The sequence below is a fragment of the Haliotis rufescens genome, unplaced genomic scaffold, assembly GCF_023055435.1.
Source record: "Haliotis rufescens isolate VD_foot unplaced genomic scaffold, xgHalRufe1.0.p SCAF_18, whole genome shotgun sequence".
Lineage (NCBI taxonomy): Eukaryota > Metazoa > Mollusca > Gastropoda > Lepetellida > Haliotidae > Haliotis > Haliotis rufescens.
This window is the reverse complement of record NW_025963868.1, coordinates 30344498-30632855: the sequence shown is the minus strand read 5'-3', so window position 1 is coordinate 30632855 and position 288358 is coordinate 30344498. Positions and strand designations below refer to the sequence as shown.

Sequence of the window (288358 nt, the reverse complement as noted above, 5' to 3'; positions counted from 1 at the left end):
AAGGTATTTCCGACGTCATTCTTAAACGTGAGCATGACTTCATATTTGCTTTATGTGGTTTCAAGTCAGGAATTCGTGTGAGAAGCTTCTCCTTCAGATAAGTTGAGTTTGTGCGCCCTGACATGTCGCTGCCAAGTTGTTCAAGTTGTGATCTGTAGAGTCGTATGAGGCTTGACAGCTTAAATATGTGTTCTGTATGCTCATCCACCTGACGAGTCTCTTCAATGTAGGACACCATATCTGCTATAGCTTCAGTGGCTAGATCTGAATTTTCCTTTGATTCCACTTTCCTGATGTGTGCGCGATGTCTATTGCTGTAGTCAGTCAAACACTGTTTGTGGTATATGGAAAAATAAATGAAATGAGATTTATAAATGTTTGGATGGAGCATATTTGTCGTTTACACAAGTTGTTACACGGATGGCGGCCATCTTGGATCTTGTTCTGGATGCGCTTTACAGAATTTTAAACTATTTCATTACATTCCATGGCTCCGAAAAGCTTCAATTTGCCACCAAGATCATGTTTCTATGTCAAATAGATCCAAAGTTATGGCCATAAATCAAGATTTGTAATACCGATAGTGGCCATTTTGAATTTCTCAATTTTTATTTGGAACCTATTGTTTGCCAGCGTGGATCCCATTAAAATCGGATTCTGCATACTCTAAAACCCCTTTTTTCAAATGTTCACGCTTTCTTCCGGAAGTGAACATCTTGGCCTTATAGTGTTACATATCTGCCGAGCTAGGGGAAGTATACGGGATCCGTTACTTTTGTAGCATGTATGTCGACATGTTGGTTTATTTGAAATTTTAAGCCACACATTTATCGAAACGAAACATACAAATCATGTGCGTGGATTGTTGATGCTATTCTTTTGCAGCAATAAGAGATACTTCAAAATCCTCTTGCTATTCTGAGACTTAGTCACGTTTCATAATGCAGATAACCCATGACATTTGTTCATTTTGTTTTTAAAAGAGCTAAAAATGTTTAGGGGAAATATAAATCTCATTTTGCTAAAGTTAACCAGTCTATATTTTGTAGAAATAAACTACTGCGCATTGAGTGATTATCTCCTTTAGCTATAGGTGCAGTAAAGAGCTTTACCACGGGTTGACCTTGCAATGCTGTACATCTTATCTTATTCAAGCTGTATCACTGAGCGTGAGTGATTATCTCCCTTACCCAAACAGCTCTGTTGAGCACTACCTTTGCAATGTATCGTTTGTTATTCAGGCAGCCACCGAGAGAGGTTACAGGGAGGAATTTAGGTCAAGCCTGTCACGCACACTGAATCTTTCAACTTGCTGTTGCAACACATTGTACAACACGATTAAATGCCAGGCTTCTATAAACTATGACTTTGTTCAATAAACAAAACATGTAAAACAACGGGTTTGATATGAGAAATTTGTAATTAGTTGTCTTCATTATCACATGTATGACCCTTGCTAGGCATAGTTGAGCACAGTATTGTTTCAAATAGTTCACTGTATGTAAGGTACAAAATTAACAGTTTCCGTATACTTCCCCGCTCCGTCGTGAGTGACGTCAAGACGCCAAATCAACTTCAACATTTCAACAAGAGGACATTGTGGCAGTGCATGAAAGTTACTCCACCAATGTTTGCATATAGGCAATTGGCGTGGGTAAAATTGACCAAGCAACCAATCAAGTAATGCCTATTTTAATATCAACTGGCGCGATTTTTTCATGTAGTTTTTGTCGTTTGTGAGAAATTTGTTTTGACATTAATATTGTTTCTTGATTAATATCATATTTATCATTTCTTTTCAATTAACACTTGCATCAAACTAACTATACATCAGAAACTGTAATAGACAATTTATATCCCCAAAGCCATATTTCTTTCTTTGAATAGGATAAAAAGGCACTTAATTATTGCCAGGTGTGTCTAAAATTAAACATCCCTTACTCCCTTTATTTGGCTCAGACTAATGCATTTCCTTTTATTATATTTGGAAAAACCAAACGAAACAATGACAATAGTATAACTAAGAATGTGAGATCACTTTCAAAAAGTTTCTTCCACAACATGCTTTTGTGAATACGTGGAGGTTATCCCGACAGTCTTTTCGAATGGTGAACGTCTTGTTTTCGGGCGTAAACTTTGAATTAACTCTTTCAACACCAGTCAACCAGAAGTGTTTACTGCTGAGACACCGAGTTCCCAGAGACTCTTGTGTGATAGATGAAGCCAACATTTATCAAAGAAAATACCTGCTTGTAAAATATATTTGCTACTACATGTTATACACCATTTGAAAGGTCTGATCCTATGGTTTATAAATATGAAAGTTATGTTTTTCACATTATTTAAAATTATGCATTTACAACTTAATTAAATTCGTTGTAAATAAAAAATGTACGTTAACACGTTGTTAACATCCAGATTAAGGACCAAGGAAGCGAAAACTTGATGATTTTCGGCAAATATATGATTTCATATTATCCACGTACCTATTTGTTTTATTTTCATTGTTTACGTAATTGGAAAATCATTTTAAAAAGAATTATAAATAGTTTCTGTCATCACTTATTTCCCGATAACAGCGACTGTCCGCTCAGTAAAATTAATAACACGTTCGTCAAAGAATGGCAAAAGACACATCGCTGGAAAGCTTATTCCTTCATCTACACGCTCGTAACATCGCCTGATTTTTTTTCGTAGTTATAACAAGCGATTTCATTGGATTAAAATTGGTTTCTAACGACGCTTTCTTGCCGAATTCTGCTACAAGTTTCGTGATTGGTCAATTTTGAGCACGTGACCTAAGGCAGCCAATCAAATTACAACTGTGATACCAAGCTCGTGTTCAAGAAATTACAGAAGTTGGCGAAAGATTTTTGTTAATTCGTGTTATTCTGAACGTTTTGAGCAGGAAATCACGATATATATTAAAAATATGGAACTTCGTGAATGTGTTGTGCTAGGTTACGAGCTGTGACAAAGATTTTTCATGCATATATTTTTGCATTAAACATCGTGTCCATGCCGAGAATTCAAGGCGACGAAAGCCGAGTTGTCATTTGACTTACATTACACGCGATCGCACGAAAAGATGGAAATAAAAACTTAGATATAAGTTTGATTACTTTTAGATATATATTTGTTGATTTTATTTATTACTTGGTATAATATATTTAAAGATTTGTTTAAAACGTCTTTATTTTCCTCATTGACATGTTCGATATGGACCCGTTGTCGAAATGTGTGTCCGAGAATGTTATTTTCAGTAACATCGCGGGAAATAGTGAATCATTTTTTAATTTATCGATAAAAAATGATAAATAAAAATGGAATATGTATTTCAGACATTGTGAAATGTGATAGATTTAATAAAGGAATAATATTACACGTAGGTCCATAAAAATATATACTATTTTGACGTGACTACGGCTTGGCCGGATAACTGGCCTACAGTGTCTGGGGACTCGATGGTTCCTGGCTGGATAACCGGCCTACGGTGTTGAAAGAGTTAAGCCAAACATGGATATTTATAGCTACTTTATTATTATTTATTAAAACTGTGATGACATTTGGTTCTTTTGCCATGGGGCCAATCTTCTGGTTTGTTTTGGCGATATAGAGACTATTCATCCTTTTCGATGTACTCATCGAGTGAAGTCAAAGCGTATCTTCCGGTTTGTTTTGGCGATATAGAGATTCATAGAGTAAAGTTTGAAAACCATATAAAAACGATTTTTGTTGAGCACGAGTGGGAAAGCACACAGATTCATGTATACAACAGAGTGACAATCATGGCAAACATCACTGACCCGCTTTGTCACAAGTTTGTGGTACGATAGTCAAACAAAACCATTACAGACAGCATGGTGGTATTTTTTTGTGATATAAAAGTTGTATAACATCAAGTAGTCAGTATCCCAAGTTGAAAGGTTGTTTCCTCATTTTGTTTAGTTTTGGTTTCACACAGGCTTGATGAACCAAGGGAGACAACTTTCAAGGGCAGTAACTTTGGACGAAACTCGTGCTGTCATCCCAGGGCCATGAAAATACTGGTTTTTGTCTTCATGACAGTGGAATATGACTTTTGAAGAAAAAAACCAAACCGTTATAACTGTATATGTGTAATTTTTGCAGTGCTGTTATACTGAGAGCTGACACCGATTTGACAAACTATACAGGTGAGCTACAGTGCTGTGGCAGAGAATTCTCATACTTGATACACTGATACCAAATGTATAGTAAGGCTGTCCTTCAGGCAGACACTGTACACGTTAGGACTTTTGTCTTGTAGGTTGATGATGATTAGTTAGATGCCGACTTAGATTGGAGACACTGATGAAAAACAAGAAACAGTGAAGTATGTTCAAAGCCTGAATCAGAACGATCAAGGCCAGATGGATGCTAGTGACACAGAGTGTGGAGGATGTACACAAGCAAAGTGCAGGAGGAAGCACAACTATGGGGACACGTCATCAGACGGGGAAAACATGGAGCTTGCAGATATTCCCACGGACAACCCTCAAGGAACAACTGAAGGAGCAGGCTGTACTACGGAGGATGCAGATGTTGATGATAGTCACACAGAGTGTGGAGGATGTACACAAGCAAAGTGCAGGAGGAAGCACAACTATGGGGACACGTCATCAGACGGGGAAAACATGGAGCTTGCAGATATTCCCACGGACAACCCTCAAGGAACAACTGAAGGAGCACACTGTACTGCAGAGGGTGCAGACAAAAAAGATGTTGATGAAGAGAGTGCTGACGAATGCTTGTTTGATGACATCACAGATGAGGAAGATGGGGAAGGAATAGAAGACTTGTCACAGCTTGGAGCAGGTAGTGTAGCGGTCAAACTCCAGACTGTTCAACAAGAGTCATACCAACTTGCAGAGAAAGGTTTGTATGAAGCAATTTCACTTTGCTTGTTGAGGATGCTGTTTTAAAATCCCACTATGTCAGTGGCTGTTAAAGACAGTAAGTTGCTAGCTGAGGAATTGAAGCATATGGGCAGGAAAATATTTTTCAATTAATAAGATAGATACTTGTATTTTGAAATCCTACTCAATTACTGAAATTAACATGTGTTTTCCAAAGAGAAACACATCACCAATCGCACCTGAAGAACAACCATAGTAAGGTGTATCTGCCAGATAAGTCCCGTTACTACACTTTGTATCACAACGATGGGCGGTCGGGAAGCCTAGTGGTTAAAGCGTTTGCTCGTCATGCCGGAGACCCAGGTTCGATTCCCGACATGGGTGCAGTGTGTGAAGCCCATTTCCGGTGTCCCCCGCCTTGATATTGCTGGAATATTGCTAAAAGTGATGTAAAACCATACTCCACCACTCACTGTATCACAACCTGTTCACTGTATTTACTACTGCATTAACATTTTCAAGTACTTACAATAGTGTGCATATTAGTTTCGACCAAATCGTGTGGATCCTTGCACAATCCTTTATTCAAATGTTTAACTCGCTATAACTGTTTGTCACCACGGTTACGGTGGTGATAATAAACCTATTGGGGGTTTGGTATTGAGCTACAGCTGCAAAACCAGATTTTGTTAAATGAGTCTAAATATGTTTTACTATTTTTCAAATAGCTTGAGATCCAACTGTGACATGCTTGTTCCTTCGTAGATACCACGACACTAGCACAACACATTGTGGGATGTTGTCAACAACCACAGGGAAAAATAGCGTCAACACCACAGCAGGGGACACAACTCCAACCAACTTCAGTTGGTGATGTTGATCAGAAAACAAGCCAGGCACAACTGTCCTCAACTACATCTTGTGTAGTTCCTAACACAACCAGTCTACAGGACCCGACAACAGCAGCCCTGACACCAGCGTCCGCATCATCTCTTCTACCCAGAATACCAGGATCTGTTTTATCAGAGATACAGTCGTCCGGGCTACCTGTGGTACCAGTGACTGGTGATTCTCCTGTAGGTGAGTGCAGATAAACATGGACATGACTAATTGTTCAAATATCTAATACCTTCAACATGGTGTTTTCAAATGACTTTGCTTTTTTAAGCCAATAGGCTATGACAGTATTTCCTTAATTATTTTACAGGGATGGCATTAACCCTTTACAACCACTATACAAGGTCTAGCTCTGCTCAATTGCAGGTTTGCTACTTTTGAGAACAACCGAAAGAAGGAAAGTCACCATTTACGAAAATATATAGAGATGTGTTTGAGGATGGTAAATATTCTGTATTAGGAATAAACATTGTATTTAGCGAGCCAAGAAGTACACTCAGATGTACACACAGCGACAAAACGAAACAAGGTAACAATCCAAACATAGTTCGGCCAAATCCAACTATTTTAGTTTATGGAAAAGGTTTCAAGCCGCAGAGGTCTACAAGCACAGATTTGGCTACTGATCCTGCTTGGCTAGGGCTAGTGCCCTCGCAAAGTTGTTTGGAAATTTATATCTCGAAAGTTGCCAAAAGATGCCTTAGCTACGTTACAGTTAGACACTGATTTTCAGTATATTAGACTGATCTTTTGATAATGATAGCAATTATCCCTGTAGTTTATCCTGATTCCCGATGGTAAATTCTGACTCGATTGCCGAATGACAAGGGCGACGCCATGTTTGTTTATAAACACTGAAAATAGTCCCTACCTGACCTTTGATATTTGCATCTCTATCTGCATATGACCCCAACGGATATCGTTTTTATCCGTTTGCTTTATCCTGCAGTGAAACCTACCCATTATATGATAAAGCAACTTATATGCCGTAGCAGTTCGATGTCTGTCCATGACAGTTGTCAGTTTTCAGTATCACGAGAGACATCTAAGTTCAAATATGGAAAACAACCCTGAAAGCTTAAGTTATATGGTTTCTGTTACAGTCGCCCAGTACAACCTTATCCAAGTGCGGCAGCAGTTTGGAGATGTGACAGTCCAGGGCGCCAGGAATCTGAACATTGGCGGAACGCAGAACGTTGGTACACCTCAGACCAACCCAGAGGAAGAGGAGAAGCCACTGACTGCTGCACGGAAGATCAGGAGTAAGTTATGTGTTGTACTTGTTCTCACAAGGACCGCTCAGCTGGAGGCGGTTTGTAGTAAGTGCTGACTATAATAATCTTCATATTCGTTCGAACTGTCACCTCGAGCGCAGAGTTTACGTGTTCATGACTATAATTTACATCGAGTTTTGTAATGAAAGCCACTGAAGTATTATTTCTTGCTCTCTGTTACATTTCACATTATGTTACATCCCTTCAGGACCACATACAAATTGCAGTGTGTCCATATGATTTTGTCCTCTAAATCACTCAGATCAAACGTAAGTTGGTAAGTTGTTAGGGCGTATTTGTGTCTAGAGATTCAGCATACCCAGTAGAAATTGATACAAAATCTATGGCAATCAACAAATTCAACAAATAAAAAAATCAACAAAAATAAGTGAATCAGAATTTCTGCTCGAATTGGCAAAGTGAAAACTAGGTTATGTGGCCAAGACGTTTACCTCAGGTATATTGGTATATTGGTGATGGGATATCAGACAATGACCCTTTCACTGATTTAGCCACCTGAACTATAAAGAAAGACCACCTGGACTGTTTTTCGCATTCAGATCTATGAGTGAAGATTTGGAGTGACACAAAACTGTCAACAAAACTGTATGGGGGATGACTTCAACTTTCGATGGTTAAAAATTCCCTCTAATGTCGAGTAGGATATATACCCTCACCTACTTGCAAGCACCTGATATCATCACTATTTTATAGTGATTCATAAACAGGTGATTGTGATATACAGACATAATCACACAGTAGACTGTTTCTTATCATTATCGAAATGGTTTTGTCACTTTAATTCTATACTTTGGTATTCTGGCTGCTTCGTTCATATGAAACTGTGTTATGATCCACAAGCAGAGCGAGCACTATTCAAACGTAACTTAAACTGTCTGCCCACTGGTTCAGAACCATAATTTGCAGAGGTATATTGAAAAATCGAGAAATGCTGTAAAAAAGCAGTGTTTCAATTTTAAAAAATTGAAGGTGGCACATTCGATTTAAGAGGTTTCGTGCAAATTATTGTTTGTATATCGATAATATTCAACATTCACAGGATTTATTTAGTATTGTGATATGATTTTTTTACAGTCCTTGTTGACAGGATTTTATTTCATATAATGTTTGTAAACATTGTAGTCACAATATGGATGAAATATTGTTGAAATGTTAACTCACTCACTCACTGTCACATTTCAACATCAGGGATCTCAGAGTCAAACTGCATGTGATTGAAAATGGCCACACTTTATTCCTTTAATTGAGGTCAAATTAAAATATGGCAGACTGTATACTTTTACAGATATTATTATATAGTTTATAGATACATCAAATGTGCCTTGCTTTCACAGAAAGAACGGAATCTAGGATTCAGTCAATGACTAAAGACATGGTGGAGACAGAAGCCCTCCAGAAAGTGACGGAGAAGCTGGACAGAGGAGCAACATGGGTGACAATTAAAGGAAGGCCAGGAGAGGGGAAGTCTACAATAGCCTACATGGCCCTCAACGATCAGCACATTCAGGGGAGACAAGTATATCAGGTGGTGTCACCAGAAGAGTTCAATGAGGTCATAACGGCCAGCACAAACCCTGTCATTATGTTAGATGACATATTCGGTGATTTAGAATTTGATGTAGCAGAATGGGCTAAGTGGAGACCAAGTCTACGACCTTTTGTGGATATGAAGGATACAGACAAGACCACTGAAAAGGACTCTATGGATAAGTCCACTAAAAGTAAAAAAGAGAGAACAAAGGATGAGCAAACAATTCTGAAGAGAACAGCACCAAACAAAGGCAAAACGATCATTATCCTCGTAGGCCGTGACTATGTGCTGAAATCCTCACTGGCAGACTTGGGAAGGGTGGCAGATTACATATCTAGTCCCCAGTATGTGGTGGAAGTTTCCTCACAGAGAGACTCTAATGAACGAAAGGAGATATGGCATGTTCATGCCAAAACAAAAAACATAGACTTTGATCAGTCAACCGTGTCTCGGATATGTCAATCTGACTGTCCACACGGCTTTCCCCACGTGTGTAAAATGTTTGTCACAACATATGAAAAGGATCTGACTCAGCTTCTAGCAGATGACTTTTTTCAAGCGCCTCTAGCATTCCTCAAACAGACCCTGAATAAATTTCTTAAAGATGAGGTAAAGGTTTCCCTGTTCAAGGCTATGATTAAAAGGGATGGAAAGATTATTGGACAAGAGTTGGAGGAGGAGGATGCCCATGGATACAAATACATAACAGCTGCTGATGATTTGGCTGGATCTTACCTCAAGAAGGAAGATGACACATACATGTTTGACCATCCCTCTGTGTATGACAGTGTCGCTTTAATTCTCAGTACAAAGCAATCAAAGTTTGTCATCGATTTTTGTAGTTTGTCATTCATCCATCAGCGACTTCGTCTTAAAGCCTCCACAGGACCTGGGGAAAACGTGCCTGGTGAGACAGGTCTTGTTGCAAACATCTCATGGAACTATGCTAAACATCTAGCAAGAAGATTTGCGACTGAAATTTCAAGGAGCAATTTGTTGCATGTCTTATCGCACCAGGCATGTTGTAATCCAGAGTTTATAGACTTGCTAATGGACTGCCTGAAGACACAGTGTCACATGTCTGTTTCTGATATTCTCAAACTAGCTGATAACTCTTCAAAACAGTCATTTTTTGAATTAATTTCTAGCAGCAAGTCACATCATCTCATCAAATTTATTATGAAGAACGAAAACAGAACATTCAGCCAGAGTGAACTGAGAGACATTTTACTTGGGGTGTGCATGAATGCTGCTTGTAGTGTACTGACCTATATTAGTGAACACCATCAGCTTGAGATAGATGCTAGATATGGTTGGGAGGAGAAAACACCACTTATGTTGGCAGCAGAAACCAAAGACAGTGTGTTTGTTTATCAGATTCTGGCCCTTCACCCTGACCTGAATGCAAGAGACTGTCTGGATAAAACAGTCTTTCAATACCTTTGCGCAAATGGTCTTGTATTAGCTGTGGAACATGCAATCAACATGGGCGTGGATGTTAATGGGCATCATTCACCAGTTTACCGACGACGACATCACCAACCCCCTCTATACCTTGCCATAGAAAATGGTCATGTTGGGGTGGTGGAATTGATGCTGCAAAAAGGATGTGATATAGATAAACAGAGAGGTCTTGGTTGTGCATTGAAGAGCCAGAACACGCATAAGACGCGGTTTTTTTTAGACAGAGGAGCACAGGTTGACGATGATGCTGTGTGCATTGCTTGTGGGTTGACAAACTTGCGTATCATCAAGATGTTGTTTGAGGAGGGTGCAACAGTTGACATGATTTCATCTGATGGCGATACTCCTCTTCACAGTGCATGTGGAAGAAACCCTAATGTTGTCTTGTTTTTGTTGGAGAAAGGAGCAAATGTGAATGTACAGAACGATACAGGTGACACATCACTTCATACAGCAGCATGGGATGGATATACAGAGTGTGTGGAAGTGTTACTGAAGGCTGGAGCTAAAGTCAATGCACAGAATAATACAGGTGACACACCACTTCATAAAGCAGCAGCATCCGCCGTAACAGCAGCATCTCGGGGTGGATCTACAGAGTGTATTGACGTGTTACTGAAGGCTGGAGCTAAAGTCAATGCACAGAATAATACAGGTGACACACCACTTCATAAAGCAGCAGCATCCGCCGTAACAGCAGCATCTCGGGGTGGATCTACAGAGTGTATTGACGTGTTACTGAAGGCTGGAGCTAAAGTCAATGCACAGAATAATGCAGGTAACACACCACTTCATGAAGTAGCATGGAATGGATATACAAATTGTATTGATGTGTTACTGAAGGCTGGAGCTAAAGTGAATGTACAGAACAATAAAGGGGACACACCACTTCAAGCAGCAGCAAGGTATGGACTGCAGAGAGTGTTGATGTGTTACTGAAGGCTGGAGCTCATGTGAATGTACAGAACAATAAAGGTGACACACCACTTCTTAAAGCAGCAGGACGGGGATATACAGAGTGTGTGGATACGTTACTGAAGGCTGGAGCTAATGTCAATGTACAGAACAATACAGGTGACACGCCACTTCATACAGCAACAGCAGTAGCTCGGGGTGGATCTACAGAGTGTATTGACGTGTTATTGAAGGCTGGAGCTCAAGTGAATGTACAGAACAATAGAGGTAACACACCACTTCATACAGCATCTAGAGCAGCTCGGGGTGGATCTACAGGTTGTATTGATGTGTTACTGAAGGCTGGAGCTAAAGTTAATGTACATAATAATACAGGTGACACACCACTGCATGAAGCAGCAGCAGCAGCAGCTGTATCAGCAATGTTTGATAAATCTATAGAGTATGTTGACGTGTTACTGAAGGCTGGAGCTCACGTGAACGTACAGAATAATATAGGTGACACACCACTTCATAAAGCAGTAGCAGAATGGGATGGATCTGCAGAGTGTGTTGATGTATTACTGAAGCATGGAGCTAAAGTGAATTTACAGAATAATACAGGTGACACGCCACTTCATACAGCAGCAGCATCCGCCGTAAAAGCAGCATCATGGGGTGGATCTCCAGAGTGTGTTGATGTGTTACTGAAGGCTGGAGCTAAAGTGAATGCACAGAATAATAAAGGGGACACACCACTCCATAAAGTAGCAGCACTATGGAATGGATCTAGAAGGTGTCTTAAATTGTTACTGAAGGCTGGAGCTGATTTAAATGTACAGAATAATACAGGGGACACACCCTTTTTATTTGAGCAGCCGCTGCAGCAGCAGCATGGGGTGGAACTACAAAGTGTGTTGATATGATACTGAAGCATGGAGCGAAAGTGAATGTACAGAATAATACAAGTGACACACTACTTCATACAACAGCCGCAGCAGTAGCAACAGCATCGGGTGGATCTACAGGTTGTATTGATGTGTTACTGAAGGCTGGAGCTGAAGTGAATGTACAGAATAATACAGGTGACACACCACTTCATGAAGCAGCAGCATTATGGAATGGATCTACAAAGTGTCTTAAATTGTTACTGAAGGCTGGAGCTGATTTAAATGTACAGAATTATACAGGGGACACACCCTGTTTTTATTGAGCAGCAGCTGAAGCAGTAGCATGGGGTGGAACTACAAAATGTGTTGATATACTACTGAAGCATGGAGCTAAAGTGAATGTACAGAATAATACAAGTGACAAACCACTTCATACAACAGCCGCAGCAGAAGCAACAACATCGGGTTGATCTACAAAGTGTATTAATGTGTTACTGAAGGCTCGAGCTAATGTGAATATACAGAATAATACAGGTGACACACCATTTCATAAAGCAGCAGTGTGTGGATCTACAAAGATTGTCATATTATATTATATATTCTATTTCTATACTTCAAGTAGAAAAGAACGAGTAGGACAGAAGCTGAGAGAGAAAATGAGAGACTTTAAGAATGTGACGATGAATTTTTCACATTTGACCTCATACTACTGTTTCTGCATCAAGAGACATCATTCTGATTAGCGCATGAGGAAGGGACAAAACTCTGATTGCTTTAATCCTCTTGGAGAAGACAGTGATGTCGCACTAAAATAAACCCATTTTTCTTTATCAACTATTGTAATCCAATACACAAGTGTCACTAATATTTATAGTTCAAATTCTCATGGTAATAATCCAAGAAATTGATTCATGATATAATTATAAAATAAACTCTATTTGTATTTTCATGCGTGTATGTCTTTTCCTTTGTTGATGTTATCATGAAAGAAGAAAAACAGAATGTTTATATATTCATCATGAGATAGTTTGGACAGAATGTAACCAATAGATCAAATTACACTTACACACATACACTTAGTATCAACCAATAAGATACTTTGAATTCAAATATTTACATACCCACATCCAATCATCATAGGTGGGTTGTTATTTTTTTAACACGTGATAAACTCCTATCAACTAATGAATTTCAAATACTAAAATAGTGACATGCACAAAATCACTCATTTCATCGACTACCCTCAGAGACAGAAGTTGTGTTAGTCAAAAAACGGGGTACCATGTCGGCAAGGTTTGTGCATATTTTTCTTGGTTCACTCAATTATTTTTTATTTAGAAATCACTACAATAGGTAAAGCTTTATGATAAGTACTATTGAGAAATTGATGCTTGCAAGATAATCAGCGAACCAAGAATATCTTAATGGAATGCTGCTGCTCTCGTGCTACTGAGCTATAACATAATATTGTCAATTTCTTAACCTCTTCATACTATCTCTTTAACAGAGTGGTGAGAAAAGACAAATCTACTCTTTACTCCTGGAAGCGGTTGTGAAAATGCCACACCCTAAATCAGGCAGTCATTCACCAATCTTACGAATGGTTTCAAAATCGTGACGAATGCGTGAAAAATGCAAGGCGCAAGTTTCAAGACGATTTCAACGTCATTAAGCGAGTGATTATTTAAAAATCTCGCTGGGCACTCTCTGCGGACGACGTCGCCATGGTGGAGAAGATGAAACTTGTTGACTTTATGCTACTGTCTTCAACTCACCAAGATGATTAAACGACTGTCTCGTGAACTATGTTTCGGGTGCATGTTCGATGCGGAAGGTGAACGGGGCCACACCTGCGACATGTCTGAACAATGACTCGTGGAGAAATACTTTAACATGGTATTATCCGACGTAGACGATGGAGAGGTGCACGAACATTGGATAAAACTATTGTTAGAAGACCCGAGTTTTCAAGATGTGAGTAACTGTAACTTGCTCCTGTATCCTTGCAAGGACTATCTTGACTCTCAATTTAAAACGTCTCAATGGAAGGAGGGATTGAAAGAACGCGTTGAGGAAATGTTAAAGTTAGACAAAAGAATGTGAATGTAAATTTTAAATAAACAACAACAAAAACTATTGACAGCTGAATGTTTGAGATGTTTTCTTGGGACTAATTGAATGAGTGGTTTTTTTTTGGTTTTTTTGTTTTATTTATTTAATTATGATTGAAAAAAAAAATCAATGTTGAAAATTTGTTTTTTGTTTTGTATTTCATCTTCAGACACACATAGTGAGTGAATGAGTTAGGGTTTAATGCTGTTTTCAACAATTTTGTCAGTTATATTATTGTGCCAGGGTTTACTGCAGGAGGAAAGTCTGCATCACCATGTGATTATGTGATGCAGTGAAACCTGCGAACTTTGGCTGGTACCTGCGAACAGACACACATAGACAATGATATAAAACGAAACACCATCCATTATAGTTCTATGATTACACGATGAGCTCTCGAGAGATAACTTCTGACAAAGTACTGGAAGATTATTATTTCACCCCCAGAAATCCAGACGCATTTTGGCGTCCGAGTAAACTCAAAAAGGTGTTAAAAGGTCAATTGAAAGTTCCTGCGAGCAGTGTCAAACGGTTTGTCAATAATCAAGATGCTTACAGTTTACGCAAACCTGTCAGATACCGTTTCAAACGAATGAAAGTCAGAGTGAATTCAATCAACGAAATGTTTTACGTGGATTTGGCTGATCTGTCTAGGTTTACGAAGTGGAACGATGGTGTGAGATACTTGCTGGTAGCCATCGACATATTGAGTCGCTTTGCATTCGCCCTTCCGTTAGACAATAAGAAACCAGAAACTGTCTTAAAAGCTTTCAAACAAATCCTTGAGCAGCGACGTCACAAGAAAGTGAGAGTAGATAGTGGAAGCAAATTAAAGGGTGCATTCAAGACGTTTTTACAAAAACAAAAGAAAAAACTCTCCATAGCTCGCAAACGAAAACATCAAAAGTAATTACGTGGAACGTTTTAACAGAACACTCAAATCACTGATCACCAGATATATGACACACAATAACACCAAACGTTATCTGGACATTCTGGCGGATTTAGTATTCAATTATAATCACACCCTTCATTCGTCTCTGCCTCGTCTCTCTCTGGCACACGTCGATAAAACCAATGAAGTGAAAGTAAGGAATAACCTCTATCTGGAACCTCTGAGAAAAGTCAAAACCAACATCAAGAAATACTTATTTAAAGTGGACGACCTGGTTCACATCTCATACCTCAGGAAACCTTTCAGCAAGGAACTCGATCTCAAGTGGACGGAAGAGCTGTTTAAAGTGGCCCGACGTTACAAGAAGCAAACGTTTGCTCAGTACTAGTTGACAGATTTCCACGATGAACCCGTGATAGGTAGCTTTTACACGAAGCAACTACAGAAGGTCGAGAAAGAGGGTAATATGCTGTGGCAAGTCTGGAAAATTCTGAAAAGAAAAAAGGTGAAAGGCAAGACCTATGCTCTAGTGCGCTGGCTAGGGTGGCCCAGTTCCTTTGATTCCTACGTAGAAGAGAGTGAACTGAACGCCCTCTGATGGAAAAGTACATTTTTCTCAAAAGTACAGACTCCAAAACAACCTCCTTTCCTGAGAATTCACCCTATCATTTTCGAGTCAAATTAAATCAAAGGTTGTTCTTTGATGGATTCTGGGTGGTGTCTTTACTCGAGCTAAATTTTGGAAAGCTGGATCCGAAAAAATCACCAGTGGTGACTCCTATGTGGATGTGTTATGTAACTTATGTGACAGCTCGTTGGTAGGGGAAACTCAACTGACCTTATTGAGACGCATCGATCTGAGACAGGGGCCTACCTATACGTTTGGTAGTGAATTTACTATTCGTGTCAAATTGAACCTGACAATATTGAGCTGTATTTAAAGTCGGGGTGTACATCCACACCGTCATTCTTGACGGAAGAGACCTACGCCACATTTCACTTAAGACGTTATCCTTTTGTGGAGTAAACATGGATTCCTCGCGCCCACTGTATTTCCCTGACTACACTAAGTTTAAACATTACTTTGACAAACACACGACAAGATCATCCTCCAGACTGGTAAATAGGAAGGTACAAAGGACGGTGATCCCAGTTCATCGATCAGCAACACAACAACAACAAGAAAAGCCAGATCCCCAAACTGAGGTCACTCTGCAAATGACATCTGAATCCAAAAGTGAAATAGAGATAGCAGAAGCACAAGGTAAAAGAGAAAAGGCTTTAAAACGTAAGGCAGGGGCTAGGTGCGTCACAACCAAGAAGATACGTCGGACTGACAACATCCACGCGCCTTCGAAGACGTCTAAAGTGCTCGAGTGTACCCCAGTGAAAGAAAACGACATCTTTATTAAGTCATGTTTTTTTTTAACGACAAAGAATTGAGAACTGGTTCTAAAGAAGAATATGGACGTTTGCGTATGGGGATATATCCTGGTGACATGTGCATAGTGTACTTACCACAGTGAAAAAGTGTGTGTGTGTGTGTGTGTGTGTGTGTGTGTGTGTGTGTGTGTGTGTTTGTGTGTGTGTTTGTGTGTGTGTTTGTGTGTGTGTGTGAACTAAGAAAAAACGGAAGGTCTTTGCGTTTTCGTCATTTCACTTTTAACTCTCTAACCGAACAGAACAAAGGCTCGAACACCATGGATGAATGTGGGAGGTTTGATGGTTATACAGTTTTAAACTGTGTATAAAAAGAACGCAGTACTGATGTGTACGGAGAAAGGTTTAGCGACAGACTGAAATCCTTCGCTAAAAGGCCACTTCAGATGAAGCAGTCTCCAAAATCAATGGCCCAGGCTGGATTTAGATACACAGAACAAGCCGAGTCTACTGTTTCAAATGCAAGCTTTGTGTACATCGATGGATACCCGGAGATGATCCGATGACGGAACATTTCAGACTGTCCCCTCACTGTAGCTATATCCACATGGTGTGCGAACCCAAGGTCAACAAGGAAGGGTAGAAAGCATCTCTTTGTTTTGGATGCAATAAAACACCATTGCCAAACATGCACCTGTTCATTTGAGGACGAGAGAACCAACATAAAACAACATTATGAACGAACTACTAGAAAAACATTTGACTTTTCTACTGATGCTGGAACAAGCTAATAGCAAGCTAAGAAAAGCTTTGCTGACGCACTTATCACGTGAACAGTTTATGGGTGTTATTACTCTGATATTCAACATTCTGAGAGGGAATAAACACTTATCAGATGAGGATAAAATTCGACTGTCACGTCACAAGAAGTGCATTCGATTCTTTGCGTGCTCGACAGTAAGTCGACGTGACAAACGTGAGTTGATACTCGCACATCATTCTGTTCTTCCGGTTTGCATAAGAGCCTATCAAGCATACCTTTCGCCATTACAGTCAGACATCATTCATCATGACGAAACCTTTGATTCTTCTGTCAAGGGAGACATATCAGAGGTTGATGACCAACCAAGAAGAACAGCAGAGTCCTCAGACAGTGAATCAGACAGTGGAGGATCCTCAGACAATGAAACCTCATAGACTTGACGATGACACACGTGTTACAGAGGGACAAAGTAAAAGCGAGCTCATGCTTCAAGTTCCTGATCAGTTAATCAGAGACATCTCCTCTACGAAGACAATAGGGAGGTTAATGGCTTTGTGGTTATTCGTTAAAGAAAACATTCTGAGTGGACATTTGAGTTTGGATAAACATTTACAAGTTGTGATGAACAACGGTGATGTATTGCATAATTCAAACATTGTGGATTTGATTCGTTATATCGTCACGCCCCACCGTGTTCAAAGCAGACAACAAACGGAGTGTTGCCAGGAATTTCGTAAACTTTTAAGACATTTAAATGTTCCAAAGCATTTCATGAAAAGCAGACAAAAAGAAGACAAAAGAAAGCATGTAAAAACTTTAGTTATCAAACGAAAAGCAGTTGACGGTGTGCCCGGCAACGTTGCAAAATAAAGAAAGTTAGAACCTTTATAAAATGTACATTAATATGTATATCCGTAAAGATTATGAACAATTTGTCAATACAAATTATGCATAAGATGAAATCAAATGTTTGTGACAATTTATGACAAACTAATGTTTACTTTTACCAACATTGTTATCCTCTTAAAAGGTTGGAATCTTTGTTCTCAATGTATAATTTCATTGTGATAAATAAAAAAAATAAATCATTTTATCGTGTTGTTTTAAAAAAAAAACAAATTCCTAGAGAACACTCGTTACACTATGGCTGCAGCTATTGTCCAAGGATGAGGAGTGGAACAAGGAGAAGAAGATTAAGTCTACATTGTTTATTCACATATGATGTCACAAGATCAACTTTTCATATTAGAACATCATTCATCAAATGAACAAAGCTATCACGCACCATTTGCTTAACACGTCTAACTACTTCATAGTTACAGTTGCAAACTATAATATTCAAATTCCAAGGTACTTTGGTGTTGCATTAAAACTTGAATCTGAAGGTACTTTGGTGTTGTATTAAAACTCGAATCCGAAAAGTTCAAATCTCCGAGCTATTTTGGAGTCTGCAGTAAAACATCAGAACCAAGGGTACAATTAAAAGATTGTATGTGCAACGCAAACCACGGCTTGGTGTACTACCCGGTCAACGATGCATAACTTTAGTTTGTTTTGAAAACACAATACGTAGATCAATCTGCAGTTGACAAGGTGAAGTAAACATCACACCACTTTGAATCAATGACAAGTCTTTGAAGTGGGGGGTGCGGTGCTTTACCACCATACTTCTTGTCTTTCAACTAAGGTTGATGGAGTTGCTTCCTTTTGATAAAGTTGACGATATATCGCTGGTTGATATCACATCATTCTTCATTGTCTTTTCCACTAAGGTTGATGGAGTTGTTTCCCTTTGATTCAGTTAGACCATCAGCACATCGCTGGTTGATATCAGAAGAAGGGGTGCAGATTATCAAAAGCACTTAGTTGTTTATCTGGAAGCAAAAATACAATGTTTTAATTTTCACTAAATATAACTTCATAGTGTTTACACAGCAAACATTCGTTCCATCTTGTCACAATATGTTTGACACGCACGCACACACACACACAGTTGTTGATATAAGGCGGGGAATTTCAACTCGGTGGGAGGTGGAACCATCGTAACAATAGTCTAATTGGATAATTCAACACGATTCATTCAAAATATGTTGAATACACATTACGAATACACATCAGTATAAAATTCCACACAACTCATAACCATACTTTTATTTACCATTATTATCTTGATAAACATGTTACCACCCCATTTGCACTTAATCTCGTGAGAATAGCAAATATTAATTTTACACTCTCATTCACCCATTGAATTTATCTTCAAAAATTATCTTACATAGTTGCCAACAGGGTACAGATATCTATTCAACTCGGTCTTAATACATTATAGCATCCATTTCCAATATTCACATTGTAACTTTCAGTGACCTAGTTGAGCTGGTCTTGGGCAACCAAATATGTGCTGACAATACACATCACTTAACCCATCTCATTATATCGCGTCTGTCCTTTTCAACACAGCAAGAGGCTGAATATCTCGCCTGTATTTCTTATATCGACGGTGTCAGGATACATGTGTTATTGGAATAAGGAGGCTTGGACGTATATTAAATGAGAAATTTTGAAAGAGTGGTTTCAAAACTACATTTGAGATGGATTGATTGAACATTGAATTTACGTTAATATTTGACGAAACCGATCGAGGTTTCGTTTTCGATGTGGGGACAACTTACAAACAGATCAAACCTTAGATTTTGACGTTTCAAATAAGTTAAAAGACATACTTATATACTTTTTGACAGAACTGGACTTTTCCATTTTGCGCACAATTATCGTTAACAACTAATGGAACACTTTTCATATGTGACAGAGTATTGAACACATTAACGATCCAAAAAAGAAACTGTACAAATAACCATTTGGATATCAGTGATGTGTGGGGGTTAAAAATGCTTATTGTTTTGTTGTTTTGGGCGGAATTTTGATTCCCTTGGGTGTCGGGGTAGAGTTTACCCTGATATCATATCAGTATGGATGTACATGGGATTCACGAACATTAACCTGTTCCTCGGGTGGGGGAAGAACATGAATGAATATCTGACCATGAACTTTTATCCCCTGCATGCTTGGTAAAACATGTCATAATTTAACAGATTAATGCAAAATATCGGTTACACATCGCGAGGTTATCCATGTTATTCAGCATTTACCAAGTCAGCCCCCGTTTTTTTCTATTCAAGGGAGGGTAGTCACGTAGGGCTAGAGTTATTGAGACGTTTAACATTCTCGAGAAATTCAATAGTGAAAGGTGGTTGGTATTGATATTGTTCACGGCACAGTTGTTTGAACAAAATCTCTTCGCTAACGTCGAATACGTTATTGGGGAAAAGCTCACCTATTTTTTTTTTTTTAATAAAGAATAGAACACACACACATGCACGCACATACGCACACACGCACGCAAAGAATTCAATTTATTTTGCATTTTCAATCTTTCAGGCAATTATGGGAAACGGTGTACAGTGCCAAGAAAACTTTGCCGGATTAAAAATTAATGAAATCATATGTGAACGTGAGTACATTGTTTCATATGTATGTGTGTGTGTGTGTGTGTGTGTGTGTGTGTGCGTGCGTGCGTGCGTGCGTGCGTGCGTGCGTGTGTTTTCGCGCGCACACCTATTTAGAAATATAAATAAAATAAATAAATAAAATACAAATGATTGCTAAAAGACTTGTAGGTCGTTTGTAAATTGATGAAAGTTTTTTGGGTGAAAATTTCAGATACAACAAAAACAACTTCTTGCACTAGTTTGACTACTTCTACTTTTGATACTATTACTACTACTACTGTTGCTGCTACTAGTGCTACTACTGCTACTTCTACTCCTGCTGCTACTAGTGCTACTACTTTTGCTACAACTGCTGCTGCTACTGCTACTAGTGGTACTACTACTAGTGCTACTACTATTGCTGCTACTTCTACTGCTGCTGCTACTGCTACTAGTGCTACTACTATATCTACTAGTGCTACTACTATATCTTCTAGTGCAACAACTACTACACCTGCTGCTACTACTCTACTACTACTGCTGCTGCTTCTAGTGCTACTACTATATCTACTAGTGCTGCTGCTACTACTACTACTACTACTACTACTACTACTACTAGTTATCCCTCTGCAAATGCTACACATTATATTACAGCTCCCGCTGCTTCTAGAACTAGTATCCATCCTGATGCTGCTGACGAGGGTGATGACAACGATCTCGGGGTAGTTGTGGGAAGCATAACAGGTATAAAAATAATAATAATAATTGTTATCGTCTCATTCTTTAGCTATAGAAAGTGTCAAAAATATAGACGTAATATTAACTGTCATCAAGAAAACTATAACATAGAAAACTCGATATATAAACATACCACAGAAAGCATAGTTTAATTATATAGTTCTCTAGCTTCTTCTCCTGTTCTTAACCATAGTATTCCTAAACTCTTTTTTCCCTTTTATTTCAGTACATCTAGAACGTCTGATGGAGACCATTCTTTCACTGTTTATGATAACGTTGTTCGCCATAGCGTTGGGTATTGTTTACTGTTTTCGGAAAACAATACGCCAACGGTGACGTCGCGTACAACGTCAACACAGTCACGAGTACAACATGCCTTACCACCCTGCTCTCCCCCACCGATTCATTCACGTCAACGTCCTTCTATTTCCCGCCCGATGTTATCAGTTTCGAACCCACATGCTTTGACTTTCTCCTCTGCATCACCCTCACTCTCGTCTTCAACACCCTCTGCTCACGTCTCCGCCACCCCTGGACCCTCTGCTCCCGTCTCCACCACCCCTGCTCTCTTCTCCACCACCCCTGCTCTCAAATCCCCTCCACTTTAGACTCCACACCAACCACACTGGCTTCAACACCCTCTGCTCACGTCTCCGCCACCCCTGGTCCCTCTGCTCACGTCTCCACCACCCCTGCTCTCGTCTCCAGCACTCTGCTGTCTCCAATCCCCTCCACTTTAGACTCCACACCAACCACACTGGCTTCAACACCCTCTGCTCACCTCTCCACCACCACCCCTGGTCTCGGCTTCAGTCACCAGTCCAACCACAGGAGCTCTCAGCCTACAAACCACGGGAGCTCACGTCCTACCTCTTCCAACCATGGGAGGTCTTGACCTACCTCTGACTTCAACCACTAAAGCTCTTGTTCTACCTCTGACTCCAACCACGAGAGCTCTCGACCTCGCCCTACCTCTGACTCCACCCTATGATGAAAGTCTCGTGCTTGTGAAACGGTGTCCCTACCAGATGAAACGTTTGGTTGGTAGAAGACGAGACAATGTGTGAGATGAACACCAAAGGCGGAGTTTCAAAGCAGAGGACTGATTTTAGTTTGTTGTTTTTTTTACAGCAAAGACAATGCTTGAAGATAAATGATCTGTGTTTCTTGATCATCAACTTTTCTTTTTCTTGAGATGGGCAGCAAATACAGTGTTCTTGTAATGAACAACAGAGTCTCAAGAAAAGGATTGTAATGTAAACTGTTTCTGTGTTTCTTTGTATATAAAAAGTGATCTTCAACTTTTTGTTTCATGTCTCTCTCTCTCTCTCTCTCTCTCTCTCTCTCTCTCTCTCTCTCTCTCTCTCTCTCTCTCTCTCTCTCGGATTCATTCAGGAGATCCTGTTACACAGCTTTTCCCTCTCCCGCCGCTGCTTGTAGTACTAGTACCCATGATCCTGATAGAACCAGTGAACCTGCTAACGTTAGCGATTTTCACAAGATACATTTTTTCCGCGTGAGTCACACAACCCCTAGTAAACATTTGGTTGACTCATGCGTTTCCATCATCGGGTTGAAAGAAGATCATACGGTATTAATATTAATATTTCTCTTAAGTTTGATTTTCAATTCTTACCTTATTCGTCGAAAATCCACAATCCTTCCATAAAGAATATTAATTCCAGGCCACCAGGATCTATAACCCAGATGCCCGGGTATTATTCTTTATAAATTTCTCGAGGTTCGAAGGTTGTATGAATCTTCTGAAGAAATGATTTTCTTTGCTAATTTTCATTGTAATAGCATTGAGAAATATTAAATTTCCTAATGCTATTTTGTTCAATGAATTCATATTTTACTAAAAAAACTTGTAGAATTTCTGAATCACTAAAGAATATCTCTTCAAAAAGTTTCAAACACCAAGGGAAGTATGGAGAAATGCCGAATGGCATTGCTATATATATATGTCACGTGTGTGTGGTTAATAAAGCATAACATTTGTAGGGGTCTTGCGACAAATCGCAGTGTTTTTTTTCAGGTTATCTCGAGTTGGAATCTCTCTTCGAAATTATGATATAGTCTGTATTAGAAAACGGTTTCAGAAAAACACTTAGATGTTGTGTTACGATAAGAGGGTTTAAATCTATAAGTTAGTTATTGAATTTGTTTCAAGTAATTAAAGAAATGTAGAATACACGAAAAAAACACTCTAAAGTCTTGAAATCTGAAAAGTGTTAAACATTTCTCAACTATTCCGTTCCAAGCGAGTCGAGATCTAACACAGACCCTTTCATTACTACATTGTTAAATTTTGTTGTTGACAAGGTTAATGTTTGAAATATCAGTCCTCGTGTTCCATGATTCGTGTGTGACCTCAGTAACCTCAAATTAACCTGTGTTGGTATATTGCCTTCTGTTGGGTGAGCCAAAGGTTGAGTGAGCCAGACAGTGTTTAAAATAATGATATGCAAACAATTACAAGTGTTGGCTTGCAACAGTTACAAGATCATTCATTCTTGTCTAGAAACTTCCATTTGGTATAACGAAGGAGGTTGGGATACATGTGCTCTGCTGGCTAGATGAATGTTACAAGCTACATTGTGCATTACTCCAGTCAGTGTTTCAGACAACATGCGTTACGACTGGCCGCGGGTTTCACTGCATTAACCACATCTGATGAATATACTATCACTCGATGAAACAGTTGATGCTGCAAATGTTAGACTATTACTCACACCATGGTAAACTATTACTAATAGGTTTCATTGCATCACTCATAACTAGTAGTGGTAGACTATGACCAACTGGTTTAACTGTATCACTCCGAACTACAAGCATGTTTCAACACATCGCAGGACTACAATTGAGGTAGTATCTAATGTTTAATATTTTTCATTTATAGACCACGTGATTCACAACTCATGTGACTCTTTAGTGATAGTATGATTTTCCTTATATGGAAAATGGCACTTCATTCATAAGTCACGTGATCCACAACTCGTGTCTATAACACACACAACACAAAAAAGAATCAACTTCATTGTTTTATTTAAGATGAAACGGAGAACTACAGCTTTTTTCTTGGCCTTTTCCCTTCCTCCATGTCATCGTCACGGCTCGTAGCAGCACCTCCCTGGAAATACATGGCATACATAAATACAACATGTATGTAGACATTGATGTTGTGAAATAGATTATAGCTAATCCGGCCAGGGGCTTTGCCTGTTAAAGTGTGCAGTCACGCGTCAAACCTCTCCCGCGAAATCCACTATAGTTTGGATCATAAATTTAAACACGTTAGCTGTGACTTAAACAGCTAACACGATGCTTCCCAGAGGAGAAAATACACCTTCTGTTCATATTTATTACATTTTCTCTTGTCTGTATGTTTTAAATGGTCAAGCCTTTTTTTTTCAAATTACAAAACTTTTAACCGTTCAATCTACATCTAGCATAGAACGTAGCAGAAAAAGCAAACACTGGAAATGGTGTAGTGTTCCTACCCTCGATCCAAACTCAAACACTTTTCAGTAGAACATTTCCCTTGATCGACATACTATATACTTATCAGAAGAAGTAAGGGAACATCTACCGATATGTTTGCACAAATAAACCAATAAGGAACAGCAGATACATGATTTTTTACAACCTGCATTTCTAATTTTTTTTATGAAGTCAAACCTGACACACAAAGTCCACTTTATGACTTCTGCTACTCGAAGGTTGCAGATTAGTTTCTATGATAAAATGACAATATTCAAGGGTTAAAAAAAATACTTACCTACACCTATTCAGAGACTATTCCGGCAAGCTCTGTGTCAGCGGTTCATCCTCATCCTCCTCAGAAACCCCATCCTCGATACAGTTAAAAAACTGAATTTAAGTGAAAGTCCTGTTGTTGGAACTCTTGGCTTGACCTCTAAAGATGAGGTAGGTGGGTTGTTCAAGGGCCTCCGTGTATTTTGAGTTCAGAAGTTCGTCGTAGTATTGTTCAGGTTGTCTCTTCGCCATCGGGGTTGGAACCACTTTCCAAAGAGAGTCGTCTGGGATATTGACTTGGGCGTGAGATTCAATCACTATCAACATATTCCGGGGCAGGTCGCTCACTTTGCATCTTGTCGTATCTTCATGGAGAATTCCATCATCATCAAGTTTTGCCATAAGCGCTTTTTTTGTCTCCTTGGTCTTGTCACCAACTTCCGAGGCTGAACGTTTGACCTCACAAATATCAAATGAGGTCAGAGGTCAAGGTGAGAGGTCAAGGCCGGGTCATATAGGTTAGAGGTCATATGAGGTCTGTGGTTGTGGTTATCTACCTATCACTTTCTATCTACTAATACAGGTGACGCACCAGTATTTCATTGACAAGGACATACAAAACCTTATCAGAGATATGCCTCTGTGATTAGAAAATTGGTAATAATATATTATCCCAGTGTCATTGCTGAGCGAAGGTTATGGATGTCGGACAGTTTGTGATAATAGCAAGCTCTTCTCCCTTAATCCTTTGTCTCACTTCGTTACTGTTGGTGTGAGGGGTTTATGTCGTTGATGGATGTTATTTTGGTTTAACACCGCACTCAGCAAGCTGTTTGATGGGGGTCTGTAAATAATCGAGACTGGATCAGACATTATAGTGATTGACATCATGAGCATCGATCTTCGAAATAGGCGATCTTGTTCAATTCATCTTCCCTTATTCACCCGGCTGGTGCACTGACTCGGCCGGTCCAACCTTAAACTGACGGCGCATGTGGTAGAAGCGGTACATGTTCATATGACACCTCTAGACTGTTGACCAGTTCATCTCAATGGTCACGCTGGTGTATAGACAGTATTTCTTTTCGCCTAAACAAAGATCTATCTATAGTCATGATTGCCTTTGATGTTTGAATATCACACTTTTAAAAATGAAGTAGATTGTCGTTGTATACATATCCATATCTATGTTGTTGTATCGCCAATCCCGCTACATCATATGCATGCATTTCTGTACAGCGGTAAGGTGATGGGGTACGACAAATGTGAAGGTCTTATGCAATGTAAAGTTGATAGTTGCCTTAATGTTGTGAATTTCGACAGCAGTGCATGTAAGTATTTGTCAGGTATATAACTGAGAGAAGTGTGACATGTTTGAAAGAAAATGCAAAATAAAACAGGCACTGACGAATAATGTCATCAGCTAGATAGCACAATACAATGTTCACTTTAAAAGAAATGAAAATCGCTGAAATCGCATGTTGCATAAACATTTTTTTATGGATGAATGGTGGCTGTATTGGATTGCCAAATACTACCGTGATTATATTTCTATATGATAAATAAAAGAGGGTCTGAGGGGCAGGGCCAAAGAGAGTTTATAACTTGGACAGTTAAGATCCCCACGGTATAACCATGTGTACAATTGCTGAGTAGAATGAGAGGAATGCAGGTTCTTGGCTTCCATGATATGGACATTCTCCATCAGTAAATAGATTGTTGCATGCATATGTAGCAACAATTTGATTTTTTCAATCATTCCTTTTACATAATGTTTCAACTTCAATAAACTTGATTTGTATATAAAAACTGTGTCTTTGTTTTCATTTATGTTCCACTCCTAATAGCCATGTGAAATTATGACAATTTCCCGTTGGATGTTAATTCACTTTTCTAAAATTAATTTGCTTGACTAGTCCAGAATTGCTAATTAGATTTGTACTAATTTAGTACATAAATGTGGGCAAGCAAACATTTTTAAAAGCAAAGGTGTGACCCCTTGCCTCATTTCGCCGAGACAACTCAGTGTTGGTGGGGCTTAATAGCTGATTTACAGGTAAATTTTAGAAGTTGTCTTCCCATACAGGTGGAGGTAAAATGGGGTTTAACGTCGCGTCCAAGATTATTGCACTTATATAGCGACGTGCATGCACGTGTGTGTGTGTGTTTGTATGGATGTTTGTACTAGTCTAGTACATGTTTGAACAACTTATACGGTTCAGGTAACATATCGGGAAAGATACTTGCCATCACTTCCTACAACGTTTAAAGACAGCTTTCAGCTGCTCTGTCCGTTTGTGCTGAAATAGTTCTGGAAGTAGTGACGAATCATGCTCACTCCCTCGTTCTATGCCGGACACGGTCAATATCTCACTTCTTATGTTGAATCTGTCCAGTAGGACATATTGTTTGGTGCTTGATTTATTTGGTCATTGTAACAATATTCTTTCAGTCACTAGTTTACGGTGGTAACTGTTAACGGGAGTGACGCTAATTGACCTCCCCTCTCACTGTCTGGTACTCACTCCATGTATTCGACCAATATATTTAGTGTAATCGGACAGGCACATGTATCCCTGCAAGCCAGTATTTGTTTCGCACATGCAAACCACTATTTGATAGTCTGTTATTGTATCCCGACGGCGTCAATCGCTGTTTATAAAATCAACCATCGGATTTTCTGGTCCAGACTCGATTATGTACAAACCGCCGTCATATAGCTGGACTATTGTTGCATGTGGCGTTAAACAAAACACAACAGAAATCGGTGTTCGAGTCTCCCGTTTGCCATGATCATGTTTCTAGGTTTGTCAGTACCAAGGCTATATGTTCGTAGTTCACCAAAGTGGTATACCCCTAATGTTTCCATCATTTATATCACAATCTTAAGCTGACACGCCGTGATACAACTGAAAGACGTGAAAAGCAACGTTAAACCTGGAGAAACTGCTGTAGAAAAGTTACCCCCATTCTCTAACAGGCATAGTCAAGTCGTCGCTCTATAAGCACATGGTCCACTTACTGACGTTTGTTAATAATTTTTACATGAAACTCTAGCTCCTTAAAATAGTTATTAAATGTGCAGATTCAATGAATTATTTTACATTTATACACATCATATTATGCCGTAAGTAGAAGCTAATTGAGAACCTTCAGTGGACACACTCCTTTACACTCCAAACTTTCAGATACCATATCAGAAACATTCATCTTCATCCATTAAAAAAGTGACCCAAAACGGAAGGACAGTTGGACAACAAATAATGTTGTCTTGTTTCCGGCACTCCAAATCTCTATTATTTATTACAAGTCCTGATTCTATTTTTATGTTCAATGTAAATATACAATGGCATGCCGTTGCTCTGGGTAATGAAGCCAAATATACAGTAAGAACAACATGGTACAAGGAAATAAAGCCAGATATACAATAAGAACAATGTGGTGCTAGGAAATAAAGCCAGATATACAGTAAGAACAACATGGTACAAGGAAATAAAGCCAGATATACAATAAGAACAACATGGTGCTAGGAAATAAAGCCAGATATACAGTAAGAACAACATGGTGCTAGGAAATAAAGCCAGACATACAGTAAGAACAACATGGTGCTAGGAAATAAAGTCAGATATACAGAAAGAACAACATGGTGCTAGGAAATAAAGCCATATATACAGTAAGAACAACATGGTGCTAGGAAATAAAGCCAGATATACAGAAAGGAATAACATCCTGAACAGGCTGATTGGATAACAATTACCTGGTTAAACAAACTGATTGGATATTAATTGAGTAATAATTGAAAAGTCTATTGCTTGATTAGATCTTCCCTAACCACTGCAATGAGTGGTATCTGGACCAGAGATTGCACGAGCAATTAAAGAGCCTGAGGACTGCCTCGATCTGCTACCAGGAGAAAGTGCTGAAAGTGCAAACAGAGGAAACAGTACCATCTTTTTAATAATGTTGGTATAACGCGGGCGTATGTCGAACCTGAGGGGTGAAGGTTTGAAGCTGAGGGGTCTGGGGTTGAAGCTAAAGCTGAGCTGTGTGTGTTTGAAACTGAGGTGTGTGTGTTTGAAGCTTAGGGTGTGTGTTTCAAGCTGTGGGTGTGTGTTTCAAACTGAGGGGTGCGGGGTTGAAGCTGCGATGTGTGTATTTGAAGCTCAGATGTTTGAAGCTGAGTTGTGCGTGTTTGAAGCTGAGGGGTGCGGGGTTGAAGCTGAGGCGGGTGTGTTTGAAGCTGAGGGGTGCGGGGTTAAAGCTGAGGGGTGACGGTTTGAAGCTGAGCTGTGTGTGTTTGAAGCTGAGGGGTGCAGGGTTGAAACTGAGGTGTGCAGTGTTGAAGCTGAGGCGTGTATTTGAAGCTGAGGTGCTTGTGTTTGAAGCTGAGGTGTGTGTGTTTGAAGCTGAGGTGTGTGTGTTTGAAGCTGAAGTGTGCAGTGTTGAAGCTGAGGCGTGTGTGTTTGAAGCTGAGGCGTGCGTGTTTGAAGCTGAGGCGCTTGTGTGTATTTGAAGATGAGGGGTGTGTGTTTGAAGCTGAGGGGTGTGTGTATGAAGCTGAGGTGTGTGTGTGTGGAGCTGAGGCGTGTGTGTTTCAAGCTGAGGCGTGTGTGTTTGAAGCTGAGGGGTGTGGGGTTGAAGCTTAGGCGTGTGTGTTTGAAGCCGAGGTGTGTGTTTGAAGCTGAGGTTTGCGGTGTTAAAGCTGATGTGTGTGTGTGTTTGAAGCTGAGGTGTGTGTGTTTGAAGCTGAGGCGTGTGTGTTTGAACCTGAGGCGTGTGTGTTTGAAGCTGAGGGGTGCGGGGTTGAAGCTGAGGCGTGTGTGTTTGAAGCTTAGGGTGTGTGTTTCAAGCTGTGGGTGTGTGTTTCAAACTGAGGGGTGCGGGGTTGAAGCTGCGATGTGTGTATTTGAAGCTCAGATGTTTGAAGCTGAGTTGTGCGTGTTTGAAGCTGAGGGGTGCGGGGTTGAAGCTGAGGCGGGTGTGTTTGAAGCTGAGGGGTGCGGGGTTAAAGCTGAGGGGTGACGGTTTGAAGCTGAGCTGTGTGTGTTTGAAGCTGAGGGGTGCAGGGTTGAAACTGAGGTGTGCAGTGTTGAAGCTGAGGCGTGTATTTGAAGCTGAGGTGCTTGTGTTTGAAGCTGAGGTGTGTGTGTTTGAAGCTGAGGTGTGTGTGTTTGAAGCTGAAGTGTGCAGTGTTGAAGCTGAGGCGTGTGTGTTTGAAGCTGAGGCGTGCGTGTTTGAAGCTGAGGCGCTTGTGTGTATTTGAAGATGAGGGGTGTGTGTTTGAAGCTGAGGGGTGTGTGTATGAAGCTGAGGTGTGTGTGTGTGGAGCTGAGGCGTGTGTGTTTCAAGCTGAGGCGTGTGTGTTTGAAGCTGAGGGGTGTGGGGTTGAAGCTTAGGCGTGTGTGTTTGAAGCCGAGGTGTGTGTTTGAAGCTGAGGTTTGCGGTGTTAAAGCTGATGTGTGTGTGTGTTTGAAGCTGAGGTGTGTGTGTTTGAAGCTGAGGCGTGTGTGTTTGAACCTGAGGCGTGTGTGTTTGAAGCTGAGGGGTGCGGGGTTGAAGCTGAGGCGTGTGTGTTTGAAGCTGAGGTGTGTGTGTTTGAAGCTGAGGCGTGTGTGTTTGAACCTGAGGCGTGTGTGTTTGAAGCTGAGGGGTGCGGGGTTGAAGCTGAGGCGTGTGTGTTTGAAGCTGAGGTGTGTGTGTTTGAAGCTGAGGTGTGTGTTTTTGAAGCTGAGGGGTGCGGGGTTGAAGCTGAGGCGTGTGTATTTGAAGCTGAGGGGTGCGGGGTTAAAGCTGAGGGGTGACGGATTGAAGCTGAGTTGTGCGTGTTTGAAGCTGAGCTGTGTGTGTTTGAAGCTGGGGTGTGGAGGGTTGAAACTGAGGTTTGCGGTGTTAAAGCTGAGGTGTGTGTGTTTGAAGCTGAGGTGTGTGTGTGTTTGAAGCTGAGGCGTGTGTGTTTGAAGCTGAGGCGTGTGTGTTTGAAGGTGAGGGGTGCAGGGTTGAAGGTGAGGGTGCGGGGTTGAAGCTGAGGTGTGTGTGTTTGAAGCTGAGGTGTGTGTGTTTGAAACTGAGGGGTGCGGATTTGAAGATGAGGCGTGTGTCTTTGAAGCTGTGGTGTGTGAGTTTGATGCGTAGCTATGTGTGTTTGATGCTGGGCTGTGTCTGTTTGAAGCTGGACTGTGTGTGTTTGAACCTGAGGTGTGTCTGTTTGAAGCTGGACTGTGTGTGCTTGAAGGTGAGGGGTGCGGGATGCAGCTGTGGAGGGCGAAGTAAGGTATAAAGCTGAGGTGTGTGTGTTTGCCGTTAGTCAAAGTCACAATCTCGCTATAGGCCTCGGTGATTGTCATGAGTCACAGTCACATGACGACTATATTGTAAATGTAGTTCATGCTGTGTACAAATTATTAATATGGTTAATATGGTGTACAAGTTATAAATAAATGTGATTCATGTGGTGTACAAGTTTTTAATGTGGTTTAGGTGATGTACAAGTTATAAATGTGGTTCACGTGGTGTACAAGTCATAAATGTGGTTCACGTGGTGTACAAGTTATACATGTGGTTCACGTGGTGTACAAGTCATAAATGTGGTTCACGTGGTGTACAAGTTATACATGTGGTTCACGTGGTGTACAAGTCATAAATGTGGTTCACGTGGTGTACAAGTTATACATGTGGTTCACGTGGTGTACAAGTCATAAATGTGGTTCATGTGGAGTACAAGATATAAATGTGGTCCACGTGGTGTACAAGTTATAAATGTGGTTCATGTGGTGTAAAAGTTATAAATGTGGTTCCAGGCGGCGGCAGTGGTACAGCCCTGCACTATGGCATCCAGGCAATGAAGGACTTCGGCTTCGGTGAATGTGTGTGTGAGAGAGGGAGAGAGAGAGTTGTGTGCTGTATCTTGGTTGTATCAGATGGATGTGGGAGGGACGGGAGGTAACGCAGGTGAATGCCATGAACTCGGGTCTGGAACCATACTCATTGTCAAACTAAGATTCTAACCCCAAGAGATTCTAGAGAGCCGTCTTACGTTATCTGGACCGCCTCCGTGGTCCATTGGTAGAAAAGACAAAGAACCGTTTTGGGGGAAAAGGTCAATATTTAATTGAAAATAAATTCTTTATGTATTATTACCTATTTATTAATGTAAAAATACCTCAAAATCCCCCAAACGGCTTTTTCCTTCTTTTTTAACTTTAAGATAGCTGCTACAACTAAAGGTCGTGCGAATTTACAGTGCAAGTCCTTTTCAATTGTGATATAACGCTCAAACTCGTTTGACTTCCAGTCACCGTGTAAATACAGCCTCCCCTCAGAAGGAATGTCCACTGTAATCTTGAGGTGAACCCACATGCCGCTAGCACACGGCGCAACGCCTTGACAAACATATCGTGTGTCACACAGTTAACCTGAGCTGTGTGCAAGAATGAGAACACATGGCATGTCACCGGTATCATGTTCTGGACCTGGCAAAGAGATTGCACCAGAGTGAGCCGGCCATGTTACACAAGGGAACTTGCAGAATCCTTTGACCAAACTGAATAGTTTTGCTATGTCTAACTGTTAAGAGCACATTGTCACTATACCATGTGACGTCACGAGTACACAACTGCTTGTCGGGGCTTTGATGTTCAACATTGCAGGGTAACAGAGTCGATTTTCTTAAAAATGTGAAAAATCCCACCACACAGGCTGACCAGAATGCTACGTTGAACGGTGAAGTCAGGTCTAATTTTTGACGTATCTTCAGAAGAATAGCAGGCATGATCGGTAACTTCTGTGCTGGTGGTTTCCCTTCTAATCTCATTACTTACCACAATATAAGATTGGTGCAAGTTGACGAAGCGCATAGTGAGACAATAACCAGTATATATATATCCTTCTCTTGGCATTCGTGACTAACTTCTGTTATTCCGGGACAAGCCGAATATTGCAGGTTACGGAAAGGGGCGAGTGGTGAGCAGCGACACCAAACGAAGGATGAGGGAAACAGTCTACCCAAGTGCTGTTGAGGAGCTTCCTTCCGCTATTTTAGTACAAGGTAGCACTGGGAACGAGGCATCGATGTGAGGAGCTAGGACTAGCTGCATCGAGACTTGTCTTGACGTGTTGACAGGGGCCAGAGCTCGTTCACGCATTTCCCAATGATACAACACGGTAAGTGTCGGCGGATTTTTGCTTGTCTGTAATCATCACTGTGTGACTATTAATTGTCGGGATGAATTTGAGAACGAATAGTTCAGTGTGTATACTAATATAGACGCGATGTTGGTAACTGAGATAACGAAACTAGCCCAGTGGCGTCAGGAAGAACAACGTACTAGGTTTTTTGGTCCCGTTGTCACAGAATCGCGAAATCCAACAGATAAAGAAACAAAGGATAGATTACTTTTTACTCACAAAGATCACTGCATGTAGACTTATTTTTACAAAGTTTTACATGCATTTGTCATGGTTCTCCCACTTTACTAAAAACATACTGATATTTGGTGCTTTTGGAGGTGGCAGAGGGGCTCAAAATGTATTTATAAATATCTGTCATGCATACATTGTTCAAATTGAAACCCAATAACGTTGTTAGTGCGTAGCTTAGGTACAATCATGAATCATCTTTCTCTATGAGAGTTACCTCCCTTATGCTAAGCGTACTGTATGTTTACTCCTCTGCCCTGACACGTCAATTATTCATGCTGTACAAGGTCCTCACATTTCGCTACATGAAAACAGTGACAACGTGTTAAGGATAATATTTTATAGTTAAGTTTTATAGTTTTAGAAAATATTTTCATTATGATTCATGCATTTCATATGTACACATGTCATTATACGTGTGAGACAAACATATGGCTTCTTTAAAAACAATGTTTACGTCTAACTCATTACTCGTATCATAGAGTTTGTCCCCCTTTTATCCTAATGCCTGACTAACAAGGACATATTTAGTGTACTGATGTACAGTTAGGAATGGTTTAACCTTTAGCCTGCTGATCTTTTTAGCATGAGGCCCTGTAAAAAGGGTGATAAGGTATCTTTTAAAACTGATATCAAACAAGAACAACACCAAATAAAGCATGGTAGGCACGGCGTGCAATAATGGTACCAATACTCACCACTATTACTGCAAATATTCTACCTTTGGAAAGTTGCCATGACTCGTCGAACAGGGAGCTGAGAGCAGCGAGCCCAAACTCACATAGAGGGTGACCGTAGTCCTTCTCTTTGACTTGTTTGCCCTAGAGAAATTACTTGTGCCGCCGCTGAGCTCCGTCTGTCATATCACACTTTACCTTTGGCGCAAGTTGACGATGCGCATAAGGAGCCTGTAACCAGGTTAGGTAACAGTCTATCCTGGATGGGGGAACCATTTATACTAAGCGGAGGATGCAGGATATATTCTAGTCTAGTACTGTGGAGGAAACTCGTCTTGCTATTCTGAGACTTAGTCACGTTTCGTAATGCAGATAACCCATGACATTTATTCATTTTGTTCTTAAAAGAGCTAAAAATGTTTAGGGGAAATATATATCTCATTTTGCTAAAGTTAACCGGCCTATATTTTGTAGGAATAAACTATTGCGCATTGAGCGATTATATCCTTTAGTTATACACACGTAGGCGTAGTATAGAGCTTTATCACGCACTGACCTTGCAATGCTGTACATTATGTTATTTAAGCTGTATCACTGAGCTTGAGTGATTATCTCCCTTACCCGAACAGCTCTGTTGTGCACTACCTCTGCAATGTATCATATGTTATTCAGGCAGCCACCGAGAGAGGTTACAGGGAGATATTTAGGTCAAGCCTGTCACGCTCACTCAATCTTTCAACTTCACATTGCTGTTGCAACACATTGTACAACAAGATTAAATACCAGGCTTCTATAAACTATGACTTTGTTCAATAAACAAAATATGTAAAACAACGGGTCTAATAGGAGAAATTTGTAATTAGTTGTCTTCATTATCACTTGTATGACCCTTGCTGGGCATAGTTGAGCACAGTAGTGTTTCAAATAGTTCACTGTATGTAAGGTACAAAATTAACGGTTTCCGTATACTTTCCGACAATAAAATCGGGGCGAATCGGGATTCAAACACACTGTCGTAGGTTTCTGGCGTGGCCAAGGTACACAACTCTGTATAGCAAATTACAGCACCTTAGGCGACCTTTCCCCCATACACAACTTTAAGAAACAATCACACTGCAAACACGAAAACGTAGTTTTTGTCCGTATATGGTCATTGGACGGAAAAACGACTAAAAATTCATTAAAATTGATTAACTGGTGGGCGTCTAGAAAGTGTCCAGAAAAGGGTCGAGTTTTTCAAGCGTAAAATGAACGGAAAAACGATGCTTTTTGCTCCGCCTTGTACAACTGTTATCGGCCAATCAGATGGCGCTGGTCCCCCGACACACGTGATTCCTAAGGCTTCCTTTCGGAAGCTTTAGGTTTCGTATTTCTGGCATGCCTTGCTCTAGTATCTGCCGCGCGCAATGTAGCGAGATTTGCTGATAAGCCAGTTTTAGGATATGTAACATGTTAATGGAATTCAGACACGCGCCAAGAAGTCAAACCAAACAATGTTACCAAGTTTATTGTGGTAACATATCCCTCGGCTATGAACAGTTACCCCTATCGGATAATGGGTTGTTTTTCATTTGGTTATAACAATAACTAATTTTTTAATGTGAAGTTTACAAGATATACGGCTTGGACGAGAGGTCGGTCACATGACGTTCTTCACGTGACTGTATCCTTGAAATGGCGTAAACACTGACTACTTCCACATTCCTGGGGAAAACCCTTGGAATCCCCTGGTACGAATTCATACAGAAGCGTGGTTGCATGCCCGTTTAAGGATACCCTCGCTACAACCCATCCCAGAGAATAAAAACAACGAAAAAAGCAATCTATTAATTTACCTTTAGTATCTATTTGACACATTTTTACAATCACCTTTCAACGATCGGCAAAATGATCAGTGATGACAAAGGCTTGACATAGCCACAGGTTAATTAACAGTTTCGGAAATATCTCCCCTCACGTTTATCGTATCGGCCATTTTGACGTATTGTACTTGATGTAAATGTATTACGACGCTCTGTCATTGTAATTGACTTACTGAGGTAATTGTGTAAAAGATCTTCTCATCTAATGAGGATAGTGTTTGGAATATATTTCTTGTAACTATTTTATTCCGGAATGGCCTATTAAAGCTAGTAGTAAGTCAAGGCACCATGCGTATATATGATCTGTTATTATATATGTTTAAATTACGGTTTGGGGCGTTTTAAAAATACACTGACGCAAGAATATTCTATTCCAATCAATTGGATAATTGAATATGCTTTCTTTTACATATTACATAACATCACTGCACAAAATTTGAACGGTTGCAGTAACACTACGGTTATCACATTAAACACCACTTTGAACAGTATTTCAGTTATATCACGGTGTATCAGACTGATGTGGGATTAAAATCCGAACTGGTTCGGGCCATCCAACGGGTGTTTGGGAAAAGGTGAGCGTATCCTGCCGCACCCGTCACAAACACATGCAAAGACAAGTCAATTGTTCACCTGAACAAAGCATGGAAACACACAATGATGCCAGTCCTCACTTTTACCGAGCATGTAAATTAAATTGTCCGTCAAAATCATGGTGAGTGAGTGAGTTGGGTTTAACGCCGCTTTTAACAGTATTTCAGTTATATCGCGGCGTGTCAGCTTAATGTGGGAGGAAAGCCCGAAGTGATGCAGGTCTCAGACTTTTACCTCTTTTACCCATGAACACAGGTATGGTGCTGACTAACCTAGGAACATAATCGGGGCGAACCGGGATTCGAACCCACAATCTGGCGTGCCCAAGGGACGCAACTCTGCACAACGAATCGCGGCGCTTTAGACGACTGGGCCACTCGTGCCCCCTCAAAAACATGGACGAGTATAAACAATATGTTCATTCACGTAATACATGTCATACATTTTGACAAAATGTATTAACTCGGAGCATTATTGTTAATCACAGCGTATAGACTCGGCATGCAGATGAACTCATCACCCATCCCATTACTGATAATCCTTCTTGAAGATCTATGAAATCAGAATCTTTTAATTGGCATGTCAGTTTTATTTGCATGGATCACTATTGAAGGGACATTGTCGCGTTGTCGCATTGTCGCACTGACGCCCTTACAAAAACAAGCAAAACGTGTCAAAATTTACAAAAGCGCAACAATTGGCCATTTATCGCTTTGTCGCGTGTTCGCATTGTCGCTCTTTGAATAATCCTTTTCTATATTTTACAAAAGGTCGACGATGCCGTATCGCGACATTTTGAAGGTAAAAAAAATGTCTAGTTGTCGCATTGTCGCCCCATACCAAATGTGTATAAAAGGCGTAAAGTTCAGTTAATGTTACAGCTAGGAAGCGGTAACCAAGTTACATCTCCAGTAGAAATTCAACCTGATACATGTACGTCTTAAAAATGAAAACACAAGTCCGTCCGCGAGTCCATAGCGTTTTATTGTGAGCTCTTCTCTGAAAGTGTCAAGTGTTCGACTCCCAGTTCCAAACACGTGGTACCTCATCAACAATCCACATACCTCTAGTGCAGTGGTCTTCCGGAAGATCTTACTCTTGACCGTATTAGACAACTGACGACATTCGTGACCAACTCGTGTTATTCCGGGACAAGCCGAATAGCGACTCGTGCCCCTATCGTGGACATTTTTGCGACCGGGTTCCGTCTTTGCGCAAACGGGCATACCTAAAACAATTGTCAACTCGTTGCGTAATGGTTCACATGTATTTCCCCATATATTATATATATTTCAGATGCAATTTAAAGCACATCGGGACATGCGGATATACGCAGTATGATTAAACACATTTAACTGTGTCTTGGATATATTTTTACATGCAAGACATAATTTATGTAATATCAAAAATTATTTCTTAGGGATTCTTTGACGAAGAACTTGAAATCATACGCGCATTCTGATTGGTTTGTCGTATTTTCGCACATAGCTTTCATCGATAGGGAGACGAGTCCTCTTGCAGGTTACGGAAAGGGGCGAGTGGTGACGAATGAACTGACGAGTGCTTGCCTGACCTGTGACCTCGTTGCAACCCTCGTGAGGTGTTTGCCGAAAGGAGAGGGGTAGGAAATGTATGCTTCAGCCCAGCGCAGAGCTCGCGACACACTGTATACTGAATGTTGTATACAGTATATTGCAGTTAATATACTGTATACTGCATGTGATACTTATTTGCGGAAATGTTACAACTTTCAAGATTCAAGATTCAATTTGCATTTATTTCATATACAACAGACCGCCGTCATATATCACTGGAATACTGCTGAGAGCAGCGTTAAAACAGTTTGTTTTCATAATGGACCACTGCAGTCATTTAAAATAGAACCGTATACATATGTAGTACCAACTCACACACTCTGTTTCGAATATTCAGCAGAAAATATATTATTAACCAGGTCTTTGGAAGAGATATCCGATTTTTATAAGCAGCCACATAGGGATGATTAAGGACCCCTCGCTGATAAGGATCTTGTTTACTTAAGAGCAGAGTTGGCCATGTTAAATGATAAAACCAAAATCCAGGAGCTCCGGCGGGGGGCAAACTGGTGTTGTGAGTGTATGGTATGAGCTGTGACGTTGACCCAAGAGAATAATGTAAAAAAGGAGACCAACTCAAGTCTATAATGATTGGGAAAGTCTAGTTTTTCCACACCTCTATCCTGAAATTAAGAATTGTTCTATGCTCCATTTTATTTGTATTATTTTCATTTTGTAGACATGGATGGACCAACCAGGAAAGAAATTGATGGAATATTAATATCACATGTTACCACTGATCCAGTTAAATTCATCACACTATAATATTTTAGTATTTGACATTACGGCATTTGATTATTAGGGCATGATCATGTACATGTTCACTGTAGTAATGTACACACCAGTCAACTTGATTATAATTTTTATTTTTGTGTAGCGCGGCATCAACGATTACTTTATGATATCCTCACTTGTCATCGTTGTATTGACATCAAACAATGGACGACAATTCGAAATTCTTATAAATAGCTTTAATAGGGACAGCGCCGGTGTCAGTGCAATTTTCCTAGTTAAAAATATGGCGATATACAATAATACTACTGAAGGGCATATCTGAAAAATGGGACTTTTCGACAAATATTTCTTTCTTAAATACTACCCATTACAGGCATTCTGATCATTATATTATCCTTTCTACAGTTTAAAAGTCAAGTAATGGCAAATTGTGTATCTTTTTACATTTTGAATTTATTATAATTTCTGTAATAAAATCTTAGCGTCAGATAGAGATATAAACGAATATGATCTATACTGTGATAAATGAATGATCAATTTCGTATTATGAATTAGATAAACAGAAATATGGTAGTAAAACAAATTATTATAATCTGTTCGTGTGAGTAGGTAACGAGAGATCTATGCAACTCACTAACGTAGCCATTTGTGAAATATCAAATATTCGATGTTCAGGGGTTTGAACATGGGCATTGAATGACAGGGAGAAAACGCCGCACTCAGGAATATACCAGCTAAATGACGGTGATTCGTAAATAATCCAGTCTGATCCAGTTATTATTATTAGTACTTATCTCCGCAGTTTGGATACGATGAAATGCATCAACCAAGTCAGCGCGCCTAACCACCCGATCATGTAAGGCGCCTTCGTACAAGCATGGGTTGTTGAAGGCCTATTCTAACCCGGATCTTCACGGGTATTTCTTTTTAATAATAAGGTACAATGAAATTCTGTATATGTCCATAATAAGAGTGTATAAGCAGATGGATAATATTTCAAGACATGGATTTGATATCAGGTGTTTCCTTCCGCCCAGGCCTTACTGCAATGCTATAGCCCCAAATGAAACAAGCCTAGATGTTCAACAGGTTCCGGCTGAAATTTCAATCCCACTTGGGTTCCTTTTAAAGCTAGATATAGTTTCTCGTGTCGATATGTGTGAAAAGAAGTGAATTAAATTTTACAGCACTGGTGAATAGGTTATGTGCGCATGTCTGCGTCGATCCTACAATATCCTTTTATGCAAAATACATATATACTGATTAATTAACGTAATGCCTATAAAACAAGTTAATACTACGCAAATATATGTCCAGATGTATACATCAGTATCATCGCGTGATCTTTATTCGTGCTTTAAGCTCTTTTTCTACCGAAGATTCTGGGGTGTTACATCACACCAGAAAGCCAGGTCCAAATTCAAGTCATAATTTCATGGTCCGTCTTGTACGTTGGAAACCAATATCGCAATATGGCTTAACATTGCTAAACGTGGTGTTAACCCGATTACTCACTTAATTATTCCATTTTCTACAGTCATCTACGAACACTATCTTTAAGGAGGTATATCTCAATGTCCATACATATATGTCCACATATATATGTATAAAGCAAGAAGTCCTGCACTCTTCCATAAAAGATAAATGCTAAGCATTTCCTCTGTATCTATTTATATATGTAAATATCGTTTTAATGTCATGCTGATGCAGTTAACGTATCACAGACCTGATGCTAGAATAACATATTTTACAAAAAAGAAAACAGTTGTTAAACAATAGTTATAAAATATAATAACAAGGAGCCAAGAGACTTTCTTCATTTTGCCAAATATTGGGCTGTGTTGGACATATTTGTTTCGGGGTCTGTATGACAGACAAACCTGATGCCTTTAAGTATAAAGATAAGTAAGTATACATGTAGCTGTTGGATATTTTCAAATATATGTGATTTTTGTGATTAACCCAAACTTGAAAAATATTGGAAGATGAGTGGTAACTATTTAGGTCATTATTTCAAACTAGAATGATGGCACAGCAGGAAAACATGGCACTTTAATATACATATCTTGTTAACCAAATAGTCTTTTTTTAAGTAAGAGCAACATGTATATCGAGAGTATATGTTTGGTGCGTGACTTATAACACAGTACCTTCAGAAAGTGTGCATATTCTGTTTATCGGCTATAAATAACATAAGACGATTCATACGGGTAAATACGATTTACTTCAGAACTGGTATAGATTACTTACGGTTAGGGGGAAATGTATGTAATTAACAGAACTTTGGCCGTGTTTAAAGGATTTGGGTCCTGGCTTGGGCTTTGTGTTGGACGTGCAGACGGCATTTCCAGGTTTGACGTATCAATGATCAAAGTAATGTCTGATGCAATTCTCTGCCTTTTCGGGTGAACAATTGGCTTGCCTTTGCATGTGTTTGTGGCGGGTGCCACTAGTGGATCGGAATTAGCTCGCGTTTTTGCGACACCCAGTGTCATCATTTATTATGATGAATCATGAAACATTTGTTGTAATCGTGCAGTTGGCACTACTTTTGGCAAGGGTTTCTCATGATAATGGAAATGCATATGTGGCTTCTGTTGACTGATAAATGAAAAGATATAATGTTAGTGTATATGGTCATGCAATTAAGAAACAAACGACGAGTGGGAGTTGATTATTGTACGATAGACAACGACCACGACTCGTTTATTTCTTTATGAGATATCAACATTACGTACAGCCTCTTTGAGGGTGTTAAATTAGGAAAAGAAACATGCTATAAAATATTTAACCATACTTAAATAATGATGACTCCTTGAATAGAATCCGACAGTCGCTATGCCAGATAAATCCATGTTAGGATTTTAGTTTGGTCTTTCCCGCATATTCTCACAATTTTCTCGTCGATTATCTGTACCTTTTCTCCCAAAATCGATTGTCATATCACTCCCACTTTTGGATTCGATTGTTCGGGCACTGCCTTTATCTACCTTCTCCAGCAACATTTATTGGGAACAACTCACTAGACACATACCTCTCAAAAATAATGTCAAATTTACGACGTTTTCAAGTTGCGAGTGCATGTTCGAATCTCAATAAATGACGTCATGATAGAACAATGTTTTATTGTGAAATGAATATCGCTTCCTTCTTTGTTCTTTTCGATTTATCGCGTAGCTATCTTATATCATTAAATGTCAAGTTCTCATTGCTTTATCATGACGTATCCGTGTCACAACCAATCACGTAGCAATAACATGCACAGATATCGTTGACTTCGAGGGCAGAATAGTGTCATGAAATATGATTATTCTTTGGTGTGCAATATTTCTGGTTGATAAATCTAACAAATTCTTATTTTCAAGAATAACGACTTTACATTATTATATCCCTTATCAGGTCTCTGTAACATTTGCAAAATGATACAAATTTAAAAATACAAGTGAACCTAAATGTAATGTTTTAATATCCTTACGTTGCTGAGTGCGGTATTAAACAACAAACAAACAAAACATAATATGTTTAAGAATTATGTATGTTAACAATTCCGATGCTAAAAATAGTCTCACAAATATGAAAACATAATAACTGTTTTTAATAATCTGAAGGAATATTAATGGCAATACTATCATTATTATCATCATTATTTATGTTACTTATCCTCAAGTGTAGTAGTCCTGCACACAAGACATTCAGTGAAGAAGCCCATTAACATATTAACTGTGCAGCATACATTAATGGAAATTAGATGAACAGTTGAAGTTAGCAAATGATACTATTCGGTCGAACGTCTATCAGCCATCTATTCTATTCATGAAGAACAACATAGAAAATTATGACTATCCACTTGCTAATTATTTATTTATATTGGTTTGATTTATTGTTATGGTATCCACAAGATAAGTAGGATCCGATTTTTTCCGTTTTTACTGAAATAAAACTTAATTGTATTTGCTGTTTACATACAAAGTTTGCCAAATTGTTACAAAATGTTTGCCCACAGCAAGGCCACGTATTCCCAACATATTGTGCTAGGCACAGTATGACTGGACTGAGGGAGGGCGGTATTCCTCCTTGTGGGTCACCTGCTTGGCAATATGGGACGGGAAAACTGCAGGGGGCGAGGGCAATAAGGTTGATGGTACAGACAGATAAGAGAGATCGTTTTACAAATATGAAACCTCATTCCACAAAGGAAGAGGCGAAAGCTGAAACTTGGTGAGGTTTACAGAACAAAGGCAGTTCTTTCTATAGTTTATTACTGACTCTCGAGGATACATTTATGAAAACAATTAATGTGTGTGTGTGTGTGTGTGTGTGTGTGTGTGTGTGTGTGTGTGTGTGTGTGTGTGTGTGTGTGTGTGTGTGTGAAGGGGTGAGTGAAAGATTACACTATAAGTGAATGAAACAAAAGACCTCAGTACAGGCACACCCAGTCCCCCAACCCTAAGTCTGCATGTATCAATACTCATACCTGCCACATCCTCAACCACTTAACTTACTCACACAATCATCTCACAACATTTTCGCCAACCCTCGTATCAAAATGCATGCACGCACGCACACACACACATCACGTTCTTCTTTCCCCACCATTATGTCTACGTCAGCCAGCATGGATCCATGCGCATGCTTTCATACATAACCCATCCTCCAACCATTCCCCAACATCTATCGAACTATAACTATATCCGCCCTCATGTATCGGTATTCGTGCTTTCATACATACATATATACACCCCCCTACCATTCCCTCACATCCATCGCAGTATAACTATGACTTTAACCGCCTTCGTGCATCCGCACTTATGTTCACATTGCATTGCATATGCATCGAATTACACGTTTAAAATATCGTAAATATTTTACAACATGTACATATTAAATATCAGCAAACATAGATTATTATAACGCAATAGAGTTCAACCGTCAAAACATCACAGAAAGAGGGGCAGCCTGGAATTTTACAATAGCATCTGAATGCACTAAGAAGTTCAACTGGTCAGGAGGTGAGAGTTGCGGAAGATAACGATAAACTTCAGTTCTCAATTACGAATATCTAAAGTATGAATAAAGATCACATCTTGCTATGGCGTGTACTGCATTCCTGTAGAACTAGCAATGTCCTTTGCTCAAAATGCTCATGTAGACAAAAACCCAAATGTATATAGGCATGACCATATTATATTCTACGCAAATATCACCACATTCAAAAACAAAGCTAGATTGAGGTTTTGAAGGGCATTAAGAACTTATACACATAAGGAAAAATATTAATGGATGTCAATGGAGGAACACAGCGTTTCGGAGTATGTACTTACTCCTACATCAGGTGAATATCATTAAATGCTATGAGGCAGAGAACATATAAATGTACCTGTAAGAACAATAAAAGTAAAAAGATAGCAAAGAAGGAAACGCAACAAGGGAAGCCAACAGATAACTGGCGCTGATTACCCCGCCTCCCGTTTGCCCATTGTCCATTTCCCATTACCAATTATTCATAAGTTAAGTTTGGCTTTAATTCTTCCATCGATAATCAACCATCAACGTCTATTATCTCAACCCTTAAAGGTACGATAATATGTAGTTTACTGAGGAAGTGTTATCCAAATATAATATGTGTTACTGTTGACCACTTTCTTAATGGCATTGTGGCATTCAAAGCTTTCGGCCATAGAAGCCGTGCCATTTTTCACTTGTCAGAGGAATTCACAAAGTACGTCATCAGAACTAACATTTTTGGTTCGGTGGCTGGGTTCGATCGCTGACTTTGTGTGCTGGCGATTGGGTGCCTCACTCACAGTGTGGCTTCAAATCCCGGACGGTACTTAACCCCCAAAAGTACGTGAATCTGTACTTTACTCAGAGAGTGTTATCACAATTATAACATTTGTTGTCAAGAAAGCACAATAAATGTATATTCGGCTTTGGATGGGTAATAATATCACAGACATTCGCGTTCGTGCATGCGTGTGTAAATGTGGGCCTGTTTGATTTTACATAAAACATTCATCTTGCGGGATGGTAGTTCGAGTTGGATTAGCATGTTAACTATATGATCTTCTTGAGGTAGAGAATGCCGCGCATGAATGTATTAATGAGATTCCCAGGTACATGGGGCCTTTTCGTCACCAGGAACACCCACAGTGGAGATTTCAAGGGGGTTAGGGTGTACACAATGTGCTACCTGGTAGATTGTGTGTCATCAGACGGGACAACGTCGGTTTTTGACTGATTCCGGCGTAAAACCGACTTATTCATATACTTGTATCGGAAATTGAATGTTCATCTTAATTGTTATTGATGAACACGTTAAATATATTTTTAACTATGTAAAACAGTGACATAATAACTACAACTTTATGTGAGCACGAGTAGCTCTATAGGAATGAGAGGAATAAGTGTTATAAAGTTGTAAGTTTCTTTACAACCGTGTTACTATGAATTGACTTTATTGGGTAATAAAAAAAGAGAAAGCGACCTAAAATAGCCAAATTTCATACGATTTCACTTGTCCAGCATCTTGGATGCAAGGCGAAAACATTTCAGCGCGTTTGAAGCCATTGAGAATGCCCCCTGCAGGCCTTGACGAACATTCTGCGGGAGCACGGCTGAGTTGACCAGAGGCTATCGGCAGTATTTCCTGTCCAGGTTATTTAGGTCCGTTGTGTGTGTGTGTTTGTGTTTCACGTATCTTGACCGCCTTCTTGGTCTAGTAGTAGAGCATCCGCCCACAGAGCGGAAGGTCCGGCGTTCGATCCCCGGTCGCGTCATACCAAAAGACGTTAAAAGATTGTACATGTTGTAACCTTGTCTGGCCCTCGGCATTAAGGGGCTAAAACAAGGACTGGTCGGCTCAGAGTCAGTATACTGTGTCTGAGTGGGGTATACATGTTAAACTGCGGCATTGGATCTCAGTGAGCTAGCACTAATAATCGGCATCAGTCCGGACTAGTACAAGCAGGCACACACACGTGCAAGCACGTCGCTATACAGTGCGAAATTCTTGGACGCGACGTTAAACCCCATTTCACCTCATCTCACGTTATCTAAACGGGTCCGATACCAAGGACTTTGGCTGCGAACTCTGGTTCAACATTTACCGCCCAGGGACACCGCTATTTGCCCTCGTTATTTCAACAGCTGTCCGTATGAGACACATCTTGTGTTCTCCTGAGACACATCTTATGCCCTGTGCCTTCGTCCTCTGTCGTGGTGTAGTGGTAGAGCGCCTGCCCTTAGAGTGAAACGTCAGTGTTCGATCACCTGCCGTGTGAGGTCATCTTGAGTGAGACGGTATTCGCAGATGGTATTATAGCATGTGAACTATGATTCTCTTCAGGTAGAAAATGAGGATCCACGATGTTCGACCTGGTAGAAATGTGTAATCAAACCTCACTGCATTTGTTTTTTGACTGACTGTGGCGTCTAAACAAACTCATTCTTTTACTTGGACTGAATGTTTATCTTAATTAAATATTGTTATGGATAGTCACGGAGCCATGATCCAGTGAACAGGGTGTCATTAGATAGAAATAAAGTAATAATAGGATTACCAGAAAAACAGTGGTTTTTGCTTGGTTATATGATCTCTGTTAACTGTCTCATGGTACACCACCCCAAGACCCCTCTGCATAAGGACCAGCACTGAGTCTGTTAATGGAATGTCATTTTGTAACTTGAAACTCCGCAATCTCTGCTGAGATCAGAGCACATTCCGACCACTGGAGGATATAGTATATTAGCGATATTGTCTACGTTCCACCGGTGAGTCAGCGATAGCCGTACTATCTCGTAGTATATATAATTGTATTTCTGAAGACATTGCGATTCAGTTTTTACAATGCATCACGTCTGCACTAGCGCTTGAAAACATCCTTGTGTTTGGGTGTTTCAGTAGTTTAAATCGCTGCTCTTGATATTGTTGATTAAACTTAGATACTATGAACAATATGAGAGGATGACTTTAGAACGGTAACATGCTATATATATATATATATATATATATATATATATATATATATATATATATATATATATGTAACCGATTTTAGTGTGGAGGCAACATCAAAGGTCCAAGACACTGGTTACGGGGTGAGAACGTTTTATTCCGGTCAATTAACACACCCTGAAACAATATATCATTCAATATATACAGCGTCATACAATATACTTGAGGCTTAAAAACAGTCCATTACACAAATTAGGTGAAACATGAATGACATGTCGTATGACAATACAACAAGGGGAGATACCTCATTGATTAACTCATATCTTCAAAATATCTTCAAATTAAATATGACACAGACGTCTTAATGCAATACGCATATCAAATGGAATAGATGTGATACTCAGTATCACATAAACATACGAGATGCAAAATAGCATAGTTCCTACCCGGTGTATGGCACTAGGGAGCACACGACGTTCACCAAGCTCCGCCAAGCCAGATATACCAAGCGTACCTAAAATCCGTGTAAACAATATGCAACATTAATTCTACAGTAACTACAAATCAACATAGCTATTATCATTACCAACACCTGGAGCACATCAAAACAACTTAGGCTAAAATCACATTCGTACTTACATTCACATATACACTATTCTTCCTCTCATATATGAAACCAGTCAATCAAACACTCAAACATGCAACAATTCACTCATAGGGAATATATAATTACCTGAATGAATTATATGAGTTATTTGATAGTTTTTTGTATTGATTCTATACTCTGAAATGCACTAAAACCTGACTGAAGTGTTATTTACATTTAGGTTAGATTTACCATTATTAAGGTTGAATTTACTTGTTTTTATTTATCCCCACACAATACAAATATAACATAAAGTGTACACACTCATAAACCAATGTAAAAGATTAAACTAACTTGTGAGGTATTTGCATCTGTTTATGACTCCATGGTACTACAATCCTGATGGTGCAAAGGGTGAATGTGAAGTGCAGCTTTGAATTAGGAAAGAGGACAAGAGTTTGAATGATCCAATCGGTGTTAATTAAATCAGGCAACGTAATAATGTGGTAGCCCTACCTATCTACCCTTAATCATATTAGAATGAAACTAACTATAGAGCTAATAATAGACTCAACCTTCTGTGTCCTTATAATTATAGCCTGTATCAAAAATGACCAAACCTGTTGATAGAAAAAATACATTCATTAGTTAAAATCGGAAATAATACACCTGCAATTCATAATGCAATTGTCATTATACAAATATCAATGCAACGCTTAAATGACTCAAAACTAATATTTACATAACTATATAATACAATAATATGTATCTGCCACATATATATAAAATTATAATATTATAGCGTGTATATATAAATATTTAAAGATTAGTGTATAGGCAACATTTAATAATAAAAATAATTAAATTCAACAACTCCCCTTTTATGTCATTTTGTCCTGACTTACAAGTAAATGCAAGAACACAATCGACCGGAATACAATGTATAACTTTTGTCCACTTCCATATGACTATATAGCATACAATAAACTTTTGGGTCCCGTTTAGATCGGTTTGGGTGGCAGCCTAGACAGCCATAGAATACTTTCCTCTCGGAATCTCCCATATCACTGGGGCTCCTCTTCTTAAAAGGAGTTACTTGTTACGATTCCGAACCTTCACGAGACTGTGTTTATGAATAATGCTGCAGAAACTGACGTTTGACTTCCAGTTGGCCTTTAACTTTATCAGCATTTGTGGCATGCCGATATTCAAAGCAAAAGTACAGCCTCCCCTCGGAAGGAATGTCCGCTGTAATCTTGAGGTTATAACCCACATGCCGCTAGTACACGGCGCAACGCCTTGATAAACAGAAGGATGCGGAAAACAACCTGTGCTAGTGCTGTTGAGGAGCTACCTTCCGCTATTCAAATACAAGGTAGCGCCGGGAACGAGGCATTGCTGTGAGGAGCTAGGACTAGCTCCATTGAGATTTGTCTTGACCTGCTGACAGGGGGCGGAGCTCGTCCGCGCATTTCTCCATGATACAACACAGTAAGTAAGTGTTGACGGATTTCTGCTTGTCTGTCATCATCACTGTGTAACTACTTATTGTCCAGAAGCGTTAGAAGTACAACGTCCTATGTTAGTTGGTCCCGTTGTTACAGAATGGCGAAATCCAACAGATAAAGACACAAAGGATAGATTACATTTTACTCATAAATATTGCTGCATGTAGAGTTATTTTTTACAAAATATTACATGCATTTGTCATGGTTCTCATACTTTACTAAAAGTTAATTACATTTGGTACTTTTGTAGGTAGCAGAGGGGCTCAAAATGTATCTGTAAATGTCTGTCATCCACACATTGTTCAAATTGAAACCAATAACGTTGTGAGTGCGACGTTTTTGTACAATCATGAATCACACTTCTCTAGGAAAGTTACCTCCGCTATTCTTAGCTTACAGTATGTTTACTTCTTTGCCCTGACACGTCAATTATTCACGCTGTACAAAGTCCTCACACCTCGCTACATGGAAAACATGTCAACATTCACGCCTGTCTCCATGACAGGGTTTGACCACCATTGATCGTTGAGCCCGACAACTCAAGTGGGTCTCGCGGTTCGAGGCTCATCCACGCATTTCCCATGATACAACACGTTAAGTTAGTGTGACCGATTGATGCTTGTCTGTTATAAGGCCTGTGTGACTAGTTATTGTCGGGTTGACTTTGACAGTTTGTGAGTGAATGAGTTGGGTTTAACGCCGCTTTTAACAGTATTCCAGTTTTTTCGCGGCGTGTCAGCTTAATGTTGGCGGAAAGCCTGAAATGATGCAGGTCTGAGACCTTTGCCACTTCGGTGAAACCCACGAGCACGGGTATGGTGCTGACAATCCTAGAAACATACCTGGGGCAAACCGGGATTCGAACCCACAATCATAGGTTTCTGGAGTGCCCAAGGGACACAACTCCGCACAGCGAATCGCGGCGCCTTAAACGACTGGACCACCCGTGCCCCCTTGGTTTTGAGAACGAATAGTTACTTACTTACGTAAATAGGAGATTTAACGTGCGGTTTCCAAATTTATGCGTATTTCGCGCATGGAAGAAACGGATACATATATACATATATAGATATACGGTGACTATGCTTGTCGTAGGAGGAGGACTAACGAGATCGGATGGTCAGTGGTCACGCTCGCTTGGTTTATCCATGTCATCGTATCCTAATTGCATGGATCGATGCTCATGATGTCAATCAGTGGATTGTCTGGTCCAGATTAAATTATTTATAGCTGTTATATTGCTGAGTGTTGCGTCAAATAACAAACAAACAAAACAAATGATAAAAAAATTACAAAGACGCGATGTCTGTGACTGATATAACGAAACTAGCCAGGTAGCATCATAAAGTATGTATGTTGGTCCCGTTGTTACAGAATGGCGAAATCAGAGGAAAAATAAACAAGGGATATATTTCTTTTAATTCACAAAGTTCTCTGCATGCAAGTTTTACATGTATTTGTTATGGTGTTCACACTTTGGGGGAGCACGGGTGGCCCTGTGGTCTAAGGCGCCGTTATTCGCTGTCCAGAGTTGCGTCCCTTTGGCACACCGGAAACCTATGATTGTGGGTTCGAATCACGGTTCGCCCCGATTATGTTTCTAGGTTTGTCAGCATTATACCCATGATCATGGGTTTCACCGCTTAAACGTCTTAGAACTGCATCACTTCAGGCTTTCCTCCCACATTAAGCTGACACGCTGTGATATAACTGGAATACTGTTACAAGGGGCGTTAAGCCCAGCTCACTCCCTCACTCACTCACTGACTCGTAATTGATTCAAGTGAAAACGGATCAGTTTGTGTTGCGTCAAAACGCCCTCAGCTTATCACCTCATGTCATTAGGGTCCGCCAAAAGTTATATATGAATGCATTGCCGCTCAGTCCTTTTCATTGTTTATATTTTTTGCGGCGGTGAATAGACGGAAGTGTCACCATTTGCCATCAGAAACTGCAATGCAGTATATTTATCCCCAAAGCACTAACTTCTTTCTATAAATTGCATAAATAGGCACTAATTATTTCTAAGATGAGACAAATATTAGATATTTCATGCTCTCTTTATTTGGCTAGGAATAATTAATTTCCTTTTATTATATTTGAGAATAACTAAAGACTATTTCATGCTTTTCGTCAGGTACCAGGTGCTCATTAAGTGAAGTTTGAAAACCATAATGTAAAAGCTGCTTTTGTGGCGCACCAGTGGGAAAGTGCACGTATACATGTACACCACAAAGTGACAATCATGGCAGAAGATCTGTGACCCACTTCGTCACACGTTTGTGGTACGATAGTCAAACAAGAACATGACAGACATCATGGTGATATTGTTTTGTAATATGAAAGTTATAGGACATCACGTAGTCAATACCACAAGTTGAAAGTTTGTTTACTCATCTTGTTTTCTTCTGGTTTTACGCTGACAGAGGAACCAAGGGAGACAACTTTCAAGGGCGGTTACCATGAATGAAACTTGTTCTGTCATCCAAGGGCCATGGAAATACTGTTTTCACACACGTGAAAATACTGGTTTTTGTTTTCATGATAATGAAAAATGACTTTTGATGAAAACAACAACCCTTTATAACTGTATATGTCAAATTTATTTATATAATAAATGTATTGTTTGCAGATTTTACTTGCAGAGATTTTACTTAAAGCTAGCACCGATTTGACAAAATATCCAGGTGAGCTACAGTGCTGTGGCAGAGAATTCTCATACTTGATACACTGATACCAAATGTAAAGCTGTCCTCCAGGCAGGCACTGTACTCGTTAGGAATTTTTTCTTGTAGGACGAAGATGTGTTAGATGCCGACTTAGATTGAAGACACTGATGAAAAACAAGAAACAGTGAAGAATGTTCAAAGACTGCATCAGAACGATCAAGGCCAGATGGATGATAGTGACAAAGAGTGTGGAGGATGTACACCAGCAGAGTGCCCTGGGAGTCACAATGATGGGGACACGTCATCAGACGGGGAAAACATGAAGCTTGCAGATATTCCTATGGACAATTCTCAAGGAACAACTGAAGGAGCAGGCTGTACTGCGGAGGGTGCAGAAAATAAAGATGTTGACGAAGAGAGTGCTGACGAATGCTTATTTGATGACATCACAGATGAGGAAGAGGGGGAAGGAATAGAAGACTTGTCACAGCTTGGAGCAGGTACTGTAGAGGTCAAATTCCAGACTGTTCAGCAAGAGTCATACCAACTTGTGGAAACAGGTATGCATGAAGCAATTTCACTTTTAAGCATCTCATTAATAATACACAAACTCTTAATTTACGGGACGTTCATGACATTCCTTTTTACAGTGAATTAAGAATGTCAGTAGCTGTTAAAGAAATTTAGGTGTGCCCTGTGGAATTGAAGCATATGGACGGGAAAATATTTCTCAATTAATAAGATAGATACTAGTATTTTGAAATCCTGCTCAATTACTGAAATTAACATGTGCTTTCCAAAGAGAAGCATTCCCCCAATTGCACCTCAAGGACAACCACAGTAAGGTGCATCTGCCGGATAGTCCCGTTACTACTCAGTCTATTTACTCCTGCATTAACATTTTCAAGTACTGACAATAGTGTGCATATTAGTTTCGACAAAATCGTGTGGAGCTTCCACAATCTTTTGTCCTACTGTTTAACTAACTATAACTGTTTGTCAACACGGCTAGGGTGGTGATAATAAACCTATTTGGGATTCGGTATTAAGCTACAGCTGCAAAACCAGATTTTTTTAAATGAACCTAAATATGTCTTACTTAAAAACACCTTGCAACAATGTAATTTTAATGTCAGACAATGTTTTTTTCAGCAGTGTAGGGGCACATGTATTTTGTTTCAAACTGAATCGGAGCTAATGTATATTTAGATATTGTTTTCAAAGAGCTGGAAATCTAACTGTGACATGCTTGTTCCTTCGTAGATACCAGGGCACTAGCACAACACATTGTGAGATGTTGTCAACAACCACAGGGAGAAATAGCGTCAGCACCACAACAGGTGACACAACTCCAACCAGTTTCAGTTGGTGATGTTGATCAGACAACAAGCCTGGCACAACTGTCCTCAACTCCATATTGTGTAGTTCCTAACACATCCAGCCTAAAGGACCCGACAACAGCAGCCCTGACACCAGCAGCCCTGACACCATCGTCCACATCCTCTCTTGTACCCAGAATACCAGGATCTGTTGTATCAGAGAAACAGTCGTCCGGGCTACCTGTGGCACCAGTGACTGGTGATTCTCCTGTAGGTGAGTGCTGATAAACAGGGACATGACTTATTGTTCAAATATCTAATACCTTCGACATGGTGTTTTCAAATGACTTTGCCTTTTTTAAGCTAATAGGCTCACTTTTTTACAGGGAAGTCATTAACCCTATACAACCACTATACAAGGCCCAGCTCTGCTCAATTGCAGGTTTGGCACTTTCGAACAATCGTAACACGAAAGTTACTTTTTACGAAAATATAGCAACTAATATGAAGTAGCAGTTTGTTGTCTGTTCATGACAGTTGGCTGTTGTCAGTATCACGTGAGGTACGAGATATGGAAAACGGTCCTGAAAGCTTCAGTTTTATAGTTCCTGTTACAGTCACCCAGTACAACCTTTTCAAAGTACAGCAGCAGTTTGGAGATGTGACGGTCAAGGGCGCAAGGAATTTGAACTTTGGCGGACAGCAGAACGTTGGTACACCTCAGACCCGCCAAGAGGAAGAGGAGAAGCCATTGACTGTTGCAGCACAGAAGATCAGGAGTGAGTTATCTAGATCCATGTACTTGTTCTCACAATGATCGTTCAGCTTAGGCATATATATGTTGTAGAAAACGTTGGCTGTGATAATCTTCACATTTGTTCCAACTGTCACCGGGGTGGTCCAGTAGCCTAGTGGTTAAAGCGTTCGATCGTCTCGCCGAAGACCCGGGTTCGAATCCCGACATGTGTACAATGTGTGAAGCCCATTCCTGGTGTCCCCCGCCGTGATATTGCTGGAATATTGCTAAAAGCGGCGTAAAACCAAACTCACTCACTCACTCCAACTGTCACCTCGTGTACACAGTTTAAGTGTTCATGACTATAATTTACATCGAGTTTTGTGATGAACCTAGCAAAGTCCCTGAAGTGGTATTTCTTGATCTCTGTTACATTTCACATTATGTTACATCCCTACAGGACCATATACAAATTGTAGTGTGTCAATATGATTTTTTCGTCTAAATCACTCAGATCAAATGTACGTTGGTAGGTTGTTCGGGCGTATTTGTATCTAGTGATACAACATATCCATTAGAAATTGATACAACAACCATGGCAACTCCTAAGTACATGGTGGATAAAATCAACAAATTAAAAATATATTAATCAGTATTTCTGTTCGGATTGGCAAAGTGAAAACAAGGCAATTTGGCCAAGACGTTTATCTTAGGCTTCAGGTATATTAGTGATCGGATATCAGTCAATGACCCTTTCACTGGTTTAGCCACCTGAGCTATAAATAAGGGAGGCCAGTCAGACCGCCTGGACTGTTTTTCATATTTAGATATATGAATGAAGATGCTGAGTGACACAACACCTCTCCATAAGACTGTATGACAAGGGGAATGACTTCAACTTCCAATATTAAAATTTCCCATTATGTCAAGCAGGATACAAACCCTCACCTACTTGCAAGGACCTGGTATCATCACTATTTGATAGTGATTCATAAACAGGTGCTTGTGATACATAGGCAGAATCATTCAGTGTACTGTTTCTTATGATTATAAAAACGGTTTTGTCACTTTAATTCTATACTTTGGTATTCTGGCTGCTTCGTTCATATGAACATTCTGTTATTATCCACAATCAGAACAGGTACTATCGAAACATTTCTTAAACTGTCTGCTCTCTGGTTCAGAACAAATAACTTGCAGACCTATATCGAAAAATAGAGAAATGCTGTGAAAAGCAGTGTTTCAATTTAAACAATTTGAAGGTGGCACATTCGATTGAAGAGGTTTTGTGCAAACTATCGATTGTATATCGACAATATTCAACATTCACAGTATGAATTTAGTATTGTCCAACCTCTTGGTGAAATTATGTTACTAATTTTTGTACAGTCCTTGTTGACATGATTTTATTTCATATACAATTTGTAAATATTGAAGTCACAATATGGATGAAAAATTGTTAAAACGTGAACTCACTCACTGACACATTTCAAAATCAGGGATCTCAGAGTCAAACTGTATGTGATTGATATGGGCCACACTTTATTCCTTTAATTGAGGTCAAATTAAAATATGGCAGACTGTATACTTTTACACATATTTTTATATAGTTTTATATATATATCAAATGTGCCTTGTTTTCATAGAAAGAACGGAATCTAGGATTCAGTCAATGACTAAAGACATGGTGGAGACAGAAGCCCTCCAAAAAGTGACGGAGAAGCTGGACAGTGGAGCAACATGGGTGACAATTAAAGGAAGGCCAGGAGAGGGAAAGTCTACAATAGCCTACATGGCCCTCAAAGATCAGCACACACAGGGGAGACAAGTGTATCAGGTGGCGTCACCAGAAGAGTTCAATGACGTCATAACGGCCAGCACAAACCCTGTCATTATGTTAGATGACATATTCGGTGATCTAGAATTTGATGTAGTAGAATGGGCCAAGTGGAGACCAAGTCTTCGATCTTTTGTGGATATGAAGGATCCAGACAAGACCACTGAAAAGGACTCTATGGATAAGATCACTCAAAGTAAAAAAGAGAGAACAAAGGATCAGCAAACAATTCTAAAGAGAACAGCACCAAACAAAAGCAAAACGATCATTATCCTCGTAGGCCGTGACTATGTCCTGAAATCCTCACTGGCAGACTTGGGAAGGATGGCAGGTTACATATCTAGTCCCCAGTATGTGGTGGAAGTTTCCTCACAGAGAGACTCTATAGAGCGAAGGAAGATATGGCATGTTCATGCCAAAACAAAAAACATAGGCATTGATGAGTCAACCGTGTCTCTGATATGCCAATCTGACTGTCCCCACGGCTTTCCACACGTGTGTAAAATGTTTGTCACAACATATGAAAAGGATCTGACTCAGCTTCCAATAGATAAGTTTTTTCAAGCACCTCTATCATTCCTCAAACAGACCCTAGATAAATTTCTTAAAGATGAGATAAAGGTTTCCCTGTTCAAGGCTATGATTAAAAGGGATGGAAAGATCAGTGGACAAGAGTTGGAAGATGAGGATGCCCATGGATGCAAATACATAACAGCTGCTGATGATTTAGTTGGATCCTACCTCAAGAAGGAAGATGACACATACATGTTTGACCATCCCTCTATATATGACAGCGTCGCTTTAATTCTCAGTACAAAACAATCAAAGTTTGTGATCGATTTCTGTAGTTTGTCATTCATCCATCAGCGACTTCGTCTTAAAGCCTCCACAAGACCAGGGGAAAACGTTCCTGGTGAGACAGATCTTGTTGCAAACATCTCATGGAACTATGCTGAACATCTAGCAAGAAGATTTGCGACTGAAATTTCAAGGAGAAATTTGTTGCATGTCTTATCGCACCAGGCGTGTTGTAATTCAGAGTTTATAGACTTGCTTATGGGCTGCCTGAAGACACAGGGTCGCATGTCTCTTTTTTATATTTCCAAACTAGCTGATAGGTCCTCAAATAAGTCATTTTGTGAATTAATTTCGAGCAGCAAGTCACATCATCTCATCAAATTTATTATGGAGAAAGAAAACAGAACATTCAGCAAGAGTGAACTGAGAGACATTTTATTTGGGGTGTGCATGAATGCTGCTTGTAGAGTGCTGACCTATATCAGTGAACACCAGCAGCTTGAGATAGACGCTAGATATGGTTGGAAGGAGAAAACGCCACTTATGTTAGCAGCAGAAACCAAAGACAGTGTGTTTGTAAATCAGATTCTGGCCCTTCATCCTAAACTGAATGCACGAGACAGTGACAATCAAACAGTCTTACAATACCTTTGCGCAAATGGCTTTACATCTGCTGTGGAACATGCAATCAACATGGGCGTGAATGTTAATGAGCATTATTCACGAAGTTTTTGTCCTTACCCGCAAGCTCCTCTATATTGTGCCATAGAAAGTGGTCATGTTGGGGTGGTGGAACTGCTCCTGCAAAAAGGATGTCATTTAGAAAAACAGAGAGGTCTTAAATGTGCATTGAAGAGCCAGAACACGCATATGACGCGTTTTCTTTTAGACAGAGGAGCAAAGGTTGATGGTGATGCAGTGTGCATTGCTTGTGGGTTGAAAAACTTGCGTATCATCAAGATGTTGTTTGAGGAGGGTGCTAAAGTTGACATGATTTCATCTGATGGCGATACTCCTCTTCACAGTGCATGTGGAAGAAACCCTCATGTTGTCTCGTTTTTGTTGGAGAAAGGAGCAAATGTGAATGTAAAGAATAATACAGGTGGCACATCACTTCATACAGCAGTAAGACGGGGATCTACAAAGTGTGTTGAAGTGTTACTGAAGGCTGGAGCTCATGTGAATGTACAGAATAATAAAGGCGACACACCACTTCATACAGCAGAAGGAAGAAGATCTGCAGAGTGTGTGTATGCGTTACTGATGGTTGGAGCTCATGTGAATGTACAGAATAATAAAGGTGACACACCACTTCATAGAGCAGCAACATGGTATGAATCTGCAGAGTGTGTGTATGCCTTACTGAAGGCTGGAGCTCATGTGAATGTACAGAACAATACAGGTGACACACCACTTCATAGAGCAGCAACATGGTATGAATCTGCAGAGTGTGTGTATGCGTTACTGAAGGCTGGAGCTCATGTGAATGTACAGAACAATACAGGTGACACACCACTTCATACAGCATTAGCAGCAAGGTTGGGCTCTGCAGGGTGTGTGGGTGTGTTACTGAAGGCTGGAGCTCATGTGAATGTACAGAATAATAAACGTGACACACCACTTCATACAGCAGCAAGGTATGGACCTACATGGTGTGTGGATGCGTTACTGAAGACTGGAGCTCATGTGAATGTACAGAATAATACAGGTGACACACCACTTCACAGAGCAGTAGTTCGGGGATCTACAGAGTGTGTGGGTGTGTTACTGAAGGCTAGAGCTCATGTGAATGTACAGAATAATAAAGGTGACACACCACTTCATAGAGCAGCAAGGTATGGACCTACATGGTGTGTGGATGCGTTACTGAAGACTGGAGCTCATGTGAATGTACAGAATAATACAGGTGACACACCACTTCACACAGCAGTAGTTCGGGGATCTACAGAGTGTGTGGGTGTGTTACTGAAGGCTGGAGCTCAAGTGAATGTACCGAATAATTCAGGTGACACACCACTTCATAAATCAGCAGCAGGAGAAATGTGGGGATCTACAAAGTGTGTGGATGCGTTACTGAAGGCTGGAGCTTATGTGAATGTACCGAATTATTCAGGTGACACACCACTTCATACAGCAGCAGCAGGAAAAATGTTGGGATCTACAAAGTGTGTTCATGCGTTACTGAAGGCTGGAGCTCATGTGAATGTACCGAATAATTCAGGTGACACACCACTTCATAGAGCAGCAACAGGAGAAATGTTGCGATCTACAAAGTGTGTGGATGCGTTAATGAAGGCTGGAGCTCATGTGAATGTACAGAATAATACAGGTGACACACCACTTCATACAGCAGAAGGAAGAAGATCTGCAGAGTGTGTGGATGCGTTACTGAAAGCTAGAGCTCATGTGAATGTACAGAACAATACAGGTGACACACCACTTCATAAAGCAGCAGTGTTGAGATCTGCAGTGTGTGTTGATGTGATACTGAAGGCCGGAGCTCATGTGAATGTACAGAACAATACAGGTGACACACCACTTCATAGAGCAGCAACATGGTATGAATCTGCAGAGTGTGGGTATGCGTTACTGAAGGCTGGAGCTCATATGAATGGACAGAACAATACAGGTGACACACCACTTCATACAGCAGTAGCAGCAAGGTTGGGCTCTGCAGGGTGTGTGGGTGTGTTACTGAAGGCTGGAGCTCATGTGAATGTACAGAATAATAAAGGTGACACACCACTTCATACAGCAGCAAGGTATGGACCTACATGGTGTGTGGATGCGTTACTGAAGACTGGAGCTCATGTGAATGTACAGAATAATACAGGTGACACACCACTTCATACAGCAGTAGTTCGGGGATCTACAGAGTGTGTGGATGCGTTACTGAAGGCTAGAGCTCATGTGAATGTACGGAATAATACAGGTGACACACCACTTCATACAGTAGTAATGTGGAGATCTGCAGGGTGTGTGGATGTGTTCTTGAAGGCTGGACCTTATGTGAATGTACAGATTAAAAAAGGTGACACACCACTTACTCGAGCATTTTGGGATAAATATACAAAGTGTGTGGATGCGTTACTGAAGGCTGGAGCTCATGTGAATGTACAGAACAATACAGGTGACACACCACTTCATAAAGCAGCAGGGTGGAGATCTGCAGGGTGTGTTGATGTGTTACTGAAGACTGGAGCTCAAGTGAATATACCGAATAATACAGATGACACACCACTCCATACAGCAGCAGGACAGGGATCTACAGAGTGCGTCGATGCGTTACTGGAGGCTGGAGCTCATGTGAATGTACAGAATAATTCAGGTGACACACCACTTCATGCGGCAGCAGCAGGAGAAATGTGGGGATCTACAAAGTGTGTGGATGCGTTACTGAAGGCTGGAGCTAATGTTAATGTTCAGAACAATACAGGTGACACACCACTTCATACGGCTGCAGCAGAAGCAATATGGGGATCTACAAAGTGTGTGGATGTGTTACTGGAGGCTGGAGCTGATGTGAATGTACAGAACAATACAGGTGACACACCAGTATTTCATTGACCAGGACATCAAAAACCTTATCAGAGATATGCCACTGTGATTAGAAATAATTGATATTAATATATATTATCCCAGTGTCATTGCTGAGCGAAGGTTATAGATGTTGGACAGCTTGTGATATTAGCAAGCTCTTCTCCTTTTTTGTCCTTTGTCCCACTTCCTTACTGTTGGTGTGAGGGGCTTGTGCTGTTGATTAATGGTTTGTTTTGGTTACACCGTACTCAGCAATATTCAAACTATATGATGGCGGTCTGTAAATAATCGAGACTGGATCAGACATGTTAGTGATTGACATCATGAGCATGGATCTTCGCAATGGGCGATCTTTTTCAATTCATCTTCCCTTCACTCACCCGGCTAGTGACTGACTCAGACGGTCCAACCTTAAATTGACGATACATGTGGTACAAGCGGTACATGTTTATAGGACACCTCTAGACAGTTGACCAGTATAGCCTTCATCTCTAGCGGCAACGGTCACGCTGGTGTATAGACAGTATTCCATTTCGTTTAAACAAAGATCTATAAACATTCGAAGTGAGGCAGTGCGATCAACTGATCGTTCATTCCAGGTCGCTTTGTAAGATGGTTTGCACTCGGTACCGAAAATGATTGCCTTTGATGTTTGAAAATCACACTTTAAGAAATGAAGTAGATTTTCATTGTATACCTACCCATATCTATGTTGTAGTATCGCCAATCACGCTACAACATATGCATGCATTGCAGTGCAGCGGTAAGACGATGCGGTACGTGTAATGTGAAGGTCTTATGCGACGTAAAGTTGCCAGTTGCCTAAATGATGTGAATTTAGACAGCAGCACATGTAAGTATTTGTCAGGTATATAACTGAGAGAAGTGTGAAATGTGTTCAAGAAATTACAAAAGAAAAACAGGCACTTACAAATAATGTCATCAGCTAGATAGCATAATACAATTTTCACTATAAAAGAGTGAGTGAGTGAGTTTGGTTTTACGCCACTTTTAGCAATATTCCAGCAACATCACGGCGGGGACACCAGAAATGGGCTTCACACATCGTACCCATGTCAGGATTCGAACCCGGGTCTCTGGCGTGACGACCACTAGGGTACCCGACCGCCCCCACTATAAAAGAAATGAAAATCATTGAAATCGATTTTTAAACTTAAGGGTTAGTGGGTGCATGTTGCATAAAAAAGATTTTATGGATGAATGGTGGCTGTATTGTATTGCCAAATACTACCGTGATCATATTTCTACATGATAAATAAAAGAGGGCTGAAGTGCAGGGCCAAAAAGAGTTTATAACTTGGACACATTTAAGATCCACACGGTATTACCATATGTACAATTGCTGAGTATAATGAGAGGAATGCAGGTTCTTGCCTTCTGTTGTATGCACATTCTCTGTCAGAAAATAGATTGTTGCATGCATTTGTAGCAACAACTTGATTTTGATTTTATATTTCCAATGCCATTCCTATTCATCTGAAACTTTTTCAGTCATTCCTTTTAAATATTGTTTCAACTTCAATAAACTGGATTTGTATATTAAAAAACTTTGCCTTTGTGTTCATTGATGTTAAACTCCTGATAGCCATGTGAAGTTATAGTCATCCTGTAATGTACCGCAGCTTTTCCTTTTAACCGTTACTACAGCACAGTGACAAAAGTTATTTCTCATTGGATGTTAATTGACTTTTTTAAAATTGATTTGCTTGACTAGTCCAGAATGGCTGATTAGATTTGTACTAGTTTAGTACATACGTTTGGCCGAGACAACTCAGTGTTGTATAAACAAAGTGGGTGGGGCTCAATAGCTGATTTACCGGTAAATTTTAGAAGTTGTCTTCCTATACAGATGGAGGTGAAATGAGGTTTAACGCCACGTGCAAGATTTTTGCAGATATATAGCGACGTACATGCACGAGTGTGCAAGTGTTTGTATGGCTGCTTGTACTAGTCTTGATTGATGCCGATTTATAGTGCTAGTTCACTGAGATACCATGCCGCAGTTTAACATTAATAACCCATTCAGACACAGTATACTGACTCAGAGCCGAGCAGTCCTTGTTTTAGCCCCTTAATGCCGAGCCCAAGACAACAAGTACCATTCATTAATGTCTTTTGGTATGATACGGCCAGGGATCGAACCCCGGACCTTCCGCTCCCCGGGCGGACGCTCTACCACTAGGCGACGGAGGCAGTCATTTTCACCGCATTTGATACTGTCATTGTATAGATGGAGCAGGGCCCGATGGGAGAAAGTGAATCCAAACTTGGAATCTATACAGACATATGCTGGACATCATAGCACAAATTCATTCATGTTTCCAAAATCTGCCTCGGAGTCTGTTTCCATCCCTGGTGACTGGCTCGAAAAGGTCTTTGGGTCACAATTACCTCACAGATCGTCATCCCCATCGTATATACCCAAGCCCATCGTTAGACAATACACCAATGCTTCCAGGACTGGCCCTTCTGTTCATCTGTCCGGCACTCCCAAAGGAGTTACATCAAGTGTGCTTTTACAATCATTGGATGATTGTAATACAGATAGAGCTCATTCTTAATTCCATCAGTTGTCTAAGGTGCTGCGATTCGCTGTGCAGAGTTGCGTCCCTTGTTAACTGCTGACGGCAGTGACGCTAAATGACATCCCCTCTCACTGCCTCTCACTCACTTGATGATTCGACCAATATGTTTAGTGTAATCAGACAGGCACATGTACCCCTGCAAGCCAGTATTTGTTTTGCACGTGCAAGACGCTATTTGATTGTTTGTAATCTTACCCGACGGCGTCAATCGCTATTCATAAAATCAATCACCGTATTGTCTGGACTATTGTGTTGATTGCGTCTTGTTTTGGGTGAGTGAGTGAGTTTGGTTTAACGCTGCTTTTGACGCATTTCAGTTGTATAACGGCGTGTTATTTTGAGATGTTGATATAAGTGATGGGAATATTCGGCGCTTACCATTTTGGGGAACTAAAAGAGCATAGCTACGGTACTGACAAACCTAGAAACATAATCATGGTGAACGGGAGATTAGCTTAACGCCACATTCAGCCGTATTCCAGCTATACGGAGACACGCGTCAACCAAGTCAGTGAGCCTGACCACCCGATCCCGTTAATCGCCTCTTACGTCAAACATGGGTTGCTGGAGACATATTCCAATCCAGATCTTCACGGGTCTCAATTGACTAGCTGTCAATGCTCATGTACACGACATAATTTCAATTCAACTACAATCAATCTCCAACGAGAATCCTAAGTCTTTGCTAGTTGGTTGGTTGGTTTGTAGTTTAACGCCGCACTCAGCAATATTGCATATATATGACGGCGGTCTGTAAATAATCGAATCTGGACCAGACAATCCAGTGATTGACATTATGAGCATCGATCCACGTAGTTTGGATACGGTAACATGCATCAATCAAGTTGACCCTTACCACCGTTCGCTGCCTCTTACGGCAAGCATGATTTGCTGAAGCCCACTTCTAACCCCGAATCGACTGCATGCATTTTATGGCAAGCATGGATTGCTGAAGACCTATTCTACCCCGGAGCTTCAAAGGTCTCGTTAACCAGATCAGGAATGTGACAGTCGGAATGTGTTTTCGGATCATGTGGCCTGGAAAAGTTTAAAGCGTGGTATTCCAAACGACAGTTACGGAATATACGACTGGTTCCGACAGAATCGTGGTGTATCACTCTCTTCAATGGGATAAGATCTGATTTAGATGTGATTGTTTTTTTCAGTTTGCCCGAAGTTCCAGCTAGGACAAACTAAAAAGCATTTCATGCGGGAAATTATCATGATATCAGTTTGAAGGGAGTATTTCTCCACTGTCTGTTCAACAAAAGCAAACAACAATTCTAGCTTATTGTTAAGGTTAAAAACAAACTATGGATGATAGCTTCCCGCCTCTGACATGGACGTTTCCTCAGACGGACGGAACTGTTTAATTTAGAAATAGCTCCTTGGTTGGATAAATATTTTTCAATTTCAACTGAGTTGCATTAACGGTAGCTATTTGAAATTCAAGATAGGTGTTAGTTGATATTGAAATATACCATATTTTGTGTTGTATTATATTTGGTGTCAGATCTATTATTGAAGTGGTGTGGCTACTTTTGTATAGATTTACCGTATTTGGTGTTACGCCATATTTGGTGTTAGATCTTCCGTTATTCAAGTGGTATGGGTTCTTTTGTATAGATATACCATATTTGGTGTTATACCATATTTGGTTTTATGCCATATTTGGTGTAAGATCTTCCGTTCTTCAAGTGGTATGGGTTCAATATTCATATATTCTACCAACATAGCATTGGTTTGATTTGGAAGGGTGTCGACTTGAGTTAGATATATGTATGGTATACTATATTCATATCTTCTACCACAATAGCATTGGTTTGATTTGTTAGGGTGTCGTCTTGAGTTAGATATATGCATAGTATACAATATTCATATCTTCTACCAATTGAGCATTGGCTTGATTTGTTCGGGTGTTGACGTGAGCTAGATGTATGTATGGTATACAATATTCGTATCTTCTACCAACAGAGCTTTGGTTTCATTTGACAGTGTGGCGAAGTGAGTAAGGTATGTGTATTGTATACGCTCTTCATATATTCTACCTACATAGCAACGGTTTCTTTGTGAGTGAATGAGTGAGTATGGATTTACACTGCTTTGAGCAATATTCCAGCAATGTCACGGTGGGGGACACCAGAAATGGGCTTTACACATATTTCTTATGGTGTTAGATATGTGTAAGTTATTCACCGTTCATACATGTACATACTATAAACAAAGGGGCGTTGTGGTAACCTAGTGGTTAAGCTAAAGCGTTCACACATCACACTGAAGACCCCGGTTCGATTTCCAATAGGGTGCACTGTGCTAATCCCATTTCATGCGTCGTCCGTCATGATATTGCTGGAATATTGCTGAAAGCGACGTTTAACCATACTCACTCACTCCATCAACATACATGTAGCAATGGCTTCATTTGTAAGTGTGCTGAAGTGAGTTAGATATATGTAAACTATACAAGCAATGGTTTGATTTGTAAACCTACAGTCACACAAACAATGAGACCTCGTTGCAACATCTTGGCGACTGATTTCCTTTGCGACCGACTGGCGATCGCTGAGACCGGTGCAACTACTTCTGCCCATATTTGGAATTAGGGTATGATCGCCGATCAATCAGCGATAGGTTTTGCAACTTGTCAGTGATCGGCAACTGTTCAAAGCAGATACAGAGAAATGTTTCAGACCGATTAGCGAATCTTCGGTGACTTGTTGCAACCGAACGGGGACTGATTGGTGACTAGTTGTCCATGGATCACCTATCAAAACATAAAACATTTTAAAAGGGTGCTTTCCTGAATCAAATCATTTCTTTGCAAGTTGTCAATATGTTAACAGCAGAACAGTTGCGGTTGTTCCGCCTGCAAAGAATAGATAAAAATGCTGCAGTTGCTGCCATGATGATGTACAGAAGCAAGGGGACAAGGCCAAAGCTGTATTGACTAAGACCTTGGATCGCAAGAAGGCCACAGCTGGGAGACTATGAGAATCTGATGGCAGAGTTGGAGAGAGAAAGTCTTGGTGATTTCGTGGGCTACATGAGAATGGAATCTGTCATCGGACATCTCTGGCGCTTCTTTTTAAGGAATCCGCCTCTCTTTTTGTTGAGATGTTGTTGGCTCTGGCTCCATTGTAGCAGACCTGTGCACCACACCAGTTGTCTCTATTGTATCTTCTACAATTTCTGATTCTTTTGTTGTCCTGCCTTTATGGACCAGTGATGAGTGGAAATAACTGATGTGAACTCTCTGAGTATTTATGACAATATGATATTGTAATGCACAGACAGGTCGTTTTATAGATGGTGACATGTTGCAGACCCAACGGCGAATGATCGACACACGCTTGGAAACCACTTTGCAACCGACCGACAACCAATCACCGATAAAGCGCGGTCGATCACCGCCTTATCACTGATCAATCACCGATAGGTCGCCATTAGGATGCAAAGCGTCAACACCCTTGTGTAGATGAAACCGTTCACCGCACATTGGAAACCAATCTGCGATTAAAATAACACCACATGGGGACTGGTTGCGACCGAATTGGTTTTGCGACCGCCCTGAAACCTTTCAGAGACCCCCGAAACCTAATTGCGATCGTCAAATATTTTGGTCGCCAAGAGGTTGCATTGCAGTTACTCCTGACAAAATAGGGAACATATAGTATATGTCAAAAAAGGGAATTTTATCGGACTGCATTTTTGACACAAATGCGTCATATTTGGAAATATCCTCCACATGTCTACCGTAAAACGTTTAGGAAACATGTTCGTTTTGCAACACACTGGTGGCAGTTTTAGTGTCCCTGCCTAAACATTTCCTTTGTATAAGGAGCCAACCTTCTACATAAACATCCAGGGACAATGTATTGGTCATCCACAGCACGGAAACGCAACAATATTCAGAGAATTAATAATTTAATGGAGAACAATAGACGAAATACATTGTTGTTTACATATTGATATTCAATCATTAGATTGGATCGTTAACACATATATACTGAACCGCAAAAGAAACGTCACCATGGATAGATATATGAGAAACCTTATTTGTCCAAACACTGTAAACATACTCTGAGACATATTGAAAAGATTAAGTTGGCAAAACTGATCATCAAGGTTGAAATTAAAGTGTCAAATGTTCTTAAATACAACACTAGTTTATGAGAAAATGGCATCACAAGTCAGTATCTCATGTGTCCGCCATGTGCATTGATGACTGCCGTGCAACGTCGAATCATGGACTGGATGAGGCGGTTGATGAAGGCCATAGGCACTTGAGCGAGCACTCTGAGAAAACGCCTGACGCAGTTCAGCTGCAGTTGTCGGCCTTGGTAGGACGTCATTCAGCCGTCTTTGAATCTCGTCCCACAGGTGCTCAGTGGGATTTAAATCGGGACTGAGGGCAAGCCACTGCATGGTTCTGAAGCCATTCTGCTGGAGGAAGTCGTTGCTCTGGCAGTGTAGGCACGGCCGTTATCATGCTGCAACTGGGCGAAGTGCCAAGACTTGATCAATGTGACGAGCTGCGGTGACACCAATGCCTCTCCCTGAACCGATGGTCTGGACGACCACAGGGCTCTGTGCAAGAACAATTCAACCCAACAGCATTTTGCTCGGACCACACCACTCAAGCATCCGAATAACGTTCCCCATGGCGTCGCCAGACTCTCTCTCTGCCATCTGCTGTTGAGATACAGTATCGGCTTTCGTCTGAAGAGAGGACTCCTCTCCACTGCTGGTCGCGCCAATGCTGGTGCTGTGTTGCCCACTGCAGACGGTCCCGGCGATGACGTGGTGTCAGAATGTGGCCTGTGACAGTGGAGGTGACTGCTCGTCAATCGTCGACGCATGGTGTCCGCACTAATGTGTCGCTGGTGTGTCCCCATGGTTTGTCGAGCAGTTTCCGCAACAGTAACAAGGGGATCTTGAAGATTCTGTCGCACAATCTGACGATCCTGTCGTCGGGTGGTGACCCTTGGTCTTCCACTACGTGGTCGATCATCTATAGTGTTGGTGGTCTTGTACCGTTGCTGGAGCCTATCTATGGTCCTTACGTGGCCTTGAAATGCATTGGCTACTTGCCGGGCGGTTTGTCCAGTTATAATAATTGTTATCCGATCTGGGTGGATGGGGAACGCATGTGCATTTCAATTTGCACGAAACTCACGTGCATTGGGCTACCCTTGCCGTTGCCGTGATGCGTCTGGGCAATCGGTTTTATTGACATCTGCTTTGTTTTTTATCATCAAATTTCATTGTCCCAGACAAAGTAATGTCAAATTTTAGAAACTTCGACAAAACTTACCCGGATATTTAAATGTCAACTTTTCATGCAATGTTACTTGGGGTGACGTTTCTTTTGCGGTTCAGTATAGATGTTGTGATATGAAAACAGATTAAAACGGAATCAGCGAGACGTGAGAAGAGAACACACCTCCCAAGCCATGTGAAAAGGCTAACCAATGCGTTAATAGATAACAGTGGTGTAACACTAATAGCTAACTTGGGTATAGTTGTACATATATTGATATTGTTCATATATTGTTATTATTGACTTGTAAACAAGTGAGTGAGTTGGTTTAACGCTGTTTTTAACAGTATTCCAGTTATATCACGGTGTGTCAGCTAAATGTGGGAGCAAAGTCCGAAGTGATGCAGGTATCAGACGTTTACCACTTTTGTGAAACCCACGAGCACGGGTATGGTGCTGACAAGCCTGAAAACATAATCGGGGCGAACCGGGATTCGAACCTACAGTCACAGGTTTGTGGCGTGCCCAAGGGAAGCAACTCTGCACAGCGAATCGCGGAGCCTTAAACGACTGGGCCACCCGTGCCCTTGTAAACGAAGGGAACAAAGAGCTGTCGATGTGACGGTAGATGACAGCAAGCACCTGTCATACAATTGAGAAAAAGGTACTTATGTAATTGTGTCTTGCAAGAGTGTAGTAGTATTGTCGAAATGGCGCTCTTGGAATTTGCCCACGGAACCAATAAATACCTCACTCGACCACTGTATTCAAGTGTCATACTCTTTCCTATTTCAACATGCCTTACTGTTTCAAAGTTTTATCAGCGTGTTATTGTTAATATATTTGGAGAGATTATTTCAAGATAATGTTCACCTGATTCAGTCGCTATAAAAGAAATTACATCATGCCATTTCACCATACCATTTGGGTGATACATCGAAGTAGAACTCTATCACAGGCTCAGCTGAGTGGGGTATTCATGTTAAACTGCGGCATGGTATCTCAGTGTGCAAGCACTATAAATCGGACTGGTAGAAACCGCCACACCCACGTTCATGCACGTCGCTATATAATTGTAATAATCTTGGACGTTAAACCCCATTTCACCTCATCTCACCAACTAACACCTAAACGTGGACATTTACAATATGGGACAAAGACAGAGAAAATGTAACATGATGCAAACTGCCACGTATACAATGTATACAGCAGAGACCACCGGCTGATCAAATTAGCAACCAGTTCTGATGTACAGTAAACTACGGTTATAACGAATTCAAAGGGACCACAAATGTTAGTTCCTTATAACCATAGTTCGTTATCAGCATATATTCATCATATAAACATCAAATGGCCGGGACCAAAAAAACAGTTCGTTATATCCATCAGTTCGTTATAACGTCACCAAGTCTAACCAGCCCGATCCACAAAGTAGCATCTTGATGCAAGGTAACACGTATACAATATGTGTTGATGTAAGGGTAACACGTATACACTATGTGTTGTTGTAAGGGAAACACAAGTACACTATGTGCTGATGTAAGGGAAACACAAGTACACTATGTGTTGATGTAAGGGTAACACGTGTACAATATGTGTTGATGTAAGGGTAACACGTGTACACTATGTGTTGTTGTAAGGGAAACACAAGTACACTATGTGCTGATGTAAGGGAAACACAAGTACACTATGTGTTGATGTAAGGGTAACACGTGTACAATATGTGTTGATGTAAGGGTAACACGTGTACAATGTGTGTTGATGTAAGGGAAACACGTGTACACTATGTAACATAGGTGTTGCTGTAAGGGAAACAGGTTTTCACTATGTAACATAGGTGTTGCTGTAAGAGAAACAGGTGTACACTATGTAAAGCATGTGTTGCTGTAAGAGAAACAGGTGTATACTATGTAACATTTGAGTTGCTGCAAGGGAACCAGGTGTACACTATGTAAAGCATGTGTTGCTGTAAGGGAAACAGGTGTACACTATGTAAAGCATGTGTTGCTGTAAAAGAAACAGGTGTATACTATGTAACATAGGTGTTGCAGTAAGAGAAACAGGTGTACACTATGTAACATAGGTGTTGCTGAAAGAGAAACAGGTGTACACGATGTAACATGGGTGTTGCTGTAAGGGAAACAGGTGTACACTATGTAACATAGGTGTTCCTGTAAGAGAAACAGGTGTACACTATGTAACATGGATGTTGATGTAAGACACACATGTGTACACGATGTAACATAGGTGTTGCTGCCACAGAAACAGGTGTACACGATGTAACATAGGTGTTGCTGTAAGGGAAACAGATGTACACTATGTAAAGCATGTGTTGCTGTAAGAGAAACAGGTGTATACTATGTAACAGGTGTTGCTGTAAGGGAAACAGGTGTACACTATGTAAAGCATGTGTTGCTGTAAAAGAAACAGGTGTATACTATGTAACATAGGTGTTGCTGTAAGGGAAACAGATGTACACTATGTAAAGCATGTGTTGCTGTAAGAGAAATAGGTGTATACTATGTAACATAGGTGTTGCTGTAAAGAAACAGGTGTATACTATGTAACATAGGTGTTGCTGTAAAAGAAACAGGTGTACACTATGTAACATGGGTGTTGCTGAAAGAGAAACAGGTGTACACGATGTAACATGGGTGTTGCTGTAAGGGAAACAGGTGTACACTATGTAACATAGGTGTTGCTGTAAGAGAAACAGGTGTACACGATGTAACATGGATGTTGATGTAAGACAAACATGTGTACACGATGTAACATAGGTGTTGCTGTAACAGGAACAGGTGCACACTATGTAACATGGGTGTTGCTGTAAGAGAAACAGGTGTACACTATGTAGCATAGGTGTTGCTGTAAGGGAAACAGGTTTTCACTATGTAACATGGGTGTTGCTGTAAGTGAAACAGGTGTACACTATGTAAAGCATGTGTTGCTGTAAGAGAAACAGGTGTATACTATGTAACATTTGTGTTGCTGCAAGGGAACCAGGTGTACACTATGTAAAGCATGTGTTGCTGTAAGGGAAACAGGTCCGGTGTACACTATGTAAAGCATGTGTTGCTGTAAAAGAAACAGGTGTATACTATGTAACATAGGTGTTGCTGTAAGAGAAACAGGTGTACACTATGTAACATGGGTGTTGCTGAAAGAGAAACAGGTGTACACGATGTAACATGGGTGTTGCTGTAAGGGAAACAGGTGTACACTATGTAACATAGGTGTTGCTGTAAGAGAAACAGGTGTACACTATGTAACATGGATGTTGATGTAAGACAAACATGTGTACACGATGTAACATGGGTGTTGCTGAAAGAGAAACAGGTGTACACTATGTAACATAGGTGTTTCTGTAAGGGAAACAGGTTTTCACTATGAAACATAGGTGTTGCTGTAAGAGAAACAGGTGTACACTATGTAAAGCATGTGTTGCTGTAAGAGAACCAGGTGTATACTATGTAACATAGGTGTTGCTGCAAGGGAACCAGGTGTACACTATGTAAAGCATGTGTTGCTGTAAGGGAAACAGGTGTACACTATGTAACATAGGTGTTGCTGTAAGAGAAACAGGTGTACACTATGTAACATAGGTGTTGCTGTAAGAGAAACAGGTGTACACTATGTAACATAGGTGTTTCTGTAAGAGAAACAGGTGTACACTATGTAACATAGGTGTTGCTGTAAGAGAAACAGGTGTACACTATGTAACATAGGTGTTGCTGTAAGGGAAACAGGTGTACACTATGTAACAAGGGTGTTGCTGTAAGAGAAACAGGTGTACACTATGTAACATGGATGTTGATGTAAGACAAACATGTGTACACGATGTAACATGGGTGTTGCTGTAAGAGAAACAGGTGTACACTATGTAACATAGGTGTTGCTGTAAGGGAAACAGGTTTTCACTATGAAACATGGGTGTTGCTGTAAGAGAAACAGATGTACACTATGTAAAGCATGTGTTGCTGTAAGAGAACCAGGTGTATACTATGTAACATAGGTGTTGCTGCAAGGGAACCAGGTGTACACTATGTAAAGCATGTGTTGCTGTAAGGGAAACAGGTGTACACTATGTAACATAGGTGTTGCTGTAAGAGAAACAGGTGTACACTATGTAACATAGGTGTTGCTGTAAGAGAAACAGGTGTACACTATGTAACATAGGTGTTGCTGTAAGAGAAACAGGTGTACACTATGTAACATAGGTGTTTCTGTAAGAGAAACAGGTGTACACTATGTAACATAGGTGTTGCTGTAAGAGAAACAGGTGTACACGATGTAACATAGGTGCTGCTGTAAGAGAAACAGGTGTATACTATGTAACATTGGTGTTGCTTTAAGAGAAACAGGTGTATACTATGTAACATAGGTGTTGCTGTAAGAGAAACAGGTGTACACTATGTAACATAGGTGTTGCTGTAATGAGTGATTGAGTGAATTGGGTTTAACGCCGCTTTTAACAGTATTCCAGTTATATCGCGGCGTGTCAGCTTAATGTTGGAGGAAAGCCCGAAGTGATGCAGGTCTCAGACGTTTACCACTTCCGTAAAACCCACGGGCACGGGTATGGTGATGACAAACCTAGAAACATAATCGGGGCGAACCGGGATTCGAACCCACAACCATAGGTTTCTGGCGAGCCCAAGGGACGCAACTCTGCACAGCGAATCGCGGCGCCTTAGACGACTGGGCCACCCGTGCCCCCAGGTGTTGCTGTAAGAGAAACAGGTGTACACTGTGTAACATAGGTGTTGCTGTAAGTTAAACAGGTGTATACTATGTAACATAGGTGTTGCTGTAAGATAAACAGGTGTACACGATGTAACATAGGTGTTGCTGTAAGGGAAACAGGTGTACACTATGTAATATGGGTGTTGCTTTAAGAGAAACAGGTGTATACTGTGTAACGTGGGTGTTGCTGTAAGATAAACAGGTGTACACGATGTAACATAGGTGTTGCTGTAAGGGAAACAGGTGTACACTATGTAACATAGGTGTTGATGCAGGACTAGATTACTCAGTGATGTTCTGCTCACGTGGATGATGTGCAAACTGTGCACAGTAATATTGGGTTAATGTTGTGCATGTCCTCTCACCATGCACTGTTATAGATACTGTTTGTATTGTGTGTTTGTTTTGAAGTTGTTGCATAGTATTAGTCTGTGACTGGGTCCTATTCAATCTGTACTTTTTCTGAAGGTTCAAACAGTTTTCTTGAAATAAATGGCAATGATTTTGAGACATTTACTTGAATGCGTTTCTAGATTGACAGAGTGAGTGAGTTTAGTTTTGTGCTGCTTTTATCAATATTCAAGGAATATCACGGCGGGGGACACCAGAAATGGGCGTCACACATTGTACCCATGTCGGGAATAGAAACCGGGTCTTCGGCGTGACGAACCAACGCCTTAACCATTCGGCTACCCGACCGTCCCTTTAGATTGACAGAAATACATACAACAAAAAAATCATCATATTAATCATAGTGACTGCCGGTTTGTAACTAACATCAGCTGGTTTCCAATTCAGCCCTTCGAAATTATGAGGTCATACACTTTCTTGTGTTTTCTACGTTTTGCCATCATCGCTGCCGTGTGCCCATACTTGTCCTTGGCGTGAATATCCACAATACCTTGAGAAAGAATATGTTTCACCATTTCCACTTGGCCACAGAAACAAGCCACGTGCAGGATCACCTATCAAAACATAAAACATTTTACAAGGGTGCTTTCCTGAATCAAATCATTTCTTTGCAAGTTGTCAATATGTTAACAGCAGAACAGTTGCGGTTTTTCCGCCTGCAAAGAATAGATAAAAATGCTGCAGTTGCTGCCATGATGATGTACAGAAGCAAGGGGACAAGGCGAAAGCTGTATTGACTAAGACCTTGGATCGCAAGAAGGCCACAGCTGGGAGACTATGAGAATCTGATGGCAGAGTTGGAGAGAGAAAGTCTTGGTGATTTCGTGGGCTACATGAGAATGGAATCTGTCATCGGACATCTCTGGCGCTTCTTTTTCAGGAATCCGCCTCTTCGTTTGTTGAGATGTTGTTGGCTCTGGCTCCATTGTAGCAGACCTGTGCACCATAGCAGTATTGTCTCTATTGTATCTTCTACAATTTCTGATTCTTTTGTTGTCCTGCCTTTACGGACCAGTGATGAGTGGAAATAACTGATGTGAACTCTCTGAGTAGTTATGACAAAATTATGCTGTAATGCACAGACAGGTCGTTTTATAGACGGTGACATGTTGCAAACCCAACGGCGAATGATCGACACACGCTTGGAAACTACTTTGCAACCGATCGACAACCAGTCACCGATAAAGCACCGGTCGATCACCGCCTCATCACTGATCAAACACAACTGGGTTGCAAAGACTCAACACCCTTGTGCACATGAAACCGATCACCGCATAGTGGAACCTTATCTGCGATTAAAATAACACCGCTTGGGGACCTCTAAGACACCAATGAAACCTCCGAGCGACCAAATAGGTCGCAGCCAGTCTTTTGTGCATGTTCAAAGGACTGGTTGCGACCGAATGGGTCTGAAACCTTTCAGAGACCCCCAAAACATGATTGCGATCGTAAAAAAATATTTTCGTCGCCAAGAGGTTGCATCGCGGTCGCATTGTCTGTGTGACTGAGGTTTCACTGTGGTTGAGTAAATGTTTCCCCTGACAAAATAGGGAAACATATGGTATATGTCAAAATAGGGAATTTTATCGGACAGCATTTTTGTCACAAATGCTTCATATTTGGAAATATCCTCCACATGTCTACCGTAAGACATTTGAGAAACATGTTAGTTTTGCAACACAGTGGTGGCAGTTTTAGTGTCCCGGCCTGAACATTTCCTGTGTATAAGGAGCTAACCTTTTACATAAACATCCAGGGAACAACCTATTGATCATCAACAGCAACGAAAACGCAACAATATTTAGAGAATTCATAATTTAATGAAGAACAACAGACGAAATACATTGTTGTTTAACACATATAAACTGACCCGCAAAAGAATCGTCACCATGGATAGAGAGAGAGAGAGAGAGAGAGAGAGAGAGAGATTCTTTATTTCCTCCAGATGCGATTCCGAAGATTACAATGAATATATATTCAATTACACGCAGTTAACACAATAAAAAAAGGCACAACATATTTACAATTACACACAGTTTATCAAATTCAGATACCTAAATGATGACAGATTTTCACTAGAAGATATATATCAGAAGATGCTTAGTTTGTACAGATACGAGGAGAACTGAAGTATAATAGTTTCCCAGGTGTGTTGATCCAGATTGTGAGTAAATTTTGTTTCAGCCCCAAATAAGACTGATAACATATCTGTTTCATCTTGCATTTCAAAATCAACATATTTTTGAACGTCAAGTACGTCAATGAGAGAAGAGAAAAACGCATTTCTTTCTGATATCAGCGCTTCACAATGTAAAATAACGTGGCTGTCATAGTCAAAAGCATGCCTATTACAGAGCATGCACTCTTTCGAAAGTTTACTACGTGATGAGACTTTCACACAGAGTTGTAAAGCAGGTCGATATTCCGGGTACAGAAAAGCTAATTGCCAAAGTACATGGTATGTTAATTTCGTATGAATTCTCTTATAACGGGACATGCTTGCGTTATTTGATACATTTGTGAGCCATGATTGTTCTTCGTATTTGCATATAGTTTCGTTAACACGATTTCTCCATTTCAATTTTGGAGGGAAAGTACCGTACTGAGTATATGCACGAAGGTAGGGACTCAGATTGTATTTATCAAGTGTTGATTTAAGATCTCCACAGATTGTCTTTGAATTGACAGGGCTTGCAATGGACGCGCAAAAAATATCTTTTGCAAAGTTATTACAGTTCAGATTGCATAAGCGACCAAGAAATAAAAGTTTGCATTTATCAATATATGCAGTAATTGTCCAAAGTCCAAGGTTCGAAATAGTAGATTCTGAGGGAGATCTTTTATCAAGACCCTGTACAATGCGTGCAAAATATCTTTGCGTTCCTTCCAACAGAGCGGCATGTTGACCCTTGATGTCATAGAGTAATTCACATCCATAAAGGCTGGTTGTGAGTATCATTCTGAGCCATATTTTCACACTTGAAATTGGATGAAGATCATAACTATTTAATCCTAAAGATCTTAGGGAGTTAATATTTTGTCTTGCTTTCTGACAGTACTTTTCAATTCTTGTTTTACAGGACAGATTGTATGTTAGAAGTATTCCACCATACACCGTAGAGTCAGTTGTAGTGATGTGTATATTACCAAGTTTACAATGACAGTTATATCCCTTGCGTTTTGCTTTGGTGAACACAATTATTGCACTTTTTGATGGATTATATGTTAGGCGCCACCTTGAGGCATATGTATGTACAATATCAAGGGATGTTTGTAAGCCTCTCGGTGATGCGCTAATAAGTGAAAAAAATGATATTAAAGGTTGTAATTAAAGTGGCGAATTAATATTCTTAAACACAAAACTAGTCGCTGAGAAAATGGCATCACAAGTCAGTATCTTGTGTGTCCGCCTTGTGCATTGATGACTGCCGAGCAACGTCAAAACATAAAATGGATGAGGCGGTCGATAAAGGCGATGGGCACTTGAGCCCACACTCTAAGGAACGCCTGACGCAGTTCAGCTGCAGTTGTCGGCCTTGGTCGGACGTCATTCAGCCGTCTTTGAATCTCGTCCCACAGGTGCTCAGTGGGATTTATGTCACTGCATGGTTCTGAAGCCATTCTGCTGGAGGAAGTCGTTGCTCTGGCAGTGTGGGCACGGCCGTTATCATGCTGCAACTGGGCGAAGTGCCAAGACTTGATCAATGTGACGAGCTGCTGTGACACCAATGCCTCTCCCTGAACCGATGGTCTGGACGACCACAGGGCTCTGTGCAAGAACAATTCAACCCCACAGCATTTTGCTCGGAGTCTTTCAACAACTCAAGCATCCGAATAACATTCCCCATGGCGTCGCCAGACTCTCTCTCTGCCATCTGCTGTTGAGATACAGTATCGGCTTTCGTCTGAAGAGAGGACTCTTCTCCACTGCTGGTCGCGCCAATGGTGGTGCTGTGTTGCCCACTGCAGACGGTCCCGGCGATGACGTGGTGTCAGAATGTGGCCTGTGACAGTGGAGGTGACTGCTCGTCAATCGTCGACGCATGGTGTCCGCACTAATGTGTCGCTGGTGTGTCCCCATGGTCTATCGAGCAGTTTCCGCAACAGTAACAAAGGGATCTTGAAGATTCTGTCGCACAATCTGACGATCCTGTCGTCGGGTGGTGACCCATGGTCTTCCACTACGTGGTCGATCATCTATAGTGTTGGTGGTCTTGTACCGTTGCTGGAGCCTATACATGGTCCTTACGTGGCCTTGAAATGCATTGGCTACTTGCCGGGCGGTTTGTCCAGTTATAATAATTGTTATCCGATCTGGGTGGATAGGGAACGCATGTACATTTCAATTTGCACGGAACTCACGTGCATTGGGTTACCCTTGCCGTTGCCGTGATGCGTCTGGGCAATCGGTTTTATTGTCATCTGCTTTGTTTTTTATCATCAAATTTCATTGTCCCAGACAAAGTAATGTCAAATTTTAGAAACTTCGACAAAACTTACCCGGATATTTAAATGTCAACTTTTCATGCAATGTTACTTGGGGTAACGTTTCTTTTGCGGTTCAGTATATATGTTGTGATATGAAAACAGATTAAAACGGAATCAGCGAGACGTGAGAAGAGAACACACCTCCCAAGCCATGTGAAAAGGCTAACCAATGTGTTTATAGATAACAGTGGTGTAACACTAATAGCTTACTTGGGGATAGTTGTACATATATTGATATTGTTCATATGTTGTTATTATTGACTTTTAAACGAGTGAGTGAGTGAGTGAGTTGGTTTAACGCTGCTTTTAACAGTATTCCAGTTATATCACGGTGTGTCAGCTAAATGTGGGAGCAAAGTCCGAAGTGAAGCAGGTATCAGACGTTTACCACTTTTGTGAAACCCACGAGCACAGGTAGGGTGCTGACAAGCCTGAAAACATAATCGGGGCGAACCGGGATTCGAACCTACAGTCACAGGTTTATGGCGTGCCCAATGAAAGCAACTCTGAACAGCGAATCGCGGAGCCTTAAACGACTGGGCCACCCGTGCCCTTGTAAACGAAGGGAACAAAGAACTGTCGTTGTGACGGTAGATGACGGCAAGCACCTGTCATACAATTGAGAAAAAGGTACTTATGTAATTGTGTCTTGCAAGAGTGTAGTAGTATTGTCGAAATGGCGCTCTTGGAATTTGCCCACGGAACCAAGAAATACCTCACTCGACCACTGTATTCAAGTGTCATACTCTTTCCTATTTCCACATGCCTTACTGTTTCACAGTTTTATCAGCGTGTTATTGTAAATATATTTGGAGAGATTATTTCAAGATAATGTTCACCTGATTCAGTCGCTATAAAAGAAATTACATCATGCCATTTCACCATACCATTTGGGTGATACATCGAATTAAAACTCTATCACAGGCTCAGCTGAGTGGGGTATTCATGTTAAACTGCGGCATGGTATCTCAGTGTGCAAGCACTATAAATCGGACTGGTAGAAACCGCCACACCCACGTTCATGCACGTCGCTATATAACTGTAATAATCTTGGAGGCGACGTTAAACCCCATTTCACCTCATCTCACCAACTAACACCTAAACGTGGACATTTACAATATGGGACAAAATACAGAGAAAATGTAACATGATGCAGGCTGCCACGTATACAATGTGTGCAGCAGAGACCCCCGGCTGATTACAATTAGCAACCAGTTCTGATGTACAGTAAACTACGGTTATAACGAATTCAAAGGGACCACAAATGTTAGTTCCTTATAACCGTAGTTCGTTATCAGCATATATTCATCATATAAACATCAAATGGCCGGGACCAAAAAAACAGTTCGTTATATCCATCAGTTCGTTATAACGTCACCAAGTCTAACCAGCCCGATCCACAAAGTAGCATCTTGATGCAAGGTAACACGTATACAATATGTGTTGATGTAAGGGTAACACGTATACACTATGTGCTGTTGTAAGGGAAACACAAGTACACTATGTGCTGATGTAAGGGTAACACGTATATAGTATGTGTTGATGTAAGGGTAACACAAGTACACTATGTGTTGTAAGGGAAACACAAGAACACTATGTGTTGATGTAAGGGTAACACGTGTACAATATGTGTTGATGTAAGGGTAACACGTGTACAATGTGTGTTGATGTAAGTGAAACACGTGTACAATATGTGTTGATGTAAGTGTAACACGTGCACAATGTGTGTTCATGTTAGGGTAACACGTATATAGTATGTGTTGATGTAGGGGTAACACGTGTACACTATGAGTTGATGTAAGGGTAACACGTATACAATATGTGTTGATGTAAGGTAACACGTGTACACTATGTGTTGATGTAAGGGTAACACGTTTACAATGTGTGTTGATGTAAGGGTAACACGTGTAAACTATGTGTTGATGTAAGGGTAACACGTTTACAATATGTGTTGATGTAAGGGTAGCTCGTGTACACTATGTAACATAGGTGTTGCTGAAAAAGAAACAGGTGTATACTATGTAACATAGGTGTTGCTTAAGAGAAACAGGTGTACACTATGTAAGATAGGTGTTGCTGCCACAAAAAACAGGTGTACGCTATATAACACAGGTGTAGCTGTAAGAGAAACAGGTGTACACGATGTAACATAGGTGTTGCTGTAAGGGAAACAGGTGTACACTATGTAAAGCATGTGTTGCTGTAAGAGAAACAGGTGTATACTATGTAACATAGGTGTTGCTGTAAGGGAAACAGGTGTACACTATGTAACATAGGTGTTGCTGTAAGAGAAACAGGTGTATACTATGTAACATAGGTGTTGCTGTAAGGGAAACAGGTGTACACTATGTAAAGCATGTGTTGCTGTAAGAGAAACAGGTGTATACCATGTAACATAGGTGTTGCTGTAAGAGAAACAGGTGTATACCATGTAACATAGGTGTTGCTGTAAGAGAAACAGGTGTATACTATGTAACATAGGTGTTGCTGTAAGAGAAACAGGTGTACACTATGTAACATAGGTGTTGCTGTAAGAGAAACAGGTGTACACTATGTAAAATAGGTGTTGCTGTAAGAGAAACAGGTGTATACTATGTAACATGTGTGTTGCTGTAAGAGAAACAGGTGTACACTATGTAAAGCATGTGTTGCTGTAAGAGAAACAGGTGTATACCATGTAACATAGGTGTTGCTGTAAGAGAAACAGGTGTATACCATGTAACATAGGTGTTGCTGTAAGAGAAACAGGTGTATACTATGTAACATAGGTGTTGCTGTAAGAGAAACAGGTGTACACTATGTAACATAGGTGTTGCTGTAAGAGAAACAGGTGTATACTATGTAACATGTGTGTTGCTGTAAGAGAAACAGGTGTACACGATGTAACATAGGTGTTGCTGTAACAGAAACAGGTGCACACTATGTAACATAGGTGTTGCTGTAAGAGAAACAGCTGTACACTATGTAACATAGGTGTTGCTGTAAGAGAAACAGGTGTACACTATGTAACATAGGTGTTGCTGTAAGAGAAACAGGTGTACACTATGTAACATAGGTGTTGCTGTAAGAGAAACAGGTGTATACTATGTAACATAGGTGTTGCTGTAAGGGAAACAGGTGTACACTATGTAACATAGGTGTTGCTGTAAGACTACCATGTGTATACTATGTAACATGGGTGTTGCTGTAAAAGAAACAGGTGTTTACTATGTAAGATAGGTGTTGCTGTAAGAGAAACAGGTGTATACTATGTAACATAGGTGTTGCTGCAAGGGAACCAGGTGTACACTATGTAAAGCATGTGTTGCTGTAAGAGAAACACGTGTATATTATGTAACATAGGTGTTGCTGTAAGAGAAACAGGTGTACACTATGTATCATGGGTGTTGCCGTAAGAGAAACAGGTGTACACGATGTAACATAGGTGTTTCTGCAAGGGAACCAGGTGTACACTATGTAAAGCATGTGTTGCTGTAAGAGAAACAGGTGTATACTATGTAACATTGGTGTTGCTGTAAGAGAACCAGGTGTACACTATGTAACATTGGTGTTGCTGTAAGAGAAACAGGTGTACACGATGTAACATAGGTGTTGCTGTCACAGAAACAGGTGTACACGATGTAAAGCATGTGTTGCTGTAAGAGAAACATGTGTATATTATGTAACATAGGTGTTGCTGTAAGAGAAACAGGTGTACACTATGAAACATAGGTGTTGCTGCAAGGGAACCAGGTGTACACTATGTAAAGCATGTGTTGCTGTAAGAGAAACATGTGTATATTATGTAACATAGGTGTTGCTGTAAGAGAAACAGGTGTACACGATGTAACATATGTGTTGCTGCAAGGGAACCAGGTGTACACTATGTAAAGCATGTGTTGCTGTAAGAGAAACATGTGTATATTATGTAACATAGGTGTTGCTGTAAGAGAAACAGGTGTACACTATGTAACATGGGTGTTGCCGTAAGAGAAACAGGTGTACACGATGTAACATAGGTGTTGCTGTAAGAGAAACAGGTATACACTATGTAACATAGGTGTTGCTGTAAGAGAAACAGGTGTACACTATGTAACATGGGTGTTGCTGTAAGAGAAACAGGTATACACTATGTAACATGGGTGTTGCTGTAAGAGAAACAGGTGTACACGATGTAACATGGGTGTTGCTGTAAGAGAAACAGGTGTACACTATGTAACATGGGTGTTGCTGTAAGAGAAACAGGTGTACACGATGTAACATAGGTGTTGCTGTAAGAGAAAAAGGTATACACTATGTAACATAGGTGTTGCTGTAAGAGAAACAGGTGTATACTGTGTAAGATTGGTGTTGCTGTAAGAGAAACAGGTGTTTACTATGTAACATTGGTGTTGCTGTAAGAGAAACAGGTGTTTACTATGTAACATAGGTGTTGCTTTAAGAGAAACAGGTGTATACTATGTAAGATAGGTGTTGCTGTAAGAGAAGCAGGTGTACACTATGTAACATAGGTGTTGCTGTAAGAGAAACAGGTGTATACTATGTAACATTGGTGTTGCTGTAAGAGAAACAGGTGTTTACTATGTAACAGAGGTGTTGCTGTAAGAGAAACAGGTGTACATTATGTAACATAGGTGTTGCTCTGAGAGAAACAGGTGTACACGATGTAACATAGGTGTTGCTGTAAGGGAAACAGGTGTACACTATGTAACATAGGTGTTGCTGTAAGAGAAACAGGTATACACTATGTAACATAGGTGTTGCTGTAAGAGAAACAGGTGTATACGATGTAACATTGGTGTTGCTGTAAGAGAAACAGATGTTTACTATGTAACAAAGGTGTTGCTATAAGAGAAACAGGTGTATACTATGTAACATAGGTGTTGCTGTAAGAGAAGCAGGTGTACACTATGTAACATAGGTGTTGCTGTAAGAGAAACAGGTGTACACTATGTAACATAGGTGTTGCTGTAAGAGAAACAGGTGTATACTATGTAACATAGGTGTTGCTGTAAGAGAAGCAGGTGTACACTATGTAACATAGGTGTTGCTGTAAGAGAAACAGGTGTACACTATGTAACATAGGTGTTGCTGTAAGAGAAGCAGGTGTACACTATGTAACATAGGTGTTGCTGTAAGTGAAACAGGTGTATACTTTGTAATATATGCGTTGCTTTAAGGAAAATAGGTGTTTACTATGTAACATAGGTGTTGCTGTAAGAGAAACAGGTGTATACTATGTAACGAGCGAACGCTTTAACCTCTTGGCTACCCGACCGCACATTTAGATTGACAGAAATACATTGTTGCGTGGTATGAGTCTATGAGTGGGTCATATTTAATCTGTACTTTTTCTGAAGGTTCAAACAGCTTTCGTGAAATAAGTGGCAATGATGTTGAGACATTTACTTGAATGCGTTTCTAGAATGACAGAAATACATGCAACAAAGAAATAATCATATTAATCTTAGTGACTGCCGGTTTGTATCGAACATCAGCTTTCCAAATCAGCCCTGCGAAATAATGAGGTCATACACTTTCATGTGTTTTCTAAACTTTGCCATCATCGCTGCCGTGTACGCATGCTTGTTCTTGGCGTAAATATCCACAATATTTTGAGACAGAATATGCTTCACCATTTCCACTTGGCCACAGAAACAGGCCACGTGCAGGATCGTGGAACCATTACCATCAACTGCAGACACATCACCTCCTTCACTAACAAGCAAGTCAAACACGTCTTTATGTCCCTCAGCTGAGGCCACCATCAATGGTGTCAATCCATTTGTTGTTTTACTGTTGATTTCCGCAATGTTCTGAGAGAGGATGTACTTTACTATATCGACATTTCCTCCAACACAGGCTAAATGTAGGATGTTATTACCATTACCATCAAATGCAGACACATCACCTCCTTCAATAATGACTAAGTCAAACACGTCTTTATGTCCGTCCGTTGCTGCAATCATCAAGGGTGTCCTCCCGTACATTCCTCTACAGTTGATGTCCACAATTCCCTGTGAGAGGATGTACTTCACCATCTTAACATGTCCTCCAAGACAGGCCAAATGTAGGATGTTATCACCATTTATATCCACAAGTGAAGCATTGCCTCCTTTACTCATGACTAAATCAAACACGTCTCTATGTCCCTCAGTTGCTGCAAACATCAATGGTGTCATCCCGTGCTCCTTCTCCCTACTGTTGAGATCAACATGACCTTCAGTTAAGATGTGTTGCACTCGGCTAAGATCACCCTCCCTGCAGGCTTCATGGAGTATGTTGTCTCCAGATTTTCTCTTCTGATCTCGTTTCTGCTGTTGAGATCTCGAAGGATAGAACTTCTCCCTATCTGGAAATATGTTTATTGAGATTTGTTTCACCACAGCTAGTGACGAAGTACTATTCATGTTAACATCCTAAAACACATTTGTTTCAAAAACTACTTTACATAAACATATAAATTATTCAGCCTCGTCATATCCAAACATAATTTCTGGCATCTAAAATATAACTTAAGAAAGTTGGAAATCAAGGTTAATTCAATAGATAGTTTCGTTATCTGACAGTCTAAACATTCTATTGGTGGATTGGAGATATTTCTTGGGAGGTATTGTTTCTTTTTCTAGACGTACAAATATTTGCCCTAAAACCCTTCAGTAAAATAGTACTTGTAAACCAAACAAAAGATAACTTGAAGGCTATTACCTTTTACACAGACAGCTTTTCCAGATCGACTCTCTATACACCTAGAACCGAGACTGCAAGACCTGCTTGCGCAGGGACCAGCGGGTACCTTTAAACAGAAGCAAACTGTCAACTGCGTGTTCGCGAATTTCTCCTCCCAAATAGCACACTGAGTCGAAAAATTGCTCTGTCAGTTCTTGAGAAGCATCGGTCTTTTGTCCTTGTTGAATATCAATAATAGCGACAAAACCCGTTCCATATTCATATGAAATCTCTGCGTAAAACATGAACATGTGTTTATGAACATGTGTTCATGAACATGTGTTCATGAACATGTGTTTATGGATCACAATCATTTTGTCATGAAGTAAGCGAAAAGATGAGCGTATCCTGACCCGCCGGTGGTACCCACCACACACATTGTCTTTCTAGATATATGCTGACGAAAATTTGCAACTGTGCTTCACATAAAGTTCAATAAAATTATAATTATTCTGAAATGAAATAATTTATCTTGAAATACATGTTCATGAAGATATCTCTTAGACTTTAAGGTCGTGATACACAATGTGCACGTGCATGATCATGCACGGAGCACAATATAAATGTTTGCATGTTTGTTGGGGGCATGATACTCACACACGTGTTTCTTGTTCACGTGAATAGCACACAGTGATTGTTTAGATAACAGGTGTTCAAGAAAACATTTGTGTAAGGCAATGTTGGGGTATTGAGACAAAACGAAGCTGCAGGATAATTTTAAGTTTATCAAAACATAGTATTATCCCTTTGTTGACGATATCAGCAGCATGTAGATACGTTATGTACAAACACGTGGCGTCACGTCCACAAGACAACCGTATTCGGTTGGTGCATCTACGGAATCGATACCAAACTGACACATTAACAGCTGAGACAGTCCCTGGGTTGAGCCTGGTTAGTGGCAGAACCGTACGCAAGTTGTTGATACGCCCAAGATTGATTCTACGTCACCGTCAGCCACGCCTAGCTTGGTGTAGACATCTGAAGTTCAGAATCAGGACTGGAACAGTATACTGATGAGTCCAGGTTTAATCTGAACAGGTCTGATGGTCGTGCAAGGATCTACAGGCGTCCGGGAGAACCATCTAGTGTCTTCAATGCGCCGCCGCTGCCTTTCCTGCATCAAGGCAAATGGTGGTCGCTCCCGTTATTGACATTGTTAATTGAGTTCTCACACCACCCTGTTAACAGGTATGGGTTTTGTCAGTCACTTTGATCCCCAGGATGACCAATATTATGTTGTTATTTTTTATTTAACATTTACATCACTTTATATGAAACACAATTACATGTTTCCGTTAGTATATATATTTAATGGCTGGTTGGGTAGCATTGTGGTCAAAAGTTTGTTTGCTGAAGACACAGTACAATGTGTGAAGATCATTTCTGGTTTCCTCGATTTGTGATATGAATGAGCTGCTGCGGAGTAAAACACATCTCATTCACTCTTGATATTTGACAGTAAATTACTTTTAATTCACCTAACGTAACTTGAGTTTAAATCTTAAAGACCGATATAGAATACATTTTTATGTACTTAATGTTTGTTCTTCAATATGATGTAATTACATCAGGAAATAATTTCTGGAACAGAATTAAAACTAATGAGTAAAACCACCTACATTCTCAAATAGGGTGGGTGGGTCGGATAGCCTTTTGGTTAAAGCGTTCGCTCGTCACGCAGAAGACCCGTGTTCGATTCCCGACATGGGTACAATATGTGAAGCCCATTCCTGGTGTCCCCCGCCGTGATATTGCTTGAATATTGCCAAAATCGGCGTAAAACCATACTCACTCACTCACTTAAACAGGGTAAATATATTTACAGATAAAATCAACTTACATCTGAATGATACTTTTGAAGAACAATAAATCCTTCATTCTTCTCAATTGGCTTCGATTCACCAAGTCGTAGATGACAAGTTAACGTTTCATAACTGACTTCGTATCCCAAACAGCCGCCAGATTCCATGCATTTTATTTTGAGGTATTTGATGCCAATGTTCCTGATAGTAGCAGAACGCTCGGTCTCCTTCTCTGTTGTTTGAACTTCACTTTGTTTGATGCTGGATGTTAACAGTCCTAGCATTGAGTGAACAGCTGCTGATACCAGGAACAGCTCCCGAAACACCCCTGAACACAGTGGAGTCATCTTCAAGTCTGCACAGAAGATGCACCAACTACCGACCACACACAGCTGGGTACGACTGCACGACTGCTGATCGACACAACCAAGGTAGACCTGTTGACTTATGTATATGGAAGTCATGTGACAGATAACGTTACCGCTGTACATCTTACATGCCAGATCAATACAGCAAAGTACATTCTGGAACCATAAACGAAAACGTCATCTGAAGTTTACTGAGAAAACAATAAGTGAAATGCTGAACGTCCTTTACTTGAACCTTCGGGTATATATATGACATTGTTCATTAATTGTCAATTAGCCAATTCCCTTCCTCTCATGTCCCCACCTGAACTAGCCATACAAGAGACTAGTGAGACAGCCTCATCTGTTTTATGTTTAGATCTATGCATAAAGAATCAGAGTGACAAAAACTCTCTCCACAATTCTGTATGGCTCGAGTGAAGTCTTCATGTTTTCAATATATGTCAGGCAATATTCCAGCCTTTGGACACACACACGTGCATGCACGTCGCTATATAAGTGCAACACTCTTGGACGCGACGTTTAACCAAATTTCACCTCACCTCCAGCCTCTGACGTCAATATTACATGCGAGTCTTGCTAAAAGAGTTACAACATTCAAGGTCTTAGTATTGCTTTCAACGTTTTTTATGGTTTCGCGGTGGAGGGCATTTCCAAATGTTCCCAGGTTGTACAAGTGAGCATTTGACTTGCCTTTGCATGTGTTTGTGACGGGTGCCACCGCAGGGGTAGGATAGGCTCACCACTTGGTGTCATCACTAATTAATGGTGATTCTTAAACACATACTAAGGGTATAGTTGTATACGTGCAGCTGATTCTGCTTTGGCCAGATCTTGGTTTTGTCGCCCTTATTTTCATTAGCAGAAGGCAATGTATGCACGCCAAAATTGCCCTAGTGTCGGAAAATTCAGAACCTTAAACACTTTTAATTAGTTCAGTTTGAAATTTGTTTTGAGACTAGATATTTTTTTCAGCTATAACTGTAAAATCAGACATATTTTTTAAATTAAAACCATGAACCTAAATACTTTTTTTTCTAAAAATACAACACATTGTAGCAATATGATTTTTGTGGCAGACAATTTCTTCTTTTTTTCCAAAAGTTTGAAACAATAACAATTTTTTTTCAACATTGGTCCGGGGCAATTTCTTTTCAAACAAATCCTAGGCTCCCCACTGGAGTAATCATACAACATATAATTTGTCCAGTTGTCAAGGTGACAGACATGGCTTGCAACCTAGGCACTGACCAGTTAACAAGGTCAGTAAACAAGGTTTACGTACGTTAGCCTACAACCTATATATTGTACAGAAACAGGGTGGCAGACGTTAGCCTACAACCTATATATTGATCAGTAAACATGGTGACAGACGTTAGCCTGCAACCTATATACTGATCAGTAAACAAGGTGACAGCCGTTAGTCTACAACCTATATATTGATCAGAAACAGGGTGGCAGACGTAAGCCTACAACCTATATACTGATCAGTAAACGAGGTGACAGACGTTAGCCTACAACCTATATATTGATCAGAAAGAGGGTGGCAGACGTTAGCCTACAACCTATATACTGATCAGTGAACGAGGTGATAGACGTTAGCCTACAACCTATATACTGATCACTACACAAAGTGACAGCCGTTAGTCTACAACCTATATACTGATCGATAAACAATGTGACAGACGTCAGCTTACAGCATATATATTGACCAGTAAACTATCAAAGTTAATGAGCGGACATAAGCCTACAACAAAATTAAGTATGGTGACGAATAAACAATTTTGTGCCCATTAGCCTATATCCGTTACCCAATACAATATAATTAGAAGGATCCGTTACCCTATAACATATATTGTGACTAATATCAGTTATATTAAAACATGTATTGCGACCATCATCCATTAGCCTTTTACATATATTGTGACCAGCATCCGTTACTCTACAACATATATTGTGAGCTGCATCTGTTAGCTGATAACACATATTGCGACTAGCCTCCGTTATCTATAACATAAATTGTGACCAACATCCGTTACCTATAACATATATTGTGACCAGCATCCGTTACCCTATAACATATATTGTGACCAGCATCCGTTACCTATAACATATATTGTGACCAGCATCCGTTACCCTATAGCATATATTGTGACCAACATCCGTTACCCTATAACATATATTGTGACCAGCATCCGTTACCCTATAACACATATTGTGACCAGCATCCGTTACCCTATAACATATATTGTGACCAGCATCCGTTACCTATATCATATATTGTGACCAGCATCCGTTACCTATAACATATATTGTGACTAATATCAGTTACATTAAAACATGTATTGCGACCATCATCCGTTACCTATAACATATATTGTGACCAGCATCCGTTACCCTATAACATATATTGTGACCAGCATCCGTTACCTATAACATATATTGTGACCAGCATCCGTTACCCTATAGCATATATTGTGACCAACATCCATTACCCTATAACATATATTGTGACCAGCATCCGTTACCCTATAACACATATTGTGACCAGCATCCGTTACCCTATAACATATATTGTGACCAGCATCCGTTACCTATAACATATATTGTGACCAGCATCCGTTACTCTATAACATATATTGTGATCAGCATCCGTTACCTATAACATATATTGTGACCAGTATCCATTACCCTATAACACATATTGTGACTAGCCTCCTTTATCCTATAACATATATTGTGACCAACATCCGTTACCTATAACATATATTGTGACTAGCCTCCTTTATGCTATAACATATATTGTGACCAACATCCGTTACCCTATAACACATATTGTGGCCAGCATCCGTTTGCCCGTGACATATATTGTGACCAGCATCCGTTACCCTATAACACATATTGTGACCAACATCCATTACCCTGCAATATGTTGCTTAGTTTTTTTCAGTTATTACCAAAATGTGATAATATTATCTGCCAGCAAACATGTAAATGCTTTTTTATGTTACCTATGAACATCAAATTGTACGGCAAAAAAGGAATCAAATTTCATCTTGGAGATTTACTAATGTTCCCACAGTCTGTTCAGTCAGTTATAAAATCTGAAAGTGGGTCGGGGGAAAACTGACATATCATCCCAAACCATTGGTATTTTTTCTATGTTTCCAAAATCTGACAATACATTTAAGGAATCACTATTATTCTAATAATCCAAATGAACCAAATGATTAGAATCAAATGTTATGTCTAGACCAGGCATATTAAATGTGTGTTGGTTCAATCAAATAATTCTCATTTATCTTATGGTCGGATATTAGTGAATGCCTGATACGCAGTTATCTCAAATCATCTTGATTCCTCATATTTAACAATCTGGATTTCTCATATTTAACAAGGAAAAACGAACCAAAATGGTTTTTTGGCACAATATAAGCTTGTTTTGCGTCCACTTCAGTTATTCAGACTTTTTTTAAACTTATCATGGTTTGGGTGTTTTTTGTCAGTCAAAAGCATCTAATTAAATTTTAGGAGAAAATACATTTCTTGCTTGTAAACAAATCGTACAGTAGTTTTAATTTGAAAAATATTGGCCATGTTGTTAAGTGAGTGAATAAGGATTTTCACTTCCTCGTCCTATTTAAGTGAAAAGTGACAGGAAGCACATCTGTTGAGTGAGTTAATAAGGCTTTCAACTTCATTTTCCTCATTAAGAGAAATGTGACAGGAAGCACATCTGTTGGGTGAGTGAATATGGCCTTTCACTTCATCGTCCTATTTAAGCAAAAGTTGACAGGAAGCACATCTGTTGATTGAGTGAATAAACTTTTTTACTTCATTGTCCTAATTAAGAGAAATGAGACAGGAAGCACATCTGTTGAGTGAGTGAATAAGGCTTTTCACTTCCTCGTCCTATTTAAGAGAAATGTGGCAGGAAGCACATCTGCTGGGTGAGGGAATAAGGCTTTTTCACTTCCTCGTCCTATTTGAGCGAAAAGTGACAGTAAGCACATCTGTTGAGTGAGTGAATAAGCCTTTCACTTCCTTATCCTATTTAAGTGAAATTTGACCGGATCACATCTGTTGAGTGAGTAAGTATGGCTTTATACTTCCTCGTCCTATTTAAGAGAAATGTGACAGTAAGCACATCTGTTGAGTGAGTGAATAAGCCTTTCACTTCCTTATCCTATTTAAGTAAAATTTGACCGGATCACATCTGTTGAGTGAGTAAGTATGGCTTTATACTTCCTCGTCCTATTTAAGAGAAATGTGATAGGAAGCACATTGTGACCAGATATCCAACCCCGGAGATAATTTCAGTTTCAGCATATATCTTCACCATAAAGAAAGGAAATAAACTGAGTGGCTCAAAGCCTGAAGTAAATAATTCAATAATATTGTGATAATATTCCTACTTCTATAACATTTTTTTTTATAAACAATGCATATTGCTTCTACAGAAAACCACATTCTTCTGAAATATAGAAAGTTTAGGAAAATGAATCACAGTGAATAACATTACATGCTACTTTAGAACAACCTTAAAGGTATCAATTTATCTGACATGTCTAAAACTCAAGCACTACATTCTGTGAAAACAATGTTCAAAGGTTACGATAGATGTTACAGTGATAGTACTGGGATGTTGAAATTGTCATCACTTTGTCTCACATTCGGTGCCTTGTTGACATCGCCATGTGTATCATCCAGAAAAGTTTATGTTGGTAAAGCAATAATGTGTTTAGCTATTAATAGAAGGACACTAAAAGAAACAGTATTTTCATTGAGACACTCATGCAGGTGGACGTCAGGTTCACATATTTTCAATTGCATCAGAGAATCAGAGAAACTGTTTGCTGGGTATGCTGGATGACGTGACAAAACATGTGTTGTAGTGAAGAAATTGTCTCGCTTCTTCTTTCAGAGAACAAACAACAGTCATTTCTTTAGAAAATTTCGGATACAAGATCAATTGGTCCTTTGTCACTCTGTTGTAGTCAGGAATACGTACTGAATGAATGTATGCATGATTATGAATACTACAAGTCCTAAAACTGCAAATACGGAGGGAGTGTTCCGAAGCAGACATATTTACTTGCTGAAAATTAACGTTGAATATATTGGACCGTAAATAATCATACATTGCATAAGATCATTCATAATCACTACTACTGCTACTACTACTACTACTACTACTACTACTACTGCTACTACTACTGCTACTAATACTACTACGTCTACTACGTCTACTACTTCTACAACGTCAACTACGTCTATGTCTATGTCTACGTCTACTTCTACGTCTACGTCTACTACATCGACTGCTACGTATACTACTTCGACTGCCAGGGCAGGGCAGGGCAGAGCAGGCCTGGGCAGGGCAGAGCACGGCAGGGCAGTATAAAGGTAACTCATGTGGTGTGGTGCCTATGTTGTGGATTTATATCAACTAAATCTTCACAATTACCATAGATAAGAGCGTCAGATTGATTGTGGTATTTGTTTCTAATTTCAGCTGTCCTACATTTACAAAGAGTTTTCGATTTATGTTTGGATCAATGAAAGTGTTCCAGTGTAAACGATAATATTCCAGCTAGTTTTCTGTCATCTGGCAAAACATTCTGTTTCCACGCTTGGCACTTGTTGTTAGACATGGTCTTCTTGCAATGTAGATGTGTTGTAACGGTATACATGCACTCAGCCCCAAGCGGTTAATCCATCATTTGATTAACATCGCACAAAATAACTTGTCATGAATTTATTTTCATTGGAGATCCATACATTTTGTCACCAATGTCAAACAATGAAGCACAGATATTCCGTTGAGAGTTTGAGATGGACGACAATGAGGATCCAATGAATAACGTCTATTTAGAAATGCATTTATCTGCCATGTGACGTATGTTATGTGAGTTATAAGTGATTCATAACTTCTACATCAACATAGCAATGGTTTAATTTGTTGGTGTGGTGATGGGAGTTGGGTATATGTAAGTTATACAATATTCATACCTCCCATCAACATAGCAATGTTTCATTTGCTAGCAATTGTGAAGTGAGTTAGATATATGTGAGGTATACACTATGCATACCTTCTAGGAACAAAGCAATGTTTTGATTTGTTGTACTGGTGCTGTGTGCAAAGTTAGAACCATTTATTTGCCAGCTTAGAGAATTTACTTTGATATATGTATGTTATACATTATGCCTTAACTTAATCCATAGAGCAATAGTTTGATAAAAGTGTGTATATGTGCGTGACTTTGTGTGGACGTGCATATGTGCGATTACATGCACTTCTGGAGTATAACGCAATTCTCTGTGCAGGATTGCGTGCCTTGGGCATACCAGAAACATGAGTTCGAATCCAACATTTATCCTGATTGAGTTCTGGGTTCGTCAGCACCATATCCGATCTCGTCGATTTCACCAAAGTGGCAATTGCCACTTCGGGTTTCCACCCACATGAAGCTGACACATTGTGATTACACCCTTGATCACTGGAGCACTTGAATCAGCGACAGAACATTCATTTAATTATGCTCATCTGATCCATTTGCAGATTGGACTTTTTACAGGACACCAGTGAAAGATATTTTTTTGGTGTAAATTCTGAAACACATTTCTTTTGTAGATTTGAATAAATAGTTGTCTTTATTTTTTTTAATTTAATTTATAAAAATTGTCATTGCAGCAGAATAACCAGCCTAGATTTTCTACCTAAACAGATTCCACTTGACGTAAAGGGCAAATAGCTATGGAAGTTAAATAAATGGACCACTGAAAATCAGTAATGACACCAGGTGTTCGCGAAAAGGGTAAGCATATCCTTACCCTACTCGTAGCACAAGCCATTCATATTATTTGCATAAAAAATATAGTATTTGTTGCCTGACTCAGCACAGCAGTACTCAAGCCATGTGACGTCAGTCTGTAAACAAACCAGATGATCAAGTGACCAATGAACCAGGAAATTCAGTGACACGAGTGTACTATTACTGATTTTGTTAAATCTAATAAAATCGGTGCGATAATTTTGAATTACGTTTGCTGTCAATCAATATATAAATTGTTCAACTCTCGTTTCCTCCCATAACTTTAACATGAGTATGCATGCATTATAAACACAGTGTTTTTACTGACATCAACCAGCAATGTCAAGTCAGCGTCTGTATCACCTAGTGAGGGATATGATGGACTAAAACATAATTGACGCCATGGTGAATGATAGGTATCGTGTTGAGAACATAGGATAAATGCTCAGGTGTTCAAACTCATGTCGTTCATTTAACTCTCGGACAGGCCGAATATCAACAGGACTAGCAAAGCATTACAATTTGAAACGAACTTGATTAGGTAGTTGCATTGTTCCACAGCAGAGAATTGGGTATGAATTTGCGAGGGAGTTCATATTATCGTTGAACTTATTTGTCTAGAAAACTTTGCGTGGGATTTCAACTTTATTAGATAGGATCACCTAATGCGTAATTCCTCGTTTCATGTAAGTTATTTTATTTTTTACCCATAGAGACATGATATCGCAGATCTGTCAATCACCCAGCGGGGATTCCAGGTTTGAATATGTACCAAGCAACCTATGCTGGTCACACAGTGGGGATTCCGTGTTAGAATAGGTCCCCAGCAACCAGTGCTGGTCACACTGTGGGGAGAATGGGTTAGAATAGGTCCCCATCAACCTCTGCTGGTCACACTGTGGGGATTCCGTGTTAGAATAGGTCCCCATCAACCTCTGCTGGCCGCACAGTGGGGATTATGGGTTAGAATAGGTCCCCACTAATTTGTGCTGGTCACACAGTAGGGATTCTTGGTTAGAATAGGTCCCCAGCAACCTGTGCTGGTCACACAGTGGGGATTCCGTGTTAGAATAGGTCCCCAGCAACCTGTGCTGGTCACACTGTGGGGATTATGGGTTAGAATAGGTCCCCAGCAACCTCTGCTGGTCACACTGTGGGGATTCCGTGTTAGAATAGGTCCCCAGCAACCTGTGCTGGTCACACTGTGAGGATTCCGTGTTAGAATAGGTCCCCAGCAACCTGTGCTGGTCACACTGTGGGGATTATGGGTTAGAATAGGTCCCCAGCAACCTCTGCTGGCCACACAGTGGGGATTCTGGGTTAGCATAGGTCCCCAGTAACTTATGCTGGTCACACAGTTGGGATTCTGGGTTAGGATAGGTCCACAGCAACCTATGCTGGTCACACAGTGGGGATTCTGGGTTCGAATGGGTCCCCAACAACCTATGCTGGTCGTTGAGTGATGCATGTCACTGTATTCTAATTGCGTAGATCGATGCTCATGCCGTCAATGACTGGATTGTCTGGTCTAGACACGAGTATTTATAGACAGCCGTCATATTGCTTGAATATTGCTGTATTGTGTCCTGTTGGCAGACAGTTCAATGATGTATCGTTCAGTCTCAAAATAATATATGTAAGGAGTATAGTGAGTTAGTATGATTTTACGCCGCTTTTAGCAATATTCCAGCAATATCACGGCGGGGGACACCAGAAATTGGCTTCACACATTGTACCCATGTCGGGAATCGAACCCGGGTCTTCGGCATAACGAGCGAACGCTTTAAACACTAGGCTACCCGACCGCCCTGTAAAATGACAAAATTAAGAATGTGTTGATTTTCTAATGCCAGTTTCGGAAGTCTACAGTATATCTTTGCTTCTACTACTACTGAGGAAAACCTTTTAGATGAATTCAATGAATACTAATGCTTGACTAATTCATTTGACATTACAAAATGAGCAAATGGGATACCATAGTCAAGAGCACAGCACTTCAATATTGTGTATGACCACCATTAGAATCAATGACAGCCTGTCAGTTGTGAATTTGAGAATAGTCGGGCAGTGTCAAAAAAGACGTGACGTTGGTCCATGACTGGAATGACGTGTGACCGAATAATCTCGTTTTAGTACTGAACAGCTATTATGTTACCCGGGGCGTGATCAAGGGATGGTCTTTCGGTGTACGTCATAAGTCTGTTGTACGATTCCGGCTATATCATGAGCATATGTTTATGAATAACTATCAAAAAGTGATGATATCAGGTGTTCGCGAAAAGGTGAGCGTATCCTGCCCCAACGTTGGCACACGTCACAAATACATGCAAAGACAAGGCAATTGTTCACCTAAAACTAACCACGGGTACATGTGTTACATGTCAATATAGAGAATTTCATTTGACATAATATTTGTCAATGATACGTCAAATTTTGAAATATCCACATATCTACCATAAATATTTTGAAAGCTTCACTAAGGCCTTGAATGTTGTAACTTTGATCAACCAATCTCTGAGAGAGAGTCGCGTGGCGATCTTTGAAATATAAGTAGAAAGAGCATGCTCGATTGCATCTCAAAAGATGTGAAATGTAAAGGCCAAAGGCTGCTAGAATATTGATCGTCATGAAGGGAAAGTTGACTATTTCAAAGTTGAAGTCATCCCTTTTGTCTTGTGGAGAGTGTCACCCTGAATCTCTATGCATAGATCTAAATATGAAACTGATCAGGCGGTCTCACTGATCTTTCTTATTTCAAGTTCATGTGGGTAAATCCATGGAAATATATCAATTCACCGATACACCTGAATCTTGCAAAATATCTTGTTTTGACTTTGCCAATCCGAGCTGAAATTCTGATTCATATGCATAAAGAAACAAATCCGCAAGAAGGGGAGCACAATAGGTGCACATGTAGGATGCCTACTTCCATGCCTTAATGTCTTAACCCTGGAGTTTACATAGATGTTATCAATGAGGAAGCCGAGCATTTCACATATTGTTTTCACAGTAAACTTCAAAAAATGTATTTGCTTTCCTTTTTGACGAATTGTCCTGAACCTCTGAATATAACAGACAAAACCATGGATCAAGAAATTAGACTTTTCAGTATCCTCATATGGGACAGTGGTGTGCAAAGTTGAAAATGAAATGTTTTGACATAATGGAACTTGGTTCTGTTCTGAGATTGCAATTGTTTTTGAAAATCCACATGTATTAATTAAACTTCTATCAAATAACTTCTGTGAATATAAAGAAAGTCCTTCCTTGATTGTATTAAGTCTTATGGTTAGTCTTTGAGACAGAGCTTCGGTGGTACATTTGCTGGACCCTGCCTTATATCTCTTTGTAGAAGAAGAAGAAGAAGTCTTTATTTGTACCAAGGCCACTGGCCCATATACAATACATACATTTGAAATAGTGTGGTACATGAAAAAAGGTAATGTCAGGTACAAATTTACAGGTTTACAGGCTTTTCATAATTACGTCTTCTTTCATAGCTGTAATACAGGTATTTACATAGTTTTTCCAAGTAATTGTTTACACGAAGATGACAGTAGCGTTTTAAATTGATGCATATTTGGATTATTGCAAAATGTTGTTGGTAAATACAGATGTCTAATATCGTTGTAATATTCACATTCTAAAGTAAAATGATATTCATTCTCTATACTTGTTTCACATATGGGGCAGAGTCGTAAACGTAAGTCAATATCAGCCCATCTACCTTCGTTTACCTTAAGTCTTAGTAGCCCGGCTCTAAGCCTTATCAAAACATTTCGATATTTTATTTCAGTAATAATGGAAAGGTATTTTTCTGGTTCAAGGAGACTTTTAAATTCTTTATACAGAATGTACCTAGAACTAGCCTTGATAGTACTATTCCATGATTGGTAGAACATATTTATCAAAACGTTTTTAAAACTATTCATGAATGATGGTTTGTTGCCAACAGCTTTACTGAGCCAAACTACTCCGAATCCGTGAGAGAATAATATGGAACGAATAGAAGAAGCATAGTTATGACGACCACACTTGTCGTTATATACAAGCATATTATAAGATTTTCTTGGTATCCTATCTTCGTCCATTTCAATCAGTTTTAGCCAATACTTTACAGAACGACACATAGCATTTACATGTAGTGGGTACCGACCGCATTCCCCATACACAATAGCATTTGGGGTTTGCAAACCAACGTTAAGAAACTTCTTACAAGCCATAATATGCACTTGTTCTATTTTTTCAAATCTGTCTACACCCCATATTTCCGCACCATATAAAAGAATAGGTTGAATCTGAGTATCAAATATTTTAAAGAAAACTGAAGTGTCAACAAACCAATCTTCCGTAGATTTCGAAATATTTCCATTAAAGCTCGTTTACCCCTTGATGCTAGATCTGAAACACATTGGTTCATCTTTGATGTATATGAGAATACAAACCCAAGATATCTATAGGAGTTGGCGGTTGAAATACGTTTGCCTTTATAGAACCATTTCTCATGAACAGATAACCGCCCTCCTCGTCTAAATACAACAACACTCGTTTTATCTAAATTAACCGTTAATCCATGTGAATCTGCAAAGTTATCAAGAATATTAAGTTGGTTCTGTAAACCAGTTACTGTGTCAGAGACAAGAATAACATCGTCGGCAAACAATAATAATAATATTTAAAACAAGTCAGGAAATAATTGTACGCCGTGTTTCCCATGTGATGAAACATCATTTGACAGTTCATTGATGAAAAAGGAAAATAATAGAGGGCTTAATATACAGCCTTGTTTAACTCCGTTAGGACAATCAAAATATTCTGTATAAATGTTATCATTACATCTCACACACGCTTTGTACGGATATGTATGGAGCTTTGCAATCCAGTACAAAAGAGGAATGAACCTGTCTTCAGAGTCAAGCTAAACGCTGACAATACTGATTCATGGTATTAACAGAATTCTTCCTCGGCTAACATACTGACCTGAAATGTGGCATTATTTGTTGTTTCATTAATACAAAGTCTTTGATAAAACAATCAATGTAGTGGTGATTACATATAATGGTTACGTTTTATGAGGCCTTGTCAGTGGGGACAACTACACACATGTTCATGTAGGGCAGCTAGACTTTGGGTGACACAATGGTTTATTCCGTTTCCTCTTTAAGTTGAAGGTGATGACGTGTAATGATCTGAATGCTGCCTCCCTCAAACGATTCCTGAAGTTGGTCGGAGATTCTGGGACAATAGAAGTGTTGGAGTGGGCCGTCATGAAGGGGTTACAGATCTGACGTTATCGAATGTTGAGGTCCTGAGCCGGCGTTGTGTCACCCATGGTGTTTGAGAACGAGGCAGGTCACGTGTTTTTCTTTGTGCCCAGTGACGGTTCCAAAGTTTCTTTGAAGAGTTCAGTTGTCTTGCCATGACTGATTGGCCAATGCAATTATTTATTTGAGCCAGTAAGTCTTATCATGACAACAACGTTCAATGTCCGTTGGATACAGCCTCTAGTGTGACTAGGTTTTGAGAAATTCATGGGACTTTCATTGTTTCTTTAACATTTAATTTTGTTTAAGTTATGTTGCAATCGTGATATTGTTAATAATAACAGGAGAGCAGAAGGTCCGGGGTTTGATCCCTTGGACGCATCATACCAACATTAACTATTTAGTTCCATTTAGGACCAGTGAGGAACTCAAACATGTTTGGCTCGGTGTCAGTACACTGTGTCTCGGTGGTGTATTCATGTCAAATTACGGCATCGTATCTCATTGGGCTAGCACTTTAAAACTGGCGTAAGTCCAACTGGTGCAAGCAGCCACACACACACACTGACTCTCAGGAACTCACACACACACTGACTCACAGGAACTCGCACACACACTGACTCACAGGAACTCAAACACACACTGACTCACAGGAACTCACACACACACTGACTCACAGGAACTCGCACACACACTGACTCTCAGGAACTCACACACACACTGACTCACAGGAACTCACACACACACTGACTCTCAGGAACTCACACACACACTGACTCACAGGAACTCGCACACACACTGACTCACAGGAACTCGCACACACACTGACTCACAGGAACTCACACACACACTGACTCTCAGGAACTCACACACACACTGACTCACAGGAACTCACACACACACTGACTCACAGGAGCTCACACACACACTGACTCACAGGAACTCGCACACACACTGACTCTCAGGAACTCACACACACACTGACTCACAGGAACTCACACACACACTGACTCTCAGGAACTCACACACACACTGACTCACAGGAACTCGCACACACACTGACTCACAGGAACTCACACACACACTGACTCACAGGAACTCGCACACACACTGACTCACAGGAACTCGCACACACACTGACTCACAGGAACTCACACACACACTGACTCACAGGAGCTCACACACACACTGACTCACAGGAACTCGCACACACACTGACTCACAGGAACTCGCACACACACTGACTCACAGGAACTCACACACACACTGACTCACAGGAACTCACACACACACACTGACTCACAGGAACTCGCACATATACAAATACACACACATTCATACACACATATGCACATACTCAAACACACACACACACACAAACACACATACACACAAATACACACTCAAAATCATACACACAGACATACACGTACACCAACGAACATGCATTTCACTAGTGCAATAATTTTGAACCAAAGATTAAAACCCATTTAAATTTATGTCACAAAGACTCATCACAGTGTTGAACACCTCAAGTGACTACAACGAATTGTTTTCACGGGCGTATATCCTTCTGTTCCGGGGATATTCAACAGATAGTACCTCCGACCCAGGGATATTCTATAGAAAGCAGGTGTTCTAGGGATACTCTGTAGAATGTCCCTCGCTACGGAACCATGTAAGCGAACCCATGTGAGGAACCATGTAAGCTGTAGTTCTTCTGTATATTTCAGTGGAATGAACTTGTAAGCCACATATGTGCAGCCTAGTGAGTGAGCCATAAGCTACAGAGGCACCGATCAGCCGCATTGCGACGGTCAGTTTAAGATAACCGACAAGAAAAGTTTAGAATTGCTTTTTCAAGTTACTATAGACCAGCAAGAGATATTGAACCCCGTATCCTCGGGTTCATTTGTTGATAAATGTTGTTTCTATCGATTTCTTAAACTGCCCGTCGGGTTTTTATGATATTTCACTTATAAATATCACTAAACACTTTCGGACGTGTTTCATATTACACATATTATATGAATTCAGAAACCAACACAATCATTTTGTATCAGTATCAGATCAAATCTATTTAACGCCATAATGATGTCATCTAACCTAATACCGGAACACACCGCAGAATATCGACTCAGTACATTCCCACAACTGTTTCGAATTCAAACAACTAATAAAATTTTGTTGTGATCAACAGTTGTCATCGGGCATGGCAGAATTGTTGGACACGTGCAGCACAAGTCGGCAACAGTGTCATCCCTGATTTTCCGTGTGTAATGTTGCAGTGTATTTTGGAACTTCATTTCTAATGATAGGAAATGGTAAATTGTTAAAGGCACTTGTACAATTTTTACCTTGGTAGTGACTTTGATATAGAGTGACCTCCCTTGGGTGTTTACATTCCGCTTGTTTACAGTCATCGTAACTTCTGGAAATGATGTTTTCGATGTAGAGGCCTCTGAAAGGCGTACTGTACCTACCGTGTCTACTCTGATTGATATGCTGCCATCTTAATGTCTCGGCAATCGTAAGCCACGTGAAGCGTTGTTGGAATTTGTTTTCAGCAACCCTTTTTTGTAAGAGACGACAAACGTAATCGGGCGGTCAGGCTCGCTGACTTGGTTGATGCACATCGTATTGTTCCAATTGCGTAGATCGATGCTCATTATGTCAATCACTGGATTTTCTGACTCAGACTTGATCACTTCCAGACCACCGTCATAATAGTTGGAATATTGCCGAGTGCGACTAGTGTTAATCAACAATCATTATGTCATGAATCCTACCTCCTACCTCATGTCAGCACATTTACAGAAATATTTCCTTTATTTCCTGGAGTGACTTATGCACATACATGTATGTATAGCTATGTTTTGTATATGCACATATGTATACATATCTTAGCCTCATAGCCTCGGTATGGTAGCATAGTAGTTAAAAGGTTATCACTCTGTTTTTCCCCGAGTTTGTTTCCCCACATCACGAGTGCAATGTGTGAACTTAAAGCGCACCCCCGATTTGATATTTGTGACATTTGCAAAAGGCGGTGTAGGCGTAGAATATTACTTATCATCATTATTACAAAGTTCCCCTCATACATGTGTCAAACGGCTTATTCACACACAATGATGCCAGCTATGGTACTGTGAGTGAGATGTGTATTTCGGGAGCTGTCTAATCTAGAAATATTGTAATTGTACATATTGTTTTGCCATGTTCATTTGAGTCCCTACATGGACACCTATCTGTTCTTGTACTAAGTTGCATACAAAACCCAACTCTGTGAAATCATGTGAATTGTCCCAATGGTAATCAACCAAGGCGAAGCTCTTTTCGAATCATTTCGAAGTTTTGGTTTGAACTGTTAAACAAGCTATAATGCATTGTCTGTTGCCGACGCACGCACACCCACACCCACACACATGCACTAACTCACATGAACTCAAACACACACAAACAGACACAAACTCACACACAAAGACATACATACACACACACGTTCATACACACACATACACATACACACAAACTCTCTCTCTCACACACACACACACATGTACCACTCGCTCACTCACTCAGTCCACCCACCGTGATGCATCTGGACAATTGCTCTTAGGTGCCGTTTATGAGAACAACCTGAGCGATGCGACTGTCGTTAAGCTATGTTAAGGTATGGGAGTTACGATCAACTTTGCGCTAGGCCCGCTTTGTACAACGGCACCCTGGGCTCTGTTTCTCAAGGCCATCCTACCTCTGAGACTAATTTTTTGTGAAAAAAGATTATTAATCACGACACTGAGATGTCTTTTGGAATGTACATCAACTTGACATTTTTTATGAGACGATCTGTAGGCGATGTATATTATTCATGGCTTACGTACTTTTAATTAAAAAGAGGGGGCTGTATACGTAGCGGTTAAAGCGTTTACTCGTCATATCGAAGATCCGGCTTCGATTCTGCAGATGGGTACAGTGTCTAAAGCCAATTACTGTTGTCCCCCGAGGTAATATTGCTGGAATATTGATAAAAGCGGCGTAAACCAAACTCACTCACTCATGAATCGATGCCCCCGAGTCATATCAAGTCACCCAAAGTCACTCAAAGTCTCATGCTTCTCAGTGCAGTCATATGGCGCCCGTGTCACTCAGCGGGGTGGCGGGGATTGTTCCCGCTGTCAGTATAGGAGAACGAGAACGAAACGTCGCTGCCACAACCTTGAATGCAGATTGATAAACACGTCTGTATTTAGCACACGTTGTTCCAGTTGCATAGCAGCTCGTCTCGACTGTGGAGTCTTCCACACGTTTCTCCGTGTGACAACACAGTGAATAGATGTCGACGGTTTATGTTCATTGCTGACTATAATCACTTTTTCATTTGGGGTTAGTTTGAGAAAGAATAGGACAATGTGTATTCTCCTAGGAAATGATTCCGTAGCATTTGTTTACTCAAGACGTTTAGCATAGTCAGGACATTTAGCCCATATTAATTTACTGTGTATAATTTGAATAACGTTTTCCCCATAATTGTTTTGAACAGTTTATTGTATTAAATGTATTTTTATAAGTGAATAAACCGTCACCACATCCGTAACAGTGAGGGTCTTGGGTTAAACAGTATTTTAGTTATATAACAATCTGTCGGCTTGGTATGAAAGGCAATCTCGAAGTGTTGCTGGTCTCAGACGTTTGTCAAGCATGGTATGATGCTGACAAACCATGAAATGAATAATCAGGGCGAGTCAGGAATCAAATCAAAGGGAGTCAAATCTGCACAGCAAACTGGCCACCCGTGCACCCTCGCAACAGTAAACAAACATAAACCACCTGAATGTCTGGAGTGTAACTGACTGACAGCCCAAAGTGCGTCGGCCTATTCAAATGTAAAATGCTTTGTGAGTCATAGGTGAAACTCGCACTCTGAGCGGTAATCTATTTTGGCGCGTATGAAACGTACATTATGTACGTATATATAAGCTGATCCTCAGTCGGAATTAGTTGACGTGCAGTTGTCGTGTCTGTGACGAGCACTCTCCTTGACATGGTCTAAACTCAAGAAGAAGAATTGTGTACCACAAACTGGTAGCCTAGTCTCGCTGTGATGTGCTTCAATCTCTTTGGTGGAGACGTTTGGGGTGAGTGTTATATGATTATATATCGGCCTGGTGTGCTAGTAATGACAATTCATACGGAACAGTAAGCATGGCCGTAATAGGCTAGCCGTCGCCCCAGACACTCGCGTACATGTGTGCAGGCCACACAACTTGTCGTTTACAACTTGGGACAGGAGAGTAGCTTAATATGTATGATAATTATGGTTTCTTTTTCACCTGTGTCCTATTTGAGATAACAAATGTCAAACATGTGTGTAAGTTCCGTTGTTGGCTACAAGCTTATAAACCACAATTGAAAATATCATAATTGCAATAGAGTGAATATCGGCTCACTTGTTAGTTAGGAATATATAGTAAGATTCCAGTTCAAATGCCTGTGATACGACCCCTTTAATACTCTTTTGTTATCGCAACCAACACGTTCCTTAAACAACAGAAGCGTGCATTGCGGGATGATCCCGTTTTTACTAGTGTGGATTAATCAATAAAGTTTGGGCGTTAACTCCTTGAATCACAACCCCGCCCCTCTGGATCCACCACCGATGATGTGTTCAGCTATATTCTGTGTCTAAATCTGGATGGTTTTGGCCAAGACCAGTAGAATGCATGTGATAAGCAAAATTATTCCTTTGCATGATGTGTATCAACTGATGTTTCACTGATCCCCTGCCGAGACGTTGTGCGACCTTTTCACGAAATCAGACAGTCAGGTGTTTAACTTGATCCAGAATAAGAGGAGGTTGTCTTCAAAGCAAAGAGTAAATAATTCAGGTGTCAACAAATTATATGTGTCATTACATAGCCAACATGGTTATTTACAAAGAGGTTTTCACGCGAGTGTTTTAGTGGATGGTATTTACCATTCTGTGCATCCCAAATCTCTGTCAGTCTCTCATAAACGTTATGTTAACATTGCAAGTTGTTCTGGAATGTGCAGAGTAATATATATTACGTCAGAGGTATGTGATGTGTCAGTCGGACAGTGACAGTAGCCACTACAGTTCCAACTGAAACCTGTTTGTTAAACAGTAGTAGCGTAAGTACATATAAAACAACAATTGCCTTCACAAATTGTTCTTACTTGCCTATCGCGGCAATCCACCGGTCTGTCCGATAGAGTGACTGCCCTTTATCAAAAGGAAGGTACTCCGGCCCTAGTCTATGGGACGTCAGTGCCTCAGTATGACATCGTTGACAGTCGGCCTATAGTACGATGTTCATTCAGCGACAAAACGAAACACGTTTCGGAAAAATCCCACTGTTTTAATTTGGGGAAAAGGTTCCAAGGCGCAGAGCTCTACAAGCACCGATGTGGAAGCTGATCCCGCTAAGCTAGTGTTCTCGCCAATTGTTTCTCTATTTATATCTCCAAAATTGCTAAAGCTCTTTAAATGCTTTATCTCCGTCAAAGTTTAGATTAGACACTTCTTTTGATAATGATAGACATTACCCCGGTAGTTTCACCAGATTCCCAATGCTTAATTCTCACTCGATCGCTGAAAAACAAGGGCGACGCCACGTTTGTTTATAAACACTGAAAGTAGTCCCACTAGAACTTTGATATTTGCATCTCTATCCGCATATGACCCTGACGGTTATCGTTTTTATCTGTTGGCATTATCCTGCTGAGAAACCTATCCATTAAATGATAAATTGAAGTCCACAACACTTTCAATAAATTCTTATTACAATATCCATATACAAACACAATTAACCTTAGTGTCAAAGCCATTGGCCCATATCATTTTCCCTTCGCCCAGTCCTTACTATAATGTTATAACCCTACACGAAGTCTCAATTTCCACTTGCTCTGAATCTGCAATATCATCTCGTCGGTGAAACTCAAAAATGCAAAGTGTATATATTTAGTTACTGCCTCGGCAGAGAGACAGTCCGAATAAATTGAAATTTCTTTTTGTGTGCTCGTAGTGTTCAGGTATTTTGATGTGCGTTCTTACTGTTAAATTGATTATAGGTATAGAATAAACTTGAGAAGCTATTGAAATTGTAATTGAAAAGAAATGACAGTCAGATATAAAGCGTATTTCAATCATTACAACGCTGTCTTTTGAAACGCAGAAGGTAGTCGGATCGCGAGCCGATTTGCTTTTCAGCCAGGACGTATCTCACGCCCGGCTATGACACCAGTATTACTTGTGTTAACAAAGGAGAACACATCGAAGTTCCGTTGAATTTTCACTCTTTGAAATATAGCATGTTTGCAACTTTGCCCCTTCTATTTGCTATTCAAAAGATTCATAATAGCAGATGAAAGTGTAACCTTGACAATTTGATTTCAACATTGATTATTTGTTTCTAACACTTCTATTTACACGTCGCTATATAAGTGCAATAATCTTGGACGCGACGTTAAACCCAATTTCACCTCACCTCACCTCTATTTACATGTTGTGATGTGACAACACCAAACAATTCAAATTGTAGTTGTATACTAGTATCTCAAATGACAACATATCTTAATGAACATCTGTGTCTGTGCGTGACGATACTCGCGTTTTCCCTTTTGGGTTATATTTGAGTATGAATAACTGTGAATGAGTTTTTTAAATTTATTTTTCAACGTAATCTCTCTGCTTTTCAATACATTTCTCATATCGATAGTGAAGCTTTTCAATTCAAGTCAATACGAAGTTTTCTGAAGCCACCCTGAAAACCCATTCACGGCAGCTTTGAGGGCATCGTTGTCGCCATAGTGCTTTCAACATAGGTGTTTAGTTTTAATTAGGAAATAGGTTGAAATCACTTGGTGCCAGGTCTGGCGAGTATGGAGGGTGAGGAAGCTCTCCGAAACAACGCTGTCGCACAACAGTCTTTGCAAGTCGAGAGATTTCGTTATCCATTTGGTCCCAAATCACTTTCAACTGGCTGTAACTAAAATACAAACGGCCTCAAAAGCCAGCGTTGTCGCCATAGTGCAATGACACAGCACAGTAAGTAAGGTCAGGGGCGTAAACACAGCGTCCGTCCGTTTGCACTGAACATGCAAAATCATCTTCTTTTAATTTACGTTGGACGTGATATCACCTTTTATATTTTAACAAGATGACATAAATGCAGTGCACTATACACCCACCAACGTTTGCATAACCAACCAACAAATCATGCAATAATTAATGCTTATTGAAGAGACCATAAAAAAATATTTATTTCATGGTCTCTATTATTATTCATATGGCTATTGTCCTTCGTAGGACATTTCCTTTGACAGTACACCATATGTAGCAAGTAGAAAAATGTTGTAGAATGTTTTATATATCTTTTGCCTTAGGGCTCGTGGTGGATTCATGTCAAAACGGACCTGTCAAAACGCCAAATTAACTTCCATATTTCAACAAGAGGACATTGTTGCAGTGCATTGACGTTACGTCACCAATGTTTGCAAGTAGGAAATTAGGCGTCCATAAAATTGGCCAACCAACCTATCAAGTTGTGATCAATGCTTATTTCAACATCAACTTGCGCGATTTTTTTATGTAGAGTTTGTCGTTAAATTTGGGAAATTTGTTTTGACACAACATATCCTTCCTTCATTGATATGATAATAATTAAATTTTCGTTGTGTTCATTGAAATTCCTGTATTCTGATTAGTTGAATTGGTCACGTGTTATTGCATTCATTTCCCAATGTTAAGCTATTGTAGATAAAACGTGTTTTGTGCTGTTGAATTCAATTATAAGCATTGACTCTGTATTTCTTTTAGGTTCATTGAGGTATGAATCGAAAAACCAATGTGCAAACTTTTGTAAGAATCTGCTACGCGGATTCATACAGTTTGCACATTGATTTTTCGATTCATACCTCAATGAACCGAAAAATATGCACAGTCAATTCTTAAATAAAAAAACAAACTTGGCCTGACATTTGTTCCTCATCTGTAGTTTCAATATTTCAGAATAAACAATCCTTATGTACATGTATTTGCATAAGACTGACAATCCATAGGAAACAGGCAACAGTAATGCACAATTTATATCCCAAAAGTACATATTTCTTTTATAAAATATTTTTTTATTAAATATTTCTCAGATTAGACTAAAATTAAATATATCTTACTCTCTTTTTGTGGCTCAGACAAATGCAGTTCCTTTATTATATTTGGAAATAACCAGAAGAAATAATGACAATATTATAACCAAGAATGTGAGATCACTTTAAAAATAGTTTCTTCAATAACATAGTATTGTGAATACATACATGTAGAGGTTATCACGACAATGGTTTGGAATGATTTATAGCTTGTTTGGGGCATAAATATTGTTTTAAGCCAGCCATGGGTATTTATGGCTACTTTATTATTATTTACTGAAACTGTAATGAAATTTGGTACATTAACCTTGGGGCCAAAATGTATCTTCAGGATTGTTTTGGCGATACAGATACTATTTTATGCATTTCGCCAAATACCATGTACCCATCCAGTGAAGTTTGAAAACCAAATATTAAAGCTGTTTTGTGGCAAACCAGTGGGAAAGCACACAAAATCATGTTTACAACAAGGCGACAACCATAGCAAAAAATCAGTGACCCGCTTCGTCACAAGTTTGTGGTACTATAGTCAAACAAGAACATTTCAGACAGCATGGTGATATTGTTTTGTAATATGAATGTTTTGTATGACATCAAGTAGTCAATAGTAGTAGTCAAGTCAAGAAGGCAGTCAAACAGTCAGTGCCACAAGTTGAAAGGTTGTTTACTCATCTTGTTTTGTTCTGGTTTTACACTGGCAGATGAACCAAGGGAGACAGCTTTCAAGGGCGGTAAATGTGAATGAAACCAGGGCCATGAAAAAACTTCTATTTTTCTATTTTCACACTGGGTTTTCTTCATAACAGCGGAATATGACTTTTGATGAAACAAAAAACCTTTATAACTACATATGGCACACTCATGTATCTTTTGCAGTTATACTGAGAAGCTAGCACCGATTTGACAAAATATCCAGGTGAGATACAGTGCTGTGAGCATTTTCATACTTGATTCACTTATACCAAATATAAGGCTGTCCTCCAGGCAGACACTGTACATGTTTTTCTTGTAGAATGATGATGAGTTAGATGCCGACTTAGATTGAAGACACTGATGAATAACAAGAAATAGTGAAGAATGTTCAAAGATTGAATCAGAACGATCAAGGCCAGATGGATGATAATGACACAGAGTGTGGAGGATGTACACCAGCAGAGTGCCCTGGGAGGCACAATGACGGGGACACGTCATCAGACGGGGAAAACATGGACCTTGCAGGTATTCCCATGGACAACTCTCAAGGAACAACTGAAGGAGCAGGTTGTACTGCGGAGGGTGCAGAAAATAAAGATGTTGACGAAGAGAGTGCTGACGAATGCTTGTTTGATGACATCACAGATGAGGAAGAGGGGGAAGGAACAGAAGACTTGTCACAGCTTGGAGCAGGTACTGTAGAGGTCAAATTCCAGACTGTTCAACAAGAGTCATACCAACTTGTGGAAAAAGGTTTGCATGAAGCAATTTCACTTTTGAGCATCTCATTAATAATACACAAATGCTTAATTTGCGGGACGTTCATGACATTCCTTTTTTACAGTGAATTAAGGATGTCAGTAGCTGTTAAAGACATTTAGGTGTGCCCTGTGGAATTGAAGCATATGGACGGGAAAATATTTCTCAATTAATAAGATAGATACTAGTATTTTAAAATCCTGCTCAATTACTGAAATTAACATGTGCTTTCCAAAGAGAAGCATTCCCCAAATTGCACCTGATTGACAACCACAGTAAGGTGTATCTGCCGGATAGTCCCGTTACTACTCAGTGTATTTACCCCTGCATTAACATTTTCAAGTACTGACAATAGTGTGCATATCAGTTTCGACAAAATCGTGTGGAGCTTCCACAATCTTTTGTCCAAATGTTTAACTAACTATAACTGTTTGTCACCACGGCTAGGGTCGTGATAATAAACCTATTGGGGATTTGGTATTAAACTACAGTTGCAAAACCAGATTTTTTTAAATGAACCTAAATATGTCTTACTTAAAAACACCTTGCAACAATGTAATTTTAATGTCAGACAATGTTTTTTTCAGCAGTATAGGGGCATATGTATTTTTTGTCAAATTGAATCGGAGCTAATGTATATTTTAGATATTGTTTTCAAATAGCTGGAAATCTAACTGTGACATGCTTGTTCCTTCGTAGATACCACGGCACTAGCACAACACATTGTTGGATGTTGTCAACCACTACAGGGAGAAATAGCGTCAGCACCACAGCAGGCGACACAACTCCAACCAGCTTCAGTTGATGATGTTGATCAGACAACAAGTCAGCAACAGCTGTCCTCAACTACAACTTGTGTAGTTCCTCACACAACCAATCTACAGGACCCGACAACAGCAGCCCTGACACCAGCGTCCACATCCTCTCTTCTACCCAGAATACCAGGATCTGTTGTATCAGAGATACAGTCGTCCGGGCTACCTGTGGCACAAGTGACTGGTGATTCTCCTGTAGGTGAGTGCTGATGGGACATGACTTATTGTTCAAATATCTAATATCTTCAACATGGTGTTTTCAAATGACTTTGCTTTTTAAGCTAATAGGCTCACTTTTTTTACAGGGAAGTCATTAACCCTATACAACCACTATACAAGGTCTAGCTCTGCTCAATTGCAGGTTTGCCACTTTCGAACAATCGTAACATGAAAGTCACTATTTACGAAAATAGGGCAACTAATATGAAGTAGCAGTTTGTTGTCTGTTCATGACAGTTGTCTGTTTTCAGTATCACATGAGGTATCTCAGTTCAAATATGGAAAACGGTCCTGAAAGCTTCAGTTTTATGGTTCCTGTTACAGTCACCCAGTACAACCTTTTCAAAGTACAGCAGCAGTTTGGAGATTTGACGGTCAATGGCGCCAGGAATCTGAACATTGGCGGACAGCAGAACGTTGGTACACCTCAGACCCGCCCGGAGGAAGAGGAGAAGCCATTGACTGTTGCAGCACGGAAGATCAGGAGTGTGTTATCTAGATCCATGTACTTGTTCTCACAATGATCGTTCAGCTTAGGCATATATATGTTGTAGAAAACGCTGGCTGTGATAATCTTCATACTTGTTCCAACTGTCACCTCGTGTACACAGTTCAAGTGTTCATGACCATAATTTACATCGAGTTTTGTGATGAACCTAGCAAAGTCCCTGAAGTATTATTTCTTGATCTCTGTTACATTTCACATTATGTTACATCCTTACAGGACCATATACAAATTGTAGCGTGTCGATATGATTTTTTCGTCTAAATCACTCAGATCAAATGTACGTTGGTAGGTTGTTCGGGCGTATTTGTATCTAGTGATACAACATATCCATTAGAAATCCATGGCAACTCCTAAGTACCTGGTGGATAAAATCAACAAATCAAAAACGTATGAATCAGAATTTCTGTTCTGTTCTGTTCTGTTCGAAAAGTGAAAACAAGGCAATTTGGCCAAGACTTTTATGTTAGGCTTCACGTATATTAGTGATCGGATATCAGTCAATGACCCTTTCACTGATTTAGCCACCTGAACTATAAATAAGGGAGACCAGTCAGACCGCCTGGACTGTTTTTCATATTTAGATATATGAATGAAGATGCTGAGTGACACAACACCTCTCCATAAGACTGTATGACAAGGGGAATGACTTCAACTTTCAATATTAAAATTTCCCATCATGTCTAACAGGTTACATACCCTCACCTACTTGCAAGGACCTGGTATCATCACTATTTGATAGGGATTCATAAACAGGTGCTTGTGATATATAGGCAGAATCATTCTGTGGACTGTTTCTTATGATTATCAAAACGGTTTTGTCACTTTAATTCTATACTTTGGTATTCTGGCTCCTTCGTTCATATGAACATTCTGTTATTATCCACAATCAGAACAGGTACTATTCAAACGTTTCTTAAACTGTCTGCTCTCTGGTTCAGAACAAATAACGTGCAGACCTATATCGAAAATAGAGAAATGCTGTGAAAAGCAGTGTTTCAATTTAAACAATTTGAAGGTGGCACATTCGATTCAAGAGGTTTTGTGCAAACTATTGATTGTACATTGACAATATTCAACATTCACAGGATGAATTTAGTATTGTCAAACCTCTTGGTGAAATTATGTTACTAATTTTTGGACAGTCCCTCTTGACATGATTTTATTTCATATAAAGTTTGTAAATATTGTAGTCACAATATGGATGAAAAATTGTTAAAATGTTAACTCACTCACTCACTGACACATTTCAAAATCAGGGATCTCAGAGTCCAACTGTATGTGATTGATATGGGCCACACTTTATTCCTTTAATTGAGGTCAAATTAAAATATGGCAGACTGTATACTTTTACACATATTTTTATAAAGTTTTATGTATATGCCTTTTTTTACAGAAAGAACGGAATCCAGGATTAAGTCAATGACTAAAGACATGGTGGAGACAGAAGCCCTGCAGAAAGTGATGGAGAAGCTGGACAGAGGAGCAACATGGGTGACAATTAAAGGAAGGCCAGGAGAGGGAAAGTCTACAATAGCCTACATGGCCCTCAAAGATCAGCACACTCAGGGGAGACAAGTGTATCAGGTGGTGTCACCAGAAGAGTTCAATGAGGTCATAACGGCCAGCACAAACCCTGTCATTATGTTAGATGACATATTCGGTGATCTAGAATTTGATGTAGCAGAATGGGCTAAGTGGAGACCAAGTTTACGACCTTTTGTGGATATGAAGGATCCAGACAAGACCACTGAAAAGGACTCTGTGGATAAGATCATGCAAAGTAAAAAAGAGAGAACAAAGGATGAGCAAACAATTCTAAAGAGAACAGCACCAAACAAAGGCAAAACGATCATTATCCTCGTAGGCCGTGACTATGTGCTGAAATCCTCACTAGCAGACTTGGGAAGGATGGCAGATTACATATCTAGTCCCCAGTATGTGGTGGAAGTTTCCTCACAGAGAGACTCTAATGAACGAAAGGAGATATGGCATGTTAATGCCAAAACAAAAAACATAGACTTTGATGAGTCAACCGTGTCTCGGATATGTCAATCTGACTGTCCACACGGTTTTCCCCACGTGTGTAAAATGTTTGTCACAACATATGAAAAGGATCTGACTCAGCTTCCAGCAGATGACTTTTTTCAAGCGCCTCTAGCATTCCTCAAACAGACCCTGAATAAATTTCTTAAAGATGAGGTAAAGGTTTCCCTGTTCAAGGCTATGATTAAAAGGGATGGAAAGATTAGTGGACAAGAGTTGGAAGAGGAGGATGCCCATGGATACAAATACATAACAGCTGCTGATGATTTGGCTGGATCTTACCTCAAGAAGGAAGATGACACATACATGTTTGACCATCCCTCTGTATATGACAGTGTCGCTTTAATTCTCAGCACAAAACAATCAAAGTTTGTCATCGACTTTTGTAGTTTGTCATTCATCCTTCAGCGACTTCGTCTTAAAGCCTCCACAGGACCAGGGGAAAACGTGCCTGGTGAGACAGGTCTTGTTGCAAACATCTCATGGAACTATGCTCAACATCTAGCAAGAAGATTTGCCACTGAAATTTCAAGGAGCAATTTGTTGCATGTCTTATCGCACCAGGCATGTTGTAATCCAGAGTTTATAGACTTGCTAATGGACTGCCTGAAGACACAGTGTCACATGTCTGTTTCTGATATTCTCAAACTAGCTGATAGCTCTTCAAAACAGTCATTTCTTGAATTAATTTCTAGCAGCAAGTCACATCATCTCATCAAATTTATTAGGAAGAAAGAAAACAGAACAATCAGCCAGAGTGAACTGAGAGACCTTTTACTTGGGACGTGCATGAATGCTGCTTGCAGTGTACTGACCTATATCAGTGAACACCATCAGCTTGAGATAGATGCTAGATATGATTCGAAGAAGAAAACGCCACTGATGTTAGCAGCAGAAACCAAGGACAGTGTGTTTGTAAATCAGATTCTGGCCCTTCACCCTGACCTGAATGCACAAGACGATGACGATCAAACTGTCTTTCAATACCTTTGCGCAAATGGTCTTACATCAGCTGTGGAACATGCAATCAACATGGGCGTGGATGTTAATGAGCATTATTCTCCAGATTTTGATATTTACCGAGGAGGACATTACCAACCCCCTGTATACCTTGCCATAGAAAATGGTCATGTTGGGGTGGTGGAACTGGTGCTGCAAAAAGGATGTGATATAGATAAACAGAGAGGTCTTGGTTGTGCATTGATAAGCCAAAACACGCATATGACGCGGTTTTTTTTAGACAGAGGAGCACAGGTTGACGATGATGCTGTGTGCATTGCTTGTGGGTTGACAAACTTGCGTATCATCAAGATGTTGTTTGAGGAGGGTGCAACAGTTGACATGATTTCATCTGATGGCGATACTCCTCTTCACAGTGCATGTGGAAGAAACCCTAATGTTGTCTTGTTTTTGTTGGAGAAAGGAGCAAATGTGAATGTCAAGAATGAAACAGGCAACACACCACTTCATGCAGCAGCATGGGATGGATATACAGAGTGTATTGACGTGTTACTGAAAGCTGGAGCTAAAGTCAATGCACAGAATAATACAGGTAACACACCACTTCATGAAGTAGCATGGAATGGATATACAAAGTGTATTGATGTGTTACGGAAGGCTGGAGCTAAAGTGAATGTACAGAACAATACAGGTGACACACCACTTCATACAGCAGCATGGTATGGATCTGCAGAGAGTTTTGATGTGTTACTGAAGGCTGGAGCTCATGTGAATGTACCGAACAATACAGGTGACACACCACTTCATAAAGCAGCAGGACGGGGATCTACAGAGTGTGTGGATACGTTACTGAAGGCTGGAGCTAATGTCAATGTACAGAACAATACAGGTGACACACCACTTCATACAGCAACAGCAGTAGCTCGGGATGGATCTACAGGTTGTATTGACGTGTTACTGAAGGCTGGAGCTAAAGTTAATGTACAGAATAATACAGGTGATACACCACTGCATGCAGCAGCAGCAGCAGCAGCAGTAGCAGCAGTATGTAAACAATCTATAGAGTATGTTGACGTGTTATTGAAGGCTGGAGCTCACGTGAACGTACAGAATAATATAGGTGACACACCACTTCATAAAGCAGTAGCAGAATGGGAAGGATCTGCAGAGTGTGTTGATGTATTACTGAAGCATGGAGCTAAAGTGAATGTACAGAATAATACAGGTGACACGCCACTTCATACAGCAGCAGCATCCGCCGTAAAAGCAGCATCATGGGGTGGATCTCCAGAGTGTGTTGATGTGTTACTGAAGGCTGGAGCTAAAGTGAATGCACAGAATAATACAGGTGACACACCACTTCATGAAGCAGCAGCATTATGGAATGCATCTACAGAGTGTCTTAAATTGTTACTGAAGGCTGGAGCTGATTTAAATGTACAGAATAATGCAGGGGACACACCCTTCTTATTTGAGCAGCCGCTGCAGCAGCAGCATGTGGTGGAACTACAAAGTGTGTTGATATGATACTGAAGCATGGAGCGAAAGTGAATGTACAGAATAATACAAGTGACACACTACTTCATACAAAGCCGCAGCAGTAGCAACAGCATCGGGTGGATCTACAGGTTGTATTGATGTGTTACTGAAGGCTGGAGCTGAAGTGAATGTACAGAATAATACAGGTGACACACCACTTCATGAAGCAGCAGCATTATGGAATGGATCTACAAAGTGTCTTAAATTGTTACTGAAGGCTGGAGCTGATTTAAATGTACAGAATAATACAGGGGACACACCCTTTTTATTTGAGCAGCCGCTGCAGCAGCAGCATGAGGTGGAACTACAAAGTGTGTTGATATGATACTGAAGCATGGAGCTAAAGTGAATGTACAGAATAATACAAGTGACAAACCACTTCATACAACAGCCGCAGCAGTAGCAACAACATCGGGTTGATGTACAAAGTGTATTAATGTGTTACTGAAGGCTCGAGCTAATGTGAATATACAGAATAATACAGGTGACACACCATTTCATAAAGCAGCAGTGTGTGGATCTACAAAGATTGTCATATTATATTATATATTCTATTTCTATATGGCCGACACAACTCAGTGAGTATTTTTCACCGCATTTGATACTCGTCATTGTATAGATGGAGTGGGGCCCAATGGGTGAAATTGAATCCTTACTTGGAAGCTATGTAGTCAAACACTTGACATAATAACACATATTCATTCATGTTACCAAAATCGGCCTCGGAGTCTGTAACCAACCCACGGGACAGCCTCGAAAAGGACTTTGGGTCATTATTACTTAAAATATCGTCAAAGTCCCTATCTTTTATACCCAAGCTCATCTTTATTAGACAATACATCCATGCTACCCGGACTGGCCCTTCTGTCCATTTGTCCGATACTCCAAAGGGAGTTAGAACCTTGACCATAACATGCAAACAGATATTATCCCCACCCTGTAATAAACAGATACATTGTATACATTTGTTTGTTATGAAGAGAAAAATACATTTATGGCTATAGGATTAACCCCGGGGTTCCTCTGGAAACATAGATCATAACATGGAAACGGTTCAGATCTTTATGCTACATTTGTATCTAGAGACGTACACGTTCATGCCGTCAGATTTGCCATCCGCCCCTTTTAAATGGTGAGTCAAAATTATGAAATATTTGCAGTATTATATTCATGTACAAAGCAAATGTATATTTTTGTCATGATTGCGTAAATATCGAGGTGAACGATACAGGCCCTATAGGCCTTTCGTATTAACATTGCAGTGTCTACATCCAGTTTGCTTTGACAATCATCAGATGATTGTAATACAGATAGAGCTCATTCTTAATTTCATCAGTCGTCAGCTAGGGGCATGGGTGGCAAGGTCGTCTAAGGCGCCGCAATTCGCTGTACACAGTTGCGCCCCTTTGGCACGCCTGAAACCTATGATTGTCGGTTCGAATCCCGGTTCACCCTGATAAGGTTTGTCAGCACTATACCCGTGCTCGTGGGTTTTACCAAAGTGGTAAATGTCTGAGACCGTTTCACAGGGCTTTCCTCCCACATTAAGCTGACACGCCTTGATATAACTGGAATACTGTTAAAAGCGGCGTTAGACCCAACTCATTCACCCACTCAGGCACTGCTGTTTATGATTCCTTATTCTAAACTGATGTATCAAATTCCCCCATACACTTTATTAATGTTTTTCTTTTTTCTCTTTACACAATCATATATGCATTGAACAACAACTGTTAATATACTTGTGCATGTGTGCTGGTATCATATAACACATGCATTACGTTTTTTTATCTGTTACTGAAGTGAATGTTATATCAATAATGATAAGTAACATAAAAAGAAACACTGGTATACTTTCATTTTTGAAGAACCAATCAATTCATTGTGGAAACATTTTCAATTACTTTTAAAAGTTACATTGATCTTCGTAAGATCAAAATAGATCCAAATTAAAATGAGGAGATTAAATTAAGGAGTCTCATTCATTTCAGTCAATCTGTCTAAAATTCAAGTCTCATTTTTCATGTGTTATGTATATTGACTGAAAATATAAGTCAATTTATACATTGCCTGAGTGATTCAGTCAATATACATATTGCCTGATATAAACTCTTGCTAAAACATATATAATACAATATGTTATATGCAAAAGAAAATAACATAAATAAAAGCATTTATCTACATGGAATGATTTTTGGGTTCAATTTGCATTTATGTCATCAGAATATTTGATTATAAACGTTCTTAAATCATATTCGCCTTATGATAATATCTAATAAAAAGACTTAAATCTACAGGTGTCTTGAAGTACTGCTGAATGAAAATCAGGATACATAGCTACAGCAGGATAGTGTTTTGTTTGAAAGGGAAATAACTTGTCAACATAAAAATATATATAACGTTACTAAAACAAGAAGATACAACTATGATTTACCTCTATTTATGTATCATACACGTCTTGTGGAGTAGTGTTTGTTGGAACGCATCTCTGTAATTTACCACTTTTTTTTAGAACATTATTATCAGAGCTCTGTAAGAAATGATGGATCAAAGAATTAACACCTGTCATGACTCAAAGCACTTTATGGTGGGACACATTTTACAAGGGGCAGATTAATATTGATGAATCTCAAAGTTTCAAAGTATGATGACTGGTATTTAAATTGCAACTGTGGAACTGATTGCTTGATAGATGCATGGTTTGTTTTCATTTTGTATATCACCTTTCTAAAAATCATGTAAGAATAACAAATTAAAAATCAGATGTAACTTTAATTTTGACATGAAAGTTACATTTAAATTCAGTTGTTTTATTCTGAATGTTATTTCGTTTTCTATTATTTGTAAAGGCACGGGTGTATACTTAAAATAGATCAGTGGTAAAGACATGTCAAAGATATCTGTATGCTGCAAATGTAGGCGTGTTTCCAAATTTGATCACATTGAAGTCCATGGTAGTATGAGAACTATTTGCTAAGATTTGAATGCTTGAATGCTTAGACTTGTCGTGGGAAATAACACAAAGGCTGATAAATAAAATGAGTTTGCATTATTTCATCGATGGATAGGTCAGCCCAGGCTGACAATCGTCACCACTCGCCCCTTTCCGTAACCTGCAAGAGACTCGTCCCACTATCGATGATTGTTATGTGCGAAAATACGACAAATCAATCAGAATGCGCGTATGACTTCAAGTTCTTCGTCAAAGAATCCCTCAGAAATATGTTTTTGATTTGACAAATGTCTTGCATCTTAAGATATACCAAAGACACAGTTAAATATTGTCAATCATACTGTATAATTCCGCATGTTCCGATGTACTTTAAATTGCATCTGAAATATATGTAATATATGGGGAAATATATGTGAACCGATATACAACGAGTAGACAATTGTTTTAGGTATGCCCGTTTCCGCTAAGATAGAACGACCGTTTATGAATGAAGGTGCAAGAGGGTAACGTTTTAGCTTGGCTCCGTCTCTTCCCTTTAGCGAAGCTCTCCATACTCCATGAGTGTAACGAAGATGTCACGCGCCGGGGAGGAGCTTGCAACTAGAACAAGGGGAGGTCACTCTCAACTTAAACTGCTGTGAGGACTAAAGAAAAACCTAGCCACAACAGATAACGATCGACATTCTATAACCCTTTCATGCATTGCTACTAAAATCATTAAAACTAATCTTTCACAGTTCATGTAGCATATTGTGAACGATACTTGCCTAGACTTTCCACAACGTGTAAATCCAACCATCAGCTGCTTTGTCAGTTTATGCCGAAATAGTTCTGGAAGTAGTGGCAAATCACAGGCGGACTGCCTCACTGTCTCACTCCAGTAGGACATATTGTTTGGTTATGCTTGATCCAATTGGTCATTGTAACGATATGCTTTCAGTCACTGGTTACGGTGGCTACTGTTAACGGGAGTGACGCTAATTGACCTCCCCTATCGCCGCCTCTCACTCACACCATGTATTCGACCAATATGTTAAGTGTAATCACATAGGCATATGAACCCCTGCAAGTCACTATTTGCTTTGCACATGCAAGGCACTATTTGACATTTTGTCATCGTACCCCGACGGCGTCAATCATTGTTTACAAAATTAATCATTGGATTGTCTCGTCCAGACTCTATTATGTACAAACCGCCGTCATACAGCTGGATTATTGCTGCGCGTGGCGTTCGAATCTCCTGTTTGCCATAATTACGTTTCTAGTTTTGTCAGTACCAAGACTATATTTTTTTAGTTCACCAAAGTGGTATACGCCTAATTGTTCCTTCACTAATATCACCATCTTAAGCTGACACGCCGTGATACAACTGAAATACGTCAAAATCAGCATTAAACCAAACTCACGAACTCAAAACAAGATGCCACACTACCTAAAAGAGACCTGTTTCACAAAGCTGTTCGATGCTGCTGTAGAAACGTTACCCCCATTCTCTAACAGGCGTGGGCAAGTCGTTGCTCTATTAATACATGGTCCACTTACTGACGTTTGGTAATAATTTGTACATGAAACTCTAGCTCCTTAACATGCAGATTCAATGAAGAATTTTCATTTATACACATCATGTTATGCTGTAAGTAGAAGCTAACTGAGTATCTTCAGTGGACACACTTCTTTTCAATCCAATTGTATGTCACTTTCAGATACCTTAATCCATTTAAAAAAAACTGACCCGAAACGGAAGGACAGTTGGACAGAAAAACAACGAGTGTATTGTTTCCGGCACTCCACATCTGTCACATTTATTACTCGTTTTGATTCTTGTTTTATGACAATACATGTTCCATGTAAATATGCAATGGCATGTCGTTGCTCTGGGTCATGAAGCCAGATATACAGTAAGAAAAACATGGTGCTAGGAAAAAGAGCCAGATATACAGAAAGAACAACATGGTGCTAGGAAATAAAGCCAGATATACAGTAAGAACAACATGGTGCTAGCAAATAAAGCCAGATATACAGTAAGAACAACATGGTGCTAGGAAATAAAGCCAGATATACAGTAAGAACAACATGGTGCTAGCAAATAAAGCCAGATATACAGTAAGAACAACATGGTGCTAGGAAATAAAGCCAGATATACAGTAAGAACAACATGGTGCTAACAAATAAAGCCAGATATACAGTAAGAACAACATGGTACTAGGAAATAAAGCCAGATATACAGAAAGAACAATGTGGTGCTAGTAAATAAAGCCAGACATACAGTAAGAACAACAGGGTACTAGAAAATAGAGCCAGATATACAGAAAGAACAACATGGTGCTAGGAAATAAAGCCAAATATACAGTAAGAACAACATGGTGCTAGCAAATAAAGCCAGATATACAGTAAGAACAACGTGGTACTAGGAAATAAAGCCAGATATACAGAAAGAACAACGTGGTGCTAGTAAATAAAGCCATACATACAGTAAGAACAACATGGTACTAGAAAATAAAGCTAGACATACAGTAAGAACAACATGGTACTAGAAAATAGAGCCAGATATACAGTAAGAACAACATGGTGCTAGGAAATAAAGCCAGATATACAGTAAGAACAACATGGTGCTAGGAAATAAAGCCAGATATACAGTAAGAACAACATGGTGCTAGGAAATAAAGCCAGATATACAGTAAGAACAACATGGTGCTAGGAAATAAAGCCAGATATACAGTAAGAACAACATGGTGCTAGTAAATAAAGCTAGATATACAGTAAGAACAACATGGTACTAGGAAATAAAGCCAGATATACAGAAAGGAATAACATCCTGAACAGGCTGATTGGATAACGATTACCTGGTTGAACAAACTGATTGGATACTAATTGAGTACTAATAGAAAAGTCTATTGCTTGATTAGATTTTCCCTAACCACTGCGATGATTGGTATCTGGACCAGAGATTGCACGAGCAATTAAGGAGCCTGTCTCGATCTGCTACCAGGAGAAAGTGCTGAAATTGCTGAAATTGCTGAAAGTGCAAACAGAGGAAACAGTACCATCTTTTAAATAATTTTGGTATTACGCGGGCGGATGTCGAACCCCCGAGCTTCCGCTCTCTGGGCTGACGCTCTTCCACTCGACCACTGAGGCGGCTTGAAAGGGATTGGTTTTCACTTCTAGTGTATTCTTACAGAGAATAGGGTTTCGTGGTAAACAAGACATACATTCTGACTGCTTAATCAGAACTCGTATGACAAATGCAATAGGGAACTAATATTCACGTAGAGGTTTTTTGAATAAAAACATAGGGAGAAAGGTTGAAGCTTAGGTATGCGGTTTTGAATATGAGCGGTGCGGGTTTGAAGCTGAGGGGTGTGGAGTTGAACTTCAACACCTCAGCTTCAAACACACACACCTCAGCTTCAACTTGAAGCTGAGGTGTGTGTGTTTGAAGCTGAGGCGTTCGAGTTGCATAGCTGAGGGTGTGTGTTTGAAGCTGAGGTGTGTGTGTTTGAAGCTGAGGTGTGTGTGTTTGAAGCTGAGTTGTATGTGTTTGAAGCTGAGGGGTGCAGGGTTGAAGCTGAGGGGTGCAGTGTTGAAGCTGAGTTGTTTGTGTTTGAAGCTGAGGGGTGAAGGTTTGAAGCAAAGGGGTGCAGGGTTAATGCTCAGTTGTGTGTGTTTGAAGCTAAGGAGTGCAGGGTTGAAGCTGAGGGGTGCGGGGTTGAGGCTGAGGTATGTGTGTTTGAAGTTGAGCTGTTTGTGTTTGAAGCTGAGGGGCGCAGGTTTGAAACTGAGGAGTGCGGGGTCGAAGCTGAGGGGTGCAGTGTTGAAGCTGAGTTGTTTGTGTTTGAAGCTGAGGGGTGAATGTTTGAAGCAAAGGGGTGCAGGGTTAATGCTCAGTTGTGTGTGTTTGAAGCGAAGGAGTGCGGGGTTGAAGCTGAGGGGTGCGGGGTTGAGGCTGAGGTATGTGTGTTTGAAGTTGAGCTGTGTGAGTTTAAAGCTGAGGGGTGCAGGTTTGAAACTGAGGAGTGCGGGGTTGAAGCTGAGGGGTGCAGTGTTGAAGCTGAGTTGTTTGTGTTTGAAGCTGAGGGGTGAAGGTTTGAAGCAAAGGGGTGCGGGGTTAAGGCTCAGTTGTGTGTGTTTGAAGCGAAGGAGTGCGGGGTTGAAGCTGAGGGGGGCGGGGTTGAGGCTGAGGTATGTGTGTTTGAAGTTGAGCTGTTTGAGTTTGAAGCTGAGGGGTGCAGGTTTGAAACTGAGGAGTGCGGGGTTGAAGCTGAGGGGTGCTGGTTTGAAGCTGAGGTGTGTCTGTTTGGAGCTTAGGGGTGCAGGTTTGAAGCTGAGGTGTGTCTGTTTGAAGCTGAAGGGTTCAGGTCTGAAGCTGAGGGGTGCTGGTTTGAAGCTGAGGTGTGTCTGTTTGGAGCTTAGGGGTGCAGGTTTGAACCTGAAGTGTGTCTGTTTGAAGCTGAAGGGTTCAGGTCTGAAGCTGAGGGGTGTAGGTTTGAAGCTGAGGGGTGCAGGTTTGAAGCTAAGGGTCGCGGGGTAGAAGCTGAGGGGTGCGGGGTTGAAGTTGAGGTGTGTCTGTTAGACGCTGAGGGGTGCAGGGTTGAAGAGCTGAGGAGTGCGGGTTTGATGCTGAGGCGTGTCTGTTTGAAGCTGAGCTGTGCCTGTTTGAAGCTGGTGGGTGCGGGATGCAGGTGTGGAGGGCGAAGCAAAGTATAAAAACCGACATCGAGGTCTTGACTGAGAATGTAAGCCTGGGACAGAGGGATATTTGGGAGGGGTTGTAAACCGTCCAAATGCAAGAAGTTCCAGAAAGAATAAAAAAGACCTGGGGGTACCGTGAAACAATACAGTGCGTCGCGGTATAAAAGAAATTTGTTGAAGGCGTGCGAGAGAAAGACCACGAGCAGCATGGACATGGCTGAAGTCATGACATGGATGATTGAACATCCATTCAACATCTGGCCCGGTGGCTCAGTGCGAACTTAAATAACTTTAAAACCTTGGCCTTACAATTCAATAGTAAAATCGCCTTGCAGGTGTTACATTCAAATGAAAACCTCCCAGCAGGTCTCACTTGAAAGTAGTACCTCTCATTAAGTGACAAGGATTCGGGCGTTTATTCTGATAGTTGGGGCATTTCCTTGCGAACGCCTGGTTAATCAATGGTTAATTTATCAGCTTTGTAAAGAACCTAGTCTCACAGTAGTTTTACGTCACAGAATGTTTATACGTTCAAGAATGCGGAGATGTATAACAGGTGCTGCAGTGGTCCTTTGCACGTGACAGGTTTTCAGTGTTGTCACACAGTAGCGGAGGATCCCGACGTTTCACTCATCGCTGAGCCAGCAGAGTTGAACCAGAAGGGAAAGTTCGAGGTTAAGGGGATCGGGAAGGATTTCGTCCTGACAGCGAGTGACAGACAGGTCAGTTAACACCCTCGGTAGGGGTCTGCATCCATTCAAGTATAGCCCTGTCAATTATAAAAACCGAAAGAAACTTACAGATTTGATCAACTCTTCAAAAGACATCTTTGATGCTTGCATATAATATGTGAATGAGCTTTGAATTATGAGGATCAACGGAAATATTATCCATTGCCGCCATTTGACAGAACCTGAAGAAAGACCTGTACAATGTCAAAACTATGTCTCTGAAGTCGACGTTGTGTTTTGATGACGCAACGTCATCAGTTCAAGACGTCATCAATATCATGTGACGTCATATTGTATTGTCAAGAATGCAGCAGTGTGACATCATGTTATTGTTAACCAATCAGTCTTTATCGGCTATAATACATGTGGAGTATCGGAAAGTTAATACAACTGAAGGTGTGAACGGTACTGGTAATATGTGTGTGTATATCCCTCAGTTTGTGGACAAATGGAACAAGGCGTAGACAAGGAGTCGTTCCAGTGGAGGGACTTCATGTAGGTGAGTCACAGTCACCTTCTGACTGCATGCCTTAACGATGGCCACGAGTCATAGTCTCATTCTGACTGTAGGCCTCCACGATGGCCGCTAGTCACAGTCATTATCTGACTGTAGGCCTTTACGATGGCCACGAGTCAGAGTCACATTCTGACTGTAGGCATCCACGATGGCCGCTTGTCACAGTCACAAACTGGATGTAGGCCTCGGCGATTGCCACGAGACACAGTCACAAACTCGATGTAGGCCTCGGTGATGGCCACCAGTCACAGTCACATTCTGACTGTAGGCTTCCACGATGGCCGCTAGTCAAAGTCACAATCTCGCTGTAGGCCTCGGCGATTGCCACGAGTCATAATCACATTCTGACTGTATTGCTAGTGTAGTTCATGCTGTGTACAAATTTTTTTATATGGTTCATATGGTGTACAAGTTATAAATGTTGTTCGCGTGGAGTACAAGTCATAAATGTGGTTCACGTGGTGTACAAGTTATACATGTAATTCATGTGGTGTACAAGTTCTTACTGTGGTTCAGGTGATGTACACGTTATAAATGTGGATCACGTGGTGTACAAGTCATCAATGTGGTTCATGTGGTGTACAAACAAAAAATGCGATTCCAGGCAGCAGCAGTGGTACAGCTCGGCACTATGGCATCCAGGCAATTAAAGACTTTGGCTTGAAGGAGGGCCAGAGGTGTGTCGTCATCTTCATCGACTCCATCAGGAACTACATGTAAGTGGTGGCAGATGGAGGCAGTTCGGCCGCAGCAGAGGGATACAGAACCCACGTTCTATGTAGTCATGCTCAGGAAATTCGGGAAATTCCCCATCGCAAAATAGAGGTTATACGTAAAACGGAACCTGCGACTCACTCACTCACTCTACTCATGATGTGGTTTGCCGTCATAGAGCAAAGGACAATGTAACAAGGCTGAAGTCTGTGAGTTTGTTTGTTATTATTAGTAGTAACGTGGTCCTTTGGCTAGAATTATTATTATTAGTTACATGGTCCTGTGGACAGAGTTGCGTGTCGTCTTTGAAGCAGAACAAGGCTGACTACAGCCCCTGATGGTGGAGTTAATGGCGGGTTTTTTGCCACTGTTGGGAGTCATTGTAAGAAATGTTTTTGTAGACACATTGATCACTCTGTACAAACGCAGTGAGGTACTGACTTTGTCTCCTGTTGCAGGACGCGGTTCCTCAATGACGAGTAGATAGGGGAGAAGGGTTACCTAGAGGATGAAGAGGAGGAACCCACAGGATTCTAGAGAGCCGTCTCACGTTATCTGTACCACCTCTGTGGTCCATTGGTAGAAAAGGCAAAGAACCGTTTTGAGGGAATAGGTCAATATTTAATTGACAATAAATTCTTAATGTGTTAAAACAATGTAAAAATACCTCAAAATTCCCAAAACGGTTGTCATACCCTAGTCTATACTTTTTGTCTTCTTTTTTTTTACTTTAAGAGAGCTGCTACACCTAAAGCTCGTGCGAATTTACAGTGCAAGTCCTTTTCAATTGTGATATAACGCTCAAATGCGTTTGACTTCCAGTCACCAAGTAGTTTTATCAGCACTTGTGGCATGCCGATATTCAAAGCAAAAGTACAGCCTCCCGTCCGAAAGGAATGTCCACTGTAATCTTGAGGTGATAACCCACATGCCGCTAGCACACGGCGCAACGCCTTGATAAACATTTCGTGAGTCACACTGTTAACCCGACCTTTGGCCAGAATGAGAACACATGGCATGTCACCGGTATCATGCTCTGGACCTGGCGAAGAGATTGTAAAGCTGATACTGGACACAAGAGTGAGCAGGCCATGTTACACAAGGGAACTTGCAGAATCCAGAATCCAAACTGGATAGTTTTGCTATGTCTTATTGTTAAGAGCACTTTATCACTATACCATGTGACGTCACGAATACACAACTGCTTGTTAGGGCTTTGATTTTCCACATTGGAGGGCAACAGAGTCGATTTTCTTAAAAATGTGAAAAAAACACCACACAGGCTGACCAGAAAGCTGTGTTGAACGGTGAGGTCAGGTCTGAATTTTTGACGTATCTTCACAAGAATAACAAGCGTGATCAGTAGCTTCTGTGCTGGTGGTTTACCTTCTAATCTCATTATTTACAATCCGAATATGTAGGTTACGGAAAGGGACGAGTGGTGTCGAACACTTCTCTTGGTTGGGAGAGCAGCGAGGAGAAGGATGCGAAAAACAATCTACGCTAGTGCTGTTGAGGAGCTTCCTTCCACTATTTAATTACAACGTAGCGCCGGGAACGAGGCATCGCTGTGAGGAGCTAGGACTAGCTGCATTTAGATTTGTCGTGACCTGCTGACAGGGGGCGGATCTCGTCCGCGCATTTCTCCATGATACAACACAGTAAGTAAGTGTCGACGAATTCAAGCTTATTTGTTAATCATCCCTATGTGACTATCTATTGTCGTGTTAAATTTGAGAACGAATAGTTCAGTGTGTATACTAATATAGACGCGATGTTGGTGACTGAGATAACAAAACTAGCCCAGAAGCGTTATGAAGTACAACATACTATGTTTGTTGGTGCCGTTGTTACAGAATGGCAAAATCCAACATATACCATAAACAAGGGATAAATTACTTTTTACTCATAAAGATTGCTGCATGTAGATTTATTTTTACAATGTGTTACATGCATGTGTCATGGTTCTTACACTTAACTAAAAAATAATGAAATTTGGTACTTTTGGAGGTAGCAGGGGGCCTCAAAATGTATCTGTAAATATCTGTCATGCACACATTGTTCAAATTGAAAACTATAACGTTGTGAGTGCGTAGTTTAGGTACAATCATGAATCATGTTTCTCAAGGAGAGTTACATCCCTAATGCTATGCGTACTGTATGTATACTCCTGTGCCCTCACACGTCACGCTGTACAAAGTCCTCACATCTCGCTACATGTAAAAGCAGGTCAACATTCACGCCTGCCCTCTTGATAACAGTGATAACGTGTTAAGGATAATAATTTATAGTTAGGGCTGAAAAAAATATTTTCCTTATGATTCATGCATTCATGTTTACATCTAACTCATTACTCATATCATAGAGTTTGTCCCTCTTTTTAATATTTCCCGACTTACAAAAACATGTTTAATGTACAAATGTACAGTGATGAATGGTTTAATCTTTAGCCTGCTGATTGTTATCAGCATAAGGCCCCGTAAAGAGGATGATAAGGTATCTTTTAAAACTGACATCAAACAAAAACAACACCAAATAAAGCATGGTAGGCACGGCACGCAATAATGGTACCAATACTCACCACTGTTACTGCAAATATTCTACCTTTGGAAAGTTGCCATGGCTCGCCGAAGCGAGAGCTGAGAGTAGCGAGCCCAAAGTCACATAGTGGGTGACCGTAGTCCTTCTCTTAGACTTGTTTGCCCTAGAGAAATTACGTGTGCCGCCGCTGGGCTCCGTCTCTCATATCACACCTTTCCTTTGGCGCAAGTTGACGATGCGCATAAGGAGTCTGTAATCAGGTTAGGTACCAGTCTATCCTGGATGGGGGAACAGTGACACTAGGCGGAGGATGCAGGATATAGTTTATTCTAGTACTGCGGAGGAGCTTCCCCCGCTATTTACATACAAGAAAGTACCAGGAACGAGGCATCGCTGAGAGGAGCTTGGATATATGCGGCGTAAACACAGTTATATTTAACACTATTTTTTTCCAGCGTCTTGTTATTCCCCGCCCTGAAGGCAGGGAAGTTTACCGGAACCGTTACTTTTGTAGCATGTATGTCGACATGTTGGTTTATTTGAAATTTCAAGCCACGCATTTACCGAAACGAAACATACAAATCATGTGCGTGGAATGTTGATGCTATTTTTTGGCAGCAATAAGAGATACTTCAAAATCGTCTTGCTATTCTGAGACTTACACACGTTTCGTAATGCAGATAGCCCATGACATTTGTTCATTTTGTTTATTAAAGAGTTAAAAATGTTTAGGGGAAATATATATCTCATTTTGCTAAAATTAACCAGTCTATATTTTGTAAGAATAAACTATTGTGCTTTGAGCGATTATCTCCTTTATCTATAGGCGCAGGAAAGAGCTTTATCACGCGCTGACCTTGCAATGCTGTACATTATCTTATTCAAGCTGTATCACTGAGCGTGAGTGATTATCTCCCTTACCCGAACAGCTCTGTTACGCACTACCTTTGCAATGTATAGTATGTTATTCAGGCAGCCATCGAGAAAGGTTCCAGGGAAAGGTTCCTCTGTCATAGGTTTCTGGCGTGCCTAAGGGACACAACTCTGTATAGCAAATTACAGCGCCTTAGGCGACTTTGCCCCCGTACACAACTGTAAGAAACTATCATACAACATATATTTTAGACGAGATATGTCCACTCCATGAAGAAACAGTGGCAATATTACACTATCACAAACAACAAAATACATGCACTATAAACGACAATTGAAAAACAAAGGTACATTCAACATACAAAGGAGGTACATTATAACAATTTTATTTCAAAACAAGTGTATTATAATGATATTGAAACAATATGAAAATTGAGCGAAACCATGGTAATGTTGTACATACAAGGAATTTGTTTGTAATTGTTGATATGATAACAGATGTTTCTGGATAACTGTTGGTAAAATCATTAATAACTGTTCCTTTTAACAGAGTGTACCAAATTCTTTATCACGATTTAGAATTATTTGTGATTCTTTTTCTTGGTTTTGCATAATGTTGCTCATCTTCTGAGACATCACATATTTCACAGAGACGTTGTTCCAATGGGGTTGTTTTTTTGTATACCTACCATTTTTTTCAATTTTTAGTTTGTGATTACTTAAACAAAGTTTTGAGAAAAGTGACCTATGACCTTTCTTTTTACAATATGGAAGATAATTCTCAATATTTATAGATGACTTGACCAAACTGTGTGTTCTTAACTTGCTGTTAGATAAATAGGAATCCCTAAATGAATGCGTGAATTTTTATAATGGAACTGAAGTTAATTTACAGTGGAGTCATTACATTTTTTAAGTTTGTTTTATTTAACCCAACCAACATGTTGGCCAGAAATATTGATATTTGCTGCAAACGCATGTTAAAGAATGACATGTGTTGTGTTATCTATATATTATATCAATTTATTCTTTTTATTGGTACTATTAGTGGGTATATATCAAGTTTTCTTGCCTGGTATTTCCTTGTGCTGACCATTTAAAGACACTGTTTCTTGTTTTGTGCTTTCCAAAGATAACTATATTAATAACAACCAATTTGTACTTTACACCAATTCTCTCCTCCCATAGCTTACACGTACTTCCTCGGCACACATCTTTATAATGCGGGGAACAATTGATCCTCTGCAGTAATCTCTACTTGTTTTAGAATGAGGGCTCGGTGTTCAGAGCTCGTCCACTAATTTCCCTATGATACAGCACATAAAGTAAGTGTCGACGGATTTATGCTTTTCTGTAATTATCACTGTGTGACTAGTTATTGTCGGGTTGAATTTGAGAACGAATAGTTACTTACTTACCTAAATTACTGTAGGAGATTTAACGTGAGCTTTCCGACTTTATGCGTATTTCACACACGTTAGAAACGAACAAATATATAGTTCAGTGTGTATTCTATAAGGTGAGTATGCTTGTCGTAAGAGGCGACTTACGAGATCGGGTGGTCAGACTTTGTTGATGCATATCATCGTATCCTAATTGCGTGGATCGATGGTCATGATGTCAATCACTGGATTGTCTAGTCCAGACTCGATTATTTACAGACCGCTTAATACTAACAAACAAAACAAATAATAAAATAGTAATATAGAAAAGATGTTGGTGACTGTGACAACGAAATTAGCCCAGTAGCATCAGGAAGTATAACTATGTTGGTCCCGTTGTTACAGGATGGCGAAATCAGTAACAATAACCTAAGGAACAATTTCTTTTCAATCACAAAGATCGCTGCATGCAGACTTATTTTTACAATGTTTTACATGTATTTGTTATGGTCCTCACAGACTTGGCACGTAATGGATAGAAGTGAAAATGGATCAGTTTGTGTTACATCAAAACGGCTCATTATCACCTAATGTCATGAGGGGCCGGGCGGAAGTCTCACTTTTTGCCATTGCTCTCACGCTTTAGGGCTCGTAGTGGATTCAAGTCAAAACGGACCAGTGTGAGTGACGTCAAAACGACAAATCAACTCTCACATTTCAACAAGAGGACATTGTGGCAGTGCATGAAAGTTACTCCACCAATATTTGCATATAGGCTATTGGGGTGGATAAAATTGACCAAGGAATCAATCAAGTAATGCCTATTTTAGTATCAACTGGCGCGATTTTGTCATGCAGTTTTTGTCGTTTGTGGGAATTTTGTTTTGACATTACATATTGTTTCTTGATTAATATGATACGTCAACAAAAGTTGAAATCGGTTTCTCATTTCTTTTCAATTTACACTTGCATCAAACTAACTATACATCAGAAACTGTAATTAAAAAAATGTATATCCCCAAAGCCATATTTCTTTCTTTAAATAGGATAATAAGGCACTTAGTAATTGCCAGGTGTGTCTAACATTAAACATTCCTTACGCTCTTTATTTGGCTCCGACTAATGCATTTCCTTTATTATATTCCGAAAAACCAAAAGAAACAATGACAATATTATGACTAAGAATCTGAGATCCCTTTCAGAATAGTTTCTTCAATAACATACTTTTGTGAATATATGGATGTTATCACGACAGTGTTTTGGAATGGTAAATATCTTGTTTGGGGTGTAAACTTTGAATTGAGGCAACCATGGGTATTTATGGCTACTTTATTATTATTTACTAAAACTGTAATGAAATTTAGTACTTTTGCCATGGGGTCAAACCGTATCTTCAGGTTTGTTTTGGCGATATAGAGACTCATTGAGTAAAGTTTGAAAACCATAATAAAACGGTTTTGTTGAGCATCAGTGTGAAAGCACACAAATACATGTATACAACAGAGCAACAACCATGGCAAACATCAGTGACCCGCTTTGTCACAAGTTTGTGGTACGATAGTCAAACAGGAACATTTCAGACAACATGGTGATATTGTTTTGTAATATTAAAGTTCTATGAAATCAAGTAGTCATCTTCATCATCATTTATTGTATTCTGGCCATAGGCCCATATACATACAATGACATTATATATATACAATTTTGTACATGTACAAATATTAACATGCAGACTTATATGCACAGAGATATGCACGTGTACAATTTTATGAAAAATAAGTCGCATCACAACACAACAAGAAGAGATGAAAGCATTTGATTAATAAAGGCAAATAACCTCAAGAATAAGTAATCATCATTTGTAAAAAAAGACGGTTGCGAAGACGTAAACTATAATTAATGTATAGGATAGTACTCGTTTGTTGCTCGTCAGTACCACAAGTTGAAAGGTTGTTTACTCATCTTGTTTTGTTTTGGTTTCACGCTTGCAGATGATCCAAGGGAGACAATTTTTAAGGGCGGTCATTATGGATGAAACTCGTGCTGTCATACTGGTCTTAGTTTTCAAGACGGTGGAATATGACTTTTGAAGAAAAATGTGTAATTTTTGCTTTTCTATTGTACTGAGAGCTAGCACCGATTTGACAAGAAAATCCAGTTGCGCTACAGTGCTGTGGCAGAGAATTATCATACTTGATACACTGATACCAAATGTAAGGCTGTCCTTTAGGCAGACACTGTACACGTTAGGACTTTTGTCTTGTAGGTTGATGCTGATTAGTTAGATGCCTACTTAGATTGGATACACTGATGAAAAAAAAGAAACAGTGAAGTATGTTCAAAGCCTGAATCAGAACGATCAAGGCCAGATGGATGCTAGTGACACAGAGTGTGGAGGATGTACACCAGCAGAGTGCCCTGGGAGTCACAATGACGGGGACACTTCATCAGACGGGGAAAACATGGAGCTTGCAGGTACTCACGAGGACAACCCTCAAGGAACAACTGAAGGAGCAGGCTGTACTACGGAGGATGCAGATGTTGATGATAGTGGCACAGAGTGTGGAGGATGTACACCAGCAAAGTGCAGGAGGAAGCACAACGACGGGGACACGTCATCAGACGGGGAAAACATGGAGCTGGCAGGTACTCAAAAGGACAACCTTCAAGGAACAACTGAAGGAGCAGGCTGTACTACGGAGGATGCAGATGTTGATGATAGTGACACAGAGTGTGAAGGATGTACACCAGCAAGGTGCAGGAGGAAGCACAACGACGGGGACACGTCATCAGACGGGGAAAATATGGAGCTGGCAGGTACTCACAAGGACAACCCTCAAGGAACAACTGAAGGAGCAGGCTGTACTACGGAGGATGCAGATGTTGATGATAGTGACACAGAGTGTGAAGGATGTACACCAGCAAAGTGCATGAGGAAGCACAGCGACGGGAACACTTCATCAGACGGGGAAAACATGGAGCTTGCAGGTACTCACGAGGACAACCCTCAAGGAACAACTGAAGGAGCAGGCTGTACTACGGAGGATGCAGATGTTGATGATAGTGACACAGAGCGTGGGGAATGTACACCAGCAAAGTGCAGGAGGAAGCCCAATGACGGGGACGCGGCATCAGACGGGGAAAACACGGAGCTTGCAGGTATTGCCACGGACAACCCTCAAGGAACAACTGAAGGAGCACACAGTACTACGGATGATGCAGAAAATAAAGATGTTGATGAAGAGAGTGCTGACGAATGCTTGTTTGATGACATCACAGATGAGGAAGAGGGGGAAGGAATAGAAGACTTGTCACAGCTTGGAGCAGGTACTGTAGCGGTCAAACTCCAGACTGTTCAACAAGAGTCATACCAACTTGCAGAGAAAGGTTTGTATGAAGCAATTTCACTTTGCTTGTTGAGGATGCTGTTTTAAAATCCCACCATGTCAGTGGCTGTTAAAGACAGTAAGGTGCTACCTGAGGAATTGAAGTATATGGACAGGAAAATATTTTTCAATTAATAAGATAGATACTAGTATTTTGAAATCCTACTCAATTACTGATATTAACATGTGTTTTCCAAAGAGAAACACATCACCAATCGCACCTGAAGAACAACCATAGTAAGGTGTATCTGTCAGATAGTCCCGTTACTACACTTTGTATCACAACGAGGGGCGGTCGGGTAGCCTATAGTGGTTAAAGCGTTTGCTCGTCATGCCGGAGACCCAGGTTCGATTCCCGACATGGGTGCAATGTGTGAAGCCCATTTCTAGTGTCCCCCGCCTTGATATTGCTGGAATATTGCTAAAAGCGACGTAAAACCATACTCAGCCACTCACTGTATCACAACGTGTTCAGTGTATTTACTACTGCATTAACACTTTCAAGTACTTACAATAATGTGCATATTAGTTTCGACACAATCGTGTGGAGCCTTGCACAATCCTTTATTCAAATGTTTAACTCACTATAACTGTTTGTTACCACGGCTAGGGTGGTGAAAATAAACCTATTGGGGATTTGGTATTGAGCTACAGCTGCACAACCAGATTTTGTAAAATGAGTCTAAATATGTTTTACTTAAAAACACCTTTTAACAATGTAATTTTAATGGCAGGCAATGTCTTTTTCAGCAGTATTTTCTTTCAAATTGAATCACAGATTATTTATATTGTAGACATAGTTTTCAAATAGCTTTAGATCCAACTGTGACATGCTTGTTCCTTCGTAGATACTACGACACTAGCACAACACATTGTTGGATGTTGTCAACAACCACAGGGAGAAATAGCGTCAACACCGCAGCAGGGGAAACAACTCCAACCAGCTTCAGATGGTGATGTTGATCAGACAACAAGCCAGGCACAAGTGTCCTCAACTACATCTTGTGTAGTTCCTAACACAACCAGTCTACAGAACCCGACAACAGCAGCCCTGACACCAGCGTCCACATCATCTCTTCTACCCAGAATACCAGGATCTGTTGTATCAGAGATACACTCGTCCGGGCTACCTGTGGCACCAGTGACTGGTGATTCTCCTGTAGGTGAGTGCAGATAAACAGGGACATGACTAATTGCTCAAATATCTAATACCTTCAACATGGTGTTTTCAAATGACTTTCCTTTTTTAAGCTAATAGGCTATGACAGTATTGCCTTAATTATTTTACAGGGATGTCATTAACCCTATACAACCACTATACAAGTTCCACCTCTGCTCAATTGCAGGTTTGCCACTTTTGAACAATCGTTACACGAAAGTCACCATTTACGAAAATATAGCAACTAATATGAAGGAGCAGTTTGTTGTCTGTTCATGACAGTTGTCTGTTTTCAGTATCGTGAGAAATATCTCTGTTTAAATATGAAACACAATCTTGAAAGCTTCAGGTATATGGTTTCTGTTACAGTCACCCAGTACAACCTTATCCAAGTACGGCAGCAGTTTGGTGATGTGACAGTCCAGGGCGCCAGGAATCTGAACATTGGCGGAACGCAGAACGTTGGTACACCTCAGACCCGCCCGGATGAGGAGGAGAAGCCATTGACTGTTGCAGCACGGACGATCAGGAGTGAGTTATCTAGATCCCTGAACTGTTATCAAAGAATATGTTTACCTTGGTATTTTATTTACAAACACTGGTAGATTTTGCAAGGCCCTTAAAAGACTGACAGTTATCTAGATCTCTGTACTTGTTCTTACAATGATTGTTCAGCTGAGTCATATATATTTTGTAGAAAACGCTGGCTGTGATAATCTTCATAATTGTTCCAAATGTCACCCCGTGCACACAGTTAACGTGTTCATGACTATAATTTACATCGAGTTTTGTGATGAATCTAGCAAAGTCACTGAAGTATTATTTCTTGATCTTTGTTACATTTCACATTATGTTACATCCCTACAGGACCATATACAAATTGTAGCGTGTCCATATGATTTTTTCGTCTAAATCACTCAGATCAAATGTATGTTGGTAGGTTGTTCGGGCGTATTTGTATCTCTGTACTTGTTCTCACAATGATTGTTCAGCTGAAGCATATAAACTGACGTCCAAAAGAAACTTTACCAACTGAAAATACAAATTTCAGACAAAGTTAAAAAAAATTTCGATGAAGTCTATCTAAAACACATAACCTAAATACAACAATAGTGTTGGCAGAAAATGTTAATCGTCTGTTACATATCTGCGAGATAACACGCGAAAAAATGAAATACACGTGCACCACGGACAACTGCACATGCACGTGCGGGTAAGGGTATAAAACGATTGCAATGGCAAGTAAGACATCCACAGTGATAAAAAAAAACACAAAAGAAATGCTACGACTCACGGTCGAACAACGTGAACGAGCCTTGGGTATGGTACAGATGGGAGCCACCCACGCCAATATCGCACGAACCTTCGGTTGCTCCCGTGTTGCCATTACCAACTTGATGCAACGTTACAGACAGACAGGGCGGACCGCTGACAGGCCAAGAACAGGCAGACCTATGGTGACCACGCCCCATGATGACCGGTACTTGCGTACCTTGCACCTCCGAAATCGCTTCCTGATAGTGACGTCATCGGCGACAAATGCCTTTAGGTTACAGGGTTAGTCGACAGACAGTGGCCAGGAGACTCAGGGCTCATGGAATCAGGGCTTTCAGACCATACAGAGGACAGCTATTGCCAGCGCAACATCGTCGTCTGCGATTGAGATGGGCCCGGACTGTACGACGTTGGCAACGACGTGACTAGCAGAGGGTTGTCTTCACTGACGAAAGTCGATTCTGTATGTTTAGGGCTGATGGAAGAGAACGTGTTTACCGCCGGAGGGGTGAACGAACGGCGGCGTGTTGCGTGCAGGAGGTCGTACCATATGGTGGAGGGAGTGTCATGGTGTGGGGAGGGATCTGTGGGCAGGAGAGGACACCGCTGGTCATCGTTGACGGAAACTTGACAGCTCAGCGGTACATGGATAACATTCGTCGGCCAGTTGCCCTACCATTTCTCCAACAGCAGCCACGTGGTGTCATTTGTCAGCATGACAACGCTAGCGCCTATACAGCCAGAATTGTCACTAACTTCCTCGCAGCTAACAACGTCAACGTCCTGCCGTGGCCTGCATGCTCACCCGACATGTCCCCCATAGACCTCTGGGACTTGATGGATCGAAGGGTTCGACAACGACCACACTCTCCAGCCAACCGGCAAGAACTGATTTTGGCCCTCCACGACGAATGGCGTCAAATCCCACGTGACCTCACCAGACGACTTCCTTTTTCTGTGTGTCGAAGAGATTTTGCGTGTATTGAGGCATTTGGTGGTCACACACACTACTAATGACTTGTTATTGAACGTGAGCGATTATTTATGTACTCTGCCTATTGTCCATGATTCTGAAAGCTCGAGTTTGATCTTCACAATACACTTTACTTCATGCATGTATGTTTTGTTGTTTTTTAGCAAGAGTGATTTCAAACTCTGGTAAAGTTTCTTTTGGAGGTCAGTTTATATTTTGTAGTAAACGTTGGCTGTGATAATCTTCATATTCGTTCCAACTGAAAACAAGGTAATTTGGCCAAGACGTTTATCTTAGGGTTCAGGTATATTAGTGATCGGATATCAGTCAATGACCCTTTCACTGATTACACCACCTGAACTATAAATAAGGGTTGGACTGTTTTTCGTATTTAGATCTATGAATGAAGATTCTGAGTGACACAACACCTCTCCATAAGACTGTACTTTTAAAAGTAAAATTTCCCATTATGTCTAACAGGATACATACCCATCACCTACTTCCAAGGACCTGGTATCATCACTATTTGATAGTGATTCATAAACAGGTGTTTATGATACATAGACAGAATCCTTCAGTGGACTGTTGCTTATGATTATCAAAACGGTTTTGTCACTTTAATTCTATACTTTGGTATTCTGGCTCCTTCGTTCATATGAACATTCTGTTATGATCCACAATCAGAACAGGTACTATTCAAACGTTTCTTAAACTGTCTGCTCTCTGGTTCAGAACAAATATATTGCAGACCTATATCGAAAAATAGAGAAATGCTGTGAAAAGCAGTGTTTCAATTTAAACAATTTGAAGGTGTCACATTTGATTCAAGAGGTTTTGTGCAAACTATTGATTGTATATCGACAATATTCAACATTCACAGGATGAATTTAGTATTGTCAAACCTCTTGGTGAAATTATGTTACTAATTTTTTTACAGTCATTGTTGACATGATTTTATTTCATATAAAGTTTGTAAATATTGTAGTCACAATATGAAATACTGTAAAAATGTTAACTCACTCACTCACTGACACATTTCAAAATCAGGGATCTCAGAGTCAAATTGTATGTGATGGATATGGGCCACACTTTATTCCTTTAATTGAGGTCAAATTAAAATATGGTAGACTGTATACTTTTAAACATATTTTTATATAGTTTTATATATATGCCTTGTTTTTACAGAAAGAACGGAATCCAGGATTCAGTCAATGACTAAAGACATGGTGGAGACAGAAGCCCTGCAGAAAGTGACGGAGAAGCTGGACAGAGGAGCAACATGGGTGACACTTAAAGGAAGGCCAGGAGAGGGAAAGTCTACAATAGCCTACATGGCCCTCAAAGATCAGCACACTCAGGGGAGACAAGTGTATCAGGTGGTGTCACCAAAAGAGTTCAATAAGGTCATAGCGGCCAGCACAAACCCTGTCATTATGTTAGATGACATATTCGGTGATCTAGTATTTGATGTAGCAGAATGGGCCAAGTGGAGGCCAAGTCTACGACCTTTTGTGGATATGAAGGATCCAGACAAGACCACTGAAAAGAATAAGATCACTCAAAGTAAAAAAGAGAGAACAAAGGATGAGCAAACAATTCTAAAGAGAACAGCACCAAACAAAGGCAAAACGATCATTATCCTCGTAGGCCGTGACTATGTACTGAAATCCTCACTGGCAGACTTGGGAAGGATGGCAGGTTACATATCTAGTCCCCAGTATGTGGTGGAAGTTTCCTCACAGAGAGACTCTAATGAACGAAGGAGGATATGGCATGTTCATGCCAAAACAAAAAACATAGACTTTGATGAGTCAACCGTGTCTCGGATATGTCAATCTGACTGTCCGCACGGCTTTCCCCACGTGTGTAAAATGTTTGTTACAACATATGAAGAGGATCAGACTCAGCTTCAAGTAGATACTTTTTTTCAAGCACCTCTATCATTCCTCAAACAGACCCTAGATAAATTTCTTAAAGATGAGATTAAGGTTTCCCTGTTCAAGGCTATGATTAAAAGGGATGGAAAGATTAGTGGAGAAGAGTTGGAAGAGGAGGATGCCCATGGATACCAATACATAACAGCTGCTGATGATTTGGCTGGATCTTACCTCAAGAAGGAAGATGACACATACATGTTTGACCACCCCTCTATATATGACTGTGTCGCTTTAATTCTCAGTACAAAACAATCAAAGTTTGTCATCGATTTTTGTAGTTTGTCATTCATCCATCAGCGACTTCGTCTTAAAGACTCCACAAGACCAGGGGAAAACGTTCCTGGTGAGACAGATCTTGTTGCAAACATCTCATGGAACTATGCTAAACATCTAGCAAGAAGATTTGCGACTGAAATTTCAAGGAGCAATTTGTTGCACGTCTTATCGCACCAGGCATGTTGTAATCCAGAGTTTATTGACTTGCTAATGGTCTGCCTGAAGACACAGTGTCACATGTCTGTTTCTGATATTCTCAAACTAGCTGATAACTCTTCAAAACAGTCATTTTGTGAATTAATTTCTAGCAGCAAGTCACATCATCTCATCAAATTTATTATTAAGAAAGAAAAGAGAACATTCAGCCAGAGTGAACTGAGAGACATTTTACTTGGGGTGTGCATGAATGCGGCTTGTAGTGTACTGACCTATATCAGTGAACACCATCAGCTTGAGATAGATGCTAGATATGGTTGGGGGTGGAAAACGCCACTTATGTTGGCAGCAGAAACCAAAGACAGTGTGTTTGTTAATCAAATTCTGGCCCTTCAGCCTAACCTGAATGCAAGAGACAGTCACGATCAAACAGTCTTCCAATACCTTTGCGCAAATGGCCTTACATCAGCTGTGGAACATGCAATTAACATGGGCGTGGATGTTAATGAGCATCATTCACGAGGTTTTGGTCCTTACCCGCAAGCCCCTCTATATCGTGCGATAACAAATGGTCATGGTGAGGTGGTGGAACTGCTGCTGCAAAAAGGATGTGATATAGATAAACAGAGAGGTCTTGAATGTGCATTAAAGAGCCAGAACACGCATATGACGCGTTTTCTTTTAGACAGAGGAGCACAGGTTGGTGGTGATGCTTTGCATATTGCTTGTCTATTGAACAATTTGCGTATCATCAAGATGTTGTTTGAGGAGGGTGGTAAAGTTGACATGATGTCTTCTCATGGAGATACTCCTCTTCACGTTGCATGTGACCCTAATGTTGTCTCGTTTTTGTTGGAGAAAGGAGCTAACGTGAATGTCAATGATCAAACAGGTGAGACACCACTTCATGGAGCAGCAAGGAATGGATATACAGAGTGTGTTGATCTGTTACTGAAGGCTGGAGCTAATGTGAATGTACATAATAATGCAGGTGACACACCACTTCATAAAGCAGCAGCAGCAGCAGAAGGCTTGGGATCTGCAGGGTGTGTTAACTTGTTACTGAAGGCTGGAGCTAATGTGAATTTACAGAACAAAACAGGTGACACACCACTTCATACAGCAGCAGAAGTGAATAGATCTACAGAGTGTGTGGATGTGTTACTGAAGGCTGGGGCTTATGTGAATGTACAAAACAATACAGGTGTCACACCACTTCATACATCAGCAGGAAAGGCATGGTATGGATTTATAGGGTGTGTTGATGTGTTACTGAAGGCTGGAGCTAATGTGAATGTACAGATCAAAACAGGGTACACACCACTTCATGCAGCAGCAGCAGCGGCAGCGATAAATGGATCTACACAGTGTGTTGAGGTGTTACTGAAGGCTGGAGCTAATGTGAATGTACAGAACAATACAGGTGACACACCACTTTATGCAGCAGCATGGTGTGGGTATACAGCGTGTGTTGATGTGTTACTGAAGGCTGGAGCTAATGTGAATGTACAGAATAATACAGGTGACACACCACTTCATAAAGCAGTAGTAGTAGTAGTAGCAAGGGGTGGATCTACAGACTGTATTGATGTGTTACTGAAGGCTGGAGCTAATGTAAATGTACAGAATAATACAGGTGACACACCACTTCATAAAGCAGTAGAAGTAGTAGCAGCAAGGGGTGGATCTACAGAGAGTGTTGATGTGTTACTGAAGGCTGGAGCTTATTTGAATGTACAGAGTAATACAGGTGACACACCACTTCATAAAGCAGTAGTAGTAGTAGTCGCAAGGGATGGATCTACAGACTGTGTTGATGTGTTACTGAAGGCTGGAGCAAATATGAATGTACAGAATATTACAGGTGACACACCACTTCATAAAGCAGTAGCAGCAGTAGCATGGAATGGATCTACAGAGTGTGTTAATGTGTTACTGAAGGCTGGACCTAATGTGAATGTCCAGAATTATGCAGGTGACACACCACTTCATAAAGCAGCAACAGCAACAAGGGATCGATCTGCAGAGTATGTTGATGTGTTACTGAAGGCTGGAGCTGATACGAATGTACGGAATAATACAGGTGATACACCACTTCATACAGCAGCAGCAGCAGCGGCAGCAGCAAGATATGGATCTATAAGGAGTGTTGATGCGTTACTAAAGGCTGAAGCTTCTGTGAATGTACAGAACAATACAGGTGACACACCACTTCATAAAGCAGCATGGTATGGATCTACAAAGTGTGTTGGTGCGTTACTGAAGGCTGGAGCTATTGTTAATGTACAGAATAATACAGGTGACACACCGCTTCATAAAGCATCAGCAGCAGCGGCAGCAGCAGGGGATGGATCTACAGGGAGTGTTGATGCGTTACTGAAGGCTGGAGCTTCTGTGAATGTACAGAACAATAAAGGTGACACACCACTTCATAAAGCAGCATGGTATGGATCTACAAAGTGTGTTGATGCGTTACTGAAGGCTGGGGCTAATGTGAATGCACAGAACAATACAGGTGACACACCACTTCATAAAGCAGCATGGTATAGATCTACAAATTGTTTTCATGCGTTACTGAAGGCTGGGGCTAATGTGAATGCACAGAACAATACAGGTGACACACCACTTCATAAAGCAGCAGGGGATGGATCTACAGGGAGTGTTGATGCGTTACTGAAGGCTGGAGCTATTGTGAATTTACAGAACAATACAGGTGGCACACCACTCCATGCAGCAGCAGCAGCAGCAGAAGGATGGAGATCTACAGAGTGTGTTAATGTGTTACTGACAGCTGGAGCTGATGTGAATGTACAGAACAATACAGGTGACACACCAGTATTTCATTGACCGGGACATCCAAAACCTTATCAGAGATATGCCACTGTTATTAGAAATAAATGGTAATAATATATATAATCCCAGTGTCATTGCTGAGAGAAGGTTATGGATGTCGGACAGTTTGTGATATTAGCAAGCTCTTCTCCCTTAATCCTTTGTACCACTTCGTTACTGTTGGTGTGAGGGTTTTATGTCGTTGATGGATGTTTTTGGGGGATTTAACACCGCACACAGCAATATCCAAGCTGTTTGATGGCGGTCTGTAAACATTATAGTGATTGACATCATGAGCATCGATCTTTGCAATGGGCGATCTTGTTCAATTCATCTTTCCTTCACTCACCCGGCTGGTGCACTGACTTGGATGGTCCATCATTAAACTGACGGCGCGTGTGGTACGAGCTGTACATTCCACGTCGCTTTGTTGATGGTTTGCAATCGGTACTGAAAGTGATTGCCTTTGGTGTTTGAATATCACACTTTTAGAAATGAAGTAGATTTTCATTGTATACATACCCATATCTATGTTGTAGTATCGCCAATCACGCTACATCATATGCAGTCATTTCAGTACAGCGGTAAGGTGATGGGGTACGCGAAATGTGAAGGTCTTATGAAACGTAAAGTTACAAGTTGCCTAAATGTTGTGAATTTCGACAGCAACACATGCAAGTATTTGTCAGGTATATAAGTGAGAGAAGTGTGAAATGATTTCAAGAAATTGCAAAAGAAAATAGGCAGTGACAAATAATGGCATCAGCTAGATAGCACAATACAATGTTCAATATAAAACAAATGAAAATCACTAAAATGGATTTTGATACTTAAGGGTTAGTTAGTGCATATTACATAAAAATGATTTTATGGATGAATGGTGGCTGTGTTGGATTGCCAAATACTACCGTGAGGGTCAGGGCCAAAAAGAGTTTATAACTTGGACACATTTAAGATCCCTACGGTATCAATTGCTGAGTAGAATGAGAGGAATGCAGATTCTTGCCTTCCATTATATGCACATTCTCTGTCGGAATATAGATTGTTGCATGCATATAGAGCAACAATTTGATTTTGATTTTATATTTTTGATGCAATTCCTATTCATCTGGAAGTTTTTCAGTCATTCCTTATAAATATTGTTTCAACTTCAATAAACTTGATTTGTATATAAAAAACTTTGCCTTTGTTTTCATTAATGTTCCACTCCTGATAGCCATGTGAAGTTATCCTAATACTGTGATGTACCGCAGCTTTTTCTTTTAACCGTTACTACAGGACAGTGACAAAAGTTATTTCTCATTTGATGTTAATTGACTTTTTATAAAATTGATTTGCTTGACTAGTCCAGAATGGCTGATTAGATTTGTACTAGTTTAGTACATAAATTTGGACGAAACAACTCAGTGTTGTATAAACAAAGTGGGTGTGGGGCTTAATAGCTGATTTACAGGTCAATTTTAGAAGTTGTCTTCCCATACAGATGGAAGTGAAATGAGGTTTAACGTCACGTCCCAGATTATTGCAGATATATAGCGACGTGCATGCACGAGTGTGTGTGTGTGTTTGTATGGCTGCTTGTAATAGTCTTGACTGATGCCGATTTATAGTGCTAGTTCACTGAGATACCATGCCGCAGTTTAACATTAATAACCCATTCAGACACAGTATACTGACTCAGAGCCGAGCAGTCCTTGTTTTAGCCCCTAAATGCCGAGCGCAAGACAGGGTAACAACAAGTATCGTCTATAAACGTCTTTTGGTATGATGCGGCCGGGGATCGAACCCCGGACCTTCCGCTCCCCGGGCGGACGCTCTACCATTAGGCGACGGAGGCAGTCATTTTCACCGCATTTGATACTCATCATTGAATAGATGGAGTGGGGCCCGATGGGAGAAAGTGAATCCTAACTTGGAATCTATACAGACATATGCTTGACATCATAGCACAAATTCATTCATGTTTCCAAAATCTGCCTCGGAGTTTGTTTCCATCCCTGGTCACCGGCTCGAAAAGGTTTTTGGGTCATAATTACCTAAAAGATCGTCATCCCCATCGTATATACCCAAGCTCATCGTTAGACAATACATCCGTGCTTCCAGGACTGTCCCTTCTGTTCATCTGTCCGGCACTCCCAAAGGAGTTACATCCAGTGTGCTTTGACAATCATTGGATGATTGTAATACAGATAGAGCTCATTCTTAATTTCATCAGTCGTCTAAGGTGCTGCGATTCGCTGTGCAGAGTTGCGTCCCTTGGTAACTGCTAACGGCAGTGACGCTAATTGACCTCCCCTCTCACTGCCTCTCACTCACTTGACTATTCGACCAATATGTTTAGTGTAATCAGACAGGCACATGTACCCCTGCAAGCCAGTATTTGTTTTGCACGTGCAAGACGCTATTTGATTGTTTGTCATCGTACCCGACGGCGTCAATCGCTATTCATAAAATCAATCACCGGATTGTCTGGACTATGGTGTTGATTCCGTCTTGTTTTGGGTGAGTGAGTGAGTTTGGTTTAACGCTGCTTTTGACGCATTTCAGTTGTATAACGGCGTGTCTTCTTAAGATGGTGATATAAGTGATGGAAATATTCGGCGCTTACCACCTTGGGGAACTAAAAGAGCATAGCTACGGTACTGACAAACCTAGAAACATAATCATGGTGAACGGGAGAATAGCTTAACGCCACGTGCAGCCATATTCCAGCTATACGGAGACACGCGTCAACCAAGTCAGGGAGCCTGACCACCCGATCCCGTTAGTCGCCTCTTACGTCAAACATGGGTCTTTTTGTTTTTCTGCCTTTACGGACCTGTGATGTATGGAAAAAACTGATGTGAACCCTCTGAGGATTCATGACAAATGCACAGACGGGTCGTTTTATAGACGGGTTGCAAAACACAACTGGGTTGCAAAGAGTCAACACCCTTGTGCACATGAAACCGATCACCGCATAGTGGAAACCAATCAGCTAGTAAAATAACACCGCTTGGGGAACTCTAGGACACCAATGAAACCTCCGAGCAACCAAATAGGTCGCAGCCAGTCTTTTGTGCATGTTCAAAGGACTGGTTGCGACCGACATGGTTTTGCGACCGCTCTGAAACCTTTCAGAGACATCCGAAACCTCATTACGATCGTCAAATATTTTGGTCGCCAAGAGGTTGCATCGCGGTCGCATTGTCTGTGTGACTGAGGTTTCACTGTGGTTGAGTAAATGTTTCACCTGACAAAATAGGGAAACATATGGTATATGTCAAAATAGGGAATTTTATCGGACAGCATTTTTGTCACAAATGCTTCGTATTTTGAAATATCCTGCACATGTCTACCGTAAGACGTTTAAGAAACATGTTAGTTTTGCAACACTGTGGTGGCAGTTTTAGTGTCCCGGCCTAAACATTTCCTTTGTATAAGGAGCTAACCTTCTACACAAACATCCAGGGTACAAGCTATTGGTCATCCACAGCAACACAAACGCAACAATATTCAGAGAATTCATAATTTAATGAAGAACAATAGATGAAATACATTGTTGTTTACATATTGATATTCATTCATTAGATTGGATCGTTAACACACATATACTGACCCGCAAAAGAAACATCACCATTGATAGATACATGTATATGAGAAACCTTATTTGTCCAAACACTTTAAACATGCTTTTGAGACATATTAAAAAGATGGAACTTGGTAAAACTGATCATCAAGTCAGTATCTCGTGTGTCCGCCATGTGCTTTGATGACTGCCGGGCGACATCGATACATGGACTGGATGAGGCGGTCGATGAAGTCCATAGGCACTTGAGCCCACACTCTGAGAAAAGACTGACGCAGCTAAGCTGCAGTTGTCGGCCTTGGCCGGACGTCATACAGCCGTCTTTGAATCTCGTCCCACAGGTGCTCAATGGGATTTAAATGGGGACTGAGGGCAAGTCACTGCCTGTTTCTGAAGCCATTCTGCTGGAGGAAGTCTCTCGTTGCTCACGCAGTGAGAGCACGGGCGTTATCATGCTGAAACTCGGCGACGTGCCAAATGAGGTATGGCGTGTGATCTCAAGACTTGATCAATGTACCGAGCTATTGTGACACCATTGCCTCTCCCTGGGCCGATGGTCTGGACGACCACAGGACCGACCCTCTGTGCAAGACCAATTCCATCCCACAGCGAGATGCTCGGACCAGCCCGTGAGTCTCTCTCAACAATACAATCATCCGAATAACGTTCCCCATGGCATCGCCAGACTATCTATGCCATCTGCTGTTGAGATACAGTATCGGCTCTCGTCTGAAGAGAGGACTCTTCTCCGCTGCTGGTGGCGCCAATGCTGGTGCTGTGTTACCCACCGAAGACGGTCCCGGCGATGGTGTCAGAATGGGACCTCAGTGTGGCCTGTGAAAGTGGAGGTGTCCGCACTAATGTGTCGCTGGTGTGTTCCCATGATCTGTCGAGCATTTTCCTCAACAGTAACAAAGCGATTTTGAAGATGCTGTCGCACAATCTGACGATCCTGTCGTCGGGTGGTGACCTTTGGTCTTCCACTACGTGGTCGGTCATCTGTGGTGTTGGTGGTCTGGTACCGTTGCGGAGCCTTTATATGGTCCTTACCTGGCCTTGAAATGCATTGGCTACTTACCGGGTGGTTTGTCCAGCTTGCAATCGTCCAAGAGCATGGTGTCGCTGATTTCTTTTCAATTTTCGCATGTAGTAGCAATTCAATATCGAATGAATGAATGTTATCCGATCTGGCTTGGTTTTTACAGGGCAAAAAAAAGGGGAACGCATTTGCACGGAACTCACGTGCATCGGGTTACCATGGTCGTTGCCCTGATGCGTTTGGGTGAACGGTTTTATTGTCATCTGCTTTGTCTTTATCATCAAATTTCATTTTCCAAGAAAAGTTAAAGTCAAATTTTAGAAACTTTGACAAAAAATACCCAGATATGAAAATGTCAACTTTTCATACAATGTTAATTGGGGTGACGTTTCTTTTGCGGTTCAGTATATATGCTTTGATATGAAAGGACATAACAAAATACAAACAGATAACAATGGAATTAGCGAGACGTCAGAGTGAGTAAGTGAGTGAGTGAGTGAGTTGAGTTAAACGCCGCTTTTAACAATATTCCAGTTATATCACGGCGCGTCAGCTTAATGTGGGAGGAAAGCCCGAAGTGATGCAGGTGTCAGACGTTTACCACTTCGGTGAAACCCACGAGCACGGGTATGGTACTGACAAATCTAGAAACATAATCAGGGTGAACCAGGATTCGAACCCACAATCATAGGTTTCTGGCGTGTCCAGGGGACACAACTCTGCACAGCGAATCACGGAGCCTTAAACGACTGGGCCACCCGTGCCCTTGTAAACGAAGGGAACAAAGGACAGTCGTTGTGATGGGAGATGACAGCAAGCAATTGAGAAAAAAAGGTACTTATATAATTATGTAATGCAAGAGTGTAGTAGTATTGCGCAAATGGCGCTATTGGAATTGGCCCATGGATCCAGGAAATAACTCACTCGACCACTGTGTTCAAGTGTCATCCGATTTCCTATTTCCACATGCCTTACTGATTCACAGTTTTATCAGTGTGCTATTGTTAATATATTTGGAGAGAGTATTTCAAGATAATGTTCACCTTATTCAGTCGCTATAAAAGAAATTACATCATGCCATTTCACGTTGGCTGATACATGGAAGTAGAACTCTAACAGGCTCAGCTTCTCGTGGGTTGCGGAGATAATGTTAAATCATCACATCACAACCGCACAAAGCTTTCATCAAAATGCTAAATTACGAACACCTACAGGACTGCCCCCGTGGTATTGTGGTAGAGCGTCCGCCCGGAGAGCGTAAGACCCGGGCTTCGAACCCGCGTCATGTAAAAAGACGTTAGAAGATAGTACTTGTTGTTACCCTGTCTTGCGCTCGGCATGAAGGGGTGAAACAAGGACTGGTCTGTTTGGAGTCAGTTTACTGTGTCTCAGTGGGGTATTCATGTTAAACTGCAGCATGGTATCTCAGTGTGCCAGTACTATAAATCTGACTGGTAGAAACCGCCACACCCACGTTCATGCACGTCGCTATATAATTGTAATAATCTTGGACGCGACATTAAACCCCATTTCACCTCATCTCACCAACTAACACCTAAACGTGGACATTTACAATATGGAACAAACGACAATGAAAATGTAACATGATGCAGGCTGACACGTATACAATGTGTGCAGCAGAGACCACCGGCTGATTACAATTAGCAGCCAGTTCTGATGTACAGTAAACTACGGTTATAACGAATTCAAAGGGACCACAAATGTTAGTTCCTTATAACCGTAGTTCGTTATCAGCATATATTCATCATATAAACAGCAAATGGCCGGGACCAAAAAAACAGTTCGTTATATCCATCAGTTCGTTATAACGTCACCGAGTCTAACCAGCCCGATCCACAAAGTAGCATCTTGATGTAAGGTAACACGTGTACAATATGTGTTGATGTAGGGGTAACACATGTACAATATGTGTTGATGTAAGGGTAACACGTATATAGTATGTGTTGATGTAAGGGAAACACGTGTACACTATGTGTTGTTGTAAGGGAAACACGTGTACACTATGTGTTGATGTAAGGGAAACACGTGTACACTATGTGTTGTTGTAAGGGAAACACAAGTACACTATGTGTTGATGTAAGGGTCACACGTGTACACCATGTGTTGATGTAAGGGTAACACGTGTACACTATGTGTTGATGTAAGGGTAACACGTGTACAATGTGTGTTGATGCAAGGGTAACACGTGTACAATATGTGTTGATTTAAAGGTAACACGTGTACAATGTGTGTTGATGTAAGGGAAACACGTGTACACTATGTGTTGATGTAAGGGTAACACGTGTACAATGTGTGTTGATGTAAGGGTAACACATGTACAATATGTGTTGATTTAAAGGTAACACGTGTACAATGTGTGTTGATGTAAGGGAAACACGTGTACACTATGTGTTGATGTAAGGGAAACACGTGTACAATGTGTGTTGATGTAAGGGTAACACGTGTACAATATGTGTTGATGTAGGGTAACACATGTACATTATTTGTTGATGTAAGGGTAACACGTGCACAATGTGTGTTGATGTTAGGGTAAAACGTATATAGTATGTGTTGATGTAAGGGTAACACGTGTACACTATGTGTTGATGTAAGGTTACACGTGTACAATGTGTGTTGATGTAAGGGTAACACGTGTACACTATGTGTTGATGTAAGGGTAACACGTATACAATATGTGTTGATGTAAGGGTAACACGTGTACACTATGTGTTGATGTAAGGGTAACAAGTTTACAAACTGTGTTGATGTAAGGGTAGCACGTGTACACTATGTAACATATGTGTTGCTGAAAAAGAAACAGGTGTATACTATGTAACATAGGTGTTGCTTTAAGAGAAACAGGTGTACACTATGTAACATAGGTGTTGCTGCCACAGAAACAGGTGCACACTATGTAACATAGGTGTTGATGTAAGACAAACAGGTGTATACTATGTAACATAGGTGTTGCTGTAGGGGAAACAGGTGCACACTTTGTTACACATGTGTTGCTGTAAGATAAAGAGGTGCACACTATGTAACATAGGTGTTGCTGTAAGACAAACAGGTGTATACTATGTAACATAGGTGTTGCTGTAGGGGAAACAGGTGCACACTATGTAACACATGTGTTGCTGTAAGAGAAACAGGTGCACACTATGTAACATAGGTGTTGATGTAAGACAAACAGGTGTATACTATGTAACATAGGTGTTGCTGTAGGGGAAACAGGTGCACACTATGTAACACATGTGTTGCTGTAAGATAAAGAGGTGCACACTATGTAACATAGGTGTTGCTGTAAGAGAAACAGGTGCACACTATGTAACATAGGTGTTGATGTAAGACAAACAGGTGTATACTATGTAACATAGGTGTTGCTGTAGGGGAAACAGGTGCACACTTTGTTACACATGTGTTGCTGTAAGATAAAGAGGTGCACACTATGTAACATAGGTGTTGCTGTAAGAGAAACAGGTGCACACTATGTAACATAGGTGTTGATGTAAGACAAACAGGTGTATACTATGTAACATAGGTTTTGCTTTAGGGGAATCAGGTGCACACTATGTAACACATGTGTTGCTGTAAGATAAACAGGTGCACACTATGTAACATATGTGTTGCTGTAAGAGAAACAGGTGTATACCATGTAACATAGGTGTTGCTGTAATGAGTGAGTGAGTGAATTGGGTTTAACGCCGCTTTTAATAGTATTCCAGTTATATCGCGGCGTATCAGCTTAATGTGGGAGGAAAGCCCGAAGTGATGCAGGTCTCAGACGTTTACCACTTCGGTAAAACCCACGAGCACGGGTATGATGCTGACAAACCTAGAAACATAATCGGGGCGAACCGGGATTCGAACCCACAATCATAGGTTTCTGGCGACCCCAAGGGACGCAACTCTGCACAGCGAATCGCGGCGCCTTAGACGACTGGGCCACCCGTGCCCCCAGGTGTTGCTGTAAGAGAAACAGGTGTACACCGTGTAACATAGGTGTTGCTGTAACGGAAACAGGTGTTCACTATGTAACACAGATGTTGATGCAGGACTAGATTATTCATTGACGGGCAGCTCACGTGGATGGTGATGTGTAAACTGTACTCAGTAATATTGGGTTAATGTTGTGCATGTCCTCTCACCGTGCACTGTTATAGATACTGTTTGCATTGTGTGTTTGTTTTGAAGTTGTAGTCTGTGATTGGGTCCTATTTAATGAGTACTTTTTCTGAAGGTTCAAACAGTTTTCTTGAAATAAATGGCAATGATTTCGAGACATTTACTTGAATGCGTTTCTAGATTGACCGAGTGAGTGAGTTTGGTTTTGTGCTGCTTTTATCAATATTCCAGCAATATCACGGCGGGGGACACCAGAAATAGGCGTCACACATTGTACCCATGTCGGGAATACAAACCGGGTCTTCGGCGTGACGAGCCAACGCCTTAACCACTCGGCTACCCGACCGTCCCTTTAGATTGACAGAAATACATACAACAAAGAAATCATCATATTAATCATAGTGATTGCCGGTTTGTAACTAACATCAGCTGGTTTTCAATTCAGACCTTCGAAGTTATGAGGTCATACACTTTCATGTGTTTTCTACGTTTTGCTATCATCGCTGATGTGTACCCATACTTGTCCTTGGCGTGAATATCCACACTATCTTGAGAAAGAATATGTTTCACCATTTCCACACGGCCACGGAAAGAGGCCACGTGCAGGATCGTGGAACCATTACCATCAACTGTAGACACGTCACCCCCTTCACTAACAAGCAAGTCAAACACGTCTTTATGTCCCTCAGCTGCGGCCATCATCAATGGTGTCCATCCATTTGTTTTTTTACTGTTGATGTCCGCAATGTTCTGAGAGAGGATGTACTTTACTATATCCACATTTCCTCCAAAACAGGCCAAATGAAGGATGTTATCACCATCTGTGTCCACAAGTGAAGCATTGCCTCCAGTACTCATGACTGAGTCAAACACGTCTTTATGTCCCTCGGTTGCTGCCATCATCAATGGTGTCCTCCCGGATACTCCTCGACTGTTGATATCAAGAATGTTCTGTGAGAGAATGTACTTCACCACCTCAACATGTCCTCCAAGACAGGCCAAATGTAGGCTGTTATCACCATATGTATCCACAAGTGAAGCATTGCCTCCTTTACTCATGACTAAGTCAAACACGTCTCTATGTCCCTCAGTTGCTGCCATCATCAATGGTGTCATCCCGCATAACCCTCGACTGTTGATATCAAGAATGTTCTGTGAGAGAATGTACTTCACCACCTCAACATGTCCTCCAAGACAGGCCAAATGTAGGCTGTTATCACCATATGTATCCACAAGTGAAGCATTGCCTCCTTTACTCATGACTAAGTCAAACACGTCTCTATGTCCCTCCATTGCTGCCAACATCAATGGTGTCATCCCGTGCTCCTTCTCCCTACTGTTGAGGTCAACATGACCTTCAGTTAAGATGTGTTGCACACGGCTAAGATCACCCTCCTTGCAGGCTTCATGGAGTATGTTGTCTCCAGATTTTCTCTTCTGATCTCGTTTCTGCTGTTGAGATCTCGAAGGATAGAACTTCTCCCTATCTGGAAATATGTTTATTGAGATTTGTTTCACCACAGCTAGTGAAGAAGTACCGGTACTATTTATGTTTACATTCTGAAGCACATTTGTTTCATCACAGAATTGAACAAATAATTGCTTTTTCCAAAACTGCTTTGCATAAACATATAATTTATTCAGCGTCGTCATATCCCAACATATTTTCTGGCATCTCAAATATAACTTAAGAAAGTTGGAAATCAAGGGTAATTCAATAAATAGTTTCGTTATCTGACAGTCTAAACATTTTAATTGGTCATTGGAAATATTTCTTGGGAGGTATTGTTTCTTTTTCTAGAAGTACAAATATTTGCCCTAAACCCTTAAGTAAAATAGTACTTGCAAACCAAAAAAAGGGATAACTGGAAGGCTATTACCTTTTACACAGACAGCTTTACATAAACATATAAATTACTCAGCCTCGTCATATCCCAACATAATTTCTGACATCTCAAATATAATTAAGGAAAGTTGGAAATCAAGGTAAATTCAATAGATAGTTTCCTAATCTCACAGTCTAAACATTCTTTTGGTGGATTGGAGATATTTCTTGGGAGGTATTTGTTCAAATATTTGCCCTAAAAGGTCCATCAACATCATATTAAAAAACAATTTCAAAAATTGTCTCAAATTCAGGAAAATTTAAATCTAGTTAAATTCGACAGATATTTTATACACTGTCTAGTCCCACTCCAATCCTTAAGTAAAAAAGTACTTGAAAACAGACAAAAGATAACTGGAAGGCTATTACCTTTTACACAGACAGCTTTTCCAGATCGACTCTTTATACACCTAGAACCGAGACTGCAAGACATGTCTGTGCAGGGACCAGCGGGTACCTTTAAACAGAAGCAAACTGTCAACTGTGTGTTCGTGAATTTCTCCTCGTTCCATATTCATATGAAATCTCTGCTTAAAGCATGGACATGTGTTCATGAACATGTGTTTATGAATCACTATGACATAGTGATGAAGTAAGCGAAAAGATGAACGTATCCTGACCCACCGGTGGTACCCGTCTCACATGCATTAATTTTTACTTGACGTTGGCTTTCTAGATATATACTGACGAACAAATGCAATTGTGCTTCACATAAAGTTCAATAAAAATATACTTATTCTGTAATGAAATACTTTATCTTGTAAAACATGTTCATGAAGATATTTCCTCGACTTTGAGGTCGTGATACACAATGTACACGAGCTTGATCATGCACGGAGCACAATATTGATGTTTGCATGTTCTTTGGGGGCATGATACTCACACACGTGTTCTTGTTCACGTAAATAGCACAAAGTGATATTTTAGGTACCAGGTGTTCAAGAAAACGGGGTAATGGGACAAAACGAAGCTGCCAGATAATTTTAAGTTCATCAAAACAGAGTATTATCCCTTGGTTGACGATATCAGCAGCATGTAGATACGTAATGTACAAACACGTGGCGTCACATCCACAAGACAACCGTATTCGGTTGGTGCATCTACGGAATCGATACCAAAATGCTACACTAACAGCTCAGACAGTTCCTGGGTTGAGCCCAGTTAGTGGCAGAACCGTACGCAAGTTGTTGATACGCCGAAGATTGATTCTACGTCACCGTCAGCCACGCCTAGCTTGGTGTAGACATCTGAAGTTCAGAATCAGGACTGGGACAGTAGGCTGATGAGTCCAGGTTTAATCTGAACAGGTCTGATGATCGTGCAAGGGTCTACAGAACGTTTTAGCGATGTTTGCATTACTCAACGTCGCCTGTTTGGGGGTGGAAGTGTAATGGTATGGGCTAATATCTCAACTCATGGGAGAACATAGCTTCATTATAAATGGCAATTCCAATGGCGTACGCTACCGGGACGAAATCGTTCGAGATCATGTTCTACCCTTTGTGGATTAAGCGTCTCGTTGAAGCAGCATCGCCTCCCCCAAAAACATCCCAGCCACCCACAACCCCACCACCAGCCACCGTTCCACTTGTTGTAACAAAACTTTTGGAAGTAGTATAACATTTCTGTTCTGCCATTCCTGGCTGTTTCCCCAGACATCTCCCCCATAGTACATGCCTGGGATGAGATGGAACGACGTACATAACATAACCAGAACCAGACTGTAAGGCTACTTAATTGGGCCAATCTTTGGTTGACATTTGGAACAACACCTCCCAGGCTGTTTTCAACCATCTGTTGTCTTCAATGCGCCGCCGCTGCATCAAGGCAAATGGTGGTCACTCCCGTTATTGACATTGTTAATTGAGTTCTCACCCGGTATGGGTCCTACTATTTAACGCCCGGGAACGTCCGGGGGCGTTCGGAAACGTCCGGGAGGTTTCATCAGAGGTCCGGAAACGTCCGGGAGGTTTCATAAGACGTCCGGGAATTTGAAAACACAGTGCAGACAATAAAACATGTCTTTCTCAGTTTGGTAACGCTTCCGGACGCTCCCGGCCGTTTCCGGACGCCCCCGGGCGTTTTTTAGCATGACCGCCCTGTTACCAGGTATGGGTTTGGTCAGTCAATTTGATCAGACGAATGACCAATAGTATGTTGTTATTTTAGATAACATTAACATCAACTTATATGAAAGGCGGTTACATTTTTCCGTTAGTATGTATATAGCGGCTGGTTGGGTAGCGGTGTGGTCAAAACGTTTGTTCGCTGAAGACCCAGTACAATGTGTGAAGTTCAATTCTGGTTTCCTCGATTTGTGATATGACTGGACTGTTGCCAAATGCGGCGTAAAATACATCTAAATCACCCTTGAAATTTGCCAGTTAATTACTTTTAATTCACCTAACGTAAATTGAGTTCAAACCTAGCAGACCAATATAGAATACATGTTAATGCAGTTAATGTCTGTTCTTCAATATGATGTAATTACATAAGGAAATAATGTCTGTAAAGGAATTAAACCAAATAAGTACAATCACCTACATTCTTAAATAGGGTAAACATATTTACAAATAAATCGACTTACATCTGAATGATTCTTTTGAAGAACAATAAATCCTTCATTCTTCTCAATTGGATTCGATTCACCAAGTCGTAGACGACAAGTTAACGTTTCATAACTGTATTCGTATCTCAAACAGCCTCCAGTTTCAACACATCTTACTTGGCAGAGTTTGATGCCAATGTTCCCGATAGTAGCAGAACGCTCCGTCTCCTTCTCTGTTGTTTGAACGTCACTTTGTTTGATGCTGGATGTTACCAGTCCTACCATTGAGTGAACAGCTGCTGATACCAGGAACAGCTCCCGAAACACCCCTGAACACAGTGGAGTCATCTTCAAGTCTGCACAGAAGATGCACCAACTACCGACCACACACAGCTGGGTACGACTGCACGACTGCTGATCGACACAACCAAGGTAGACCTGTTGACTTATGTATATGGACGCCATGTGACAGATAACGTTACCGCTGTACATCTTACATGCGAGATCAATACAGCAAAGTACATCCTGGAACCATCAACGAAAATGTCATCTAAGTAAACTGAGAAAACAGAGTGTGAAATGCTGAACGTCCTTATAGTAAAGTTTACTTAAACCTTCAGGTATATATATGACATTGTTCATTAATTGTCAATTAGCCAATTCCTTTCCTCTGATTTTTCACCTGAACTAGCCAAAATAGAGACCAGTGAGACAGCCTCATCTGTTTTATGTTAAGATCTATGCATAAAGAATCAGAGTGACAAAATCTCTCCCACAATTATGTATGGCTCGAGTGAAGTCTTCATGTTTACAACATATGTCAAGCAATATTCCAGCAACTCCAGCCTTTGGCGTCTAAATAACATATTTGAGGTACAATTGTACACGCAAGTCCTGCTGAAAGAGTTACAACATTTAATCTCTTAGTATTGCTTTCTACGTTTTTATGGTTTCACGGTAGAGGGCATTTACAAATGTTCCCAGGTTTGTTTTGGACTTGCCTTTTGTTAATTAAAACTATGAGCCTAAATCTTTTTTTTTCTAAAAAAACCCAACACATTGCAGCAATGTAATTTTTTGGCAGACAATTTCTTCCTTTTTTTTCCACAGTCTGAAGCATAACTATTTTTTTCAAAATTTGTCTGGGGCAATTTCTTTTCAGATTTCTATATAAGTTATGCATTGAGCTTCCACAGACATTATATAATCGAGCTATATCCATTTACAATGTTCGACTACCGTTCAATAGATCGAGGGTCCACAGGAGCGTGACGCACCCGACTTCTTTCGCAGCTTTCAATTTGATTGAGCGTGAATTCAGCTGATAGGTCAAGGAAACCGAACCATTTCTGATTGCACAGACGGAACACCGGCAGTGACCGACTGTCAGTCCGATATTCAAAGCGCGGCGTTAATGTGACTTTTCAAATTTTCATATCGGTGTCCTTCGTACTAACAACATGGTGCCTGAATTACCATAAGTTGAAAAATTTCTTCCAAAATGATCTTGAGCGTCGTTGTTAACAACGTATACAACGTTAACCTGTATACTGTTCAGTAAACATGGTGACAGACGTTAGCTTACAGCATATATATTGACCAGTAAACCAGCAAAGATAACATATTGTGTCCAGGTATGAGCGGACATTAGCCTACAACACAAATGGTGACAAATAAACATTTAGAATATAACATATATTGTGACCAGCATCCGTACCCTATGGCATATATTTTGACCTGTATCCATTACCCTATAACACATATTGTGGCCAGCATCCGTTACCCTATAACGCATATTGTGACCAGCATCTGTTACCCTATAACACATATTGTGACCAGCATCCGTTACCCTATAACATACATTTTTAACAACATCCGTTACCCCATCACATATATTGTGACCAGTATCCGTTACCCTATAACACATATTGTGACCAGCATCTGTTACCCTATAACACATATTGTGACCAGCATCCGTTACCCTATAACATACATTTTTAACAACATCCGTTACCCCATCACATATATTGTGACCAGTATCCATTACCCTATAACACATGTTGTGACCAGCACGTGTTACCCTATTACACAATATGTGACCAGCATCCATTACCTTACAGCATATATTGTGATCAGAATCCATTACCCTATAACACAAACTGTGACAAGAATCCGTTACCCTACAACATATATTGTGAGCAGCATCCGTTAACCATTAACATTTTGAACAGTATCCGATAACCGATCACATATGTTGTGATCAGTATGCGTTACCCTATTACATAAATTGTGACCAGCATCTGTTTCCCTATGACATACAATTTGAACAGTATCCGATACCCGATCACATATATTGTGATCAGTATGCGTTACCCTATAACATAAATTGTGACCAGCATCTGTTACCCTATAGCATATATTATCACCAGCATCCATTAGCATATAACATAAGTTGTGACCAGCATCCGTTAACCCATAACATAAATTCTTAACACCATCCGTTACCCTACAACATAAATTGTATCAAGCATCCGTTATCCTGTAACACATATTGTGACTAGCATCCGTTACCCTACAACATATATCATCACCCTATACCCTATAACAAAGTGTTTTCGATTTATGCATGGATTGATGAAATCGTTCCAGTGTTAACCATAATATAGCAGCTACTTTTCTATCAACTGGCAAAACTTTTAATATCCACCCTTGGCACTGTTTGTGAGACATGGTCTTCTTGCAATGCAGTTATGTTGTAACGGTAAACATGCACTCAGCCCTCAGTGGTTAATCCATCACTTGATTAGCATCACACAAAACAACGTGTCATCAATTTATGTTCATTTGGGATCCATAGATTCTCTCACCGATGTCAAACAAATGCATTTGTCTGTCATGTGTCGTATGTTAAGTGAGATATATGTGAAGTATACATAATTCATAATTTCTACATCAAGATAGCAATGGTTTGATTTGTTGGTGTGGTGTAGGGAGTGGGGTATGTGTAAGCTTTAGAATATGCATACCTCCCATCAACATAGCAAATGTTTCATTTGCTAGCAATACCGAGGTGAGTTAGATATATGTGAGGTATACACTATGCATACCTTCTATGAACATAGCAATGATTTGATTTGTTGTACTGGTGCTGTGTGCAAGGTTAGAACCATTTATGTGCCAGCTTAGCGAAGTTACTTATATATAGGTATGTTATACATTATGCCTTAACTTAATCCATAGAGCAATAGTTTGATAAAAGTGTGTTTGTGTGCGCGCGTTTACGAGTGCTTGATTTTGTGCGGACGTGCATATGTGCGATTACATACACTTTTGGAGTATAACGCAATTCTCTGTGCAGGGTTGCGTGCCTTGGGCATACCAGAAACCTGGGTTCGAATCCAACATTTATCCTGATTGAGTTTCTGGGTTCGTCAGCACCATATCCGATCTCTTGGCTTTCACCAAAGTGGCAATTGCCACTTCGGGTTTCCACCGACATGAAGCTGACACATTGTGATGACACCCTTGATCACTGGAGCACGTGAAGCAGCGACAGAACATTCATTTAATTATGCTCATCTGATCCATTTGCAGATTGGACTTTTTACAGAACACCAGTGAAAGATACTTTTTTGGTGTAAATTCTGAAACGCATTTCTTTTGTAGATTTGAATAAATAGTTGTCTTTATTTTTTTAATTTAATTTATACCAATTGTCAATGCAGCAGAATAACCAGCCTAGATTTTCTACCTAAACAGATTCCACTTGACGTAAAGGGCAAATAGCTATGGGAGTTATATACATGGACCACTGAAAATCAGTGATGACACCAGGTGTTCGCGAAAAGGGTAAGCATATCCTTACCCTACCGGTAGCACCCGCCATTCATATAATTTGCATAACAAATATAGTATTTCTTGCCTGACTCAGGACAGCGGTACTCAAGCCTTGTGGCGTCAGCCTGTAAACAAACCAGATAATCAATGGATCTATGAACCAGGAAATTCAGTGACACTAGAGTACAATTACTGATTTTGTTGAAACTAATAAAATCGGAACGTTAATTTTGAATTTCGTTTGCTGTCAATCAATATATAAATGGCTCAACTCTCGTCTAATCCCATAACAATTTCAGCAGTGGGACTTTAATATGAGTAAGCATGCATTGTCAATCACCCCTCGGTGATTCCAGGTTCGAATAGGTCTCAAGTAACCTATGCTGGTCACACAGTGAAGATTCTTGGTTAGAATAGGTCCCCAGGAACGTATGCTGGTCATCAAGTGGGGACTCCGGGTTCGAATTGGTCCCCAGCAACCTATGCTGGTCACACATTTCAATGTTTTTTCCATTATCATTATTAAATGTGGTGTGCATACATACATATATAATATTGCTGTTATGAGTCTTTTAGTGTCTCGTATGCCATTTTGACTGGCAGCTGAGATTTTACAATCTTGTCTTGTCATTTTATATATACAGCGGGTGACCCTATAATAAAATCTTCTTCTTCTTCCTCTTCTTCTACTTCTTCCCTGTAAGTATGTTCACCGTGTACGCGACCACAGACGAGGCAACGGCGGAGAAATTGAAGACACCAGATGATTGATGAAGCCTGGGGGATGCTGCTCCAAATGTCAACCAAATATTGAACCAATTGAGCTACAGTCTGTTTCTGGTCATGTTGTTGGCATCGTTCCACTCATCCGAGACTTGTTCTTTCGAGGAGAGGTCTGGAGTAAAAGCCGGCTATGACAGTACAGCAATCACATGCTCCTTCAAATACGGAAGACGTTAAGTAACGCAAGCGTCACTGAAATGTTTCCAATCCTGGTTTCCTAAACTCAAATGCTGTTTACACCATGCTGGGGCACGGTGACGTGGACGTTGATATTCAGGATGCCGTGACATTGTGTAAGCGTTATTTATGGTTAAAGAAAATGGTTTTATCAGCACCTTACAGCTAAATAATCATTGTGCGCTGTTCATATTACAAAAACACGTATGTACTTTCATGCTCCCAACAAACACTTTAACATTCAAAGTGTGCGCCAGATTGTGAAGCTCATTTTAAAGTCGAGAAGATGTCTTCATGAATATGCATTGAAAGATGCATTTTTAAGTAATATACCTTTTTTACTGTATTTAAAGCACAGTTACTTTTTTTTCCGTTTGTACATGTATATCTACAGTATTTGTATGGGTAAGTGTTTGCGTGCGTGTGTGTGTGTGTGTGTGTGTGTGTGTGTGTGTGTGTGTGTGTGTGTGTGTGTGGTCCGGTTGTACATGTACGCTAGAACATGCAAACAGGAATGGCTGTCCTTCGATTTCATTTTGTATATAAAAACTGTGTATTCCATAACCAAACAAAGTACTTTATGATATAAGGAGGAAAATTTAAAAATAAAAGTATATCCATTTAATCAAGCGAACGCTAATGGGGTTAGAAACCATTTTCATCCCGGTGAATGGATCAGTCAATGTTAATTCTCAGCTCCCTAGGGGGTACATACACAACCATCCAACCTGCATGTTTCCTTTATATTAGACGAATGGCTGCAGATACCATTTACCTTGTTACTGGTTGTAGCATCGAATCGATTCATAGTTTGTCTTTTCACTTGATCGCAGTGACGCACTGACAGATAACAGAGCTGTGATGAGTGACGTCATCCGGTTTACTACTTTCTACTAATATCAAGTGTGAACCTCCACAAAAAAAGATTCAGCAATATATGTGGATGATGATAATGCAAATTAGATACGGACAAAGAAGATTTCCTGAGCACCCTAAAACTATACCGTTTTGACACAGACGTAGGCGAATGCGAAAGCACTTGTCTATGAATAACAATCATCACGATAAAATAGCCATTCACGGACCTGGAATTAGCAAGTTAACCAGCTTAATTCAATAAAGAAGAAAGAATGATAGCATGTTACTCATGTAGGGATGTGACTGAACCACAATACCACGTTACACATTATTTCTTAAATAATCCTTGACCGCCTCCGTGGTCTAGTTGTAGAGCGTCCGCCCGGAGAGCGGAAGGTTCGGGGTTCGATCCCCGACCGCGTCTTACAAAAAGACGTTAAAATATGGTACTTGTTGTTACCCTGTCTGGCGCTCGGCATTAAGTTGCTAAAACAAGGACTGGTCGGCACGGAGTCAGTATACTGTGTCTGAGTGGGTTTTTTATGTTAAACTGCCGCATGGTATCTCAGTGAGCTAGCACTATAAATCGTCATCAGTCCGGACTAGTACAAGCAGCCACACAAACACACACACGTGCATTCACGTCGCTATATGAGTGCAATAATCCCATTTCACCTCACCTCTTAAATAATCCTAATCCTAGTAGTCCTAGTGTAGCAGTGACGTGTTCACGTTGTATTATGTTTTATTTTAAAAAGACAAAAACATTTCTTGTTCGTGTTAAACGGTTTTGTGGGCAACAGTATTATGCGTGGTATTCCCTTTGCCTGTTCCTTGTCTCGGTCAGGTTAATCAATATGCATAGCACGGTTACAGGCCGGCAAAGCCACATTTCGAAAATAGATAGCCCAAATTGATGTGGCTCTCGCGGCAATGGTTATGGTTGCGTGATTGTATAATGTGGCTCTCGTGGCTATGCTGTCAAAATATGCTTTGTGATTCTAACAGGTTACCGTATATAACAAAACAAGTCTTGTTTTCTCATTTTTTATTCAACAAGGATAACATATTCATCAAAACTTTACATTGATGAATATGAATAGCATATGAATATCATAATGGATTTAATGTCATTACTGCAGATGAAGGAGGTCGCCCAAGTGGTCAGCATATTCCATCTCACTCAGGTGTTGGTTCAGGAGCTGGATCTTGAGGGACGCAATACGTGCATCGATTGCCTTGTACTTCTTTCTTCGTGAAGGTTCTGACCACTGGTGAGAGAGTCTCAGGACTGCAACCTCTTTGAGTGACTGCTCTCGCTTAAATAGCTTCACTACCTCCTAGATGTTCGGGTGGCACTTCTTGGCAAGTTTCTTTATCTTGTTGTGCCACACTTCAAGGTGATTGTTGGTACGGTGGCCTTGGTTTTCGAAATGGTTCCAAATCTCTGGCATGAAGGCCCCTCCTTGAACCCAACTGGTTGTCACGTAGTCCATGAAGGCAGTCACTTTAGGGCCAGCAGGAGAGTCAGCAATGGAATCAAGCCACACATCATCCACTTTGTCACGAGGTAGTAGAGGGAGGGCAGCAGCTCTTCTCACCAGCTTCTTCACCTCCTCATCTTCCTTATAGTCCATCACCAGACCTTCTTTCTGCACCCTCCTCCAGATATATTGGGTGAAGTGAAAGAAACACCCTCTAACTAATGTCCCAGGAAATACATCAGTCACGGCATTGTGAGCTGCACGTTCAAAGTCCAACTAATGTGGGACACTCATTTAAAGGTATCTCTAAAGAACACCACGCTTAATAATTTAAATGTGGGACACTCATTTAAAGGTATCTCTAAAGAACACCACGCTTAGTAACTTAAATGTGGGACACTTATATAAAGGTATCGGTAATCGGATTAAGTAATTACCCGCTAGAATAGGTGAAATGCACTCAGCTGAAAATGTGGCCCTACCGGCAATAGCCATTTCTGAAATGTGGCTCTCCCGGCTAGACACCCATAGCACGTGCATTTCATGTTAGTTGGTATCTTTGTTATAATATTGAGGATTTTGATTGGCTGATTTGATCGTCTTGCTTCAATGAAATTGTACCTTGTGGTTTCGTACAACTTAACATTTGAGAGGTGAACTTGGGAGCTTGAACACAAGACTGGTCACCAAGTACAACGCCCTGTGTGTCGTCGTACAGAGACGACGGAGTAGCTTTGTCTCATAGACGGGATTATACTCTTCCACGTGTCATAAAAATAAACAGATTCACACCCCACAGCAAGTCATGTTTTCCCCTCTGTTTTTATCCAGCTGTTACACTTGTACATTTAGATACCCATTATTTTGAAAACAAGCGCACGAGTAGAAACAAATGTACGCGAGAAACATATTTCAACAGCTATATGTATGGCTGGAATTCTGGAGTGCGGCGTTAAACAACAAACAAACAGCAAACAAACAAACAGCAGCAAAATGTTGGTAGTCGTCGAGCGAGGTAGGAAAATCAATATACAGGTGTAATCAGCTCTTCGGTTCCAGGAAGCAAAGGCCGCCGTGCCCCGGACCGCGTCAGACTTCAGCAGACTCGGGAGAAGCATACGTCGTTTGACCAGGAACTGAAAGGTAATATTCAGACACATCATCAAAACTTACACATGACCTGCCTTAGCAGAGTAGCCATTGCCAACACAGCATGAAATATATGTATGATGTTACCATGGTTACGTTGTTTATTATGACAACAGTTCATTTATGATATGAAAGTGTATCTAAATCTTAATGACATTTATTCTTTTATCAAGTTATGCCTTTGTATCTTACTGTTGGAAGACACGCGGTTTTTATTGATAGAAAATGGAAGATGTATTCTATGTACTAAACGTATTTAATGAAGAGTACGCAAATTATCATACTATATCAATATACTAGTATATCTATCGTATCTAGGATCTAAGAAGAGTGGAGAATTTACACATGCATTTCGACCGTGATATCCTTTATCTGATTAACGTGTCTGTGTGTATATAACATTCGTAGCTCTGCCACCAGCAAGTACAACGTTCTGCTACACATCGGTTGACATGAAGTAGGTCGCGACAGCCTATTGCGAGACTGCGGGTCAATATAACTTTTTTGTTGTCGTAACTAAGCAATGGGTAAACAAAACACGTAAATATCGACTGTGTGTATCAATCTTATTGTAAATATGACGTCAGGGGTCGATAAGTGGGATTGTCTAAAAGTCGGGCCAACGGGTAAAAACGAAACGTGCATGACTGGGTAGATCTCAAATGTCCATAAACGTATAGTTTTGCTGTATAAATCGCGTTTCAATCAAAATGTATATTGAACAGTGTAATAAAGTAATAATTATGACTACATACCGAGAGTCCTCGTAGAAAAGTCAGAGTCTTGACTGAGAAGGTTTGTCACCGGTGTGGGTGTTAGGGTGTTAGGGTGTGATGTCCGGGGCAGGAAATGACAGTGCTTTGACTACTTTTCTTTCATTTATTAACGTATATGGTTTCCCTAATTAACCTTTACTCATTCTTGATAAACCAACACAGGATGTCTTCTGGGAGTGGACATTCGCGAATGTCGAGCAGCTGACACCACACGCGTAGAAAGTATAATGACTGTTAAAGCACCTTTAAAGTTACTTAAAGTACCTTACATCTATAGGCTAGTATTCTGGCTTACTTAATACCACTTTATAGTGTCTCAGATTGAAAGAAATCACGGTGCTCAAAGTGAAGTCTTTTCAACTCTACATTCTCAACATAGTTTTATCAGAAGTGTTTCGTCAGTGTTGGGTCCGACTTGGCTCGGGCTGTCAAAATCAACTTTAACCTCATAGATGTATCATCAAATGTGTGTACATCTTTAGACCAGTATTATATCTATCTATATACCACTTTATAGTGTCTAAGATCTCAGTATTTAAAGAAATCACGGTGCCCAAATTGAAGCCTTTTCCCAGTACATTCTCAACATGTCTCTACCAGATGTGTTTGGGCTGTCTTCCGTCCGACTTTGGCCAGACTGTCAAAATTAGCTTGAAACTCACAGATGTATCATCAAATGTGTGTACATCAATAGACTTGTGTTATATCTACCTATATACCACTTTATAGTGTCTCAGATCGCGATATTTAGAGAAAACACGGTGCTCAAAATGAAGTCGTTTTAACGCTACATTCTCAACATGGTCTCTATTAGAAGTGTTTCGTATGTGTTGCGTCTGACATTGGCAAGGCTGTCAAAATCAACTTTAAACTCACCAAATGTGTTTACATCTATAGGCTGGTATCATGTCTACCTGTATGCCTCTTAATTATGTCTCGGATCGCAGTGTTTAACTGAACCATGGTGCTCAAATTGAAGCCCCTTTAACTTTATATTCTCAACATAGTCTCTCTGAGAAGTGTTTGGTCTGAATTATGTCCGACTTGGACTGGGTTGTCAAAATAAACTTCAAACTCTCAGATGTATCATCAAATGTGTTTACATCTGTAGAATAGTAGTATATCTGACTGCCTCTTGACTAAATGCCTCTTGACTGCCTGCCTGCCTGCCTGCCTGCCTGACTGACTGACTGACTGACTGACTGCCTCTTGACTGACAGAATGCCTCTTGATTGCATGCCTGCCTGACTGCCTGACTGACTGACTGACTGCCTCTTGACTGACTGACTGACTGACTGACTAACTGACTGACTGACTGACTTACTGACTGACTGACTGACTGACTGACTGACTGACTGACTCTTGACTGACTGCCTCGTGACTGCCTTACTGCCTGACTGACTTACTGACTGCCTCTTTACTGACTGACTGACACTTGGTTGACTCTTGGCTGACTCTTGACTTACGGAGTGATTGACTGACCGACTGACAGATTCTTGACTTTCTGCCTATTGACTGACTGACTGACTGCCACTTGATTAACTGACTGACTAACTGCCTCTTGACTAAATGACTGACTTTTGACTGACTGACTGCCTCCTGACTGCCTCTTGACTTACTGACTGATTGACTGACTTTTGACTGACTGACTGACTGCCTGCCTCTTGACTGACTGATTGACTGAAAGCCTCTTGACTGACTGACTGCTTCTTGGCTGCCTCTTTACTGACTGACTGCCTCTTGACTGACTGACTGACTCTTGACTGACTGACTCTTGTCTGCCTGCCTGCCTGCCTGCCTGCCTGCCTGACAGACTGACAAACTGACTGACTCTTGACTGACTGACTGACTGACTGGAAGCCTATTGACTGACTGACTGACTGTCTCTTGACTAACTGACTGCATCTTGACTGCCTCTTGACTGACTGACTGCCTCTTGACTGACTGACTGCCTCTTGCCTGCCTCTTGACCGACTGACTGACTTTTGACTGACTGCCTCTTGACTGACTGACTTAATGACTGACTCTTTACAGACTGACTCTTGGCTGACTCTTGACTGACTGACTGACTGACTCTTGTGTGACTGCCTCTTGACTGACTGACTGACTGACTCTTGTGTGACTGCCTCTTGACTGACTGACTGACTGCCTTTTGACTGACTGATTGGCTCTTGGCTGTCTCTTTACTGATTGACTGCCTCTTGACTGACTGACTGCCTCTTGACTGACTGACTGCCTCTTGCCTGCCTCTTGACTGACTGACTGACTTTTGACTGACTGCCTCTTGACTGACTGACTTAATGACTGACTCTTTACAGACTGACTGCCTTTTGTCTGTCTCTTTACTGATTGACCGCCTCTTGACTGACTGACTGACTGACTCTTGACTGACTGACTTACTGACAGCCTCTTTACTGACTGACTCTTGGCTGACTGACTGCCTCTTTACTGACTGACTCTTGGCTGACTCTTGACTGACTGACTGACTCTTGGCTGAATCTTGTCTGACTGGCTCTTGACTGACTGACTGACCGTCTCTTGACTGAGTAACTGCCTCATGACTGCCTCTTGACTGACTCAGTCACTCAGTCACTGACTGACTCACTGACTGACTGCCTCTTGGCTGACCCTTGACTGACAGACTGCCTCTTGACTGAGTGACTGACTCTTGACTTCTGGACTCTTGACCGACTGCCTCTTGACTGACTGCCTCTTGACTGACTGACTGACTGCCGGTTGGCTGACTGACTGACTGCCTCTTGACTGACTGACTGACTGCCGGTTGGCTGACTGACTCTTGACTGACTGCATCTTGACTGACTGACAGACTGCCTCTTGACTGACTGACTGAGTGCATCTTGACTGACTGACTGACTCTTGACTGACTGATTGACTGACTATTGACTGACTTACTACCTCTTGACTGACTGACTGCCTCTAGGCTGTCTCTTTACTGACTGATTGAACTCTTGACTGACACACACATACACACACACACACACACCAAGTCAATGAGCATGACCACCCTATCCATCCAGGCGCCTCTCACGACTAGCATACGTTGTAATGGACCAGGTTTTTATATGGAATCCCCACGTGGTAAAATAAACCCATTGAGTATGCCTTACTATTCCGTGTATTGGAACAACAAAATACTAACTGCAAAGAATACAGAGCTCCTTTTATATACATTCATTTTTGGTTTCCCAATACCACACGCGCTTCCTTTGAAGGTGTATTTAGTTGGGAATCTGATATGTGACAGTGGAATGTTATAATTGTTTATGTCTTTGTACGTAGTTGATGCTTTTTTTTGTGGAAGTAGGAACGGATGTTTTTGCGAGTGGGGGCGTGGGTGAGGGCGTGGTTGATAATGCAGATAAGGGGAAATGGTACGGTTGCTGGAATGGGTACAGGTGAGGGTATGTTTGAGGAATAGGGTGTGGGTGAGGTTACGGTGTAAGGTTGTGGGTGAGGGTTCGGATGTGATTGAACGGTTGTCAATGAACGTTTGGATGTGTTTAAATGAGCGGGTGTGTTGAGGGGTTTGAGTAAGCTGCTGTGAGTGGAGGGCTGGATGTGGAAATGGATGCGGTTGTGTGTATATAGGATGCTTGTACGGGGGATAATATTAATGTTATTTTCATTATTATTATTAAATGTGGTGTGCATACATACACATAAAATATGGCTTTTATGAGTCTTTTAGTGTCTTGTATGCCATTTTGACAGGCAGCTGAGATTTTAATTCTATATTAAAGTATATCCATTTATTATGCGGCAGATTCCTTTTATCAAGCGAACGCTCATGGGGTTAGAAACCATTTTCATCCCGGTGAATTGATCAGTCAATGTTAATTCTCAGCTCCCTTGGGGGTACACACACAACCATCCAACCTGCCTGTGAGGCGTTAGAAGGATACAAGTCACATTCATCCGACCGAGAGAGAGAGAGAGAGAGAGAGAGAGGGAGAGAGAGAGGGAGAGAGAGACAGTGAGAGAGAGAGAGAGAGAGAGAGAGAGTGTGTGTTTGTAAACACACAGTTTCCTATTTGATGTATAGACAGGGGATGCATGTTTCCTTTATATTACACGAATGGCTGCAGATACAATTTACCTTGTTACTAGTTGTCGCATCGAATCGATTCATATTTTGTCTATTCACTTCGCACTGATCGATAACACAGCTGTGATGAGTGACGTCGTCGAGCGAGGTAGGAAAATCAATATACAGGTGTAATCAGCTCCACGGTTCCAGGAAGCAAAGGCCGCCGTGCCCCAGACCGCGTCAGACTTCAGCAGACTCGGGAGAAGCATACGTCGTTTGACCAGGAACTGAAAGGTAATATTCAGACACATCATCAAAACTTACACATACACTGCCTTAGCAGAGTAGCCATTGCCAACACAGCATGAAATATATGTATGATGTCACCATGGTTACGTTGTTTATTATGACAACAGTTCATTTATGATTTGAAAATGTATCTAAATCGTACTGATATATATTTTGTTATCAAGTTATGCCTTTGTATCTTACTGTTGGAAGACACGCGGTTTTTATTGATAGAAAATGGAAGATGTATTCTATGTACTAAACGTATATAAAGAACAGTACGCAAATTATCATACTACATCAATATACAAGTATATCTATCGTATCTAGGATCTAAGAAGAGTGGGAGAAATTACACATGTATTTCGACCGTGATATCCTTTATCTGCTTAACGTGTCTGTGTGTATATCATATTCGGAGCTCTGCCACCAGCAAGTACAACGTTCTGCTACACATCGGCTGACATGAAGTAGGTCGCGACAGCCTATTGCGAGTCTGCGGGTCAATATTACTTTTTTGTTGTCGTAACTAAGCAATGGGTAAACAAAACATGTCAATATCGACTGTGTGTATCAATCCAATTGTAAATATGACGTCAGGGGTCGATAAGTGGGATTGTCTAAAAGTCGGGCCAACGGGTAATACTAAAAAATGGATTGGAGAATAATAAAACGAAACGTGCATATCTGGGCAGATCTCAAAAGTCCATAAACGTATAGTTTTGCTCTATAAATCGCGTTTGAATCAAAATGTATATTTAACAATGTAATAAAGTCATAATTATGACTACATACCGGGAGTCCTCGTAGAACGGTCAGTGTCTTGACTGAGTGTTTTCTTTGATGAGAAGGTTTCTCACCGACGTTAGGTTGTGATGTGCGGGAAATGACAGTGTTTTGACTACTTTTTTTGACTGCCTCTTTACTGACTGACTGACTGATTAACTGATTGACTCTTGGTTGACTCTTGACCTACTCTTGACTGACTGGCTGACAGACTGACTGCATCTTGATTGACTGACTCTTTAATGACTGACTCTTGACTGACTGCTCCTTGACTGCCTCTTGATTGACTGACTGCCTCTTGACTGCCTCTTAACTGACTGACTGATTGGCTGACTCTTGACTGACAGACTGACTGACTGCCTCTTGACTGACTGACCGTCTGTCTGACTGACTGACTGCCTGCCTCTTGGCTGCCTCTTGACTGACTGACTGCCTCTTGACTGTCTGACTGCCTGTTGATTGGCTGACTTTTGACTGACTGCCTCTTGACTGACTGCCTCTGTACTGAGTGACTGAGTGCCACTTGACTGACTGACTGAGTGACTGCCTCATGACTGACTGTTGACTGACTGACTCACTCAGTCACTGACTGACTCACTGACTGACTGCCTCTTGGCTGACCCTTGACTGACTGACTGACTCTTGACTGAGTGACTGAGTCTTGACTGCCGGACTCTTGACTGACTGACTGCCTCTTGACTGACTGACTGCCTCTTGGCTGACTGCCTCTTGACTGACTGCATCTTAAGTGACGGACTGCATCTTGACTGACTGACTGCCTCTTGACTGACTGACTGCGACTCTTGACTGACTGACTGACTGACTGACTGCCCCTTGAAAAATGGATTGACTGCCTCTTGGCTGACTCTTGACTGACTGACTGATTCCTGACTGACTGACTGACTGATTGACTGCGACTCCTGGCTGACTGACTGACTGACTGACTGCCTCTTGAAAAATGGACTGACTGACTGACTGCCACTACTGGCTGACTGACTGACTGACTGACTGACTGCCTCTTGACTGACTGACTCTTGATTGCCGGCCTCTCGACTGACTGACTTACTGACTCTTGCCTGAGTGACTAAATGACTGACTGACTCTTGACTACCTCTTGACTGACTGACTGCCTCTTGACTGCCTCTTACCTGACTGACTGATTGACTGCCTATTGAATGACTGACTGACTGCCTCTAGGTTGTCTCTTTACTGACTGACTGCCTCTTGACTGACTGACTGACTGCCTCTTGACTGACTCTTGACTTACTCTTGACTGACTGACTGACTGACTCTTGACTTACTGACTTACTCTTGACTGACTGACTGACTGACTCTTGACTGACTGACTGACTGACTGATTGACTGACTGACTGCCTCTTGAAAAATGGACTGACTGACTGACTGCGACTACTGGCTGACTGACTGACTGACTGACTGCCTCTTGACTGACTGACTCTTGATTGCCGGCCTCTCGACTGACTGACTTACTGACTCTTGCCTGAGTGACTAAATGACTGACTGACTCTTGACTGCCTCTTGACTGACTGCCTGCCTCTTGACTGACTGCATCTTGAGTGACGGACTGCATCTTGACTGACTGACTGCCTCTTGACTGATTGACCGCCTCTTGATTGACTGACTGACTGCGACTCTTGACTGACTGACTGACTGACTTACTGCCCCTTGAAAAATGGACTGACTGCCTCTTGGCTGACTCTTGACTGACTGACTGACTGACTCCTGACTGACTGACTGACTGCCTCTTGACTGACTCTTGATTGCCGGACTCTTGACAGACTGACTGATTGACTCTTGGCTGAGTGACTAAATGACTGACTGACTGACTGACTCTTGACTGACTCTTGACTGGCTGACTGCCTCTTGACTGCCTCTTACCTGACTGACTGATTGACTGCCTCTTGACTGACTGACTGACTGCCTCTAGGCTGTCTTTTTACTGACTGACTGCCTCTTGACTGACTGATTGACTGCCTCTTGACTGACTGACTGCCTCTTGACTGACTGACTGCATCTTGACTGACTGACTTACTTTTTACTGACTGACTGACTGACTCTTGACTGACTGACTTACTGACTGACTCTTGACTGACTCTTGACTGACTGACTGACTGACTGACTGACTCTTTACTGACTGTACCCAGTCTAACTGCCGCCAGGGTATCAGTCTAAGCTGGGTCCCGTCTCTCATATCACAATTAAACCTTGGCGCAAGTTGACGATGCGCCTAAGGAGCCTATAACCAGGTTAGGTACCAGTCTATCCTGGATGGGGAAGCAGCGACACCAAGCGAAGGATGCGGGAAACAGTCTACGCTGGCTTTTCTTGACAGGGGGTTAGAACTCGCACACACATTTCCCCATGATACAACACAGTAAGTAAGTGTCGATAGATTCTTGCTTGTCTGTAATCATCACTGTGTAACTATATATTGTTGGGTTGAATTTGAGAAGGAATAGTTCAGTGTGAATACTGATATAGACGCGATGTTGGTGACTGATATAACGAAACTAGCCAGCCCATTTGGTCCTTTTGTTGGTAGTAGAGGGGCCTCAAAATGTATTTGTAAATGTCTGTCATGCACACATTGTTCAAATTGAAAACCATATTGTTATTTTTTTTATACAATAATGAACCATACTTCTCCAGGAGTATTAACTCCCTAATGCTTACCTTACTGTATGCTTACTCCTTTGGCCTGACACGTCAATTATTCACGCTGTAGAAAAGTGCTCACACCTCGCTACATGGATCACAGGTCAACATTCACGCCTGTCAACATGAGAGGGTTTGGCCGCCTTTGATTTTTAGCGTGGTAGTTAGGACTGTTTTAAAAATAAATTTTCATTTTGATTAATGCATTTCATATGTACACATATCATTATACATGTGAGATAAAAATATGTTTCTATTAAAAAATATATTTACTATCTCACTCATTACAAGTATCATAGAGTTTGTCCCCCTTTTATCATAGTGCCCGACTAACAAGGAAATGTTTAGTGTATTAATGTACAGTTTTGGAATGGTTTAACATTTAGCCTGCTGAATTGTTTTAGCATAAGGCGCTTTAAAGAGGGAGATACGGTATAATTTAAAACTGACATCTTTCCAAATATTACTCATCCACAAGTAGCTTTCTCAAAAGGTAGCGCCGTGAAAGAGGATTCACTGCGAGGAGCTTGGATATACAGCTTTATTTAGAAATGTTTTTTTCCAGATGCGATGTTGGTGACTGATTTGACGAAATTAGCCCAGTAGCGTATTCTTGAGGGGGTATACGGCCGGAAATCTCACCTTTTTCCATAAACATTGTATTTAGCCAGCCATGGGTATTTATGGCTACTTTTTTTTATTATTTACCAAAACTGTAATGAAATTTGATACTTTTGCCATGGGGCCAAAATATATCTTTAAATGTTTTTGCGATACAGATACTATTTCATGCTTTTCGTTAAATACCATGTACTCATTAAGTGAAGTTTGAAAACCATAATGTAAAAGCTGTTTTTTGTGGCGCACCAGTGGGAAAGTGCACGAATACATGTACACCACAAAGTGACAATCATGGCACAAGATCTGTGACCCACTTCGTCACAACTTTGTGGTTCGATAGTCAAACAAGAACATCACAGACATCATGGTGATAAAGTTTTGTAATATGAAAGTTATATGACATTGCGTAGTCAATACCACAAGTTGAAAGTTTGTTTACTCATCTTGTTTTGTTCTGCTTTGACGCTGACAGATAAACCAAGGGAGACAACTTTCAAGGGCGGTAACTGTGGATGATACTTGTTCCGTCATCCGAGGGCAATGGTTTTTGTATTTTCACACAAGTGAAAATACTAGTTTTTGTTTTCATGACAGTGAAACATGACTTTTGATGAAAAACAACAACCTCTATAACTTTATATGTCACACTCATGTATATAATATATGTATTGTTTGCAGTTCGATGTTACTGAAAGCTAGCACCGATTTGACAAAATATCCAGGTGAGCTACAGTGCTGAGGCAGAGAATTCTCATACTTGATTCACTTATACCAAACGTAAGGCTGTCCATCATGCGGACATTGCATACGTTAGGACTTTTGTCTTTCAGGATGATGATGAGTTAGATGCCGACTTAGATTACAGACACTGATGAATAGCAAGAAACAGTGAAGAAGGTTCAAAGCCTGAATCAGAACGATAACGGGAAAACATGGAGCTTGCAGGTAGTCCCACGGACAACCCTCAAGGAACAACTGAAGGAGAAGGCAGTACTACGGAGGATGCAGAAAATAAAGATGTTGATGAAGAGAGTGCTGACGAATGCTTGTTTGATGACATCACAGATGAGAAAGAGGGGGAAGGAATAGAAGACATGTCACAGCTTGGAGCAGGTGCTGTAGTGGTCAAATTCCAGACTGTTCAACAAGAGTCATACCAACTTGTAGGTATGCATGAAGTAATTTCACTTTTAAGCATCTCATTAATAATACACAAGTGCTTAATTTGCGGGACGTTCATGACATTCCTTTTTACAGTGAATTAAGGATGTCAGTGGATCTTAAAGACATTTAGGTGTGCCCTGTGGAATTGAAGCATGTGGACGGGAAAATATTTCTCAATAAATAAGATAGATACTAGTATTTTGAAATCCTACTCAATTTCTGGAATTAACATGTGCTTTCCAAAGAGAAATATATCACCAAGTGCATCTGAAGGACAACCATAGTAAGGTGTATCTGCCGGATAGTCCCGTTTCTACTCAGTGTAATACTACTGCCTAACATTTTCAAGTACTGACAATAGTGTCCATATTTGTTTCGATAAAATCGTGTGGAGCTTCCACAATCTTTTGTCCAAATGTTTAACTAACTATAACTGTTTGTCACCACGGCTAGGGTCGTGATAATAAACCTATTGAGGATTTGGTATTCAGCTACAGCTGAAAAACCAGATTTTTTTAAATAAACCTAAATATGTCTTACTTAAAAACACCTTGCAACAATGTCATTTTGATGTCAGACAATGTCTTTTTCAGCAGTATAGGGGCATATATATTTTGTTTCAAATTGAATCGGAGCTAATGTATATTTTAGATATTGTTTTCAAATAGCTGGAAATCCAACTGTGACATGCTTGTTCCTTCGTAGATACCACGACACTAGCACAACACATTGTGGGATGTTGTCAACAACCACAGGGAGAAATAGCGTCAGCACCACAGCAGGGGACACAACTCCAACCAGCTTCAGTTGGTGATGTTGATCCGACAACAAGTCAGCTGCAGCTGCCCACAACTACATCTTGTGTAGTTCCTAACACAATCAGTCTAAAGGTCCCAACAATAGCAGCCCTGACACCAGCGTCCACATCCTCTCTTCAACCAAGAATACCAGGATCTGTTGTATCAGAGAAACAGTCGTCCGGGCTACCTGTGGCACCAGTGACTGGTGATTCTCCTGTAGGTGAGTGCTGATAAACAGGGACATGACTTATTGTTCCAATATCTAATACCTCCAACATGGAGTTTTCAAATGACTTTGCTTTTTTAAGCTAATAGGCTCACTTTTTTACAGGAAAGTCATTAACCCTATACAACCACTATACAAGGTCTAGCTCTGCTCAATTGCAGATTTGCCACTTTCGAACAATCGTAACATGAAAGTCACTATTTACGAAAATAAAGCAACTAATATGAAGTAGCAGTTTGTTGTCTGTTCATGACAGTTGTCTGTTTTCAGTATCACGTGAGGTACGAGATATGGAAAACGGTCCTGAAAGCTTCAGTTTTTTTGTTCCTGTTACAGTCCACCAGTACAACCTTTTCAAAGTACGGCAGCAGTTTCGAGATGTGACGGGTCCCTTGTACATGACCGTTGGCGGACAGCAGAACGTTGGTACACCTCAGACCCGCCCGGAGGAAGAGGAGAAGCCATTGACTGTTGCAGCACGGAAGATCAGGAGTAAGTTATCTGCTGTACTTGTTCTCACAAGGATCGATCAGATGAAGGCGTTTTCTAGTAAATGCTGACTGTAATAATCTTCATATTTGTTACAACTGTCACCTCGTGCACACAGTTTACGTGTTCATGACTACAATTAACTTTGAGTTTTGTAAACAAGTGATAAACCTAGCAAAGCCACTGAAGTATTATTTCTTGATCTCTGTTACATTTTACATAATGTTACATCACTATAAAAACTATATACAAATTGTAGTGTGTCCAGAGGATTTGTTCGTCTAAATCACTCAGATCAAATGTAAGGTCGTGTCTAGTGATACAACATACCCAGTAGATTTGATACAACATATATGGCAACTCCTAAGTACCTGGTGGATAAAATCAACAAATATATAAGAATCAGAATTTCTGTTTGGATTGGAAAAGTGAAAACAAGGTAATTTGGCCCAGACGTTTATCTTAGGCTTCAGGTATATTAGTGATCTGATATCAGTCAACGACCCTTTCACTGATTTAGCCACCTGAACTATAAATAAGGTCGACCAGTCAGACCGCCTGTGCTGTTTTTCGTATTTAGATCTATGAATGAAGATGCTGAGTGAAACAACACCTCTCCATAAGACTATATGACACGGGGAATGACTTTAACTTTCAATAGTAAAATTTCCCATTATGTCTAACAGGATACATACCCTCACCTACTTGCTAGGACCTGGTATAATCACAATTTGATAGTGATTCATAAAGAGGTGCTTGTGATACATAGGCAGAATCATTCAGTGAACTGTTTCTTATGATTATCAAAACGGTTTTGTCACTTCAATTCTATACTTTGGTATTCTGGCTGTTTCGTTCATATGAACATTCTGTTATGATCCACAAGCACAGCAGGCACTATTCAAACGTTACTTAAACTGTCTGTCTGTTCAGAACAAATAACTTGCAGACCAATATCGAAAAACAGAGAAATGCTTTGAAAAGCAGTGTTTCAATTTAAACAATTTGAAGGTGGGACATTCGATTCATATTGATTGTATATCGACAATATTCAACATTCACGGGATGTATTTAGTACTGTCCAAACTCTCAGTGAAATTATGTAATATATTACTGATTTTTTTACCGTCCTTGTTGACAGAATTATAATTCATATAAAGTTTGTAAACATTGTAGTCACGATATCGATGAAGTATTGTTAAAATGTTAACTCACTCACTCACTGTCACATTTCAAAATAAGGGATCTCAGAGTCAAACTGTATGTGATTGATAATGACCACACTTTATTTAATTGAGGTCAAATTAAAATATGGCATACTGTACACTTTTACATATATGTTTTTATAGTTTTATATATATATATATCAAATGTGCCATGTTTTCACAGAAAGAACGGAATCCAGGATTCAGTCAATGACTAAAGACATGGTGGAGACAGAAGCCCTGTATCAGGTGACGGAAAAGCTGGAGAGTGGAGCAACATGGGTGACAATTAAAGGAAGGCCAGGAGAGGGGAAGTCTACAATAGCCTACATGGCCCTCAAAGATCAGCACACTCAGGGGAGACAAGTGTATCAGGTGGTGTCACCAGAAGAGTTCAATGAGGTCATAACGGCCAGCACAAACCCTGTCATTATGTTAGATGACATATTCGGTGATCTAGAATTTGATGTAGCAGAATGGGCCAAGTGGAGACCAAGTCTACGACCTGTTGTGGATATGAAGGATACAGACAAGACCACAAAAAAAGACTCTACAGATAAATCCACTAAAAGCAAAAAAGAGAGAACAAAGGATGAGCAAACATTTCTAAAGAGAACAGCACCAAACAAAGGCAAAACGATCATTATCCTCATAGGCCGTGACTATGTGCTGAAATCCTCACTGGCAGACTTGAGAAGGGTGGCAGATTACATATCTAGTCCCCAGTATGTGGTGGAAGTTTCCTCGCAGAGAGACTCTAATGAACGAAGGAAAATATGGCATGTTCATGCCAAAACAAAAAACATAGACTTTGATGAGTCAACCGTGTCTCGGATATGTCAATCTGACTGTCCACACGGCTTTCCCCACGTGTGTAAAATGTTTGCCACAACATATGAAAAGGATCAGACTCAGCTTCCAGTAGATAAGTTTTTTCAAGAGCCTCTAGCATTCCTCAAACAGACCCTAGATAAATTCCTTAAAGACGAGATAAAGGTTTCCCTGTTCAAGGCTATGATTAAAAGTGATGGAAAGATTAGTGGACAAGAGTTGGAAGAGGAGAATGCCCATGGATACAAATACATAACAGCTGCTGATGATTTAGTCGGATCTTACCTCAAGAAGGAAGATGACACATACATGTTTGACCATCCCTCTATATATGACTGCGTCGCACTAATTCTCAGTACAAAACAATCAAAGTTTGTCATCGATTTTTGCAGTTTGTCATTCATCCATCAGCGACTTCGTCTTAAAGCCTCCACAAGACCAGGGGAAAACGTTCCTGATGAGACAGATCTTGTTGCAAACATCTCATGGAACTATGCTAAACATCTAGCCAGACGATTTGCAACTGAAATTTCAAGGAGCAATTTCTTGCATGTCTTATCGCACCAGGCATGTTGTAATCCAGAGTTTATTGACTTGCTAATGGTCTGCCTGAAGGTACAGTGTCACATGTCTGTTTCTGATATACTCAAACTAGTTGATAACTCTTCATATCAGACATTTTGTAAATTAATTTCTAGCAGCAAGTCACATCATCTCATCAAATTTATTATTGAGAAAGAAAACAGAACATTCAGCCAGAGTGAACTGAGAGACATTTTACTTGGGACGTGCATGAATGCTGCTTGTAGTGTACTGACCTATATCAGTGAACACCATCAGCTTGAGATAGATGCTAGATATGGCTCGCAGCAGAAAACGCCACTTATGTTAGCAGCAGAAACCAAAGACAGTGTGTTTGTAAATCAGATTCTGGCCCTTCACCCTGACCTGAATGCTAGAGACTGGTACCATCAAACAGTCTTTCAATACCTTTGCGCAAATGGCCTTACATCAGCTGTGGAACATGCAATCAACATGGGCGTGGATGTTAATGAGCATTATTCATCAGGTTTTAGCCCTATTTTTTCTCCCTACCAGGAGGCCCCTCTAGATCTCGCCATAGCAAATGGTCATGTTGGTGTGGTGGAACTGCTGCTGCAAAAAGGATGTGATAAAGATAAACAGAGAGGTCTTAAATGTGCACTGGAGAGCCGAAACACGCACATGACGCGTATTATCTTAGACAGAGGAGCACAGGTTGACGGTGATGCTGTGTGCATTGCTTGTGGGTTGACAAACTTGCGTATCATCAAGATGTTGTTTGAGGAGGGTGGTAAAGTTGACATGATTTCATCTCATGGAGAAACTCCTCTTCACGGTGCATGTGACCCTAATGTGGTCTTGTTTTTGTTGCAGAAAAATGCTAACGTGAATATCAAGAATAAAACAGGTGAGACACCACTTCACGAAGCAGCATGGAATGGATATACAGAGTGTGTTGATCTGTTACTGAAGGCTGGAGCTAATGTGAATGTACAGAACAATACAGGTGACACACCACTTCATGCAGCAACAGCATCGTTTGGATCTACAGGGAGTGTTGATGCGTTACTGAAGGCTGGAGCTAATGTGGATGTACAGAACAATACAGGTGACACACCACTTCATGCAGCAGCAGCATGGTGTGGATCTACAGGGAGTTTTTATGCGTTACTGAAGGCTGGAGCTAATGTGAATGTACAGAACAATACAGGTGACACACCACTTCATAAAGCAGCAGTGGATGGATCTAAAGGGAGTGTTGATGCGTTACTGAAGGCTGGAGCTAATGTGAATGTACAGAACAATACAGGTGACACACCACTTCATGTAGCAGCAGGGGATGGATCAACAGAGAGTGTTGATGCGTTACTGAAGGCTGGAGCTAATGTGAATGTACAGAACAATACAGGTGAAACACCACTTCATGTAGCAGCAGAGGATGGATCAAAAGAGAGTGTTGATGCGTTACTGAAGGCTGGAGCTAATGTGAATGTACAGAACAAAACAGGTGACACACCACTTCATGTAGCAGCAGAGGATGGATCAACAGAGAATGTGGATGCGTTACTGAAGGCTGGAGCTAATGTGAATGTACAGAACAAAACAGGTGACACACCACTTCATGCAGCAGCAGGGGATGGATCAATAGAGAGTGTTGATGCGTTACTGAAGGCTGGAGCTAATGTGAATGTACAGAACAATACAGGTGACACACCACTTCATAAAGCAGCAGCAGCTCCAGGAGCAGCAGCATGGTTTGAATCTCCAGAGAGTGTTGATATGTTACTGAAGGCTGGAGCTTATGTGAATGTACAGAACAATACAGGTGACACATCACTTCATGCAGCAGCAGCAGCACCAACACCAGAGTACGCATCTACAGGGAGTGTTGATGCGTTACTGAAGGCTGGAGCTTATGTGAATGTACAGAACAAAACAGGTGACACACCACTTCATAAAGCAGCAGGGGATGGATCAATAGAGAGTGTTGATGCGTTACTGAAGGCTGGAGCTAATGTGAATGTACAGAACAATACAGGTGACACACCACTTCATAAAGCAGCAGGGGATGGATCAACGGAGAATGTTGATGCGTTACTGAAGGCTGGAGCTAATGTGAATGTACAGAACAATACAGGTGACACACCACTTCATAAAGCAGCAGCAGCAGCCCCAGCAGCAGCAGCAGCATTGTATGTATCTACAGGGAGAGTTGATGCGTTACTGAAGGCTGGAGCTAATGTGAATGTACAGAACAATACAGGTGACACACCACTTCATGCAGCAGCAGGGGATGGATCAACGGAGAATGTTGATGCGTTACTGAAGGCTGGAGCTAATGTGAATGTACAGAACAATACAGGTGACACACCACTTCATAAAGCTGCAGCAGCAGCCCCAGCAGCAGCAGCAGCATGGTATGTATCTACAGGGAGAGTTGATGCGTTACTGAAGGCTGGAGCTAATGTGAATGTACAGAACAATACAGGTGACACACCACTTCATAAAGCTGCAGCAGCAGCCCCAGCAGCAGCAGCAGCATGGTATGTATCTACAGGGAGAGTTGATGCGTTACTGAAGGCTGGAGCTAATGTGAATGTACAGAACAATACAGGTGACACACCACTTCATAAAGCAGCAGCAGCAGCCCCAGCAGTAGCAGCATTGTATGGATCTACAGGGAGTGTTGATGCGTTACTGAAGGCTGGAGCTAATGTGAATGTACAGAACAATACAGGTGACACACCACTTCATAAAGCAGCAGCAGCCCCAGGAGCAGCAGTAGTGTGTGGATCTACATGGAGTGTTGATGCGTTACTGAAGGCTGGAGCTAATGTGAATGTACAGAACAAAACAGGTGACACACCACTTCATGCAGCAGCAGCAGCAAGGTATCGATCTACACGGAGTGTTGATGCGTTACTGAAGGCTAAAGCTAATGTGAATGTACAGAACAAAACAGGTGACACACCACTTCATAAAGCAGCAGCAGCAGCAGCAGCAGAAGGATGGGGAACTACAGAGTCTGTGGATGCGTTACTGAAAGCTGGAGCTGATGTGAATGTACAGAACAGTACGGGTCACGCACCAGTATTTCATTGACCAGGACATCCAAAACCTTATTAGAGATGTGCCACTGTTATTAGAAATAATTGGTAATAATATATATTATTCCAGTGTCATTGCTGAACGAAGGTTATGGATGTCGTACAGTTGGTGACATTAGCAAGCTCTTCTCCCTTATTCCTTTGTCTCACTTCGTTACTGTTGTTGTGAGGGGTTTGTGCCGTTGATGGATGGTTTTTTTTGGTTTAACACCGCACTCAGCAATATCCAAGCTTTTTGATAACTGTCTGTAAATAATCGAGACTGGATCAGACATTATAGTGATTGACATCATGAGCATCGATCTTCGCAACGGGCGATCTTGTTTAATTCATCTTCCCTTCACTCACCCGGCTGGTGCATTGACTTGGACGGTCCAACCTTAAACTGACGGCGTATGTGGTACGAGCAGTACATGTTAATATCACACCTGTAGACAGTTGACCAGCATAGCCTTCATCTCTAGCGGCAACGGTCACGCTGGTGAAAAGACAGTATTTCTTTTCGCCTAAACAAAGATCTATAGTCATGTCCGGAAATAGATGTTCACGATTCACCGGTACATTAGGGATGATCAAGACTGGTTATATCACATAGTTAACCACCATCAGAGATCAGCTGATCGTTCATTCCACGTCGCTTTCACTGCAAACACGAAAACGTCGTTTTTTTCCGTATATGGTCATTGGACGGAAAAACGACTAAAAATTCATTAAAATTGATTAATTGGTCAGCGTCTAGAAAGTGTCCAGAAAAGGGTCGAGTTTTTCAAGCGTAAAATGGACGGAAATACGATGCTTTTTGCTCCGCCTTGTACAACTGTTAACGGCCAATCAGATGGCGCTGGTGCCCCGACGCACGTGATGTCCAAGGCTTCCTTCGGAAGCTTTAGGTTTCGTATTTCTGGCATGCCTTGCTCTAGTATCTGTCGCGCGCAGTGCAGCGAGATTTGCTGATAAGCTAGTTTTTGGATATGTTACATGTTAATGGAATTCAGACACGCGCCAAGAAGTCAAACCAAACAATGTTCCCAAGTTTATTGTGGTAACGGCTATGTACAGTTACCCCTATCGGATAATGGGTTGTGTTTCATTTGGTTATAACAATAACTAATTTTTTAATGTGAAGTTTACAAGATTTACGACTTGGACGCGAGGTCGGTCACATGACGTTCTTCACGTGACTGTATTCTTGAAAAGGCGTAAACACTGACTACTTCCACATTCCTGGGGAAAACCCTTGGAATTCCCTGGTACGAATTCATACAGAAGCGTGGTTGCAAGCCATTTAAGGATACCCTCGCTGCAACCCATCCCAGAGAGAAAAAACACGAAAACAAAATCCAAACTGTCGCAGTGACAATTTACAGCAATCTATGAATTTACCTTAGTATCTATTTGACACATCTTCGCATTGTCAATCACGTTTCAATGATCCGCCAATTGATCAGTGATGCCAAAGGCTTGAAATAGCCACAGGTTAATTAACAACTTCGAACATATCTCCCGTCACGTTTATCGTGTCGGCCATTTTGACGTATTGTACTTGATGTAAATGTATTCCGACGCTCTGTCATTGTAATTGACTTACTGAGGTAATTCTGTAAAAGATCTTCTCATCTAATGAGGATATTGTTTGGAATATATTTCTTGTAAACATACAAAAACATATGTTCCTCGCTTTGGGGGAACTATTTTATTCCGGGGTGGCCCATTAAATCTAGTAGTAAGACTAGGCACCATGCGTGATCTGTTATTTTATGTGTTTAAATTACGATTTGGGGCGTTAATAAAATACACTGACGCAAGTATATTCTATTCAAATCAATTGGATAATTGAATATGCTTTCCCTTACATATTACATAACATCACTGCCAAAATTTGAACAGTTCCAGTAACACACTACGGTAATCGCATTAAACATCATTTTCAACTGTACAGTATTTCAGTATTTCAGTTATATCATGGTGTATCAGACTGATGTGGGATAAAAATCCGAAGTGGTTCAGGTCATCCAATGGGTGTTCGGAAAAGGTGAGCGTATCCTGCCACACAAGTGGCACCCGTCACAAAACATGCAAGGACAAGTCAATTGTTCACCTGAACAAAGCATGGAAACACAGAATGATGCCCGTCCTCAGTTTTACCGAGCAAGCAAATTATTTTGTCCGTCAAAAACATGGACGAGTATAAACAATATGTTCATTCACGTAATACATGTCATACATTTGACAAAATGTATTGACTCGGAGCATTATTGTTAATCACAGCGTATGCAGTTGAACTCATCACCCATCCCATTATTGATAACCCTTCTTGAAGATCTATGAAATCAGAAGCTGCAACACTCTATCTTTTAACTGGCATGTCAGACTTCTATTTCATTACTCAGTTTTATTTCCACGGATTACAATGGTAGGGACATTGTCTCGTTGTCGCATTGACGCCTTTACAAAAACAAGCAAAACGTGTCAAAATTAACAAAAGCGCGACAATTGGCCATTTGTCGCATTGTCGCGTGTTCGCATTGTCGCTCTTTGATAATCCTTTTCTTTATTTTACAAAAGGGCGACGATGCAGTAACGCGACTTTTTCAAGGTCAAAATATGTCACGTTGTCGCATTGTCGCCCCATCACAAATGTGTATAAAAGGCGTAAAGTTCAGTTATTGTTACAGTTAGGAAGTTCAACCTGATAAATGTATGTCTTGAAATGAAAACACAAGTCCGTCCGCGAGTCCATAACGTTTTATTGTGAGCTCTTCTCTAAAAGTGCTAAGTGTTCAACTCCCAGTTCCAAACACGTAGTACCTCCTCAATAATCCACATACCTCCAGTGCAGTGGTCTTCCGGAAGATCTTACTCTTGACCGTATTAGACAACTGACGAGTGCACGCCTGACCTGTGACCTCGTTGCAACCCTCGTGATGTGTTTGCCGAAGGGAGAGGTGTAGGAAATGTGTGCTCCAGCCCAGCGCAGAGCTCGCGACACACTGTATACTGATGTATACAGTATATTGCAGTTGATATACTGCTGGTCTTGTTAGTGTATGGTATGAGCTGTGACGTTGACCAAAGAGAATAATGAGACCAACTCAAGTCTATAATGATTGGGAAAGTCTAGATTTCCACAGCTCCAGCCTGAAATTAAGAATCGTTCTATGCTCCATTTTAATTGTATTATTTTCATTTTGTAGACATGGATGGACCAACCAGGAAAGAAATTGATGGAATATTAATATTACATGTTACCACTTATCCAGTTAAATTCATCACACAATAATAAATTAGTATTTGACATTACGGCATTTGATTATTAGGGCATGATCATGTACATACATGTTCACTGTAGTAATGTACATACCAGTCAACTTGATTATAATTTTTATCAAAGTGTAGCACGGCATCAACGATTACTTTATGATATCCTCACTTGTCATCGATGTATTGACATCGAACAATGGACGGCAATTCGAAATTCTTATGGATAGCTTCAATAGGGACAGCGCCGGTGTCAGTATAATTTTCCTAGTTAAAATAAGTATCTACAAAATATAATCTGAAGCAGACAAGAACAATATTTTTTTATTAATGCTTACTTTCATGGATAGAATTAAGGCAATCTAGGCTTGCCAAATCGTTCTAGACTTGAGCTGGATTCCTTTTAAATTTATTCTGTATGGTCTGGGAGACGAACGGGCGTCAGTATCGCATAGAGAACTGGGACAGCCTTAATCAGTGTAATCGGATATGTTGTGGAGTTTCGGTTTTGGGCTGTTTGCTGAATATATAGAATTGCGAGTTATGTATACTCTGTATTCTTTCGTCATGGTAGCATATATATTTTCTATGTTGCTTTTTGAATTATCCACAAATAATGAGAACTACAATGTAAACCTCTCTCTGGAGATATGCAATAATACTACTGAAGGGCATATCTAAAAAAATGGGACTTCTCGACAAATATTTCTTTCTTAAATACTACCCATTACAGGTATTCTGATCATTATATCATACTTTGTACAGTTTAAAAGTCAAATAATGGCAAATTGTGTATCTTTCTACATTTTGAATTAATTATATTTTCTGAAATAAAACCTTAGCATCAGATAGTGATATACACGAATATGATCTATACTATTATAAATGAATTATCAATTTTGTATTATGAATTAGATAAACAGAAATATGATAGCAAAACAAATTATTTTAATCTATTCTTGTGAGTAGGTAACGAGAGATCTAGGCAACGCACTAACGTAGCAATTTATGAAAAATGAAATATTAAAAGTTTAGGGGTTTGAACATGCACATTGAATGACAGGGAAGAAAGCAACGCAATAATTAAATTATGAATCAAATTATGTTATAAATATAACAGAATATTTAGAAAATATAAGTTTAATTTCTCATTGTTGGAAGATGTTTAAAAATTATATAGATTTTGTTTGATTGTTTGTTGTTTAACGCCGCACTCAGCAATATACCAGCTATATGACGGTGGTTCGTAAATAATCCAGTCTGGACCAAACATTTAGTCATTATCACCAAGAGCACCGATCTACGCATTTGGGATACGATGACATGCATCAACCAAGTCAGCGAGCCAAGTCGCCTTCGTAGAAGCATGGGTTGTTGAATGCCTATTCTAACCCGGATCTTCACGGGTATTTTTTTAAATAATAAGGTACAATGAAATTCTGTATATGTCCATAATAAGTGTGTATAAGTAGATGGATAATATGTCCATACACGCCAAGTAAATGGTATATGCATTAATTTAAATGCAAATGATTCAATGATGAGTTCTTTCACAAGTCCATATTTCAAGGCATGTATTTGATATTCATAATAACTCCACAAAAGCTACACAATGGCAACAAAACGGTACCAGCATCACAGATACCATAATACAAGAGATACATATAATTACTTTAAAGTTAAAAAAGGTATCTAAATAGAAAGTTAGAAGGATACACTTCCGACATTTTTCGTATTTTGTTTTCGTTTGGAGAGAGAAGTTGTGATTGGTATCTGATGGGTGCAAACAGGTGTTCCCTTCCGCCCAGGCCTTGCGGCAATGCTATAGCCCAAAATGAAACAAGCCTTGTTCAACAGGTTCAGACTCAAATTTCTATCCCACTTGGGCTCCTTTTAAATTTAAATATAATTTCTCGTGTCGATATGTGTCAGAAGAAATGAAATATTGCAGCACTGGTGAATAGGTTATATGCGCATGTCAGCGTCGATCCTATAATATCCTTTTTTGCAAAATAGATATATACTGATGAATTAAGGTAGTAATACTACGCAAATATATGTCCAGATGCAAACATCAGTATCATCTCGTGATCTTAATTCGTGCTTTGAGCCCTTTTTCTACCGGAGATTCTGGGGTGTTACATCACACCAGAAAGCCAGGTCCAAATTCAAGTCATAATTTCATGGTCCGTCTTGAAAGTTCAAATATGTTCGTGATTAACCCAACCAAGCATGGTACTTTAATATACGTATCTTGTTAACCCAATATTCTTTTTTAAGTAAGAGCAGCATGTATATCGAGAGTATAGGTTTGGTGCGTGACTTATCACACAGTACTTTCAGAAAGTGTGCATATTCTGTTTATCGGCAATAAATAAGTTAAACATAAGACGATTCATACGGGTAAATACGATTTACTTCAGAACTAGTATAGATTATTTAAGGTTAGGGGAAAATGTATGTAATTAACAGAACTTGGGCCGGGTTTGAAGGATTTGGGTCCTGGCTTGGGCTTTGTGTTGGACGTGTAGACGGCATTTCCAGGTTTGACGTATCAATGACAAAAATGATGTCAGATGCAATTCTCTGCCTTTTCGGGTGAACAATTGGCTTGCCTTTGGATGTGTTTGTGGCGGTTGCAACTAGTGGATCGGAATGAGCTCGCGTTTTTGCGAGCATCCAATGTCATCATTTATTATGATGAATCATGAAACATACTCCTGATGTTGTCGCAATGGTGCAGTTGGCGCTACTTTTGGCAAGGGTTTCTCATGATAATGGAAATGCTTATGTCGCTTTTGTTGACCGATAAACATGAAAAGATATAATGTTAGTGTATATGGTCATGTTATTAAGAAACAAACGACGAGTGGGAGGTGTTTATTGTACGATAAACAACGACCGAGACTCGTTTATTTCTATATGAGATGTCAACATTACGTACAGCCTCTTTTAGGGTGTTAAATTAGGAAAAAATACACGCTTTACAATATTTACCCGTACTTAAATAATGATGATTCCTTGAATAGAATCCGACAGCGGCCATGCTAGATAAATCCATTTTAGGATTTGAGTTTGGTCCCGCATATTCTCACAATTTTCTCGTCAATCATCTGTACCTTTTCTCCCAATACCGATTGTCATATCACTCTCATTTTCGGATTCTCCAGCAACATTTATTGGGAACAACTCACTAGACACATACCTCTCAAAAATAAGGTTAAATTTACAAATTTTACTTTTCAAGTTGCGAGTGCATGTTCGAATCTCAATAAATGACGTCATGATAGAACAATGTTTTATCGTGAAATAAATATCGCTTCCTTCTTTGTTCTTTGTGATTTATCGCGTAGCTATCTTATATCATCAAATGCCAATTTCTAATTGCTTTATCATGACGTATCCGTGTCATGTAGCAATAACATACACAAATATCGTTGACTTCGACGTTGAATAGTGTCATGAAATATGATTATCCTCTTGTGTGCAATATTTCTGGTTGATAAATCTAACATATTCTTACTTTTAGAATAGCGACTATACATTATTATATATCCCTTATCAGGTCTCTGTAACATTTGCAAAATGATACAAATATAAAAATACAACTGAACCTAAATGTAATGTTTTAATATCCTTACGTTGCTGAGTGCAGCATTTAACAACAAACAAAACATAATATCTTTAAGAATTATGTTAACAATTCCGATGCTAAAAATAATCTCACAATCTCCATACCTCTTTCTCTCTATGAAAACATAATAACTTTTTTTTAATAATCTGAAGGAATAATAATGGCAATACTATCATAATTATCATCATTATTTATGTTACTTATCCTCAAGTGAAGTAGTCCTCCACACTATACATTCAGTGAAGAAGCCCATGAACATATGAACTATGTAACATACATTCATGGAAATTAGATGAACAGTTGAAGTTAGCAAATGATATTATTCGGTCGAACGTCTATCCGCCATCTATTCTATTCATGAACAACATTTCACGTGGGACCAACAGAGGGAATTATGACTATCGACTTGCTAATTATTTTTTATATTCATGCCAGCTGAAACGATCTATTGGCTTGATTTATTGTTAAGGTATCCACAAAATAAGTAGGATCCGATTTTTTCCGGTTTTGTTGAAATAAAACTGAATAATATTTGCTGTTTACATATCAAAGTTTGCCAAATTGTTACAAAATGTTTGCCCACAGCAAGGCTACGTATCCCCAACATATTGTGCTAGGCACAGTATCACTGGACTGAGGGAGGGCGGTATTCCTCCTTGTGGGTCACCTGCTTGGCAATATGGGACGGGAAAACTGCAGGGGGTGAGGGCAGTTAAGTTGATGGTACAGACAGATAAGAGAGATCATTTTACAAATGTGAAACCTCAGTCCACAAAGGAAGAGGCGAAAGCTGAAACTTGGTGAGGTTTACAGAACAAAGGCAGTTATTTCTAGTTTCTTACTGACTCTCGAAGATACATTTATTAAACCAATTAATGCGTGGTGTGTGTGTGTGTGTGTGTGTGTGTGTGTGTGTGTGTGTGTGTGTGTGTGTGTGTGTGTGTGTGTGTGTGTGTGTGTGTGTGTGTGTGTGAAAGAAAGCACTATAAGTGAGTGAAACAAAAGACCTCAGTACAGACACACCCAGTCCCCCAACCCCAAGTCTGCATGTATCAATACTCATACCTGCCACATCCTCAACCAATTAACTTACTCACACAATCATCTGACAACATGTTCGCCAACCCTCGTATCACAACGCATGCACGCATGCACGCACGCACGCACACACACACACACACACACACACACACACACACACACACACACACACACACACACACACACACACACACACACACACACACACACACACATCACATTCTTCTTTCCCCACCATTATGTCTACGTCAGCCATCATGGATCCATGCGCATGCTTTCATACATAATCCATCCTCCCACCATTCCCCAACATCCATCGAACTATAACTATATCCGCCCTCATGTATCGGTATTCGTGCTTTCATACATACATACACCCCCCTACCATTCCCCTACATCCATCGCAGTATAACTATGACTATAACCGCCTTCGTGCATCCGCACTTATGTTCACATTGCATTGCATATGCATCGAATTACACGTTTAAAATATCGTAAATATTTTACAACATGTACATATTATATATCAGCAAACAGAGGTTATTATAACGCAATAGATTTCATCCGTCAAAACATCACAGAAAGAGGGGCAGCCTGGAATTTTACAATGGCATCTGAATGCACTAAGACGTTCAACTGGTCTGGAGGTGAGAGTTGCGGAAGATTACGGTAAACTTCAGTTACAGATCTCCATTACGAATATCTAAAGTATGAATAAAGATCACAGCTTGCTATGACGTGTACTTCATGCCTGCAGAATTAGCAATGTCCTTAGCTCTAAATTGTATGTCTAAATGCTTACGTAGACACAGACTCAAATGTATATAGGCATGACCATATTATATTCTACGCAAATATCACCACATTTAAAAACAAAGCTAGATTGAGTCTTTGAAGGGCATTCAGAACTGATACACGCAAGGAAAAATATTTATGGATGTCAACGGAGGAACACTGCGTTTCGGAATATATACTTTCTCCTTCATCAAGTGCATATTATTAAATGCTATGAGGCAGAGAACATATATTTGTACCTGTAAGAACAACAAAAGTAAAAAGACAGCAAAGAAGGGAACGCAACAAGAGAAGCCAACAGATAACTGGCATGGCGCTGATTACCCCGCCTCCCGTTTGCCCATTGTCCATTTCCCATTACCAATCATTCATAAGTTAAGTTTTGGCTTTAATTTGTCCATTGATAATCAACCATCAGCGTCTATTATCTTCACCCTAAAAATATGTAGTTTACTGAGAAAGTGGTATCCAAATATAATGTGTGTTACTGTTGACCACTTTCTTAAAGGCATTGTTGGTTCAAAGCTTTTGGTCATAGAAGCCGTGCCATTTTACTCTTGTCAGAGGAGTACACAAAGTATACGACATCTGGACTAACATTTTTGGTTCGGTGGCTGGGTTAGATCGCCAACTTTGTGTTCTGGCGATTGGGTGCCTCACTCACAGTGTGGGTTCAAATCCCGGACGGGGCTAAACCCAAGAAAGTACGAGAATCTGTACTTTACTCAGAAAGTGTTATCCCAATTATAACATTTGTTGTCAAGAAAACACATTAAATGTATAATCGGCTTTGGATGGGTGATGATATCACAGACATATACGGATATTGATGATGACTTGGAGGAGCTTCGTAACGCACGTCTTCTCAATTCAGGGATTGGTAAATCCAAATATGTGTTTGCGCGTGCGTGCGTGCGTGCGTGCGTGCGTGCGTGCGTGCGTGCGTGCGTGCGTAAATGTGGGCCTGTTGGATGTTACATAAAACATTCATCTTGAGCGGGATGGTAGTTCGAGTTGGATTAGCATGTTAACTATATGATCTTTAGGCAGAGAATGCCGCGCATGAATGTATTGATGAAATTCCTAGGTACATGGGGCCTTTTCGTCCCCAGGAATACCCACAGTGGAGACTTCAATGGGGATAGGGTGTACACAATGTGCTACCTGGTAGATTGTGTGTCATCAGACCGGACAACGTTGGTTTTTGACTGATTGTGGCGTAAAACACACTTATTCATTTACTTATATCGGAAATTGAATGTTCATCTTTATTGTTATTGTTGAACATGAAATATATTTTTAAAGAAATAAAACACTGACATAATAACTACAACTTTATGTGAGCGCGAGTAGCTTTTTTGGAATGAGATGAATAAGTCTTATAAAGTTGTAAGCTTCTTCACAACCGTGTAACTATGAATTGACTTTATTGGGTAATCAAAAAAGAGATAGGACCTAAAATAGCCAAATTTCATACGATTTCACTTGTGCACCATCTTGGATGCAGGCGAAAACATTTCAGCGCGGTTGAAGCCACTGAGAATGCCCCCTGCAGAGTTGGACGAACATTCTGCGGTGGCGCGGCTGAGTTGACCAGAGGCTATCAGCAGTATTTCCTGTCCAGGTTATTTAGGTCAGTTGTTTGTGTGTGTGTGTGTGTGTGTGTGCGTGTTTGCGTGCGTGCGTGCGTGTGGGGGTGGGGGGGGGGGGGGGGGGGCGGGTGAGATTAGGGGGATAGATGATAGATTTAGCAACATGTAAGGTCATCTTGAGTGGGAGGGTATTCGCAGATGGATTAGCATATGAACTATGATTCTCTTTAGGCAGAAAATGAGGATCCACGATGTTCGACCTGGTAGAAGTGTGTTATCAAACCTCACAGCATTGGTTTTTTGACTGACTGTAGCGTCAAAACAAACTCATTCATTTACTTGAACTGAATGTTCATCTTAATTGCTATGGATAGTCACGGAGCCATGATCCAGAGAACAGGGTGTCATTAGATAGAAATAAACTAAGTTATAATAGGATTACCAGAAAAACGGGGTTTTACACACAAGCCAATAAACTTCGATCATTAACACCAGAGTAAGTCAGTACAAGATTGAAAACTGCCCCATAATTATGTATGACATGCTTGTCGGGTATTGCTACATATATATGTGAAAACAAAGTTATTAAAATGAAGAGCAAAACTGATGAAAGTTAACAATAAACGTGTATACGTGTTATATCGTCACTGCAAAAATAATGATTGTTTGTCTTTAGTATTAACATTCAAATACGTTTTATCTGTATTAGCGATATTGTCTTTGTTCCACCGGTGATTCAGCGTTAGCCGTACTATCTCGTAGTATAATTGAATTTCTGAAGACATCAGGATACAGTTTTTACGATGCATCACGTCTGCACTAGCGCTTGATAACAGCCTTGTGTTTGGGTGTTTCAGTGGTTTAAATCGCTGCTCTTGATATTGTTGATTAAACTTTGATACTATGAACAATATAATGTTATGTGAGAGGTTGACTTTAGAACGGTAACATACTAATAGTATATAGGATGACATAAACAGAACAATGAGAAGTTCGTCCAGATTAGTGTATAGGCAACATTTAATAATTAAAATAATTACATTCAACAACTCCCCTTTTAAGTCCATTTTCCTGACTAAGTAAATGCAAGAACAATCGGCCGGAATACAATGTACAATGTATAGTTCTTGTCCACTTCCATATGACTATATAGCATACAATAAGCTATCGGGTCCCGTTTAGATCGGTTTGGGTGGCAGCCTAGATAGCCATAGAATAGTTTCATCTTGGAATCTCCCATATCACTGGGGATCCTCTTCAATTTAAATGGAGTTACTCGTTACGATTCCGAACCTTCACGTGACTGTGTTTATGAACCATTGTCAAATAGTGGTGACATTAAATCTAGGAAACAATACGGGAAATCGCGCATGCACAGAACGAAAAATTTGGTCAAGGCATTAAGTAATCCGCATGCGCAGAGCGATTGATTTCAGTACTTCCGCTAAGCGCTTCGAGTGCAGCGTCAAACGCGGGCCTGTAATCTAACACGCGGGGACTGACCAATGAAATCTGAGAAGTAGAAATACCGGTAGACGCTGTTGCTTGATTGACAATGTCAATCAAGAAAGGGAGGAGCTTAACGCTATCGTTCTCTCCCAGTAAATTCCGATGTCAAATAACGACGTTATTTGGACGGAAAAACGGTGGTTTGAAAACGTCCAAATAACGACGTTTTTCCGTCGAATGACCATATACGGAAAAAAACCGACGTTTTCGTGTTTGCAGTGTTTGTTGGTGGTTTTCAATCGATACTGAAAGTGATTGCCTTTGATGTTTGAATATCACACTTTTAAAAATGAAGTAGATTTTCATTGTATGCATACCCATATCTATGTTGTAGTGTCGCCAATCACGCTACATCATATGCATGCATTTCAGTAGAGTGGTAAGGCGATGGGGTACGCGAAATGTGAAGGTCTTATGCAACGTAAAGTTGCCAGTTGACTAAATGTTGTGAATTTCGACAGCAACACATATAAGTATTTGTCAGGTATATAAGTGAGAGAAGTGTGAAATGTTTTCAAGAAATTGCAAACGAAAACAGGCAGTGACAAATAATGTCATCAGCTAGATAGCACAATACAATGTTCACTATAAAAAAAATTACAATCACTAAAATGGATTTCGATACTTAAGGGTTAGTTGGTGCATATTACATAAAAATGATTTTATGGATGAATGGTGGCTGTATTGTATTGCCAAATAATACCGTGATTATATTTCTATGTGATAAATAAAAGAGGGGCTGAAGGGCAGGGCCAAAAAGAGTTTATAACTTGGACACATTTAAGATCCCCACGGTATAACCATGTGTACAATTGCTGAGTAGAATGAGAGGAATGCAGGTTCTTGCCCTCTATTATATGCACATTCTCTGTCAGAAAAAAAGATTGTTGCATGCATATATAGCAACAATTTGATTTTGATTTTATATTTTCGATGCCATTCCTATTCATCTGGAACTTTTTCTTGTTTCAACTTCAATAAACTTGATTTGTATATACAAAAAACTTTGCCTTTGTTTTCATTTATGTTCCACTCCTGATAGCCATGTTAAGTTATAGTTAGCCTGTGATGTATCGCAGCCTTTCCCTTTTAACCGTTACTACAGCATAGTGACAAAAGTTATTTCCAATTGGACGTTAATTGACTTTTCTTTAAATTGATTTGCTTGATTAGTGCAGAATGGCTGATTGGATTTGTACTAGTTTAGTACATAACTTGGTCCGAAACAACTCAATGTTGTATAAACAAAGTGGGTGTGGCTTAACAGCTGATGTACATGCACGAGTGTGCAGGAGTGTGTGTGTGTGTTTGTATGGCTGCTTGTACTAGTCTTGACTGATGCCGATTTATAGTGCTAGTTCACTGAGATACCATGCCGCAGTTTAACATTAATAACCCATTCAGACACAGTATACTGACTCAGAGCCGAGCAGTCCTTGTTTTAGCCCCTTAATGCCGAGCGCAAGACAGGGTAACAACAAGTACCGTCTATTAACGTCTTTTGGTATGATGCGGCCGGGGATCGAACCCCGGACCTTCCGCTCCCCGGGCGGACGCTCTACCACTAGGCGACGGAGGCAGTCATTTTTACTGCCTTTGATACTCGGTATTGTGTAGATGGAGTGGGGCCCGAGTGGAGAAAGTGAATCCAAACTTGGAATCTATATAGACATATGCTGGACATCATAGCACAAATTCATTCATGTTTCCAAAATCTGCCTCGGAGTCTGTTTCCATCCCTGGTGACCGGCTCGAAAAGGTTTTTGGGTCACAATTACCTGACAGATCGTCATCCCCATCGTATATACCCAAGCTCATCGTTAGACAATACATCCATGCTTCCAGGACTGTCCCTTCTGTTCATCTGTCCGGCACTCCCAAAGGAGTTACATCCAGTGTGCTTAGAAATCATTGGATGATTGTAATACAGATAGAGCTCATTCTTTATTTCATCAGTCGTCTAAGGTGCTGCGATTCGCTGTGCAGAGTTGCGTCCCTTGGTAACTGTTAACGGCAGTGACGCTTATTGACCTCCCCTCTCACTGCCTCTCACTCACTTGATGATTCGACCAATATGTTTAGTGTAATCAGACAGGCACATGTACCCCTGCAAGCCAGTATTTGTTTTGCACGTGCAAGACGCTATTTGATTGTTTGTCATCGTACCCGACGGCGTCAATCGCTATTCATAAAATCAATCACCGGATTGTCTGGACTAAGGTGTTGATTGCGTCTTGTTTTGGGTGAGTGAGTGAGTTTGGTTTAACGCTGCTTTTGACGCATTTCAGTTGTATAACGGCGTGTCATCTTGAGATGGTGATATAAGTGATGGAAATATTCGGCGCTTACCATTTTGGGGAACTAAAAGAGCATAGCTACGGTACTGACAAACCTAGAAACATAATCATGGTGAACGGGAGATTAGCTTAACGCCACATTCAGCCATATTCAGCTATACGGAGACACGCGTCAACCAAGTCAGTTAGCCTGACCACCCGATCCCGTTAATCGCCTCTTACGTCAAACATGGGTTGCTGGAGACATATTCCAATCCGGATCTTCACGGGTCTCAATTGACTAGCTGTCAATGCTCATGTATACGACATAATTTCAATTCAACTACAATCAATCTCCAACGAGAATCCTAAGTCTTTGCTAGTTGGTTGGTTGGTTTGTAGTTTAACGCCGCACTCAGCAATATTGCAGATATATGACGGCGGTCTGTAAATAATCGAATCTGGACCAGACAATCCAGTGATTGACATCATGAGCATCGATCAACGTAGTTTGGATACGGTAACATGCATCAATCAAGTTGACCCTTTCCACCGTTCGCTGCCTCTTACGGCAAGCATGATTTGCTGAAGCCCACTTCTAACCCCGAATCGACAGCATGCATTTCATGGCAAGCATGGATTGCTGAAGACCTATTCTACCCCGGATCGTCAAAGGTCTCGTTTACCAGATCAGAAATGTGACAGTCGGAATGTGTTTTCGGATCATGCGGCCTGGAAAAGTTTAAAGCGTGGTATTCCGAACGACAGTTACGGAATATACGACTGGTTCGACAAAATCGTGGTGTATCACTGATTCAATGGGATAAGATCTGAGATTTTTTTTTTTTCAGTTTGCCCGAAGTTCCAGCTTGGACAAACTAAAAAGCATTTCATGCGGGAAATTATCATGATATCAGTTTGAAGGGAGTTTTTCTCCACTGTCTGTTCAACAAAAGCAAACAACTTCAGAAGACTTCATATAGAACGAGAGAAGGTCAAGGTAACAACGATTGTTCAGGTTACAACAGCTGAAATCATCGATTCCATGGCACTGCCAAAAATATTCTAGCTTATTGTTAAGGTTAAAAACAAACTATGGATGACAAAAATAGTTTCCCGACTCTGAAATGGACGTTTCCTCAGACGGACGGAACTGTTTAATTTAGAAATAGCTCCTTGGTTGGATAAATATTTTTCAATTTCAACTGAGTTGCATTAACGGTAGCTATTTGAAATTCAAGATAGGTGTTAGTTGATATTGAAATATACCATATTTTGTGTTGTATTATATTTGGTGTCAGATCTATTATTGAAGTGGTGTGGCTACTTTTGTATAGATTTACCGTATTTGGTGTTACGCCATATTTGGTGTTAGATCTTCCGTTATTCAAGTGGTATGGGTTCTTTTGTATAGATATACCATATTTGGTGTTATGCCATATTTAGTTTTATGCCATATTTGGTGTTAGATCTTCCGTTCTTCAAGTGGTATGGGTTCAATATTCATATATTCTACCAAAATAGCATTGGTTTGATTTGTTAGGGTGTCGACTTGAGTTAGATATATGCATAGTATACAATATTCATATCTTCCACCAACTGAGCATTGGCTTGATTTGACTGTGTGGAGAAGTGAGTTAGATGTATGTATGGTATACAATATTCGTATCTTTTAACAAAAGAGCATTGATTTGATTTGTTCGGGTGTTGACGTGAGCTAGATGTATGTATGGTATACAATATTCGTATCTTCTACCAACAGAGCTTTGGTTTCATTTGACAGTGTGGCGAAGTGAGTAAGGTATGTGTATTGTATACGCTCTTCATATATTCTACCTACATAGCAACGGTTTCTTTGTGAGTGAATGAGTGAATATGGTTTTACACTGCTTTGAGCAATATTCCAGCAATGTCACGGTGGGGGACACCAGAAATGGGCTTTACACATATTTCTTATGGTGTTAGATATGTGTAAGTTATTCACCGTTCATACATGTACAGACTATAAACAAAGGGGCGTTGTGGTAACCTAGTGGTTAAGCTAAAGCGTTCACACATCACACTGAAGACCCCGGTTCGATTTCCAATAGGGTGCACTGTGCTAATCCCATTTCATACATGTAGCAATGGCTTCATTTGTAAGTGTGCTGAAGTGAATTAGATATATGTAAACTATACAAGCAATGGTTTGATTTGTAAAGCTACAGGCACACAGGCAATGCAACCACGATGCAACCTCTTGGCAACTGTTCAAAGCAGATACAGCGAAATGTTTGAGACCGATCGGCGAATCTTCGGTGACTTGTTGCAACCGAATGGGGACTGGTTGGTGACTATTTGGGAAACATATGGTATATGTCAAAATAGGGAATTTTATCGGACAGCATTTTTGTCACATATGCGTCATATTTGGAAATATCCTCCACATGTCTACCGTAAGACGTTTAAGAAACATGTTCATTTTGCAACACAGTGGTACCAGTTTTAGGGTCCCGGCCCAAACATTTCCTTTGTATAAGTAGCTAACCTTCTACATAAACATCCAGGGTATAACCTATTGGTCATCCACAGCAACAGAAACGCAGCAATATTTAGTCAATTCATAATTTAATGTAGAACAATAGACGAAATACATTGTTGCTAGCATATTGATATTCGATCATTAGATTGGATCGTTAACACACATATACTGACCCGCTAAAGAAACGTCACCATGGATAGATATATGACAAACCTTATTTGTCCAAACACTGTAAACATACTTTGAGACATATTAAAAAGATGAAACTTGGCAAAACTGATCATCAAGGTCTGATCATTAAAGTGTCAAATGTTCTTAAAGTGAAATGCAACACTAGTCTATGAGAAAATAGCATCACAAGTCAATATCTCCTGCATCCGCCATGTGCACTGATGACTGCCGTGCAACGTCGATACATTGAATGGATGAGGCTGTTGATGAAGGCCATAGGCACTTGAGCCCACACTCTGAGGAACGCTTGACGCAGTTCAGCTGCAGTTGTCGGCCTTGGTCGGACGTCATTCAGCCGTCTTTGAATCTCGTCCCACAGGAGCTCAATTGGATTTGAATCGGGACTGAGGGCAGGCCAATGCATGGTTCTGAAGCCACTTTGCTGGGGGAAGTCTCTTGCTGCTCTCGCAGTGTGGGCACGGGCGTTATCATGCTGCAACTCGGCGACATGTCAAATGAGGTATGGCGTGTGATCGCAAGACTTGACCAATGTACCAAGCTGCTGTGACGTCATTGCCTCTTCCTGGACCGATGTTCTGGACGACCACAGGGCCGACCCTCTGTGCAAGACCAATTCCACCTCAAAGCATGATGCTCGGACCACCCCACGAGTCTCTCTCAACAATTCAAGCATCCGAATAACGTTTCCCATGGCGTCGCCAGACTCTCTATGCCATCTGCTGTTGAGATACAGAATCGGCTCTCGTCTGAAGAGAGGACTTCTCAACTGCTGCTGGCGCCAATGCTGGTGCTGTGTTGCCCACTAAAGACGGTCCCGGCGATGACGTGGTGTCAGAATGGGTCCTCGTTGTGGCCTGTGACATTGGAGGTGTCTGTTTGTCAATCGTCGACGCACGGTGTCCGCACTAATGTGTCGCTGGTGTGTCCCCATGGTCTGTCGAGCAGTTTCCGCAACAGTAACAAAGCGATCTTGAAGATGCTGTCGCACAATCTGACGAGCCTGTCGTCGGGTGCTGACCCTTGGTCTTTCACTACGTCGTCGGTCATCAGTGGCGTTGGTGGTCTGGTACCGTTGCTGGAGCCTCTATATGGTCCTTACGTGGCCTTGAAATGCATTGGCTACTTACCGGGCGGTTTGTCCAGCTTGCAATCGTCCAAGGGCATGGTGTCGCTGATTTCTTTTCAATCTTGGCATGTGGTACAAATTCAATAACGAATGAATGTTATCCGAGCTGGGTGGATTATTACAGGGCAAAAAATGGGGGAACGCATATGCATTTCAATTTGCACGGAACTCACGTGCATCGGGTTATCATGGCCGCTGCCGTGATGCGTTTGGGTGCTCGGTTTTATTGTCATCTGCTTTGTTTTTTATCATCAAATTTCATTTTCCCAGAAAAGGTAATGTCAAATTTTAGAAACTTTGACAAAAATTACCCAGATATTTAAATGTCAGCTTTCCATGCAATGTTACAAGGGGTGACGTTTCTTTTGCGGTTCAGTATATATGCTGTGATATGAAAGGACATAACAAAACACAAACAGATAAAAACGGAATCGCTTTTAACGATGTTCCAGTTATATCACGACATGTCAGCCTAATGTTGGAGGAAAGCCCGATGTGATGCAGGTCTAAGACGTTTACCACTTCGGTGAAACCCACGAGCACTGGTTTGGTACTGACAAACCTAGAAACATAATCAGGGTGAACCGGGATTCGAACCCACAATCCTAGGTTTCTGGCATGTCCAGGGGACGCAACTCTGCACTGCGAATCGCGGCGCCCTTGACGACTGGTCCACCCGTGCCCCCGCGAGACGTCAGAGAGAACACACCTCCCCAGCCATGTGAAATGGCTAACAAATTTGTTTATAGATAATAGTGGTGTAACACTAAAAGCTCACTTGGGTATAGTTGTACATATATTGATATTGTTGAAATATTGTTATTATTGACTATTAACGAGTGCTTGAGTGAGTTGGATTTAAAGCCGCTTTTACCAGTATTCCAGTTATATAACGGCGTGTCAGCTTAATTTGGGAGGAAAGCCCAAAGGGATGCAGGTATCAGACATTTACCACTTTGGTGAAACCCACGAGCGCGTGTATGGTACTGACAAACCTGAAAACATAATCTGGGCGAACCGGGATTCGAACCTACAGTCACATGTTTCTTGCGTGCCAAAGGGACGCAAATTTGCACAGCGAATCACGGAGCCTTAAACGACTGGGCCACCCATGCCCTTGTAAACGAAGGGAACAAAGGACAGTCGTTGTGATGGGAGATGACAGCAAGAAATTGAGAAAAAAGGTACTTATATAATTATGAAATGCAAGAGTGTAGTGGTATTGCGCAAATGGCGCTCTTGGAATTTGCCCATGGATCCAGGAAATAACTCACTCGACCACTGTGTTCAAGTGTCATCCGATTTCCTATTCCCACATGCCTTACTGATTCACAGTTTTATCAGTGTGCTATTGTTAATATATTTGGGGAGAGTATTTCAAGATAATGTTCACCTTATTCAGTCGCTATAAAAGAAATTACATCATGCCATTTCACCATACCATTTGGGTGATACATCGAAGTAGAACTCTAACACAGGCTCAGCTACTCGTGGGTTGCGGAGATAATGTTAAATCATCACATCACAACTGCTCGAAGTTTTCATCAAAATGCTAAATTACGAACACCTACAGGACCGCCTCCGTGGTCTAGTGGTAGAGCGTTCGCCCGGAGAGCGGAAGATCCGGGGTTCCATCCCGCGTCATGTAAAACGACGTTAGAAGATAGTACGTGTTGTTTCCGGTCTGGCGCTCGGCATGAAGAGGCTAAACAAGGACTGGTCTGTTCGGAGTCATTATACTGTGTCTGAGTGGGGTATTCATGATAAACTGCGGCATGGTATCTCAGTGTGCCAGCACTATAAATCGGACTGGTAGAAACCGCCACACCCACGTGCATGCACGTCGCTATATAATTGTAATAATCTTGGAGGCGACATTGAACCCCATTTCACCTCATCTCACAACTAACACCTAAACGTGGACATTTACAATATGGGACAACATACAGAGAAAATGTAACATGATACAGGCTGCCACGTATACAATGTGTGCAGCAGAGACCACCGGCTGATTACAATTAGCAGCCAGTTCTGATGTACAGTAAACTACTGTTCTAACGAATTCAAAGGGACCACAAATGTTAGTTCGTTATAACCGTAGATCGTTGTAAGCATATATTTATCATATATACAGTAAATGGCCCGGACCAAAAAAACAGTTCGTTATAACCGTGTTCGTTATAAACGTAGGTTACTGTATAACATTCGGTTGTTGTTACAGGTGGGGCGTCCCTTATGCGTGCTAGGAGCCATCGGTCTTGGAATGTCAGATTCGCCCTAATTATGTTTATCCACACTATAGCCCTGCTCGTTGGCTTCACCCAAGTGATAAACGCCTGAGACCTGCACAACTGTGAAAGTTTGTTACCTCAACAACACTGGCTGTTTGTTTGCTTGTTTGTATTTTAACGTCGCACTCAGCATTGTTGCAGATATATGACGGTGGTCTGTAAATATTCAAGTCTGGACTAGACAATCCAGTGACTGATATTATATGAAGTGACCGCGTCATCGGGTCAAATTGACACGACATCAACGACGTCACGGAGTCTGACCAGCCCGATCCACAAAGTTGCATCTTGCGTTCAGCATAGTTAGTTATACAACAAATTAAATCAGGGGATCAACACGTACGTGTTGATATAGGGGGAACGCTATGTAAAGCATGCTTTGATGAACGGATTACCACGGGTAACAGTGTATTGGTGCGTAAATAACACGTTTACACTGTGTAACATAATGTTGAAGCACGGGTAACTCATATACACTGTGTAGCATATGTGGTACATGTGGTATAATATGTGTTGATGTAAGGTACCACGTGTACAAAATGTGTTGATGTAAGGGTAACACGTATACAATATGTGTATATGTAAGGTAACACATGTACAATATGTGTTAATGTTAAGGGTAACACGTGTACAATACGCGTTCATGTAAGGGTAACACATGTAAAATATGTGTTGATGTGAGAGTGACACATGTAAAATATCTGTAGATGTAAAGGTAACACATGTAGAATATGTGTTGATGTAAGGGTAACACCTGTACACTATGTGTTGATGTAAGGGTAACACGTGTACAATATGTGTTGATGTAAGGGTAACACGTGTACAAAATGTGTTGATGTAAAGGTAACGCGTGTACAATCAGTGTTGATGTAAAGGTAACACGTGTACAATAAGTGTTGATGTAAGAGTGACACGTGTACAATATGTGTTGATGTAAGGGTAAAACGTATACAATAAGTGTTGATGTAAGAGTGACACGTGTACAATATGTGTTGATGTAAGGGTAACACATGTAGAATATGTGTTGATGTAAGGGTAACACGTGTACAATATGTGTTGATGTAAGGGTAACACATGTAAAATATGTGTTATTGTAAGGTAACGCGTGTACAATAAGTGTTGATGTAAGGGTAACACGTGTACAATAAGTGTTGATGTAAGAGTGACACGTGTACAATATGTGTTGATGTAAGGGTAACACATGTAGAATATGTGTTGATGTAAGGGCAACACGTGTACAATATGTGTTGATATAAGGGCAACGCGTGTACAATATGTGTTGATGTAAGGGCAACACGTGTACAATATGTGTTGATATAAGGATAACGCGTGTAGAATATGTGTTGATGTAAGGGTAACACGTGTACAATATGTGTTGATGTAAGGGTAACACGTGTACTGTATGAGTTGATGTGAGGCAACACGTGTACAATATGTGTTGATGTAAGGGTAACACATGTAAAATATGTGTTGATGTAAGGGTAACACATGTAGAATATGTGTTGATGTAAGAGTGACACGTGTACAATATATGTTGATGTAAGGGTAACACATGTAGAATATGTGTTGATGTAAGGTAACACGTGTACAATATGTGTTGATGAAAGGGTAACACATGTACAATATGTGTTGATGTAAGGGTAACACGTGTACAATATGTGTTGATGTAGGGGTCACACTTCTTCAATATGTGTTGATGTAAGGGCAACACGTGTACAATATGTGTTGATATAAGGGTAACGCGTGTAGAATATGTGTTGATGTAAGGGCAACACGTGTACAATATGTGTTGATATAAGGGTAACGCGTGTAGAATATGTGTTGATGTAAGGGTAACACTTGTGCAATATGTGTTGATGTAAGGGTAACACGTGTACAGTATGAGTTGATGTGAGGCAACACGTGTACAATATGTGTTGATGTAAGGGTAACACATGTAAAATATGTGTTGATGTAAGGGTAACACATGTAGAATATGTGTTGATGTAAGGGTAACACGTGTACAATATGTGTTGATGTAAGGTTACACGTGTACAATATGTGTTGATGTAAGGGTAACACATGTATAATATGAGTTGATGTAAGGGTAACATGTGTACAATATGTGTTGGTGTAAGGGTTACACCTGTACAATATGTGTTGATGTAAGGGCAACATGTGTACAATATGTGTTGATATAAGGGTAACGCGTGTACAATAAGTGTTGATGTAAGGGTAACACGTGTACAATAAGTGTTGATGTAAGAGTGACACGTGTACAATATGTGTTGATGTAAGGGTAACACGTGTACAATAAGTGTTGATGTAAGAGTGACACGTGTACAATATGTGTTGATGTAAGGGTAACACATGTAGAATATGTGTTGATGTAAGGGTAACACGTGTACAATATGTGTTGATGTAAGGGTAACACATGTAGAATATGTGTTGTTGTAAGGTAACGCGTGTACAATAAGTGTTGATGTAAGGTAACACGTGCACAATATGTGTTGATGAAAGGGTAACACGTGTACAATATGTGTTGATGTAGGGGTCACACGTCTTCAATATGTGTTGATGTAAGGGTAACACGTGTACAATATGTGTTGATGTAAGGGTAACATGTGTACAATATGTGTTGATGTAAGGGTAACACCTGTACAATATGTGTTGATGTAAGGGCAATACGTGTACAATATGTGTTGATATAAGGGTAACGCGTGTAGAATATGTGTTGATGTAAGGGTTACACGTGTACAATATGTGTTGATGTAAGGGTAACACGTATACAATATGTGTATATGTAAGGTAACACGTGTACAATATGTGTTAATGTTAAGGGTAACACGTGTACAATATGTGTTGATGTAAGGGTAACACATGTAAAATATGTGTTGATGTGAGAGTGACATATGTAAAATATCTGTAGATGTAAAGGTAACACATGTAGAATATGTGTTGATGTAAGGGTAACACATGTAGAATATGTGTTGATGTAAGGGTAACACCTGTACAATATGTGTTGATGTAAGGGTAACGCGTGTACAATATGTGTTGATGTAAGGGTAACACGTGTACAATATGTGTTGATGAAAGGGTAACACATGTACAATATGTGTTGATGTAAGGGTAACACGTGTACAAAATGTGTTGATGTAAAGGTAACACGTGTACAATAAGTGTTGATGTAAGAGTGACACGTGTACAATATGTGTTGATGTAAGGGTAACACATGTAAAATATGTGTTGATGTAAGGGTAACACGTGTACAATATGTGTTGATGTAAGGGTAACACATGTAGAATTTGTGTTGTTGTAAGGTAACGCGTGTACAATAAGTGTTGATGTAAGGGTAACACGTGTACAATAAGTGTTGATGTAAGAGTGACACGTGTACAATATGTGTTGATGTAAGGGTAACACGTATACAATAAGTGTTGATGTAAGAGTGACACGTGTACAATATGTGTTGATGTAAGGGTAACACATGTAGAATATGTGTTGATGTAAGGGTAACACGTGTACAATATGTGTTGATGTAAGGGTAACACATGTAAAATATGTGTTGTTGTAAGGTAACGCGTGTACAATAAGTGTTGATGTAAGGGTAACACGTGTACAATAAGTGTTGATGTAAGAGTGACACGTGTACAATATGTGTTGATGTAAGGGTAACACATGTAGAATATGTGTTGATGTAAGGGCAACACGTGTACAATATGTGTTGATATAAGGGCAACGCGTGTACAATATGTGTTGATGTAAGGGTAACACGTGTACAGTATGAGTTGATGTGAGGCAACACGTGTACAATATGTGTTGATGTAAGGGTAACACATGTAAAATATGTGTTGATGTAAGGGTAACACATGTAAAATATGTGTTGATGTAAGGGTAACACGTGTACAATATGTGTTGATGTAGGGGTCACACGTCTTCAATATGTGTTGATGTAAGGGCAACACGTGTGCAATATGTGTTGATATAAGGGTAACGCGTGTACAATATGTGTTGATGTAAGGGCAACACGTGTACAATATGTGTTGATATAAGGGTAACGCGTGTAGAATATGTGTTGATGTAAGGGTAACACGTGTACAATAAGTGTTGATGTAAGAGTGACACGTGTACAATATGTGTTGATGTAAGGGTAACACATGTAGAATATGTGTTGATGTAAGGGTAACACGTGTACAATATGTGTTGATGTAAGGGTAACACATGTAGAATATGTGTTGTTGTAAGGTAACGCGTGTACAATAAGTGTTGATGTAAGGTAACACGTGCACAATATGTGTTGATGAAAGGGTAACACGTGTACAATATGTGTTTATGTAGGGGTCACACGTCTTCAATATGTGTTGATGTCAGGGTAACACGTGTACAATATGTGTTGATGTAAGGGTAACATGTGTACAATATGTGTTGATGTAAGGGTAACACCTGTACAATATGTGTTGATGTAAGGGCAACACGTGTACAATATGTGTTGATATAAGGGTAACGCGTGTAGAATATGTGTTGATGTAAGGGTAACACGTGTACAATATGTGTTGATGTAAGGGTAACACGTATACAATATGTGTATATGTAAGGTAACACGTGTACAATATGTGTTAATGTTAAGGGTAACACGTGTACAATACGCGTTGATGTAAGGGTAACACATGTAAAATATGTGTTGATGTGAGAGTGACATATGTAAAATATCTGTAGATGTAAAGGTAACACATGTAGAATATGTGTTGATGTAAGGGTAACACGTGTACAATATGTGTTGATGTAAGGGTAAGACGTGTACAGTATGATTTGATGTGAGGCAACACGTGTACAATATGTGTTGATGTAACGGTAACACATGTAAAATATGTGTTGATGTAAGAGTAACACGTGTACAATATGTGTTGATGTAAGGTTACACGTGTACAATATATGTTGATGTAAGGGTAACACATGTATAATATGAGTTGATGTAAGGGTAACATGTGTACAATATGTGTTGGTGTAAGGGTAACACCTGTACAATATGTGTTGATGTAAGGGCAACACGTGTACAATATGTGTTGATATAAGGGTAACGCGTGTACAATAAGTGTTGATGTAAGGGTAACACGTGTACAATAAGTGTTGATGTAAGAGTGACACGTGTACAATATGTGTTGATGTAAGGGTAACACGTGTACAATATGTGTTGATGTAAGAGTGACACGTGTACAATATGTGTTGATGTAAGGGTAACACATGTAGAATATGTGTTGATGTAAGGGTAACACGTGTAGAATATGTGTTGATGTAAGGGTAACACATGTAGAATATGTGTTGTTGTAAGGTAACGCGTGTACAATAAGTGTTGATGTAAGGTAACACGTGCACAATATGTGTTGATGAAAGGGTAACACGTGTACAATATGTGTTGATGTAGGGGTCACACGTCTTCAATATGTGTTGATGTAAGGGTAACACGTGTACAATATGTGTTGATGTAAGGGTAACATATGTACAATATGTGTTGATGTAAGGGTAACACCTGTACAATATGTGTTGATTTAAGGGCAACACGTGTACAATATGTGTTGATATAAGGGTAACGCGTGTAGAATATGTGTTCATGTAAGGGTAACACGTGTACAATATGTGTTGATGTAAGGGTAACACGTGTACAGTATGAGTTGATGTGAGGCGACACGTGTACAATATGTGTTGATGTAAGGGTAACACATGTAGAATATGTGTTGATGTAAGGTAACACGTGCACAATATGTGTTGATGAAAGGGTAACACATGTACAATATGTGTTGATGTGAGGGTAACACGTGTATAATATGTGTTGATGTAGGTGTCACACGTCTTCAATATGTGTTGATGTAAGGGCAACACGTGTACAATATGTGTTGATATAAGGGTAACGCGTGTACAATATGTGTTGATGTAAGGGCAACACGTGTACAATATGTGTTGATATAAGGGTAACGCGTGTAGAATATGTGTTGATGTAAGGGTAACACGTGTAGAATATGTGTTGATGTAAGGGTAACACGTGTACAGTATGAGTTGATGTGAGGCAACACGTGTACAATATGTGTTGATGTAAGGTAACACGTGCACAATATGTGTTGATGAAAGGGTAACACATGTACAATATGTGTTGATGTAAGGGTAACACATGTAGAATATGTGTTGTTGTAAGGTAACGGGTGTACAATAAGTGTTGATGTAAGGTAACACGTGCACAATATGTGTTGATGAAAGGGTAACACATGTACAGTATGTGTTGATGTAAGGGTAACACGTGTACAATATGTGTTGATGTAGGGGTCACACGTCTTCAATATGTGTTGATGTAAGGGTAACACGTGTACAATAAGTGTTGATGTAAGGGTAACATGTGTACAATATGTGTTGATGTAAGGGTAACACCTGTACAATATGTGTTGATGTAAGGGCAACACGTGTACAATATGTGTTGATATAAGGGTAACGCGTGTAGAATATGTGTTGATGTAAGGGTAACACGTGTACAATATGTGTTGATGTAAGGGTAACACGTATACAATATGAGTTGATGTGAGGCGACACGTGTACAATATGTGTTGATGTAAGGGTAACACATGTAGAATATGTGTTGATGTAAGGTAACACGTGCACAATATGTGTTCATGAAAGGGTAACACATGTACAATATGTGTTGATGTAAGGGTAACACGTGTACAATATGTGTTGATGTAGGTGTCACACGTCTTCAATATGTGTTGATGTAGGTGTCACACGTCTTCAATATGTGTTGATGTAAGGGTAACACGTGTACAATATGTGTTGATGTAAGGGTAACATGTGTACAATATGTATTGATGTAAGGGTAACCTCTGTACATAATGTGTTGATGTAAGGGCAACACGTCTTCAATATGTGTTGATGTAAGGGCAACACGTGTACAATATGTGTTGATATAAGGGTAACATGTGTACAATATGTGTTGATGTAAGGGTAACACCTGTACAATATGTGTTGATGTAAGGGCAACACGTGTACAATATGTGTTGATATAAGGGTAACGCGTGTAGAATATGTGTTGATGTAAGGGTAACACGTGTACAATATGTGTTGATGTAAGGGTAACACGTATACAATATGAGTTGATGTGAGGCGACACGTGTACAATATGTGTTGATGTAAGGGTAACACATGTAGAATATGTGTTGATGTGAGGGTAACACGTGTATAATATGTGTTGATGTAGGTGTCACACGTCTTCAATATGTGTTGATGTAAGGGCAACACGTGTACAATATGTGTTGATATAAGGGTAACGCGTGTACAATATGTGTTGATGTAAGGGCAACACGTGTACAATATGTGTTGATATAAGGGTAACGCGTGTAGAATATGTGTTGATGTAAGGGTAACACGTGTAGAATATGTGTTGATGTAAGGGTAACACGTGTACAGTATGAGTTGATGTGAGGCAACACGTGTACAATATGTGTTGATGTAAGGTAACACGTGCACAATATGTGTTGATGAAAGGGTAACACATGTACAATATGTGTTGATGTAAGGGTAACACATGTAGAATATGTGTTGTTGTAAGGTAACGGGTGTACAATAAGTGTTGATGTAAGGTAACACGTGCACAATATGTGTTGATGAAAGGGTAACACATGTACAGTATGTGTTGATGTAAGGGTAACACGTGTACAATATGTGTTGATGTAGGGGTCACACGTCTTCAATATGTGTTGATGTAAGGGTAACACGTGTACAATAAGTGTTGATGTAAGGGTAACATGTGTACAATATGTGTTGATGTAAGGGTAACACCTGTACAATATGTGTTGATGTAAGGGCAACACGTGTACAATATGTGTTGATATAAGGGTAACGCGTGTAGAATATGTGTTGATGTAAGGGTAACACGTGTACAATATGTGTTGATGTAAGGGTAACACGTATACAATATGAGTTGATGTGAGGCGACACGTGTACAATATGTGTTGATGTAAGGGTAACACATGTAGAATATGTGTTGATGTAAGGTAACACGTGCACAATATGTGTTCATGAAAGGGTAACACATGTACAATATGTGTTGATGTAAGGGTAACACGTGTACAATATGTGTTGATGTAGGTGTCACACGTCTTCAATATGTGTTGATGTAGGTGTCACACGTCTTCAATATGTGTTGATGTAAGGGTAACACGTGTACAATATGTGTTGATGTAAGGGTAACATGTGTACAATATGTATTGATGTAAGGGTAACCTCTGTACATAATGTGTTGATGTAAGGGCAACACGTCTTCAATATGTGTTGATGTAAGGGCAACACGTGTACAATATGTGTTGATATAAGGGTAACGTGTGTACAATATGTGTTGATGTAAGGGCAACACGTGTACAATATGTGTTGATATAAGGGTAACGCGTGTAGAATATGTGTTGATGTAAGGGTAACACGTGTACAATATGTGTTGATGTAAGGGTAACACGTGTACAGTATGAGTTGATGTGAGGCAACACGTGTACAATATGTGTTGATGTTAGGGTAACACATGTAAAATATGTGTTGATGTAAGGGTAACACATGTAGAATATGTGTTGATGTAAGAGTGACACGAGTAAAATATGTGTTGATGTAAGGTTACACGTGTACAATATGTGTTGATATAAGGGTAACGCGTGTAGAATATGTGTTGATATAAGGGTAACACGTGTACAATATGTGTTGATGTAAGGGTAACACGAGTAAAATATGTGTTGATGTAAGGTTACACGTGTACAATATGTGTTGATGTAAGGGTAACACATGTAGAATATGTGTTGATGTAAGGGTAACACGTGTACAATATGTGTTGATGTAAGGGTAACACCTGTACAATATGTGTTGATGTAAGGGCAACACGTGTACAATATGTGTTGATATAAGGGTAACGCGTGTAGAATATGTGTTGATGTAAGGGTAACACGTGTACAATATGTGTTGATGTAAGGGTAACACGTGTACTGTATGAGTTGATGTGAGGCAACACGTGTACAATATGTGTTGATGTAAGGGTAACACATGTAAAATATGTGTTGATGTAAGGGTAACACATGTAGAATATGTGTTGATGTAAGAGTGACACGAGTAAAATATGTGTTGATGTAAGGTTACACGTGTACAATATGTGTTGATGTAAGGGTAACGCGTGTAGAATATGTATTGATGTAAGGGTAACACGTGTACAATATGTGTTGATGTAAGGGTAACACGTGTACAGTATGAGATGATGTGAGGCAACACGTGTACAATATGTGTTGATGTAAGGGTAACACATGTAAAATATGTGTTGATGTAAGGGTAACACATGTAGAATATGTGTTGATGTAAGGGTAACACGAGTAAAATATGTGTTGATGTAAGGTTACACGTGTACAATATGTGTTGATGTAAGAGTGACACGAGTAAAATATGTGTTGATGTAAGGGTAACACATGTAGAATATGTGTTGATGTAAGGGTGACACATGTACAATATGCTGAAAGAGAAACATGTGTTTTCTACGTATTCTACCATGACATTGATGAATGCTTGATTCTAATTGGTTAAAAAGAGGTTTCCTTTTTACTACGGAAGCCCCTTTCAAATATATTAAGCATTTTCACGAAAAAACGTGCGTATGAATAAATAGATAGCCTACATATCGATTCATAGAAAATGGCTGCCGATCGCAAAGCACTCGGTGCAAAATTATAATAAAGATGATCCAAATTATAATAAAGAGGTATATATCCTACAGTGGGACTACATCAAAATTCAAAACACAGTAGGTTCATCTCCTGAATATATATGTTGCTGTAAAAGAAACAGGTAAATACTATGCAATATATGTGTTGCTGTAAGAGAAATAGGTGTATACTATGTAACATAGGTGTTGCTGTAAGAGAAACAGGTGTACACTTTGTAACATAGGTGTTGCTGTAAGAGAAACAGGTGTGTACTATGTAACATAGGTGTTGCTGTAAGAGAAACAGGTGTGTACTATGTAGCATAGATGTTGCTGTAAGAGAAACAGGTGTGTACTATGTAACATAGGTGTTGCTGTAAGAGAAACAGGTGCACACTATGTAACATAGATGTTGCTGTAAGAGAAACAGGTGTACACTATGTAACATAGGTGTTGCTGCAAGATAAACAGGTGTATACTATGTAACATAAGTGTTGCTGTAAGAGAAACAGGTGTACACTATGTAACATAGGTGTTGCTGTAAGAGGAACAGGTGCACACTATGTAACATAGGTGTTGCTGTAAGAGAAACAGGTGTACACTATGTAACATAGGTGTTGCTGTAAGAGAAACAGGTGTGTACTATGTAACATAGGTGTTGCTGTAAGAGAAACAGGTGTGTACTATGTAACATTGGTGTTGCTGTAAGAGAAACAGGTGTTTACTATGTAATACAGGTGTTGCTGTAAGAGAAACAGGTGCACACTATGTAACATAGGTGTTGCTGTAAGAGAAACAGGTGTACACTATGTAACATGGGTGTTGCTTTAAGAGAAACAGGTGTATACTATGTAACATAGGTGTTGCTGTAAGAGAAACAGGTGTACACTATGTAACATAGGTGTTGCTGTAATGAGTGATTGTGTGAATTGGGTTTAACGCCACTTTTAACAGTATTCCAGTTATATCGCGGCGTGTCCGCTTAATGTGAGAGGAAAGCCCCAAGTGATGCAGGTCTCAGACGTTTACAACTTCGGTAAAACCCACGGGCACGGGTATGTTGATGACAAACCTAGAAACATAATCGGGGCGAACCGGGATTCGAACCCACAACCATAGGTTTCTGGCTAGCCCAAGGGACGCAACTCTGCACAGCGAATCGCGGCGCCTTAAACGACTTGGCCACCCGTGCCCCCAGGTGTTGCTGTAAGAGAAACAGGTGTACACCGTGTAACATAGGTGTTGCTGTAACGGAAACAGGTGTTCACTATGTAACATGGGTGTTGCTTTAAGAGAAACAGCAGGTGTACACTATGTAACATAGGTGTTGCTGTAAGATAAACAGGTGTACACTATGTAACATAGGTGTTGCTTTAAGATAAACAGGTGTACACGATGTAACATAGGTGTTGCTGTAAGGGAAACAGGTGTACACTATGTAACATAGGTGTTGATGCAGGACTAGATTACTCAGTGATGTTCTGCTCACGTGGATGATGCGCAAACTGTGCACAGTAATATTGGGTTAATGTTGTGCATGTCCTCTCACCATGCACTGTTATAGATACTGTTTGTATTGTGTGCTTGTTTTGAAGTTGTTGCATAGTATTAGTCTGTGACTGGGTCCTATTCAATCTGTACTTTTTCTGAAGGTTCAAACAGTTTTCTTGAAATACATGGCAATGATTTTGAGACATTTACTTGAATGCGTTTCTAGATTAACAGAGTGAGTGAGTTTAGTTTTGTGCTGCTTTTATCAATATTACAGGAATATCACGGCGGGGGACACCAGAAATGGGCGTCACACATTGTACCCATGTCGGGAATAGAAACCGGGTCTTCGGCGTGACAAACCAACGCCTTAACCATTCGGCTACCCGACCGTCCCTTTAGATTGACAGAAATACATACAACAACAAAATCATCATATTAAGCATAGTGACTGCCGGTCTGTAACTAACATCAGCTGGTTTCCAATTCAGCCCTTCGAAATTATGAGGTCATACACTTTAATGTGTTTTCTACGTTTTGCCATCATCGCTGCCGTGTGCCCATACTTGTTCTTGGCGTGAATATCCACAATACCTTGAGAAAGTATATGTTTCACCATTTCCACTTGGCCACAGAAACAAGCCACGTGCAGGATCGTGGAACCATTACCATCAACTGCAGACACATCACCTCCTTCACTAACAAGCAAGTCAAACACGTCTTTCTGTCCCTCAGCTACGGCCACCATCAATGGTGTCCATCCGTCTGTTCTTTTACTGTTGATATCCGCAATGGTCTGAGAGAGGATGTATTTCACCATCTCAACATGTCCTCGAAGACAGGCCAAATGTAGGATGTTATTACCATGAGTATCCACAAGTGAAGCATCACCTCCTTTACTCATGACTGAGTCAAACACGTCTTTATGTCCCTCAGTTGCTGCAAGTATCAATGGTGTCCTCCCGTATACTCCTCGACTGTTGATATCAACAATGTTCTGTGAGAGGATGTACTTCACCATCTCCGCATGTCCTCCAAGACAGGCCAAATGTAGGATGTTATCACCATGTGTGTCCACAAGTGAAGCATCGCCTCCTTTACTCATGACTGAGTCAAACACGTCTTTATGTCCCGCAGTTGCTGCAAACATCAATGATGTCCTCCCGTGTACTCCTCTACTGTTGATATCAAGAATGTTCTGTGAGAGGATGTACTTCACCATCTCAACATGTCCTTCAAAACAGGCTAAATGTAGGATGTTATTACCATGTGTATCCACAAGTGAAACGTTGCCTCCTTTACTCATGACTAAGTCAAACACGTCTCTATGTCCCTCAGTTGCTGCCAACATCAATGGCGTCCTCCCGTGCTTCATCTCTCTACTGTTGAGGTCAACATGACCTTCAGTTAAGATGTGTTGCACTCGGCTAAGATCACCCTCCCTGCAGGCTTCATGAAGTATGTTGTCTCCAGATTTTCTCTTCTGATCTCGTTTCTGCTGTTGAGATCTCGAAGGATAGAACTTCTCCCTATCTGGAAATATGTTTATTGAGATTTGTTTCACCACAGCTAGTGAAGAAGTACCGGTACTATTTATGTTTACATTCTAAAGCACATTTGTTTCATCACAGAATGGAACAAATACTTGCTTTTTCAAAAAATGCTTTGCATAAACATATAAATTATTCAGTCTCGTCATATCCCAACATAATTTCTGGCATCTCAAATATAACTTAAGAAAGTTGGAAATCAAGGTTAATTCAATAGATAGTTTCGTTATCTGACAGTCTAAACATTTTAATTGGTCATTGGAAATATTTCTTGGGAGGTATTGTTTCTTTTTCTAGAAGTGCAGATATATGCCCTAAAAGTCTTAAGTAAAATAGTACTTGGAAACCCCCCAAAAAGATAACTTGAAAGCTATTACCTTTTACAAAGACAGCTTTACATAAACATATAAATTACTCAGCCTCATCATATCCCACCATAATTTCTGACATCTCAAATATAATTTAGGAAAGTTGGAAATCAAGGTTAATTCAATATATATTTTCCTTATCTCACAGTCCAAACATTCTATTGGTGGATTGGCGATATTTCTTGGGAGGTATTGTTTCTTTTTCTAGACATACAAATATTTGCTCTTTTCATATTCAAAAACAATTTCTAAAATTGTCTCAAGTTCAGGAAAATTGAAATCCAGTTAAACTCGACAGATATTTTATACAATGTATATTCCCACTCCAAACCTTAAGTAAAAAAGTACTTGAAAACAGACAAAAGATAACTTGAAGGCTATTACCTTTTACACAGACAGCTTTTCCAGATCGACTCTCTGTACACCTAGAACCGAGACTGCAAGACATGTCTGTGCAGGGACCAGCGGGTACCTTTAAACAGAAGCAAACTGTCAACTGTGTGTTCTCGAATTTCTCCTCCCAAGTAGCACACTGTGTTGTGCTCTGTCAGTTCTTGAAAAACATCAGTCTTTTGTCCTAGTTGAATAATAATAAAAGCGACAAAACTCGTTCCATATTCATATGAAATCTCTGCTTAAAGCATGAACATGTGATTACGAACATGTGTTTATGAATCACTATGACATAGTGATGAAGTAAGCGAAAAGATGAACGTATCCTGACCCACCGGTGGTACCCGTCACACATGCATTAATTTTTACTTGACGTTGTCTTTCTAGATTTAACTGAAGAAACAATGCAACTGTGCTTCACATTAAGTTCAATAAATATATAGTTATTCTGTAATAAAATACTTTATCTTGTAATACATGTTCATGGAGGTATTTCCTCGACTTTAAGGTCGTGATACACAATGTGCACGTCCATGATCATGCACGGAGCAAAATATTAATGTTTGCATGTTCGTTGGGGGCATGATACTCACACACGTGTTCTTGTTCACGTAAATAGCACACAGTGATATTTTAGGTACCAGGTGTTCAAGAAAACCTTTTTGTAAGGCAATGTCGGGGTAATGGGACAAAACACAGTATCATCCCTTTGTTGACGATATCAGCAGCATGTAGATACGTTATGTACAAACGCGTGGCGTCACATCCACAAGACAACCGTATTCGGTTGGTGCATCTACGGAATCGATACCAAACTGCCACATTAACAGCTCAGACAGTCCCTGGGTTGAGCCCGGTTAGTGGCAGAACCGTACGCAAGTTGTTGACCCCCAGATTGATTCTACGTCACCGTCAGCCACGCCTAACTTGGTGAAGACATCTGAGGTTCAGAATCAGGACTGGAACAGTATACTGATGAGTCCAGATTTAATCTGAACAGGTCTGATGGTCGTGCAAGGGTCTACAGGCGTCCAGGAGAACCATCTATTGTCTTCAATGCACCGCCGCTGCCTTTCCTGCATTAAGGCAAATGGTGGTCGCTCCCTTTATTGACATTGTTAATTGAGTTCTCACACCACCCTGTTAAAAGGTATGGGTTTTGTCAGTCACTTTGATCCCACGGATGACCAATATTATGTTTAAGATTTACATCACTTTATATGAAACACAATAACATGTTTCCGTTTGTATATATATTTAATGGCTGGTTGGGTAGCATTGTGGTCAAAAGTTTGTTTGCTGAAGACACAGTACAATATGTGAAGATCATTTCTGGTTTCCTCGATTTGTGATATGAATGAGCTGCTGCGGAGTAAAACACATCTCATTCACTCTTGATATTTGACAGTAAATTACTTTTAATTCACCTAACGTAAATTGAGTTTAAATCTTAAAGACCGATATAGAATACATTTTTATGTACTTAATGTTTGTTCTTCAATATGATGTAATTACATCAGGAAATAATTTCTGGAACGGAATTAAAACAAATGAGTAAAATCACCTACATTCTTAAATAGGGTGGGTGGGTCGGATAGCCTTTTGGTTAAAGCGTTCACTCGTCACGCCGAAGACCCGGGTTCGATTCCTGACTTGGGTACAATATGTGAAGCCCATTACTGGTGTCCCCCGCCGTGATTGCTGGAATATTGCCAAAAGCGGCGTAAAACCATACTCACTCACTCACTCACTTAAACAGGGTAAATATATTTACAGATAAAATCAACTTACATCTGAATGATTCTTTCGAAGAACAATAAATCCTTCATTCTTCTCAATTGGCTTCGATTCACCAAGTCGTAGATGACAAGTTAACGTTTCATTACTGAATTCGTATCCCAAACAGCCTCCAGATTCCATGCATTTTATTTTGAGGTATTTGATGCCAATGTTCCTGATAGAAGCAGAACGCTCCGTCTCCTTCTCTGTTGTTTGAACTTCACTTTGTTTGATGCTGGATGTTACCAGTCCTAGCATTGAGTGAACAGCTGCTGACACCAGGAACAGCTCCCGAAACACCCCTGAACACAGTGGAGTCATCTTCAAGTCTGCACAGAAGATGCACCAACTACCGACCACACACAGCTGGGTACGACTGCACGACTGCTGATCGACACAACCAAGGTAGACCTGCTGACTTATGTATATGGACGTCATGTGACAGATAACGTTACCGCTGTACATCTTACATGCGAGATCAATACAGCAAAGTACATTCTGGAACCATCAACGAAAATGTCATCTTAAGTTTACTGAGAAAACAATAAGTGAAATGCTGAACGTCCTTTACTTGAACCTTCAGGTATATATATGACATTGTTCATTAGTTGTCAATTAGCCAATTCCCTTCCTCTCATGTCCCCACCTGAACTTAGAGACCAGTGAGACAGCCTCATCTGTTTTATGTTAAGATCTATGCATAAAGAACCAGAGTGACAAAAACTCTCTCCACAATTCTGTATGGCTCGAGTGAAGTCTTCATGTTTTCAATATATGTCAGGCAATATTCCAGCCTTTGGACACAAACACGTGCATGCACGTTGCTAAATAAGTGCAATACTCTTGGACGCGAATTTAAACCAAATTTCAACTCACCTCCAGCCTCTGGCGTCTATATTTCATATTTGAGGTACAATTATACATGCTAAAAGAGGTAAAACATTCAAGGTCTTAGTATTGCTTTGAACGTTTTTTATGGTTTCGCGGTGGAGGGCATTTCCAAATGTTCCCAGGTTGTTCAAGTGAACATTTGACTTGCCGGTTCATGTGTTTGTGACGGGTGTCACGATAGGCTAACCACTTGGTGTCATGACTAATTAATAATGATTCTTTAACACATACTAACGGTATAGTCGTATACGTGCAGCTGATTCTGCTTTGGCCAGATCTTGGTTTTCTCGCCCTTATTTTCATTAGCAGTTGGCAATGTATGCACGCCAAAGTTGCCCTAGTGTCGGAAAGATCACAACCTTTAACACTTTTAATTAGTTCAGCTTGGAATTTGTTTTGAGACTAGATATTTTTTCAGCTACAGCTGTAAAATAAGACATATTTTTTAAATTAAAACTATGAACCTAAATACTTTTTTTCTAAAAAAACAACACTTTGTATAATTTTTGTAGCAGACAATTTCTTCTTTTTTCCAAAAGTCTGAAACAATAACTATTTTTTTTCAAAATTGGTCCGGGGCAATTTCTTTTCAAACAAATTCTAGGCTCCCCACTGGAATAATCATACAACATATTATTTGTCCAGTTGTCAAGATGACAGCAATGGATTGCAACCTAGGTACTGACCAGTTAACAAGGTCAGTAAACAAGGTTTACGTACGTTAGCCTACAACCTACATATTGATCAGTAAACGAGGTGACAGACGTTAGCCTACAACCTATATACTGATCAGTAAACGAGGTGACAGACGTTAGCCTACGACCTATATACTGATCACTACACAAAGTGACAGCCGTTAGTCTACAACCTATATACTGATCGATAAACAATGTGACAGACGTCAGCTTACAGCATATATATTGACCAGTAAACTCTTAAAGTTAATGAGCGGACATTAGCCTACAACAAAATTAAGTATGGTGACGAATAAACAATTTTGTGCCCATTAGCCTATATCCGTTACCCAATACAATATAGTTAGAAGGATCCGTTACCCTATAACATATATTGTGACTAGTATCAGTTACATTATAACATGTATTGCGACCAGCATCCATTAGCCTTTTACATATATTGTGATCAGCAGCCGTTACCCTATAGCATATATTGTGACCAACATCCGTTACCCTATAACATATATTGTGACCAGCATCCGTTACCCTATAACATATATTGTGACCAGCATCCATTACCCTATAACATATATTGTGACCAACATCCGTTACCCTATACATATATTGTGACCAGCATCCGTTACCTATAACATATATTGTGACCAGCATCCATTACCTATAACATATATTGTGACGAGCATCCGTTACCCTATAACATATATTGTCACCAACATCCGTTACCCTATAACATATATTGTAAGCAGCATCCGTTTGCCTGTGACATATATTGTGACCAGCATCCGTTACCCTATAACACATATTGTGACCAGCATCCGTTACCCTGCAATATGTTGCTTAGTTTTCTTCAGTTATTACCAAAATGTGATAATATTATCTGCCAGCAAACATGTAAATGCTTTTTTATGTTACCTATGAACATTAAATTGTACGGCAAAAAATGAATCAAATTTCATCTTGGAGATGTACTAAAGTTCCCACAGTCTGTTCAGCCAGTTATAAAATCTGAAAGAGGGTCGGGGTAAAACTATCATATCATATCATCCCAAAACATTGGTATTTTTTCTATGTTTCCAAAATCTGACAATACATTTAAGGATTCACTATTAATCTAATAATCCAAATGAACCAAATGATTAGAATCAAATGTTATGTCTAGACCAGGCATATAAAATGTGTGTTGTTTCAATCAAATAATTCTCATTTATCTTATGGTCGGATATTAGTGAATGCCTGATAAGCAGCTATATCAAATCATCTTGATTCCTCATATTTAACAATCTGGATTTCTCATGTTTAACAAAGGAAACACAAACCAAAATGGGTTTTTTTGCACAATATAAGCTTGTTTTGCGTCTACTTCAGTTATTCAGACTTTTTAAAACTTAACATGGTTTGGGTGTTTTTTGTCAGTCAACAGCATTTAATTAAATTTTAGGAGAAAATACATGTTTCGCTTGTAAACAAATGGTACAATAGTTTTATTCTGAAAAATATTGGCCATGTTGTTAAGTGAGTGAATAAGGCTTTTCACTTCCTCATCCTATTTAAGCGAAAAGTGACAGGAAGCACATCTGTTGAGTGAGTGAATAAGGCTTTCAACTTCATTCTCCTAATTAAGAGAAATGTGACAGGAAGCACATCTGTTGGGTGAGTGAAAAGCCTTTCACTTCCTTATCCTATTTAAGTGAAATTTGACCAGATCACATCTGTTGAGTGAGTAAGTATGGCTTTTCACTTCCTCGTCCTATTTAAGAGAAATGTTACAGGAAGCACATTGTGACCAGATATCCATCCCCGGAGATGATTTCAGTTTCAGCATATATCTTCACCATAAAGAAAGGAAATAAACTGAGTGGCTCAACGCCTGAAGTAAATAATTCAATAATATTGTGATCATATTCCTACTTCTATAACATTTTCTTTATAAACAATGGATATTGCTTCTACAGAAAACCACATTCTTTTGAAATATAGAAACTTTAGGAAAATGAATCACAGTGAATAACATTACATGCTACTTTAGAACAACCTTAAATGTATCAATTTATCTGACATGTCTAAAATTCAAGCACTACATTCTGTGAAAACAATGTTCAAAGGTTACGATAGATGTTGCAGTGATAGTACTGGGATGTTGAAATTGTCATCACTTTGTCTCACATTGGATGCCTTGTTGACATCGCCATGTGTATCATCCAGAAAGGTTTATGTTGATAAAGCAATAATGTGTTTAGCTATTAATAGAAGGACACTAAAAGAAACAGTATTTTCATTGAGACACTCATCCAGGTGGACGTCAGGTTCACATATTTTCAATTGGATCAGAGAATCAGAGAAACTGTTTGCTTGGTATGCTGGATGACGTGACAAAACATGTGTTGTAGTGAATAAATTGTCTCGCTTCTTCTTATAGAGAACAAACAACAGCCATTTCTTTAGAAAATTTCGGATACAAGATCAATTGGTCCTTTGTCACTCTGTTGTAGTCAGGAATACGTACTGAATGAATATATGCATGATTATGAATACCACAAGTCCTAAAACTGCAAATACGGAGGGAGTGTTTCGAAGCAGACATATTTACTTGCTGAAAATTAACGTTGAATATTTTGGACCGTAAATAATCATACATTGCATTAGATGATTCGTAATCACTACTACTGCTTCTACTACTACTGCTACTACTACTATTACTACTACTACGTCTACCACGTCTACTACTTCTACTACGTCTATGTCTACGTCTACTTCTACGTCTACTACTTCGACTGCCAGGGCAGGGCAGGTCAGAGCAGGGCTGGGCAGGGCAGAGCACGCCAAGGCAGGATAAAGGTAACTCATGTGTTGTGAATTTATATCAACTAAATCTTCACAATTACCATAGATAAGAGCGTCATATTGATTAAGGTATTTGTTTCTAATTTCAGCTGTCCTACATTTACAAAAAGTTTTCAAATTTATGTTTGGATCAATGAAAGTGTTCCAGTGTAAACGATAATAGTCCAGTTAGTTTTCTGTCATCTGGCAAAACATTCTGTCTCCACGCTTGGCACTGGTTGTGAGACATGGTCTTCTTGCAATGTAGATGTGTTGTAACGGTATACATGCACTCAGCCCCAAGCGGTTAATCCATCATTTGATTAACATCACACAAAATAACTTGTCATGAATTTATTTTCATTTGGGATCCATACATTTTGTCACCAATGTCCAACAATGAAGCACAGATATTCCGTTGAGAGTTTGAGATGGACGACAATGAGGATCCAATGAATAACGTCTATTTAGAAATGCATTTATCTGCCATGTGACGTATGTTATGTGAGTTATAAGTGAAGTATACACAATTCATAACTTATACATCAACATAGCAATGGTTTAATTTGTTGGTGTGGTGATGGGAGTTGGGTATATGTAAGTTATACAATATTCATACCTCCCATCAACATAGCAATGTTTCATTTGCTAGCAATTGTGAAGTGAGTTAGATATATGTGAGGTATACACTATGCATACCTTCTAGGAACAAAGCAATGTTTTGATTTGTTGTACTGGTGCTGTGTGCCAAGTTAGAACCATTTATTTGCCAGCTTAGCGAAGTTACTTTGATATATGTATGTTATACATTATGCCTTTACTTAATCCATAGAGCAATAGTTTGATCACATGTGCGTGATTTTGTGTGGACGTGCATATGTGCGATAACATACACTTTGGGAGCATAGCACAATTTTCTGTGCAGGGTTGCGTGCCTTGGGAATACCAGAAACCTGGGTTCGAATCCAACATTTATCCTGATTGAGTTTCTGGGTTTGTCAGCACGATATCCGATCTCGTGGCTTTCACCAAAGTGGCAATTGCCACTTCGGGTTTCCACCCACAGGAAGTTGAGACGTTGTAATGACACCGTTGATCATTGGTGCACGTGAAGCAGCGACAGAACATTGATATGATTTTGCTCATCTGATCCATTTGCAGATTGGACTTTAAACAGGACACCAGTGAAAGATATTTCTTTTAAGTTGAAATTCTGAAACACATTTCTTTTGTAGATTTGAACAAATAGTTGTCTTTAATTTATTTTAATTAATTTATATAAACTGTCACTGTAGCAGAATAACCAGCCTATATTTTCTGCCTAAACAGATTCCACTTGGGGTAAAAGGACAAATAGCTGTGGAAGCTATATACATAGAACAATGAAAATCAATGATGACACGAGGTGTTCGCGAAAAGGGTAAGCATATCCTTACCCTACCGGTAGCACCCGCCATTCATATAATTTGCATAAAAAAGTGAGTATTTTTGGCCTGACTCAGCACAGCGGTACTCAAGCCATGTGACGTCAGCCTGTAAACGAACCAGATACTCAAGTGATCAATGAACCAGGAAATTCAGTGACACGAGTGTACCATTACTGATTTTGTTGAAACTAATACAATCGGTGCGTTAATTTTGAATTACGTTTGCTATCAATCAATATATGAATGGTTTAACTCTCGTCTTATCCCATAACTTTAACATGAGTATGCATGCATTAGAAACACAGTGTTTTTCATGACATCGACCAGCAATGTTAAGTCAGCCTCTGTATCACATAGTGAGGGATATGATGGACATATTTGACGCCATGGTGAATGATAGGTATCGTGTTGAGAACAAAGGATAAATGCCCAGGTGTTCAAACTCATGTCGTTTATTTAACTCTCGGACAGGCCGAATAACAACAGGTCTAGCAAAGCATTACAATTTGAAACGAACTTGATTAGGTAGTTGTTTTGTTCCACAGCAGAGAATTGGGTACGAATTCCGAGGAAGTTCATATATCTTTGAACGCATTTGTTTAGAAACTTGGCGTGGGATTTCAACTTTATTAGATAGAATCAGCTAATGCATAATTCCTAGTTTCATGTAAGTTATTGTATTTGTTACCCCTATCGACATGATATCGCAGATCTGTCAATCACCCAGCGGGGATTCCGGGTTAGCATATTTCTCCAGCAACCTGTGCTGGCCACACAGTTAGGATCCCGGATTAGAACAGTTCCCCAGTAACATATGCTGGTGTGACAGTTGGGAGTCCGGGTTTGAATAGTTCCCAAGCAACCTATGCTTGCCACACGGTTGGGATTCCGGGTTCGAATAGGTCCCCAGCAACCTATGCTGGTCCCACAACAATTGGGATTCCGTGTTCGAATAGGTCCCCAGTAACCTGTGCCGGTCGCAAGAGGCTTTTACATGGAACGGTGGTCAGGTTCGGCTCACTGGATTGTCTGGTCTCCGGTTGGCAAATTAAAACTTCAAGAATAGCGCAACAACTTATGGCTAGGATTCCATTACGATAGTCAGAGAGCCACCGAGACATCTTGATATTCACCGGAACCCATGTCAAATGGACACACAAGGAATGCCTAAAGTTGTGATGTTGCAGATTTCCTCGACACACGCATGCTACCAACTAACGTTACACGTGGCCCAATGTCTCAGTACATGATGCAGAGACATCCCCGGGTATAATGAAGGTCGATAGTGTCCTGTAAACATGGGTGAAACAGTTGATGAGGACCAAAGTCGCAATGGTTCACCGTGTGCAGGGTTGCGTCCCTTTGGTCAAAGGAGAAGAATAACGATGTTGACATCTGTAAGTTAATCCTGCTTTCAAGTTGAAGAGTTGTGCCAGTTAGGTTTTCTAGGATAAAGTTTCGAATTCAGGTGGTTTGTAAGAAGGAACAGAATCTTGTTTCCGTACCTGCCTCGGACTGTCTCCTTCCTCACAACAACCTGTTTAAAAGACATCCAGCACATCCCATGAACCCTCTGGGGAACACCTGGGGTGAAATTATTTCTTTTCTACATTTCTGAAACATAGTACATGGAAAAGGTCTTCAGCAACACATGCTTGTCGTAAGAGGCGATTCACGGGAACGGGGGCTTTGGTTGATGCACGTCACCGTATCCTAATTGCGTAGATCGATGCTTATACTGTCAATCACTGGATTGTCTGGTCTAGACACGAGTATTTATGGACAGACGTCATATACCTAGAATATTGCTGCATTCTGTCCTGTTGACAGACAGTTCAATGATGTATCGTTATGCCTCAAAATATGATATGTAAGGAGTATAAATGACAAAATTAAGAATGTGTTGATTTTCTAATGCCAGTTTTGGGAGTCTTTGTTTTACTACTACTGAGGATAAACTTTTAGATGAATTCAATGAATTCTAGTGTTTGACTAATTCATTTGACATTACAAAATGAGCATATGGGATACAAACGTCAAGAACACAGCACTTCAATATTGTGTATGGCCACCATTAGAATCGATGTCAGACAAAAAAGACGTGACGTTGGTCAATGACTGGAATGACATGTGACCGAATAATCTCGTTTTAGTACCGAACAGCTATTATGTTACCTGGGGCGTGAACAAGGGATGTTTTTTCGGTGTATATAAAAGCTAGTAAATCCTTTCCATATTCATAAGTACGTCATAAGTCTATTGTACGATTCCGAGCATATCATGAGCATATGTTTATGAATAACTATCAAAAATTGATGATACCAGGTGTTCGCGAAAAGGTGAGCGTATCCTGCCCCAACGGTGGCACACGTCACAAATACATGCAAAGACAATCAGTGGTCCACCTGAAACTAACCACGGGTACATGTGGTACATGTCAATATATAGAATTGCATTTGACATCATTTTTGTCAATGATATGTCAAATCTGGAAATATCCACATATCTACCATAAACATTTTGAAAGCTTTACTAAGGCCTTGAATGTTGTAACCTTGATCAACCAATCTCTGAGCGAAAGAAAAGAAAAGAAAGAAAGTCCTTCCTTGATTGTATTAAGTCTTATGGTTAGTCTTTGAGACAGGGCTTCGTTAATACATTTGCTGGGCCCAGCAATATATCTCTTTGTACGGATATGTATGGAGCTTTGCAATCCAGTACAAAAGAGGAATGAGCCTGTCTTCAGAGTCAAGCTAAACGCTGACAATACTGATTCATGGTATTAACAAATTTCTTCCTCGGCTAACATACTGACCTGAAATGTGGCAATATTTGATGTTTCATTCATACCACTTCTTTGATAAAACAATTAATGTAGTTGTGATTACATATAATGGTTACGTTATATGAGGCCTTGTCAGTGGGGACAACTACACACTGTTCATGTAGGGCAGCTAGACTTTGGGTGACACAATGGTTTATTCCAATTCTGTTTCCGCTTTAAGTTGAAGGTGATGACGTTGAGGATCTGAATGCTGCCTCCCTCAAACGATTCCTGAAGATGGTCGGAGATTCTTGGACAAGAGAAGTGGTGGAGTGGGCCGTTAGGAAGGGATTACATATCTAACGTTTTTGGATGTTGGGGTCTTGAGCCGGCGTTGTCACCCATGGTGTTTGAGAACGAGGCAGATCACGTGTTTTTCTTTGTGCCCAGTGACGGTTCCAAAGTTTCTTTGAAGCGTTCAGTGGTCTTGCCACTGCTGATTGGCCAATGCAATTGTTTCTTTGAGCCAATAAGTCTTGTGACGACAGCAGCGTTCACTGTCGTTGGATACAGCCTCTAGTGTGCCTAGGTTTTGAGAAATTCATGGGACTTTCATTCTTTCTTTAACATTTCATATTGTTTACGTTATGCTGCAATCGTGATGTAAGCGGGTGGCAATCAAAACCGGCCTGTGTGAAAACCACCCATACACACATTGTGAAACCATTTACTGTTAATGATACCAGGAGAGCGGAAGGTCCGGGGTTCCCTCCCTTGGCTGCGTCATACCAACATGTACTATTTAGAACCATTTAGGACCATTAAGGAACTAAAACATGGTCGGCTCGGTGTCAGAACACTGTGTGTCGGTGGTGTAATCATGTCAAATTAGGGCATCGTATCTCGTTGGGCTAGCACTTTTAAACTGGCGTAAGTGCAACCGGTGCAAGCAGCCACACACACACATTTACTCACAGGAACTCTCTCACACACACTGACTCACAGGAGCTCACACACATATATACACATACACTCAAACTCACACACACGTACACACGCATACACACTCAAAATCATACACAATCGTACACACACGAACATGCATTCACTAGATAAGTGCAAAAAATTGGAACACAACGTTAAAACCTATTTAAATTTATATCACAAAGTCTCACCATAATGTTGAACACCTCAAGTGACGCCAACGAATTGTTTTCACGGGCGTATATCCTTCTGTTCCGGGGATATTCAACAGATAGTACCTCCGACCCAGGGATACTCTGTAGAATGTCCCTCGCTATGGAACCATGTAAGCGAACCCATGTGAGGAACCATGTAAGCTGTAGTTCTTCTGTATCTTTCAGTGGAATGAACTTGTGAGCCACATATATGTAGGCTAGTGAGTGAACAGACCGCAGAATATCGACTCGGTACATTTCCCACAACTGTTTCGAATTCAAACAACTAATAATATACCATAAACTATTGTTGTGCTCATCACTTGTGATCGGGCATGGCACAGTTGGCGGACACGTGCAGCACGAGTCGGCAACAGTGTCATCCCTGAGCTTCCGTGTGTAATGTTGCAGTGTATTTTGGAACTTTATTTCTAATGATGGCAAATTGTTCAAGGCACTCGTACAATTTTGACCTTGGTAGTGGTCTTGATATAGAGTGACCTCCCTTGACATTTACAGTCATCGTCACTTATGGAAATGATGTTGTCGATGTAGAAGCCTCTGAAAGGCTTAGTGTACCCACCGTGTCTACTCTGATTGATATGCTGCCATCTTAATGTCTCAGAGATTCTTTTGGCAAAAGCTCCGTGAAGCCTTGTTAGAATTTGTTATCAGCAACCCCTGTTTGTAAGAGATGGCAAACGGGTTTGGGCGGTCAGTCTCGCTGACTCGGTTGATGCATGTTGTAGTGTTCCAATTGCGTAGATCGATGCCCATGATGCCAATCACTGGATTGTCTGGGCCAGACTTGATCACCTACAGACCTCCGTCATAATAGCTGGAATATTGCCGAGTGCGACTAGAGTTAAACAACAATCATTATGTCATGAATCCTCCCTCTTTGAGACATATGTGAGCACATTTATATAAATATGTCCTTTATTTCCTGTAGTGCGCATACATATATGTATAACTATGTATTGTATATGCACATATGTATATATATATGGTATTGTAAGCTCGGTGCGGTAGCCTAGAGGTTAAAGCGTTATCACTCTGTTTTTCCCAATTTTCTTTCCCCACATCACAAGTTGGACACCTATCTATTCCAATACTCGGTTGCATACAACCACCAACTCTATGAAATCATGTGAATCGTCCCAATGGTAATCGACCATGGCGTAGGTCGTTTCAAATTATTACGAAGATTTATTTCGCGCTGTTAACAAGCTATTATACATTGTCTGGTTCCGACTCATGCACACCCACCCGAACAGGCACCCACACACATTCCCTCAATCACTCACTCCGCCGAGATGCAGCTGCACTGTTGCTCCTGGTGCCGTTGAAGAAAACAACCTTAGTGCCACGACCGGTACGTCTAATTTAAGATATGGGAGTTCAGCGTTAAGATCGCTTTGTACAACGGCACCCTGGGCTCTGTTTCCCAAGGCCATCTCAGCTCTGATACTAATTCTGTGTGAAAAAAAGGATTATTAATCACAGCAGTCTTGATACTGAGATGTCGTTTTGAATGCCTTATTGAATGCCTGTACAGTAATATTTTTGTTGAGACGATCCTTAGGCGATGAATATTTTTCGTGGCATACGCACTTTAAACTTAAAAGAGGGGGTGGTATACATAGTGGTTAAATCGTTCACTCGTCAGGCCAAATATCCGGGTTCGATTCTGCAGATCGGTACAGTGTCTGAAGCTTACTACTGTTGTCCCCCGAGGTACTATTACTGGTGGCGTAAACCAAACTCACTCACTCATGAATCCATGTCCTCTCGAGTCATATCAAGTCATACAGAGTAATTGAAAGAATCTCGTTCTGCTCAGTGCAGTCATATGGCGCTCGTGTCACTCAGCGGGGTGGCGGGGATTATTCCCGCTGTCAGTATAGGAGAACGAGAACGAAACGTCGCTGCTACACCCTTGAATGCAGATTGATAAACACGTCTGTATTTAGCACACGTTGTTCCAGTTGCATTGCAGCTCGTCTCGACTGTGGAGTCTTCCACACGTTTCTCCGTGTGACAACACAGTGAATAGGTCTCGACGGTTTATGTTTATTGTTGGCTATAATCACTATTTCATTTGGGGTTAGTTTGAGAACGAATAGGACAATGTGTATTCTCATAGAAAGTGAATCCGTAGCATTTGTTTACTTAAGACGTCTAGCATGGTCAGGACATTAAGCCCATATTAATTTACTGTGTATAATTTGAATAACCTTTTCCCCATAATTGTTTTGAACAGTTTATTGTATTAAATGTATTGTTATAAGTGAAGAAACCGTCACCACATCCGTAACAGTGAGGGTCTTGGGTTAAACAGTATTTTAGTTATATAACAATCTGTCGGCTTGGTATGAAAGGCAATCTCGAAGTGTTGCTGGTCTCAGACGTTTGTCAAGCATGGTATGATGCTGACAAACCATGAAATGAATAATCAGGGCGAGTCATGATTCAAACCCCAAGGATAATTTCTGGCACACCTAAGGGAGTCAAATCTGCACAGCAAACTGGCCACCCGTGCACCCTCGCAACAGTAAACAAACATAAACCACCTGAATGTCTTGAGTGTAACTGACTGACAGCCCAAAGTGCGTCGGCCTATTCAAATGTAAAATGCTTTGTGAGTCATAGGTGAAACTCGCACCCTGAGCGGTAATCTATTTTGGCGCGTATGAAACGTACATTATGTACGTATATATAAGCTGATCCTCAGTCGGAATTAGTTGACGTGCAGTTGTCGTGTCTGTGACGAGCACTTTCCTTGACATGGTCTAAACTCAAGAAGAAGAATTGTGTACCACAAACTGGTAGCCTAGTCTCGCTGTGATGTGCTTCAATCTCTTTGGTGGAGACGTTTGGGGTGAGTGTTATATGATTATATATCGGCCTGGTGTGCTAGTAATGACAATTCATACGGAACAGTAAGCATGGCCGTAATAGGCTAGCCGTCGCCCCAGACACTCGCGTACATGTGTGCAGGCCACACAACTTGTCGTTTACAACTTGGGACAGGAGAGTAGCTTAATATGTATGATAATTATGGTTTCTTTTTCACCTGTGTCCTATTTGAGATAACAAATGTCAAACATGTGTGTAAGTTCCGTTGTTGGCTACAAGCTTATAAACCACAATTGAAAATATCATAATTGCAATAGAGTGAATATCGGCTCACTTGTTAGTTAGGAATATATAGTAAGATTCCAGTTCAAATGCCTGTGATACGACCCCTTTAATCCTCTTTTGTTATACCAACCAACACGTTCCTTAAACAACAGAAGCGTGCATTGCGGGATGATCCCGTTTTTACTAGTGTGGATTAATCAATAAAGTTTGGGCGTTAACTCCTTGAATCACAACCCCGCCCTTCTGGATCCACCACCGATGATGTGTTCAGCTATATTCTGTGCCTAGATCTAGACTAACGGCATGCATGTGATAAGACTAGCAGAATGTATGCGATAAGCCTAATTGTTCATTTGCATGATGTGGACCGACTGATCTTTCACTGATCCCCTGCAGGGACGTCATGCGACCTTTTCATGAAATCAGGCAGTCAGGTGTTTAACTTGATCCAGAATAAGAGGAGGTTGTCTTCAAAGCAAAGGGTAAATAATTCAGGTGTCAACAAATTATATGTGTCATTACATAGCCAACATGGTTATTTACAAAGAGGTTTTCACGCGAGTGTTTTGGGGGATTGTATTTACCATTCTCAAACACACAAGCGTGATAACCGTGATCATATGACATAATTCTTTAATTCTGTGCATCTCAAATCTCTGTCAGTCTCTCATATACGTTATGTAAACATTTCAAGTTGTTCTGGAATGTGCACAGTAATATATATTACGTCAGAGGTATGTGATGTGTCAGTCGGACAGTGACAGTAGCCACTAAAGTTCCAACTGAAACCTGTTTGTTAAACAGTAGTGGCGTAAGTACATAAAAAACAACAATTGCCTTCACAAATTGTTCTTACTTGCCTATCGCGGCAATCCACCGGTCTGTCCGATAGAGTGACTGCCCTTTATCAAAAGGAAGGTACTCCGGCCCTAGTCTATGGGACGTCAGTGCCTCAGTATGACATCGTTGACAGTCGGCCTGTAGTACGATGTTCATTCAGCGACAAAACGAAACACGTTTCGGAAAAATCCAACCAAATCATTTGGGGAAAAGGTTCCAAGCCGAAGAGCTCTACAAGCATTGATAAGGAAACTGATCCCACTAAGCTAGTGTTCTCGCTAATTGTTTCTCTATTTATATCTCCACAGTTGCCAAAGCTCGTTAAAGGCTTTATCTCCGTTACAGTTAGGCACTGAATTACTGTATATTAGACAATTCTTTTGATAATGATAGGCATTACCCCAGTAGTTTCTCCAGATTCCCAATGCTTAATTCTCACTCGATCGCTGAAAAACAAGGGCGACGCCAGGTTTGTTTATAAACACTGAAAGTAGTCCCTACTGGCCATTGGCCCTTATCATTTTCCCTTCGCCCAGTCCTTACTATAATGTTATAACCCTACACGAAGTAAGTCTCAATTTCCACTTGCTCTGAATCTGCAATCTCATTTCGTCAGTCAAACTAAAAAATGCAAAGTGTATATATTTCGTTACTGCCTCGGCAGAGAGACAGTCCGAATAAATTGAAATTTCTTTCTGTGTGCTTGTAGTGTTCAGGTATTTTGATGTGCGTTCTTACTGTTAAATGGATTATAGGTATAGAATAAACTTGAGAAGCTATTGAAATTGTAATTGAAAGAGGAATGACAGTCAGATAGAAAGCGTATTTCAATCATTACAACGCTGTCTTTTGAAACGCAGAAGGTATTCGGATCGTGAGCCGATTTGCTTTTCAGTCAGGACGTATCTCATGCCCGGCGATGACACCAGCATTACTTGTGTTAACAAAGGAGAACACATCGAAGTTCTTATGAATTTTCACTCTTTGAAATATAGCATGTTTGCAACTTTGCCCCTTCTATTTGCTATTCAAAAGATTCATAATAGCATATGAAAGTGTAACCATGACAATTTGATTTCAACATTGATTATTTGTTTCTAACACTTCTATTTACATGTTGTGATGTGACAACACCAAACAATTCAAATTGTAGTTGTATACTAGTATCTCACATGACAACATATCTTAATGAACATCTGTGTCTGTGCGTGACGATACTCACGTTTTCCCTTTTGGGTTATCTTTGAGTATGAATAATTGTGAATGAGTCTTTTTAATTTATTTTTCAACGTAATCTCTCTGCTTTTCAATACATTTCTCATATCGATAGTGAAGCTTTTCAATTCAAGTCAATACGAAGTTTTCTGAAGCCACCCTGAAAACCCATTCACGGCAGCTTTGAGGTCATCGTTGTCGCAATAGTGCTTTCAACATAGGTGTTTTGTTTAGTTAGGAAACAGGTTGAAATCACTTGGTGCCAGGTCTGGCGAGTATGGAGGGTGAGGAAGCTCTCCGAACCAACGCTGTCGCACAACAGTATTTGCAAGTCGGCCCCCTATCACGTTCAACTGGCTGCCACTAAAATACAAACGGCCTCAAAAACAAAATCCAACTGCAATTACCTACTCACGCAATGTTCAATGTACTATGTTGTTATGGCTCAAAGTTGAAAGTTTAAAACTGTTCAACCATACCTCGTATGAATATATGTGCACATGTAATGTTACACGCATGTTATGGTTGGCTTCATGGAGAATTCATGCAGGACTTCTCAGAAAGTTAAATTTTCATTTATAGGAACTTCAGTGTGATCTGCTAACAAGGTAAATTCAAAAGAGACTCATCATGTTCCATTTACAAGAAAGACACCGCCATGTCAACATATGCACGAATTTAGTACAAAAAACCCATTGACATCACATACTCGCTATGTTGGTCAAAATACCCACCATAATCACTGCAAATATTAAACTTTTGGAAAGCTCACATGACACGACCAATGGTTTTGTCAGCATCTATATTGTTTCAGCAGACGATGTTTAATAGTCGGTGATATCGGATATCTTGTAAGGGAGAGCAGCGACATCAAGCGGAAAATCCGCGACCCAGTCTATCTTAGCGCTATGAAGGAGCTTACTCCGACTGTTAGAGGAGAGCACCATTGGTGAGGCACCGTTGTGAGGACCGTGGATTCAGGAGCGTTTAATGAGCACAGGTTTTTCCAACTGCATTGAAGCTTGTCTTGAATGTGGGGTTGTCCACACGGTTCTCAATGACACGACACAGTAAGTAAGTATCAGGGGCGTAAACACAGCTATAATGAGCACAGCTTTTCCAACTGCATTGAAGCTTGTCTTGAATGTGGGGTTGTCCACACGCTTCTCAATGACACAGCACAGTAAGTAATTGTCGACGGGTTTATGATTTGTCTGCAACCATCACTATGATTATTTAATGTTGGGCTGAATTTGAGAACGAATAGGACAGTGTGTATACTAATAAATGGAAGTCGGTGTGGATGAATAACAAAACTAGTCTGGTAGCAGTCTGGCAGTAGAAGTACATATTGTTGTATATATAACTGTACATTAGTATGTTTCTTAGATTCCGTTTGTTACAGAAAATTCAACAGAAAATGGATATCAAGGATAGATTTCTTTCCATTCAAAAAGATCGCAGCAAGCAGATTTATTTTTGCAATTTTTTACATGTTTCTGTCGGCGTTCTCACACTTCGTGGATACAAGTAAAATGGGACCGATTTGACTCAAAACGCCCCATTTCTATTATCAACTCATAAGCGGCCATCCGTCCTCCGTCCGTTTGCACTGAACATGCAAAATCATCTTCTTTAAATTAATGTTGGACGTGATATCACCTTTTATATATTTGAACAAGATGACATAAATGCAGTGCACTATACACCCACCAACGTTTGCATAACCAACCAACAAATCATGCAATAATTATTGCTCATTGAAGAGACCATAAAATAAATATTTCTTTCATGGTCTCTATTATTATTCATATGGCTTTTGTCCTTTGTAGGACATTTCCGTTGACAGTGCACCATATGTAGCAAGTAGGAAAATGTTGTAGAATGTTTTATATATCTTTTGCCTTAGGGCTTGTAGTGGATTCATGTCAAAACGGACCAGTCTGAATTACGTCAAAACGCCAAATCAATTCCATATTTCAACAAGAGGACATTGTTGCAGTGCATTGACGTTACTCCACCAGTATTTGCGAGTAGGGAATTGGCGCCCATAAAATTGACCAACAAACCTATAAAGTTATGATCAATGCTTATTTCACTATCCACTGTCGCGATTTTTTCATGTAGAGTGTGTTGTTAAATTTGGGAAATTTGTTTTAACATGACATTTCCTTTCTTCATTGATATGATCATTAAAAAAAACCTTGGCCTGACATTTGTTCCTCATGTGTAGTTTCAATATTTCAGAATAAACAATCCTTTTGTACATATATATATTTGCATAAAACTGACAATCCATAGGCCACATGAAACAATATTATAACTAAGAATGTGAGATCACTTTTAGTTTCTACAATAACATAGTTTTGTGAATACATAGGGGTCACGACGGTGGTTTGGAATTATATATATATATATATATATATATATATATATATATATATATATATATATATATATATATGTTTTGGGCATAAATATTGTATCGCTATGTTATTATTATTTACTAAAACTGTAATGAAATATGGTACTTTTACCATGGGGCTAAAATGTATCTTCAGGTTTGTTTTGTCGATATAGAGACTATTTCATGCATTTCTTCAAATACCATGTACTCATCCAGTGAAGTTTGAATACCATACATTAAAGCTATATTTGTGGTGCACCAGTGGGAAAGTGCACGTATACATAAAAACAACAAAGTGACAATCATGGCAAAAAAATCAGTGACCCGCTTTGTAACAGGTTTGTGGTACTATAGTCAAACAAGAACATTACAGACAGCAGGTGATATTGTTTTGTAAAATGAAAGTTGTGTATGACATCAAGTAGTCAATAGTAGTAATCAAGTCAAGATGATAAGCAAATAGTCAATACCACAAATTGAAAGGTTGTTTACTCATCTTGTTTTGTTCTGGTTTTGAACTGGCAGATGAGCCAAGGGAGACAACTTTCAAGGGCCGTAACTATGGATGAAACTTGTTTCGTCATCCCAGGGCAATGAAAATACTTTTTTTTTCTATTTTCACACCAGTGAAAATACTGGGTTTTTTTCTAGACGGGGGAATATGACTTTTGATGAAAAAAAACAACCTTTATAACTACATATGTCACACTCTGTCACATACTGAAAGCTAGCACTATTGATAAAATATCCAGGTGAGCTACAGTGCTGTGGCAGAGAATTCTCATACTTGATTCATTTATACCAAATGTAAGCCTGTCCCCCATGCGGACATTGCATACGTTAGGACTTTTGTCTTTCAGGATGATGATGAGTTAGGTGCCAACTTAGATTACAGACATTGATGAATAACAAGAAACAGTGAAGAAGGTTCAAAGCCTGAATCAGAACGATCAAGGACAGATGGATGAAATGGACAAAAAGTGTCGAGGATGTACACCAGCAAAGTGCAGGAGGAAGCACAATGACGGGGACAAGTCATCAGACGGGGAAAACATGGACCTTGCAGGTATTCCCACTGACAACCCTCAAGGAACAACTGAAGGAGCAGGCAGTACTACTGAGGATGCAGATGTTGATGATAGTGACACAGAGGGTGGGGTATGTACACCAGCAAAGTGCAGGAGGAAGCACAATGACGGGGACACGTCATCAGACGGGGAAAACGTGGAACATGCAGGTATTCCCACGGACAACCCTCAAGGAACAACTGAAGGAGCAGGCAGTACTACGGAGGATGCAGAAAATAAAGATGTTGATGAAGAGAGTGCTGACGAATGCTTGTTTGATGACATCACAGATGAGGAAGATGGGGAAGGTATAGAAGACATGTCACAGCTTGGATCAGGTGCTGTAGCGGTCAAATTCCAGACTGTTCAACAAGAGTCATACCAACTTGTAAATAAAGGCATGTATGAAGTAATTTCACTATAAAACATCTCATTTATAATACACAAATGCATAATTTGCGGGACGTTCATGACATTCCTCTTTACAGTGAAGTGAAGATGTTGTTTTAAAACCCCACCATGTCAGTGGCTGTTAACCACATTTAGGTGTGCCCTTTGGAATTGAAAGATATGGAAGGGAAAATATTTTTAAATTAATAAGATAGATAAGATATATTGGAATCCTATTCAGTTACTGAAATAAACATGTGTTTTCCAAAGAGAAACACATCACCAATCGCACCTGAAGGGCAACCATAGTGAGGTGTATCTGCCAGATAGTCCCGTTACTACACTTTGTGTCAAAAAGTGTCCAGTGTATTTACTACTGCATTAGCATTTTCAAGTACTTACCATAGTGTGAATATGAGTTTCGTCAGAATCGTGTGGAACCGGAACGGCACGATCTTTTGTCCTAATATTTAACTCACTACAACTCCACAGCTAGGATAATAATAAACTTTTTTGACATTTTGTATGGAGCTGCAGCTGCAAAACCAGATTATTTTAAATGAGTCTAAATATGTTTCCTTTAAAAAACACCTTGCAACAATGTAATTTTTATGGCAGACAATGCCTTTTTCAACAGCATTGGGCATATATATATTTTTTCAAATTGAATCGGAGATAATTTATTCTTAGGATATATTTTTTAAATAGCTGGACATCAAACTATGACCTGCTTGTTCCTTCGTAGATACCACGGCACTAGCACAACACATTGTGAGATGTTGTCAACAACCACAGGGAGAAATAGCGTCAGCACCACAGCAGGTGTCACAACTCCAACCAGCTTCCGTTGATGATGTTGATACGACAACAAGTCAGCAACAGCTGCCCACAACTACATCTTGTGTAGTTCCTCACACGACCAGTCTACAGGCCCCGACAACAGCAGCCCTGACACCAGCGTCCACATCAGCTCTTCTACCCAGAATACCAGGATCTGTTGTATCAGAGATACAGTCGTCCGGTCTACCTGTGGCACCAGTGACTGGTGATTCTCCTGTAGGTGAGTGCTGATAAACAGGGACATGACTTATTGTTCAAATATCGAATACCTTCAACAGAGTATTTTCAAATAATTTCTTAATTTGAAGTTTACATGATATACAGCTTTTCAGTTTGACGAGAGGTCGGTCACCCGACCGCGAAATTGACGTTCATAAGTGTATGAACGACACAATTTGACGTTCATACGTTTTGACCATGTTCTTGAAATGATTTAAACACTGATGGACTACTTCCACATTCCTGGGGAAACCCCTGGGAATCCCCTAGCACGAAAACATACGTAAGTGTTCCTTTTGATCATTTAGAACCTTCATCTTGGTCCCAGCATTTCAGGATACATTGAGATACGTCAGAGATCGTGACTGCATGCCTGTCAACGAATATCCTCGCTATACTATGGCTCATCCTAATGAACAAATGAAGAAATGCACATCCAAACTATCGTAGTATAGACTCGATCCGTGTCTAGGCTGACAGTGACCGTCTCCAGCAATCTACGAATTTACCGTAGTGTCTGTTTGACGCATCTTTATTCACCTTTCAATGATCGGCCAGTTGATCAATGCTGACTAACACATGTAACCACCACATGTTCATTAACATCGGAAATCTCTCCCGTCACGTTTATCGTGTCGGCCATTTTGACGTCTTGTGCTTGATGTAACTGTATTACGACGCGCTGTCACAGGATACAGTTGTAAATAGATTTGGTCAAATTTTGTTGGATTTATGCTATGTTTTTAAACTTTACATCGTAAATGGACGTGTATATGGTGATACTAATGGGTAATTTACTTATTGTAGCCAACATGGATCTAGTGTGAACGATTATTTTATAAGTTCACCAGATTTTTTTCAGTTTATCAATATGTTCACTGTCGGTGATCGATCTGATTCTGATCACTTTCCATTAGAATTGATGTGTAGATTTCCAAATATGGGTAAGAGGTGCAACAATGATTCATGTATGGATCCACAAGCATGAGAGAAAATTGTATGGAATGATCATTACTCCAGTTTGTTTCTTGATAACCTGAGATATAATTTTACTGAAAACAAAGAAATGGTCCTTAAAGAAATTGATAATGCTATTGAAAACGCAATTAGCCACTTTGTCGACATTGTATTAGACTCTGCTAGCTGCATGAAAAAGACAATACGACATAATCCACAATTTGCCAATCACAAACCACTAAGTCTAGAATGTAGACAAGCGAAACGAGAAACACGTAGGGCACTTAGGAGATTTAGAACACAAAAAACAGACGGTAACAGAATTGTGTACTGTAGACAAAGAAATCATTATAAATTTTGTTGCAGAAAATTTAAATCCATTTCACGTAAGAAATCAGTTGAAAGATTGCATAGAAGCATAAATAGTCAATCTAGCTTTTGGAAACAGATAAGATCATTACAAAACAAACCCAGACAGAAGAATCATATAACGAAAGCAGAATGGCTGTGCCATTTTAGAGAGGTTTTTGCAAATGACAATGTTTTTTCTCCTCACTTAGATGATAAAAATGAACTCAGTTCTAATCAGTTTACAGATATTGATGCATTCATACTAAATTCTACGATAACTGAACATGAAATTACATCATCAATAAATAAGTTAAAAAAAGGAAAATCTGCCGGGCCCGATCAAGTGCTGATAGAAATGCTTAAATGTTCCCAATTAGATATTATGCCATTTCTTCATAAATGTTTCAACAAACTCTTTGATAATCAAATATTTCCAAACAGTTGGTCTTGTTCAGAAATAGTCCCTCTACATAAAAAAGGCGATCCGAGAAATCCTGACAACTACAGGGGGATCTCATTAATGAGTGTTCTGGGGAAAATTTTTACCTCTGTTTTGAATAACAGGCTTACTAACTGGGCGAATATGAGAGATAAGATACCGGAAGTTCAAGCTGGTTTTAGAAAAAATTATTCAACCATAGATCATATTTTTACATTATATGCTGCAATTCAAAAATGTCTAACACGTCGTAAACACAAGGTTTACGTTGCTTTTATTGATTTTAAAAAGGCATTTGATACAGTTGATCGTTATAAATTATGGTGTTGTTTAAGAAAAGCTGGACAACAAGGGAAGATGTTTAATATACTACAATCAATGTATTCAAATATCAAGTCATGTGTACGTAGTGATTATGGTGTTACTGATTTTATCGATTGCCCATCTGGTTTACGTCAGGGATGTATACTGAGTCCTCTGTTATTTTCGTTTTTCATAAGCGAATTATATTATGAAATCTCAAGTAACGGCAAGCATGGTAAAAAGATGTATCCTGACATCCTTTAACTTCTTATGCTCCTTTTTGCCGATGATGTTATTTTACTATCTGACACTGTTATTGGTCTACAGAATCAGTTGAATGTATTAGATAAATATACTAAGGAATGGAATTTATCTGTAAATTTAGATAAGACAGAAATTATAGTATTCAGAAAAGGGGGTCCTTTAAATTTTGGGGAAAGATGGTACTTAAATGGACAACAAATTAATGTAGTTAATGGTTATAAGTATCTCGGCATAATGTTTAATTCAACACTAAATATGAACAAATGTGTATCTGACTTATCACTGCGAGGGAAACGAGCTTTACTTAATATAATGTCTGTTTCACATAAACTTGGAGTTATTACTCCAAAAGTATTTTTCAATTATTTGATACTCAAATACAGCCAATTTCATTGTATGGATCTGAAGTGTGGGGTTACCGAAGATATGAATGTTTAGAAAGAATTCACCTACTGGCATGTAAAAAGTTTCTTCGCGTTGGAATAGCAACACCAAATAATATGATATATGGAGAATGTGGAAGATACCCACTTTACATTAATTCACAAATAAAGTGTTTAAAATATTGGTTTAATATCATCCGTATGCCAGAACATCGGCTTCCGAAAAAAGCTTATAACATGCTCTTTCATTTAGATAGTATCGGTAAGGTTACATGGGTATCGCATATTAGGACACTATTATTCTCACATGGATATGGGTATATATGGCTTAACCAATCTGTTGGTGATCAACATTTATTTCTAAATGATTTTCGTAAAATAGCAATAAATATGTTCTATCAAGGGTGGCAATGCAACTTGGAAAATAGTTCACGTTATGATTTGTACAGAACATTTAAGACTCTATTAGAGCCAGAAAAATATCTATCAGTTTTAACAAATAGTCACCTAAGAAATGGATATATTAAATAAAGACTTGGCTTGTCAAAACTTATGATTAACTATGGACGGAATATATAACTTGAAAGAATACAAAGAATTTGTCCATTCTGTAACTCTGCAATAGAAGACGAAATACATTTTACCTTTGAATGTCCTTATTATGCAGAATTACGTACTAAATATATACCAGAATGTTTCTTATCTAAGACGAGTAGAATAGCTTTTGTTTTTATTTTGTCATCGAATGATGCCGATGTAATGTTTAAACTGTCTTTATTTGTAAAACATGGGATGGAACTACGAAATAACATGTTGGGTGGAAATTCATTATTTTAAATACCTCACCCTAGAAAGTCCTCATGATTATCCCCGATTGTTAAATGAATGTTATATTTATATAATTTTTGTTGTATCTCCCAATCTGTAAATTCTCACCCACTGTATTTATCTGAACTTGTATATGGGCCGATGGCCTTTGATACAATAAACATCTTTGACTTTGACTTGACTTGACTGACTTACTGAGGTAGTTCTTTACAGACCTTTCTCATCTAATGAGGATATGATTCGAACACATGTGTTGCGTAAGTATTTCTAAAGCGCAAGTTTTGCGTCCATACGCTTATGTCACCTCTCTTTTTGAGGAACTATTTTATTCCACGATATAGCTGGTTGTTGTATGGTTGTCAGTGTAAACATGAAGTCACACATACAAAATAAAATTGTGTTTTGATCTTGGCCTACATCCTTTGAGGTAAGAAATTGTGATAAAAAATTGCTTTGCTTTTTTAGGCGAATAGGCTATGGAAGTATTGTCTTCAAGTTTTTAAGGGATGTCATTAACCCTATACAACCACCATACAAGGTCTAGCTCTGCTCAATTGGTTCCTGTTACAGTCGCCCAGTACAACCTTTTCCAAGTACGGCAGGAGTTTGGAGATGTGACAGTCAAGGGCGCCAGGAATCTGAACATTGGCGGCACGCAGAACGTTGGTACACCTCAGACCAACCCAGAGGAAGAGGAGAAGCCATTGACTGTTGCAGCACGGAAGATCAGGAGTGAGTTATCTAGATCTCTGTGCTTGTTCTCACAATGATCGTTTAGCTGAGGCATATATATTTTGTAGTAAATGCTCACTGTAATAATCTTCATATTTGTTCCAACTGTCACCTCGTGTACACAGTTCAAGTGTTCATGACTATAATTTACATCGAGTTTTGTGATGAACCTAGCAAAGCCACTGAAGTATTATTTCCTGCTCTCTGTTACATTTCACATTATGTTAACTCCCTACAGGACCATATACAAATTGTAGTGTGTCCATAGGATTTGTTCGTCTAAATCACTCAGATCAAATGTAAGGTTGTATCTAGTGATACAACATACCCAGTAGAATTTGATACAACATCTATGGCAACTCCTAAGCACCCGAAAGATAATATCAACAAATATATATGAATCATAATTTCTGCTCAGATTTGCAAAGTTAAAACTCAGTAATTTGACCAAGACGTTTACCTCAGCCTTCAGGTATATTAGTGATCGGATATCAGTCAATGACCCTTTCACTGATTTAGCCACCTGAACTATAAATAAGGGAGACCAGTCAGACCGTCTGGGCTCTTTTTCGTATTTAGATCTATGAATGAAGATGCTGAGTGAAACAACACCTCTCCACAAGGCTGTATGACAAGGGGAATGACTTCAACTTTCAATAGTAAAATGTATCTTTATGTCAAGCAGGATACATACCCTCACCTACTTGCAAGGACCTGGTATCATTACTATTTGATAGTGATTCATAAACCGGTGCTTATGATATATGGACAGAATCATTCAGTGGACTGTTTCTGATGATTATGAAAACGGTTTTGTCACTTTAATTCCATACTTTGGTATTCTGGCTGCTTCGTTCATATGAATATTCTGTTCTGATCCACAATCAGAGCAAGCATTATTCAAACGTTTCTTAAATTGTCTGCTCTCTGGTTCAGAACAAATAACTTGCAGACCAATATCTAAAAATAGAGAAATGCTGTGAAAAGCAGTGTTTCAATTTTAACAATTTTAAGGTGTCAAAATCGATTTAAGAGATTTTGTGTAAACTATTGATTGTATATCGACACTATTCAACATTCACGGGATGTATTTGGGATTTTCTAACCTTTCGGTGAAATTATGTGATATGTTAACTGACTCACTCACTGACACATTTCAACATCAGGGATCTCAGAGTCAAACTGTATGTGATTGATAATGACCACACTTCATTCCTTTAATTGAGGTCAAATTAAAATATGGCAGACTGTACACTTTTACACATATTGTTATATAGTTTTATATATATATATATCAAATGTGCCTTGTTTTCACAGAAAGAACGGAATCTAGGATTCAGTCAATGACTAAAGACATGGTGGAGACAGAAGCCCTCCAGAAAGTGACGGAGAAGCTGGACAGAGGAGCAACATGGGTGACAATTAAAGGAAGACCAGGAGAGGGGAAGTCTACAATAGCCTACATGGCCCTCAAAGATCAGCACACTCAGGGGAGACAAGTATATCAGGTGGTGTCACCAGAAGAGTTCAATGAGGTCATAACGGCCAGCACAAACCCTGTCATTATGTTAGATGACATATTCGGTGATCTAGAATTTGATGTAGCAGAATGGGCTAAGTGGAGACCAAGTCTACGACCTTTTGTGGATATGAGAGATCCAGACAAGACCACTGAACAGGACTCCAATGATAAGTCCACTAAAAGTAAAAGAGAGAGAACAAAGGATGAGCAAACAATTCTAAAGAGAACAGCTCCAAACAAAGGCAAAACGATCATTATCCTCGTAGGCCGTGACTATGTGCTGAAATCCTCACTGGCAGACTTGGGAAGGATGGCAGATTACATATCTAGTCCCCTGTATGTAGTGGAAGTTTCCTCACAGAGAGACTCTAATGAACGAAAGAAGATATGGCATGTTCATGCCAAAACTAAAAACATAGACCTTGATGAGTCAACCGTGTCTCGGATATGTCAATCTGACTGTCCACACGGCTTTCCCCACGTGTGTAAAATGTTTGTCACAACATATGAAAAGGATCAGACTCAGCTTCCAGTAGATAAGTTTTTTCAAGCGCCTCTAGCATTCCTCAAACAGACCCTAGATAAATTCCTTAAAGATGAGACAAAGGTGTCCCTGTTCAAGGCTATGATTAAAAGGGATGGAAAGATTAGTGGACAAGAGTTGGAAGAGGAGGATGCCCATGGATACAAATACATAACAGCTGCTGATGATTTGGCTGGATCCTACCTCAAGAAGGAAGATGACACATACATGTTTAACCATCCCTCTATATATGACTGTGTCGCTTTAATTCTCAGCACAAAACAATCAAAGTTTGTCATCGATTTTTGCAGTTTGTCATTCATCCATCAGCGACTTCGTCTTAAAGCCTCCACAAGACCTGGGGAAAACGTTCCTGGTGAGACAGATCTTGTTGCAAACATCTCCTGGAACTATGCTAAACATCTAGCAAGAAGATTTGCAACTGAAATTTCAAGGAGCAATTTGTTGCATGTCTTATCGCACCAGGCATGTTGTAATTCAGACTTTATTAACTTGCTAATAGGCTGCCTGAAGACACAGTGTCACATGTCTGTTTCTGATATTCTCAAACTAGCTGATAACTCTTCAGAACAGTCATTTTGTGAATTAATTTCTAGCAGCAAGTCACATCATCTCATCAAATTTATTATGGAGAAAGAAAACAGAACATTCAGCCAGAGTGAACTGAGAGACATTTTACTTGGTGTGTGCATGAATGCTGCTTGTAGTGTATTGACCTATATCAGTGAACTATATCATCAGCTTGAGATAGATGCTAGATATGGTAGGAAGGAGAAAACACCACTTATGTTAGCAGCAGAAACCAAAGACAGTGTGTTTGTTAATCATATTATGGCCCTTCACCCTGACCTGAATGCAAGAGACCGTCACGATCAAACAGTCTTTCAATACCTTTGTGCAAATGGCCTTACATCAGCTGTTGAACATGCAATCAACATGGGCGCTGATGTTAATGAGCATTATTCTCCAGTTTTGTATTTTTACCCACGAGCACATCACCAACGCCCTCTATACCTTGCCATAGAAAATGGTCATGTTGGGGTGTTGGAACTGCTGCTGCAAAAAGGATGTGATATAGATAAACAGAGAGGTCTTGGTTGTGCACTGAAGAGCCAGAACACGCATATGACGCGTTTTCCTTTAGATAGAGGAGTACAGGTTGATGGTGATGCCTTGTGCATTGCTTGTAGGTTGAAAAACTTGCGTATCATCAAGATGTTGTTTGAGGAGGGTGCAACAGTTGACATGATTTCAATTAAAGGGGATACTCCTCTTCACGGTGCTTGTGACCCTAATGTTGTCTCGTTTTTGTTGGAGAAAGGAGCTAACGTGAATGTTAAGAATGAAACAGGCGACACACCACTTTATGCAGCAGCATGGGATGGATATACAGAGTGTGTTGATCTGTTACTCAGGGCTGGAGCTTCTGTGAATGTACAGAACAATACAGGTAACACACCACTTTATGCAGCAGAATTGGGTGGATATACAGAGTGTGTTGATCTGTTACTGAAGGCTGGAGCTAATGTGAATGTACAGAACAATACAGGTAACACACCACTTCATGCAGCAACATCGAATGGATATACAGAGTGTGTTGATCTGTTACTGAAGGCTGGAGCTAATGTGAATGTACAGAACAATACAGGTAACACACCACTTTATGCAGCAGCAGGAATAGCAGGGTGGAGATCTACAGGGATTGTTGATGAGTTACTGAAGGCTGGAGCTAATGTGAATGTACAAAACAATACAGGTGACACACCACTTCATGACGCAGCAGCAACAGCATGGTATGGATCTACAGTGATTGTTGGTCCGTTACTTAAGGCTGGAGCTTCTGTGAATGTACAGAACATTACAGGTGACACACCACTTCATAAAATAGCAGCAACAGCAGCAGAAGGGTTTGGATCTACAGAGTGTGTTGATATGTTACTGAAAGCTGGAGCTGATGTGAATGTACAGAACAATACAGGTCACGCACCAGTATTTCATTGACCAGGACATCCAAAACCTTATCAGAGATATGCTACTGTTATTAGAAATAATTGGTAATAATATATATTATCCCAGTGTCATTGCTGAGCGAAGGTTATGGATGTCGGACAGTTTGGTATATGAGCAAGCTCTTCTCCCTTAATCCTTTGTCTCACTTCATTACTGATGGTGTGAGGTGTTTATGTCGTTGATGGATGGGTTTTTTTGGTTTAACACCGCACTCAGCAATATCCAAGCTGTTTGATGGCGGTCTGTAAATAATCGAGACTGGATCAGACATTATAGTGATTGACATCATGAGCATCGATCTTCGCAATGGGCGATCTTGTTTAATTCATCTTCCCTTCACTCACCCGGCTGGTGCACTGACTTGGACGGTCCAACCTTAAACTGACGGCGTATGTGGTACGAGCGGTACATGTCAATATCACACCTGTAGACAGTTGACCAGTATAGCCTTCATCTCTAGCGGCAACGGTCACGCTGGTGAAAAGACAGTATTTCTTTTCGCCTAAACAAAGATCTATCTATAGTCATGTCCGGAAATAGATGTTCATGATTCACTGGTACATTAGGGATGGCAAAGACTGGTTACATCGTATAGTTAACCACTTGATAGCCATTCGAAACGAAACCATATCTATGTTGTAGTATCGCCAATCACGCTACACCATATGCATGCATTTCAGTACAGTGGTAAGGTGATGGGGTACGCGAAATGTGAAGGTCTTATTCAACGTAAAGTTGAAAGTTGACTAAATGTTGTGAATTTCGACAGCAACACATGTAAGTATTTGTCAGGTATATAACTTAGAGAAGTGTGAAATGTTTTCAAGAAATTGCAAAAGAAAACAGGCAGTGACAAATAATGTCATCAGCTAGATAGCACAATACAATGTTCACTATAAAAGAAATGAAAATCACTAAAATGGATTTTGATACTTAAGGGTTAGTTGGTGCATGTTGCATCAAAAAAGATTTTATGGATGAATGGTGGCTGTATTGTATTGCCAAATACTACCGTGATTATATTTCTATATGATAAATAAAAGAGGGCTGAGGTGCAGAGCCAAAAAGAGTTTATAAATTGGACACATTTAATATCCCCACGGTATAACGATATGTACAATTGCTGAGTAGAATGAGAGGAATGCAGGATCTTGGCTTCCATTATATGCACATTCTCTGTCAGAAAATAGATTGTTGCATGCATATATAGCAACCATGTGATTTTGATTTTATATTTTCGATGCCATTCCTATTCATCTGGAACTTTTTCAGTCATTCCTTTTAAATATTGTTTCAACTTCAATAAACTTGATTTGTATACTTGTCTTTGTTTTCATTTATGTTCCACACCTAATAGCCATGTGAAATTATGACAATTTCCCGTTGGATGTTAATTCACTTTTCTAAAATTAATTTGCATCACTAGTCCAAAATTGCTAATTAGATTTGTACTAGTTTAGTACATAAATGTGGCCAAGCAAACATTTTTGAAAAGCAAAGGTGTGACCCCTTGCCTCATTTCGCCGAGACAACTCAGTGTTGTATAAACAAAGTTGGTTGGGCTCAATAGCTGATTTACAGGTAAATTTTAGAAGTTGTCTACCCATACAGATGGAAGTAAAATGGGGTTTAACGTCACGTCGAAGATTATTGCACTTATATAGCGACGTGCATGCACGTGTGTGTGTTTGTATGGATGCTTGTACTAGTCTAGTACATGTTTGAACAACTTATACGGTTCAGGTAACATATCGGGAAAGATACTTGCCATCACTTCCTACAAAGTGTAAAGACAACTTTCAGCTGCTGTGTCAGTTTATGCTGAAATAGTTCTGGAAGTAGTGATGAATCATGCTCACGCACTCGTTCTCTGCCGGACACGGTCAATATCTCACTTCTTATGTTGAATCTGTCCAGTAGGACATATTGTTTGGTTATGCTTTTGAATTATTTGGTCATTGTAACAATATTCTTTCAGTCACTAGTTACGGTGGTAACTGTTAACGGGAGTGACGCTAATTGACCTACCCTCTCATTGCCTCTCACTCACTCCATGTATTCGACCAATATGTTTAGTGTAATCAGGCACATGTATCCCTGCAAGCCAGTATTTGTTTCGCACATGCAAGCCACTATTTGATAGTCTGTTATTGTTTCCCGACGGCGTCAATCGCTGTTTATAAAATCAACCACCGGATTTTCTGGTCCAGACTCGATTATGTACAAACCGCCGTCACATAGCTGGACTATTGTTGCATGTGGCGTTAAACAAAACACAACAGAAATCGGTGTTCGAGTCTCCCGTTTGCCATGATTATGTTTCTAGGTTTGTCAGTACCAAGACTATATGTTCGTAGTTCACCAAAGTGGTATACGCCTAATGTTTCCATCACTTATATCACCATCCCAAAATAAAACGTCGTGATACAACTGAAATACGTCAAATGCAGCGTTAAACCAAACTCTCTCACTCAAAACTAGACGCCATGCAACCCCAAAGAGCCCCGTTTCACAAAGCTGTTCGAAACTGCTGCAGAAAAGTGCCCCCCATTCTCTAACACGCGTGGGCAAGTCGTTGCACTATTATTACATGGTCCATTTTCTGATGTTTGTTAATAATTTGTATATGAAACTCTAGCTCCTTAAAATAGTTATTAAATGTGCAGATTTAATGAAGAATTTTACATTTATACGCATCATTTCTTTGCCGTAAGTAGAAGCTCATTGAGTATCTTCAATGGACACACTTCTTTACACTCGAAATGTATCTCTGTAACTTCCAGATACCATATCATTAACATTCACCTTCATCCATAAAAAAACTGACCCAAAATTGAAGGACAGTTGGACAGTAAAACAAATAATGTAGTATTCTTTCAGGCACTCCAAATCTGTCACATTTATTACAAGTCTTTATTCTATTTTTATGTAAAAATATATGTTCCATGTAAATATACAATGGCATGCCGTTGCTCTGGGTCATGAAGCCAGATGTACAGTAAGAACAACATGGTACTAGGAAATAAAGCCAGATATACAGTAAGAACAACATGGTGCTAGGAAATAAAGCCAGATATACAGTAAGAACAACATGGTGCTAGGAAATAAAGCCAGATATACAGTAAGAACAACATGGTGCTAGGAAATATAGCCAGATATACAGAAAGAACAACATGGTGCTAGGAAATAAAGCCAGATGTACAGTAAAAACAACATGGTGCTAGGAAATAAGCCAGATATACAGTAAAAACAACATGGTGCTAGGAAATAAAGCCAGATGTACAGTAAGAACAACATGGTGCTAGGAAATAAAGCCAGATATACAGTAAGAACAACATGGTGCTAGGAAATAAAGCCAGATATACAGTAAGAACAACATGGTGCTAGGAAATAAAGCCAGATATACAGAAAGGAATAACATCCTGAACAGGCTGATTGGATAATAATTACCTGGTTGAAAAAACTGATTGGATACTAATTGAAAAGTCTATTGCTTAGTCAGATGTGCCCTAACCACTGCGATGAGTGGTATCTGGACCAGAGATTCCACGAGCAATTAAAGAGCCTGAGGACTGTCTCGACCTGCTACCAGGAGAATGTGCAGAAAGTGCAAACAGAAGAAACAGTACCATCTTTTTAATAATTTTGGTATTACGCAGACGGATATCGAACCCCCCGAGCTTCCGCTCTCTGGGCTGACGCTCTACCACTAGCCAACGGAGGCGGTCTTGAGAGAGATTGGTTTTCACTTCTGGTGTATTCATATAGAGAAGAGGGTTTTGTGGTTAACAAGACATACAATCTGACTGTTTTAATCAGAACTCATATGACAAATGTAATAGGGGACTAATATTCACGTAGAAGTATGTGGAATTAAAACATTTGGAGAGAAGTTGAAGCATGGGGATGCAGGTTTGAATCTGAGGGATGAGGGTTTGAATCTGAAGAGTGTGGGGTTGAAGCTGAGGTGTGCGAGTTGCATAGCTGAGGTTGTGTGTTTGAAGCCGAGGGATGCGGGGTTGAAACTGAAGTGTGTGTGTTTGAAGATCAGATGTGTGAGTTTGAAGCTCAGGTATGTGTGTTTGAAGCTGAGGGGTGCAGGTTTGAAGCTAAGGGGTGCGGGGTTGAAGCTGAGGTGTGTCTGTTTGAAGTTGGGGGTGCAGGGTTGAAGTTGAGGGGTGCAGGGTTGGAGGTGAGGCGTGTCTGTTTGAAGCTGAGGTGTGCCTGTTTGAAACTGAGGGGTGCAGGGTTGAAGCTGAGGGGTGCAGGATTGAAGCTGAGGTGTGTGTGTTTGAAGCTGAGGTGTGCCTGTTTGAAACTGAGGGGTGCAGGGTTGAAGCTGAGGTGTGCCTGTTTGAAACTGAGGGGTGCAGGGTTGAAGCTGAGGGGTGCAGTGTTGAAGCTTTGGGGTGCAGGATTGAAGCTGAGGTGTGTGTGTTTGAAGCTGAGGTGTGTTTGTTTGAAGCTGAGGGATGCAGGTTTGAAGCTAAGGGGTGCGGGTTTGAAGCTGAGGAGTGTCAGTTTGAAGCTGAGGTGTGCCTGTTTGAAACTGAGGGGTACAGGGTTGAAGCTGAGGGGTGAAGGATTGAAGCTGAGGTGTGTGTGTTTGAAGCTGAGGTGTGTTTGTTTGAAGCTGAGGGATGCGGTATGCAGCCGTGGAGGGCTAAGTAAAGTATAAAAACCGACACCGAGGTCTTGACTGCGAATGTAAGCCTGGGACTGAAGGATATTGGGAAGGAGATATAAACCATCCAAATGCAAGAAATTCCAGAAAGGATAAGGAGACATCAGGATACCGTGAAACAATACAGTGCGTCCTGGTATAAAAGAAATTCGTTGAAAGCGCGCGAGAGAAAGACCACATGCAGCATGGACACGACTGAAGTCATGACATGGAAGATTGAACATGCGAACATTCAACATCTGGCCCGGTGGCTCAGTGCCGACTTAAATAACTTTAAAACCTTTGTCTTACAATTCAATTGTAAAATCGCCTTGCAGGTCTTACGATTCAAATGAAAACCTCCCAGCGGGCCTCACTTGAAAGTAGTACGTCCCATTAAGTTATACTGATTCGGGCGTTACTTCCAAAAGTTGCAAAGGTGCATTTCCTTGCGAAAGCCTGGTTAATAAATGGTTAATTTATCAGCATTGTAAAGAACCTACTCTCACAATAGTGTTACGTCACAGAATGTTTATACGTTGAAGAATGCGGAGATGTATAACAGGTGCTGCAGTGGTCCTTTGCACGCGACAGGTTTACAGTGTTGTCAGATACTAGCGGTGGATCCCGAGGGTTCGCTGATCGCTGAGCCAGCAGAGTTGAACCAGAAGGGAAAGAAGTTCGAGGTTGAGGGGATCGGGAAGGATTTCGTCCCGACAGCGTGTGACAGACAGGTCATTTAAACACCCTCGGTAGGGGCCTATATCCATTGAAGTGTAGCCCTGTCAATTATAAAAAAAAATGAATGAAACTTACAGATTTGATCAACTCTTCAAAAGACATTTTTGATGCTTGCAAAACAATTGGTGAATGAGGTCTGAATTATGATGATCAACGGAAATATTATCAATTGCCACCATTTGACAGAACCTGAAGTAAGGCGTTACAAAGTCAAAACTATGTCTCTGAAGTCGATGTTGTGTGTTGATGACGCAACATCGTCAGGTCTAGAAGTCATCAATGATATGTGACGTCATATTGTATTGTCAAGAATGCAGCAGTGTGACATCATGTTATTGACATAAAATCAGTCTTGAGTGGGTATAATACATGTGAAGTATCGGAAAGTTAATACAACTAAAGGTGTGATAGGCATTGGTGATATATACGTGTATATCCCCCAGTGTGCAGACAAATGGTATAAGCGGCAGAAAAGGAGTCGTTCCAGGTGGCTTGCAGGGTCGTCAGAGAGGAGGGACTTCTTGTAGGTGAGTCAAAGTCACAATCTGACTGCATGCCTGAACGATGGCCCTAGTTACAGTCAAAATCTTGCTGTAGGCCTCCACGATGGCCGCTAGTCACAATCACAATTTCGCCGTAGGCCTCCACGATGGCCCTAGTTACAGCCACAATCTCGTTGTAGGCCTCCACGATGCCCGCTAGTCATAGCCACAAACTAGCTGTAGGCCTCCACGATGGCCTCTAGTCACAGTCACAATCTCGCTGTAGGCCTCCACGATGGCCGCTAGTCACAGTCACAATCTCGCTGTAGGCCTCCACGATGGCCGCTAGTCATAGCCACAATTTAGCCGTAGGGCTCCACGATGGCCACTAGTCACGGTCACAAACTATCTGTAGGCCTCCACGATGGCCGCTTGTCAAAGTCACAATCTCGTTGTCGGCCTCCACGATGGCCGCTAGTCACAAACTCGCTGTAGGCCTTCACGGTTGCCGCTAGTCACAGTCAAAATCTCGCTGTAGGCCTCGGCGATTTCCACGAGTCACAGTCACAATCTGACTGTATACTTTAACGATGGCCACGAGTCACAGTCACATTCTGACTGTAGGCTTCCACGATGACCGCTAGTCACAGCCACATTCCGACTGTATTGGTAATGTAGTTAATGTTGTGTACAAGTAATTTACATGGTTCACAAGGTGTTCAAGTTATAAATGTGGTTGGCATGGTGTACACGTTATAAATGTGGTTCATGTGGTGTACAAGTTTTAAATGTGGTTCAGGTGGTTTGCCCGTTATGAATGTGGTTCACGTGGTGAACGTTATAAATGTGGTTCACGTGGTGTACAAGTTATAAATGTAGTTCCAGGCGGCAGCAGTGGTACAGCTCTGCACTATGGCATCCACGCAATGAAGGACTTCGGCTTGAAGGAGAGCCAGAGGTGTGTCGTCTTCTTCGTCGACTCCATCAGGAACTACATGTAAGTGGCGGCAGATGGCGGCACAAACTCCCTGTAGGCCTTCGCGGTTGCAGCCGGTCACAGTCACAATCTCCCTGTAGGCCTCGGCGATTTCCACGAGTAACAGTTACAATCTGACTGTATACCTTAACGATGGCCACGAGTCACATTCACAATCTCACTGTAGGCCTCCGCGTTGGCCACTAGTCACAGTCACATTCTCGCTGTAGGCCTCCACGATGGCCGCTAGTCATAGCCACAAACTAGATGTAGCCTCCAATTATAAAAAAAGCCGAATGAAACTTACAGATTTGATCAACTCTTCAAAAGACATTTTTGATGCTTGCAAAACAATTGGTTAATAAGGTCTGAATTATGAGGATCAACGGAAATATTATCAATTGCCGCCATTTGACAGAACCTGGAGTAAGGCGTTACAAAGTCAAAACTATGTCTCTGAAGTCGATGTTGTGTGTTGATGACGCAACATCGTCAGGTCTAGAAGTCATCAATGATATGTGACATCATATTGTATTGTCAAGAATGCAGCAGTGTGACATCATGTTATTGACATCCAATCAGTCTTGAGCGCGTATAAAACATGTGAAGTATCGGAAAGTTAATACAACTAAAGGTGTGAACGGTATTGGTGATATAAACGTGTATATCCCCCAGTGTGCAGACAAATGGTATAAGGCGGCAGAAAAGGAGTCGTTCCAGGTGGCTTGCAGGGTCGTCAGAGAGGAGGGACTTCTTGCAGGTGAGTCAAAGTCACAATCTGACTGCATGCCTTAACGATGACCGCTAGTTACAGTCAAAATCTCGCTGTAGGCCTCCACGATGGCCGCTAGTCACAATCACAATTTCGCCGTAGGCCTCCACGATGGCCCTAGTTACAGCCACAATCTCGTTGTAGGCCTCCACGATGGCCGCTAGTCACAGTCACAAACTAGCTGTAGGCCTCCACGATGGCCTCTAGTCACAGTCACAATATCGCTGTAGGCCTCCACGATGGCCGCTAGTAACAGTCACAAACTAGTTGTAGGCCTCCACGATGGCCGCTAGTAACAGTCACAAACTAGTTGTAGGCCTCCACGATGGCCGCTAGTCAGTCACAAGCTGGCTGTAGACCTCCACGATGGCCGCTAGTCACAGTCACAATCTCGTTGTCGGCCTCCTGGATGGCCGCTAGTCACAAACTCGCTGTAGGCCTTCACGGTTGCCGCTGGTCACAATCTGACTGTATACTTTAACGATGGTCACGAGTCACAGTCACATTCTGACAGTAGGCCTCCACGATGGCCGCTAGTCACAGTCACATTCCGACTGTATTGGTAATGCAGTTAATGTTGTGTACAAGTTATTTACATGGTTCACAAAGTGTTCAAGTTATAAATGTGGTTGGCGTGGTGTACACGTTATAATTGTGGTTCATGTGGTGTACAAGTTATAAATGTGGTTCAGGTGGTGTACACGTTATAAATGTGGTTCATGTGGTGTACACGTTATAAATGTGGTTGGCGGTGTGTACACGTTATAAATGTGGTTCGTGTACAAGTTCTAAATGTGGTTCATGTGGTGTACACGTTATAAATGTGGTTCATGTGGTGTACATGCTATAAATGTGGTTGGCGTGATGTACAGGTTATAAATGTGGTTCGTGTACAAGTTCTAAATTTGGATCATGTGGTGTACAAGTTCTAAATGTGGTTCAGGTGGTGTACAAGTTCTAAATGTTGTTCATGTGGTGTAGAAGTAATAAATGTGGTTCACGTGGTGTAGAAGTCATACATGTGGTTCACGTGGTGTACAAGTTCTAAATGTGGTTCCAGGCGGCAGCAGTGGTACAGCTCTGCACTATGGCATCCACGCAATAAAGGACTTCGGCTTGAAGGAGAGCCAGAGGTGTGTCGTCTTCTTCGTCGACTCCATCAGGAACTACATGTAAGTTGTGGCAGATGGAGGCAGTTCGGCCGCAGCGGAGGGATACGGAACCCAGGTTCCATGTTGTCCGGAAATCCCCGAACGCTAAACATAGGTTATACGTAAAACGGAACCTGCGACCGATGCATTTCCCACCTGCTCGAAGCGGCGACGTGTGCCCCCATTACTTGGCAGTCGTACGTAAGACTGTTGAGACACATGAGCGTACATAGGAGTAGCTAGGTGAATACTTGTACACTATTCATGATAGGTTTAACAATAAGATCCCCGACTGGGTCTGTGAGTGTTCAGATTAGTCGGAACAGGGCTTCCATGTTTAGCGATCGGAGATGTATGACAGCACTTTACAAGAGTGAAATGTGTGGCTAGGTTTGGGGAAATACCGCTCATGGCTTCACTGCCTCTGTTCACCATTACCGCTCTATACAAGAAGGATGATGGGGTAGCCTACTGGTTAAAGTGTTCGCTCATTACACTGCAGGTTAGGGTTCGTTTCCCACAAAAGTTCAATGCTCACAATTTAGGTGAGAATTGATGAAATATTGCTAAAAGCATAAAACCATACTCACTCACTCATTCTGCACATGATTGTGGTGTGCCTTGATAGAGTACAGGACAATGTATCTAATAGTATTAAGAAACAAACTCGTAGACTTCGGTCTCGACTGTGAGTTTTTTTGTTATTATTATTAGTTACGTGGTCCTTTGGTTGGAATGTTTGTTGTTTTACCCCGCACTCAGCAATATTCTAGTTATATGACGGTGGTCTGTAAATAATCGAGTCTGGATCCGACAATCCTGTGACTGATATCATGGACATCCATCCACGCAACTGGGATCGATGAAATGCTTCAACCAAGTCTGTGAGCCTGACCACCCGATCCCGTTAGTCGTCTCTTACGACAAGCATAGTCGCCTTTTAACTCAAGCATGGGTTGCTGAAGACCTATTCTACCCCCGATCCTATGGATAGAATGGTTATTATTATTAGTTACATGGTCCTGTGGATAGAGCTGCGTGTCGTCTTTGAATCAGAACAAGGCTGACTACAGCCTGATGGTGTAGTTAATGGCGGGTGTTTTGCCACTGTTGGGAGTCATTCTAAGAAATGTTTTTGTAGACACATTGATCACTCTGTACAGAGTGAGGTACTGACTTTGTCTCCTGTTGCAGGACGCGGTTCCTCAATGATGAGTGGATGGGGGAGAGGGGTTACCTGGAGGATGAAGAGGAAGAACCCAGCAAGTAGACAGGTGAGGCTTTGCTTCATCTATTTCAGCTATGTCGAATCTGGACAAGACAAATCGGTCCTCTTTATTATGAGCAACGAAACACGTTGCAAATGTGTGTTTGTTGTTAAACGCCTCTATATTAATGAGGCCAGATATATGATGTCGGACTGTAAATAATCAAACCTGGACCAGACAATCCAGTGATTGACATCATGAGCATCGATCCACGCAACTTGGATACGATGACAATGATCAACCGATTTAGCGAGTCTGACTACCGATACCGTTAGTCGGCCCTTACGACAAGCATAAACGCCTCTAAGGGCAAGCATGGGTTGCTGAAGACCTATTCTAGCCCGGATCTTCACAGGTCTGCTGTAAATGAATACAATATATGTTTCCCTAGGTTGTCAGCAACGTTTTCATTCTGTTTCAGATCGAGGTTAAGATCGGCGTTTATCGTCAATATTGTGGCGTCCATTGCAAGAGATACAAGTGTGTCGTCAATTGACGTCACTAAAGGTCGTGACGACGTCACAAAAGCCCGGTTGAAGTCGACACAATGTATATAATGTATAGCTGACATCATCTCCCATATAAGTACATGCTCATCTTGTTCAAAGTTTCAACAGCATGCACACTAAACTGACATTGATAGCTACACGTTCCACTAATCGCAGCACCGCCCAGCAGCAATGCCCTGACACACAGCATGCTGCACAAACTGACATTGGCAGCTACACGTTCCACTAATCGCAGCACCGCCCAGCAACAATGCCCTGACACACAGCATGCTGCAGAAACTGACATCGGTAGCAACACGTTCCTCTAATCACAGCACCGCCCAGCAGCAATGCCCTGACACACAGCATGCTGCAGAAACTGACATTGGTAGCTACACGTTTCACTAATCGCAGCTCCGCCCAGCAGCAATGCCCTGACACACAGCATGCTGCACAAACTGACATTGGTAGCTACACGTTCCTCTAATCGCAGCACCGCCCAGCAGCAATGCCCTGACACACAGCATGCTGCAGAAACTGACATTGGTAGCTACACGTTCCACTAATCGCAGCTCCGCCCAGCAGCAATGCCCTGACACACAGCATGCTGCAGAAACTGTCATCGGTAGCTACACGTTCCACTAATCGCAGCACCGCCCAGCAACAATGCCCTGACACACAGCATGCTGCAGAAACTGACATTGGTAGCTACACGTTCCACTAATCGCAGCACCGCCCAGCAACAATGCCCTGACACACAGCATGCTGCAGAAACTGACATTGGTAGCTACACGTTTCACTAATCGCAGCTCCGCCCAGCAACAATGCCCTGACACACAGCATGCTGCAGAAACTGACATTGGTAGCTACACGTTCCACTAATCGCAGCTCCGCCCAGCAGCAATGCCCTGACACACAGCATGCTGCAGAAACTGTTCACTTGACAGAAACAATATGGCGGCGACATGCGGATCTATGAAACATGTAGGCTTAGAGTATATTGATTTTTTGCTTTTCATTTTCAATATTTCATGAACTTAAACTCATGTAATTAGGAAGTATGTGTAAAACTGTTTATGTTGCATTGTCGGGTGATTGCTTCGTGCAACAATACATGTAGAATAGCGATTTATAAATGTTCCAAGGCAGAGGATACGTTGTTTAGTATTATATAGCTGTGTTGAGGTGCATGTAGGTACAGAGAACTTTCACCTCAAGTAAAACGACAATTTATGTAAATGCATGTTTTGAATTTTGGATGTGTACATTCTGTAAAAAATGTATTGTATGATGCAATCAATCTGAAAATAAACCAGTTTATTAATGTATACAAACGTTTGTTACACATTTTACTTGGTATGAAAGTAGTGCCAGCCGTGAATGTGTGTGTGTGTGTGTGTGTGGTGTGTGTGTGTGTGTGTGTGTGTGTGTGTGTGTGAGTGAGAGAGAGAGAGAGTTGTTGGCTGTATCTTGGATATATCACGGTGTGTCAGATGAATGTCGGAGAGACGGGATGTAACGCAGGTGAATGCCACGAACTCGGGTCTGGAACCATACTCATTGTCAAACTGAGATTCTAACCCTGTTCACAGGATTCCAGAGAGTCGTCTTACGTTATCTGGACTGCCTCCATGGTCTAATGGTAGAGCGTCCACCTGGTGAGCGGAGGTCCGGGATTAGATCCCAGGCCGCGTCATACCAAAGACGTTAAGAGATGGTACATGTTGTTACCCTGTCTGGCACTCGGCATTAAGGGGCTAAATGATGAACTGGTCGGCACGGATTCAGTATACTGTGTCTGAGTGGAGTATTCATGTAAACATGCAGCATGGTATCTCAGTGGGCTAGCACTAGAAATCGGCATCAGTCCGGACAAGTACAAGCAGCCACACACACGTGCAAGCACGTCGCTATATAAGTGCAATATTCTTGGACGCGACGTTAAATTCCATTTTACCTCACCTCACGTCACGTCATCTAAACGTAACCGATACCAGGGACTTTGGCTGCGAACTCTGGTTCAACATTTCCCGCCCAGGGTTACTGCTATTTGCCCTTGGTATTTCAACACGTTGTCCTCCCAAGACCTCCCAAGGCCTCCCACGCCATACCGGATGAGACACATGATATGTTCTCCTGAGACACATTTTATGCTCTGTGCCTTCGTCCTCTGTTGGGGTGTAGTGGTAGAGCGCCTGCCTTTTAGTGAAACGTCGGTTGTTTGATTACCTGCCGTGTGATGCCTGAAGACGTTAAAATATGGTACTTGTTGTTACCCTGCCTGGTGCTTGTCATTAAAGAGAATAAAATAAGGACCGGTTGTCTCGGAGGCAGTACATTGTGAGTGGGGTATTCATGTTTAACTGTGACATGGTATTTCAATGGGCTAGCACTGTCAAACCAGCCTTAATCTTGATCCGCGCGCAAACAGACAGACAGACAGACAGATAGACAGACAGACAGATAGACAGACAGACAGACACAGAATGCACAGTAGTGGTCTGTACCTTCTCATCGGGTAAGCATTCATGTATTTTCAGGGCAACATTTTCTCACGAGGCACATAAACACGTTGTATGTATACAATAATAGAACTGTTAAACGGATACCTCCAACATTAAATATTAGAGGTTGAATAGTCTTTTTGTCAAATCGCCCAATACCAGGGTTGACTATTCAATCAAAAATATTATTAGATAAGGAACAACGCTCAGTACTTAAATGTTCACTTGGAAAAATGCACAATCAATGGAAATTTGTGAAAATAACGCCAACAATTACACACGAAGAATTAGACCATTTATTAATGTCTTGATTTTTGACCAGATGGTCATATTTATAAGTAAGTTCCTAATTGCAATCACGAGAATAGTACAATCAGGTATTCCGTACACCCACTGAATTCGGGCCCAAAACCATTATTTGACATAAGCTATACAAAGCAGAGTTCAAACGATTCCCGTTTCGTAATTTGGTAAAGTATTGCCAGTTGAATATTTACTCGTCCTTTTCATGCCTTGAAATTGTTTGAATCATCAAATCTATTCAATTTGTTTATAAACAGATCAATATTTGGACAACATTCAGTTTTGTGTGCAACCCATGCTTGCCGTTAAAGGCGACTATGCTTGTCGTAAGAGGCGACTAACGGGATCGGGTGGTCAGGCTCGCTGACTTGGTTGATGCATGTCATCGATCCCAATTGCATGGATCGATGTTCATGATATAAATCACTGGATTGTCTGGTCCAGAGTCGATTACTTACAGACCGCCGTCATATAGCGGGAATATTACTGAGTGCAGCATTAAATAACAAACAAACACAATCTTAGAAAGGAGGGCACCAACCCAACGTGGAGGATCCGGAAACCAGTCTAAATAGTGAGTGACAGCAGTCCTTCTCTTAGACTTGTTTGCCTGCCCTATGTACGCTTGCGCTCCTCGCCGCTTGAGGGCGAAGGACAGGGTACCAGTCTAAGCTGGGACACGTTTCTCATTTCACAATATCATTCGCGACCAACTAGTGTTATTCTCATGTATAGTGTAGGTTACGGAAAGGGGCGAGTGGTGTCGAATGCTTCTCTTGGATGGGAGAGCAGCGACAACAAGCGAAGGATGCGAGAAACAGCCTACGCTAGTGCTGTGCAAGAGCTTCCTTTCGCTATGTGAATACAAGGTAGCGCCGGGAACGAGGCATCGCTGTGAGGAGCTGGGATATACAGCTAAATTTAGCACTGTGTTTTTCCACGGACCTGTATAACAAGTCCGTGGTTTTTCCAATTGAAACTTGTCTTGACAGGGTGGGGATCCCGTCCACGCATATCCCCATGATACAACACAGTAAGTAAGTGTCGGCGGATTTATGCTTGTCTGTAATCATCACTATGTAACTATTTAATGTCGGGTTGAATTTGAGAACGAATAGTTAAGTGTGTATACTAACATTGATGCGATGTTGGTGAGATAACGAAACTCGCTGTGAAACGTTGTGAGTGTGTAGTTTTCATACAATCATGAAAAAAGTTTCTCTAGCAGAGTTACCTCCCTTATGCTAAGCGTACTGTACGTTTACTCCTTTGCCCTGACACGTCAACTATTCACGCTGTAAAAACTCAGTAGAAAAGTGTTCACACCTCGCTACACGGAAAACAGGTCAACATTCACGCCTGTCACCATGACAACAACTTGGTCCCCTTGATAACTGAGCCTGAAAAAAATATTTTCTTACTGATTTATACATTTCATATGTACGCATATTACTTTACATGTTTGAGGCAAATATATGGTTTCTTAGAAAAAAAGGTTTAAATCTATTTAACTCATTACTCATATCATAGAGTTTATCCCCCTTTCATCATAGTGCCCGACTAACAAAAACATGTTCAGTGTACCAATGTACAGTTAGGAATGATTTAACCTTTAGCCTGCTGAATTGTTTTAGCATAAGGCGCTGTAAAGAGGGTGACAAGTTATCTTTTAAAAATTACAATATTCCAAATATTACTCATCCACATACTCCTTTCTCAGACAAAGAAACAAATAAAGCACGGTATGCACGGCACGCAATAATTGTACCAATAGTCACAACTTTTACTGCAAATATGCTACTTTTGGAAAGTTGACATGACTCGCCCAACCGAGAACCGAGAGCAGCGACCCAACGCGGTACCCAGTCTAACCAGCTGGTGACAGTAGGCCTTCTCCTAGACGGGTTTGTATCCCCTAGTGCGCTTGCGCTCTTTGTCGCATTACTTGTGCCGCCTCAATGAGGCAAAGGACAGGGTACCAGTCAAAGCTGGGCCCCGTCTCTCATATCACAATTTAACCTTGACGATGCGCATAAGGAGCCTGTAACCAGGTTAGGTGCCAGTCTATCCTGGATGGGAGAGCAGCGACACCAAGCGAAGGATGCGGGAAACAGTCTACGCTAGCGCTGTGCAGGAGCTTCCTTTCGCTATTTGAATACAAGGTAGCGCCGGGAACGAGGCATCGCTGTGAGGAGCTGGGATATACAGCTTTATTACTCATCCGTGAAGAGATCACCCGTTTAATAAACATACAGCGGTATTACACATTGTTTAATAACATCACGTGCACGCGGAACTATTTTTGGCCGGCCACATGATACATCACATGACCAAACAAAATGGCTACTGTCAAAATGTACCGATTCTCACCAGGGCGTGACTACAAATACTTTTTCTTCAGATGAATTATCATGAAATCGAAAAAATAATATGTTCTAAATATATGGATGAGAAAATATTCATAACTTAGAAATAATAAACGACATGAAAATTAAAGTACATATAGCAGACGATGAATCTATCGCCAAGTGAATAATCCTATCACAATGGCAACCGAAGCTATAAAAGTAAACGATTGTGTCAAAATTGATGGTCAGCTGAAGGGACGGGTGCTATCGGTTGTTCAACCTTTAGGGACATACAGCATGTTCAACGTTAAACTGGATGATGGTTCCATGAAACAGGTACCTCGCTATCGAACGCAACGAATTCCGGAGACAGTTTCGGCCATGTTACCCCCACCCACCTTTGTTGATAATGACAACAGTTTGTTCGATCTTAATGATCTATTCAAAGATGACTTTTTTGATATTGTGCCTGTGCCTCTAAAGGGGGATGAAATACCTGTTCCGCCAACCTACTGTGACGATTCCGAAATTGCGAATTTCATTGCAACAAATCAGAATGTCAACACTTCCAGGAAGACCGCGTATGACATGAAAATCATCACTAGATTCATGCACGAGCAGAATGACTTCAGACAACTAGAAGCCATTCCTGCCCATGAACTTTGTAAACTTTTATGCAAATTCTTTATGAACGTCAAAAAGGGAGACGGGTCCGATTATGAGCCCACAAGTTTGAGGGGGATGATTGCCAGTATAGACAGGCACCTCAAAACAAAATTTTACGGGAAATCAATTATGCACGATTTAGAGTTTACACACGTCAGGGAGGTACTGAAAACCAAACAAAAAATTCTAAAACAAGAAGGTCTCGGAAACTTACCTATGCGTGCGCAGTCATTAAGTCAGAACGACATTGACACATTATGGAAATCCGGGGAATTAGGTCTCGAAACTCCCGAGTCCATTTTGAATACACTTTGGTGGCACAACACGACACATTTTGGACTACGTAGCGTTACTCCCCATAGAAATATGCACTGGGGAGACGTGATGTTGAATCAAGATGGAAATGGAATGGAGTACCTGCAGTTTGCTGAGCGGCAAACCAAAACACGCACTGGTGTAAACATCCGGGATGTTCGGACTGTCACGCCGAAAGCTTGGGCGACAGGTGACAATCGCTGCCCCGTCCTTGCGTATAAGCGCTATGCTAACCTCAGACCAACTGGTTTCAGTGGCCATGACGCGCCTTTCTACTTGGCAACAAATTCTAAAACTGCTCCCGCTCCGACACATCCTTGGTTTAAGCGACAACCTGTTGGCATCAACAAGCTTGGGTCCATAATGAAACGCATGGCAGCGAATGCAAAACTTGAATCTACCAAACGGTTGACGAATCATTCCGCCCGAAAGTATCTGGTCCAAACTCTTTCTGAGAAAAATGTTCCACCTACTCAGATAATGCAAATCAGTGGCCATAGAAATGTGCAGAGTGTCAATAACTATTCACAAATTTCTGAAGAGCAGCACAAACACATCAGTACATTGATTGACAGGCCTAGTGATTCTTGCACTTCACAATCCCTGCTCTGTGTTCCGACTTGCCAACCGTCGACCGTCTCTGCTCCATCCCAAACTTTCAATGTGACAGCTAGCCAGTCTCGCACACTCAGCTCTATCTTTGCCGGTACAATCACCAATTCTGTGATAAATGTAAATTTTCTAAACCATAGCAGTGACATGTCATCAGACATGAATCGCCAGTGATAGAAAGTTTGAAAACAGACTGTCATCGGGGGAATCCCTCTGCCTGCGGTCATGTGACGTTGTGACCTTGGCCTTGTCAACGAACGAATAAACTTGTTTTGTTATTGTTTTCGAAACATTACCGCAGTTTCGAAGTTTCGCAGGAAGTTCATTAAAGTAGATTTATTGTGGAAAAAAAGAGCGTTCGGGTGTTTTCTCCATTGGAATTGCTAAAATTTTGATATTATAGATGCACTTGACGATGACTATTTACATGACTTTGTATTCATACGCATGACCTGATTTGAACTCCGGATGCGACGTACGGAGTCAATCAGCTGATTTTTACTAGGTACAAATGACGAGTAATAAATAAAATACTAAACTCGCTCCCGTGTAGTACCAATTTTATGAAACTCGTGAATAGTTCTGGTATCTGACTCGCTTTCGCTTGTCAGATACCAGAACTATTCACTCGTTTCATAAAATTGGTACTACACGGGAGCTCGTTTAGTATTCTATAAATATTTAGCAGTGTGTTTTTCCAGTTGCAACGTGTCTTGACAGGGTGCGGATCTCATTCACGCATATCCCCATGATACAACACAGTAAGTAAGGGTCGGCGGATTTATGCTTGTCTGTTATCATCACTGTGTAACTATTTATTGTCCGGTTGAATTTGAGAAGGAATAGTTCAGTGTGTATACTGATATAGACGCGATGTTGGTGAGTGAGATAACGAAACTAGCCCGGTAGCGTCAGGAAGTACAACTGTGTCTGTTCGTCCCGTTGTTACAGAATTGGGAAATCCAGCATATAACATAAACAAGGGATACATTTCTTTTTACTCACAAAGATCGCTGCTTGTAGATTTATTTTACCCCCGGGAGTATATAGATATACAAAGGTCCTGTCCATCCGTCCGTCCGTCTGTCCGTCCGTTCGTCCGTCCGTTCGTCCGTCCGAAAATTTTGACCGCGCGATTTTTCCGAAACTATTCAGTGGATTCATCTCAAACATAGTACGTATAAACTTTGTCAAACGGAGCGGTGCAGTCAAAAGAAAAAAAAAAATGTTTTTATTAATTTTCCATTTTTCTATGAATTTATCAAACCCTAACCCATCCTAGGTATTTAATATGAAACTACTGACACACTGGGCGGGTCCGGGGTATTAGTGAGCCACGCTCACTTTTGCACTTGTTTTTATAATGTTTTACATGGATTTGTCATGGTTCTCACGCTTCACTAAAAGATAATGAAATTTGGTACTTTTGTTGGTGGTAGGTGGGCCTCAAAATGTACCTGTAAATGTCTGCCATCTACACATTGTTAAAATTGAAAACCATAACGTTGTGAGTGTGTGGTATTTATATAATCATGAATCGTACTAGGAGAGTTACCTCCCTTATGCTAAGCGTACTGTATGTTTACTCCATTGCTCTAACACGTCAATTATTCACGCTGTACAAAGTCCTCACACCTCGCAACATAGAAACCAGACCAACATTCACGCCTGTCTCCATGATAACAGTGAAACGTGTTAAGGACAATAATTTACAGTAAGGACTGTTTTCGAAAATAGTTTCACTATCATTAATGCATTACATATGTACACATATACTTATACATGTGAGACAAACATATCGTTTATTATAAAACAATGTTTACATCTATCTAACTCATTACTCATCATACCAACAAGGACATGTTTAGTGTACAAATGTACAGTTAGGAATCGTTAAACCTTTAGCCTGAATTGTTTTATAGGGACCATCAGTCATCCGTCCATTGTAAAGACTTCCGCCAAAAATTATATATATATATATATATATATCATTATATATATTTTTGAAGGGGTATACCACCGGAAGTCTCACCTTTTGCCATAAACATTGTTTTAAGCCAGCCATGGGTATTTATGGCTACATTATTATTATTTACTAAAACAGTAATGAAATTTGGTACTTAAAAATTTATCTTCAGGTTTGTTTTGGCGATACAGATACTATTTCATGCTTTTCGTCAAATACCATGTACTCATTAAGTGAAGTTTGAAAACCATAATGTAAAAGCTGTTTTTGTGGCGCACCAGAGGAAAAGTGCACCAATACATGTACACCACAAAGTGACAATCATGGCAGAAGGTCTGTGACCAACTTCGTCACAAGTTTGTGGTATGATAGTCAAACAAGAACATTACAGACATAATGGTGATATTGTTTTGTAATATGAAAGTTATAGGACATCACGTAGTCAATACCACACGTTGAAAGGCTGTTTACTCATTTTCTTTTGTTCTGCTTTAACGTTGACAGATAACCCAAGGGAGACAACTTTCAAGGGCGGTAACTATGGATGATACTTGTTCTGTCATCCCAGGGCCATGTTTTTTTGTATTTTCACACAAGTGAAAGTACTGGTGTTTGTTTTCATGACAGTGAAACATGACTTTTGATGAAAAATAACAACCTTTATAACTGTATCTGTCACACTCATTTCTATAATAAATGTATTGTTTACAGTTTTTACTTGCAGAGATTTTACTGAAAGCTGGCACCGATTTGACAAAATATCCAGGTGAGCTACAGTGCTGTGGCAGAGAATTCTCATACTTGATACAATGATACCAAATGTAAGGCTGTCCTCCAGGCAGACACTGTACACATCAGGACTTTTTTCTTGTAGGATGATGATGAGTTAGATGCCGACTTAGATTGAAGACACTGATGAAAAACAAAAAAACAGTGAAGAATGTTCAAAGACTGAGTCAGAACGATCAAGGCCAGATGGATGATAGTGACACGGAGTGTGGAGGATGTACACCAGCAGAGTGCCCTGGGAAGCACAATGACGGTGACACGTCATCAGACGGGGAAAACATAGACCTTGCAGGTATTGCCTTGGACAACCCTCAAGGAACAACTGAAGGAGCAGGCTGTACTACGGAGGGTGCAGAAAATAAAGATGTTGATGAAGAGAGTGCTGACGAATGTCTGTTTGATGACATCACAGATGAGGAAGAGGGGGAAGGAATAGAAGACTTGTCACAGCTTGGAGCAGGTACTGTAGCGGTCAAACTCCAGACTGTTCAACAAGAGTCATATCAACTTGTAGAGAAAGGTTTGTATGAAGCAATTTCACTTTGCTTGTTGAGGATGCTGTTTTAAAATCCCACCATGTCAGTGGCTGTTAAAGACAGTTAGATGCTACCTGAGGGATTGAAGCATGTGGACAGGAAAATATTTTTCAATTAATAAGATAGATACTAGTATTTTGAAATCCTACTCAATTACTGAAATTAACATGTGTTTTCCAAAGAGAACACATCACCAATCGCACCTGAAGAACCACCATAGTAAGGTGTAACTGCGAGATAGTCCTGTTACTACCCTTTGTATCACAACGAGGGGCGGTCGTGAAGCCAAGTGGATAAAGCGTTTGATCGTCACGCCGAAGACCCAGGTTCGATTCCCGACATGGGTGCAATGTGTGAAGCCCATTTCCGGTGTCTCCCACCTTGATATTTCTGGAATATTGCTAAAAGCGATGTAAAACCATACTCAGCCACTCACTGTATCACAACGTATTCAATGTATTTACTACTGCATTAACATTTTCAAGTAATTACAATAGTGTGCATATTAGTTTCGACAAAATCCTGTGGAGCCTTGCACAATCCTTTATTCCAATGTTTAACTCACTATAACTGTTTGTCAGCACGGCTAGGGTGGTGAAAATAAACTTATTTGGTATGGAGCTACAGCTGCAAAATCAGATTTTGTTAAATGAGTCTTAATATGTTTTACTTAAAAACACCTTGTAACAATGTAATTTTAATGGGGGTTTGATATTGAGCTACAGCTGCAAAACCAGATAATTTATATTTTAGAAATATGTTTCAAATAGCTTGAGATCCAACTGTGACATGCTTGTTCCTTCGTAGATACCACGACACTAGCACAACACATTGTGGGATGTTGTCAACAACCACAGGGAGAAATAGCGTCAACACCACAGCAGGGGACACAACTCCAACCAGCTTCAGATGGTGATGTTGATCAGACAACAAGCCAGGCACAATTGTCCTCAACTACATCTTGTGTAGTTGCTCACACAACCAGTCTACAGGACCCGACAACAGCAGCCATGACACCAGCGTCCACATCATCCCTTCTACCCAGAATACCAGGATCTGTTGTATCAGAGATACAGTCATCCGGGCTACCCGTGGTACCAGTGACTGGTGATTCTTCTGTAGGTGAGTGCAGATAAACATGGACATGACTAATTGCTCAAATATCTAATACCTATAACATGGTGTTTTCAAATGACTTTGCTTTTTTAAGCTAATAGGCTATGACAGTATTTCCTTAATTATTTTACAGGGATGGCATTAACCCTATACAACCACTATACAAGGTCTAGCTCTGCTCAATTGCAGGTTTTCCACTTTTGAGAACAACCGAAACAAGAAAGTCACCATTTACGAAAATAAGAAGAGGTTATCACGCGAGTGTGTTTGAGGATGGTAAATATTCTGCATTAGGGATATACATTGTATTTATCGAGCCTTGGCGAGCTAAATACATAGTGTTTATTCCTAATACAGGATATTGACCATCCACAAGCGTGATAACCTCTTTATCATATTATGTCATTCTTTAATTCTGTGCTTGAAAACTGCTTTCCCTGTCTCACAAGCATTATAGAAACATTGCGAGTTTTCCTGAAATGCGAGCATTAATATTTATTGAGTCACAGGGTAAGTGATGTGACAGTCGGACAGCGACAGAAGCCAATATAGTTCCAACTGAAATCTGTTCTTATACAGTGGCGAAGCAACATATACGCAAAACAACAATTGTTTTTACTTGCCTTTCGCGGCAATCCATCGGTCTGTCCGCTAGAGTGACTGCCCTTTGTCAAAGGGAAGCTACTCTAACCCTAGTCTATTAGACGTCACGCCCACGTTTAGACGTTGTTGACAGTCGGCCTATCCTGTCATAACGTTAAGAAGTACAGTCAGATGTACACACAGCGACAAAACGAAACAAGGTAACAATCCAAACATAGTTCGGCCAAATCCAACTATTTTAATTTGTGGAAAAGGTTTCAAGCTGCAGAGGCCTACAAGCACAGATATGGCTACTGATCCCGCTTGGCTAGGCCTAGTGCCCTCGCAAAGTTGTTTGGAAATTTATATCTCCAAAGTTACCAAAAGATGCCTTAGCTACGTTACAGTTAGACACTGATTTTCAGTATATTAGACTGATCTTTTGATAATGAGTGCAGTTATCCCTGTAGTTTATCCAGATGCCCAATGGTTAATTCTGACTCGATCGCCGAATGACAAGGGCGACGCCATGTTTGTCCCTACCTGACCTTTGATATTTGCATCTCTACTCACACATGACCCCAACGGATATCGTTTTTATCCGTTGGCTTTATCCTGCCGAGAAACCTACCCATTATATGATAAAACAACTTATATGCCGTAGCAGTTCGATGTCTGTTTATGACAGTTGTCAGTTTTCAGTATCATAAGAGATATCTAAGTTCAAATATGGAAAACAACCCTGAAGGCTTAGGTTATATGGTTTCTGTTACAGTCGCCCAGTACAACCTTATCCAAGTACGGCAGCAGTTTGGAGATGTGACAGTCCAGGGCGCCAAGAATCTGAACATTGGCGGAACGCAGAACATTGGTACACCTCAGACCAACCCAGAGGAAGAGGAGAAGCCACTGACTGCTGCACAGAAGATCAGGAGTAAGTTAGCTGCTCTACTTGTTCTCACAAGGATCGATCAGCTGAAGGCGTTTTCTAGTAAATGCTGACTGTAATAATCTTCATATTCGTTACAACTGTCACCTCGTGTACATAGTTTAAGTGTTCATGACTACAATTAACTTTGCGTTTTGTAAGCAAGTGATAAACCTAGTAAAGCCACTGAAGTATTATTTTTTGATCTCTGTTACATTTTACATAATGTTACATCACTACAGGACTATATACAAACTGTAGTGTGTCCATAGGATTTGTTCGTCTAAATCACTCAGATCAAATGTAAGGTCGTGTCTAGTGATACAACATACCCAGTAGATTTGATACAACATATATGGCAACTCCTAAGTACCTGGTGGATAAAATCAACAAATATATAAGAATCAGAATTTCTGTTTAGATTGGAAAAGTGAAAACAAGGTAATTTGGCCCAGACGTTTATCTTAGGCTTCAGGTATATTAGTGATCGGATATCAGTCAATGATCCTTTCACTGATTTAGCCACCTGAACTACAAATAAGGGAGACCAGTCAGACCGCCTGGGCTGTTTTTCGTATTTAGATCTATGAATGAAGATGCTGAGTGAAACAACACCTCTCCATAAGACTGTACGACAAGGGGAGTGACTTCAACTTTCAATAGTAAAATGTATCTTTATGCCAAGCAGGATACTTACCCTCACCTACTTGCAAGGACCTGGTATCATCACTATTTGATAGTGATCATAAACAGGTGCTTATGATATTTAGACAGAATGATTCAGTGGACTGTTTCTTATGAATATCGAAATGGTTTTGTCACTTTAATTCTATACTTTGGTATTCTGGCTGCTTCGTTCATATGAACATTCTGTTATGATCCACAAGCACAGCAGGCACTATTCAAACATTACTTAAACTGTCTGTCTGTTCAGAACAAATAACTTGCAGACCAATATCGAAAAACATAGAAATGCTTTGAAAAGCAGTGTTTCAATTTAAACAATTTGAAGGTGGCACATTCGATTCAAGAGGTTTTGTGCAAACTATTGATTGTATATCGACAATATTCAACATTCACGGGATGTATTTAGTATTGTCCAACCTCTCAGTGAAATAATGTAATATGTTACTGATTTTTTTACAGTCCTTGTTGACAGAATTATATTTCATAGAAAATTTGTAAACATTGTAGTCACGATATGGATGAAGTTTTGTTAAAATGTTAACTCACTATCTCACTGACACATTTCAAAATAAGGGATCTCAGAGTCAAACTGTATGTGATTGATAACTTTATTCCTTTAATCGAGGTCAAATTTAAATATGGCAGACTGTATACTTTTACACATATTTTTATATAGTTTTATATATATATATCAAATGTGCCTTGCTTTCACAGAAAGAACGGAATCTAGGATTCAGTCAATGACTAAAGACATGGTGGAGACAGAAGCCCTCCAGATAGTGACGGAGAAGCTGGACAGAGGAGCAACGTGGGTGACAATTAAAGGAAGGCCAGGAGAGGGGAAGTCTACATTAGCCTACATGGCCCTCAAAGATCAGCACACTCAGGGGAGACAAGTGTATCAGGTGGTGTCACCAGAAGAGTTCAATGAGGTCATAACGGCCAGCACAAACCCTGTCATTATGTTAGATGACATATTTGGTGATCTAGAATTTGATGTAGCAGAATGGGCCAAGTGGAGGCCAAGTCTACGACCTTTTGTGGATATGAAGGATACAGACAAAACCACTGAAAAAGACTCTATAGATAAATCCACTAAAAGCAAAAAAGAGAGAACAAAGGATGAGCAAACAATTCTAAAGAGAACAGCACCAAACAAAGGCAAAACGATCATTATCCTCATAGGCCGTGACTATGTGCTGAAATCCTCACTGGCAGACTTGGGAAGGGTGGCAGATTACATATCTAGTCCCCAGTATATGGTGGAAGTTTCCTCACAGAGAGACTCTAATGAACGAAGGAAGATATGGCATGTTCATGCCAAAACAAAAAACATAGACTTTGATGAGTCAACCGTGTCTCGGATATGTCAAACTGACTGTCCACACGGCTTTCCCCACGTGTGTAAAATGTTTGTCACAACATATGAAAAGGATCAGACTCAGCTTCCAGTAGATAAGTTTTTTCAAGCGCCTCTAGCATTCCTCAAACAGACCCTAGATAAATTCCTTAAAGATGAGATAAAGGTTTCCCTGTTCAAGGCTATGATTAAAAGTGATGGAAAGATTAGTGGACAAGAGTTGGAAGAGCAGGATGCCCATGGATACAAATACATAACAGCTGCTGATGATTTAGTTGGATCTTACCTCAAGAAGGAAGATGACACATACATGTTTGACCATCCCTCTCTATATGACTGTGTCGCTTTAATTCTCAGTACAAAACAATCAAAGTTTGTCATCGATTTTTGTAGTTTGTCATTCATCCATCAGCGACTTCGTCTTAAAGCCTCCACAAGACCAGGGGAAAACGTTCCTGGTGAGACAGATCTTGTTGCAAACATCTCATGGAACTATGCTAAACATCTAGCAAGAAGATTTGCAACTGAAATTTCAAGGAGCAATTTGTTGCATGTCTTATCGCACCAGGCATGTTGTAATCCAGAGTTTATTGACTTGCTAATGGTCTGCCTGAAGACACAGTGTCACATGTCTGTTTCTGATATTCTCAAACTAGCTGATAACTCTTCAAAACAGACATTTTGTGAATTAATTTCTAGCAGCAAGTCACATCATCTCATCAAATTTATTATTGAGAAAGAACACAGAACATTCAGCCAGCGTGAACTGAGATACATTTTACTTGGGGTGTGCATGAATGCTGCTTGCAGTGTACTGACCTATATCAGTGAACACCATCAGCTTGAGATAGATGCTAGATATGTTTGGGGATGGAAAACACCGCTTATGTTAGCAGCAGAAACCAAAGACACTGTGTTCGTTAATCAAATTCTGGCCCTTAAGCCTAACCTGAATGCAAGAGACAATCACGGTCAAACTGTCCTTCAATACCTTTGCGCATATGGCCTTACATCAGCTGTGAAACATGCAATTAACATGGGCGTGGATGTTAATGAGCAGAATGTACCATTTTTTGGTCCTTACCCGCAAACCCCTCTATATCGTGCCATAACAAATGGTCATGTTGAGGTGGTGGGACTGCTGCTGCAAAAAGGATGTGATATAGATAAACAGAGAGGTCTTAAATGTGCATTGAAGAGCCAGAACACGCATATGACGCGTTTTCTTTTAGACAGAGGAGCACAGGTTGGTGGTGATGCTTTGCACACTGCTTGTCTGTTGAACAATTTGTCTATCATCAAGATGTTGTTTGAGGAGGGTGCTAAAGTTGACATGATTTCATCTGCAGGGGATACTCCTCTTCACGGTGCATGTGACACTAATGTTGTCTCGTTTTTGTTGGAGAACGGAGCTAACGTGAATGTCATGAATAAAAGGGGTGAGACACCACTTCATGGAGCAGCAAGGAATGGATATACAGAGTGTGTTGATCTGTTACTGAAGGCTGGAGCTAATGTGAATGTACAGAATAATGCAGGTGACACACCACTTCATAACGCAGCAGCAGCAGCAGAAGGCTTGGGATCTGCAGGGTGTGTTAATGTGTTACTGAAGGCTGGAGCTAATGTGAATTTACAGAACAAAACAGGTGATACACCACTTCAAAAAGCAGCAGCAAGGAATAGATCTACAGAGTGTGTGGATGTGTTACTGAAGGCTGGAGCTTATGTGAATGTACAAAACAATACAGGTGTCACACCACTTCATACAGCAGCAGGAAAGGCATGGTATGGATTTATAGGGTGTGTTGATGCGTTACTGAAGGCTGGAGCTAATGTGAATGTACAGACCAAAACAGGGTACACACCACTTTATGCAGCAGCAGCAACGGCAGCAATAAATGGATCTACACAGTGTGTTGAGGTGTTACTGAAGGCTGGAGCTAATGTGAATGTACAGAACAATACAAGTGAAACACCACTTTATGCAGCAGCGTGGTGTGGATATACAGCGTGTGTTGATGTGTTACTGAAGGCTGGAGCTGATGTGAATGTACAGAATAATACAGGTGACACACCACTTCATAAAGTAGTAGCAGTAGTAGCAACAAGGGGTGGATCTACAGAGTGTGTTGATGTGTTACTGAAGGCTGGAGCTAATGTGAATGTACAGAATAATACAGGTGACACACCACTTCATAAAGCAGTAGCAGTAGTAGCAGCAAGTGTTGGATCTACAGAGTGTGTTGATGTGTTACTGAAGGCTGGAGCAAATATGAATGTAAAGAATAATACAGGTGACACACCACTTCATAAAGCAGTAGCAGTAGGAGCAGCAGCATGGAATGGATCTACAGAGTGTGTTGATGTGTTACTGAAGGCTGGACCTGATGTGAATGTCCAGAATAATGCAGGTGACACACCACTTCATAAAGCAGCAGCAGCAACAAGGGATCGATCTGCAGAGTGTGTTGATGTGTTACTGAAGGCTGGAGCTGATACGAATGTACAGAATAATACAGGTGACACACCACTTCATACAGCAGCAGTTGCAGCAGCGAGATATGGATCTACAGGGAGTGTTGATGCGTTACTAAAGGCTGGAGCTTCTGTGAATGTACAGAACAATACAGGTGACACACCACTTCATAAAGCAGCATGGTATGGATCAACAGAGTGTGTTGGTGCGTTACTGAAGGCTGGAGCTATTGTGAATGCACAGAACAATACAGGTGACACACCACTTCATACAGCAGCAGCAGCAGCAGCAGGGGATGGATCTACAGGGAGTATTGATGCGTTACTGAAGGCTGGAGCTTATGTGAATGTACAGAATAATACAGGGAACACACCACTTCATAAAGCAGCAGGAGCAGCAAGGTATGGATCTACTGGGAGTGTTGATGTGTTACTGAAGGCTGGAGCTTATGTGAATGTACAGAACAATACAGGTGACACACCACTTCATAAAGCAGCATGGCATGGGTCAACAGAGAGGGTTGGTGCGTTACTGAAGGCTGGAGCTAGTGTAAATGTACAGAACAATATAGGTGACACACCACTCCATGCAGCAGCAGCAGCAGAAGGGTGGAGATCTACAGAGTGTGTTAATGTGTTACTGACAGCTGGAGCTGATGTGAATGTACAGAACAATACAGGTGACACACCAGTATTTCATTGACCAGGACATCCAAAACCTTATCAGAGATATGCCACTGTTATTAGAAATAAATGGTAATAATATATATAATCCCAGTGTCATTGCTGAGAGAAGGTTATGGATGTCGGACAGTTTGTGATATTAGCAAGCTCTTCTCCCTTAATCCTTTGTACCACTTCGTTACTGTTGGTGTGAGGGTTTTATGTCGTTGATGGATGGTTTTTTTGGGTTTAACACCGCACTCAGCAATATCCATGCTGTTTGATGGCTGTCTGTAAACATTATAGTGATTGACACATTATAGTGATTGACATCATGAGCATCGATCTTTGCAATGGGCGATCTTGTTCAATTCATCTTCCTTTCACTCACCCGGCTGGTGCACTGACTTGGACCGTCCAACCTTAAACTGACGGCGCATGTGGTACGAGCGGTACATTCCACGTCGCTTTGTTGATGGTTTGCAATCGGTACTGAAAGTGATTGCCTTTGATGTTTGAATATCACACTTTTAGAAATGAAGTAGATTTTCATTGTATATATACCCATATCTATGTTGTAGTATCGCCAATCACGCTACATCATATGCATGCATTTCAGTACAGTGGTAAGGCGATGGGGTACGCGAAATGTGAAGGTCTTATGAAACGTAAAGTTACAAGTTGCCTAAATGTTGTGAATTTCGACAGCAACACATGTAAGTATTTGTCAGGTATATAAGTGAGAGAAGTGTGAAATGTTTTCAAGAAATTGCAAAAGAAAATAGGCAGTGACAAATAATGGCATCAGCTAGATAGCACAATACAATGTTCAATATAAAACAAATGAAAATCACTTAAATCGATCTTAATATTTAAGGGTTAGTTAGGGCCAAAAAGAGTTTATAACTTGGACACATTTAAGATCCCCACGGTATCACCATATGTACAATTGCTGAGTAGAATGAGAGGAATGCAGGTTCTTGCCTTCCATTATATGCACATTCTCTGTCGGAATATAGATTGGTGCATGCATATGTAGCAACAATTTGATTTTGATTTTATATTTTTGATGCCTTTCCTATTCATCTGGAATTTTTTCAGTCATTCCTTATAAATATTGTTTCAACTTCAATAAACTTGATTTGTATATAAAAAACTTTGCCTTTGTTTTCATTAATGTTCCACTCCTGAAGTGAAGTTATCCTAATACTGTGATGTACCGCAGCTTTTCCTTTTGACCGTTACTACAGGACAGTGACAAAAGTTATTTCTCATTGGATGTTAATTGACTTTTTATAAAATTGATTTGCTTGAATAGTCCAGAATGGCTGATTAGATTTGTACTAGTTTAGTACATAAATTTGTCCGAAACAACTCAGTGTTGTATAAACAAAGTGGGTGGGGCTTAATAGCTGATTTACCGGTGAATTTTAGAAGTTGTCTTCCCATACAGATGGAGTTGAAATGAGGTTTAACGTCACGTGCAAGATTATTGCAGATATACAGCGACGCACATGCACGAGTGTGTAAGTGTTTGTATGGCTGCTTGTACTAGTCTTGATTGATGCCGATTTATAGTGCTAGTTCACTGAGATACCATGCCGCAGTTTGACATTAATAACCCATTCAGACACAGTATACTGACTCCGAGCCGAGCAGTCCTTGTTTTAGCCCCTAAATGCCGAGCGCAAGACAGGGTAACAACAAGTATCGTCTATCGTCTTTTGGTATGATGCGGCCGGGGATCGAACCCCGGACCTTCCGCTCCCCGGGCGGACGCTCTACCATTAGGAGACGGAGGCAGTCATTTTCACCGCCTTTGATACTCGGTATTGTATAGATGGAGTGGGGCCCGAGGGGAGAAAGTGAATCCAAACTTGGAATCTATATAGACATATGCTTGACATCATAGCACAAATTCATTCATGTTTCCAAAATCTGCCTCGGAGTCTGTTTCCATCCCTGGTGACCGGCTCGAAAAGGTCTTTTTATGTCACAATTACCTGACAGATCGTCATCCCCATCGTATATACCCAAGCTCATCGTTAGACAATACATCCATGCTTCCAGGACTGGCCCTTCTGTTCATCTGTCCGGCACTCCCAAACGAGTTACATCCAGTGTGCTTTGACAATCATTGGATGATTGTAATACAGATAGAGCTCATTCTTAATTTCATCAGTCGTCTAAGGTGCTGCGATTCGCTGTGCAGTGTTGTGTCCCTTGGTAACTGCTAACGGCAGTGACGCTAATTGACCTCCCCTCTCACTGCCTCTCACTCACTTGATGATTCGACCAATATGTTTAGTGTAATCAGACAGGCACGTGTACCCCTGCAAGCCAGTATTTGTTTTGCACGTGCAAGACGCTATTTGATTGTTTGTCATCGTACCCGATTGCGTCAATCACTATTCATAAAATCAATCACCGGATTGTCTGGACTATGGTGTTAATTGCGTCTTGTTTTGGGTGAGTGAGTGAGTTTGGTTTAACGCTGCTTTTGACGCATTTAAATTGTATAACGGCGTGTCATCTTGAGATGGTGATATAAGTGATGGAAATATTCGGCGTTTAACACTTTGGGGAACTAAAAGAGCATAGCTACGGTACTGACAAACCTAGAAACATAATCATGGTGAACGGGAGATTAGCTCAAAGCCACATGCAGCCATATTCCAGCCATACGGAGACACGCGTCAACCAAGTCAGTGAGCCTGACCACCCGATCCCGTTAGTCGCCTCTTATGTCAAACATGGGTTGCTGAAGACATATTCTTTTTGTTTTCCTGCCTTTACGGACCTGTGATGAATGGAAATAACTGATGTGAGCCCTCTGAGTATTTATGACAAATGCACAGACAGGTCGTTTTATAGACTGTGACATGTTGCAAACTCAACGGCGAATGATCGACACACGCTTGGAAAACACTTTGCCACCGATCGACAACCAGTCACCGATAAAGCGGCGGTCGATCACTGCCTCATCACTGATCAAACACAACTGGGGTTGCAAAGAGTCAACACCCTTGTGCACATGAAACGGATCACTGCATATTGGAAACCAATCTGCGATTAAAATAACACCGCTTGGGGACCTCTAGGCCACCAATGAAACCTCCGAGCAACCAAATAGGTCGCAGCCAGTCTTTTGTGCATGTTCAAAGGACTGGTTGCGACCGAATGGCTTTTGCGAGCGCTCTGAAACCTTTCAGAGATCCCCGAAACCTCATTGCGATCGTCAAATATTTTGGTCGCCAAGAGGTTGCATCGCGGTCGCATTGTCTGTGTGACTGAGGTTTCACTGTGGTTGAGTAAATGTTTCACCTGACAAAATAGGGAAACATATGGTATATGTCAAAATAGGGATTTTTTTCGACAGCAATTTTGTCACAGATGCGTCATATTTGGAAATATCCCCACATGTCTACCGTAAGACGTTTGAGAAACATGTTAGTTTTGCAACACAGTGGTGGCAGTTTTGGTGTCCCGGCCCAAACATTTCCTTTGTATAAGGAGCTAACCTTCTACATAAACATCAAGGGACAATCCATTGGTCATCCACAGCAACAGAAACGCAACAATATTTAGAGAATTCATTATTTAATGAGGAACAATAGATGAAATACATTGTTGTCTACATATTGATATTCAATCTAATAGATTGGATCGTTAACACATATATACTGACCCGCAAAAGAATTGTCACCAGGGATAGATATATGAGAAACCTTATTTGTCCAAACACTGTAAATAGAGAATCTCACCAGAGTGTCTTTTGATATCAAATATATCAACACGAGTTGATAAAAGTAGGAAAACTCCGAGGCTTGCAGAGGATCTTTTCCACTTTTATCAACGAGTGTTGATATATTTGATATCAAAAGACACGAGGGTGAGATTAAATTTATCATCCAACATCATTCTTCCAACTTCAGTTTGTAGAAAGTAATAAGCAGTGTCTTAAGTGTAAAAAGAACTGCCAAAAGCTTCAGTAGCAGAGCCATTAGTGATGTCATTTGATTGTGACGTCATGGTAACCAATGACGTCACAATGGCCTGCAAATCATTGTGATGCAATATCATTGCAGCGATATCTAGTGTAGATATCGCTTGATCTCTCCCAAGCGATATCACCTGTGGGAGCCAGTTATGAATGATAAACATACTTTGAGACATATTAATGTGAGACAAAATGTTCTTAAAGTGAAACACAACACTAGTTTATGAGAAAAAGACATCAGAAGTCAGTATCTCGTGTGTCCGCCATGTGCATTGATGACTGCCGTGCAACGTCGATACATGAAATGGATGAGGCGGTTGATGAAGGCCATAGGCACTTAAGCCCACACTCTGAGGAACGCCCGACACAGTTCAGCGGCAGTTGTCGGCCTTTGTCGGACGTCATTCAGCCGTCTTTGAATCTCGTCCCACAGGAGCTCAATGGGATTTCAATCGGGACTGAGGGCAGGCCTGTCCATGGTTCTGAAGCCATTCTGCTGGAGGAAGTCTCTTGTTGCTCTTGCAGTGTGGGCACGGCCGTTATCATGCTTAAACTCGGCGACATGCCAAATGAGGTATGGCGTGTGATCGCAAGACTTGACCAATGTACCGAGTTGCTGTGACGTCATTGCCTCTTCCTGGACCGATGGTCTGGACGACCACAGGGCCAACCCTCTGTGCAAGACCAATTCCACCCCACAGCATGATGCTCGGACCATCCCACGAGTCTCTCTCAACAATTCAAGCATCCGAATAACGTTTCCCATGGCGTCGCCAGACTCTCCATGCCATCTGCTGTCGAGATAAAGTATCGGCTCTCGTCTGAAGAGAGGACTTTTCTCCACTGCTGTTGGCGCAAATGCTGGTGCTCTGTTGCCCACTGAAGACGGTCCCGGCGATGACGTGGTGTCAGAATGGGTCCTCGTTGTGGCCTGTGACAGTGGGGGTGTCTGCTTGTCAATCGTCGACGCACGGTGTCCGCACTTATGTGTCGCTGGTGTATCCCCATGGTTTGTCGAGCAGTTTCCGCAACAGTAACAAAGCGATCTTGAAGATGCTGTCGCACAATCTGACGATCATGTCGTCGGGTGCTGACCCTTGGTCTTCCACTACGTGGTCGATTATCTGTGGTGTTGGTGGTCTGGTACCGTTGCTGGAGCTGGTCCTCACGTGGCCTTGAAATGCATTGGCTACTTACCGGGCGGTTTGTCCAGCTTGCAATCGTCCAAGGGCATGGTGTCGCTGATTTCTTTTCAATCTTGGCATGTGGTAGCAATTCAATAACGAATGAATGTTCTCTGATCTGGGTGGATTTTTACAGAGCCAAAAATGGGGGAACGCATGTACATTTCAATTTGCACGGAACTCACGTGAATCGGGTTACCGTTGCCGTGATGCGTTTAGGTGATCGGTTTTATTGTATTCTGCTTTGTTTTTTCATTTCATTTTCCAAAAAAGGTAATGTCAAATTTTAGAAACTTGGACAAAAATTACCCAGATATTTAAATGTCAACTTTTCATGCAATGTTACAAGGGGTGACGCTTCTTTTGCGGTTCAGTATATATGCTGTGGTATGAAAGGACATAACAAAATACAAACAGATAAACACGGAATCAGCGAGACGCCAGAGTGAGTGAGTGAGTTGGGTTTAATACCACTTTTAACAATATTCCAGTTATATTACGGCGTGTCAGCTTAATGTGGGAGGAAAGCCCGATGTGATGCAGGTCTAAGACGTTTACCACTTCGGTGAAACCCACGAGCACGGGTATGGTGTTGACAAACCTAGAAACATAATCAGGGTGAACCGGGATTCGAACCCACAATCATAGGTTTCTGGCGTGTCCAGGGGACGCAACTCTGCACTGCGAATCGCGGCGCCCTTGACGACTGGGCCACCCGTGCCCCGCGGGACGTTAGCGAGAACACAGCTCCCAAGCCATGTGAAATGGCTAACAAATTTGTTTATAGATAATAGTGGTGTAACACATATTGATATTGATGAAATATTGTTATTATTGACTTGTTAACGAGTGCTTGAGTGAGTTGGATTTAAAGCCGCTTTTAACTGTATTCCAGTTATATCGAGGCGTGTCAGCTTAATGTGGGAGGAAAGCCTGAAATGATGCAGATATCAGACCTATACTACTTTGGTGAAACCCACGAGAGCGGGTATGGTGCTGACAAACCTACAGCCATAGGTTTCTGGCGTGCCCAAGGGACGCAAATTTGCACTGCGAATCGCAGAGCCTTAAACGACTGGGCCACCCGTGCCCTTGTAAACGAAGGGAACAAAGGACTGTCGTTGTGAAGGGAGATGACAGCAAGCAATTGAGAAAAAGGTACTTATATAATTATGTAATGCAAGAGTGTAGTAGTATTGCCGAAATGGCGCTCTTGGAATTTGCCCATGGATCCAGGATATAACTCACTCGACCGCTGTGTTCAAGTGTCATCCGATTTCCTATTCCCACATACCTTACTGATTCACAGTTTTATCAGTGTGCTATTGTTAATATATTTGGAGAGAGTATTTTAAGTAAATGTTCACCTTATTCAGTCACTACAAAAGAAATTACATCATGCCATTTCACGTTGGCTGATACATGGAAGTAGAACTCTAACAGGCTCAGCTTCTCGTTGGTTGCGGAGATAATGTTAAGTCATCACACCACAACTGCTCGAAGCTTTCATCAAAATGCTAAATAACGAACACCTGCAGGACCGCCTCCGTGGTCTAGTGGTAGAGTGTTCGCCTGGAGAGCGGAAGATCCGGGGTTCCATCCCGCGTCATGTGAAATGACGTTAGAAGATAGTACGTGTTGTTTCCGGTCTGGCGCTCGGCATGAAGGGGCTAAACAAGGACTGGTCTGTTCGGAGCCATTATACTGTGTCTGAGTGGGGTATTCATGTTAAACTGCAGCATGGTATCTCAGTGTGCCAGTACTATAAATCTGACTGGTAGAAACCGCCACACCCACGTTCATGCACGTCGCTATATAATTGTAATAATCTTGGACGCGACATTAAACCCCATTTCACCTCATCTCACCAACTAACACCTAAACGTGGACATTTACAATATGGGACATAATACAGAGAAAATGTAACATGATGCAGGTTGAACGTATACAAAGTGTGCAGCAGGGACCACCGGCTGATTACAATTAGCAACCAGTTCTGATGTACAGTAAACTACGGTTATAACGAATTCAAAGGGACCACAAATGTTAGTTCCTTATAACCATAGTTCGTTATCAGCATATATTCATCATATAAACAGCAAATGGCCTGGACCAAAAAAACAGTTCGTTATATCCATCAGTTCGTTATAACGTCACCGAGTCTAACCAACCCGATCCACAAAGTAGCATCGTGATGTAAGGTAACACGTGTACACTATGTGTTGATGTAAGGGTAACACGTGTACACTATGTGTTGTTGTAAGGGAAACGCGTGTACACTATGTGCTGATGTAAGGGTAACACGTATATAGTATGTGTTGATGTAAGGGAACAAGTACACTATGTGTTGATGTAAGGTAACACGTGTACACTATGTGTTGTTGTAAGGGTAACACGTGTACAATGTGTGTTGATGTAAGGGAAACACGTGTACAATATGTGTTGATGTAAGTGTCACAGGTGCACAATATGTGTTGATGTAAGGGTAACACGTGTACAATGTGTGTTGATGTAAGTGTCACACGTGCACAATATGTGTTGATGTAAGTGTCACACGTGCACAATATGTGTTGATGTAAGTGTCACACGTGCACAATATGTGTTGATGTAAGTGTCACACGTGCACAATGTGTGTTGATGTTAGGGTAACACGTATATAGTATGTGTTGATGTAAGGGTAACACGTGTACACTATGTGTTGATGTAAGGGTAACACGTATACAATATGTGTTGATGTAAGGTAACACGTGTACACTATGTGTTGATGTAAGGGTAACACGTTTACAATGTGTGTTGATGTAAGGGTAACACGTGTAAACTATGTGTTGATGTAAGGGTAACAAGTTTACAATATGTGTTGATGTAAGGGTAGCTCGTGTACACTATGTAACATAGGCGTTGCTGAAAAAGAAACAGGTGTTTACTATGTAACATAGGTGTTGCTTTAAGAGAAACAGGTGTACACTATGTAAGAAAGGTGTTGCTTAAAAGAATAAGGTGTACACTATGTAACATAGGTGTTGCTGCCACAGAAACAGGTGTACACTATATAACATAGGTGTAGCTGTAAGAGAAACAGGTGTACACGATGTAACATAGGTGTTGCTGTAAGGGAAACAGGTGTACACTATGTAAAGCATGTGTTGCGGTTAGAGAAACAGGTGTATACTATGTAACATAGGTGTTGCTGTAAAAGGAAACATGTGTATACTATGTAACATGGGTGTTGCTGTAATAGAAACAGGTGTTTACTATGTAACATAGGTGTTGCAGTAAGAGAAACAGGTGTATACTATGTAACATAGGTGTTGCGGTAAGAGAAACAGGTGTACACTATGTAACATAGATGTTGCTGTAAGGAAAACAGGTGTACACTATGTAAAGCATGTGTTGCTGTAAGAGAAACAGGTGTATACTATGTAACATATGTGTTGCTGCAAGGTAACCAGGTGTACACTATGTAAAGCATGTGTTGCTGTAAGAGAAACAGGTGTATACTATGTAACATAGGTGTTGCTGTAAGAGAAACAGGTGTACACTATGTAACATGGGTGTTGCTGTAAGAGAAACAGGTGTATACTATGTAACATAGGTGTTGCTGTAAGAGAAACAGGTGTACACGATGTAACATAGGTGTTGCTGTAAGAGAAACAGGTGTACACTATGTAACATAGGTGCTGCTGTAAGAGAAACAGGTGTATACTATGTAACATTGGTTTTGCTGTAAGAGAAACAGGTGTTTACTATGTAACATAGGTGTTGCTGTAAGAGAAACAGGTGTATACTATGTAACATAGGTGTTTCTGTAAGGGAAACAGGTGTATACTATGTAACATAGATGTTGCTGTAAGAGAAACAGGTGTACACTATGTGACATATGTATGCCTGTAAGAGAAACAGGTGTACACTATGTAACATAGGTGTTGCTGTAAGGGAAACAGGTGTACACTATGTAAAGCATGTGTTGCTTTAAGAGAAACAGGTGTATACTATGTAACATGGGTGTTGCTTTAAGAGAAACAGGTGTACATTATGTAAGAAAGGTGTTGCTTAAAAGAATCAGGTGTACACTATGTAACATAGGTGCTGCTGTAAGAGAAACAGGTGTATACTATGTAACATTGGTTTTGCTGTAAGAGAAACAGGTGTTTACTATGTAACATTGGTTTTGCTGTAAGAGAAACAGGTGTTTACTATGTAACATAGGTGTTTCTGTAAGGGAAACAGGTGTATACTATGTAACATAGATGTTGCTGTAAGAGAAACAGGTGTACACTATGTGACATATGTATGCCTGTAAGAGAAACAGGTGTACACTATGTAACATAGGTGTTGCTGTAAGGGAAACAGGTGTACACTATGTAAAGCATGTGTTGCTTTAAGAGAAACAGGTGTATACTATGTAACATGGGTGTTGCTTTAAGAGAAACAGGTGTACATTATGTAAGAAAGGTGTTGCTTAAAAGAATCAGGTGTACACTATGTAACATAGGTGTTGCTGCCACAGAAACAGGTGTACACTATATAACATAGGTGTAGCTGTAAGAGAAACAGGTGTACACGATGTAACATAGGTGTAGCTGTAAGGGAAACAGGTGTACACTATGTAAAGCATGTGTTGCGGTTAGAGAAACAGGTGTATACTATGTAAGATAGGTGTTGCTGTAAAAGGAAACATGTGTATACTATGTAACATGGGTGTTGCTGTAATAGAAACAGGTGTTTACTATGTAACATAGGTGTTGCAGTAAGAGAAACAGGTGTTTACTATGAAACATAGGTGTTGCAGTAAGAGAAACAGGTGTACACTATGTAACAAAGATGTTGCTGTAAGGGAAACAGGTGTACACTATGTAAAGCATGTGTTGCTGTAAGAGAAACAGGTGTATACTATGTAACATAGGTGTTGCTGTAAGAGAAACAGGTATATACTATGTAACATAGGTGTTGCTTTAAGAGAAACAGGTGTACACGATGTAAAATAGGTGTTGCTGTAAGAGAAACAGGTGTACACTATGTAACATAGGTGCTGCTGTAAGAGAAACAGGTGTATACTATGTAACATTGGTGTTGCTGTAAGAGAAACAGGTGTTTACTATGTAACATAGGTGCTGCTGTAAGGGAAACAGGTGTACACTATGTAACATAGGTGTTGCTGTAAGAGAAACAGGTGTACACGATGTAAAATAGGTGTTGCTGTAAGAGAAACAGGTGTACACGATGTAACATAGGTGTTGCTGTAAGAGAAACAGGTGTACACTATGTAACATAGGTGTTGCTGTAAGAGAAACAGGTGTATACCATGTAACATAGGTGTTGCTGTAAGAGAAACAGGTGCACACTATGTAACATAGGTGTTGCTGTAAGGGAAACAGGTGTATACTATGTAACATAGGTGTTGCTGTAAGGGAAACAGGTGTACACTATGTAACATAGGTGTTGCTGTAAGAGAAACAGGTGTATACTATGTAACATAGGTGTTGCTGTAAGAGAAACAGGTGTACACGATGTAACATAGGTGTTGCTGTAAGAGAAACAGGTGTATACTATGTAACATAGATGTTGCTGTAAGAGAAACAGGTGTACACTATGTGACATATGTGTTGCTGTAAGAGAAACAGGTGTACACTATGTGACATATGTGTTGCTGTAAGGGAAACAGGTGTACACTATGTAAAGCATGTGTTGCTGTAAGAGAAACAGGTGTATACTATGTAACATGGGTGTTGCTGTAAGAGAAACAGGTGTACACTATGTAACATAGGTGTTGCTGTAAGAGAAACAGGTGTACACTATATAACATAGGTGTTGCTGTAAGAGAAACAGGTGCACACTATATAACATAGGTGTTGCTGTAAGGGAAACAGGTGTATACTATGTAACATAGATTTTGCTGTAAGAGAAACAGGTGTACACTATGTGACATATGTGTTGCTGTAAGAGAAACAGGTGTACACTATGTAACATAGGTGTTGCTGTAAGGGAAACAGGTGTATACTATGTAACATAGGTGTTGCTGTAAGAGAAACAGGTGTACACTATGTAACATGGCTGTTGCTTTAAGAGAAACAGGTGTATACTATGTAACATAGGTGTTGCTGTAAGAGAAACAGGTGTACACTATGTAACATAGGTGTTGCTGTAATGAGAGATTGAGCGAATTGGGTTTAACGCCGCTTTTGACAGTATTCCAGTTATATCGCGGCGTGTCAGCTTAATGTGGGAGGAAAGCCCGAAGTGATGCAGGTCTCAGACCTTTACCACTTCGGTAAAACCCACGGGCACGGGTATGGTGATGACAAACCTAGAAACATAATCGGGGCGAACCGGGATTCGAACCCACAATCATAGGTTTCTGGCGAGCCCAAGGGACGCAACTCTGCATAGCGAATCGCGGCGCCTTAGACGACTGGGCCACCCGTGCCCCCAGGTGTTGTTGTAAGAGAAACAGGTGTACACTGTGTAACATAGGTGTTGCTGTAAGATAAACAGGTGTATACTATGTAACATAGGTGTTGCTGTAAGATAAACAGGTGTACACGATGTAACATAGGTGTTGCTGTAAGGGAAACAGGTGTACACTATGTAACATGGGTGTTGCTTTAAGAGAAACAGGTGTATACTATGTAACATATGTGTTGCTGTAAGATAAACAGGTGTACACGATGTAACATAGGTGTTGCTTTAAGGGAAACAGGTGTACACGATGTAACATAGGTGTTGCTGTAAGGGAAACAGGTGTACACTATGTAACATAGGTGTTGATGCAGGACTAGATTACTCAGTGATGTTCTGCTCACGTGGATGATGTGCAAACTGTGCACAGTAATATTGGGTTAATGTTGTGCATGTCCTCTCACCATGCACTGTTATAGATACTGTTTGTATTGTGTGTTTGTTTTGAAGTTGTTGCATAGTATTAGTCTGTGACTGGGTCCTATTCAATCTGTACTTTTTCTGAAGGTTCAAACAGTTTTCTTGAAATAAATGGCAATGATTTTGAGACATTTACTTGAATGCGTTTCTAGATTGACAGAGTGAGTGAGTTTAGTTTTGTGCTGCTTTTATCAATATTCCAGGAATATCACGGCGGGGGACACCAGAAATGGGCGTCACACATTGTACCCATGTCGGGAATAGAAACCGGGTCTTCGGCGTGACGAACCAACGCCTTAACCATTCGGCTACCCGACCGTCCCTTTAGATTGACAGAAATACATACAACAAAAAAATCACCATATTAATCATAGTGACTGCCGGTTTGTAACTAACATCAGCTGGTTTCCATTTCAGCCCTTCGAAATTATGAGGTCATAAACTTTCATGTGTTTTCTACGTTTTGCCATCATCGCTGCCGTGTGCCCATACTTGTCCTTGGCGTGAATATCCACAATACCTTGAGAAAGAATATGTTTCACCATTTCCACTTGGCCACAGAAACAAGCCACGTGCAGGATCGTGGAACCATTACCATCAACTGCAGACACATCACCTCCTTCACTAACAAGCAAGTCAAACACGTCTTTATATCCCCCAGCTACGGCCACCATCAATGGTGTCCTCCCGTATAACCCTCGACTGTTGATATCAACAATGTTCTGTGAGAGAATGTACTTCACCATCTCCGCATGTCCTCCAAGACAGGCCAAAAGTAGGATGTTATCACCATGTGTGTCCACAAGTGAAGCATCGCCTCCTTTACTCATGACTGAGTCAAACACGTCTCTATGTCCCTCAGTTGCTGCAAACATCAATGATGTCCTCCCGTGTACTCCTCTACTGTTGATATCAAGAATGTTCTTTGAGAGGATGTACTTGACCATCTCAACATGGCCTTCAAAACAGGCTAAATGTAGGATGTTATTACCATTACCATCAAATGCAGACACATCACAACCTTTACTAACAAGCAAGTCAAACACGTCTTTATGTTTCCCAGCTGCGGCCATCATCAATGGTGTCCTCCCGTATATATCTCGACTGTTGATTTCCGCAATGTTCTGTGAGAGGATGTACTTTACTATTTCCACATTTCCTCCAAAACAGGCCAAATGTAGGGTGTTATCACCATGTGTATCCACAAGTGAAACATTGCCTCCTTTACTCATGACTAAGTCAAACACGTCTCTATGTCCCTCAGTTGCTGCAAACATCAAGGGTGTCCTCCCATACATTCCTCTACAGTTGATGTCCACAATCTTCTGTGAAAGGATGTACTTCACAATCTCCACATGTCCTCTAAGGCAGGCCAAATGTAGGATGTTATCACCATGTGTATCCACAAGTGAAACATTGCCTCCTTTACTCATGACTAAGTCAAACACGTCTCTATGTCCCTCAGTTGCTGCCACCATCGCTGATGTCCTCCCGTACTGTCCTCGACTGTTGATGTCCGCAATGTTCTGTGAGAGGATGTACTTCACCATCTCCACATGTCCTCTAAGGCAGGCCAAATGTAGGATGTTATCACCATGTGTATCCACAAGTGAAACATTGCCTCCTTTACTCATGACTAAGTCAAACACGTCTCTATGTCCCTCAGTTGCTGCCACCATCGCTGATGTCCTCCCGTACTGTCCTCGACTGTTGATGTCCGCAATGTTCTGTGAGAGGATGTACTTCACCATCTCCACATGTCCTCTAAGGCAGGCCAAATGTAGGATGTTATCACCATGTGTATCCACAAGTGAAACATTGCCTCCTTTACTCATGACTAAGTCAAACACGTCTCTATGTCCCTCAGTTGCTGCCACCATCGCTGATGTCCTCCCGTACTGTCCTCGACTGTTGATGTCCGCAATGTTCTGTGAGAGGATGTACTTCACCATCTCCACATGTCCTCTAAGGCAGGCCAAATGTAGGATGTTATCACCATGTGTATCCACAAGTGAAACATTGCCTCCTTTACTCATGACTAAGTCAAACACGTCTCTATGTCCCTCACTTGCTGCCAACATCAATGGTGTCCTCCCGTGCTTCATCTCTCTACTGTTGAGGTCAACATGACCTTCAGTTAAGATGTGTTGCACTCGGCTAAGATCACCCTCCATGCAGGCTTCATGGAGTATGTTGTCTCCAGATTTTCTCTTCTGATCTCGTTTCTGCTGTTGAGATCTCGAAGGATAGAACTTCTCCATATCTGGAAATATGTTTATTAAGATTTGTTTCACCACAGCTAGTGAAGAAGTACCGGTACTATTTATGTTTACATTCTGAAGCACATTTGTTTCATCACAGAATGGAACAAATAATTGCTTTTTCAAAAAATGCTTTGCATAAACATATAAATTATTCAGTCTCGTCATATCCAAACATAATTTCTGGCATCTCAAATATAACTTAAGAAAGTTGGAAATCAAGGTTAATTTAATAGATAGTTTCGTTATCTGACAGTCTAAACATTTTAATTGGTCATTGGAAATATTTCTTGGGAGGTATTGTTTCTTTTTCTAGAAGTGCAGATATTTGCCCTAAAAGTCTTAAGTAAAATAGTACTTGGAAACCCCCCAAAAAGATAACTGGAAAGCTATTACCTTTTACAAAGACAGCTTTACATAAACATATAAATTACTCAGCCTCATCATATCCCACCATAATTTCTGACATCTCAAATATAATTTAGGAAAGTTGGAAATCAAGGTTAATTCAAGATATATTTTCCTTATCTCACAGTCCAAACATTCTATTGGTGGATTGGCGATATTTCTTGGGAGGTATTGTTTCTTTTTCTAGACATACAAATATTTGCCCTAAATAGAGAAATAAAATTTGGCCCATCAACATCATATTCAAAAACAATTTCTAAAATTGTCTCAAGTTCAGGAAAATTGAATCCAGTTAAACTCGACAGATATTTTATACAATGTATATTCCCACTCCAAACCTTAAGTAAAAAAGTACTTGAAAACAGACAAAAGATAACTTGAAGGCTATTACCTTTTACACAGACAGCTTTTCCAGATCGACTCTCTATACACCTAGAACCGAGACTGCAAGACATGTCTGTGCAGGGACCAGCGGGTACCTTTAAACAGAAGCAAACTGTCAACTGTGTGTTCTCGAATTTCTCCTCCCAAGTAGCACAATGTGTTGTGCTCTGTCAGTTCTTGAAAAGCATCGGTCTTTTGTCCTAGTTGAATAATAATAAAAGCGACAAAACTCGTTCCATATTCATATGAAATCTCTGCTTAAAGCATGAACATGTGTTCACGAACATGTGTTTTTGAATCACTATGACATAGTGATGAAGTAAGTGAAAAGATGAACGTATCCTGACCCACGGTGGTACCCGTCACACATGCATTAATTTGTACTTGACGTTGTCTTTCTAGATATATACTGACGAAACAATGCAACTGTGCTTCACATTAAGTTCAATAAATATATAGTTATTCTATAATAAAATACTTTATCTTGTAATACATGTTCATGAAGGTATTTCCTCGACTTTAAGGTCGTGATACACAATGTGCACGTGCATGATCATGCACGGAGCACAATATTAATGTTTGCATGTTCGTTGGGGGCATGATACTCACACACGTGTTCTTGTTCACGTAAATAGCACAAAGTGATATTTTAGGTACCAGGTGTTCAAGAAAACCTTTTTGTAAGGCAATGTCGGGGTAATGGGACAAAAAGAAGCTGCAAGATAATTTTAAGTTCATCAAA

At 40.5% G+C, this 288358-nt stretch overlaps 10 protein-coding genes and 1 long non-coding RNA gene across 13 annotated transcripts; 8 read left to right on the top strand and 3 right to left on the bottom strand.

Annotated features, from left to right (window-relative positions):
* The first annotated feature begins 4179 nt into the window (after positions 1 to 4179).
* LOC125371713 lies at positions 4180 to 11120 on the top strand. Its single transcript, XM_048398597.1, has 4 exons — positions 4180 to 4896; positions 5643 to 5957; positions 6878 to 7036; positions 8404 to 11120. The coding sequence occupies exons 1-4, from the start codon at positions 4392 to 4394 to the stop codon at positions 11001 to 11003; spliced, it is 3579 nt and encodes a 1192-aa protein (XP_048254554.1). The 5' UTR covers positions 4180 to 4391; the 3' UTR covers positions 11004 to 11120.
* Positions 11012 to 12016, top strand: LOC125381564 (26S proteasome non-ATPase regulatory subunit 10-like). Its single transcript, XM_048398608.1, has one exon. It carries the CDS (start codon positions 11402 to 11404, stop codon positions 11882 to 11884), a length of 483 nt encoding a protein of 160 aa, XP_048254565.1. The 5' UTR covers positions 11012 to 11401; the 3' UTR covers positions 11885 to 12016.
* Positions 12017 to 51804: 39788 nt separating this feature from the next.
* LOC125381456 lies at positions 51805 to 59835 on the top strand. Its single transcript, XM_048398006.1, has 6 exons — positions 51805 to 52138; positions 53004 to 53171; positions 53515 to 53676; positions 55280 to 57393; positions 58165 to 58897; positions 59498 to 59835. Exons 1-6 carry the CDS (start codon positions 51805 to 51807, stop codon positions 59833 to 59835), a joined length of 3849 nt encoding a protein of 1282 aa, XP_048253963.1.
* A 22967-nt stretch (positions 59836 to 82802) lies between these two features.
* LOC125381455 (ankyrin-3-like) lies at positions 82803 to 83420 on the bottom strand. Its single transcript, XM_048398005.1, has one exon. The coding sequence runs from the start codon at positions 83418 to 83420 to the stop codon at positions 82803 to 82805; it is 618 nt and encodes a 205-aa protein (XP_048253962.1).
* Positions 83421 to 103260: 19840 nt separating this feature from the next.
* On the top strand, positions 103261 to 114965 carry LOC125381454. Its single transcript, XM_048398003.1, has 6 exons — positions 103261 to 103414; positions 108454 to 108887; positions 109593 to 109907; positions 110252 to 110413; positions 111829 to 114413; positions 114525 to 114965. The coding sequence occupies exons 2-6, from the start codon at positions 108554 to 108556 to the stop codon at positions 114963 to 114965; spliced, it is 3837 nt and encodes a 1278-aa protein (XP_048253960.1). The 5' UTR covers positions 103261 to 103414; positions 108454 to 108553.
* Positions 114966 to 125299: 10334 nt separating this feature from the next.
* On the bottom strand, positions 125300 to 125983 carry LOC125381453. Its single transcript, XM_048398002.1, has 2 exons — positions 125560 to 125983; positions 125300 to 125518 (listed from the first exon to the last, which is right to left on the bottom strand). The coding sequence occupies exons 1-2, from the start codon at positions 125981 to 125983 to the stop codon at positions 125310 to 125312; spliced, it is 633 nt and encodes a 210-aa protein (XP_048253959.1). The 3' UTR covers positions 125300 to 125309.
* Positions 125984 to 131332: 5349 nt separating this feature from the next.
* LOC124115514 lies at positions 131333 to 273438 on the top strand. The gene is made up of 5 exons (XM_048398001.1): positions 131333 to 132767; positions 173886 to 174200; positions 267163 to 267321; positions 268717 to 271362; positions 271567 to 273438. The coding sequence occupies exons 1-5, from the start codon at positions 131750 to 131752 to the stop codon at positions 272541 to 272543; spliced, it is 5115 nt and encodes a 1704-aa protein (XP_048253958.1). The 5' UTR covers positions 131333 to 131749; the 3' UTR covers positions 272544 to 273438.
* LOC125381563 (serine/threonine-protein phosphatase 6 regulatory ankyrin repeat subunit A-like) lies at positions 174573 to 181000 on the top strand. 3 transcript variants are annotated; one of them, XM_048398593.1, is made up of 3 exons: positions 174573 to 174698; positions 176085 to 180011; positions 180237 to 180999. In XM_048398593.1, the coding sequence occupies exons 1-3, from the start codon at positions 174605 to 174607 to the stop codon at positions 180374 to 180376; spliced, it is 4161 nt and encodes a 1386-aa protein (XP_048254550.1). In that variant the 5' UTR covers positions 174573 to 174604; the 3' UTR covers positions 180377 to 180999. The 3 variants fall into 3 exon arrangements, with proteins under 3 accessions (XP_048254550.1, XP_048254549.1, XP_048254551.1); XM_048398594.1 differs by having other exon boundaries at positions 174574 to 174698; positions 176085 to 179537; positions 179889 to 180998; XM_048398592.1 differs by having other exon boundaries at positions 176085 to 181000.
* LOC124115513 (ankyrin repeat domain-containing protein 17-like) lies at positions 235467 to 245429 on the top strand. The gene is made up of 3 exons (XM_048398598.1): positions 235467 to 235777; positions 239872 to 240033; positions 241351 to 245429. Exon 3 carries the CDS (start codon positions 241377 to 241379, stop codon positions 244098 to 244100), a length of 2724 nt encoding a protein of 907 aa, XP_048254555.1. The 5' UTR covers positions 235467 to 235777; positions 239872 to 240033; positions 241351 to 241376; the 3' UTR covers positions 244101 to 245429.
* LOC124115515 lies at positions 252827 to 255402 on the top strand. Its single transcript, XR_006857987.2, has 3 exons — positions 252827 to 252915; positions 254089 to 254168; positions 254584 to 255402. It is a non-coding gene; the product is annotated as an uncharacterized LOC124115515 (long non-coding RNA).
* An 11538-nt stretch (positions 273439 to 284976) lies between the features above and the next one.
* LOC125381452 (ankyrin repeat and KH domain-containing protein 1-like) lies at positions 284977 to 286824 on the bottom strand. Its single transcript, XM_048398000.1, has one exon. The coding sequence runs from the start codon at positions 286822 to 286824 to the stop codon at positions 284977 to 284979; it is 1848 nt and encodes a 615-aa protein (XP_048253957.1).
* Between the last annotated feature and the right edge of the window lie 1534 nt (positions 286825 to 288358).

Coding starts and splice junctions, on each gene's coding strand:
- LOC125371713 (XM_048398597.1), top strand. CDS start 4,392: ATGGATGCTAGTGACACAGAGTGTGGAGGATGTACACAAGCAAAGTGC. Junction 5,958..6,877: donor GACTGGTGATTCTCCTGTAG/GTGAGTGCAGAT, acceptor TTTCTGTTACAG/TCGCCCAGTACAACCTTATC. Junction 7,037..8,403: donor TGCTGCACGGAAGATCAGGA/GTAAGTTATGTG, acceptor TTGCTTTCACAG/AAAGAACGGAATCTAGGATT.
- LOC125381564 (XM_048398608.1), top strand. CDS start 11,402: ATGTTTGATAAATCTATAGAGTATGTTGACGTGTTACTGAAGGCTGGA.
- LOC125381456 (XM_048398006.1), top strand. CDS start 51,805: ATGGATGATAGTGACAAAGAGTGTGGAGGATGTACACCAGCAGAGTGC. Junction 52,139..53,003: donor ATACCAACTTGTGGAAACAG/GTATGCATGAAG, acceptor CATATTGTGTAG/TTCCTAACACATCCAGCCTA. Junction 58,898..59,497: donor GAATGGACAGAACAATACAG/GTGACACACCAC, acceptor CGAATAATACAG/ATGACACACCACTCCATACA.
- LOC125381455 (XM_048398005.1), bottom strand. CDS start 83,420: ATGAGTAAAGGAGGCAATGCTTCACTTGTGGATATAAATGGTGATAAC.
- LOC125381454 (XM_048398003.1), top strand. CDS start 108,554: ATGGATGATAATGACACAGAGTGTGGAGGATGTACACCAGCAGAGTGC. Junction 108,888..109,592: donor ATACCAACTTGTGGAAAAAG/GTTTGCATGAAG, acceptor GTTCCTTCGTAG/ATACCACGGCACTAGCACAA. Junction 114,414..114,524: donor TACTGAAGGCTGGAGCTAAA/GTTAATGTACAG, acceptor GTGTTATTGAAG/GCTGGAGCTCACGTGAACGT.
- LOC125381453 (XM_048398002.1), bottom strand. CDS start 125,983: ATGAGATTAGAAGGTAAACCACCAGCACAGAAGCTACTGATCACGCTT. Junction 125,519..125,559: donor AAAGGTCGGGTTAACAGTGT/GACTCACGAAAT, acceptor GCCGTGTGCTAG/CGGCATGTGGGTTATCACCT.
- LOC124115514 (XM_048398001.1), top strand. CDS start 131,750: ATGGATGCTAGTGACACAGAGTGTGGAGGATGTACACCAGCAGAGTGC. Junction 174,201..267,162: donor GACTGGTGATTCTCCTGTAG/GTGAGTGCTGAT, acceptor TTTCTGTTACAG/TCGCCCAGTACAACCTTATC. Junction 267,322..268,716: donor TGCTGCACAGAAGATCAGGA/GTAAGTTAGCTG, acceptor TTGCTTTCACAG/AAAGAACGGAATCTAGGATT.
- LOC125381563 (XM_048398592.1), top strand. CDS start 174,605: ATGACCGTTGGCGGACAGCAGAACGTTGGTACACCTCAGACCCGCCCG. Junction 174,699..176,084: donor TGCAGCACGGAAGATCAGGA/GTAAGTTATCTG, acceptor ATGTTTTCACAG/AAAGAACGGAATCCAGGATT.
- LOC124115513 (XM_048398598.1), top strand. CDS start 241,377: ATGACTAAAGACATGGTGGAGACAGAAGCCCTCCAGAAAGTGACGGAG.
- LOC125381452 (XM_048398000.1), bottom strand. CDS start 286,824: ATGGAGAAGTTCTATCCTTCGAGATCTCAACAGCAGAAACGAGATCAG.